Source organism: Lathamus discolor, chromosome 2 (genome assembly GCF_037157495.1).
Source record: "Lathamus discolor isolate bLatDis1 chromosome 2, bLatDis1.hap1, whole genome shotgun sequence".
Taxonomy (NCBI): Eukaryota; Metazoa; Chordata; class Aves; order Psittaciformes; family Psittacidae; genus Lathamus; species Lathamus discolor.
In genome coordinates, this window is record NC_088885.1 from 69,854,733 (window position 1) to 70,098,525 (window position 243,793).

Genomic DNA, 243,793 nt, shown 5'->3' on the forward strand with positions numbered 1-243,793 from the left:
TTAGGCTTTGTCACCTAAGGCCTTTGTCCTGTGTCTCCATCCCTGACAGAGCTTTGAAGTAACTCAGGGTTTAGCCAATGCGGAGTGTGTGGTTGTGAAGGATCTCAGCTCCATGGAGCAGCATAAAGGCAGCAGAGCCTATGCCCACAAACAAAAGAATGCCAACACTTGCAGTGGTTTTCAACCCAGAGGGCCTTTGCCTACAAATACTCTCAACTTCCTTGCCACCTCCATAGCCTATCAACAAATCAACTTGTTTTTTCTCTCACAGACCATTGTTTCCCATTTCTTCCTTTGGCACAAGGGAAAAACAGTCTCAGACTCTTCAGAAGCTGAGCTGGAGACATGGCTGCACCCACAGATACGAGTGGGGAAAATGACACTTGTTCTCACTTGCTACCCAAAGCATGACAGCCTGTTACACAAAACCAGCAGCAAAGCTGGCCATACTTTTGACAAAAAAAAAAAACCCAGCAGCCCACCCCAAAACTTATGTAACTCTGCAACTAATCTTTGCTAATCTTGAGCAAGGCATTTAAATCTGGTGAATAAGCCTCTTCTTCTCCCCCCTGCTCCCCCAGCCTGTCTGTACAGTGAAAAGGGAAACAAACAGAAGCAAAGTTCACTGCCTTGTGATTATTCTTTCAACGAGAGCAAAGTGGCAACGTGTCCTGAGCCAGCTCCGAAGTAAACCCTCCTGTCCTGCCATTTCCCTTGAACAGCGACTGAGGACCTTAAGAGAAAAGCTGCTTTTAGACCGATTATCACTTGCTCTTAGCTAAAGCATGGAAATCTCTACTCTCGCGATGTACCATTGCCTTGCTTTTGTCTGGTATTTTTTCATTGCCTATTCAATCACAAACATAAGAACAGAAGAGCGGCCATCTGAAGTGTTCTTTTATGGTGGGCAGTGGAAATATTTGACAGTCCTCAATCTGGTAAGCAAATTGTGTTGTACAGTGATACCAATATGTCTATTTGTTTGTCTGCCATCTGTGCCTCAAGACATATGCAGCTGGTATATTTGCTGCTGTTAAACTGCTTCCTTTAATGGTTCATACCCCAAAGGAAACTACATTGGGATCCATGCTTGTGCTGTGAAGTGTATTCACAGGTTTTATGCAGAAAGAATCTTGGCTGGTGAGCTGCTTGGCTTTCAGAAAGTACTCTGAAGCTAGCTGCCTCCTTGTGAAAGAGACAAGCTATTAGTGAGGAGAGAGACAGAAAGGTAGGGTATGTCCAGCCAGGAGACGTGTGGGTTTGATTCATGTTATCTAACCCTTAAATCAATACACATTATAATGCTGCTTGGAATTTTACTTCAAATTTTTAATAGCCTTTTATGTCCTGTTAATTACAGAAAAGGTAAAACAAAGCATAGCACAGTGCTGATTTAGTCATTCAGAGTACATGTGTAGTTTGACAATCAGTTGAGAGCAAAAGGGGAAGAAGTTACAGCCTGTAGAGAGGTGCTTGTGGCATTGCTAAGTGTGTTTTAACAGTGCTAGTGTTTTAACTGCTTGCTGCGTTTCCTAAAAGTATACAGGAAGACACAGACCATAATGTATTCTGATTCTCCTGATATGCTTATATTTCATAAGACAGAAATCAAAATGAAAGCATATGACATACCCTGTGGGAGGCTTGTTCACAGTTCAAGTGGTTCATCAGTGATTTGTGGCAATGGTGGTAGTGGGGTGGAAAGATCGGGTGTGTGGAGAGGGCTCCTACGAGGGACAAATTTCAGGGACATTCGCTAATCTGAAGGATGACTGCAGGGACTGCCATAGACTTATGTCCATTCTTCATTACTGTCAGAGTTAAATAAGTGGGAGGTCTGTCCCAAGGTGTGCTTTGTCTCAGCTTTTACTCTCCAGAAGTAGATACTCCATGGTGGAGTTCAATGGAAGCCTAAAGGCTCCCCAGGTCCAAGTGACACCTCTGGGGACTTCCAGGATGTTACGAAATTTGAGTCCCTTCCAACCTCAACCATTCTGTGACTCTGAAATACTTGCAACCAAGAGGCAGTGAATGGCACATGAGTTGGCTAAAACAGCCTGGGCTTCAGGGAGCCACAAAGCCCTTCTCAGGGACCAAGCTGGCTGTGGAAGGAGGGTACATATATCACTGCAGTCAGGACGGTGTATGTATGGTTTGTTGCTATGTTGTCATTGTATCAGTAAATCTAGGCTTTTTGCAATGATTTAAAAATTAATTTTTCTGAAAAGCCAGCAATCAAATAGTCAGGATTCAACAACCTTAAAGATCTTCAGTTCATCCTGCTGGGACATACGTCCGTAGCCCAGAACACCACCAGCCAAGGACTTTGTGCCTAGCTCTTCTCCTGGCCCCATTAAAGTATCAGCCATTCTTTCAGGCAAAACAGTATCTCCATCTTCTGGCAGCATTACAATGAGCTCTATCACCCAGCACACGACACAGCTCTAAAGCGTGAGCTCAGGAGTAGAAAGCAAGTAACCCATCTCCTAGTATTTTGGGAAATTATTGTCCATCTTCCCTTAGTGACCATCACTAAGGATGATCAGGGAAAGGCTGCACAAGACAAGAACATGTGTAAGAATAAAACGAACTCTCCATGGCTCTGACTTCACACTGGCATACCAACTTACCCAGCCAAAAATAAATCCAGGCCAAGGCAGTTAATACCCATTCAAAGCCTTCTTTTCATCTATCTGAAGGAAAAATATACCTGGTTATACTTCTGGTACCTTCCCTGTTCTGAGGCAAGTGTGCCTTGTGTGAAAGACCTGTTCATTTTGTTGGTGTAAGCCTACTTCCTGACAACTGAATTGGATTCCTCTTCACTTCTGTAGTATAATCTAATCATCTGTCCCTGTTCACTTTTTCTTTGCCACTCATTAGAGATCTCTACCAGATTTTCCCTTTGGTTATTCTTTTCTGCAAGCTGGAAGTCCAAGCCTTTTTCATCCATCTTTGCAAAGGGCTGCTTCTTTCATTAAAGCATCCTTGCTGTCTTTTACAGTAGTTTTTATGGTTTCAGGAAGGGGTAAGCAGGGCAGGCTGCAGTGGTTGAGCTATGAGAACAGCATGGATTTATACAGTGGCCCAAAGGCTCTTCCTTGTCTGTTTATTTCTTCTTAACAATTCTTAATTCTATATTTGTTTTTTTTTTTGATTACTGATGAGCAAGGCAATTTGGGAGAGCTATCCACAGTGGGTCAAACAGTTCTTTCCTGGATGGTGATAGCCAATTTAAAATCCACTGTTGAAAAAATAGCATTCAAGCTGGTTTTTTTGTTGTTGTTTTGTTATGGGGTTTTTTTCCTTCCCCTGAAATGCATTACATTGCATTCACCAGCACTGATTTTTACCTGCTATTTGATCTCTCAGGCACTCGGCATTGTGAAATTCTTTGGCAATTTTGCAGTCAGGCTTCGCTTTGACGGAAGGAAAAAAAAAAAAAAAAAAAGATTTACAAAGCTTTACCCCCTCAGTGTTTGCTCCCTTCCCCAGCTCATTTATGGATCTGCTGAACAGCTCAGGTCTCATTAAAACTCTGTGAGCAGGAGACCTTGCTCCACTTCTCCAGTTCTTTGTCTCCCATCTTTTAACCACTTACTGATCTGATCCCAACACTGAAACAGAGCTGTCAGGCAAGGGGGAGGGAGATGGTTTAGGCTGAAGATGTTGCATATCTCTCGTGCAGAAAATGTAGCAACGGGGTAGGGTGGGCAAAATTACCCTTTTGTGGCTGTAGTGCTTCTTCTATAGAGATGTGGATATTTTTCAAGAAAGAATTGCCAGTAAGGAAAAGGGCCCAGGGAGAGAAATGCCATTATTCCGCTGATCTGGACAGTGACTGTTGGTATGTCCAGGTGATAAAAGTTTCCTGAGCAGGTGTGTAAGAGAGGAAAAGGGAGAGAAGACAATATGGGTCAGGGGGCATGGAGCGAGCTCCTTGTGGAGCTCCACAGGACCTAGAAAAATTGTCCCATGGTTTGATACTAAACCATTTCTTGTTGCTGCTGAGAGACATGAAGGAACCTGGTGGCTGTCAACCACAGATGACCATAAGGTGCACACTTGATGCCTTACATTTCTGCACCTTTGGAAGCACCTGTCCCAGGAAGTGACTTGGTATGATGGGAGATACGGTCCTGGGGAAGAAGAGCAGGCAAAAGCTTCCTGCTGGTCTGTGCTGGTTCAGTTGAGCTGCCACGCTGGGCTTTCCTAGAGCCAGGCATGCAGAGCCTTTGTCCAGTTTCTCTGCCTGTCTCCTGCCAGACTGTGATTGCCTGGCTTCTGGCACTGGCTGAATGAGTTGCTTGGAAATTTTCCCCAAAAAATTCCTCTTAGTTCTTTGGAATTGCATTTAAAAATTTCCTTCTGTGGAAAGCTGCTGTGGTCAGCTCACTCTGATCTGAAATGGAAATACTGGGAAACGTGGCATTTTCCAGTGGTGGAAATTCAGCTTGACTCCTAGCTCTGCTGGAGGGATGCTGGAAGAATTTGATAGACATGACCCTCTTTTAGCACCTCATTCAATTCCTCAGTAGTCATGTGGCTCTCCCGAGAGAGCTACAGCTCTGACGTTCAGATTCATTTATCTAGTTAATGATCACAGCAATCAAGATTCAGAAAGGAAATATTTTTGTAGGGGAAAAAAAATAGATATGTGGGTTTTGTATCAAAGGAGTTCATTGACTGATTATTGAACAAGCAGAAATGACAGATAAAAACAGTTCTGTATTCATTTGTCTGTGACACAAAGCAGGACAAGCTGAATCATTCGTTGCCTGAAATATCCAAGTTTATAAAAATCTGCTCAGTGCTGTAAATCTATTAGCAAATCATTGTATAATGAGCACACTGCACCTTTAAAAGCTATTAATTGCATTCCTGCCCCATTTTATGCCTTATATTTTTGCCTCAGAAATGAAATACTTTTCAATTCTCCTAAAAGCAGAGTTTATTTTATTTCAAAACAGACACAGTATTTAGCATACATATTTTCCTGGTCACTATCATGTGAATGGATGTGTGTCTGTCTATACTCAATGTTAACTGTTATATCTAATAGCCTACTCATACTATTGGATTTATCCCCCACTTACGGGCAGAGCCTGGATCCCAATTCATTCGTACTAGTTGGAAATTTCAATGTACACATATGACTAGACCTTACACAGGTAAGTAAATCATGTCAGGTCAGTTAAATAGAAACACCCCTTTGATCACTGCAGCAGATAAAAATTGAGTTTGTCTTTGTCACAGTGACTCTCAGTTTGGAAAATCAATCTGGCCAAATTAAGTGTTTCTACAGCACCTAGTGCCATGGAGCTCTGCTGGGTCTCGAGGAAAGCAGCATCTCTTCAACAGGGATTAGTATATCTATGTTGTCCTCTTTGGGGTAATCGTTAGCTTTCTGAATGCTTCCAGTCTTCCTTCTGTTCATGTGGGAATACTTTGGGGGATGCTTTTTATTTACAGCCAGTGGATTTATATTCCACAAGCGGCTGCAATGTATTTATGAGCACCAGCACTGCTGTTTGGGAAATTCACAGGACATCTGGAATAATCTGATGTTTTCATGTCTTTTTTTAAAAAAGTCAACATTTTCTCACTAATGAAGGGCTGCAAGATTTGGATGCACCTTTCTTACACAAATTAGCCTGGAAAAGCATGGGTTTGGAGCTCTGATTCTAGTCTAGCAACGATGTATCGTGACAGACTGTTACTAGGGATGGTTCCAACTGGGTTCAGGTTTTCTGGCTTGAAAATTACTTGTATACACTTCCATTGCTCCTGGAAGTACAGGGTGACCACAAACTGATCAAACTCTCTTTGGACTCACAGAGATGGACAAGGGTAGAACTGTGAGCAGCAGCCAAACAAGCTCCTGAGACTGAGTTCAAACTTCTTCAGGAGCTGTTCTCCATGTCCTGTCAGAGAAATGGGTCAGGTTACACATTCTGATAAGCGGTTTCCATATGGACGATAAAATTATCTTTCCCTGCATATGATAAAATATTTACCAGACTGAGAATGTGGCTATTCTGGGACTGTTTCTTTTCAGCAATGTTTGTTTTAGTCAGTTTTGAAGGAGGGGGAAGAAGCAGCCTATCCCTGTCCCATGATTAATGTAAGGCTGACCATGAACAAGATAATAATAGCCCCATCCTCTGGGAACCAGGCCTCTCCCTAATTGCTTTATTGGCAATTAGTCACCATGTGTCACCAGTCTGTCACCACCCTCATGTTCATTTTTCATGCTTTTTACAGAAAGTTACTGCTGACTCTACAGGGCGCAATAAGAGTGTCTGTTTGTTACCAGGCTTTTCTTAGCTCTTCAGGAGCTTGGTTTTGGTGTCCTGGTGAGGCTAAGGACTGGGGCAGATGTTTGGGTTGGACATGTGTTTGGATCTAAGTACACTGTGCCTCAGAATGGACTTTTCTGAACTAGATTTGTGACTTGGAGGGCTGAATCTCTGTGGGCTGAAACTGTGTCTGCAGCTACAGAGGCTAATTGTGATAATGGGGAGAGAGAAAACCACATTTAAAAGAGCTGGTTTGGGTGCCTCAGAATTTAACTAAACCATATGTGGATTCTGATGAAGCTGCTTGGGGGTTTTTTAATGTAAAAATGTGGCTGTTCACCCCACGCTCTTGAGAGGAAACACAAGGCTTTGCAGCTGAACTGAGTGGTGCATGATCTCCAATACTTCATCCTGGGTGACCCTGGGCCAGTCACCCAGCCGGCGTCAGCACCTCCACCAGTCGGTCTGCGCAGAGATAGGGGACACGCTGCAGCCTACTGTGGGCGCCATCTGAGCTGTGTAAGGGGTGGGAAAAGAAGGATGTATCTTTTCCCTTTGCTGGGAAGCAACAAAATGGATGGGGATGGTTATGGATAGCTGCAAGGATACTTCAGTCATGCAAACTACGGTCATTTTGCTCCACACGAAGACTCAGTCTCTGTAGACTAAACCTTGCAGAAACCCTTGTTTGACAATGGGCATGGTGAAATCACAGTCCCCTCCTTCCCTATTTTGATAATAAAGTAATTTCTGATGGAAAATCATTGCACTAATTCTGTCCCCTCTCAAGCACCACCCTTCTTGGCTCCTTCAGAAACTGCTGAAGTAACCAGCTACATCTTCAGTCACTTTGCTCTAAATACATGTCTGATTCAGAGTAAGATCATGGCAAAAGAGATCTCATCCTGAAAGCTGCGACACAGCCTCTTTCCATTTAAGCATTGCTAGCTGGTCCAGCGTTTGCAGTAGGCTGCATTTCCCATATTGCATCACATAGAAACATAGACTAAAAGAGTCCATCCTGTAAGTTAACAGAACTGAACAAGATTCAGTGATGAATGCAAGGTAGTGGAAGAAGTAGTTTTCTGCAAGGCTTTGCCTGTGTGTGTCTGAAACCTGGTTCAGCTTGATCTGCTGCGTAGCATTAGGACAGAAAACAAAATAATTAGTAAAGCAATATTGGCTTAAACCACAATACTGTGACAATTTCACACAGAATTTGTGGAATTCTATTTTGTCACTGTGCACTTACCTAATTCTTTACCAAATCCTCCCAGCACCCTCCCAAACAACCCTACCTCATTATTTGTAAATGATTTAAAGAAAGAAAGAACCAAAACCAAAAGGCACCTCCCCCAACCCCCATCTCCAAAATTCATTATTTAGAAATACTTTACCTTACTCAGTATTAGTTAGTGAAGTCCTGACCTCTGCTTGAAATCCTTCCCTGAAAGCCCTCTGAGTTCAGCAAAAGAAGTTCTGGCTTTGATAACTTTTGCACCTAATTATCATGTTTGTTAGAGCATTTTGAGCTACTTGACACTGAGATCAATTGCACCACGAGTCCCTGGAAAGAAAGCCCTGTGTTGGCTACATGGTGGGAGAAACTATCTAACAATATCTTTACAGAATTATGCTTTCCTGGCATATTTTGTTCTTTCCTGCTCTTGCCCACATGCATTGAAAGTAACAATTACTAGAAAGTGTGAAGGAGCTGGCTTTCAACATGTCCTTCCACCTCTGCTATCTGAATCACATCACACATCTCTGTTTACTCTATTAAGTAAGATAGTGTTAAAGTTATCTCCAGAACAACTTTATTTAATCAGTTTCAGTTAGTAAAAAAGATTTAGCCAACAGCTATTTCCCCTAAGTGGGCTTGCAGCGCAGGAACAAAACAACTCTGTGAAGCGCAAGAATAGAGTTCATTGAGGAACATGCTAATGAAAGCTGGATGAGTTTCCCTCATTAAGTGTAATTACTTTAGGTTTTGCAGGCTGTCTTCTATGGGGTGTCCTTACTGGCTGATGCGTTGAGACTAATTAAGAAACTGCGATGTGCTAAGTGCGTAATTTCCAGCAGAGACCTTCTTTTCAGTGTCCTGGCTTTCCCACTGTCCACAGTAAGTAAAAATAATGTCTGCACAAATGATTGGGTGTACAAGCATAACATGCACATGTATACAGTAGATAAGAACAGTAGGGTTTTTTTACCATTTGAAAATGGTTTTGGACCTTTTAGAAAAAGAAACAGTGATGAGCCTGTCAGAGTTGAATGCAAAGCTTCTTGCACAAACTTTAGGGTTGCTGCCCCCAAGCTAACATATATTGACCCCAAAGGGTTCCATTAATCTCACAGTCCAAATAGCTGTGGATTTATCAGCTTAGGGCATTTCACTAAAGGGCAACATGGACCAGGCAGACATGGGAAGGTACCTAAGAGGCAGCAAAATCTCACGTCTCCTTCTCAGACTCTACTGTGGCTTTAAATAAGCACTGGAGAGAAACGAATTGGAAGTACAATAATTACAGTCACAGTTTACCTCACATTCCCCATGGATCACCTACTCCCTCACAGACAATGCTGTTTATCGAAATGCTGTTTATCTGGCACTGTGTGTTGGACAGGAACCGATGGGTTACTTATACACATAGGTATGCTCTGTGTGAGTAAAGCCTGCAGCTACCTCTGAATCTCAAAGGGCTGAGAAGTACAGCTTAAATCTGGTCCACAGGCAGCTGAGCCAGCTGGCTCACTAAAATGTCCTGCCAGGGACTACAGAGCTACTGGCTAATTTATCTTCCCTGCACAGCAGTATTCATGCTGCTGCTGCCATATCCCCACCAGCCATCTTCACTGTGCCCTCAGGACAAGCACAGGGTAGTCCCCTTCTTCTAGCATCTCACATTCCTGATTTCCAACCCCAAACATAAAGTGTGCTCAAATACAAAGCAAGGCCAAAAAGGTACAAATCTGCTTCCAGGTATCGGTAACCGATACCAGGGTTCATTTCCTGCAGTTAAATTCTCCCAGTGTTAAACCTTCTCTGTTGGGAAAGAAGTAGGTACCCACAGTGTAGCTTGCACCTGCAGTTTAGGAATTAGGCGTATGAATTGTGAAGATAAGGGTAAGTTTTATGTGAACTGTTTTACCAAGATCTGGTTTACTTTGTTACTGAGCAGAAAAAATGCTCTGGCTTGACAGCCAGTCCCTTGAGGAGAACTTCTGGACCATCAAAAGGTCCCATCTGCAAAGGAAAAAAAAGAAAAAAAGTTTAAAGCTAATCCAGTATTCCACAGAAAATGTCAGTTTTGGCTGTTTATAAAGGAGGTTTTTCTTGCTGTATCATCACAGAACATTGCACCTCAGAGTAAATTCCTTTCTTTGTGTTGTAACATGTGAGATACGTGAGTTTATCTGGCAATAACACCATTTTACATGTAGGTGATATTTTGCCTCCTCAGAAATGAAAGCACTAGCCAAAACCTATCAGTTACGTTTGGCTTTCCTTTTGAAATTTCTTTCATTTTGTGTTTTGGTTCCAGTTTGTGTCTATATCCTTTTGGACACTGTATAGCTACAATCGAGAGCTGGTTTACCCCAAAAGCCTTGATGGAGTCATCCCACTCTGGTTAAATCATGCTATGGTGAGTAAGAAACAACCCTGCCTCTAGCAGGGAAGAGAGACTCTGCAACATGCTTCCCACCATTGCATTGTGTTGATTCCCAGAAGAGTTTCACAGCTTCTTCTTTCTCACCTCCTCCTTCCTACTGATCTGAATCTGATGCTGAGCTGTATACAGCAGAGGCATGTGCTTAAAGTCACCTCAACAAGCCTTTTAGCATGCAAGAAATGTCAGTGAATTTGTGCTTGTCAAGCCTCTTGAGTCAATGAAATGTGTAGTAATAAGGAAAAAAGAACCTAAAAATATCTTCTCAACTATTGTAGCTCAAAAAATAAATTGTTTCTTCAAACAGAAGTCTATGAAATATGAAATGGCTGGGAGTATAACAGAGCAGTTCTTAATTGTTAAAAAAGGTGAAAGAACATCTGACAGTTCTACAGCTAATAAGCTAATGTGTGCACAGCTTTGAATAGATGAATTGCAATGATTGTTTACAGATTTGCTATAAATACTTTCCAGATTTCTCCTTCATTTGCTCTGGCCCTTTTTATGATGTGTTGAATAATCACATATTTCTCATCAGTCAAGTGTAAAGAGTCTGACAGTAACATGGAAACTGTGGGTGGATTGTAAGGTCAGGGAGGCCTCATGGGGCTAGTGGGAAGGGGGAGAGAAGGGAGAGGTTCACCGCTAGACTGAATCAGAGGAGCCAAGAAGTATGAAATAATCACATAGAAGACTCATTTCTCTCCAGACTTCGTTTCTTAAGTACAACACTTTGCAACGCACTGCAGCAGCTCCCAATGCCTGTTGAAGGTAAATGCGGGAGGCTTCAGGGTTTCTGGCCAGGGACACTTGATAAAGGTTTTGAGCAACCACTTGATTTAGACAGGCATATTCAGACACGTGTGCCTGGAATCCAAACACACATAGGCATGTCCGCATTACTGATATCTGAGTGATAAACTGCAGCCATCATGCACTTTTAACCCCATCACCTGCTCTCTGCCCATGAATTCATCGCCACCAGGGTCTTTACATGGCTGTCCAAACTCCCGCATGGACACAAACAGGCACCACTCTCTCAAAACCATCATCCACCAAAAGGAAGGATTCCTTGAGTCCTCAGCATCATGGGGGTTCCAGGTCCCGGGTTTGGTATGGGAAACTTAAAATCTTCACAGTCGTGGAGGTGCTGGGGAAGGGGAGGGCACAGGGTGGAGCCAAGAGGAGATGGGCTTTGCTGCTTGTTTTAATCCCTGCGCACAGCTGAGAATTTGCCCTTTCTGTTTCTACATTTGTTTATGACATGGAAAGGTTGAGAGGTACTAAGACGTACATTTTTATTTCATGTGCAAGAGCTCTTTGCAGGAATCGCTCAAATGTATTTGTTCTAACTTTTTTCCTTGGGTGCCTACATCTACATTTCATAGCTAAGTCATTATGACAACAACAAAAAGCTTTTCCATTTCAGAAATGTCAAAAACAGGTGTTAAAAAAGGAAAACAATTCTTCCTCAAAATTATTTTGACGAGAAACTTCACATAAAGCAAGCTTCAATCACAACCTAGTATTTTATTTCTAAAGCTCTTAATACACTGCAGACATCTTGTGCTTGACAGTTCCTGGGTTGGAAATTTTCCTTCCAGTCACTATCAAGCGTAAAACATCTGCCACCAGCATAGACTGATCCCTGCTATTGTCAGTCCCCACATTAAGGGCCACCTTCCAACAGGTGCCTTCGGGCTTATCTGAGGCATTTCTTTCTTTCAACACAAAATATCCGCTGGGAACACTAGGAAGATCCAGAGAGCTACTGACACTTTAAGGGACAATCTCCAAGTTCTGATTGCCAAACAGACACTTCTTTGGGTTCATTTCCTTGCACACTGCTATACTCTATAGCTCTGAGATTGCAGGCATTTTGTGGCAGATTGAGGCAGCATCTAGCTGGCTTTGGTGGTAAAGACATCAATGTATCAGTAGTAGATGTCAGTGCTGTACCATTTGCAGTGGGAGTATTTTTTTTATCTCAGCCTATTTTAAAGTTGTAAATAGGGAAAGCATATGTTTTTATGTAACTGAAGAGGGAACCTAAAAAATAATCATGCAGAAACACTTCAGGAATACCAAGATACTTGAGTTCTCAGTGGTGCTGCAGCACCTTTCTTGCAAAAATGAACTAGCCATTTATTTTTCTCACATTTACTGCTCTTACAGTGGGAAAGTGTTGGTGCCCACCTGGTAGCCCAGAGTCATATAGATAGGTTTACATTTTAGGCATGTTTTTGCACCCTGAGCAGAAACCTTCTCTGTTTTTTACAGAAAGGATGGCTAATGCAGAAAGGAATCTTGCTGATGTTTGAAGGAGGCCAAATACTCCAGACTACCTGGGTTTCTCTCTGCCTTTTTACTGAGTTTAACTCAAGAGCTTTGCCACAGTTTCCACTTCTGTTTGCCTGGCATAATTATGTTTTACCAACTTTACACAAAGCTTTGAGTTTTATGGATGGAAAAAAACCCCAAACCTACTTAAGTCTCAAGCACAATTACTGCATTTGAACAAGATCTTCAAAGTGGAAGATGGCTGAGGCAAAAGATATGCCTGCCAATTCATCAAGTGAAATTGTTTATTTCTTTCCCAGCCATCTCTTTTCAAGCAACATCTGGATACTCTCCAGAAAGCAGCTAGCTGCTGGAGACAACTTGGGTTAAACCATATGAGTGTACTATTCAACTGAATGGCAGTATAGGGGAACACTACATTTTGAAGGGGCTGGCAGAACTGAATGGTAAACAGAGAGGGGCAATGGTGGGTCAGAAGAGATCACTCAGAAATATTTTAATCTGTAACAAAAGAAAAGATACACATCAACATTGACCAGATGTGTTGACAAAAATGGTAATGGCATATATATTATACAAAGGAGGTTTATATTTTCAGTCTGTAAGGCACAGTTCTCGTAAAAGGTAAATTTTCTTGTAAAAAGCACAATTCTCTTTATTATCAGGCTGCAGTTTGGTTTAGCCATCTCCTTTCCTGATTTATTCTGTAGCTGTGTTACCCTCTCACCTTTACAAAAATCAGCATTTTAGTGTCCCAGGCACTTTACTGACATATGGTTATGAACTGTGTGTGTTCTGAAGACCCTGTAAGCTAAATAACTAAGGATTGAAAAGGAGGGATGGTAAACAGAGGCACAGAAGAAAAATTACTTACCTGTCAGATGTTCAGCAAAGACGACAACAGACCCCACATGGCCTGAGCCTCACAACCTCCTTTGCACTTTGCCCCAGTGTAGCTAAGCAGTATCCGAATATAAAAAGAAAATGCAAGAGAGTGGAAGAACAAGCTGGGTGCATATAAGTAACTGTCCTTCTCTGGAGCAAGACACTGATGCCTGGACAACAAGAAGACCAGTGAGACTCGCCATGTCCCCTCTCATCTTGGAGCTGCTTGGTATTTACAAGCTGCTTGTGTTTGTCACACCTATCTAAAGCATTACTTACCTTCCCTAGTGTGGACACAACTACATCAACAGAAATGTTCTTTCGAATCAGTATGATTTACTTCCATCTGAAAAAGAAAATAAGTTATATGAATACAAATTACTCTATGTGAGGGCATCTGTGTGAAGGATTATATTTTCCTACAACTACTTTAGGAAGCTGCTGCACCATTAACCAACCAAGAGGGTGGCAAAATCATTGTGTGGAGCAGAACCCCATTGTCCTGGCCACTCTAACTGGATTTCTACTCTAGGAGTGTACACGAGAACCACCTGAGGCTCATCTTTGACCATCTTACATGATTCTCCTTGCAACTGGTATTAAAAGCTTAATAATTCTTGCCTATTTACACAAGAAAGAGACATTTCCATTTGTTTGCATTTCACAGTATCTCAATTTTAAGCTGTCTGGCAACTATGGACATTCATAGGCTCCCAATTATAGTCAACTTTTGGCAAAGAAGAAGAATGTGTATGTGAGGGATATGGCACATGAAATTAATCACACCACACATTTAAGAGCAAAGACACTTCTCTTTTACCAGCACTACAGATATATGTTTTTGAAGTTTCCATTTTTGCTGACATAAGCCCATTTCTCCAGGGAGAAAGTATGTGTTTCACAGACACATGTTATGGCAGGGACTCCTCCAGGGCTGCTGCTACCCCGGCGTGCACAGGTGCAGTCTCTGCAACCCACCCCATGAAGGAACAGCTGGAGACGAATATTCCACAGCAGAGGATGTGTCACTTCAGTCTCATGTCAGCTCCCAGCTGCAGTGCAACATCAGTTTCTTAGACTACATATCTAATGTCGAGGAGAAATGCAATTAAAATTCTGGCACGGACACGGAGACAAACCATTTGCTAGTAAGCAATAGGATATTCAGCCAGGGCCTTGTTTCCAAAAATCCATGTGTGTGTGCAGGAAATGTTATCTCTGAAGCTCTTTTACCCCTTTGATCATACAATTAGTCTGATGTTTGTCACAATAATGCTCCCAAACTAACTACATGTCTCAGGAAAAGCAGGGAAAAAAATAAATTTTGCTTTTCTGATCAGCATGACTGGACCTGGAAAGGGTAGAAACAGTAGGGGAAACGGAAACAGAGACAGGCTTATTCAGAGAGGAGTGCTGCTGGAGTTAAACTGAGCAATAGCTTCCTGACTAATTTGTCCCCACATCTGCTCAGTAACAGGACTCCTTGTACCTCCCGCTCTACCTATAAAACAAATCCTTGAAAATGCACTGATGGTGAGAATATAAAGGACAGGTAGTGACTCTAAGAGAGAATTATTTCTTTAGCTAAATATGGCAGTGTACTAGTTAAAGAAATGAAATGAACAATCATGCTTAAGGACCTCCCACCCTGAAAAATAAAGAGGTGAAGTGAGGAAGAAAATGTCTAAGAACAGATTAGAAAAGAAAACTTTAAAAAAGGCATTTGAATGAAGGCAGCGTCATAGCAAAATAAATCAAAAGAGTGAACTTGCTCCAAAATGAAGCCAAGAAAGGAGTGAGCATACAGAGAATCAGAAAATGATGAGGAGTATAAAACTAAATAGAGGTTATGGTGACAGGAAGCCATTTAGTTTTATTATGCTCAGATAACAAGGCTGTAATTGTTTATGAAAGCATCCAACCCAAGGAAATTTCCATAGACAAGAGGACATTTCCCAACAAAGAGTTGAATAACTGAGTAAATACCTCAAGGGTCAACTAACGAACACTGTCTTCATGAGCCTCTTCAGACAGCGCCGAAGCTGGTTTTTACTTTTTCTTTGCAGTAACATAGTGATGGAGAAGATACAAGCATGAGTATTGGCCACGAGTGGTTGTCAGCACACCAGCTCTGCAGGGAATTAGTCTGAAAGGAGAAACATGGGCAGTTTTTCAAAAGCACTTGATGGCGTCGAACTGTGCCCAGTGGAGTTTAGTTTGGCCAGTGGTAGCTGTTTGTGAAAAATCCCCGGCTAAAGTCCCACATGTTAATGGAAAGCAGACACAGAGGGTATGTAAATGCAGACAAATTAGAAATAAACAGCTATGGTCAACCAAGGCATCATTTCCTTCACTCTGGAGTCAAACGGGGTCAAACCGAGTCAAACTGAGACACACTCATTAAGAGTACAAGTGATCTCAGCAGCTCTGGGGAGATTATTCATAGGCTTAAAACTCAGCCTAAACTGGAGCCTGCAGCTGAACACAACCTCTACCCAACCCTGTCTTCTTAGCCCCAGGAAACTTGTTTTTACTTATATTCTCAACAGCAAAACAAAGATATAACTGAATAAATACACAAATTCTCAAAGTATGGGAAGTAAAAATTCCATATGGACTTACCAAAGAGTGGAGATAATATCCAGAGAGGACTATTTATCTCAGTTTAAACTCATGAACCTGAAACAGATTCTGGGAAACATACAACATAGGGTTGGAAACAAAAATAAAGAAGCGAGGCAATTTTATAATTTAATTCTCCACAGGAGATGAGCTAACATGTCAGTATTTCAGATACAGTTCAGCATACATTTCAGAAACTTTCTCCACACTGTATTTATATGCCAGAGTTTATGAGCAATAAAAAGTATGTTGCAATTTTATAACTAGTTCAGATTCACCTGAGTTTGTCAGGGAAAAAGAAATTAAACCAAACCCAAGTTAAAAATCATAGTAAAAGCCAAAAATAAAAAGCCACAAAGGATTGTTTGGGATCAGAATTCAGATTATAAATGTGATTAGTTAACAGAATATCTGATAATTTTGAAAACCCCATAACTTTTATCTCTCCATTGTATAAATAAATTTTAAAAAAGGCATTTAAGATACTTCTGTCCTTACAAAATCTGTAAGCTGAAAGCTTTCCTCAACAAACAGACATCATTAGAGAAGTAAATATATTAATATTTCAAAGAACATAAAAATAAGAACTAATAGGATTCCTGTCAAGAGAAGGAAAAAGCTCTCAGATTCAGTTCAGTTCACTAGCAGCCCGATTAACACACACAGCTATTGTTTCAGCCCATTTTCCTTACCTTGGAGTGAAATAGTTTTTTTCTCCCTCTGTGATAATTACTTTTGACAGTTTCACTGTTTATATGTGAAACTGAGAAACTGTTAATTGAAATAAAAAAATGAGTCACTGTTTCCAGCAATTTTTGCCAATGTTTTGATCTGTGTCAATCTGAGCTTAATTATTAGGTTTTCTTTAAAGCAAGAGGCAAAACTGTATATTTTTATTTGGCCCCTACAAATACTGCAGTCTTTAGACAATTGTCAGTTTAAGGATATAAAGCGCAACTAAATAGGGTTGAAAGTATATTTAATGACTATGCACTAGAGACCTATGGTAAAAATAACTTGAATGAGAAAATACTTATTTTTTATTGAGAAGGATATGAGAAGTCTTTAAAGCCTATCAGCAGCTATGATTAGCCATGACATATGGTCTATCACTAACAATGCTGCCAAAATCAACGTCTATCGGCTGTGAGAAGGAAATCATTTGGAAAGCAAACTGCATGTCATAGGGAAAGGGCAGGCTTTGCACCCTGTAGCCAACCACACGTTCCTCTGGTGTCTGCTGTATAAATATGCATCTGCTCTCACAAACATGCTTGACTATTCTGTAGAAATTCCACTGTGATTTTACTGCTAATGGACAAACTGGGATTGGCAGAAAAACATGAAATCAGCAGTAGACTCAGGGATAGCAGAAATGCAAGGGAAGGTTTTCCTACATGCTTAGTGGGCCTGGGGTGTATATGTACATGAGAAGGAAGTGTGAAGAAAAGAAGCTTTATGTCCAGAAGAGAAAAATTCTGAACCAAAAAACTTTTCATTCTGGGGGTGCATGAAGTAGCTGAGAACTGTTGTAAAAGTCTACCTCAAAAAAGCATTTGCATGGCAAGTTTAAATGGCGCTACCAAAAAGCATGTCTATTTGACATACACAGTGATTCTCTCTAACTAGGAATACGCTAAAACTCTAATAATAAATACAATTAGAGCATTATATAGCAAAATATTTTAAAGGATTCAATATTCGTACAGAAGACACAGCACACATTTTGATAAGTCATGGGCCAGTGTCATCTTAGACTTGGGCAAAAAAGCACTTCTATGCCACAACAAACTTTGTTTTGTCTTTTTTTGTTTTGTTTTTTTTTTTCTCCCAAATCAGGGTAGATCCAAGACCTCTAACAAACTGTTCACAAAACAAGGAGCAGGCAGGGCCACTCCTGAATGCTTCCACTGCTCTTGGAGGTGGAAGCACTCTTGTAGGCAGTGGGAAGCTCAGCTTCAAGCCCCTGTGAATCAGGCAGAGCAGAAATTTCAACCTACCCCTTCCAATAAACTCTTGGCTATTTCCAAAAGCAGCCAAACTTTCCAGCTTTGCCAATAATTTTCAAACATCTTTTGATTTATGGGCCCCTGAGTACTTTCTCCAGCTCCTCCGTAAGTGGAGGAGCTCGCCAAAAGATGACTAGTTAATCAAATCAGCATTTTCTAAGTCAAGACAGAATAAAAAGAAGTGCTCCCAACTGTCTTTTGTAACCATTACCAGTTGCTTCTCCTCTGTGGTGCCAATGAGTGTGTTAGAGTAGTGTGTTTCCCCTCGCTACCCCCAGCTTGTTACTGCCTGTGACCGTACCATGCTGTTCACACGTTGGTGTGCTGCTGCAGGGTGCCTCCAGCCATCATTCAGTGCAGTGCCACTCATGCCTAAGAGGCAAATGAGAAATTGCAAATAAGGTCCAAAGCTCTGCTTTTTTCTCCTCTTCCCCCTTTCCTGAGGGATTCACGTACTATAAGGCAGCTCAAAGATGCATGGACTGAGAAAGAAGTTTCCTAAGCAAGTGGAGACATTAGTGGTCTTAGCCATGATAGCTTGCTCCTGTCAGAAAAGGACAGCCCTCCTTTCTCCACACTTTCATCCTCTGTTTCTGGACATGTGCATTTACATCAGCTTTGGAGACCATACGGCTCTTGGTAGAGAAAAACTGAGGCTGGGTCAGAGATGCCCAGAGGTGCTTGGCAGAATCACACTCAGCTTCTCCTCTAGCTTGTGTAAAAGGGCTTGCCCAGCTCCCCTGCATGGTCATTTCCCTACTTGCCCTTGCTGCATATTTCCCCCGTATAAAGCTGCATCTCTCTTGAGGTAAAATGAGCCAGTTGCCCTTGGTCATATCTGCAATGGACATGGAAAACTCACCCATTCAATCATCACTGTATCAACCTCTTGAGCCTTTGAAACCTCTCTCATTTAAAACCTCTCATTTTCCTTTTCTCTCTAAACGTACCAACACATTCAGCCCTGACTTCTATGCCTGTCCTTGAACTGATATCCTGTTCATCATTTCTTACTGTTTGTGCTGTCCTTTCCTGGGCATGCTCCACATTGTCTGCCCCTGTCAAAAGAAGGTGCCCTAAATCAGAGACAGTGTGCCAGCCAAAACCTCATCAATTCAAGCAGAGCAGCATAGTTAATTCCCAGATCTTTCTTACACACAATACTCCTGTTAATACCATCCCAGAACACCACACACTTTTTCTATTAAGGCAGCATCGTAATGCTGACTTGCACTTATTTAACATTCACTCTGAGAACAAAAAGCCCCAAACTAAGGAAATAAGTATATATAATAACCCCCATCTGAAAACTGTTTACTTCAACAAAGGATTATTTCACCAGGTCAATCCTACAAAATCCCTCTTAGGACAGCGATAATGCAGCTGAAACAACCAGCTTAGAGTAGTTGAAAGTGCTTAAATTAATGAAAAGACTAGCAAGGACATTTCACGTATTCCAAAGGATCTTTGTAGCCCACTGGATGTCAGAGGAAAACCGGAACTTATATCCATTTCACATAATGGACAAATCCACTGCAAAAGGCTAAAGCCTTAAAGTGACGACTAAGTGCAAGTTTTCCATCATTGCTGTCTTGCATGAGTATTTTGGCCTATTCAAAGACAAACTATTGAACACCTATGGAAATTATTCTAAAAGCAGCATAGCACATAGATTTCTAACTAAAAGACAGAGGGATTATGTATGAAAACTGTGTGCATCTAAGACATTTTAATGGCTAAATGAATCCAGGAATCACTTGTATTGATACAATGAGACCTCTGCTATCAACCAAGCTGAAGAATATCTACATGAAACAGAACAGAGGAAAATCTCAGTGTCAATGAGTGAGAGGAGCTGGAACATCCAATACATCTTTTCTATCTCTTTTCTCTGAAAAATGATAACTGAGATGGAAGGGTTATTTTGGTAGTAGGACAGCCAGATATGAATAGCGGCTCCTCCAGGGCCTGAGGGAGGACACGCACCTTCCAGAGAGCTGACACTTGGCAATGGCAGACAAAAATGGATGTCTGCCTCTTAAACAAATAGGTAAATAATGTTTTCATGCATACTGTATGTAGCTCAATATACGTTTAAAGATTTTCATGTGCATTTGTGGCAACACATGCTACGAATACACAGCAATAAAACTTTGATACCATACCACCAAATCAGATACTCAGCACCACTTCTGAAAATTGCACATTTAAGGTACTAGAACTGCTTCCCTCGGACAAGAGGAAACATCATACCACACAGCATATCCAGCAGGTTGTGCCTTTACAGGAAAACAAAATCAAAAAGATCATTAGTTTGGGTTTGGTTTGGTTTTTTTTTTTTCTCTGTTTAAATGTCTGTCTTTCGCTGCTGTGCTCCCTCCTTTTCCATCTCCATCTACTCATTAAATTATTTGCTTAATTAATAGAAATTTAACCAAATAGTCAGCTACAGTTGTTGCTATAGTTTCCTGTTGTTGCACCTCATTGACTTTTTGCTGTGTTATTCCCCAGCATTGTTTAAGCCTTCTGTACTAGGTATTGCAACTTCTAGCTATCGTTTGCTTGCACAGGGAATATTACAAAACTTTTAGTGGGGAGGTTTCACCCCAACAAATAGTATTTTGAAATTGACACATATCACCCAACAAGTTGAGGCATTCCAAAACCCCTGCACTCTCTGTTTGATATCTGAGCCTGGAAGGACTTATGCTCTGCCTCCAACCTCCAAAACAGGGAGAAGCATCCCTCTTGGAGGCAGCTCCCCACCACAAAACAGGCAGTGCCACCAAATCTGTCCTGTCCTGTGCTAAAATTCCTCCATGCTCAGTTGTCATCATAAATGCCCTAGAAAGTCAAGCCCCTTAATATAGTTTAAACTTAATATAACTCAAATTTAGAGTGAGGTGTCCCTGTCCATGGCAAGGGGGTTGGAACTAGATAATCTTAAGGTCCTTTCCAACCTTAACTATGCTATGATTCTATGATTCTATGAATAAACTCTTTGAAAAAAAAGAAGAAAAAAAACCCAAACCTTCTCCAGCAAGCTGACACTACTAACCCTTGGCTAAGCATCTTTGAAGTTCCGTCACCATCTCAAATCACAGCTAACTTAAGTCCTCTGCATGATTACTTCCATGTTTTCAGTTTACAAAGAGAAGCACAACAAACTGCAATTCAGTGGAGTAAATAATGTTTCAATATATAAAATACAATAATGACTTGAGGAGAACATGAAAGCAATTCAACAGTTGTTTAGTGAGTTCAAGGAGGACACTTTTGACATCCTCAAATGTACATAACAATAGGCTTCTATACCTTCTGTACTCTAATGGGAATCACTAAAAAAGTTACCATATTATAAAATGTAAAAGGGAAAGCTCACCTATTATTGAAGCAATGCAGGTCATTCTACAGGCAGACCTCATTACCCACTTTCTACAGCACACTGACAAGAAAATTGCCATCTCATTACTTAAGGGGTACTTCTTCACTGTAAAAAAATTAAGAATTATGTGCATTTGTATACAGTTACATTCAGCGCTGTTAAATAATCTTTTGCTCATGGGCAGGCTCGTGAGCTTTGTGGTCAGCAATGACTGAAGGACAGGCACTGTGACTGATCACTGACAGACTTTCTCTCTCCTCAGCACACAGCTATATTGCCATTTGCTGTCCTGGAAATCCTTGCCTTGCCTCACCGTTACCCAGCAAAGAAGAAGGGATTGATCCTATTGGGATTTGTCAGCTTTCTGTATATCAGCTGGTAAGAATTACATACCTTAAAACAATTTCTTTAAGTGATCTAGTTTGCAAAATAGGGCCAAATGCTGTACTTATATTTAGGTCCCCTCCCAGGCACATGGGAGACAGCAGTCTCTTCTGTGGAGAGAAGTCTTTTAAACTTCAGCTGAGACCCATGAAAACTATTTCCAGACAGAGGCAGGGCAGGTTTCTTCAAACACAATACTGGTCCTGAGACCATACATAATATCTACTGCTCTTATAAGGCCTCTTTTAGAAAAGCAATTAAATTGCCATGAACTCAGGCGTACTTAGAGTTATTTGTCCAAGCTGGGTTTTTATTTCTAACCCAATACATCTAACAGTGCCATTGAGTTTACCTCTGCTAGCTATCTTGCTCACTGCAGAATCTCCAAATCTCAAAGGTCTTGGGGTCATGGGAGCAGAAGAGGAGTAAAACCCAGTTTGGTATTTGGCACGGACACATGGCTGGGTTTAGAAACTTGAGATAGAAAATGATACCCAGAGCCAGGTGCACACTGACAGGCAGCAAGGAGGCATCTGCCCCACTCCACCTCCCACTCCACCGGTGGACACTGCCTACATTTCCAGCTATGTACTGCAGCTGATCTCCAACCTGTTAGAGGGTGATCCTGAGAGAATAAGTTATTCCTCACCAGACACTCCTCAGCCCATAGCCACCCCCTCACCTCCTGTGTGTGTCAGGCACCCCTGGAGCTGGTTTTGCATCCACTCCTGCTCATTGCATCCTGGATGCAGTGGTCTGGAGGCACTGCCTGCTCCATCTGAATATGGGCACCTGTCAACACTTCAGACCACTCTGAAGATGACTTACATTGAGACTCAGCTCAAGAATGAGTCCGTACACTCTCAGGGTATGCTGTAATATCACTTTCCAGAGTGCAGGAAGCACCCAGGCCCTAGGGCAGAGGGTACAGAACAACTGGTCAGCAGCGAGGTGACTTACCCTCACGTAAAGGTTTCTGAGAAGTTACTGGGACTGTGAGAGTGCCCATTCTTCCCATTCCCACCCACCAGTTCTCACTCTCACCTAGAGACTGCCTTCAGGCCACCAAATGAAAATCTGGAACAGAGAATAAACTGCACAGATGAAATGCTCCTGTGACTCGAAAACCACCAGAGAGGCTGGTGAAGCAGTGGACTTCACTGCTATGTTACGTAACCAAGCTAGGAGCCATTTATCATAATCCAGGCCACAGCCTAACAGGATTACAATCACGGCTTCCCAAATTCCTTTTCTATGTTCTGGTTCACCCAGTTGCTTAATTTTGCTTGCCTTCTGACAGCATTTGGTTTTTACTGTCTTTGAGACCAGACAGCACTTCAGACAACTATTGCAGTCATGAGTGCCATGCTTTTCCCTAAAGCCCCTATCAGCTGAGCAATTCCACCCCACAGGAGACACAGCTCATGCTGGGACCTGAATCCTCATCAAAGGGTGACAATCAATACAAGTATCAACACATTTGAGTCCTTGCAGTATCTTCTCTGACTTGATGTGTCATGGTGCTGCTGCGATCCTGAGTGGAAGGTGGTCCCTGAGAGCACTCGTCCCCTGTGTCTCAGGGCCCTTATAACTGGGTTAAAGACATTAGGATTTCAATACTGTTGCTTTCTTTCCTCCTGAAGCAGCAAGGAACCTGCTGTCTGCTTTCTTTTTGCCTCCTTGTCTCAGTTAGCTGCAACCACAGAGAACAGGGTTCAACTAACAGAAAAAATTCTTAGCCTGTGCACTGAAGTCTTAACACATGTAAATAGTTCACTGTTGGTTCTGCAACCTGGTGAATTAATAGCCCCATTTGGGCACCTTATGTTTCACAAGCAACACTCCTTCCTAAAAGTCTCTTCTTGAACTGTCACTGTCATTGCGGAAATTCCCCTTCCCCAGTGTGGATGGGCTGAGACCTGACTGGTCCCTGCAAGGCAGTAGAGAAACCAAGCAGCCGGTGATGTCTCACATGAGATACCTGCCTCTGAGTGGGGCTTCACTGCAGCTTTGAATACCCATAGTGTTCAAAACGGAAAGGTGGCTTTCAGCTGTGGGGCATCAGGGTTTAGAGAACCTTTAGGCATGTTAGTTAATTCTTACAAAGATGGAACTTGCACCCCCTGGCTGCATTAAGTAATGCCTTACTCCTGGAGTCATCACATTGAAAACAGTGAAGAATATATACATTTTAGAACTGGCATTTTTAAATCTTAAAAAGCAAATAACAGTAGATTGCCCTTTACCATTTCAGTGGTAATAGATCAGTATAAAATAAATCTTAATCTTCACAAGTTTGCATGCGTCTTTGGAGAAAAGTTCAAACTTTTATATTCAAGGGAATATGAATCATTATAGGTTGCACTTTGTATGCAAACCTAAAATACAAAAAAAACCAACACCACTTAAATCTAGAGACTGATGACCTTCTTGCAATAGGTCCATATTCCATCTCTGATAGGAATCAAATTCTTTTTCAGTCACTGCATGCTCATTTTCAGTTCACAACTTTTTAATTTAGAATTGACCAGTCTCAGAGAGATCATATGTTAGGCAATATGTTATTTTCTTCTTTTTGGATCATGCCATTGAGTAATTCCCTAGAGATGCCTTTTTTCCCGCTTCTGTGAATGCGGTGGTCCTGCTAACATTCATGGGCAGGTAACAAGAGGACGGGATAAATTCACCAGTTTTATCCAGCTGGACTATGGCAGCACATCACCTCTCCTTGGTATCTAAATGCTGTTCTCTATCCTATAGCAGTTTGGCAAATTTGGCTATGCCCAGGGCTGTTATCTCCATCTATCGTCCCAATAATTCTGGGCATTTTCTGCTTCTGTCTCAGTCACTGATAATTGAGGTAAAATCTTGGTAAAAAAAAATGAGACTTGGTAAAATGAAATCTTCAGAATAATAAGCTTCCAAATCCTGCATGTATATTTAATAGTTGGTTGCCCATGAGTAATGAGCAATATGCGTTTGCAAGATGTGGGTTGCATTTTATAAAATCCCTAGCAAAACCCAAAACAAACCAAAACAGAAATAAAACCAAAACCTGTCAACCATTCTGTGATTAAATGAGTAAGTTCAGGTATATCTGGAGGTATGCCCCAGGATAAAAAGCCTGGAAACACAGGGCTCCTACCAAACCAGATAACTGAAAGTGCTTTAGCACTCCTGCATAGTCATTTGTTTAGGTTTGAAAATATGGGTTGGAGTGCTTCACTCAAGGCACACCAGCTGGCCAAATTACATCAAGATAAGCTAGCTCCTCATTATATAAAATAAAGGCAGTTATCACTCTCTGTTTTACTGTTGGAGGCACATTAAGAAAACAGCAGCCCTGTGCAGTGAAGAACACATGCTGACATTTGCATGGGCTCCAGCTAGCACCCGGTCTTCAGTGCCTCTGCTCAGCCTCTCTGTGGCTTTCTGTGCAGGCTTTTTCTTTTCAATTACTTAGCTGTTTTGCAGCCTTGTTTGCTTGATGAAAGAACCTTAAATCATGAAAATGAGTCTCAACCCTTAACATTTCTATGCTCAGCCCAGACAGCTCCACTATCACCCCCCTCCATTTCCTCACTCTAGCCCTTAGGTGGGGATTAGTGAATCTCTCTTTAAGTCACTTTTTTTATGACCTACCCCTCCTTTCTCTACCTAAAGAAAGCAGAAATCATCTTTTCACACTATTATTATTATTATTATTATTATTATTATTATTATTATTATTATTATTAATAGTAGTATTTTCCTTATCACTCTCACATTCCTCAGTTTTGTGACACAGATTCAGGCTGGTGGGGCAGCCTGCTTGTCATTTCCCTTTGAAGGATGATGCTCAGTGTAAGCTGACAGGCTTGCTGCCATCAGAGAGAGTAGGGTTGCATTCCCATGTAGGCACTGGTGGTGGAAAGTACTGGATGTTCCTCAGATGTGTTTTTTTAAATTAAGAATTAAACCTTTTAGGACTTTTTGGACCCAAAGGGTTTTTTTAGGGAAATTATCATTAAAATAACACATCCTCACAACAATCACTAGAAACCCACCCTATTTTTTATGTTCTTTACATATTTATTACAAATATATTAAATTTCAGCCATCATTTAATAAATAGGGACCATTTTTATATTTTTAAGTCCAGGCATTTGCTACCAACCACACTTAGGAGCCATAAATGATGAAAATAATATCAGTGGACTGACAGCCACTACAAGATGGGTTTTTTTGAGAGAAGAAAAAGGCAGAAAGAGAGGGTCTAAACAGAAGGAAAGAAGCCCTGTAAAGCAGGCATGTTTATCCTTTTCCTTAACCTTCTTTCCCTTTTTCAGAGAGTGCTTTGCAAATGGTTCTGGCACAAAGAAGCAAAGCAGCTACATGTTTCCTACCTATCTGCTCCTCCTCTTCCCCTCCTCCTCTTAGACCAAAAGGAAATGTGCTGGAGAATTTTCCTCACCCTTTGCCTCCTGAAAACCTCTTCCCACTCCCCAAAACAGTGGTCAGCAGTGGCAGGATAGAGACAGTGAGAAACAGCACTTTGCCTTCACAGACCCTTGAAATACGGCTAGGGCTGAAAAGCTGTTGTAACTAAAGAGCAAACACATATGTGAGAGCTCATTTGAATAAGCTTCCCTTAGAATAGTCAAGTGCCATCCCTATTTGTAAGTATTTTTCTATTTTACTGTTATTTTGCCGCTGTTAATAGCCAGTGCCACCAGGGTGAAGAGCAGAACATTGTGTGCATTTCAAACTGTGATGAAACCCGTCTAATTCAGTGGTGGCTCAAGTGTGCTTCACAGCAAATAGCCCAAATGCCAAGGAGATGTATTGACAGTCGAGCTAATTTCCTCTGTATCAAGATTGTTTTGATAACTTGGCCCTTCAGGAGCTAGAAATCATGAAGTGGTTCTTCTAACTGAATGGTTTTAACCAAAGGTCATTTCTCTCCTTGCCTAGGGTCCTGTGGATTTATTCTGTAACAGGAGAGTGGGTATATCCGCTCTTTGCTTTGTTCAGCCCAGCCGGGCTAGCAGCCTTTTTTGCCGTTAGCATTGCCGTCATCATCTCTTTCTACAACTTCGGGGAGTTCCTCAACCGCGCTATATGGGGTCAGTCCAAGTTTTGCTTTTCACTTCTATCTATATGAAAAAGTATGATCTAAATGAATTCCTGTCATTGCCTAGCCAGGTGGGAGAAGAATCTCAGGATGGTTGGGGTTGGAAGCGACGTTAAAGCTCATCCAGTTCCAACTCCCTGCCACAGCAGGGGCACCTTTCACTAGAATAGGTTGCTCAAAGCCTTGTCCAACCTGGAAGAGGACCCTTGTATACTGTGGGTGTGGTATTTGGGTGTCTGCTAGAGGCCGATAGGGCCTAACCAGTTACTGACAAACAGAGAACAAATTGGAGCAAGAATCCAAATCCCACCAGATAAAGGGCCAGGTTTCACCAGCATGGCTCAAGAAACACCACTTACCAGCATAATCACTGGAATTTTGATTCCTTCTCAAACAAGGTTCCAGAGGAGCCAAATCTCTCTGGCTGAAATTTTTACACCTGCCTTATATGGTGTTTGTCAAGGGAATTGCAATCTACTGACAATTTATAGGAAGGCATTAGTGTATCCAAGTAAAAGTATCACAGCACCTCTGTGGGTAAAACAGCACTTCAGAAAGTTTTACAAACTCTTGAGAACACCTGCCTTCTACTTTGGTAGTGGCATTATCAGTAGTGATTTAAAGAAAATGAAAGGCAGCCTCCTTGGACAAATGGGCAGTTAGAAAAAAAGGTAGTTTAGGCGGACACATTCAAGAAGTGAAAGGAAGGAATAAAGAACTGATGAAGCAGCTTTGGGGGTTTGGCATGGGGTTATATTACTATTATTCCTCACCTGGTTTCCTCTCTCCCTTCTCAGTCAAGATTACGTTTTTGAGGATGAAAGTGTTTCCATTGGGAAAACGCGTGTATTTTATTTAGGACAAATGTGTGAACGTTTGCAATTTCTTACACTAGCTTTCTGATGAAAGAAAAAATGCTGCAAAAACACCTCTGAAAATAAATAAGACAACTTCCCTCTGTTCTCAGGGAACATTTAATGCCTGATGCATTTTGTGAAGTCTCACATGCCTGTCAAGCCAAAGCAGAGTGTCTGTAGCTAGTCTCTCACCATTCGTACTCTCAGCTACCTAAAAGCAGCAGATTGACTTCCAAATGTGCTGAATAACCAGCTTCACCACTTGATACCTTTGCAAATAAGATGCTTGCTCTACATGTCCATGTTTGGAAATTTTGGCCGAATTCTATTCTTGCATAAATGTGATACAAGATGAGGATTGCTGGTAAATGAAAACAGATCTGCAGACTTTCTGCACTAGCTCTGATTGAAGAGGCATCACATAAACAGTAACTATTACTAATCAAAGACCATGTCATCACAACAAGACAACATAGGTACTTGCATGATATCTGATGGCTTATACATCTAGGTGCCATATTTCTTCATCACTGAGTACGTAATAGTAATTTCAGGCCTAGAGTATGCCTAAATTGGAGATGCATAACTTGGAGATAATCAGAATGAAATAAATTTTATTTGCAAGGTGTTAATCAATTGGGCAAAAGGTCATGCCAAGCAGAGATCAAATTAACTGCACAAATTGGATGCATTTTGAACAACTAAATATGCCCACTTAAGAGCTGTTAATTTAAGAGCTTTCTAAAGAAACTGGAACAAACAGTCAGCTTTCTTTTCTGTGCACAGAGAAAGGCTGAAAAGCATCCTGCAGTTGTGATAGCACAAAAGTTACCTCAGAGAATATATATAAATACAGCATGCACAATATCCTCCATAAGTATCTGGCGTGCTCTTGCAACCTATGGAGATCTCCTGTGCATGGGGGGTCTGCCTCTCCATAAATACTTCATATTTTAAAAGGATCCACAAAATCATGGCCTTAACAATTACACAGTGTTTTCATCCATGTGTGGGACACTGTGCTGAGTTACAGTTCCCCATGTTTGTGCAACCTCTTGCTACTTCGCATGCATCCTCAGCTCTTCACCCACAGGACTAGCGATATTCCCTGGATTTGTTGTGCACTGATAAAAGAAGTTTCAAGCTGTACCCTGATACCTGGCAACTCCACAGTATCTGAGGCTATAGTTTGATAGTATGGGAGCTTTGGCAGCAGTAACTTCCCAATAAGCTACTGCCCACCACCCCTCACTCCCTCTTAATTCTACCACGCATGCCTGTTTCATAGAATCATAGAATAGTTAGGGTTGGAAAGGACCTTAAGATCATCTAGTTCCAATCCCCCCTGCCATGAGCAGGGATACTTCCCACTAGACCAGGTTGCTCAAGCAAGGTTCCTTGCAAGCAGGGGCTGTTTTCAACCCTGATTTTTTTTTTTCCTGACCCATTTCTCAGCTGTGTCCACCCAAGAGAAGGGTAGGACCTCCTTGCGCTGGTATTGATAACAAGGCCACAATAAATATTGAATCACAGCCAGAGGGAAGCTAGTCGAAATCACAGTGTGCTGGAGTCTTAATATGTTCCTGACTGAGATAAATCTTTGGCTCAGCATTGCCAAAGTAAAAAGAGCTACAAACTGAATGAAGACATGATTCCAACATGCCTTTCTTCTCACAGCAAAAATGGCTCCACTTACTTTTTTTCATTCTACCCTTTCTTGTATCATCTTCCCATCACAATAATGGAGACGATGCAGTTAAAATAACCCTGCAGAAAGAAAAAAAACAAACAACACAAAGCAAAACGATCTGTGGTGGTAGAAGACAAACCTCTCCATCTCTCCAGACCCTCCACCCTGTCCACCACAAAGGGTATGTGGAAGGGCACTTCCGCCCTCTCTTCTGCTTCCTGCTTGGTCCCCCCCAAAGCACAGTTTGAGTTAGAGTAATGCAATTGTCCAGTAGGTTCCTATAGCACATCTGGAAACACTTTCTTCACCAGCACTTGTGGCCACCAAGCAATTGGACCCGATGCTGGCAGCCTCTGCCAGGCAGAGCACCTTACCTGGGCTGCTCCGACCAGGCTTCTACCCAAAGGGAAAGGCTCCAGGGAAGCTACTTCTCTTTCTTTCCTTCCCCCTTGAAGGAAGAAAGCTTGCAGAGTTTGTGGCCAGATGAGTTGTGTTTAGTCAAAGGTGTGAGAAGTGATTAACAGATAGCTCCACATGAATGGCAATCCTGGTTTCCTTTTGGATTTACATCCTGTGGCAGACTCCAGGCCGCAGATGAAACTTGTCTCACAGCATACCATGCTTTATATGGGCTCTCTTTCATATTCCTTTATAGCTTCAGGCCACTACCACTTGTCCTAAAAACAGCTACGTAAATATTTACTTTTTTTCACCCTTCAAGGTATATTCGGTTCCAACTTATTCCAAAGTCTATAGATGGCAGTTTTCCACTTCAAGCAAGTAATTTTTGAAGCTGTATGTCCAGTGCTTGACCAAAAAGATGCAGTATCATTTCTGAGAGCTGAAAAATCCAGGCTGTCAAATAATATAACCTTGTTTTTCCTTTTCAGAATAACCAAACGATGCCAGACCCTAAATTTCTTCTATTATTTATGGACGAATTGTCTCATACAGTATTGGAGGTTTTAAAAATGTATTATCTCTTACGTGCCTCTCCCTCCCCTTGCACAGTTGGATTGGTGGTAACTAAGGCAACCCAGCTGCACAGGCTGAGAGGCACAGAAAATAGTACCAGTAATGACTTTTTTTGCTTTAAATCCCAGAGTTTCCAGAGTACTAGACAATGTTGAGCAATACAGAAACTCCAAAGAGGATAATTTGAAACAATGGGCTGATTCTTTTACTGCCATAAATTCACCTCAGCCAAGAATTTGGCTGCAGGGTCCGAGTATCAAAGAGGAACCATGCGATAGCTTCTCTTTTTCCCTAATGGGCAGAAAAAAAACCACAGGCAACTGATCTCATGTTACTACAGTCAAACTAGAACACTCACAAATAAAGCAAAGCCATTTTCTCTTGGGTTTTATTCCTGGTGAGACAACCAGATCCTCAGGAGAAATTAGGATCAAAGTTCTCCACATCAGACAGAGCAACATTTCAGAAGAGGTCTCTTCCATGGCACCAGCATTTGAAGACAAAGCAGATTCATTTGTCTTCCATCTAACTCACCTGGAAAAAAACCAACAGGGAACAACATTCAGCAGCTGTTCCAGTTCAATAATTTGAAATGCAGCTGGATAGGAGCTGTAGCTAGCAACAACTACCCACTGCATCAGTGATTTAAATACCTCCAGAGGGACACTGGGCAAACCTCTTGTGAGATTTTACATCCACAAGGCCTCTGACAAGTCCAGAGAAATGCTCATCTCCATGTGATGGAATGGGGCAGAACATGAGGCTGGCTCTAAGAGCTTGCAGCAGGTCCAACAGATCCATGCCTTGATGCTCACTGACCTTCAGAGAAGAAGGCTTTGGCCAGCAGCTGGCTAGGGAACACTGGGGACAAAGCCAAAACTACAGATACTGTGAAGCAAGGGATAAGGCAGTACAACAAGAATAAGAGCTATTACTCCCAGGAAAAAGAGAAAACTTATGGTGGAGTAACTGCACTTGCCCAGTGCACAGATGGATGTGCTCCTCCAGATCTTCTACAGGCTCTTGAATATCCTGTGAAGCCACTGCTGAAACGTATTCACCTAAAGCTGAGCTAAAGTTAGATGGCAATCTTCTTTGTGGAGCACTTCTACATTAAATGAATTTTCCAGAAACGTATAACATGTTTTAGGAACCAGATTTTTTTTCCCTGGGTTTTATTTTTGTATTTATGTGCCTCTGAAACCAAGCTCACTTAATACCCTGTAGTCAGCTACTGGGAAACCCAGCCTACGTGACAGCACATGAATCTGTCCAATACAAATACTATAATACGATTGAATTCTCAATGCTCTCATTCTTCTGAGCAGCTGTTGAGATTGCAGAAACCTGAGTGGCAAATAAAAGGATGCAAAGAGCGACTGTGTGAGATACAAAGTCATTTTACCATTGTCCTGGCACAGTGGTTTTGCATGAATGTAAAAATGCTCATGTTCTGCTGGTAGTTATTAATGCAGATACAGGTTCTACCCTTTATTACTACAGTGTCCAGGAGGGACCTTTAAACTGAGCCTCTTTTCAAGAATATAACTTCATTTGTTTTATTGTGCCCTTGAAAACAAAGAATGAAAGTCCAGGGTGTATCTATTTCTTTCAGCGAACAAATAATGTTTATATCTACAATTTCAGTATATTGCCAGTGACAAATGGAACTCAAATTTAAGAGGATTTACAGCCCAGAGTTTGCAAACTAAATACAAATACCTACTTTTGTCTCATCCATTCATCCTAGTTGTGCCACAAACCTGTGACGGCATATTTATATCCTTCATATTTGTCACTCCCCCAAGCTGCAGTTACCCCTCAGATAGAGGAGTCTAACTATTTAAAGGAAACCTGTGCCATCTGTCACACGCCCTGCTCTTGCTGACAAGTTTATCTGATGATCCACTGGAGGCAGACCGGATCGGAAGCTCTGGCAGCCTAGGGCTTACAGTTTTATCACTGGAGGCCAGACATTAACAGGTGCTTGCTAATATGTTGTCCCTGGCCTAATAAGATAGTCTTTTTTTCTTTTTTTCTACCCAATATTTAAAATATGTATTTGGTCAGTACAAAATACTCACAGGATCCTTTGGGAAGGAAGAAATGCCAGGTTTTTATTCCATACCAGGTCAATTGCCAAATGCTAGGCAGGCTGGAAATAAATAAAATACAGCAATTAGCGTTTCAGAGCCTCTGAGGTTTATGGACAACGAAAGCACAGGGTTCCCTGCGCGTAAATGATTGTCAACAGGAAGGCTGAGACCGTGCATTAGATTAGGTACACTTGGTGTGCCCCATGGCAGCATATCGGGTCTCTAGTTGGTGGTTCTGAAAGCTGTGGACCTGCAGTAGGTCCTGCACTGTCCTGGCCAGCCATGTGAGGATGCTTCAGACATCTCAGATGCAGGGATTAATGATCAGCTGACTTTCCAGACAAGCTTTATTTTTAAAGCTTTTCACATATTCTTACACCAGGCTAGGTTTGTTTGGTGGCAGATACTTTTTCCCATTAACAAATCACCATTATCCTCAATGGATGTGGCCATGTTAGATTTCAAATCATTCCTCAGTAGTCAACTAATCCTCTACTTGCTAGGGACGCCCCAGGCTCGTCTGACTTCTGCAGCAAAGCAGCTGGTCCAAGCCATAGCATACTCCCACTCCCAGGTGGGTTCGGTTTCCCAGGGATGCTGGGAGGCTGGGGCCAGGTCCACATCCTCCTCACAACAGTGTGCCTGATCTGTAAAAGGACTTCTCTATTGTGCTTTTTTTTTTTTCCCACCCCATAATAATCTCTTCTCCTCTGCCTCCAAACAGGAGATTCAATAGTAATACTGGACTACAGGCAGAAAGGCAAGTGAATCCTCCTCTTAGAGCCAAACAATCTCTCCATGAATACTGAAGCCATGAAGTAGAGGAAAATAAATGCAGCTGTGATAAATCCTTTCTCCAATTCATTGCAGCTTCTGGTGAAGCCATTATGTCATCAGACATATGGAAAACTAGTGGAAAATATGAAATGTTTGCCTCTTACATGATAACTCTGCAACTTCTATGAAAAGAAAATTGTGTTCATCTGTTTACACAAATTTCTCATCTCTTGCACAATGTATGTGAGGATGTGTCCATGGTTAAAACTTGTCACTGGTAAATGAACTCCCTCATGAGCTTGGCACTACTCTCTAAAAGACCCGTGAATGTAAGCCAGCTCTTGTTTGGATTGCCCTTCATCAAGTCTGGAAAAAATTAAAAGGAGGGATAATTTTAACAGTGCTGTGACTTCCAAGCTAGCTAGATAACAAATTGGGCTAACAAGGACTGTAATTAGGAATGTCTGCTCAGTTCACCATGAAGCCAAGTTCTCCTAACGAGAAACTTTCTGGGATATTAATACGCATAATATCTCCCTTCCATTTGAACAGGAAATCTGAATGCAACACTTTCTTCCCTTTTCTTGGTTTCAGTTAATCTTGCAGCAAAAGTAACCTAATTATACTGACTGTATGATTGCTTTGACAGAAAGCATGTTAATTTAAAGCACTGTTTAACATAAAGCTGCTTGCCATATAATTACACTCCATTCACATGTTTACTAATCTTCTTCAATATAGCTGATTTCTGTTATTAGCCTCAACATTTTGTTAACGTCTAAAACACTGGAGATCTGCTTTGCAAACTCCAATAAACAGGCAAAACCAACAGTAGCATAAGTGTTCCTTAATGGTTAATGTGAAAAAGAAAGATCTCTGTTATTAGCCTTGCATTTAAAAGAGGATTTGAAACTAGTTCCAGTACTTAAATGTGTAACTCCATCTTCATTGCCAAAACCTCTAGCTTAGAGCTACTGTGCGTGCAGTTCACCGGGGTGTTATTTTCATCTTCCAAATGCTGCTGGAGCTTAGTAAAAATGAAACACATTGTAAGCTGCCTGTGAGCAATAAAAAGATAATGTGTATACATAAGATTGTTCTTTTCACATGTTAAGCACCTGATAAAATTCTAGTCTGGGAAGTTAACAGACTAGGGCTAGACTGTAAGCTAACTCAATGAAAGATGTGCATGCATCCAAGAATTCCCAGCTTATCTAGATAACTCACTCCAGCTAACTTTGCAAGGGGAATGTAAGCAATTACGCAGGCACACCACTCCCCCTCTTCTTTTGCTGCTGAAACTAAAGGAGAACATGGAAAGAATTCACTTGAAAGATGCCGGTCAAAGGAAATATTTTGGAGACAAAAAGAGAAGGAAAAAAAAAAAAAAATCAAGGGAATTAGGGAAGAGGAGACTCTGTACAGGTTTGTTGGGTATTTTTACCTCTTTTAATATTTTGGTTTTTACTGGTCACAGAATCACAGACTGTTGAAGAGACCTTAAAGATCCTCTAGTTCCAAACCCCTGCCATGGGCAAGGACACCTTCCACTAGACCAGGTTTCCCAAAGTAACCCATTGTAAAAGCTTAAATGTCAGAAACGCAAAGCAGAGCCTGGGACCTGACATGGAGGGGTAGTTCTTTCCATGTCTGATCTGAGCAGCAGATCTTGTCCTTGACTCTTGCTTGTGCCAGGGTTACCTTCTGGACCTAGCGAGGTGACTGTGCTGTTGAACTACAAGGGGTTTGAGGAGAATCGTATGTGTGTGTGTGTTTCTCTCTTTAAAAAGAGTTCGGAAGAGGCACTGCTTTCTGCTGTGGAGAAGCTGGATCCTAGTCATGCTCTTTGGGAAAGCAATCGGCAGTGCCTGCTCCCAAAACACAACTGCTGGGATCTTGGGTTTGCTTTGCTCCTTTCTCTGGTGCACATGAAGCCCTGTAAGGGAGCCCTGTAAGGGAGAAAGCATGCACCTGTGTTGATCACAAACTGACACTGATTTTGGGAAGACTTTACTGCGGTTCTCTGAGTGAGGATCTGGCCTTTATGACGTTTGCACTAGATTCCTCCTTCCAGCCTGTTTCTCTCATTTTATTTTGAGTAAGCATGTGAAGTCAGTCAGAACTGTTTATTTATAGCCGTGGATTTTCATGGCTGTATAAATTAGATGTTATTACTGAATGAGATGCCCGCCCACTCTCCCAGCACAGCTGTACAGGAATCCTTTCATGCTGCTCGACAGTACACAGCCTTAATCGGGAGGAGAACGACATGCTCCCCATCAGGCGAAAGGACCGCTGCTTAAACCCTCTGGAGAAAAACAGCAATTAATATTTTCCACAGTACAACGTGCAGTATGACAGCCACAATTACCTAATAGTGTTTAGACCTGCCACTTTTGTTTGGCAGAGAGAGAAAATGAAGGTTTACATTCACCGGAGTAAAAAACCCCGCTCAAACTAGAACCTATGCCTGGACTTTGTTTGTTACAAGATCAAGTGATTTTTCTCCAGAGGGAGAGAGTGGGACAGGGACAGTCAGGGAAAACAAAAGCAAAATTGGTTGTTATTTGAGATAGAAAATAAGGACTTATCCCATAGCCACACAGAGAGCTATTTCCAGCAGAAACAGCTGGAAAGCAATATCCACCACGATTAGGAGCTTTCATCTTAGCTCACACCTTTCGAAGTTTACTCCCACAAAACAACATAGGCAAGTGATAATTTATTCCCTCCCAATTTCCCACACAAATGTCTTGGTTTGGGTCTGTGCCAGAGCTTGGGGGTCATGATCTGACCTCAATAACATAATTTAGGATTGTTCCAAGGCATCAGTGGAACTACTGAAGATTTACTCTGATGGATACGGGGCCAGGATCTGGCATGTAGGAAATATGCATTTACATTCTACCAAAGTGTCTAAAATAGTTGCCCATAGAGGCTGAAATTCAAATTGAGACCTTGTATTCACTTGGCAGAGCACATAATTAAATATTTTATGCCACAAAATTAACAAGAGTCTCATGGGTATTGGTAAAAGGAAGCTTAGAATCAACCATGAGAGCCAAACTAAGACCCATTTCCCAGGCAAGTTATTCAGTAAATATTGGAAAAAGTCACTGCATTCATATATAGGTTCATAATAATTTTTGTTAGTATTTAACCTTACTGATTATCTGACTACTTCGGAGGAAGAGGTTATTGTCCGTGTGGATTCGTATGAATAACCCCAGCATCAAGTTCTGCTCTTGAACTAAAGGTACTGCTTTCAGCGAAGAACTGTCTGCAATTAAACTAACTGTTTGGAAAACACATCAGGTAAAAACCAAACACAACAATAAAAGGCAAGACTTCTTAACAAGTGGTAGAGAGCTCCAAAGTGAAATGTTTGCCTTTTTGAAGTCCCCAGAGGCCCTACCTTGCAAAGAGTTCAATGCTTCTGAGAAGCAAACCAAATACCTAGGGTATTTGATGTCAATACACTTTAGTTTAACTTCCAGACATCAGTGTTCAAAAACATGGGTTTGAGTAAAACCTCCAGGATATGGCCCAATAATACTTCTGAGCCATAAAACATAGGAATAGTGCTTGGTGTTTCAAATATCACCTTCTATTAAATGCTCCCAAAACATTTAAGCAAGCCTTTGAGTTCCTTGTGCCTTGGGAGGATAATTTCCTTCACTGCCCAGAAAGCAGCACATATAAAAGAAATACCTTTTTTCCAATACCTGAAACGAACAGAACTACCTCCTCTGAGTACACATTTTCACTGTCAATAAGGACTATATTCCTTGAGGAGAAGAGCCAGAAACCTACTTATACCAACACATACCTGCTTTTTGTTTTGAGATGTTCACTCAAGTTTGTGACGTGGAGCCACCACGATGATGCCATCTCCAGCTGGCAGGTGAAACACGCATACATTCATCACTTAGTCTACTAACACTGGTGTGCTGCAACACACCACCAGTTCTGCCTGTGTTTGGAAACACCACTTTTTCCTCCACATGAGGATCAGGAGCTCCGGTGGCGGTGTCCCTGGCTCTGACACAGGGCATGGGCACACTGCACAGTGCATACATGAAGGGAAAGGGTCGGTCTGTGAAGAGTTCAGGCACCCATTTTAGAGACTCTGTGCTGCAGAGGTGACTGTCCCCAGGCTCAGATGTGACCGTTCCCATGGCAGAGGTAACCAAGTGGGCATCTTTACTGGCGGAGGCCATGCCCAGGTGCTTGCAAGGACTTGGCTGTTCTCATCCAGCAAGTCACCTTTCCCAGCCCTGGCCAGCAGTAGGAACTACCAAAATTGTGGGAACAACCTCAGCTCCCAAGTCAGAGCTCACACACGCTTGCAGTTACGTGACAGCTATGTGCAACCATGGCATGGCAGCAGCAGGGTTCAGTGTGCCCAAGCACTGGTGCTAAAGTGAGACATGGGAGCAAATAGAGAGGAGAAGAGGAGCTCTGTGCTTAAGCACTTGCTTTTATCAGGTGTTTCTAGGTGCTCACAAAGAGAAGGACCAATGCGGAAGCATGCCTCTGAGAGGGAAGAAACGCACTTTGAAGAGGGGACATTGCTACCACCGGTCTCTCACGCTCCTTTCGGAAGAATGGACCGAAATCCAGCACCTTGGTTCCGCGGAAGGTTCTGAACGGGGACTGCTCTCACTTGCCCTGTTCCAAGGGGAGCAAAAGGGCTACGGGCGGGGAGAGGGGTCCCGGCTCCCGAAGCGCCACAGCGCCACCTGGTGTGCTGCGCCGGCGCCTGCCCGTGGCACGCAGCGGAGCGGAGCGGAGCGGCAGCTCCCGGTAAACCCGAAGGGTGCCCGTCCACCTCGAAGCACCAAGAGCGGCCGCGGCTCATTTTTTTCCACACGCAGCTGTGGAAAACGCCGCATTTTTGGGGAAAAAGCTGCAGTTGTGGGTGATTTCAACAACCTATGGCTTCAGGCGTCAGGGATGCTGCAACTGGGGGGAGTCGGTTATAAACGATGCTAATTAATGCTTCATTAGAAGGAAGGCCACCTGAAATTGCCCCAGCTGTGCTAGCATTTGCTCTTCGAGCACTAGTGGAGGAGGCTTTTGGCACAGGCACCGTTTCACTCGCACATCTGCGAGACCTAACCAGCCCAATGGAAAACCCCATGCTCTGTCCCACTGCATCATCTCACAACCAACCAACACCATCTTTTTAAATCAGAAATCACAGGGAGAATAAAGTTGGTCATTTTGGTCAACACATGTGAGAATCATGTACAAGAGGAAAGAAACAAAAGTTAACAGAACACATTATTTTTACCCTCAGTCTCGGTTTTGGGGATGTTTTGCCATTTTTGTTTTTGTTTTTTTAAACAGATGTTGCCAAATAGTTTTGACCTTGAATCACACATACCTTAAAATAGCTCACAGCCTTTTGAGGAACAACCCCCAGGCCCTAAGCTAAAGCAGCCTCCTTGTTGCTAGCTGCCAAACAATAGCCATTGTTCCTGTAAGATCTCGCCAAAAATAATATGATGTGTAACTGCCTTCTCACTGTTGTCTTTGCAGAAGTACTTATTAAGTTTCCGAGATGACTTTATGGATGGTGTACACAGCACAAATAAACCCAAAGGAGCAGAACGACTTGAAAAGCATGTAGAAACACTGGAAGTGGGTGGAGTAGAAATAAGAAAGTGGTAGGGGATGGAAGAGGAAAAAACATTATGAGGGAGAGTTTATATTAACAAATTGTGAAGTGTTGAAGCTCAGCAGCTGTTTTTATATTGTTGCATAAGTGAGAACAAAACACGAATATTTGAATTCTCTGTCCATGTGCTCATAGCACTAAAATTTGCATATTATTCTCTAATACCTTAAATGGTCTTTTTACATGGCTCCGATTTTAGAAAGAAAACTAGTTGCGAAGGGAGAAAAGATACAGAAGGCTGAAGTAGTTTTCTCTTTTAGCTGTTCCCTCCCTCTTCTTCAACTTTTACTACAATTCTGCCGGTTTGGTTCTGAACACACAAACATCAGTTTTAATGACTATTAATGAGAGAACATAAAATGGCTAACCCTCCTGGTTAGGAGAAAAAGTTATTTGAAGATGAAATATCTGGAAATCTTAGGTATCACACACAGCTAAATATATATATAACCTGTGGGAAAAAGAGGCTTATTTACCTATTTCAAAATGCCTCCCTAATAGGTGAGTTTGTTTCCTGTTAGTTCAAAAAGTATCAGTGAAGGACCACCTTAGCTTTTCTGCTATCAACAGTCCAGACCACAGCAAAGGCATCTTGGTCAGCCAATGGAACTTCATATTGCTGTTGCCTGCATTGTAGATTTCCTGATATAAAATAAAGATAATTCATCTGCAATCAGTTTACACATTTATCTTATCTATAAAGAAAGCTGTGAAAGAAAGGACAAATTGACACTCACACTGTACATTGTGTGAAAGCTTGGCTCCCAAATTTGCATTCACATTTGTATTTCTAGTCAATCTATCTAGTAAATATAATTCTCAGTTCTAGACTCTGATGCAAGTTTAGAGTTGAACTTTGACCTAAATTCTGAATCATAGGTGTAGAAATAGCAAAACAGGCCAAGAAAAGTCACCTCAGCTATTTCAGATGAAAGCTAATTTAAAACTAAGTAAGTAACTGTTTTAAAGTGCAGTTTAAATTTCTGGAGACACTGGAGCTGACATTTCCACGTAATGCTCTCCAGTTACAACATGTTTACTAACCACAGCATATTCATTGCTAACAAAATGATGCAGATGCCTGCTATAATGGGCCTCTGTTTAGCTATTACTGGCTATTTGATAAATGATCTGTGGTGTTAGAAGGTCACAGAAGAATAGTAGAGAAACACTGGGGGGGGGGGGGGGGGAGGAAATGAAAAAAACCCAAACCCCAAGTGGACCAGACTGTGAGAGAGACTCAGTTATGCTCTCTTTAAATATGATCACCCCTTATAAGGGAGAAAAACATTACCAACATAAAGCACAGTCTGTAGGCAAAGTCTCTGCCATTCACATGCATCCCCCCAAGCTCTGTTCCTGGTGACGTGTCTATATACTCATCGTACAAGTATGTTCCACTGAATGTACAGCTGCAATGACTTCCTCCTTGGGGGAGCTGGCACCTATACGTCTACAGAAACAAGCATGTGGGTCCTGATCAGACCGCTTGAGTCCATACAATGCAAGCTGCTTCCATAGCTGAAGGAGAGGAAACAACCTGGAGGAAACAGTGCGGGACGTTGTTCCATGAGTGTGCTGTTGTCATCAGCTGGGAAAAAAACCCAAACAAACTCGTCAACAAGGGAAATGAGGTTGATCTGGTCATTACACTGACTGAAAAAATGCATTTCCTTTTAGTGGTGGTGATGCCTTTTAGGAGTTCCTGGTTTGTTTTGTTTAATTACAGGGGTTTGGAGTTTCTCAATTATCAGAGCACTCACAGAGCACTCTTATGTTCTTTGTCTGTGCCTGAAAGTGCTGTCTCCTATTCCCTGATGAGAAAGGCATTTTTAACAAATTGATAAGATGGAATTTTCCCATACAGTCGCTATCAGGCAATGGGAGCACTGCATGGTGTGTTAGAAATGAAAATATGTGCTTACACTCTTTCTAACTTGGAATAGCCTTCCAGTTCTTCCTCCCTCCTCGTCTCAGGGTCAGAGCTAGGCAGAGAAACATCTCCCGGGTTACAGCGCTTCCACTGCTGCAGCAAATGCCAGATGTGGTCTCATGGCCTGGGCTTGGTCTGTTTGCACACCCACCTTAGCTGATGGGGAGGTTCGATGAAGAAGGAAAAAACAGTAGCTGAAGAAATGAGAAACAAGCCATTAATAAATGTAATACTACATTAATAAATGTAATAAGCTCTCAAAACCCACACACTGTATCTTATCTGTATGTTGCCTCACATGCTTCAAAGACAAATCAGCAAAGTATGATTTCCCTCAGCTGGACTGAAAATACCTGAGACCTGGGCTTGTAATGCAAAGCATGCTTATGCTAGGGTTCATATGGGAGGGTTTTCCTGTGGGAACAAAGAGAGGGGCAGAGGGGAATTCGTCACTTGCTATCATACCATCACATGAAACACCTAAAACTCCCAAGGGGCTGAAGGGGAGTTTTGTGTTTTGGGCAAGTGGCACAGTCACAGAACAATTTCATGATCAGTGGAAGTGTTCTTCTGTTTAACCCCACTTGCTGTGAGCTTTCGGTTCTCCAAGGTGTTGTGAGCAGCCAAAGCTTTCCAGGGGCAAGCAGCATGGGGTGGCAGGCAGCAAGCCACATCTGTCAACAATGTGCTGCTATGGGCAGGCAGCACAGGCCAGCTCAAGGACCTCTCTTCCTGCCATTGTTATCCCTGCAGCCCTGGAATTTCATCCAAATGGATTTGACCCCTTGCTAGACAGCCTGCACATACTTCCCTGATTAGGGTATTCCTGTGCAAGGAGAGGATGGAGTAAGGGGGTGGAGGTGGAAGGAGAGCAGCTTGCTCCATCCGTGCCAAAGTGATGCTGGCTGAGCATGTGGCTTTGAGGAACAACAGCTCAGCTGTCTGATGGGGAGCAGATCTGTGCCCCTCGGGTGTGCTCCACCACTAGCAACTGCTAAACGGGAGAGGAAATAAAGCAAAGGATGCAGTTCTTCACACATCTTTGCAAAAGAAGTTTAGGTGCTATTTATGCCCCTTGCTGTTATTATTTCAAATTTCCAAGTCTGAAACGCATTGTATTTTCCTACAGTGCAGCTATCAGTCTGCTGTAATGCCTTGCCATGCTTGCATATAGCTTTTATTTCTGCACATACTTTAAATTGATTCTGCACATCATTCCCCTGCGTGAGCATTGGCCTTGGTTTCTGCTTGGGAGAAACCTCCTTGCAGGAGAGCGGATTGTTGGAAGGGGTTTTTCTAGTATTTTCCATCCATAGGATGATGTTCATAACAGTTCACTGCCACCGAGCCTCTGACACCTCAGATGATGTTCCGCTTCTGCACCACAAGAGTACGTCAGACTGGTCTTTGCCATGCGATTTATGGGTATAGCCACCCTAAGGATGGCTGCCGTTTTTATCTCTCCATCTGTTTTTCCCCTCATATTTGTTACATACGCTGATACAATGCTCTTTGCCTTAGTAGACCTCAAAATGTAAGACATTTCATGTAACACAGAAAAATCAATTATTCCTACAGTCTGCTTCCAGCTGCTCCGCTTTGTTGTTCTCCATTCTATTTCCCCAGCCTTCCTACAAGAGAGACTTCGCAATTTCTTCCATGAGAGGGCTGCTGATGTCCAAGGACAGGTCACTGCCACCTACCTCTACCATCCTCTATCACTCAATCTATCCCTCTGACTCTTCATGAAAGTATTTCTCAATTTCTAAAGCCAAAAACTGAATTCACTTAAATTTTAATCCAAGTTTTGCCTTTGTAACTGGCTCTCATACTGCAGGGCATCCCCCTTATCCCCTATAGGGGTTGGAAACATTAAGACCACCTGTCTTCTCTCCTGTCATTCAAACTTTCCATGCACTGTCTTAAACAGATTGAGTTAACAGGAAGCCTTACTCTCTCTTTTTTTCTCTCCATTCCTCCTCCTCTACCCCAGATTTGACTCCCTAGCAGACACCAATCACCCACCCTCTGCAAAAAGCCATATTCTCTCTCAATATTTCCCTCCTCCTTCCCCTCAGGACCTCCCAGAAGCACTGTTCCTCTTTGTTCTCCAGTTCCAAACTTCTGCTCTGAGGCAGACACGAACACTTTAAAAAACATTATTAACTCTAGATAATGAAATGTTATTCAGGAAAAGGTCCTTAGTCTGCTATATATTAAGAGAGGTTTTGGTATCCCAGGGCCACGGCTTCCTTGTAGCTTTAAGCAAGAGTGAATGTCAGAGGATCATAATCAGAAATTCTGCTTCAACAGATTGACCTTCCTCCTAAGAGAATATTAAACAATCTTTTGTTTGAGCAGCTCTCCAGATACTTTGGGTAGGAACTTCAGTTGGGTGTCAGCATGACTCTATCTGATGTTAGTGGGATCATATCAGTTTAAATAGGAGTTGCTGACCTAGCATAGTGTAACTCTGTACTGTGGCCTTTTTATGTAAGAAAATCTAAATATAGCAAAAAACATTAATTAAGCCTAATAATAGAATAAACGTTCAATACCACAGGGAGACAGTCTTGAGAAGATAAGACCCAGGTAATCCATGATATCCACTGCTTCTGGATGGGTGTGCATGAAAATTCATCTAGACTGGATTTTCAGAATGGTTCAGCACAACAGAAGTCAGGGGCAATGATTGCCTGATAGCATTCTTGACGGCCAGGTCAAAGGGGTCTCATACTGGATTACACTCAAACAGAAAAACACATAAACTAAAACCTACTTTTAAAATCCATGAAGCTGAAAGTCCTGGCCAGAACTCTCCAGGGTTACCAGATAGGATCTGGGTCTTTTGGTTCCTGGCACAAGACCCTCATTTCATTCCCTTTGTCTTCCCTGGGCTTTGGATCAATGCATGCAAAAAATGTTTCCACTGGGCTTTAACTTCGGCCATCCACTTAACTATGCATTCCCGTGCAGTCACATGCTATTATTATGGTTTTAATTAGTAAAGGTTACACAGTTGTATCTATTGTTCTAGTAAAGTTTTGGCCACAAAGTTCACATGGTTACACTGAGCTGAAAACTGAGGTTATCAAGTAATCAAACTAAGCACATTTCTTGCAATTATAGCTCACTATTTGTTTTATTCACACACACTCAACCTTCCTCTCTTGCCCTCCCCTCCTCCCAAGCCCTACTGCCAGCTTACCAGCAACCAAATTGTTTCTTTGTTGTGAGCGGTGACCCTGCATCATGTAGACAGCTGAATTAAGTCCTATCGCTGTACCAATCTAAAGTGACATTTTGACAGGGGCGACACGGGTGTGCCTTGGCAACGACATGGCAGTAAATGATGTTACAGCAAAGAGACACCATTTGAATGGACAAAGCACATTGTTTGTAGCTGTGCTGCATTGAGTTCAACCTCAAGCCAGGCTGCCCTTAGCCAGTGGATTCAAATACCATAATTGATTGAGAGTTCTTCCTTTGTGCCAAAACAATACTGACAGATAAAAAAGGATTTGGACATTCTTCCCCTTTCCTTTCATCCAGACTCTAAAGCAACAAACAGCTTCATCACACATGCATGCAATCAGTTTTTTTTGAAACAAAAGTTCACATGGGAGACTGCAATTGTGGGAAAAAAAAATCTGTTCTTGGTTGTACTGGCAATAATTATGTGTGAACTACGCAAAAACTTTGGGCACTGCAATTTAACAGAGCTTTCATTTTCTATTGGTATAAAGGTTGCATCTGATTATCTATATAAAGTGATTAATACCTGATACATCACACCATATGGCTGTTTCTTACTTACATTTTGCCCATCTTGGACTGTGTCATTGAGCAAGTCCTTTTTACTTTTATACTCAGACTGTAATTTTTTGGTTATTAGGAATTATTAATTGATATAATTCAATACATGGAAACTCTAATATGTATAGTCTTACCTATTTAAGCCGTGCTTGGTTCAGTTCAATTATACCTTTTGGAGATCCAGATTACTGATTAGTGTAGTTTGCCACCCCACTCTTAAACACCGTGTTGAAAAAACATGATATCAAGAGTACTTCAGCTAGGGTTCTTTTTGTTTGCATTCTCCCCAGCGACCCATCAAGTCCTATGCTTTTCACATGAACAAAATGAAGACTAGAATCTCTTTTTCTGCCTTTTGTGCTCTATGAAAAATCAGATTTTCTCATAATTGACACAAAAACAGAGGAGCCTAAAATCAAGCTGCCACCATGATTCAGAGCAAAAAATGTGCAGGGGCTTGCAACACAATTACTGTACTCCATAAAAACAGTCTGGTACAGAGCCCACGATCAGCTCTCATGTTTGCACAGTCAAGGATGTGTAAGCCCATGTTTGACCTTAGTTTAGTGGCAGACTAAGTCTACGCACCTTTAGTTTTAATGGCAGGCTAAGACTACACACATGGTTAAACACTCAGGTGACACAGGCAGCTGTTAAAGCCCTTGAGCACCTCTGGAAGGGAATCAAACCCAGCAGAGCGCTAGTGTCTTCCTGGAACAACAGCCTCTTCCCAGAGACCAGCTTTTGTTCTTTAACTTCCCCCACTATTTTATTCTTCAACAGCTTCTCTGTAAGAAGGAGCCTTAAGTAGCTCTTCTTGAGCTCTTCAGCTTGAGAGAAAAGGATGCCAGTACCCACAAATCCAGCAGTGATGCCACCATCAAGACCTCTAACACAAGGTTTATTCCTGGACCACACAGGTCTAGTGTTAGCAAAACACTTGATGCCTGTAGCAGAGTAGTTACCTTCTTTTTCATAAATGCAACCACAGGAAAGTCACATTCAGTTCAATTATATGGCGAGATTTACCCATTTCTCAAGAATGAAAGGTATTTTAAATATGGTGGCAAAACCAGAATTTTCTAGATCTCAGAACAAATGAAGCCAAGTCCTTAGAGACAACTGCTCTTGGAATCCCTCAAAAACATTAAGGGAAAAAATGCAGGTAATTCTCTGATAAGAGAGGTTTGATATGATAGAGCAAAATGACAATTTTTGTTCCTTCTCAAAAAATAAGGGGGACAATCTGGTCAGGATTCCTCAAGAAAAAAAAAAAAAAAAAGTGCAACAACTTACTTTGGAAACAGAATGGTAATTACCATCCCTCTTCTCAAGCATATGTTTTGCTTTCCCAGGCAATGTATTTTTAAGCACAGTATTGATTAGCTTTGAGTTATTGCGAGTTTTCCTGTGACTACTCACACATAACAAAGATTTTACCTCCTCAAATGCAAATAACCAGCAATATAGCGTTTTAGAGCAGTAGATATCAAATTATATGTTGACTTGTACCTGGGACCTAACAGTTCAGAAATTAAAAGGAAAAATATTATTTTTCTCAATAAAATTAAATTTAAATACTCCTTTTATTCTGCCTACTTTTCTAATCCCCTCCCCAACTTTCATACTAATAAAGGCTGCAGGTATCTGCCGCTGATGAAGACACAAAAGTTCATTCAGAACCAAGTTACAGTGGTAAATACCAACCATATTCTATTTGACTCCATATACGAAAAGCCTTAGTTTGCCTGTCCTAAGCAACCTTATGTGCTTCTTTTAGACCAACAATTTGCATTTTATTAAAACTAGTGCCACTAATGGAAAGAAATGAGTGTTACTCACTGAACATGATTTCTAATACAATTTGTCCATCACTATCAAATTCGTATCACAATGAAAAATGAGTGGCACAGATTAGTTTTGCACTGGAGACTTTTCACTAGCTATTTCATTCCTGCGCTCTGAAAATGCTTGTAATTAAACCTGACAAGAAATTACTTAACTTTAGGCTCACATAACATAGAGTTCCTGAGACAGGCCAGAACAGCAAATACTCCTGTTTCAGGCTTCTTCTGCTTCTCAATAAACTATGACAAGAGTACGTTACTGCTCAAGTACTAGTTATTTAATGAACCTAGACTGGTTCAGCCTGTCCTCATATGAGGCATCCACCCGTTGCAAGGCTGTGTAACACAGAGAAAGGTGATAGAGGAGGTAGGATGTTATTACTGCACCAGCTAGTTAATGCAAGGATATTCTACAGCTGAAATACAGACGATAAAGGATCATGTCCACCTTCTGCCCCTTCTGGCAATGATCTTAGGTCCTGTTCATTTTCTGTTTAACTGTCTTGCTGTTACACACTTAGCAAGCAGAAAAAAGGAACAACAATTTAAAGCCTTGGCTGGCATTCTAGAAAGGTCTTTCGTTTGGTTGGTTTTGTTCAATGAACCTAAAAGAGCATTTTTTGTTAGAAATTTTAAGAAATTGTTAAAAAACCCTCAGTGGTGTAGGGATAGGAATCAGAACTCTGCATAATGGCTACAGGATTTTTTTTAACACTGGAGCATACCTTTTATTCCATAACTTGCCTTTGCTTTCTTCCCTTACGATCTCCCATGTGTCCTACATATACATGGCATTCTTCCAGTGGTGAGGTTTCAGAGGCAGTACAGACACCAGCCTTCCTCTGCAACAAAGTGAGTTTTATTTACACCATGGATATCCTATGCCATTTGAATATACCAACTTTTTAGATTGGTGTGTAATTTTTTTAAGGGATATTTGTTTTGGGAGACATGCCTGCTTATTCAAAATGCTAAACAACTTCATGGCATCTCACAGGGAAGAAATATAACTAACAGGCATCTTTTAAAAGGTGACAACTGGCACATGAGTAGCACGAGTGTCTCATGAAGTATAACTGCTTGTAATTCAAAAGGTGGCTGTGTAAGCACGGGTGTCTGTAAAGCACCCTGCTGCCGGTGTGCTATTGGAAAGCTGCTGTGGTTTTGTATGGTTTTCTTTTTTTGAACTTTTGTCTTCTCTGTAAAAGCAACAGTTTGACTTTGAAGCAGAGCTTGGCAGGCAATTTAGCTTACCAGTGACAAAACTGTGGTCTCTTACAGTGTCTGCTATCAGAAAATGGCAAAGAAAACATAAATTCTGAGTATTATAAAAAGCCTTAATTCTAAACTCCTGTGTCTCTTAGTAAAAACACAGCTATGCCAGGGAGAAGCAAACAATGAATTTCAACAAATAATTTCTTACCAAAACTTCCTCAAGCAATGTATCTAGATTATCCACTGTCACCTCAAACCAGTTCAGAGGATCATGGGTTAACTCAGGTTGGAAGGAACCTATGGAGATCATCCAGCCTAAACTCCTGCTAAAGCAGAGGCTGCTATGAACATGGGGGTTTTAAAAAACGAATCTCCCATTTGTTTTGGTTTATGTCTTAAAGCTACTTACAACTAGACAGCAGCCTCCTTCTCATCACGCTTTTGAAAACAATTAGATCTTATTTTATTTCCCTTTCTAAAACACAGGGCTATGTGTTTAAAGATGACAGAACATGAACTTTTCCCATTATCCAGTACCCAGTGAAGAAGGCAGAGAAAGAAAAATCCCTTGGTAAATAAACACACTAGCACATACAACAGAGGACATGTGGTGACAATAGAAATGCCTACATCTGACTTGTACTAGTTAACTCCACAGAAAACAGGTAAAAGCTACCATTGCCTTCAACAGAGTTACAGTTTTACCATATGGAATTACAGTGATGTAAGACTAGGTGAGCTCATAATCAACCTTTTAAATCGGTCAAAAGAGGTGTTGGGGAGTGGCAGTGTTTACCAGTAATTATAGTTTAACTGAGACAATATTATGAACAACAAGTAGCAGAAGAACCCAGTAAGCAAATATTTCTCCCCCAACCCAAAATATCTTTACTCGAAGGTCTGACTTTGTTTGACATGCTGCTGTGCACATGTATCAAACTTGACTCTAAGCCCGGGAGAGCTTAAGAATTCCCAGGGAAGAAAGTGGTTCAACAACAAAGTAATAAAAAGCTAAGAAAGTCCCATCATGTGCTGAGCTCTGAACTAAATGTCTACCCAGGGAGTGAGCTAATGCACAGCATGAAGTAGGAAGCTGCTAATGGCAAACAAGCTCCAAATTGAATTGTTACTGGGTATTCTCAGGTGCCTATCAGATATAAAAATAATTGGAAAGGAAAATGTAAGAAAACATCAGACAAAAAATTACTATTTCTATGGTCCATTGGATGTGGAACTGTCTCCCTAGTGAGGAGCATTTTCTTCATCTTGAGTCAGTTTTCCAAAGCTTTGTTAAATCAATAGTAAATACACCTCCTAGAACCCCAGAATAGCATCAGCAGGGAGAAAGACATGATGATCCAAAGGGTCTTTTCTGTCTCTTATTACCATGACCTCAGCTGGACACACCCAGAAACTTTTAAAGAAGAATGTGTGTTAGCACTTACATGAGGACATGGGCCCTTGGGGAGATGAATACATAACTGCTTCAGCAAAGAAACATCATCTAACTAGTCAGGAATGAAAGATATCGCACACAGAGCCAGTGTTAGCCCAGTTGGGCAATTTCTTCCTTCTTTTTTAATTTCAAATCACCATCAGCCACCTCCCAGTGTAATCCAGGTGATGGATTTCACCTAAGCTTTCTAACCCTGTTAGCAGTGAACCTTCCAGATTTCACATCTTTCAAAAGTTCAGACCAGCAATATTTTATAATAAAATTTTTAAAAATTGTATCATTACCAAATAAGCAAAAGTCTGTTTTGGAAAGAAATTGGAGCATGTTTCACCATTTTTCACCAAGTATGCCTCTGAAAAATCAATGACTGTAGTAATAATTAGGGCTGATTGAACTCCTATTGTTAACGCTACTTAAATCAAAAAGAAATTTTCAAGCAGCATTATAAATATTTATATGTTGTCTGCTGCAAAATTATCAGCTAAAAAAAAAAAAGAAAAAAGTGTTTGGAAAAATATTTCAATTTTTGCTTGGTTTTCAAAAAATAATTTCTTTTTAAAAAATGTAAAATTATTACCAAAGGTTTCCAGCAAAATTATATGTAAGCTTTTTGTTTACATCTTTCTATTCAACAGGCGCATAAAAATGTCATAAGAGACTAAAAAAAACAAGAACAAACTTCAAACCATATCCATTAAATGTTTCCTGAGAGGGAAAAAGAATTACTGACATTTTTATTGTTTGGTTTCTAAGTAGAAAACACAACCACTTTGTTTCAATAGCAAGTTCTGAAGACTTGTCAGAACAAACATTACTAAGTACTAAAGTGGTGATAGTTGACTGCAATTAGATTCAGTGTTTCTACCTGAACAGCTTATTGTATAATCAATGTAAACCTGCATGGTTACACCAAATCAAAGGATTAACATCAAAATTAGCATGGGAACATGCAACCATGTCAGACCACAGGCATTTACATCACTGACTTTTAGTACCCAAGGCAAAGACCTTGGATACCAAGAAGGGAGTTAAAGAGAAAGGTAAGGAGGCCTCCCTGGCCTCAGCTTGCCATGGAACAGCAACAGGATGCCCTCTAAGTCTGAAATCAGGAAAAGATTTTGTGCATTTAAGGTCTTTCCCACCCCAAATCCTGCCCAACACCATCAAGATGGCGCTCAACCCTAAAACTTGCTGAGACTGAGGACTGGACAAGCACATACCTGAGGACATAAGCCTCTGGTCCTTGCAATCAGCTTTGTCAGTGCAGAAAATAAACATCTGAAAAGAACAAAAATTACAGTTTGGGATTTTTTTGGTATTGAAATGATCAGGGAAAAAAAACTCCTGCTTGGTGCTCCACAGTGATGACTTTATTTTAATGTCACTAACAATGTTCAACTTGCCTCAAAAGCTGCGATGGGGAAAGGCTACATTTGAAAGAAAGATCAGGGTATGAACTTCTACCCAATCTTTGAGGGAGGTGGAAATTTTTTATTATCATCATCATCATTACTTTGTTATTGTCTTGAGATTAGCCTTAACAGCAAGAGCTATTTTTGAAACCGAAACATGAGTGAAAAATGCTTGGGTAGAGAGCCAAGGTTTCCTAGGGCACTGTTCCTTAGCCGGGATTTTAAATGTTCTAGAAAACACTTAAAAAAAAAAAAAAAAAAAGGCTTTGACTTTTATTTTTTTTCTTTTTCTGAAGCAATCTACACTGTTATCTGCAGTCCAACACTCCTCTATAAGGCTGAACCACACCTAAGGGGGAGATGCACATTTGCAGCTGAAAGCAGGCATGGCATCCCCAGATCCAGCACTAGGAGCTGCACAGCTTTGTCACCGTGTAAAGAAAACATAACCCTGCCAGAGGCACCCTGTTTCTGTGCCTCAGGACACTCCTTGCCCTCCAGGAGAGTGAAAGGGCTGCATTTAGAGACCTAGGCAAAGATGCTCTTTTAGGGTCACTAACTACTTAGTAGTGCATCTAATCCCACATATGCAGCCCCAGTAGGAGGGCAATAGGAGGAATAATGGCTCCTTTCCCATGTTTACCTTAAGAGACCCTTGACAGCTATGATCCGGAGCTCATGTTTCACTTTGGCCAGCCTATACCCCCTAAATGCGTAATTTTTAATTATTTTTCCCTAAAGTCATTGTAGATCTGTATGCTGCAGAGACTTCACACGTACACTCATATGTGTAAGTATCCTAAAAATCACCATACACGCACATATGGCCCCTACAGACTGGGTTTCCATACAAACAATGCCCTTCTAAAATGTAGAGACCGTGTTTCTTCAAAATATCAAACTGAGAAGGCTGCACCAGAGAGATGCGTATCAGCAAGGAATTTAAGCACATACCCCACCTTTAACGCATTCAAAATAACATGCATGCAGCTGAATATGCATTTACCCATCTTGCTAAACTGGAAACTATTTGCAAGGAACTGCTTACTGTTTTGTTTTCTCAGTTGGGAGTGCACAGTTAAAGTATGGGATGACAGTTCAATGAATATAAAATGAAAGAAATATTTTTCTGTGCCATTATGAAAATTCTCATGCATTAAAAAAAACCCAAACAATTGACATTTTTTCTGTGATGGTTAAGGAAATAAGGATTTTTTCCTATCAGCAAAATGTCATTTTTACAGGGTCATTCCTCTGCGTAGAGGAGATAGCGGGCACCTGTTCCCGAAACTGTAACAGCTTTGCCTGTGTCCTCAATTAAGATTATCAATCAAGTGTGTACTGGATTTAAAATGTATTCTATAGAGATCCTGTCAAGCCTACAAATGTCTCAATGTCTACAGTGTCACCATTCAAGAGCTGCAAGATGGCTTGGTAATGAATTCCTAAAAAGGGATTATTTATTTTCTTCCTCTCAAAACTGAATTCTTTAAAGAACTGAAACAAAAAAGGCACAAATCCAGCCCTGGCATCTGCCCAACTGCATGTTGGAAATAAATTCCAAATTTGCACTTTGGAAAGAGCAGATTCAGCCCATGTTTTGGAAGCTGGGACTTCATGTGTTGTCCTTTGTGCGTTGCTGGGCTCCTCGGCACCTGTTTCATACTGTACATATTTGGAATTTTTCTGTATTCTTTATCATTTCAAAGACAGGAACACAAACATCTCAGCTTTTCCTGAGTTGACTCTGTGTGTGTGTGTGCATGTGTGCGTGTGTGTGTGTGTGTGTATGCATCACTGAAACTTCCTAGACTCAAATGCTGTTTTCTCTTGCCAGACACCCCTGTGGGTCTTCCTGAACAGCAGGCACTTTTTCAATAGCAACTTGGAGGTACTGAGAGAGAATAGAAGGTCATTTTCTAAGACAGGATGCCAAGAGGACAGGAATTGAATGGTGCTGGCTGGCCACGAGACGCCATGCAAATCAAGAATGCAGTGTGGTCCCCAGGGAAATAGCTCATGAGCCTGGAGTACATGATAAAACTGCAAGCAAAGCCTTCTTAGGCAATTGCGATAACAATGTGTCACATTCCAGAGGAGTCAAAAACAAAGGTTGCAAAAGTCTTTGCAAAGCAGCGTTCCCTTAGACATCTGTGCTTTCAAGGAAAAGGAAAGGTTTGGCAAGTTTTGTTATTCTGGCTATTTTCTGAAAACAAAACAGAACAGTTTAGGGTCAGTCCATCTCGAAACCCTTAAGTAAGTGACAGCAGAAAGCAATTTTAAGAATCTTCAACCTTTAACAGGTTAAAAAACTAAATATGCATTTGTACCCACAGCATATTGAAAATAAAGTAAATGCCACAATAAGAAGGTAGTAAATGGGTATTTCTACAGTATATTACAAATAACTGCCTGTCTGGATGTAGTGTTAGACACCAACTAGGAAGATTAAACCCATCTCTTCTAACTGGCTTTCTCACCCTTTCTTTTAAGCATTGTACTACTTTCATAGGTAAGTAGTCATTTCATTACTGCTCATAAATTGAGCATAAGCAGTCCAAGATACTTACTTTTTCTATTTGCCATTGTTCAGTGACTAGGTCTGTGCAAACAAACAGATTGTGAAATAACTTCAGTGAGTATTTGTTATTCACTACTAACTATTGATGTTGGCTGACTGGCCATGTCCCATAGAGGGGAGGAAGGAATGAGAGACGGAACAAACATCCTTGCTAAGGTGACAGACAAAATTCTGCCATGCATGTATGAAGCATGTGATGCAGCATGAGATTTCACAAGAGAAGCGTAACTCACAGTGTGCTTCTAAGAACCGAGGAAGGAAAGATCAAGAGTGCCCCAGAATTCAGAAAGCAACTACACTGCCCTTTTGTGAATCAGATCAAGCTTACTAACATACCCTGTTTTGAACCTTGAGGTTTTCTGCTTCTCTTTCAGATCTGAAGCACCCAAGAGCTCATTTGCTCCTTTGTTCCAGATATTCCTGCCAATAGCAGTGCAAAGAACACAGATCTTTGTGGCGTTGCTTTGTAAAATTCTTTGATATCATCAAAGATCACTTCCCCCTAGCAGACTATCACAGTGCACCTCACAACACATCACTTCAACAGCGGGATAAAGGCCTTTTGTGCCAAGGCCTAAGGCTGGAGATGATTAGCTGAATTGTAACAACCAACCAACAACAGAAACAACCCCAAAAGCAAAGCGTAAGAGCAGGAGAAACAGTTTGGAGAAAAGCACCCGAATTATTCCATTCTTGCTAGGAAAGTTGTATACTAAAAAAGGAAGTGCTGAGAAGACTACCAGGGCAACAAGTCAGCTATCTGTATCAAGACTATGTCTTTCACAGGGACCCCAAGAATCAGTAGAGCTGTTAAGCCAGGCTAAGGTAGGCGCTGTGTCCTTGTTTCTCAAAGGCATCCAGAATTTACACATGGGTGAATACAAAACACACATCCACAGCAGAAACTAGGTACAAATGATCCTCTAGGAAAGGATCTGCTGTGCAAGGCTGTAATGCCATATGAACAGAAAACCATCAAGGCTGAAATGCACATAGGTGTCCTGTACAGTAACTTCCACTTCTGGCACTGTTTTTTAAGGCATCTTTTTGTCTGGTTGTCAGTATTGCTGTTTCTACAGTACCCTATTTCTATCTCCAGTTACTCAACAACCTCACACAGACCTCAGAAGGCACTGGTTAGACCACTGTATTGTGTGCAGTTCCAGTGCCCTCAACATAAAAAGGACATGGAACTGTTGGAACAAGTCCAGAGGAGGGCCACGAGGATGATCAGGGGACTGGAGCACCTCCTGTATGAAGATAGGCTGAGGAAGTTGGGGCTGTTCAGCCTGGAGAAGAGAAGGCTGCATGGAGACCTCATAGCAGCCTTCCAGTACCTGAAGGGGGCCTATAGGGATGCTGGGGAGGGACTCTACGTCAGGGACTGTAGTGACAGGACAAGGGGTAACGGGTTAAAACTTAAACAGGGGAAGTTTAGATTGGATATAAGGAGGAAATTCTTTCCTGTTAGGGTGGTGAGGCACTGGAATGGGTTGCCCAGGGAGGTTGTGAGTGCTCCGTCCCTGGCAGTGTTCAAGGCCAGGTTGGACGAAGCCTTGGGTGGGATGGTTTAGTGTGAGGTGTCCCTGCCCATGGCAGTGGGGTTGGAACTAGGTGATCTTGAGGTCCTTTCCAACCCTAACTATTCTACGATTCTAAAACAATTTAAATAAAGATTAATAAGTAACGAGTCATTCTCATCTTGCAAGGACCAAAAATTACCCCCAAGCACTCCAGAAGCTTCTAATTAAGAACATAGAAAGTGTCAACTTGATCAGAGAAAGTGCTAAAAAGCTATTTAACAAGTACAATTTTCCTGAATAAGAAAACATAACCTGTCTCCTGGAAAAATTAAACCAACAAAGTTTGCCACTGATTTTACTTTCTGTTTTCAGAAGTGCAATTAAGACAATCAGGCCCCTGCTTCCCTGGTAGTCCACATGCTGACAAAGCTTCCCTCTTTTCCTCTGCCACCTATCTGTTCTTCTGAAGAAATACAGAGCCATAGAAATAAAGTTGTAATGTCCGTCATTCACTTCCATAGACTGTAGCTTCCCTTCCTCCCGAATAACGTCTGTTCGCAGAGTGTGCTCACTCTGGATAGACAGACAAAGCTATCAATCCAGTGGAAACTTTGGAGCACTACATGGTTTGGGAAGTCGGGACAGTCTTGTTTCCACAACTAGACAAAACGCAGTTCCTGTGAGTACCTGAGCAGTGCAAGAATGACAGGTCTCCTTTCCTCCATCCCATGTCCACTCCTCAACTCCTGTGCAGTCAGCTGGTTTTCAGAGGTCAAACCTCCAGGTTACTCTTTCTTTTAGAGGGTCACACACCAAAGATGAGCAGGAATCCTGGGCATCCTGACTTTTCCACAGCATTTGAAACTGCTCACATTGAATTTTCCAATTCAGACTCAGCTACAGAGTTTAACACATTTAGGAAAATCAAGAATAGCACATTACAGCAGAGATATAAATGCTGAAAACAAAAAATAAGTCAATTTTCTGTGCAGACATCACTGATAGCTGAATGTATGTATTCATCACAAATCCATTATAGACTCAACTCTTGGTTTCTACTTCCTCATACTAAAAAAACTCCTACACAATTATTTTCTATTTGATCCTTTCCTTCCTACTCTCCCCAGCCACTGCCCTTCCTGGTAGTGTCCCAGTTTTATTATTGTTCAAAGGTGAAAAACAAAATCTGTCTCAGGAACTCACTCTGGCAAAACTTAACCTGAACTGATTAATATTAGAAGAATGAAACAGCCCAGTACAGGCGCCTCCAAGCAGGGCCGGTAGCCCTGATACAGTACAGAGAGGTACATGCATCACCCTTCTTTCTACTTGTTTTACAGCGATAGAGCTGGCAGTCCTGCAAGTACAGAAAGCTGATCACATTCAAGGAAGTTAAAAATATGCACTTACACTTAACTTCCAGGCAAATAATAATGAGGTTGCCACAAGGGTGCTGTGGGGTTTGAGAACAAAAAAGGGGGTGAGCCATTCAGTCATGAACGGATGTTATGCTTCCCTCCCACACAGCCTCAACACACAGCTAAAGATTTTCTCCATTTATACAATTTGTGAAACAATTTGACAAGGCATCTAGGCTGCCTGGGGGCAACCTGCAGATTCTGGAAAGCCACCTACAGAAGGAAGCCGCGTAACGAAGCCCTGACTATTTGTATCAACCAGAGACCTGCTCCCCTAGGGATCAATGGAACTTGGTAAAAATTTCACTGTTGCAATTTCACACTTCCCTTTTCAAAATCACTGCCCTGGTGCTTCGATTTATTTATTTATTTATTTTAGAAAATATGTGGCCACTATATGGAAGAGAATTAGCCTCCATTCAAAACATGTTTTGCAAAAGGCTTGAGTTCATTCAGTGCCAACAAGAAGACAGACAGTGATCTTATTTATGAGAGCTGGATCTATTGTCTAGGTTTAATTAGCTGATTATTAGACTTCCCATTTCTGTTATTGCAGATGCTTAATTATTTTCCTAACATGATGTGCTTTAAAAAAATGTTGTCCAAAGAAAGCAGAAGACATTTCTATTCATCCTAATTATTCAGGAAATTAAAACATGCCAATTTCTTTTTCAGCTAATTAGTTTGAAATACCCTGTTTCTCACTGCCAGAACTGACCTATAACATCTTTCTTGCTCTCTCGCTAAATGACCAACTGCTCATTTGCTTCCTTTCACCATCCTACATCACTCAGCAACTTTTTCCACAGGACATTTCCTCTCACCAGTTGTTCATTTGCCCATAAGAAAACATATCCTAATGGACACATTGAGCTTTTTTCTCTTCAGATATCGACATAGCTTACTGCTGCTGACAGCAGAAAACATTTCTGGAGAAATAGAAGGTGCTGCTTCATGCAGGTGAAGGGGAGTGGGAATGTACAGCATGCCACCACACTGCAAGCACAGGTACGTAGGATGCTGTACAACTACTACTTCATTTTCTCTGGATTCATTAAGTACTGTGATCCTGGTGGGAACAAAAAATGGTAAAAAACATTAGGACTTTGTCATCACCACTTTAGCCAGTCATTAGTGTGATCAAACACTTTTTGGAAGTCGTCTGGGTCTTTGGATATTTCTGTCAGCACCACATAGGAACCATGCTGACCTCAAACACACCAATTTTAGAGGCTGGTTTTAGCAACACGTAATCTAGGTTAACGTTCCCACCTAAATGTGTGGACCCTCTTACTTCAGAATTAATTACTTTGTCACCTTAATTTCATATTATGGAAAACCTCCATAGGAAGATAGGCCCTAAACATCTTACCTTGCAAGCCCCTCTGATTTTTTGAAGTGATTGAGATTGTAACTCAATTATCTATATGCAATTTGTTTATATAGCCATTGCACGTGGTATGTTTTATCCTTCATCAGAGCCTGAACTGCTACCACAAGAGTAAGGATTTAAAACTAAATTGATCCCTTCTTTTGATATTGGATCAATGCACCCATGAAAAATGCAGCAAGAAAGAATTATGGGTGAAATGCATTTACTAATTTATGGTTTGCCTTTACTGCTGCTTCAGCGAAACATGGAGTGCTTCATTACAGAATCAATAGCATGAAACATCTACCCAAAGTTTTTCTATGAAAATAAATCAAAGCATGTTTGAAATAACAGCATTTCTCCTGAAGGGCTTACAAATACTCTTCAGTACTGAGACAGGGACATCCTCTCTACCCATAAATCAAGATGCCACAGAAAATATCAATAGGACTTCTTCATATTCTCCTTCCCTACCCCTTCAGCCCTTCTCTCATGGTATCACTGCCCCCAGAAAATGATGAATGCTTACAGGAAGAAAACAGTTCTACTGCCAAGCCCATTCAATACACGTCATCTTCCAGAACATACTAATAGATTGTTCTAGTACCATTTTCAGTATGAACAGTTATCTGCAAAGGATAAAATCATCAATATATTTCAAAATACATCCTGAATAATTGGAAAGTTTTGAAATGGTTTGAGTGTTTGCAGTATGGGGGGGGTTGTGCTTGGTTTACTTTTTGAGGTGATGGTGTTTGTTTTTATTTTTTCATAGAATCATAGAATCAAGTCAAACCATTACCCCAGGACTGCCAAGTTCACCACTAAACCATGTCACTAAGCGCCACATCTACAGTCTTTTAAATACCTCCAGGGATGATGACTCAACCATTTCCCTGGGCAGCCTGTTCCAATGCCTGACAACCCTTTTGGTGAACAAACTTTTTCCTAATATCCAATCTAAACCACTCCTGGTGCAACTTGAGGCCATTTCCCCCTGTTCAAATGCTTGCTACCTGGGCAGAGACTAACACCCACCTCACTACAACCTCCTTTCAGGTAGTTGTAGAGAGCAATAAGGTCTCCTCTGAGCCTTCTCTTCCCCAGACTAAACAACCCAAGTTCCCCCAGCTGCTCCTCTTAAGACCCTGTGCTCCAGACCCTTCATCAGCTTTGTTGTTCTTCTCCGGACCCACTCCAGCAATTCAGAATCTGTCTTGGCTTATGAAAAATGTACTGGAGATTTTAGGATATGCACCTTATAAAAAGTAAATTTAAAACACTTTATATTGCTAACTAAAGCTGTGGTAGTGCTCATCTAGCTAAGGAATACTGTTAACTTAAGCGATTATCCTAGATTTGCTGCTTTTTAAAATAACCCCAGGTCTCAGAATTAAAGACAAGACTCCACCAATAGATTTTTCCCCTTTCTGCACTCTACCTGCAACACAGAGTACTCACAGCAGAAAAGCAAATGAACCATATCCTATAAAGTAGACACCCTTGCAAAAATCTTGCATTTCTTCAGCTTGAATTTCCTTATCACTCTCTAGCAGCTCACCTTTCCCAGAGTACCTTTATTCTGGAGGAATAAAGAGGAGAGGAGATTTTGCTATTGTACTCCCATGTGATTCACCTTTCTCCTAGAAACTAAGAACCACATTCTCTGTACTTACGTTCTTTTTTCTAGCATAAACCAGTTATCACATTTCTTTTACATAGCTAAAAGGAGTCATAGATACATTCATTCAGACAGCAACTGCACGTCCTTGGAGCACCTGGAGAAAGATTATGATGAGTAGGGAGCAAACAATGATATGCTTGCCCCTTGTATAATAGTGGTTGTTTCTTTTAATTAATAGTTTTCATAGATTTTATTTTAAAATGTTGTTTCTAGGCTTCTTAATTTCTGTCTCAATCTGCATGAAGGAAAAGTTCTGCTCTCCATAGCTATTTAAGGAATGCAGCCATTAAGATGCAGCCAAAAACAAATCCTGGAGAAGAGGAATATTTTACAGTGCTTATGCATAACATCATATTTGTGACAACAACTGTTCCAGGCAGTTCAAGACAAATAATTTTGGATATTTTGAGGCAAGCTGTCTTGGAACTGGAAGGGGAGGGGGGAATGATCCAGGGACATGCAAAGGCAGCTGTAATTACGTATCAGAACATAAATCAAACCATTTAAAAAGTGTCATCTTAATTAAAAAATGGGAAGTCAGAGAGAAACCTCCAGCAGGGATTGCAAGCTATGCGGAAGAAAATGATCCTCATTGAAAAAGAGGCATATAGTCAGCATGGGTGCCAGCAGACATACAAGCATGAATATGACTTGGCAGACTACTGAAATTTAGAAACTCTTAAAAACCTGTTAGGAGCAATCGAATTGTGTGTGTTGCAGGACCAGTACACACCAGGAATTACTCCTTCACTCCAGCTTCTATTATCCTAACAATTATATGTAGGTATGAGACGGGGCACACCTAGAGGATTTTTGCTTTGTATCAAAATACCTCAGCTGACTACAGTAATGACAAAAAAGCATCCCATCTTTTTACTTCACCTCATACTCACTGTAAAGAGTGAGCTTCAGGAGGCCAGGGGAACCAGAAAGGAGCAGGGACCAGCGCAGGGAGTAACAGCCTTTCAGAAGAGTGCTGCCTCAAAAGCCACATCAAGCACCTGTGAAGCAAGAAGGTACTAGAGTAGCATCTATTAGCAAATTCAAAGCACTGAGAAGCAAGGTAGCCTTAAAGATGTTCAAGTCTAAAGCTTTGGTCAGTCTTTCAGGACACACTATCAATCCCTGTGTTATTTACAGAAAAGCAAAGACTACGTAGGTTCTGGGGAGATTCAGACAATATTCACTGCCACAAAAAGGAGCACCCAAAACTAACACTAGTTTAACTTTTTGCAGGGTTATTTTTTACTATGGACTAGAAATGCATGTTATGACTCCCCACCCTATTCCCCCAAACTGTGCATGCTTTTATGTTCCTGTGCTCTCAGCCTTTATTTTCATATAACCATACAAGCCAAGCAACTCAACCATGCCCCTGTTAAATTACATGTTCGTGAAACTGAGCCTGGAAAGGAAAATTTCCTGACAGTTATTGAAGAGACGGGAGAAAGATCAATTGAAGTAACCTGGTCATGACCCATCTATTATTCAGAGGAAGTAACTGGGCAGATAATGTTACAATCACTAATACTTCCACACAGGTGCAGCACGATCTGCTTCTGCTCTTTTTGGCATGGGGCTATTAGATCTTCAGTCCTAAGCCCCTAATTTAGGTACAGGGTAAAATTATTAGGCTGAACCTTTATGAACCAAGGGAGGCCAGTGTCCAACACCTGCAGAAAGATCAGCAGAAGAAAAGACTGAAGAAGCCTAACAGTAGGCTGTACCTTGCATTTGGTACATTCGGTTTAAGATTCGTAAGAGCCACATTGTCAAACAGCAAAGCCTTCAATGTACATTTTTACAGTCAGATAGGGTTCATTGCTTAACTAAACTTGAGACTTCACTAAAGGAGATCCTCCCTTTATCTCACATGGACATCCAAATTCAGGGGGCAACAACCTCTTGACCAGCCACAGCTGCTTATTTTCATACTGAGTGCGTGCTGATGGGTGCTGGATTTTCAGAGGGGTATGCCAGACTGTTTGGTCTCAGAAGAGGGCTATCAGTACTCGGTTCTCCTGCACGTCCAGAAGTCAGTCTAACCTTTAGGTATGGACCTGTTTTGCAATAGGTCAGACTCTTTAGACTTTTGTTTGTTTCATTTAAAAATTAAGGTATTATTTTTTCAAAACTCACAGCTCCACAAGTCTCAGTTTCAAAATTGGAACTGTTTGAACTTATTAAATGAATCTTCTATCACTTTAAATTCAGTATTTTAACATCAGGAACAATGGCCCATCATGCAATCTCTGTATTTAATAAATGCTTGTTTTACTTTTTCTGTTTAATTATTGGTGTAATAAATCACTCCCAGTTTATTTACAGTACCTTTCAAATTCACGATCCACACAGTACATTGCTCATGTCTCTCAGCAAAAGCAAGAATATTCAACTGTTGCGTTGCAAACTTGCTGGAAAACTCATTCCTCAGATCTCAGGTAAAGGAAAAGAGTATTGCTGTTATTTGTATTATTGAAAGTTTCTAATAGGGACCCAAATTTTATTTTTCCAACTGGAAGTTTCCATAGGATATCTCAAAGATGCTTATAGCTTAGATTTAACAGATATCACCCTGTTGAAATCACCAGTCACATAACTTCAGTTAGCAGAATCACTCCAAAGTCTCTTTAGCCTGTCTGAAAAAAAGAACAACCAAACAAAACCCCCAAACCCCCCCACACCTTTTAAATCCAGAAATTGGAGATCTTTTTATATTATTAACCTACTTGAAACCTGCACTCAGAGGCTTGGCAAAGTTAAGTGACTGATAAAGGAGTGACTATCTTACTGATCCAAAAAGGAGTTCACTTTAAATGCAAAGACCCACCAAAAGCTTAAGTCCTTCTTTCCTCCACCCCTCTATATTACAGGATAATATACTAGTATAAAATAGCATGAACAAACTTGTCTGCTGTGTTTGTTAACACTATACCATAAAATACCTCTCAATCAAGCTATAAGCTGCCAGATAGAGAAGGCAGTATAAGTGCTGTTATTTCTACAGTGATATTAGCACAGAGTTTCAGTAAAGACTGGGACTCCACATAAAGAAAAACAGTGTTTGAAGAAAAACCCCTTCTGCATTCAGTCACCTAGCATTCATCTTTCTGCTCTGAAAGAGTGTCGAGGCTTGGGTTTTTTTTTGTTTGATGGCTGGTTGGTTTGTTTTTTAAATGTATATATAAAAAAAATATACTCTACAACACCACATCTTCAAAACACTGTGTTTGTCTGAAACCATTCTGCCAAAAGGATTACCCAGTCTGGAAAATACCAAGCAGAAAACTGATGATCATAAAGTCCACCTCACACTAACTGAATGGTTTGAGTATCTATTTTTAAGAGGTCTTCTGGGAGATGGAATCAGGCTTGAAGTCATAAATCCAAAATATGAAAATGAGTGGCTCAGCCCTGAGCATATGCCGCCACTGCGATTATGTGACTGTTTAGGAAGATAAGCGAAAGTATGGGATTTTTAATGCTTATACCAGGAATTTCAGGCACATTCCTTCTCCACTGTAACAGCTAGTGTCTAGTTCACTACAGGCATGTTTGGAATCTTTCCCATGGGACATGAAATCCTGCAAAAATACTTCTACTTCCAGTGGGAAACAGTAAGTTTCTCTTGCAGTTAACTTTGAGATTTTACTGTAATTTTTATTGATCCAATTGCTGATCTTCTTGGACCCTTCAGTCAAGGCATTCGTTGACCAAGATCCTCTCTTTCTCAAATAAATTACTTCAACTGCCAAATACATGGTTAATCCTTTGCAAAGGTTAATAAGACAATGTCTTGGCAGTGAAGTGCTTCTTCCTTGAATATCTCCTATCTGAAAAAAGGAATCTCAAAGTTCTGAAGATGGGAGGAATGATATATACAAGTCTGTAACTCACATAAAAAACCCCCACAACTACACAACACCCCAACCCACACCCCCTACCTCCCCTGCCATGTTTTTTAAGTTGTATGGAGTTTGTTTGGTTTTGGGGGGTTTTATTTCTGGTGGTGGTGGTGTTTTTTCCCCCAACAAAATGGGCAATATGCTTAATGTAACACAAGCTAATCACTATTACTATTTACAGAATGGTAGGAAAGTTGGATATCATTATAAAAGGGGTTCTTTACTACAGTTAGGATACAATAACAAGCTGAAGGGTGATTAGGTCTATTTTATTTCTCCATCTCAGAGCTAGGGAGAAGAAAACTGCAAGAAAACCTTCATACACCAGGTTATTCAGGTCATCTCGATGAAGATGCCAACTTAGTAAGTTTGGGTACATAAGACTTAAGAAGAGAATTCATTAAAACAAAAAGGTTTAAAGAACAGTACGAGAAAAGGGTCAACTGTAGCTTGAAACTTTTCTTTTAATTTCCAGACATTTTTTCTTTTCGTTCACAATGTTCTCTTGTACAGCAAAATGGCCAATAGTATCTACATGAAGACTGAGAACTAGAATTTGAGCTTCGTCCACATTTCAATACTTCCGAAATCTCAGCTTTGAAAACATATTCCATCTTTGGAAGCAGGGTAGTTTGACCAAATAGAAAGCCAATGGGGACTTCACTTTCCAGGATACACACTGGAACTGTATCAAGTTTTAATTCAATGTCATGCACTGACAGGGGTGAGCCTAAATTTACCCTATGGGAGTCTGAGTCTCAACTTGCACTAGCAAATATAGCAGACAAAATCACCATGTTCAATTCCTGAAAGATTCCCAGTTCTACAGGCCCACTCTGTCAGGCTGTAGAAGGTGCTGAGTTACAGCTGCACTGCATGGTAAAAAAGGACTTGCTGCAGCAACTCAAATAATTGTAAAGTCTCAAAGAGAGATTCCCTTCCACCTCAGTCTGTTGCCCATTCCCAAACTGTACCCTTACTACCTGACACCAGGCAAAAGTTTTTACCTTTGTAGATATAATATTCAAAAACAGAACTGAAACAGGATTGCTGCTTTGGTCATTATCTAGAAGTGCACGGTGGGAGGGGAGAAAAGGAGGGAGAAAGCATGCACAGGCCAAGATCTCCACCTAGTGACAGAACTTCCACATTGCAAAATATTATACTGTGCAAGAGGAAAAAAAAAAAATCCACTCCTTTACAGTAATAAACTTCTAATGTAGGAATTCTGTATTACTCTAGGATAAGGAAAAAAAACAGAGGATATGATCTGGTGCAGTAATTTACTTTAAACTTGGTTTAGGTTTTTTTTTTTTTTGTTTGCTCATTTTAAAAACAATAAAGTAAAATACTTTCTTAAATTTGTGGAAAAATTATTTGGCAAAGCACCTGTTCTAATATTCCCTAAACTAACAAATTAGATAATAAGTTAAATATTATGTGAACCTTAATAGTTTTAAAATTAATTATTTTGGCATTATGCAACAGATGCAGGACCATGAAAAACACAGAACATGAATTCTGTGAGAAAAGAAGCATTCCTCCTACCTGAGAACAGTCCTGGATGCGTACCTTTGTGCAGCACCTGACTGAAGGAGTGCTAAGTGAAATATAAAGATTCCGTAATATATGTCTAATTCTTCCAGTAAAATACGTTATTCTTTCATATCTCACTACTTTCTCTCATTCCCTATGGAGCACTGCCATCATTCAAAGTGGTAAACTTGACGCATGATCTTTGATGTAGATATCTACAGATTTGTTCCGAATAATAAATCTCTCCTACAGGTAGGAGGAAGAGCATTTCAGATGAAGCTCACACTATCTACCTTCTCATTATTGCAGTATGCTTTCCCCCTAGTCCTGAGAAAGACACCTTTCCTTGATGTCCTCCTTTCATACACTACAAAGATCTTTCCCCAGTGCATCCTAGTCTTGGTCATCTGATCCCTTGCTCTGCTTCTCCACCCCACCTAAATTCATAGAATCATAGAATAGTTAGGGTTGGAAAGGACCTCAAGATATCTAGTTCCAACCCCACTGCCACAGGCAGGGACACCTCACACTAAACCATCCCACCCAAGGCTTCATCCAACCTGGCCTTGAACACTGCCAGGGATGGAGCACTCACAATCTCCCTGGGCAACCCATTCCAGTGTCTCACCACCCTAACAGGAAAGAATTTCCTCCTTATATCCAGTCTAAACTTCCCCTGTTTAAGTTTTAACCCATTACCCCTTGTCCTGTCACTACAGTCCCTAATGAAGAGACCCTCCCCAGCATCCTTATAGGCCCCTTCAGATACCGGAAGGCTGCTATGAGGTCTCCACCCCGCAGCCTTCTCTTCTCCAGGCTGAACAGCCCCAGCTTGCTCAGCCTATCTTCATATGGGAGGTGCTCCAGTCCCCTGATCATCCTCGTGGCCCTCCTCTGGACTTGTTCCAGCAGTTCCATGTCCTTTTTATGTTGAGGACACCAGAACTGCACACAATACTCCAGGTGAGGTCTCACGAGAGCAGAGTAGAGGAGCAGGATCACCTCCTTCAACCTGCTGGTCACGCTCCTCTTGATGCAGCCCAGGATACGGTTGGCAAATTCCATGCTTTTGTTTCAAGGTATTCCATACCTTGTGACACTCAAGCCATCTTATACACTATATATTTTCACCTACATCCAATGGACCTGTCATGATGTCATGTCACTCTCCAGCAGCTATTAACTTCTCAAACACTGTTATGCTTTATCCCTAATCACTCAAATTACTTAGTTTTGTGACAACAGTATTAACTTTGTGACAACTATTAACTATAATTAAAAAAATAATTATTTAAATTATTATTTAATTATTTAAATTATTAACTATATTAACTATATATTAACTATAATTAAAAAAATAATTATTTAAACCTTATCATTTTAGCATGCCAAATAATGCTGCCTATTGCCTTGTACTTCCCATCCTGCCTTTAGATCACTCTTTCCTACTGTCTTACACTTAGTTATAACCTAACTGGGGTAGGTCCTGGTCGTGCGTACTAACACACAGAAGAACAGCCAGAGGCTAAAGCTCTAGGATACCCAGTCCCAGAAATGCTGCACACCTTTCCCAGGTGATGTATGAAGCAATGCCTCATGCTGAATAGTAGTGGACAACAAATAATATCCAATCCTACAATGAGAGTGCACTAGACTTTCACTAAAAGCAGTAAAGGCATGCATTAGCTGCAGCTGCTACAGTACTGAAGAAAGAACAAAGAGTGCAGGCATTATTCTTTTTTAAAGCAACACTTTTTTAAATAGCATTGCAGACTGTTTACACAGCTTTAAAGTAAAATGCAATCACTGTATGAAGGTACTGCTTGACAGGTGCTGTGAAAAGGATAGCTGTGTCTGCTTTCAGAAGAGTTGTGTTGAAATGCACTGTATGTAAATAGGAAGCTATATGCTCAGACAACTGATTACTCTGGCTCCCTTTCTACTGATAAAATTTTAAGCTGCTATTCTACAACAATATTTTCATTCAGCTTTTAACAATATAAAACCCCCTGCTGCTGCCAATAACTATCACGCCTGGAATGCCAGTAATCAGTGTTGTTCTACAATCCATCAACACAGTTGGGTTGATACATGCCATAATTATTTGGACAAAAAGAACATATTTGGAAAAAAAATCATGTATTTATGCTCTCTGAATAATTTAAAAATGTATCCTATTTTACAGTTGAATGAGCTCCACCTACACTATACTTCTGTGCCCAAGCTTACAGAAAATACTTAAAAAAAGAAATAACAGGTATTATTTTTAAAAGAAAGGGTAAAACCCCCAATTATTTACATAACTAGCCAGTATGAGCAGTTTAAATAAACACAGACATACACATAACATTCTGTATTATACATCTACATTTATATCTACATACATGTATGTAGACGTGTCATATATTTTATAACATATAAAACATATTGATGTGAAGTTTTATTCTGTTAATATTCACCTCATCAGGCAAGTTAGTTTTGGTATTTTAAAGAAGAAACTATTTCTCTTTTGTGCCAGAATGACTGAAACTGATTTTAAAACCTTTCTTTGAGACAATGTAAGATGCAATGGCTTAGCACTATTCCCTGAAAATAAGCTGATCAGAAAGCAAGGAAGTCTTATTCTTCAGGAGAAAATATGCTTTAAAAATAAACATATCTTATTTTCCAAGAAGGAATTTTTTCGAGAAGCGCCCAAACTAGTTCTGAATGAGCAGCTGTGGCATAGTAGAAATGGCACTTGGACATCATTCTTCCCAGAGAGATGGCTTCAGTTTGGGAGTGGAGATGACTTACCTTGGAGCACTTTCAGACCCTGCTGTCCCCCTGGTTCCCGATGCGGTCACAACTCTGTTTTTCGTTCACAAACATTCCTGCAGTGGTCCAAGGCAAGCAATCAGGAAGCACTGTGGTGGTGAGGCATCCATGCTGTGGTCAAAGGCAGATCCCAAAGGTAACCAGCTGTTCTGCAGAGGCAGTTAGCCCATTCAGGGTACAAAATTAAGGCAGCTGCTTGCTTCTGGCAGTTACTCTGAAAGCTTACTTGTGCATAATATTGCATTGTACCTCGCACAAGTTCCTCCAGAGTTTACAATCAGAAGAATCAGATAATTTGGATCTTTTCCTCTAGATCCATTTCCCTTCTTGTGCCTCCACCACTTGCAATAAAAGTTCATCTTGAGAACAACTTTAACTTAGAAGTTAAAAAAAAAAAACCCAACCAACCAACCAAAAAACTCCCCCCCAAAACGAAACAAAACAAATGCATCCAACAACAACAAAAAAAAAAACAACCAACAAACCCTCCACCACTACTTCAAGACATAGCAACGTGGTTTTGTACTCTCAAAAGTCCATTAAGCTCTTGATGAGAAATTAGCTATTGTGATGCCATCTCTAAAGGCAGTACTTTCAGTCTGCATGGAAGAGATACATATTTACTGGTGAATGTTCTCAGACTGACTTAATAAAATATAAAACAAATAAAACTGTATTTTTATTTAAAAATAAGCTTACATTATACTTTGTCAAAATGGCATCTCCAAGAGGTAATGACTAATACACTCATAGTGAGTTAAACTTCCTTAAAAATAAAGCCAGAATAAATAGTATCTAGAAACCTCAGCAGGTCAACAACAACAAACACCACCTAGATAAAAACATTTACATTGTGTTGACTAAGCATCTTTTTCCCCAAACAGCATTCTCTTATGAGTTAGATTAACGTGATGAACTAAATCAATCTGGTTTCCATTTCTACAACCAGTTTGTTTTCTAAATTATGTATACCCAGTTGCATAAACAAATCCTTATTATAACCACAAAACAACTGCCTCAGTTTCTGTTGTAACTTGCCAGTTGCATATGTTTCACCTGCTCAGGCATTTCTTTTCCATATGCTAGAACTCAGCTATCAGAAACAGAGGCCATAGGTATTTAAACAATGTAGGAAAAAAAGGAGAAATTAAAGTTTCACCGACAGCACACTTCTGCCTTGTGACAACACAGGTTCCACTGAGGGCTTTTTCCCTATCTATAAAGCAGAAATAAGATGCTTGCAGAAGAAAGTGCATCACTTAATTACTAATTTTAGCTTTATTTTATGTGTACATTTGTACATTTCAATAAGGTTCATAAAATGTAAAACTTGTTATCAGAGCATTTCACACAGAAGTCTACACACAATTTTATGGTTACTTATAAGGACATGCAGTCAGCTATGGAAAGCTCATGAAAATATTTTATCAGCAATTTTTAATCAAATAAATTATCACAAGGAATTGTGTTTGATTTGTAAATTCTGTATACAAGCTACCATGAAACGTTTTCTATCACAAAAAGTAAGAGACGTAAAAACTACTTAAAGGCTCTTGAAATCTTACAATTGGACAAATGTTCCACTGTGTCTCCATTCTAAAGCGCGGAAGTGGAAACTGCTCAGAAGAAAGTTTTACTTAAAATAAATGTCCAACTGTTATTGCTGCTTTTCAAAGAACCTGAACACATACAGTGAAAACTTAGAACTAAACAAACAGCTCAATGGACATGTTTAGATATTTACTGCAATTAAAATGCAAAAGTTAACTGCAAAAGTTAACTACAAAAGTTTCTCAAAATGTTGTGATTTGCTTTTTTTGTTTGTTTCTATACGTACATAAAGAACTGTACACAAACAGGGAAATAAAAAAGTTGCTAAAAAATAATAGCATACAGTATTTACAGTTTAGATGTCACCCTTTTTGTTTTGTTTTGTTAATTGGAGCTAAACTGTTACATGAACTTGTAATACATCCACAACTCAAAATTAATACCTTTGAGTGTAATATAGTCCTGCAACATCATAAATCAACTTACATGTTAAATCATTCTCCATAGCTAATCTTGCTATCTTTCAGTTTGAGAATAATGCCTAGGTCATGACCATTTAATTTAGGTAACTTCAAGTGAAAATATGAACACTTATTTCTAATACAAATTTGCATAACACATTCTATTCACAAGACACTTTATAGAGAGATATTATCCTGCATTGTGTATGACCTACTGCGTATGATGAAGCCAGTACTGGAGGCCCCCAATTTTGTCAGTGGACTAACAGACCTTTTTCACCTTAATCATTTTTAAAGATTTTCAAGTTTCCTTTTTCCTCTCCTCCTTATTTGCTCAGCCAAATCCAAATGGTTATAATGCTGATTGTGTTTGTAAAGCTTATGGTACAACTGTGATAGGTATCAATACAGATGTAAAATACTGTAGCCTTTTTCTAACTGTAAATCAGTTATCTATCTACAGTGGTTTCTGTAAGCATTTCTGAAGAATTAAGTTCTATTCTGTATATTGCCACAGTCAAAATTTGAGTTGCATAAATACCTGATTATCCTCTAAACCCACAAAATATTGAGCCTTCAAAACTTCTTGGTCTGTATAAAAGCTTAGCACATTTCAAACTACTAAAATCTCCAGCCACCTAATTTTAAGAGGTTTTAGATTTTTAGCTCCAAAGGCCTCATCTGTATACCTTATATTGATGAATAATCCAGCAATATATTATACAATGGTGATATTAAATACCTGAATTAAACTTAGAAAGTTAGATCTCAAATCAAAATGCTATTTATAGCAATCAAATACTATGTATTTTATTGAAAATATCTCTTGAGTATTTACCTTGCCTTAGAATTGTTTCGTGGTTTGAGGTTCTTTTCCAATTCACAGAAGCAGCACAAAAGGACATGCAATCCATTCCCTTTAACAACTGGTAAATCTTACTGGTATTCACACAGGAACTTCCTAAAACATTCAGTAACTACAAGATGAAAAACTAGAAGTGAAAAAAAAAAAAAAAAAAAGTGTTCCTGAAAGAAAATGCTTCTTTAGAACATTACTCCAGAGTCTAATAGTTTTTACACCTGCTATACTGGGAGAACATCCTGAGCAGTAGCATATCTTTGCAGATTTAGAGACATCTCTGTGATTACATTTAAACTTGATGCACAAACTGATTTCAAGTATAAGTCTAGGAACAAATGTGGGGAACAGCATGCTGGTAGGACACACTCTTCTCCACCTACAAGGTACCCAATGGTATGTACTCACGTTAAAGTCTACCTTCTATGACAACTTCATTTTCACCAAGGAATGTGTAGTTAAAGTGAGCATGTCCTATGAGTAGGACACTAAGGCAGCCCAGCTGACGATTTCACTGCTGTAACAGAGCACAGAATAGTTTTCCTGCTGACCTTAAAGGTTGTGGTGGTGGTGACCAAGGCATGACCAAATATCTGACTTTAAATGCAATACAAAATTTCAGCTGCATTGAATTCACCAGTACACAAAGAACACTGATTCCTTCTGAAGAAACAGCTGAGGATTTTAAGTCTTTTCACCGCGGGCTGCTCTCAGTCCAGAAGTTAAAAAAATAATTCTAAAGGTATTCTGTCAGTGTTTTGATGCAGTTGTATGGTAAATTCTGGTTAACTAAATAAAATTATGCTCTAGCATTTATACATGTTACATTCCATTATAATTTATGAACAACATTGAGAATCTCGTATCATCTTAAATTGTTGAAATTAGATTAGCCTGGAGTTGTCAACCTAACAACTAATCTTTATATTTTTCTCCTTAACTGAAATACACATATGATAAAAAAGCTTATTTCTAGAAACAGAAGAGTGGCTGAAAAAAAATTCTCATGTTTACAGTTGTTTTTCTAAGCCTTCTTAGAATCACATACTGGGTCTTTTTTGGCCTTGATTCATCCACACTTCATTATATCCGGGAATACTATTGTGTCTGTTTATGTGGAATTACACAAATGTGATGTTGAATGGCCGAGTACGAAATCATGAAGCTTAATACACTTATAATATTCAGATTTAATGAAGAGAAGGCATTATTAGAGTATGCTTAGTGCATGAAATACATAAATTAAAACAGGAAATAACAATTAAATCACTTCTTACAGTTATTAGAGTTCCATTAGAGCTTCCGCTCAAATGGCACTATATACGCCTGTCCGCCCAACAGAATTCAAATAAAGCTTGTACGCAAAATAAATATCTATGTGCAATATGTTGAAGAGGGAACATTATTGCCATTAGAACAATAAAACAGTGTACTTCAAAAGCAGAAAGCTACTTTACGCAAAATCAGGACTACTGTCTTTGGTCCACGTTGAACGTTCAAAACTGGTTAAATAAATTATTGGTTCCTTTAAAAAACTGTCAAAATCAAACTTCAAATTATATCATTAGGTACACAGATTAATTCTGTAAACTCTAAATTAGCAATTAAAGACAGTAATTGTTTAGAAGACTTTTTTCCTGCAATATAGGTTGGGGTTTTTTGATCTGGGGAGCAAGTCAGGCCAACTGGAGCAGTGACAAATGTTCCTTAGCTGCCTCCCAAGGTAAGAACCAGAAGACCAGCCACCTCAAGTGTATGTATACCAATGCACACAGCCTGGGGAAAAAATAGGAGGAACTGGAGCTCTGCATCTGGACAGGAATTTATAATATCACAAGAATAACTAAAACATGAATGCTCACATGACCTGAGGATTGTGATGGATGGCTATAGGCTGCTTTACAAAGACAGGCAGAGAAAAAGAGAAGGAAGAATTACACTCTGCTTTGAGGAAAAACCTTGAATGTATAGAAGTCAACTACAGCAATCGTGGAAATCCTATCAAATGCCTCCAGCTCAAGATTAGAATCGTCATCTCCAAAGCAATCATACCGTAGGCATCTGCTACTGATCTCCAAGCCAAGACAAGGCAGCCAATGGAGCAATATCTGCATCACTTACGCAAGCTTTGGGTCAACAGAAGCTGGTTCTTATGGGTGACTTCAACTACCCAGATATATGTTGGAAAAACAATACAGCAGCTCACATGTCAAGTTACTGGAATGCGTAGACAACTGCTCCTCATACAGGTGCCAATCAGGAAGGAGGCACTGCTGGATTTCTTGCTACTCACACACCAAGAAAACCTGCTTTGTAATAACAGCTAGTGACAGCCTTAGCTGTAGTGATCACAATATTGTGGAGCTTGGTATCCATTATCGCTTGTCAAGCACACCTGGAATACTGTGCTCAGTTTTGGTCCCCGCTATGCAAAAAATATGTGGACAGGCTGCAGAGGGTCTAGAGAAGGACCACAAAGGTGTTTAGAGGACTGGGAAGCCTGCTGTATGAGGAGAGGCTAGGAGAGCTGGGTTAGCGCAGCCTTAAGAAAAGGAGGCTCAAGAAGAGACCTTTATCTACAAGGAAGATGAAGACTCCCTTTTTACAAGGAGTCACATGGAAAAGATGAGGGGTAAGGGGTACAAAATACTCTTGAGAAGATTGAAGTTGGACACAAGAGGAAAATTTTTCACAATGATAACAATCAGCCAGAGGAATAATGTACCCAGGGAAGTGGTGCATTCCCCAATGTTAGACACTTTTAAGATTCATCTGGAGAGGGTGCTGGGACATCTTGTTTAGACTGTGCTTTTACCAAGAAAGATTGTACCAGGTGATCCTCGAAGTCCCTTCCAACCTGCTATTCTCTGGTTCTATGACCACATTAAAAATTGGAAGTGTGTAGAATGTGTAAAACTTTAACAATAACAGTTTCTAACAAAGCAGTAGAAGCTTCTTCACATTGAATATTATATTCAGTATTCCCTCTCCTCCAAAGATTAAATTGTGTTGACGCATTATTTGTTCTTCACTAGAAATTAATCATTAACAATGCAGAATGTGCCTAGTGATACGATGCAGAGACAGGCAGAGCTATTTGAAGATAGCGCTAAAAGATCTTGTGTGAACATCTGCACAACACTGTATTGTCCAAAGGGAGTCAGAGTACCATTGGTGCCATTCACACACAAGATATCTTTGTAGCCCAATAACAAGAGGAAAACAAAACAAAAACAAACAAACAAAACAAACAAAAAAAAACCACACAGGCACACACAAAAAAAACAAACAAACACAAAACCCCACAAAACCAAAACAAAACCAAACCAAAAATAAAACCAATAAAGCCAAAACTAGTTACCTGAAATAATTTTCTTGGAAAAGTTATTTCAATTGCTAGCATCCATAAGGTATCAAACACACAGCAAAAACATTATTCATATACAAACACATACACATATGCATACATTGCACTGACTAGAGCACCTTCTGTTAGACAATACTGTTTCTAAGGATGTGGAATGAAACTTCAAACTATCATAGACGCAAGGCCACTTACACTTCCTTCTACTACTGGAGTTATGCAGTTAAGTTCATACTATGATCAAACACTACTTCTTTGACAACCTATCTGTCCTCATATATTCCTCACAAGAAATAGTTAAAAACAATTTTCTACCAAATACTTCTCTTTTAAGCCACTTAGGCATTACATTATCTGCCTATTCACTGTGGCAAGGCAATACAGCCATATAAAGCAGAGACAACTGAGCACCTAACAGTGTTGTAGAAGTTATTACAATGATAAAAATTATTTGGCAGAAGGCATAGCTTAACATTTGCAAAGATCTCTCCTTTTCAAAGGGGGAAGGTTATAATGGCAACAATTTCACTGGCACTGCAATTAAAATTATGAAGTTCATCAAGAAAAGCTTTGTGTATGCATTTCACTAATAGCAGTGTTATAGTTTAACTTGGTGAAAGACAGTAAGTCATTGATCAGTGGTAGCACAACAGCCTCTTGCAATGAAGAAGAATCAAGATGCTCTAGAAAACTGGAAAGTAGGAAGAAATTGCAGTGTGAGTTAAAGTCAGGAGACAATCTAAATTACTGAATACAGTCCTTCATGAAACACTTGGGTTTGATCCAGACAAACACTTTCCAGGTTGTCAGACAAATGTTTTAATGTCTGTTGAGTAAGACATTATATCAAATAATTAAATTAACCAGAAATAACAAAAATAGAACAAAAATGAAGAAATAATTTGGTGGTGTTTTAAATCCTCTCCCCTAAAAATATATGTAACAAGGCACATTAGGAGAAATATATTCAATTATTTTATTATTCAATTTGACTTAAACACCTGAAACCAGTTTTCTCATAATTTAAGACAATGGGGAGAAGTTTAAATTGCCTTTTACAGATGTAATAATTTCGTTGTCTACTAAAGTGCAATGATTGTTATATACCAAAAAGTACCAGCACAAAACAAAAGCCACAGACCAAAAAAAAACCCCAAACCATGAAAAATACCTTTTTAAAGTCTTCAAAAAGTGTATGTAGTCACTCACTTTTTAAAGCAATTCAAAGACAAAAATAACACTGAAAAGATTTATAAACCTGCATTTCACCTTGTTCCCTGCAAAGACATAACTCTCTACATTTTCCAAAGGCGACTTACATACTTTAAAAGAAAACAAATAATATTAGCATCCTTAGCACTTAAAAAACAATCAACCAAAAACAGTTTATGTGAAATGAAATAAAGGCAGACAGGATAATTAATTATAACATTTTGAAGCACTAGGCAATATGACTGGATTGCAAGTTATTTTTTAACCGTATTCTTTTAGTTTTGCCGTTGGTCCCAGTGACTTCAACATAACTTTTCAGCAATTTACTCTTCCTGCCAGCATTAAAAAGTAACTGCTGAAAAGCATTCAGTTGAGGAAAGATCTAAAAGATGCTTTATTCCTCACACAGAACTTTGTGCCCTTTAAATTTTGTGTTTCATAAATAATTAGTAATTAGACTTAAAATTTCTATTCACTCCAAAAGATTTACATTTAAGACATTTCACATGCACAACACTACTGTCCCTTTTAGACTAGAAAAGCACAAACTGTACTGAAAACTAAGTATTTGAAAGTTTCAGGTACCTTAATCTTTCCAAAGATACAAAGTGTTCAGAAACAAGGTAGTAAATACATTAGTGCTGCCCCACTTTTAAAAATTTTGGTGTATAGTAACTATTTTAAACTTAACATTTTTTGTTCAGTAGAAAACAAGTAGGTCACATTTTCATCCCTTTCCATTTTCCTCATAGGTGTATTCTCTTAAAGTCTATTACATTCGTGTGTTCTTTAAAGAATACATGTAGGGTTAAGAGTCCTCCTACCAGTGCTTAAATAAATACAGGGAGCTTATTACTAACAAGTAACCTTTCTGAGGTTTTCAGAAGGGCTGGTAACTATCTGCATGTTTAAGACAAAATAATTTCAAGGAAAGCATCAACTTAAAATTTGTTTGTGAATACATGACAGATTGTACTTAGTAACCCGCACACAGTCTCCTAAAACTACTGAATTCTAACAAGCTAAATCCATGAAGAAATGATGTGTTGAGCTTCAGAAAACTGCCATGAGCCCTTCTACACTTAGTGCTAATTACATTGGTGCTAAAAGGGTTGCTAAAGCTGTCATTCTTAAACCCCAAAAATTCACCTTTGAAGCAGACCTAACAGTTGTTCAGTTGCTTTGAATGCTGAAGAAGTTTGTTTTAAGAAAACTGAATCTTGCTGTTTCCCTGCATATATCTTCACTTTTTTTTTTTTTTACATTTTTGCCAAAGAGATTCTGTTAATACAAAAGTCAGTTGCTATTTTACCTGAATTCAAGTGTATGCTCACAGCATCCTTCTACAACTACAACTTTAAAGCTTACTCAGCCAACAGTTAAGAATTAAACTCCAAATTTGACATGTACAGAAATTTTCAGGAGAATCCCTTTATTTTATTACAACACTGTTAAGAACAATGATCCCATCACTCAGCATTAACCTGACTGGCAGCTATTCAAGGTGCTTTATCTCAACTTTGCACACAAGGATTGCACCTTGCCTATGACTGAGGCACATAAGGTGCAGTGCAGAAGTACAACAGTTCAGACACTAGAGGACAGTCTGCTCATTTGACTGAATCTCCAGCTTTGAAGTGCATGCTCCACATAGCTTCCTTTCTCTCGCACAAGATTCAAGTTCGCAAGCTGGTGAATCCATTTTCAGGAAGCTTCTCCTCAGATTAAGAATTTCTTTAAACTAGTTGATCTTTTCCCTTCTACTTAAGTATCAAAGCGTTGCAAGAATTCTTGAAAATGATATAATTAACGTCAGTACTGTCTGTCCAACACCAAAGACAAGAGCTTCTAAGGGAGCCATATTCTTTCCTGCTACTCTGTAAATTCCAGCCACTGCAGCACCTAAGGATCACAAGAAAAACAATGATCAAAACACAGTAAAATCCAAATATAACAAATTATTTACTATGTCTATGTATCAGCTAATTATGGAACATTCACAAGCTCTGTATTACTTCATGGCATTATAGAATTATTAGCCTTGCTTGTATTTCTCTAGTTATACAAGTCCTTCAGGACTGATTTTCACAACTGAACCAGATTAACTTTTACAGTATCAGTTTGATTTAAGAAAATTAAATCTTGCTATTTCCCTGTGGACATCTTCAAAAGTTTGGCTGGGTTTGTTTTCAGCTGTTTGCTTTGTTTTTTGGTTGGCTTTGTTTTGAGGGTGGCTTTTGTTGGTTTTTTTTTTTGTTTGTTTTCGTTTTTTTGTTGGGTTTTTTTTTTTTTACATTTTTGCTTTCTGCTAATTTGAAATGCAAAAAATCCCCTAAAAACGGACTGAGTTCAAAGTGTGGTTTAATTGTGCTTGCATAGGCAGACAGGGAAAAGACAACAGTCAAACTGCTAGAGTCTACAAAATAACTGTAAACAATTACAAATTTCTTAGCTTCATTTAACATTTCAGTTGAATAACCTGGTCATAGTGTGCCAGTTTAGACTTAAAGTAACAAATTGTTAGCAAGTATTTAGCAAATCATGCAAAATATGAAAAGTATCGAAGTATTGCATTGTTATCCATGAACATGTATGACAGGATCTATATATATATATCCATGAATATGATTGGTGAGCTTTCTCACCAATTTCTCACCAATATGAAATGGCCAGGATAAACCAGAAACAAAATACTGTACTGTAAACAAATCCAGGTGCTACTAACTCCCCTCTACTTTTCGCATACTGAATTTACCACATGTATTTGAAGAACAGAAGTCACAGGTACAGCTGTGATATCTTGGAACAAATGCAATCTTTGTATCAATCAGTCGAAACAATAACATGCTAATAACAAATAATATTTTTTGTTCAAACAACTTCTGACACTTAAGGATACTAAAATGTTCACTCAGAAAAGAAATACAGGCTTGTATACAGCTGTGTCCACATGTAAAAATGTTATTGAATCCAAACCTCAAGAGTTCATGTAAAATGAAGCTTTTATTTAATACTTTCTGAACTAGTGTTTTCTATACAGTGTTTGCTTTCCTTGCCTATAGAACAAATATTAAGTTTGTCATTTTTTTTAGAATTTTTTTTTTCGGAAGACTAAACCCAAAATTTAATTATAAACTTTCAGTATGTCTGCTCTCAGATGCTACCTAATCATAATTAAATGCTTCCAAAGATCACAGAGGCTTTTTCAGGCTCAAACTGAAAAGCCACCATCATTCCTTTTAAATTATAGGCAAGAGTTAAAAAAACTGGAATTTCCTTGTTTTTGCAAAGTCACTAACAGAAAAGGTCTGCTGAAGTGATCAAAAACCCATTAGTGACACAGAAATACATGAAGTCCCAACAGATTTTCTGAAACTACAATCTGTATCTGAGTCATGTTACTTTAAAAAAGTAACACATCATATTTACAAATGTTTTGAGTAGAATTCACTAGCTATTGTGGCTATAACAGCATTAACAAATGCTCTTAATCAGACTGCTAGATGAGCTTTGGATTTCATTTATTGATTCATTGTTGTGGACAGGTTGCGTGTTTTGTTGTGGGGCTTTTTTTTTTTGTTTTGCATTTGGTCTTGTTTTGGTTTTGTTTTTAAAAATCCAAACCATATCCTACAAAGTCTATTTTGTCAGAAATATCTCATCAAAAGGGCAGCCTTACAGTATTTCACTCAGTTGCCTTGGATAAACTTTTCCATTTGTTCTGTGACTATCTGCTGTCAAAAATTGAAAGAGATCTTTTAGATTGGGCCCAATACTGATATTAAAATTACTTTGGTGATTGAATTCTGAAAGTGAATTGAAATTGGCTAATTTGGGATACCAGAATTTGATGCTATAAATTAATCAACAATAGAAATGTTTGGCTTCTTGAGAAAACATTAAGATATTCTGGAAAATAACAATAATAAAAAACTTAAGAAGCAGTAGCTTAATAATTATGTATTTATACTCCTCAATTAACTGTGTGCAATACAACCTGTAATGCATAACCCAGCACAGCTGGTATAAAGCCAAAGTATAGGACAATAGGCCAATGAGGGAAATGAGAATTTGTCACCAAAAAGGAGTGCACTTGCAGAAAGGAGGAAGGACAGACCCTTCTGAATAAAATAAAGCTAAAATACCTGCCTCGAACTGCCTGACATTTATCTGATCTTGGCTGGGTTTAGGGGGTTTGGTGTTTTGTTATGTTTTGGGGAGGTTTTGGTTGGCTTTTTGTTTTGTTTTGGGGAGGGAAGGTTGGCAGTACCCACTACTATTCAGTAAATTCTTTGTAACTTTTTTGATAACATTAAGTTCCATAATTTTTCAAAGCCTAGGTCCTGGGTTCAGCAGTAGCAGTCATTTTTCTCCTTTTCTTAGTAGCTGGTGCAGTGCTGTGTTTTTGACTTTCTGCCTGGGAACAGAGCTGATAAACCAATGTTTTTAGTTGTTGCTAAGTAATGTTTACTCTGACCAAGGCCTTTCTGAGTCTTATGCTCTGCCAGGGAGGAGGGGAAGCTGGCAAGAAGCAGAGGCAGGACAGCTGACCCAAACTAGCCAAAGAGGTATTCCATACCACAGCACGTCATGCCCAGTATATAAACTGAGGGCAGTTACCCGGAAGGGCTAGATTGCTGCTCAGGTCGAGTACTGGTCGGTGGGTGGTGAGCGTTTGTGTTCTCTTCCCTTGTTATTTCCCTTATCATTATTATTATTATTGGTGGTATCAGTAGTGGTTTGTGTTATACCTTAGTTACTGGACTGTTCTTATCTCAACCCATGGGAGTTTCATTTTTTTGATTCTCCTCCCCAGCCCTCTGGGAGCAGGGGTACGAAGGGGGGGAGTGAGCGAGCAGCTATGTGGTTCTGGGTTGCTGGCTGGGCTTAAACCACGACAGCCTAGAAACTGAGGAGTTTGCTGCTCTGCTATATGCTGCTGAGAAGATCCCAAAAGGCCAGACAGTTTGAAAGCTCTAATTGAGCAACATTAAGCTTGCACTACTTAATAATCTACACACTGCATTCATTCACCTACACAAATGATGCAGACAACTGGAAATACAAAATGCAAATTGAAGCCAGCTTGCTATTTCAGTTTCTTAAACACTGGTCCAGGCACATCTAAACAACTAAATATTTCAACCTGCATCCCAGTTTGCAACACAACAGCTATTAAAAATCCTCTCTTTAATATTTTATCACCATAATTTTTCTCCAGAAGCTCCCCACAGAATTTCTTCCAGTATGAAGTAATTCAGTGCTGTCTAGAAATAAAAATGCCTGAAAGTAAAAGTACTTGGCTCACCATGTTGCAAATGCTCTACACAAAGGCTTTGGGAATATAATGAGTCTATAGTCTAAGCTAAGAAATTCAGGTGAATTTACACATAAACAGTACTACTTACTTATTAAATGTTTTGACCTTCAGAACAGGACACTAAACATACAACTGTTTTGCTCCTCTTTTTATGCACAGATAAAAGACACAAAGTACTTTAATTTGAATAACACTGAACATAGACTTTTCCCACCACAGACTTTCTTGGTCTTCCAGAAGTCTTTGTTTGGATGTCCCAGCATCACATTTCCTGTTTTCGGTTCTTAAGAAATACTCATGTATGATAGACCTTGTAACTGGGCCACTGCCATTTTAATCATAGCACAAAAACTGGCATAACATGTAATGTAAGGCACTGAACTGGTTCTACCTAACCTTAGGGAAAAAAAAAAAGTAGAGTTGTACTGAACCATACTATGTTATGATGGACATTCTTATAGGCTGACAAATATACAGCAATTAAAACAGCCTTTTGAGGAAAGTCTTACTGAAACTTTCAATGAAATTTGTATTTTTATTTAATGTTGAAAACCAACAGGCAAGAAGGACATTCAGTAGCAATAAGAAATAATCTGTCACAAATCACTTGTGTATATGAGTAAACTGAATTAATACCACTGTTCTGGTCATCTGGGCAGTACACAAAAATGGGAATGAAAGGCAGAAAGGCTTGCCTACAGACTGTACGAGGATTGCTAGATTTACAGCTCCTTACTCTCAAAGGTCTTTCATCTTGTCAACCACACTGAAGATATTTGGGCTGAAACTACTGCTCAGGTTAACACAGGCCCTGTTCAATCTGTTTATTTTAATGTTGAGAACTCCTTACCAGCCTTCTTTCAGACAAGAACTACTTATTTTCTCCCCCCCCCCCAAACAGAAAACTCACCATGCTCCTATTTGCTTAGGAAAGCTACTGTAGTCTGTAAATTAGATAAGCTGGATATGATAAAGCCAAAGTGTCCTACTGATCCTATGGAATTTATTTCAGTATTGATATGGATAATGAGATTTCTTATGAAAGATGGGGAAAACAGTATCTGATATCAATAACTCTAAATGAAAACAGCTAAACAGCATTTCCTCAAAACATTCTTGGCAACATCACTTGTGTTCCACATTTGGTCAAGTGCAACATTTCTGCTTTTCACTACATAAAATACTTATACTAATTATTAAACATTGCAGAAAGCACAAGTTTTAACTGCAGCTCTGTGAACTTTAGTGCAGGCTGCTTTAACAGAAAAATGGTTAGCAGCTTATCCGTGGACACAATGGCAAGAAATTAAAAAAATATTTAAAACGTGTCTTAAGTGGTAGGCATTTGCCTAACACCATAAGAAACTCTGTAACAGATGCCCTTGTCAAAGAACATTTTACCTTGAACAAAGCACAGCTGGGAGGTATGAGGTGGAGGGGTCTAATGGCCTTCCTCTCTCTTTCCTCCCTGCCTCAAATAAAGTAGAAAGTAACATTACCTCTAACCCAAGCCTGGAAAGTCCTTTCAAATTCATGAGCCAAGTGTAACTTCCCCAAACAAATGGATTTTCTTAGCTGTAAATCACTACCTACATTGCACCTTTATTTCTTTTAAAACGGCAACATCCTACCCAGGTGCAATTTAAAAACCTCCAGCAGGCCCAATGAAACAAGCAGGAATTCAGCCTGGCAGCAATGGAATCAGGACCTCATTTCCTAAGAAACTCTTGGCTTTAAGGGTACTAAGAGGTGATCTTGATCAGAAATCTCAGACACAAAAAAAAAAAAAAAAAAAAAAAAGAAAATCTGCAACAGGTATGGTAGGACACAACCATTCTTCATGGTCCTAAACAGGTATTACCTGCTGAGCATACACCTTCTGAATAGCTTGGTACCAAATGTGCAAAATCAAAGAGTAGGATAATTTCTGCACTCCTCTGACAATTTACAGTAGTTATCTTTACAGAACAGAAGAGCAACTCAGCTGTCATTATCATTAGGATAGCTATATACCTAAGGAAAAATCCTTAATAAACAAATACTAAAAATAATAATAAAAAAAATATTAAAAAAAAAAAGCAGATTTGGGGTTTTTTGGGGGGTGGTTTTTGGTTGGGTTTTTTTTGGGTTGGGTTTTTTGGGGTTTTTTTTGTTTGGTTGGGTTTTTTGGGCTTCCCCCCACCAATTAGAAATTAGATATAAAACAAGAAATAAACACAAAACAAGAGACAGACTTACTGGTTATCATTGCTCCTGTTACAGAACCCAGAAAGCCAATGCTGACCACAATGACAGAGATCAGTCTCCCCTGCCTATGCCTCTGCAGCATCACAAACATTAATACTCCCACAGCACCATGGACAAAGAGAGAGGAGAAGAGAGCCCAGAGGAAGACCCAGTACCACATCTCTGAAAGAAAGCAGTCAAATAAAGGGTTAATAGTTCATAGACAAGAAGTTTACAAGTTAAGAAACTTTAAAACATTGTATACATCAACAAGAGAAAAGCAATACTATTTCCATCTGAAAAGGAATCAATGTGATAATATCAGCATATGCTCAAGACACCTTCCCCTTTTAGAAGTCTATCATAAAGCGGTAACTACTATGACCAAAAAATTATAAAAAAGGATTCTGGCACCATTTTAATCCAAATGTATTATTGAAAGAAAGCTATCATTCTTTTAATTGTTAATTGCAATTTCTTACTAGGTATCGTAAGTACGCCTGCAGAATGAAATATTCTCTAGAACAAAGACTGAATGAGGAAGAAAGGGAAGAACTGTTTGGGTTGGTTGGTTTGTTTTTGTGGGCACTGTTTGTTTTAACAACAAGAGACAGCATCAGGTAACATGAAATGAGAAAACCGAGATTAAAGACTTTGGTTTATCCACCCAGGAGCCATAATAAGAGTGTTCCATCAAATTAGCTTCAAAGGCACAAATAAAAACACTACAATTTTAACAAGAAATTTTAACACATCTAACTCCTTGCTTCTAATTGCTTAGCAGAGAACTTCATAGAGACAAGTAGTGACTACTATTTAAATTACTAAGAAAGGAAAAGAGATCATGAGAATGTGTGGAGTACAAATATTTCTCTGAAGACTGTCAGACATGAATATTACCTTTAAAGAAAAGAGGAGGAGCCATCAATGAAGCTACATAAGAACTAAAGAATCTTTCTCAGTTGGTGGCAATTTTCTAAGGCTCATGCAACAAAAGAAGGGTTTGGGTTTTGCCAACTTAGCTACAGTAGGTATAGATCATCACAAAATTCACAGACTGGGGTACATTTTCCTGACTGACATAAGCCCAGAAAACTGTCATCAATTCAGGATTTTTTTGCTGCGGTTCCCCCTTAAATATATATATACACACACATACACACAGCTTCCTTATAACAGCAGGACAGTCATAGATTATGTCTGATAATTATTGCAGCTTGATTCACATCAGTCATTTGAGGAGAAATATGACTCAACTGGGTAACTTTAAAAATACTTAGCAACTCAAAGAAAATGTACCATGAAAGGATGCTGAGAAAGAATGGTTGCTACACAGTAACTGAAGTCCTTTCAGTCCAGTATCAATATTGTATGTATATACATAGTACAGAGTTTTTAGATTTTTCATTTAGCAGCAGCTAACCCTTCCCCTTTCACACAAGCACAAAAGGAAGAACTATGTCATAAGACTTAAAACTCCACTAATTGTGGTAATCAAAAGGCTCTCTCAAGAGAGCAGCAAGGAATATGGTAAAACTACATTCAATTAATACTTCAGCTGTATGATTACGGCAGCCTATATTCAGTAGCCAGTTATTCCAAAGCAAACGGACAGTACATATATATGCTGTGGGAAGGAGAAGCAATGCTCTTGATACTGTCTCTTGGCAAAAATGCCTGAGGGACAGTCCCAGGACACTGCACTTTTAGTCAGTTTCACCTAAAATGCCATTGCAGCTTTAAAGTTTGAAACAGAACCAAGAAAGTCTGTTGGAATCTGATTCTGTCAGACACCATCATTCCCTGTAATTTCCACAGGCATTACTAGGCACTGCATCAGCTTTCAGGAAATCATCCTTTGTGTTCACTGTGAATCCTCATCAGGTGGAAAAGACAACTGATTTCCAGTCTTAGGAAGATTTCTTAGGAAGACTGTATTTTTAGAAGGGGAAAGATTGTGGGAAGGCTTATTATTCCTGGGTAACTAAGAAACCAAAATTACTTACAAACCCTTACACAACAAAATAGCTTCATTGAGAGTAACTATCTTTTGTCTTATTTACATTCCAAATAAAGCTCAAGGAAAATTATTGTCACCTCTCACTTTATATTTAGGGCAGGAGACATGGGAATAGAAACAGCCCCAAATGTCCTGTTGGATAAAGAAATAAAAACACGAGGGTTTTGGTATGCACTTTCTTCTCCTACTTCTTAAAAGGAACACACACTGAATACATTGAAAAGGAAATTAGGGAACATCCAGAAATATTCCTTGTTCCACACAAACGCAGCTGTAGCATTTAAATAAACCAGCAATAAACCATCACTTCAGAGAGGCTCAAGTTTCCAAGTCAACAGCATTATAATGGCAATGATGCAAGAAATACAGGTAGTGTTACACATACCTGCAATAACCCAGTACCTTCTTCTTATAAATAGCCTACAGTTTTGCCAAACTGACTGTAGATGCTAAAAATTGTAGGTGTTCACTTCAGAAGAGTTGGAGTTAAATAGGGTGGATAGAGAAAACACCATGTCCAGGGATATAAGAGGGAGGAAGAGAAGAAACTTTGTTTATTTGGGAAAGAGACAGAAGGGTTAGGGATACAGGCCTATGATATGCCTATCTGCAGAGGGCAGCCAGCAGGGTAGGAGACACAGCAAGCAGTGGAGTTAGCTGTCTTTATCCTTTAAAAGAGCAAATTAGAATCAATTCTAATTTGGGTTGGAAGAGACCTGAGAGACTGTCACCCCTACGATGGGCAGGGACACCTTCCACTAGACCAGGTTGCTCAAAGCCCCACATTTCATTTGGAGGTGCTTTTTATTTGACAACTTCATCAAGGCCACATGCTTTAGGTTATCTATTCGCTACCAGTTTACATACCTAAATTTGTTTAAAGAATGTGGCTGAAAAGCTTTCCTTTACAAAGTTACTAGACAAGGTATGAGCAGAGAGACTACAAGGGGTTTTTCTGTCCTTCGCCTCCCCTCACACACATTCTTGCTAAAGAATCTATTAATCTACTGCAATAATAACTGGAGTTTTTTAAAGGAAAGGAAAAATCTTCCTGGAAACAAAGCACAAATCTGCCACTCCATCTCATTATGGGAATTATTTTAGCATCTCCCCTCAGTACCAAGATACCTCTAATTTCCTAGAGATTCATTGCTGGTTTTTCTTTTTGAATGGTTATTAGCAATGAATAGACAACTTATACTGTTGCATCCTGATACAAAAAAAGAAAGAGCAATAATCACACTACTCAAATATTCTGGGATGATAGCTTACCTAATCATCATGAGAGTAGCATTTCAAGATCTGATATTACAGAAATTGAGAACTTGATCACACAAAGCTTCTTAACCCTTGATTTAGATCATATCTTTCTCTTACAGCACTGGTTTTTCTCATGAAAGACTCAATGGAACACAGCAATGTATCTTCCACAAACATACACAACATACAAGATCAGAGCCATTTATAATCATAATTTATATTTTATTTTATTAGCATCAGTCATCTTTCAATGTTAAAGTAGTGTTAAAAACCTGAAGGATCTGTAATTCAAAGACTCCTATCAACTGACTATTTCACATAAATGTTTCATGTTCTTTAGCTACACACTACACATTTAGAAAGAGACTATATTAGCAATTCTTCTGAACCCAAGAATTTTCTTTAGTTTCCTGAGTAGGTATCATACAATCACAGAATGGTTCTGGTTGGAAGTGACCTTAAAAAACATCTAGTTCCAATCTCCCTGCCATGGCAGGGACACCTTCCACTAGGCAAGATTACTCAAAACCCTGCCCCACCTGGCCTCGAACACTGCCAGGGACAGGACAGGCACAGTTTCTCTGGGAAACCTATTCCAGTGTCTCACCACCCTCACAGGAAAGAACTTCTTCGTAATAACTAATCTGCATCTCCCCTGTTTCAGTCTAAAGTCATTCCCCCTTGTCCTATCATTACATGCCCTTGTAAAAAGTCCCTCTCCAGATTTCTTGTAGGCCCCCTTTAGGTACTGGAAGGCTAAGGCTTCTCCAGAGCCTTCTCTTCTCCAGGCTCAGCCACCCCAATTCTCTCAGTCTGTGTTTGTAGGAGATATGCTCCAGCCCTCTGTCCACCTTGGTGGCCCTCCTCTCAACTCCAACACGACCATATCCTTCTTACGCTGGGGACCCTATTGCTGGACACAATACTTCAGGTAGGGTCTCAACAGAGCAGAGGGAGAATTGCCTCCCATGACCTGTTGGCCTCTTTGTTAGACTACACCCCCTAACCTCATCAAACCATCGTTAGTCCTAGAAGCTGAAATACGACAAATCACTTTTGAGCACCTTCCCTAGGATGACTCTTCCTGCCTTTACTTTCTTATCCTCCTTTGTCTGTTTGTTTGTTTTTTTTTTTTTTTTTTTTATGCCTGGTAGTTCAACACATTTACTTATTTACTTCTGCTCATTAATTGGGCCAGTGATAAAGACAACTGAATAAGCTGTTTAACATGGACAAACAAGGTAGGGAGGATAGCCAATCTTTTAAGGGATCTAGATGCAGCCTCAAGCTCTATAAACCTAGAGAACAACATAGTCATTCTTACCCTGGCAGGTTGAGTGCAAAGAACTCTATGCACAGGTATTTGAGTGGAAGAATTTGAGATCCTGTAAAGTTCAGTATTGTCAAACTCCAGAACCATGATGAGAATGACTTTCAGAAAAGTGTGCTAGAGTAAGACTGAAAGAAACAAAGAATGGGTTGGGAAGAACACTGAGAGATGCCACTGAAAAACAGAGAAAGAGAATGTGGATGCTTGAACACAAATGGTCAAGACTTCTGTTGCTGAAAAATAACTGAGTAGTTGAAAGATTCACAATAGCTGTAAGGAGGAAGCGAGACTGAAGTGTCTTAAGAACATGCTGGTGCAACTATTTATGTTCTATATACTGACTGATACTTTCAGAGGTATAAACTTATTTATATGATCATTGCTACCTTGATTAAAAAAAAAAAAAAACACACTGTCAAATTTCAGTCTTTATGTAGCTATACTCATTAGCTGGCTCTTTTGGTGATACAAGCAGCATATACGGAGTATTTTGCTAGTATGGTAATAATGATTTAGCTTCATCTGGCAGAAAGCTCCAAATACCAACCTAGCCTCAGTTTATTTAGTCATGCCCTCATAGAGCTACCTTAAAGATGCATGAAAAGAATAAAATTTTTCAAAACCCTCCCAACTTTCTTTGCTTGACCTCAAAAGTCTCAGAGCTTACTGTCAGTGTAACCAAATTACTTTAAATAGCTAAACCACAACCTGTTTTTATTAAACCTCCACAGCTCTCCAAGAAATATAGAGAACTAGGAAATCAAGTATTTGCTAGCTTACAAGCACAGTGACATCCGATCTATCACACAGATGCCATAGCTTCTCTAAACAGGACAACAGAGATCCATTTTTCAGGTTTCCTTAAAATTCTTAGCACTTAATCACTAAACCTTAAATCTTTTCAGTTTATGTTCCTTGACACTGGCTTGACTTGGGTGGTGATTTTTTTCTACCAGAAAAGCTGCACAGCTCAAATAACTTGTAATTCATGCCCTATTACTCCAGTTTTAGAGTACTTCCTTGTTAATTTCAGTATTTATACCTATCAAATACATCATACATACATTATGCTTATGTACTACAGTGTATTGGGCTTACATAGCAAGGCTTGGGGGTGGGGGAGTGGGTGTGATGCATGCAGAGCTGTGAGACCCCTCCCCTGTATCCAGTAGAGCCAATGTCAGCTGGCACCAAGGAAGACCTGCCCCTGACCAAAGCCAAACCCCGTGGTAGTACCTCTGGGATAACATATTTAAGAATCACAGAATCACAGAATCCCAAGGGTTGGAAGGGACCTAAAAAGATCATCTAGTCCAACCCCCCTGCAAGAGCAGGGTAACCTACAGTACATCACACAGGAACTTGTCCAGGCGGGCCTTGAATATCTCCAGTGTAGGAGACTCCACAACCCCCCTGGGCAACCTGTTCCAGTGCTCTGTCACTCTTACAGTAAAGAAGTTCTTCCTGATGTTAACGTGGAACTTCCTATGTTCCAGTTTACACCCATTGCCCCTTGTCCTATCACTGGATATCACTGAAGGGGAAAAGTTACTGTACATGAGCAATTGCAACCAGAGAAAGGAGTAAGAATACATGAGAGAAAGGGCTTTGCAGACACCAAGGTAAGTGAAGAAGGACAGGAGGAAGCACTCCAGGTGCCAGAGCAAAGATTCCCCCACAGCCCATGGTACAGACTATGGTGAGGCAGGCTGTGCCCCTGCAGCCCATAGAGGTCCATGCAGGACCCCACACTGGAGCAGGGGGATGACTGAAGGTGGCTGTTACCCTGTGGGAAGCCTGCACTGAAGCAGGCTCTTGGCAGGACCTGTGGCCCCATGGAGAGAAGAGCCCATGCTGGAACAGATTTACTGGCAGGATGGGTGATCCCACAGGGGGACCCACACTGGAGCAGTCTGTTCCTGAAGGACTGCACCTCATGAAAGGGACCCAGCTTGGAGCAGTTCACAAAGAACTGCAGCCCATAGGATAGATTCACATTGGAGAAATTTGTGAAGAACTATCTCCTGTAGGAGGGACCCCATGCTGGAGCTGAAGAGTGTGAAGAGTTCCCCCACTGAGGAGAAAGGGGCAGCAAAGACAAAGTGATGATATGACCACAACCCCCATTCGCTATCCCCCTGCAGCAGTGCAGGAGAAGGAAGTGGAAAAGTCAGGAGTAAAGTTCAGCCTGGGAAGAAGGGAAGGCTGTGTGTTGCAAGATTTGCATTTATTTTCTCATTATCCTACTCCGATTTGATTGGCAATAAATTACACTAATTTTTTCCAAGTGGAGTCTGCTCACCAACTACTATCATGGGCAAAACAATCTCTCCCTGTCCTTATCTCAAGGCATGGGCCTTTTGTTATATTTTCTCTCCCCTGTCCTGCTGAGGAGGGAGAGTGATGGCAGCTTTGGTGGGCACCTGTTGTCCAGCCAGCATCAACCCACTACATATGTATACACACATTACACATATATTAATGTAGGCAATACACAACCTTAAAGACCAGAAAGAATCTTTAAAGCATGGTACAGTTTAGAATACCATTCTTATCACTTCCGTCTTCTCAACACTTTAAATTGCACTCCATTAACACTTTCACTCTGGGCAAATAAAACTGCAAAGTCAACACACAAAGTATATAAATGCTAATATTTTCAAACATTATCTATATAAATGGATGGGCTGTCCTACTGCCACTCAGCTTCAGTAAACATAGAGTATATCCTTAGTACTTAATCTTCAGCATCTTTCTTTTCCTTTAGCTTGTTCTGCCAGATGAATAATGATTGCCTTTCATATATCAAGACTGATTACTCCAGAAGACAGTATCTCTCTTGAGATTCTAATCTACATAGCTAATAGTGGTAGGCTGGGTATAGTTTTTTGTTTCTTCTTTGTATATATTTTTGTTTCTGAGTCAGTGATTATCTGACTTGCTCTAGTAAACCCTGATCTACTTCCAGCTCTAAAGCACAACCAATTCATGTGTAGCGGCTGTTCCTGGGATTTGCTGGAGAAGGTAAAAGAGGACAAGGTAAAAGCCACCTCTCACACAGTTACTAGAGCCTTACCTCCACCTCTCAAGTGAAGGCAGGAAGATATGAGCAAAGTATATCATGCTAATGGCCTAGGTTCAGCTACAAAGAACAGTGCTTGCAGCTTTAACTGTCACAGGGTGTGATGTGTATGAGGGAGGAATTAAACTGCTTGTGGGTATTTTGCGCTTTGAGAGACAGGATTTCTTTTCCATGTTGAACCTGAATCAGCTATACAGTATGAAAATAATGGTTCAACATCCCCTTGAAAAACACCACCAAAATTAAACCATTAAGGTTTGAAGCAATTCCTCGTTTAGGCTGGAGTTCATATCAGGTTCCCATTGAAAGTCTTGGGAAATAAACGTTTTTTTAATGATTCTGCATATTTGTAAAATTTTTCAGTAACATAATCAACATTACTTATCTAATGATAAGTTTTACCTTGTGTAGCTTAAAAGCCATATCCAGACCACAACTTGAAGTCCAAAACCAAACACAATGCATTCTTAAATATTCATGGAACACTAAACATTTATTAATTCATTTTCCCAGTACTGAGATGCAAAAGGGAATTAACTGAGTAGTCAAACAAGTCAAACTCATTCCCACACCTATTTTCTTAGCATGGAAAACCAGAATTTCTGTTTCTGAACAGTTAACTTTGGTAAGTATTTTAGAAAGAGTTTATGCAAGTTTAACAACAGCTATTTGTTAATATAAATTATTATATTAAAAATCTCACAAGATAGAATCAATAACAGCTATTAACTGTCAAACAGTCCATAAGAACATTCAGCAGAATAGTTTAGGGCTGTAAGGACAACCTGCATTTAAGCACCGATTCAGAAACTGTAGTATAACTACAACTGACACACTCTCCAGAGATACTGCAATGTGTAATTATTTTTCATGTTCTTTAAACAAGAAAAAGCTATTCTACATCAAAAATACCTTGTGCAACCCCTCATTATATTGCAATAGCACTGAGAAACAAACTGCTTTGCTTGCTTAACACTCAGCACTGAATTTCATAAATGCCTATGTTGCATAATGCTCTAATAAAAGAATCTTTATAGGGGATGTCTGGCACAAAGAAAAGTTAAATCCATTGTGAACTTTTCCCTTTAACAGTACAAGATGTATTTTTATGAGAATTATGCAAAAATAACTACCAAGAAAATGAGTTGCATCAGTGTGCCACCCCCCCAAAACCTGGAGGCAGACATCTTAAAAAGTTCATAGATTAGATAAAGAATAAATCTATGTAACATCTTTATTAAATTAAAAAGTATCCTGAAATTTAAAAGAACAAGAAAGATAAAGCCTAAGATGGTCGCTTTGCTACAGCTTCAGCTCCGCCTCTATTTTCATCATACTTCTTCCACCTTGAATAAATTGAAAAAATAATCAATCATTGCTATAGAGGGAGAAAAAAAGATGGTATGATACTCTTTCCTAATTATTAGAATAGGTTCATAAATATTTCAAACATATCCCCTTCCTCAACATTTTCCACTAATCTGTCACCATTTAATATACCCCTATACCAGACAGAAAGAATACACTCAGTAACACATCTGCTATTGACACCAAATCCCTGCTTATTCAGAGCTGGAAGTTTATGCTTTTCTTCACCTCTGGACAGAAGAGTGAAGATACACCTCTCCACTATATGCCTTGGGTCTCACAGTGGTCCGCGCGTATTTTTAAGCAGGAGGTTGAACAGGGAAAGTTCTTGCTAAAGCTCCCCTTTTCTTAAGGGAGGATAAAGACCTGCCCCTTTTGGTGCGCAGAATTCCTTCAGAACAGCTCAGTCTTTCAGAATCTCTGTTGTTTAAGATTGTACCCATTTGTCAGGAAACATCTGCCACCTCATTAACTCTCACAGCTCCCATTGTATAGGGCTATACTCGGGGTGGGAGGGGGAAGTCCCCAGTTCTCACATTCATTCCTCTGTGGGTGGGGTCTCTTTTATCGCTTTCTGTCAAATGCCAATAAGCATATATCCACCAAAAAAACCCAAACAGCCAGACAAGCAAAACCACTCCCCCAAATATACTCCAGCTTTCCATACACATTTATACATTCACACGTGCTTTCTACAACTCTTTACTCACACACAGGTACCCACCAACTCACCCATATACACATAACTTATGCCATTAGCCTTTTGATATATACATACACACAACAGTGAGTGAGCACACTGACATCCTTAACCCTCTACTCCAGTAGGCAGACCAGGCACCGGGCACACACACCATCCTCCCAACATGTAACACACAGATCTCTCTCGTCTCCCTGGACATACCATCGCCAGCCCCATCCCCTCCAAGAAAACGCACACCATACACACGCTCACAAACAGGCACGTATGTGCACACACACACACGCATGCACACAGATCCAGGCACACAACCACCGCCCAACCCTTCGCCTAACACACGGAGACCGCCGCCAACCCCGCAACACTGGTCCCACGCCCTCCATTGTGTGCCGTGGGGCTCGCCCTCCCCTCACGGAGCAGCACCTCTCCGCTCCCCGGCCCCTCGCCCCACCCTGCACCCCGTTACCGGTGAGGTGGCGGAGGACGGTGCCATGAGCCCATAGACTCAGCACTTGCTGCACAGACAGGTTGATCATGGAGTTGTCCCCCGCTTCCACCTTCATCGTGGCGGGTGGTCCAGCGGCCTCTCCTCCGCCGCTCCTCAGCCCGGGGAGACGGGTAGCCTGACGCCTCTCGCCACCGGACCGCGGGGCGGGAGGGCTGCGGAGGCGAGTAAGAGAGCAGGGAGGCGGCGAAGAAGACTCCGTACCGCGGGGCAGACATCGAGGACGTAGAGGGGAGATGGCGGCTTCTGGGGGAGCCCGAGAGATCGGTCCGGCCGCCAGCGCTTCCACAGTGTTCAGGGTCCGGACAGGGCAGCCCCGAGGTGGGAGCCGATGGCGGGGACGTGCGACGAGGCCCGGGAGGACCACATCGCAGCTTCCTTCTCCATCAGTAGCGGCCGCCTCGCCAGCGGCATCGCCCCGGGCACCGGCATCACCTGCGGAGGGGAGGGGCAGGACGGCCTCGGCTCCCGGCGCCAGACGCCAGCTGCTGCCGTAGAGGAGGCAGTGGGAAGGGAGAGGCGGGCGGCCCCGCGCAGGCGCAGCGAGAGGAGCCGGCGGCAGGCGTGGGCGCCGCGGCTCCCGGGAGTACGTATAAGGGGCAGGGTCCCGGTGACCGTTAAGTAGCGCACGAGCTGCGCGCTTCACCCTGATTGGCTCTCGCCACAGGGACGGGCTCGGGACGGCCTCGCCATTGGCTGGTGGTGGGACACGCTCACCTGCCGGTAGGGCCCGCCCCTCACCAGGGTACCGGGACCGACATCGGCAGCGGGTTTTCCACGCAACGTTAAAACGCGGTGCTCCGGGGAGCGCGGGCGTTACTGTCTCTGAGACGGCGGGGCCCCAGGATCCCCGGTTCAGGAGGCGAAAGGAGACGGCGGGGAAACGGGACGGGCCAGGGAAGTTAAGCACGCTTAGGTGGATGTTTGCGCCCTGGGAAAGCCGGAGCTGCCTGAGCTAGGGAGGCAGCCGGTGTGCAGCAGGGGGGCTGTCATCCCGAGGGAGCGTCCCGGCAACGCTGCACAGCGTTCCTGTCCATTCCTTTGAACCCGAGAGCTCTACAGGCAGCGCAGCCCTAGAGTGAAGCCCTCAACAGCTAGAAAACATGAGAAATCCCGAGCGAGTCTTAATTCTGTAACCATGCTTTAGTTAGTTGCTTTGCTATGTATAGTAATAATAATTTAAGAAAGCAGTCTTCAAGCTGGATGCTGCCTCTTTTAAAGCACAGGGTGCGCAGTGCTCACTGATTTAAAAGCCGGCAGTCTCCCCCTCCTATTCTTAAATATGTATCCCTAGGCCGTATTTAGTGCACACATTTCCTCACTGTCCTTTCTTCAACAGTGTTTGCTATAGTACTTCACAAACATCATTTTATGTCAGCATTCTTTGATGTAAGGCGTTAGAAAGGTCAAGTAATTCACATTGTGATTTGTAATTTCTAGATGAAGAGCTAATGACAGATAAATCAACTAGTATTCTGCTTGATGCCAATGAGTTGATTTTTTCCAGACAGACTGTAGCGGAATGTTTGGCTCAGAGGACCACGCCCAAGGCCTTTCGTTTGCAGCTGAAGACGCTTGGCATTTCTGCAAACAGGTATAGAGCCAGGCAATGAGAAATGTGGGGTGAATTATTCCCCAGAGGGCTCTGGGTTGGACTAATTAAGTACCAGATCACTGTGATGGAGAAAGAATGCAGTTGCCAGGCCAGGTCCTTGTTTTGTGATCAAGGAAAGGTTTTCCCCCTTCTCTCCCTATACCCCTACTTTTGCCACCTCACAGTTGTGTAATTCAGGCCTCAGAGAAAATGGTCCCCTTCGTTACACAGTAGCAATTCATTTTTAGGGCAGAATTATCCCATACTTTGAGTAGGGCTCAGTGACGAAATACATATTTATGTTTGAATGTGAAACATACAATGAAGCATTGAGAAACAGTTAATCTGGTTTATTCTTTTTAACTTCTGCTTGCTGAACTCTGAGAAAGCAGTTTTCAACATGTTTAAAAAAATAAGAAATCCCCAACCCTAAATCTATTTGTATTGTACACCAACGCCCCAAGAACAAGCGTACTCCATAGGACACTGTGGTGTAATTTGAGACACTCCCAGAAAAAAAGGGAAACTACAATTTTGTGAACATTTTTGCTTATAAACCCTATTGCAACCTACTGACAGATGTCAGCAAGACCCTTTGGTAGGCCAGAGGCACATATAGAAACAGGCATATATCTGCATGTAAAACTGCACTGGTGCCCTGTGACTCTTCAACTTGCACAATGACAATTTTTTGTATTCTATACAAGGAGGGAGGCACAGGGAATTCTGATTCTGAATTGCTTGTGTTCAGAGCTTGCTAAAACACCTTCCACAAAGCTTTCGCTTTGCAATAGGAATACAGAGAACTCATTCATGTAGAGGCTCAGTGAGTATTGCCCTGAGGAGTATTGTTGCAGCCTGCAGACTGTTTCAATAGTTGCTGGAGAGCATTCTTTGAGCTTGTGCAGATGCTCTCTCCACAGAGACAGAGACTTTGGAAACCTGTTGGGCCACCCCCCAGGGAGGGCTGACCATTCTGCAGTTACCACAGAGGCCACCTCTCTAGATTCTGTGAGAGCAATCTGGCTTCCTTCCCAAGAGAGATCCACCAGAAACACAGACCAGCTTCCACTGAAACACCACCTCATACCCTAAAAAATGGTTGTCAAACCTCAGGAGTGCAACATCTGAATTAACTGAACATGCTCTGATCAAACACCACTGGCATACTTGGAGAGGCTCTGTAGACAGTGCAGAAGGGAGAAAGGGGCAGAGACTTATCATACAAGGTGCTATGACTTGTCTCATTTATTCAACTTAGCCCATCATCCAGTGGGTAGGCTGGATACAAATGTGAAATGCACTTTATGTCATGTGAAACAAGACTGGATCATTAAGACAAATATTGTTAAAGTATTGACTTCAAAGCAAAAATAGGTGGTGCATGGCAATGACATTTCCCTGCAACTCAACACTGAGAGGACCATGCTGGAGGAGCAGAGTGCTTTGAATGAAGCAGTAGAAACAAGCAAAACTCACTCTTCCGAACTGTAACTTCATACGAGCAGGGACGTGTTGTCCTCAGCAAAACCTCTCACCTAGGAGGTGTTGCCACAGAAGTCCTGAGAGTATTAGCTCCCTGTGGGGATTATTATGAGCTCTGTAGGCAGCAACAAACAGAGCAACAGTGATGACGTCAAGGGGATCCCAGCAGGGCTGATGCAGCTTGGCTTTGGTTGCTGCTGAAGCTATGACCCCTGTCAAGAATAATCTAGAACGCCTGGGCAAAGCAAAGCAATGGTGGTGACTGCTGGGAAGATCTTGAGGAGGAGAAATCACAAGGGGCAGCACTGTCCTGGTAGATAAAGCAGAAAAGAAAAGAAAAAACAAAACAAAGAACATGATCTTAGTATTTCATGAGATAAGGTAGCTCCTTAAAGTATTAAAGGTTAAAAAAAGAGAAGTAGCCCTTTAGAAGGGTCTGACGAGACCATTTCATACCCTTGTGGTATCTTGTGATGGGTGGAGGATGGGCACAAAAGAGGATGTGGGGACCCACAAGGGAAGGTGGCTGCAAGCGAGGGGACTCAGAAGGTTTGCTGGCAGCATGGCGGAATGAGGGTTGCCACGCTGTGGGGCATGACTGGCACCCATCAACACTCTGCAGAAGTAGGAATTTGTAAGAGTAGGATCATAGAATTAAAGAATGGTTTGGGTTGGAAGGGACTTTAAAAGGTGATCTAGTCCAACCCCTCTGCAATGAGTAGGGACATCTTCAGCCAGACCAGATTGCCCAGAACCGCATCCAGCCAGGCTTTGAATGTCTCCAGGGATGGCGCATCCACCACCTCTCTGATCAACCTGTGCCAGTATTTTACCACCACCATTGTAAAATTTTTTCCTCATGTCCAGCCTGAATCTCCCCTCCTTTAGTTTAAAACTATCAGTCCTTGCCCTATTGCAACAGGCCCTGCTAAAAGGTCCCTCCTCATCTTTCTTATAGGCCCCTTTTAAGAACCGAAAGGTAAGGTCTCCCTGGAGCTTTCTCTTCTCCAGGCTGAACAACCCCAACTCTCCCAGCCTTTCCTCATAGGAGAGGTGCTTCAGCCCTTTGATAATTTTTGTGGCCCTTCTCTGGACCCTCCCCAACAAGTCTGTCTTTCCTTTACTGAGGACTCCAGAACTGGATGCAACACTCAGTTCAGTTCTCACCAGAGCACAGGAGCAGAATCACCTCCCATAACCTGCTGGCTATGCTCCTTTGGATACAGCCCAAGACACCGTTGGCTTTCTGGGCTGCAAGCGCACACTGAAGCCGGCTCATGTCCACTCTTGCATTCATCAGTAGTCCCAAGTCCATCTCCTCAGGGCTACTCTCAATCCCTGCATCCCCCAGCTCGTATTGATACTGCGGGTTACCCCAGCCCAGGTGCACGACCTTGAACTTGGCCTTGTTGAATCTCTTGAGGTTCACATGGGCCCACTTCTTGAGCTTGACCAGGTCCCTCTGGACAGTGAATTAGGACAAGGCTTGTAACTGCAAGAAAAATGTGAGGGGAGTAGGGTGGAACAAGCCCATAATTAAACCACCATCTCTTGTATAAAGATAGACCTGATGTTTCCAGCCATCACCGCCTCACAGCTGCCTCCCCTCACTGTCGGAGGTACAGGGGCCAAGGCAAACACCGAATGTCTGACAGCCAGCCCCTAACACTCAGTGATCATTAAAGCCTTAAAGACTCCAGACCTCCTCCACAAGTACAAACACACCAATGAAAAACTCCATGGGGAAGGCCTGAATACTTACACATGGACTAATCTTTATTCCAGACAATCTTAGTTTCCTTCCAGCATAACTCCCGTTCCCCCTTCCCATTGCAGTAGCTGGGGGATTTGGAAGCTTTCCCAAGCTGCATGAATGCAAAGCACTGCAAGGAGCTAGCTGTAAACCCTGACTTCAGGTGAAGGAAATTATTTTTACAGGTGGAAAAGCAGGGTCAGCTTAGTTTCTCTGCCCTGTGAAAGACTAGAATATGTCTACATAAGCTGCTATTAACTTCTGGTATTGCTTTCAGAAGCTGAAGAAATAATGATAAATTTGATTGGAGAGCCCTTGACTAAATCATTTTTCCACTAGGAAAGGTAATACCATTCAAAATGAGCCAATTTCTGAAGTCACGTCTTCTTAGGGAAACAAACAACACTGAGAATCCTGTATTGTCATGTTTTGAAACAAATAGTTGATATTTGCATTATGAAATCAGCTTTTTATCATAGTAAAAATTCAAAATCTAAACACCATGTTTTCGTCCCCTTGAAGAAAAACATTTCCACTTGAATTTTTCTAACTAGTGCTGCAGCTAAAGATCTATTAGATGTCTGGTTTTACTGATTGGATAACTCCAGCAGTGTTCAGATATCCAGACATTTCACACACACACACTTCAAAGGTTTGGGGGGGTTTTGGGGGTAAGATTCAAATCACTGACAAGACATTACCAAGTGTAGATAGTCAATGAATACTTCAGATGTTAGCAGTAAGAGATTTCAGCACACATGCCCCCCTTCTGGACCACCATTTTACACACAGCAGTTACTATTCAATAAGAAGAGCTGGCAGCCACAGCTAGCTGTGGTTTGGGAACTGGGTCAATCCGAGATCCTTGGCCTTGTAATTTCAGCCCTTAAAAAAGCTGAAATGTGATCTCAGCCTCTAACCTCGATGATGGATGAAGACGCCTGAACAGCGATGTCCGAAAGGAAGGAAGTAAGGTGATATCACAGGGTAAATATCGCAACTCTGCCCAGCTTGCAAGCAGCCTGACAGGCTGATCTAAGCCACGAAAAAACATTTCGAGCCGGCTTCCAGGGCTGCGAAGAGTAGAGATGCACAGGAGACCTCTCCCTTGCACCAGCAGATGGAGCGCTGTGGTACCGAACGTGTCGCAGCAGGCGTCTGGGCCCTGCAAACTGCAGCGCTTCTGCAGCGACGGGCAGCATCTCCCACATACTGCCACGGCTTTATTTGCAGTGTTATTGCAACACAGTGCCTGTGGATACTTAGAATTTGCAGTTGGAATCTCGGGTTTTTTTAATTAAAGTTTTTAAAGAAAAAGTCTGCTTGGTTGTGCCGGAATATCCTCCTCTCTATATATACATACATATTTTGGGTATAGATATCCCGAAATATTCCCAGTGAAAGACGCTGACTTTTAGCCAGTCACTTACATGCATTAAGGAGTATTAAAGATTGGGCTAATCACAAAATACAGATAAAAGTCCCACTGACTACTCTAAAAACACTTGAAGTGCTGCTGCAAATAAACTTGTCTAAACTGGGATCTAAGTTTGGAGGATTTTGGCATTTAAGACTGCACTGCTTAAAAGACAAAGCCACATACTTGTTTTAAACAATATCACTACTCAAAAATAAGGCATTCTCTTACCCTCCTCACACATGCACGAGTGTGCACTCATACACATGCAGCAGTTTTAAGTCAGGACTACTGTTAATATCAATTATGCTACTACTTAAGAATGTTATAACTCTAAACACATCTGAACGATTATCTTAAGAACATTATCAGGGTTCACATGATGTCTAAATTATCATTTGTGTTTTGCCTTTTGAGCTGGTTGAAAGCAGGCAATTACCTTTGGGAAATTGTCATTAGAAAACATCTGGAATAGGCTGGCAGAAACAACCATCTTTCAAATGTTTGAAATGAATGAACACAGTTTCAGTGTTCTCTCAGGAGTTAATAATAAAGTAAAAATGAGGGAAAACCCGTGTTCCTTTGTAAGCTTCGGAAGCCAGAAATGAGAGTTGGGACCCAAAAAAGAGCCTTTAGACCCTGTAAATAATGCTTAGGCTTCTACCACTCAGGATTTGGACTTTCACAAAGAGAGTGCAAGCCTTAAAAATTACACTCTGGTCCCTTAACATGAGTTTTTAAACCTTAAAAGTAGGGCTTGGAACTTCTAAATGAGGGTTTAAATCCTAAAAAGGATGTCTTGGACCATAAAAAAATGAAGCTTTCAACCTTAGAATCAAAGCTCTGGACTTTAAAAGTGAGGCTTTGGGCCCTAAAAGAGGAGTCTGAATCATGTTCAGAGTTGGAACAGGAAACATGTCGGAAGTGCTGTGTTCAGAAAGGTTGTTTGGCTAAAGTGCAAAAAGCTTACTTGCTGTAAGATGTAGTTCTTTCAAAATAGTCCTCCCCCCAATTATAAATAATGTACCAGACTCTCCAGATCCATGTCAACAACCTGATGCATGATAGCCACATCCGGTTTCTTGTATGCTTAGGTCATTAGCTAGCAAGGACATTGTCAAGTTATCAGTTTCAAAATATAGAATCATAGAATCATAGAATGGTTAGGGTTGGAAAGGACCTCAAGATCATCTAGTTCCAACCCCCCTGCATGGGCAGGGACACCTCACACTAAACCATCCCACACAAGGCTTCATCCAACCTGGCCTTGAAAACTGCCAGGGATGGAGCACTCACAACCTCCCTGGGCAACCCATTCCAGTGCCTCACCACCCTAACAGGAAAGAATTTCCTCCTTATATCCAATCTAAACTTCCCCTGTTTAAGTTTTAACCCGTTACCCCTTGTCCTGTCACTACAGTCCCTGACGTAGAGTCCCTCCCCAGCATCCCTATAGGCCCCCTTCAGGTACTGGAAGGCTGCTATGAGGTCTCCATGCAGCCTTCTCTTCTCCAGGCTGAACAGCCCCAACTTCCTCAGCCTATCTTCATACAGGAGGTGCTCCAGTCCCCTGATCATCCTTGTGGCCCTCCTCTGGACTTGTTCCAACAGTTCCATGTCCTTTTTATGTTGAGGACACCAGAACTGCACACAATACTCCAGGTGAGGTCTCACGAGAGCAGAGTAGAGGGGCAGGATCACCTCCTTTGACCTGCTGGTCAAGCTCCTTTTGATGCAGCCCAGGATACGGTTGGCTTTCTGGGCTGCGAGCGCACACTGCTGGCCCATGTTCATTTTCTCATCGACCACCCCCAAGTCCTTCTCTGCAGGGCCGCTCTGAATCCCTTCTCTGCCCAACCTGTAGCTGTGCCTGGGATTGCTCCGACCCGGGTGTAGGACCTTGCACTTGGCATGGTTGAACTTCATAAGGTTGGCATCAGCCCACCTCACAAGCATATCAAGGTCCCTCTGGATGGCATCACTTCCCTCCAGCATATCAACCAAACCACACAGCTTGGTGTCATCAGCAAACTTGCGAGGACACTCAATCCCATTGTCCATGTCAGCAATGAAGATGTTAAACAAGACCGGTCCCAACACCAATCCCTGAGGGACACCACTCGTTACCAGTCTCCAGCCGGACATTGAGCCACTGACCACAACTCTTTGTGTGCGGCCATCCAGCCAGTTCTTTATCCACCGAGTGGTCCATCCATCAAATTGATGTCTCTCCAATTTAGAGAGAAGGATGTCGTGTGGGACAGTGTCAAACGCTTTGCACAAGTCCAGGTAGATGACGTCAACTGCTTTACCCTTGTCCATCAGTTCTGTAAGCGCCATCATAGAAGGCCACCAAATTGGTCAGGCAGGATTTCCCTTAGTGAAACCATGCTGGCTGTCACCAAGCACCTTGTTGTTATTCATGTGCCTTAGCATGCTGTCCAGGAGAATCTGCTCTAAGATTTTGCCAGGCACAGAGGTGAGACTGACTGGTCTGTAATTCCCTGGGTCTTCCATTTTCCCCTTCTTGAAAATGAGAGTTATATTTCCCTTTTTCCAGTCGTCGGGAACTTCACCTGACTGCCATGATTTTTCAAATATGATGGCCAGTGGCTTAGCAACTTCATTCGCCAGCTCCTTCAGGACCCGCGGATGGATTCCATCAGGTCCCACATACTTGTGCGCATTCACATTTTTAAGATGGTCTCGAACCAGATCCTCTCCTACAGTGGGCCCAAGGTCTTCATTCTTACAGTCCCTGCATCTACCTTCTAAGACTTGAGTGGTACGGTCGGAGCCTTTGCCAGTGAAGACCGAGGCAAAGAAGTCATTCCAAACCTCAGCCTTCTCCAAATCCTGTGTAGCCAGCTCTCCCGAGAACTTCCTCAGGGGGCCTATGTTGTCCTGAGTCTGTTTTTTATTTGCTACGTACCTGTAGAATCCCTTCCTGTTATCCTTAGCATCCCTGGCTAGGTTTAATTCTAACTGGGCCTTAGCCTTCCTAACCTGGTCCCTAGCTTCCCGGATAACATCCCTGTACTCTACCCAGGCCGCCTGTCCTTGCTTCCATTTTTTATAAGCCTCTTTTTACCTTTGAATTTTCCTCAGCAGCTCCTTATCCATCCAAGGAGGTTTCCTGGCCCTCCTGCTGTACTTCCTTCTAGTTGGGATGCAGCACTCCTGAGCTTGTAGCAGGTGATCTTTGAATATCAACCAACAGTCTTGGGCTCCCCTGCCCTCCAGGGCTATATCCCATGGAACCTTACTAAGCAGGTTCCTGAAGAGGCCAAAGTCTGCTCTTTTGAAGTCCAGGGCAGTGAGCTTGCTGCACGCTCTTCTCACTGTCCTGGGGATCTCAAATTGGACCATCTTGTGATCGCTGCATCCAAGGCTGCCCTGGAGTACCACATTCTCAACAAGCCCTTCCCTGTTGGTGAGCACAAGGTCAAGCATGGCACCTCTCCTTGTCGGCTCCTCTATTACTTGCAGAAGGAAGTTGTCTTCCACACAATCGAGGAACCTCCTGGATTGCTTGTGCTGTGCAGTGCCATCGTTCCAACAGATGTCAGGGTGGTTGAAATCCCCCATGAGAACAAGTGCCTGGGAGCGTGAGGCTTTTCCTATCTGTCTGTAGAGTGCTTCATCCACAGGTGCTCCTTGATCAGGCGGCCTGTAACAGATCCCCACAGTGATGTCGCCCACAGCTGTTTTCCCTTTAACCCTGACCCACAAACTCTCTGTAAACTGCTCACCTGCCCCCAGACAGAGTTCCATACTCTCCAGCTTATCCCTAACATAAAGGGCAACTCCCCCTCCCCGCCTGCTGGGCCTGTCTTTTCTAAAGAGCCTGTAACCCTCCATTCCAACACTCCCTGTTTTAAGTTCTTTGTTTTGAAGTTGCTGGAAGTTTGGCAGAGAAATCTGTTACTTCATTAAACTAGTTTTTATTATTTAATAATATTATTTAATAATAAAACTTTATTATGTTCTTCTATAAACTTCGCATATGCATGTTACTGTCTGGGAAGTGTATAGGCATTTATGCATAGCTTCTATATACGGTCCTAAGCACTGGGGTATCTCATCTGCCATACATGTTTGCATTTCTTCTCTGATTCAGAGTTCAAGAAAACTCAGGTTCAAAATATATATTTTTTGTTGAAATATCTGTAACTTCAACCTGCACCCTTATAGCAATATCCGCATGTACGTATTTATGAACTGTAGACCCTTACACAGAGCTCCTTCTGTCCTCTCGTTTGTGCTCTCTCGATGCACTCTTGAGCAGACAGGAGGCGACACATCAGCATCACAAAGCAGGACGTTTCCCCCTCCTACGGCAGCCGCACATCATTTCTCTGCTTTGAAATGCCACGGTCAGATCCCAAGCAGGTTCTTCCCTCACTGACCTGTTCAAGTAAGGAGGAAATATCAAATTTCAATTAAATTTCAGCGGTCTTCATGTTCAGTTCTGAACAGTGGAGTTATCTGATCTTATCGTACCTTCTTTTGATTCAACAACTATAATTATGTGTTGTAGAGCTGTAACAGGTGTTTTTAGAGATTCAGTTGCTTTAGGGAAGAAACAGCTCCTTTCTGTAAGGGCCACTGGCACCTATTTTTGTTCCTCTACAGTACAGGCCACTTTTATCTGGTCTTACCCAGTTCTTGATTGTATGTTTGCATTGCTGATTTATGTAATCCAGTAATCTGTTGTACCTATACAGTCTATTTCAGATACTGCCTTTGAGAGCACCTGCTTCCCCTTTTTAAAAAAGTACAACTGTGTTGCCGTCTTTTTGATTTTGGATCTCCCCTGATTCCTCCAGCCCTACCACAATTCCCATGAAATTCAAAAGCTGAGTCCTGTCCTGATTTTAATTTACTGGTTAACTTAAAATTTTTGGCACCGCCACAAGCATACTCAAGACACAAAGAGCTATCCACAGTCTATTTGCAACCCCTTTGGTTTCTGGTTTCTCTAATTGGAAAAGAGAGATAATCTTACCTGCAAGGTTTAATTCACTGACAGTTTAAAATACACTGGAAAATTCAGATAGACAACAAGAAATATTAAGTATTGCCAGAGATAAATACTTTCAAGGGGGCTTTGTTATCATTCTGGCTACTTGCCCTCAGTGCTTTGCATGCCATTTAATACCACTGGTAGGAGAAATATTTGATTTACTAGATTTGTAAGCTCTCAATGATTAAAAATCCTAAATGGGGTTAAAAATAAAATAAAAGGTGAGGTACTTGACTGAGCCAGTATGTAACACCTTGCGCAGAAACACTCTTCTGGCCCCTTCCAAGCGGACTGTCATGATACTCAGTGGTCTTAAGAACAGTGAAAAAGTCAGGTGAGGACAGGATGTGTACTCTCTCACTCGAAAGATGACCTTATCACTATGTCTGGGCTGAGCCTCCCTCTGTATGTGAGAAAGTTCCTCCTTTCAGGAGGGGAAAATGTTGCTGTTTGGTTGTACAGAGCACCTAGTTGGTACAGACTCTAGGTGAGTAGGCTGCACAGTGCAACACCCTGGGTCTGAAAGCAGTGTGACCACATTTGTGGGGGGGCTGCACCATAGCGTAGGAGCTCTGCCTTCTGCATTTCATTCTCCTGCTCTCCTTGTTCAAGGATTAGTTCAGGCTGAACTGCATGAAAGTAATCTGCATCTGCTTGCATAGAAAAGCCTTAAAGAAAAAGGTCAGGGGTAATTTGCAAGCAAATACACTCATTCAGGTCCAGGCTCCCTGCCCAAAGCCCTAATTAGAGGTGCAGCTTCACAATTTGTTTAAGCATGCCTAAAGCTGCACTGATGCTGAAAATGATCATCTCACACTCTTCCCTACAAGTCATCCCCCCAACCAGCATTGACAAAGCTGTGCACGGAGACCACAGCCATAAGCAGAGTGGTCTGAAAGCTAAGATACCTGTAGGAGAGGGAGAGAAGTAATAGTTAAAGTAGCAGCATTCTTTTAAAACTTTTTTAGAGGGATCTCTATGCAAGTTTGCCTTAAGTCCTTGCTTCATGCAGCAGTAGCGGAAGAAAAAGAAGGTAATACAAACTTATGACTGCTAGGAAAAGCAGGAGGATCTGACCCAAAGTGGCAAAGAATGCAATGGCAATACTCCCAGCTTACACAATATTAGTTTCTGACAGTACCAATTACTATGGCCCTGCCCTAAAAATAATTCCAGTCCTGATAAGATGATAAAGGCCATCTCACAAACATTTTCCTCACCCTGTGCTTGCTTAGTAAGGAACCCATTACTGTATGCAGGTAGCAGTCATAACAGAAATGGTAAAATAAAATGAAGATGAACAAGCTTCCCAAAGACATCAGAATTTAAACAGGATTGCTTTTAATGTGTGCTGGATAATGAACCCACTTTTAAACAATCCATGACTTGGCAAAAGAGCCCACAAAATCAAGAGTCTTACAAAAGAGAAAGGACCATAACTAATTTAATAAGTTACTTTCTGCAGGCAGTTTTCCTGTCCCTACTATGACATCAGGAAAAATCCAACCCTAACTATTCTATGATTCTATGATTTCAGGTAGACGTTAGCTGTCCTGTCCTCAGATAATCTTTGTGAGTTGAGAGAGCAGGAATTAACGTATACAAATACAGCACATTTGAAAAATATTAACTGGAGCTGGGAAGAAACTATTCTCTAATGGAGGCCTTGGACCTGAGTAATGAAGAGAAAAGCTGAAGCAGATACTTTCCAAGGGAAATGGATACAACAAAACTATTCCAGGCTTTTATTACTTGATCTTTAAAGCTGGCCAAGAAAAGATTTAATTTTGTTTACTTAAACAGATTACAAGAGGAAAATGTCTCACTACTCTACCCGCTTGTCAGACAGATTCCAGAACAGAGGATTAGCTAACAGTTCGGTCTCACAGCGTGTCTACATATACCACCTCACAGCTGGAAGAGGAACTTGGTCAGTTTGCAAAATGAGGCAAAACACACGTTGGCCCAAGGTCTCTGTTTCTGTCAGCCTCTGTGGGTAAAGCAGCACAGTGGGTCAGGACACCAAGGAAAAGGTTCCAAGCATTGGTTTCTCTTTCTCACTATGTAACATTAAACAAAAAAACAACCCTTTCTGTTTCTACTTGGTCATGTAGGAGCAAACAAACACAGTGTCTAGAAAAAGCACAACAGAACTGCATGTAGTAGTAGCATCAGTATTACAAATGTGTTAGTAACTAAATCCTAACTAGGGGCTGAACCCATGAGATAGCACAAACCCTGGCACAGAGCCTTCCAGACAGACTGTCTGTCTGGGGAGGAAGTTGGAGTTAGTGGCTGCAACCTTCCTGCAACCAGAGCTACCAAATGAAGCCAGCGCTTCTCAGAAACCGGATGGTGCTAGCTGAAAAGAGCTGTGCTGCCAGGGTGCAATGATTCAGCACCATCCACCAGCCACTTCTGCCAGACCTCTTCCGGAGAGCTGCCCAAGACTTAGAGCTGCTTTGCATTCACCCACCCTCCTTTCCAGTCTGCATGGCAGGGTATTGGAAACTTGTTAACTGCAAGGCTTGCCCGGGGTAAGGTGTACACTGAAGATGTGTCTTAATGCTGCTTGCCTTCTTTTGGATGAAGTCCTCCCTGCAGCTTTCCATAGCCATGAAGAACAGTTTTTGAGCTTCTCAGCTTCAGCTCTTCTGCTTCTACATGTTTAGAGGCAGCCCACTCCCACCAGCAACACCTAAAAGCATGTAGGGGATCTTAAAGACTAAAATAATTACTTCTGGTTTAAAGCAAAGTCAAAGCATCTTTTTGTTGTAAATGTCTGTTCCTAAAGGCTTATAGTGGACAGTGCTTTGGTCATTGTGTCTTGTTGGCTGTGTTACTCTTATTTTGACTTCTGCAACCAAAATCTGGATTTTATGCCAAGGGCTTTCTGATTATACTAAATTTCAGTTTTGCAGTTTTGAAGGTTTTTCTAAGAATCACTTCTAGATGAAGAGATCACCACAACATTAAAACATCACTCAGATTTCCAGACAGTTGAGATTCTCATTGATAAATAGCATAGCAAGCCCAGATGCCTCACAGTGGTGAATTGCATCTAGTGCTCTTTGGTAAGGTACCACAATGTGTTCATATCCAGAACAAAACATTACATAGATCTTGAAAGACCCAGAAAAGAGACAGACAAAAGGAAAGGGATGGGTTCTTAGCTGGTGTGCATTATGTTATGTCTCACCTTCCACTACAGACCTTACAGTTGCTACAAGGTGCTGGGAGATGTTCTGTAGGCTCTGACGCATGAGGTGAGCTTGCCTTTGTCAGTTGATTGCAGGGGTGGGATTTAGCAGAGCAGCTAATCCCTTCAGTTCTACACTCCACAGGGGTGAATCCCTACGCTTTTTTTGCTAAGCAAGAAGTTATACTGATGTTTGATCTGATGGCTTGCTCAGCCACAAGAACAACTTACATTATCATGGGCAGTTGTACAACCACCTGGGCAAATAAGTTACAGTAGCTTGTTTTCTGCAGAACACCACCAGATTTGGTATTTTCTTTCAGTAGATGGGACCAAAGTTTACACAAAAGTGTCAGCAGCTTTAAATGTAGCCAGATAAGAAACGCAAAAAGGACAGCTTCAGGAAGTCATATTTGAAGACTTCTGTAATATTCAGACTCTTTTCACCAGGTTTTTGCAACAAAGTGTGATAATATAAACCCAAAGGGTGAAATTCCACACTAGAGTGAGTAGTCCAAAACCGCATCATGATAGTGTTCCAAATAAGTCAAAGGGCTAGAGCTTTAGTCAGGTTCTTCACAGGCCAAAATGTCATCCTCCATGAAAACAGAACACACACATACATAAGTACATTTATGAAATTGCTCCATTTATCATATTGATTCCATGTCTTCCCATTGCAGAGCCTACTGGGTTTTATATCAATCATCCTTGGTTCCAGAATGTTCAGGATCATGCAGATCTCTGCGCTAAGTTACAAGATGCCTTTGAGATGGCGCTAGATGTGCATCAAGTGTAAATAATGAGCACTTTGCAGAATTAAATCAGCATTATTATCACTTAATACATTGTCCATAGTCCAAAACATGTCTTCATATTACTAACAGAATAATACTACAAGCCTAGCAGAAGTCTGTTGGTGTATATAAGCTGCAACTTTCGATGTTTTAATGCCAATCTCCCGAGTTTACTCGGAATTGCTTTCCATTTCTCATATGGTATCACCAGGCACAACCATTGGCTCCCTTTACTCTAGCCTCCATATCATTCAGTTGCAACTCATTTTGACTCTTCGGCTGACTGAACCACATACCACAAATGAACTGGAAGCAAAGGTCAGATTTCAAGGCATGCCACATACACACATCTTGAGTTGGGCATGTACAGCAGGTCCAGAAACATACATGTTCTTTATTCATCCTATATTACTAGCCAGAAGGAAGAGAATATGTCTCCTCCATCTGTCAGTGCAGACTTTGGCTGAAAGACAATTTTATTTCTCCTTTTGATTTAGTTAGCAATGACAAGGGTACTGAGCTCAAGAGAATCTCTTTGCGTAGAGTAACTAAACACTGACAGAAATGTGACTAATTTGATATTGATTTCACAACTGGCATAGTAAATGACATTTGGGAGTTAATGTTCCATTGCCTAAAATCCCACTAATAAATACAGCTATAATTATCAATTGTATGCTGGGATGCCTAGCAGTAGTGATGACGGAGATGTAATATGCATTTAGTGTTGTTTGGTTTACAAAGCAGTATTTTAGATGGGAACATTACTCCCATTATAAGTTCCTTGGGAGCCAGTGATTCAATTTGATTTCACAGACAAGTAACACAAGATCCTAGAAACATCTCATCTACTGGATATTGCAGACACTGCTTACTGTTGCTTTCTAAGAACATGGTCTTCTGTAACACACCTTTCTTTAGGGTACAGTTTGCTTTCTGGCTTGCTTGGGAGTAGACTGTTACTCTAATCCAAATGAAAGCATACATTACATTGTTCAGGAGGCCGTCAAAGACTTTCCATATTCTTTGACAGTTCTTTAAGGTATGATCTGCAGTCTTTCCCCCTCCCTGATTCAGAACAATTGGAATATTTATTAGCAAACAGGTGTTGTTTAACCAACACAGTAACTATGACAAGCGTATTGAAGTTGTAAATGACTAGTCTGTGCACAGAAGCTAGGAATTAAGGACAGTCAGGTTGTCTTCCTGCAGGGAACTAAATTTTGCTGAATATTTACATGGCTGAACTTTCATCTACATCTACAGCTTTTACCTCTTGAAAAAGGGGAAAAGAAGGAACAAGCACAATTCATAGCGATCTTACTGGGAAAGCAGGAAGAGGAGCCATTGGATATCCAAATGTGCTATTTTGCACTTCTGAAAAATGTGGTAAGACAGACCAGAATTGTCTCCTGGAATGTGTTTTGGGAAGTGAAGTGATCTTTCCAAAATTCATAACCCAGCTGTAAGCAGAAATCAGAGGTCCATGCCCTCTTCAAGGCTTCTACTCCAGTTCCAAGAGATGCTTTAAGTTTTGTTTTATGGTCTGTCACTTCATTGTCACTGCTGCTGGTTTTGTGTCACTGTGTCCAGAAAAGCCTGTCAAGCTCTTCAATATAGCATTTGCTGCTGAACACAGGAGTAGTCAGTGGGCTTCTACATCGTTTGGCAAGGGAGAACTATTCAGCATGCAGCACCACAGATGGTTGCAGTTAACAGAGAGGCTGGCATATGGCAGCATGGTCATAGGATCAAGAGGTCGGTAATCTCCTTAGATGAAACCTCCTAATATGCAAAACACTTCAGGTAACTACAGCCTAAAACTTTCACATTTATAGGAAAGAAAAGGGTAAAATAACTTTAGTTTAGATTCAAAGGAAGACTCCATGCTCAGATGTGTAGATTATTTTCTCTAGACTTCCTGTTCCCTCTCCGTTGTTCCTGTGAAGTCCCCTCGATGACATGGACAATTAGGAATTTCTCATACCACCCAGCAGAAAAGCAAGGAAAAAAAAAAAAAAAAAAAGAAAAAAAGAAAAAAAAAAAGGCAGAAAAGTAGGAGAAAAACTTTAGAATTACTTCAGTAACAGTTTTACTAACCAGCACCTCAGCTACCCTCTGTGCTGTACCAGTGTAACTGCTGGGTGGTAAGGAGGTTATTAGGCATTTCAGTACATTCCTTCTACACTGCAGTTGTCACAGATCACCATATTCCCATGATTTCCATCACAGATATCACTCAATGCTTGAACTGAAAAGAAAGCAGCGACATAACCATGCCACTCTCATATGAAAAAAGGACTTCAGAATGCAGCAGACTGGCTAAGAAAAGTTTTCTCCTCTGTTCTTGCTCCCTGTGCTTAGGCTCATCATCAAAGTAGAAATATGCAGCAAAAAGCATTCACATAGGAGGAGACTGGTAGAAGAGAGAAGGCTGCTAGAAAAATAATACAGACAAATACAATGCACATCTGATGGTGGAGGTGGCACATGACATACTCAGGAGAGGGGAAAAATGAAGAGCCTATTGTGTCTGCTTTTTAGCATCTAACCCTCCTCAGGCATTTACTGTCATAGAGTCCTTTGACTCACCTATGGCCTTACAAGTCCTGTGCAGGTCATGTGGCTAATAAATGCTGTCTTGGACAAACAGCAGCTCTCACCTTTTTTACCCTGGAGTCCTTTCTGCTACTCTATTCTTAACTCCTTAATAACATACCGGAAGAATTGGAGTAATCATTCTTACCATCCCAAGACTACTACTGATGCCAAGTAAGACTTATTTCATGGCAATAACATTGCTATTCTATTATCCCTCTTTTGCTAGTTCATTGACTAGACTCCATTGTGACACTGTTCTTTCAAATTAACCTAGCTGGAAGTGTTTTAATCAGAGAATAAGCACATTTTTCATTATATCTCCAGATCGCAAAGAGTAAGAGGATGATGTATTGCACAACGGACTCCGGTCAAAGGGAAAAGCAAGCTGCCAAATCAAGATGACAGAGAAGTTGAAGAGTAGTTTTGGTTAACCCAGCTCTGCTTCTTGTCCTGTTCTGATGCCAGTGTAGTGTTTGCTTGTGAGCTAGCCCTGTTCTTCCCACTAGGATCTGATGTTAGCCCTGCTCCCTCAGAAGTGGTAAAAGAAGATTATTTCTCAAAGGTGTATTGTAAAGATTAACTCTGGTTTGGAGATGTTAGTGCATTACCTGAGATCTTCTCTTGCATTATTTAAGCAATAAGGTTTAAGGGATTTTATACTGGTTTGAGAAACTGGAAAAAAAATCTTTTTCTTTTTTTTTTTTAATTACTTGCTAATTGTGAAGGGTTTTGACCAAGCCAGAAGACTTTGTTCAAACATTAACTATTGCATGTGAGGCTGCATATGTAGGCATTAATAGTTTACACCAACAGAACCCAAATCTACTAGGAAGGTGACCTAGAACGTTACAGCTCTGAAATGCAAAGCCTTAACCAAGGTCACTTCTGCAAACACAATCCTTGATTTAAGAACTGGCAGAAAATGTTCCTTCCCCTTTATAGGTAGCGACTGTTATTACACACTGTATTGTTTAATATCTTCTAAAAAAACTGAAATCAAACTGCCTCTGAATTTTGTAACTTTGCTGCCTTAGAATTGCATACAGTGTGCTAATATTGGGTAACACTGTAGTCCATCTTCCCTCTTTTTAAGTAAATCAGAAATATATAAGAAAGCTTACAATTTTTTTGAGATATGTGCCAACATAGCAAAGAAATTATCTAGCTTTTCAGGAAGTCAGGTTTGTATGGCAGTCTTTCAGACTTCTTTCATCACGGCAACTTACTATATTCCTGCTACTGCTATTTTTCTGTTTTCTCCACTCCCAAAACCAAAACATTATGTCAGAACCACTGTAGGCAGCCCCTATTCCTAATTCCCTTGGAGGTAGAGGGCAAAGACCTGCTCACCGAAACGTGCTGGAACTGGTCAGACTTAATTAGTGAAACTTCCTCCTGGAGGGACAACATTTCCACAGTGAAGAGCCTCCATTTTAATTTAGTGGGACTACAGCAAAGAAACCTTACAAGGCAGTGTTTTCCTGGGGCTTCCTTTCCTCAAGGGAGGATCAATACAAAAGAGACAACTCAGTTTAAAAAACAACAACAACAAAAAAAAAAAAACAGATACAAAATCCAATACTTAACTGGAGCAGCTCACAGAGCAGAAATACACAAACCTCTTATTTCATGATTCTGCTCTGGTCCAGAGATAGAGTCACCATCAAGTCACTGTAATTTCTGCTGGAGGCTTAGGTGTCTTCCACAGCATCTAACACCAGATACCCAGGGGCATGTTGTCAGAAGAGTAACAATTAAGAAATCAGTGTCTTGAGAAAAGAAACACAGTGATAACTTGCTAGCTGATGCTACTGGATGTGTACAATATAAGCCTTGTCTAACCAATAGGAGCCATTCAAAACTGCTTTGTTAGAGGAAAGATTCATCGATCCCTATGAATTTCTTTCTTCACACCTTCAAAGGCTCTGTCATTAGTGGCTCTAGAGCTGTGTTGGAAGCAAAGTCACAGGCTGTCGCTTCTACCTGTAGCCTTGAGGCATTGTTGAACATTTTATCTCCAGGAAGAAGGAGTAGGTGTTGGGTAGCTCTAACGCAGCACCTATAGCACAAAAAGGGTCACATCCAAGCATCACTGCTACCTAGAGGAAGGAAAAAAGAGGGCACACATCATGGTTTTGTTTCCCAGTCAAGACAATTGTTTGCCACCCGAAAGAATTCGCTCTCACTGCCTAACACAAAACCACATACCCCCTTCTTACAGAAGGTAGGGCCACACTATAAGAACTGTAACTAGCTCACTCCACAAAGTCATCTTCTGTTTTCCTGTGGTGGGCTGATGCAACTGATTTGACCTGGAAGGCATCTTTCTTATTCTGAGGGAAAGGGAGAGCATTTGTGTAAATCATGCTGTTTTTTCTTCAACCCAGTCTTGACTTAGAAGTCATTAAAAGTTACCTTGATTTGAAGCAGGAATTTTTCCAATGTTTTTGATTTCCTCCCTCAAAAGACTGCTCTGTCCCTTCAGGCTTACATACAGCCTCAGAGGGACTTCTGTTTCCAGCAGGGTTCATATTGGCAGAGCACATGAAAAGCAGCCTTGATGGTGGGTGGCTTTCAGCTGCGAAGTGTGACACCAACCTCCGCCTTCCTCTGGCACTCACACCTGCTCCATATAATTCACATCATGCTCCTAAAACAAGTTCAGAAAATCCTTTGATACAAGTTCATCAAGGTCGTACTCAGCCAGAGGGATACATATCATTTACTCACAATGAACCTGCCAAGAGACCAGTGTGCTTAGCACAATGGGCTGCAGTTTTGCACCAGTGGAGTTCAGCTGAGAACCAAACAGGTGGAACGAATCAGTCACCACGTGCCCACCACATCAAACACAGACACCTCCTGAATAATAAAGAGGTCATGGGAAGTTTAGAAAGCTCTCTGTGCCTTAATGAATGCAATTGATAGATATCTACAGCATGCTATTGCATTTTGGCCAAAAAGAAACCCCAAACCATCAACAACAGAAGAAAGGAGAAAAAAAACACCCCAACAAACATACACAAAAACAGCCTTTCCAAAAAAACACCACAAGCTCCACCCCCCCCCCCCCCCAAAAAAAAAAAAAGCAAACAAAACAAACCAACACCAAAACCCAAAACTAAAAACAAAACCCAAAAAACAATGCAAAAAGAAGAGAGCCAGGCTCTGGACTGATCCTTCTTCCATGTTGTGGTTTAAACCAGGCCACACAGCTTGTCCACTCACTCCCCGCCCCTTTTCTCCCTCTTTCTTTCCTCCTCCCCGCACCCCGCTCCTGGAGGGATGGGGAAAAGAATCAAGAGAATGTAACTCCCACGGGTTGAGATAAGAACAGCCCAGTAACTAAGGTATAACACAAACCACTACTGCTGCCACCAGTGATAATAATAAGAGAAAATAACAAGAGAATACGATACTACCACCAAACAAGTTCAACCTCCCCTGAAGAGAGACCGTGCCCTTCCTGGTAATTCCCAGTTACCTCCCTGGGCATGTACTGTGGTATGGAATACCTCTTTGGCTAGCTTGGGTCAGGTGTCCTGTCTCTGATTCCTCCCAGCCTCCCCTCATCCCTGGCAGAGCATGAGACTCACAAAGTCCTTGGCCAGAATAAACATTACTTAGCAATAATTAAAAACATTTGTGTTATCAGCTCTGTTCCCAGGCTGAAAGTCAAAACACAGCGCTGCACCAGCTACTAAGGAGAAAAAATGCTACTGCTGAACCCAGGACATTCCATTAAAGTCAACAAGAGATTTGCTGTGTGCGTCAAAGCAGTTTGGCCCCTGATAAGAGTGGGTTCCTCCCCCTAACAACAGCTGCTCAAAACACCAGTAAGAGGCAGAAGGACAGTTTGGGTAGGGAGGGAAAAGAAGACAGGCCAGAGTGAGAAGAAAGAAATAAGGTATTATAACTCCCCAGGTGTCACTTCAGGTGCATCATCCTAACATCTGTTTGCAGCTAATACCAACACGGTGTGACAGTGTCTGACCCGTATCTTCTATGAACATAGAATAAGCCAAGCACATAGTGTCTGAAGTGTCAGGCTGACACTGCCAGTAATAATTTGGAAAAGGATGAATTTTTTTCTGATTACTATCTGGTGTAACACAGTAGATTCCTGTAGGTTTTCCAGAGAAGATGACTCAATGTCCTGTGAGTAATAAATTAGAAATCATAGCCACGATTGTCCTCTTAGATTTGCAATATAGATTGCCTCTAGACTCACTGCCCTTCCTAAAAGATGCTTTCTTCATGCACTTGGCAGATGTTGCTCACAGCATGATCACACCTAGTGTACAATCAAGAACCGTTTCAAACTGTTTATCTCTAAAAAGGCTCAAACTAAACCAAGCATCTCTTAACTTTGGACTTCCTAGCTTTCAAGCTTCCACCATTTCTTTAATGAATAAACTGTGATTTCTTAGGAGATGGAAGAGTGACCCCCCACCCTATTTCTTAAATGCTGGCGTTCTCATATGCTCTCTGTCCAATGCCTTTGTTCAGTGAATTTAAGCACTTCTCACCAATTCTGAGTCCCACTTGCCTTCTTATTTTCCCCAGCGACTTCCAACCTCAGATTTCAAGGCAGTCACCAAATTTTCCCCTAATGTAAACAGAATTCTCTTTCTCCCCTGCAGTAGCAATGTCTCAGCACTCCAGGCTGGCGTTTTCCTAAATAAATTAATCTATTTCTAAAACCAAACCCAAGGCATGTGGTCCCCTACCACAAAGAGCATTTGGCCCAAAAGCAGATCTGGTGAAAGTTATCATTTCTCAACAGGCTTGGCCAAAGACAGACAGCAGAATGCAGAATAAGGGTTTGGAGTAGCCTTTGCAGTAACTGGTGCCTTTTATTAACTTTGCCTGTAATTACACGAGTCAATAAGAAACAAGCTAGCTGTGCCCAGGCAGTTTTCCGCTGACGTAAGGGAACAAGCACACAGCTGGCTGAAATGAGCCCGCTCTCTTTGACGAGTATTCAGTAATGGATTTGCTGCACCTAAAGCAGAGCTTTATTTCAACAGTTATTTTTAAAAAGCAGCAACCGGTTGTCCACACCCCAGTGATCTGCGTAATCGAGTTCATGACCGAATGTCACAGTGTTTACCAAGAAAGTGGCAGATGGTGGTTATTGTGGGGAGTTTTCATAAAGAGGGCACATACGTGTATCGTGATTATGCGTCAGGGTGTTCGTGTTGAAAACGCTTCTTTAATTTAGTAGAGGATATTAAAGTTTGCTTAAAAAACATACACTCCATGAGAAGAGTGGCAGATGGAGTTAACAAGCCCACCTGCTGTTTTGCTTAAAAACACTGTCTAATAAGAGGTTGTGTGTTTTAAAAGATGTGTTCATGATGTAATTTGTAATCCTTTCCTGGGGAGAGGACGTAAACACTCTGAGGAAGGTGGCATAGCTCTAAGGGCACTTCTCCAAGGCAGAAGAGCTAGACCTGGAGAAAGGAAAGGTTGGCTCTCTAGAAAAACAACTGCTGAATCTTGAAGAGAGAAATAAGGGCAGCCACATCATGCAGTTGATGCTCAGCTCCATCAAAACAACAGATATGGAGCAGGCAGATCTCAGTTGCAAGGTGCGCATGAAAGGCAGAGATTCTGAGGGTGTGTTTGGGCATTCCAATGGACAAACTCCTGAGAGGGAACTGTTTTAGTAAATCCACAGCAAAATTGCACTGGGCTGAAATTGCACAGGGCTGAAATTGCACAGGGCTGAAATCACACTATTTGACCTACACTTGTCCTTGCTCTTCAGGTTACAACCACCTGTCTGATGGACTGTATTTTCTTAGCAGGTCCAGGACTATATTTTCTTAGCAGGACAGAAATGCAAAAGCTACATTTCTAGGGGCCAAGATGTGGTCCAGATCAAAAGGCAGCAACTTCAAACTCCTTCTGAACAGTGTTTTGCCATGTACCATGGGACACATGACAGATTGCGTGCATCACATAAACCTGTAGTCTGCAGACCTCTCTTGCTCCCTGATGGTGCAAATAGATGAGTCTTCTCTTTGGCAGTCACTGATTCATCTCTTTCTTCCTTCAGCCTCAGTGGACAAAACTGTCTAAAGCCTCCCGGGTTGTTTCCATTTCTCCCTGACTGGATGCCCCCTTCCCTGGCCCATGGCACTGGAGTCAGTCTCCCAGTCGTGTCTGAAGCAAGTTAAGCACACTCAGTCGTGGTGGCCAGGGGTTTCAGCAGCTGCTTTGGGTGATTACCTTTCCATAGATATGCAAGAATGGTGCGGGTTTGGGGTAATTATTTGTACTCCAGGGGCAGATGGTGTAATAGCGGACAAAATATTATTGAAAAAATGGTGGAAAAGTATACATTGTATAATACCAATTTGAGAAAGCTTCGAAGATACTGATAAAAATTGATAAACGAGACCCTTTAGGTGGCAAGAAGTTAATGTAATACGTTTTCTACCTTGAGTATTCAAGACAAAATTACTATTCCAGCCTGGGCTACGTGTTGCAACACAGCACCAGCATTTCCTGCTGTGAAATCAGTGAAAATAATTCAGAAAGCTGGAAGCAGAGAAGATGACAATGAGATTACCCTTCTTCTTTAAATGACGCAAATGCAACAGAGCAGCATGACACCATGTTTATGAAAACATCCCAGTTTGATGCTGCACCTGCTTATGGGCCGGCAACAAGTGTATTTTCTTTCTATTATGCAGACTGGTGCTTACTGCAGGTGCCTGCTTTGCAGTGGAACACAGCCATCTGCAAAACATTTTGCTCAGTTAAATATCATGGAGCTTGGCCTTTAGAGTCCATGTGTATGTGTATGTATCATGGACCCAAATGCTGGATCTGAATTAATACAAGCTTTTATGAAGATTCAGTAAGCTTTGTACCTTTCTGAACAATTCACTGAATACTAGACTCCTATAAATAAATACATAAATAAACCTTAACTTCCCTGGAGTAAAAGCTGCAGATTACAATGAGCATTTCACCACCACACAGGCAGCATCAGTCTTTTGTGTCTGTCTGTACCTTCCTAATTATACATGTAATTACCTTGAGCCAGGAAGAGTTGTAACAAAGAGAGCACCACTTCAGGATAATCTGTAGTTAGCTGCTTAGGACATTCTCCAGGGAAGTGAGATACATGAATTCAAATGTCCTTGGGCTGTAAAGAGATATGAATGTTTTTATCTCCCCTTTCAAAAAATAAGCAGATAAAAAGCAGCCACCACCATTTAATGCAGAGCTCTGATATAACTGCTGAGGCCTGGAGTTATGTTTTCAGGTCTCCTAGGACAGAAAAGGTTTTGAGATCTATGTTTAGACAGAAGAATCTTAAACTGACACTAGGTACCTGAATCCTTTTTGAAGAGCTCTTTGTCTACTACCTTAGTCACACCTGTTTCCCCCAGGTGAGGCAGATGCTGCTAAAGCAGGGGCTGAATAAAACTTTTTAATTTCTTTTGTTTGATTTTTAGAAAGCAAAAATGGGGAGAACCTGCACTGGTTTCATTAAACAGTTTCGGTTACAGCTCTGCACTCAGCAGCATCCTGTGCTCCATTTAGTGAACTCCTATTTTTGAGTTTTGCAGATTAGCAATTGCTTGAGTTGCCAAACCCCACATTTACACAAATGAACAGCTCCAAGACAAAGGCAGTGCTGTGCCTACCTGGGTTGCTAATGAACAGCAAGGGAGTGTCAAGTGTATGGCAGCAGCAGTGACTCTGCTGGCAGAAATATAAACCCAGCAGGCTCTTCACACTGGGCTGATAAGTAGAAGCATTTTTAATATTACTTTTAAGGAAAAGAGTAATAGTAGGAGTTGACAGTGAACAGACTGGCTGCCCAAACCCAAACACTTCAGCGGCATCAAAGGAGAAGAAATCCAGAAACTAGAAAAGCACCCAGCCTATATCTGACATGGCTAATTGCAACCATTCATCGTACATAGCAGTTGTTGGACATCTGGGTTCTCGGTCTCTTTGCCACCATCTCAGGAACAGGGCAGCACGAGGGTGCAGGGCTGACAGAGGCACAGCATTTGCATCCAGGGACTGTGAATGAATGTGCCACCTCACTACAGTTCTCACCACTCAGGTCTGAGGCTGTAAGCATGCAGTTACTTACCTGCTTTTATTTTGAGACCAGATACCAGTCTCTTGTGGGCTTGGCCCACCCCTAGTAGGTATTACCTTCATGTTAGTTGTTGGAGGAGCCTCCAGGAAGAGGAGAGGGGTGGAAGTGGGGCTCAAGAACTTAAAAGTAATTTGAAAAAAGACTCTGTCCATCCGAGTTCAGCTCTGATATTTGTCAATTTACATAAATGGAAAAAAGAAAATGGAAACAATTTGTTTACAAATATAGTGCAATCATTTGCTATTACAAAAATCAAGTATTTCAGACATCATTGTATAAAAATAGCCCATGACACCAGCTCTGTTTTTCATCAGCTCCAGAAAAAGCTGTGGTCTAGGAGGGATATGTGTGGGGTTTGAGGTTTTTTTAGGTTGCATATCAAGGACTGTTGGGAATAAAACTGGTACCAAGTCTGGCTCATTCATTCAGGGAACAAAATTTACTACAGGGGAAGGGACAAAGCAGAAGCAGCTAATTTCTGTCACACCACCATGCTTTAGTCACTTTCCCTGCATCACCAAATGAATGAGGGAAGTCACAGCTCCCTCTGGAAGAGCCAATTCATATTTTCTCTCAGCTGACCTTCAAGGGAGCCCAGAAAGACTAAACAAGGCTGGAAAAATTCAGACTCAAAGGCTAAACAGAGAAAACTTTCCAAAGAGCCCCGAGAGCCACAGGGAGCCAGCAGTGCTAGCTGCAAACATCCCCATGCCAGCTTTTCCATCTCCTCCTCCACGCCTTCTCCTCTCCCACAGAAACAAGCTGTATGTGACTATTTGGGGGCTATTTTCTTTCAAGTTTCTGAGCTGTAAGGAATTCAGGTTTTCAAGTCTTTACCTACAGCCGCAGTAACTAGGTAGGGGCTTGGACAGCAAATTCCGAAGCCATGAAATAACCAGACCAAATAAAACTTAGAGCTACACCTTCTTAAAATAATGAAAACTACCAAGTCATTACATGATTTATAATGTAATTGGTAGAACAGGCTTATGCCTGTTTCATTAGTGAGAAAATAACAACAGTAATAAAAAGACATCTTACTGAATCACTAATCTCACAGTAAAGGACAGCCATGTGTTTTCATGGAGATACCAGTCTGAGTACCAGCTAAGTTCACAGTGTGTCCATGTACAAGGTTTTAAATGAGTTTGTGAGAAAGCATGAGCAGGTTGTAACTGCATCTGTGCTTCCCGCAGGAGGCTTCAAAACAAAAAGATACTCTCTTTTTTTCATAATAGGAGTATTCTTAAAATAGGAGCCATGGGAGAAAGGAAAGCTGCTCAAAGAAAGAGCAGTCACAGTTTACAGATTATTTTATCAAGGAAGTAACAAAATGTGCTCAGAATACTTCTATTACAGCTACCTTTTGCATGCAGTGCTTAGCTCATGCTCTTACGTGCCAAATACCCTGTCTGCACTGAGAGTACCTCTGCATGCACACCCGGTAACAACTTCTCTTTGTCCTCGGCTGTTATCAAACCTCTGGCCTGCCAGAAGGCCCACTACTGCCTGCTCAGCTAGCTGTGAGTCACAGGCAGGGGGGAGTGGAGCTGCCACCCACCCACACCACCCAGCCATGCCAAGCAGTAGGTCATGCTCCAGGCTGGGGTTTTGCTTCCCTCTGCCTTATCTTAATTGCCACACACTAGCGTATGTGCTGGTGGTGCATGACTCAGTCGCATGGAGGGATAGGTGATGTCAAGTGTAGCAAACAGCCTCAGAACAACCCATTTAGTAAATTAGTCAGCAAATCAAATACCTACTAATAAGGGAAGAGCTTAAAGAAATCAGGAATTCTCTGTGAATGAATCACAAACACTAAAACCTGCCCAAACCCAGCAAGTAATATTTTCCAAGATGAAGTAGTGTACCAATGTGAAACATCTGAAGTTTGCAAAGGCAACTGGTCCCCAGCACTTTTTGACAGATAGATCTCAATGTACTTTGCCAAATAGGTCGATATCATCACACTCCCTTTCTCAGTGTGGTGAGAGAGGCTGGCCTGAAGGTCAGCCTGTGGGCAAGAAGTGCAGCCAAGAGCAGAACAAAGGTTTCCTTTGTCACTGGCCAGTAACCTTCCAGTCTAAAAATCCAGATACTCTCTCTTGTTGGGGTGCGGAAGGAAGGAGGTTGTTTCAACTTCATATTTGTGCTTTGAATTTAATATGCTTTGAAGCTCATTAATTTAATTATTCAAAGTTTAAGGGTTGTGTTTTTTTTCCCTTACCAAATACGTATTAAAAAAAACTTCATAAAAGAATCTGTTTGTTTAAATCAAAACCAATCACACCTGCTGTACTTAGTCCTTAAGTCCATCGGTCAGGTATGTCCAACAGTTAATGCTTAAATGGCCCCATTCTCCCCTTTATCAGAATTATTTAAACAAACCATAAACAAATTCATATGATCCTACTGCTGAACATCACAACAGGATTGTCACAGGACACAGAGACCTTGCAGAACCTGGAGGAGACACTGAAAGAGTCCATCTGTTACCATTCCACAGCACAAGACCGGTTTGCAAGCTTGCAAGGCAATGGAAGTACAACATTGCTATAAGGGATAAGGCAGGAGTGGTGACAGGGAAATTATCACAACCTTGGCTTCAGAGAATAGTGCAGTGCATCATAACAGTGACCTCTCTTCTCTCACCTAGACATCTTCTCTGGGGCAGACACCAACAAGACCACTGTCACTAAGGAAAATGGAGAAAAGTGCAATCAGCAAAATGTTTGAGAGGTGAAGGAGGGGTGTGCAGAGGTGAAGGATGGGTCTGCTCTATTTGTCCTCCTCAGCTGCTGAGAGCAGGAACAGAATAATTCAAGTAAGTCCATGAAATCTGCCAGCAATATTTTTGACAGTGACTGCTTTGTTTCACTGAGTGCACATTACAGAGGCTCACGGTGGTGATGGAGGAGGACTGCAGGGCACCAGAAAGATATTCCATTTCTCCATGTTCCTTTTAAATCATTCCTTCTTTAGAGCTTCATTGGTATTGCAACAGATGTTACTTCATGTGGTGTCCAAGGTTGCCTATCTTAGTTTACTGTTTCCATCTCTTTCAGCCCAGATTTCTACCACATTAGAAATACTGCCCACCAAGCACTGTTAATACAAATGGAAAAAGCCCACTGCCCTGCTTCCAGCAGAGCTTCTGACTTGGGCATCAGCCTTATGAATGGCTTTATTTAGAGTTTCCTGAGAAGCAGTATCAACAACATCTAGTACAGCACTAGGTACATTATGTAGTTCCTTCAGTTATAAAAAGTAGGAGAAAATTTGTTTGTTTGCTTGTTTTCAAATGAAAAATTTAAGTCCATGACTCCCTCTGAATAAAAGCCATCAAAAAGAGTGAATGAAACTTGTTTTTTCTAAACCATGCTGGTGTGAACAGCACCACAGCTTGCTTGTAGTGGGAACACATATTCCTCTACAACATCCAGTCCATCTTCTCACAAGAAAGAGAGAAAAGGAAGGGGTCTTGTGGACTCCGTTTTGCACACCAAGAATTAGCCAAGAGGGAAATCCTTCCTTCAAGGCAGTTATTCTTTCAGCACACACAGTAGGAGACACAAGTTTATTACAGTGACAATCAACCACATTTCTGCTCTTAGGAAGGCTGGTTCTTCCATCAGGAAAAAGGTGACACTTCCTCCTCTGAAAGACAAGCATCATCCTAGCAACAAACCACTATGGTGTTTGGGCTTTGTTTTTTTCTTTACTCCTAGCCATTATCTATTGTCTCAGCAGTATTTACCTAAACTCTGTTTATGATCAGAGGTTTATAATACACTAGCATACCAAAGTAAGTAGATGCAAGACTTGGGCCTTAGCCAGTACGGAGTTCAAGGACTTCACCTTCGTCCTTTGCTTTTACTGATAGTTGTGATGACCTAAACCAGTCAGAAGCAGAAACTTTAACCTTCCACTGGGAATGAAAACCACCAGCATGGCTATCCTTATGCTAACAGTCATCAGCTCTTAAGGCAAGAGTATACCAAAAGGTCAAAACAGCCCAGGGAAGAGCCACCACTGCTTTTCTGTAGTGCTTTTGCTCTGCTCCAAACACCGTGTAACAGACAGTCTCTAAGCTTAGAGATTCGCCTGACCTGTGTCCGGCTCCTTTCAGTTAGGGAAGCACACGAATACAGCAGCTGGAGACATGAGAAGACTTTGGACAAAGAGAAGAGGTTAATTAGGGAATGTTTAAACTCCTTTTTTACAGCTTCAAGTGATCCCTTGCTAAGGGCCAGAAACCAGGAACTGGCAGACTTCTAAGGGCTCCTTTTGTACAATATTTAACCTCCATCCTTGTCATGGATCATAGGAGGGAGAAGATTTTGCTGCAAGATTTGCAAGGACCCTTACCACTCCAGTAACTTCCAAAGGTTCTGCTGCAGCTGGGACAATTTATTCCTTTAGGCCATCCCCTGGGCAGGGCTATTCTCAATAACATCTGCGGGTAACACACAAAGCTGCCTCCCTGACAGCTGCTTTGCATTGCTGCTCCCTGTGCTTAAGGGCTTTAGAGGCACAGGCATGCCCAAAACAACACTAAGCAAGCACTGAGTATCTTGCCCTTGTTGGAGGGTCTAATGATACAACCATTTCCATTGTGGCTTCCCCCACCTCTTCACAAGGTAGGAGCTGTTACAGATAAGGGTTAACACAGGACAAGGGGGCAGTGTTACCTACCCATGACATACTTATGAAGCTTCCTCCCCAGCCCCACTCAGGAAAATCCCTTAAAAATTGAGAGGCAAGCTACGGGAGGCCAGTGTTTGGTGAAGCACCCAAGAACTTGCCTAGGAGTTTGTCCTGCTCTATTTCTTTGCCACTTTGCAAATAAAATAGGAGCCCTGTGTTTTTTCAAGCCCCAGTCCCCCTTTGTGAGTGCTCTCTCAGGAGAGCAGCAGGGCAGGGCAGGGCAGGTTCAGCTGACAAGGCTGTGAGGACAAGGAGCAATGCATGGTTTTAGACCTGTCAGAGCTTCGCCACAAAAGTCCTCCAAACCCCCATCCAAAACAAAACCAGCTAACAGAAGAAATAATCCCTGAGCACATTAAAGCAAATTAAAATGGATAATATTTAAGCTGGTTACGAAATCAGAAGTGGAGGGCAAAGCAACTCAGCAACTCGCTGAGAGCAAAGCAAATGAATCTGGCTCTCAGACGTTTGTACCATGTACAGTCAGAAGAGCTGATTTCCTTTCTATGCTGTTATGAACATGTTGAAGTCTAAAAATGTTTTCAGAAATATCTTCTCTTCATCTCCCTGTGTAAGGGCCGATAAGAAACACCATACACAAAATTTGCTACCGGTGCTTTTGTACAAGTCATTTAGCAAGGACAATAACAGGAGGAGGAGGTTGATGTCCAGTCCACTTTGCCCAGATTTGACTTAATAATTGCTACAATTTCATGCAATGCAGTCCATAAACTTATCTCTCATCCAGTTTGTAGATTGTCTGTCAACAGCTGAAAAAATATCAGAGTTCTTTACTCAGATTGATTCCCCAAAAAAATTCTAACATGAATGCTCGAGCTGTATATCCTTTGTAATCACATTTCCTGAATAGTCAGTATTAAAAGTACAAGGCAGACTGATGAAGTCTGGATGGCCTGATGGATCACATTAAATTTTTTCTCAATAATTTTTGTTTGTACATCTCAGCTGTATGTTGCAAAGGAAAGACCCTTTAAGAATAAAAGGTCCTAATAGCTATATAAAAATGACAAGGGTGAAAAATAATAAAATAGTCATAGGACACTTTTCCAGTTAAAAAAATACTGCTGATTTGACTGGTTATAGACATCAGTATATGTTATAATGGAAATTGGTATCACAGGATTACTAACCCCTGCATGTATGAGCAGTCCCGGCAACTCATGTATTTTCCAGTGCCTAAGACACACTGGTGTAGAAGTGTCTCTCCTCAAAAAGGGAAGTTAGAGAGACCTGGTACCAACTTCATCCCCTGCTGCCAGGGGTAAAACAGCTCCTACTGCTGCATCTGTCGCTGTTTCTCTGCTGGAGCAGGGACAAGAGCAGCAGTGACAGCATCTCATGGAACAGGAGTAGCAGAGGTTCATAAATAACATCACCATGTAAAATACATCTGAATCTGAAATCCCTCTTACTCTTTCACTTTTGGGGAATAAAAAATGCATCCATTGTATCAACAAATTTGTAATTTGAATGGCATCAAATAACTGGTGGTGTCAGCTTATTGTATGCCTAAATGCAAATCTATGCTAACAGGACATTATTTAGATTGCAAAGCTAAGGAATTAAAATTAAGAAATGCCAATAGGAATATTGCTTTTGCAGTTCGAGATAGGCTCTCTTACGGACGCAGGCATGTATACACATCAGTATGAGACTGCTCCTGACTCAAAGTTCTCCAACGCTTATTGGAGATACAAAATATCCCATGTGTTGTCTGTCCTTCAACATACAATGCCAGCACTGGAAACTCCTCTTTGCTCTCTGCTGACAAAGGGATGGAGTAAGTCCTAGCCCAGACAAAGCCTACGGGTAGAAGAAATATTTTTCATTAACCCAATTAGAAAAAGAAGAAAACCTTCCAAGCAGACAAATCCGTTATAGGTCAGAAACAGAAATGGCAAATTCCCCAAACAAAGTTGGAGGTGCTTGTGCCGAAAACAAAACAAAACAAAAAACCCAACAAACAAAAACGTCTACAGCCTTGGGATCTGAGCTCCATGGAGGCAAAGCTTCTCCGTGGCAGTTGATGCAAATCTCTGTAGATGGTTAATTGCCTGCTGTAGGGGCAGATGTTGCTTTCCCTTTTCCCAATATATGCTATATGTCTGGGAGAGGCCCTTGCTCTGTGGCAGCCACTGACTCCAGCTGTAGAAGTAGTGGGAGAGCAAAACCTCGCTCCCCAGCAGCTCTGGGTGGGAGAACAGTTGTGGCATGAGCCACAGGAGGATGGGGGCAGCACAAGGCAGGAACTAACCTCTCTGCACTCGTGACAGGTCAGTGCAGCTCCCCAACCCAGCTCCAAAACAGGGTAACCCACAACGCAGGTGATGTCCACCCAGGTATGGTCCTGAGGTCCTTCCCCGCTTAAATCACTTACAGCCAGCCTAAGGCAGCATTATGCTGCCACTGCCCATCAGCATTTTGGCACTTGCTCTTGCAGATCTGTCTTCTGAGAAAAGTTATTTTTCTTGTGTGTTCCCTCATGATGATGTCCAAAAGCTCTAAGGATTGCCAGTGCTGCACTAAGAAAATAAACACAGGTAAGTGGAATGAGTTAATGAAAACATTACCGAAGTGGCAGGCTGGGTGCAGCAGATCATGAGCTGGGTCTGTTAGCAGGTTGAGCTACCTCTCTGCCTCTTTCATTTGGGAAAGCCACTATCAAAAGCTTCAACTCACAAGTGAATTATCAGGGATTTACTGGAGGGCAAGCAGGAGCAGCAATTGGCCTATCAGCCTCTCCAGTTTCTTTGCTGAAGTTGCTTTTCACCTTATCTCTTCCTTTAAACTTCTTCTAAGCATGCATGCTTGTGAGTCACCTCAGGTTAGCTTTGTCAGAATAAAACCAGATTATTCCACATATCCAGGTTTTGGCTCTTCCAAATTCCCCTGAATGTTGAAAGCTATTAATCTGACATGTTTTCCACCCTGTGATTCTCCTAGCATGGCTTTGTGGTGGCCTGATGTCACACCTAACCACAAAAGACCGTGATCTAATATACCATAACTGTTAAAAAATATAGTGTCCGACACATTGGTTTCCTAACCTCACAGGGAAAATATTTATGCCATAAAACTTCTTAACCTTTAAAAAAAAATAAGGGCCCTAAGAGATGGTATTTTAAATACCATGAGGTATATATGGGGAGTAGGAATATTAAATGAGTTTCCTTCTTTTCTTTTTTTTTTTTTTATTTGGAGAAAACAGAAGTATTTGGTACTTGTGTAGAATAAGGAAAATGTTCTAGAGACATGAAAGGATGTTTTTTTAATGTCCAGGTCTCTTTTGTACCTTTTATACTCTTTTATACGCTGTCAGTTCAGTGGTTTGGCATCGCTGGAGCAGTATAAAGCAGCCTCTGGATGAGAATTTGGTTCAGGAAGCATGGAATTGCAATTTAAAAAGTCAATCATTTGCAGGCTTAAACTGAAAAAAAGACTTTAAGGAAAGGATACAGGAAAATGCAGTTCATCTATTGCACAATGCTGGTGGTGAGGTTAAGGTAACAGAAGGTGCTTTCAGGACATTGTGTACAGGCAGGAAACTGTGAAGGGACAAAAATGTAAAAGAAGATGAACCCCTCGGGACAGACATCAGCGTCACCTCTAATCACTGTTTTCTTTTCAGCAACTGAGATTCTGCCCAGATTTACAAAGATGCTGTTTGTGTTTAGAGTTAAATCAATTTGCCTTGAAATGCAGCCTTTTCCCAAGGGCTTGTGGCCTGTAAAGCTTTCTGCCTCTTTTTTCTGCCCTTTTATTTTTTCCCCTTTGCCTGGCAATGGCTACATTCCCATGTACAACTAAGGTGAAAGCTGGCAGTCCCCCAGAGGCAGGGGAAAAGCTCGAAACTTCCAGGTCACGCTCAGGAATCCAGCCTTCCATGAGGCACGGGACACTGCTTCTGAGCACAAAAGATGCTTATTACAGCTGCTTTCTGTTTTCAGAGACAAGTTCAATACTGTCACTGTCTAAAGTAACTCATTCTCTGCAGACCAAGAAACGCAATCACTGCTACCACTGGTAATTAATGCATGCATTTCCATTTCCCCTTCCTTTCAATGAGGCAAGGAAAGGGTGCTGTTCATTTCCTCCCTCACTGAAATTTCACAACCTGATGGTCCTGCAGCTGGCTGTGACATCCCAATGACCCCAAACCTGGAGGTGAAGGTGTGGGGACACCAGGGGGAGGTTGTGATTGCAGCTCAGGCTTGGACAAAGCTTTCTGGGGTGCAGGCATTCTAAGCAATACCTCACCCCTCTCTGACCCCAGGCTGCACACCTGGGCTGATGCAAACACAGATTTGGACCAGAGCTGCCTGCTTCAGGCCAGCTCTACCTTCAGTGCCCTCAGGGGTCACTGAGTGCTGCCTCAGATCTGACAGGCAGAGCCTGGGGCTGTAAAAGCTGGGAAATCAGTCTAAAAATGGGTGTTTCAGTAAAAGTTTGTTTTTCAGCTCTGTTTTGCTGCCTTACAGTGCATCACACTAGAAATGTGGGTAAGTGGTTTTTGGTACAGAGAGGCGCCTTTTCATTTTAAAAGAATGTCCCCACCAACCACAACCCCATGTAAGGAAAAAGCAGCAACTTACTGGTATAGCTGTCAAGTGGGAAAGCAGAATTACACTCTCTGTTAAACCTTACTGTCATTTTAGTGAGACTTTGATGGTTTCAACAGTTCCTTACCAGGAGTGACGTGGGCATGGAAGTCAGCACACACCCCACACCCAGCTTTTTGGGCTGCTAAAAAGCAGAAGCCTTTCAGAGCTGTGCCAGGCAGAGTTTCTTTACTCCCTGGTGTGTTGTGGTTGTTTAGGTCTGTGTGTTTACCTGCATCAGAGAAAACATGGGAGAAAGTATTTCTTCATTAAGGCAGGATGTGCTGCAGCTGGGGTCTTGACTTCCAGTTTACTGGATCATCTGGCATAACTACCATTGTGCATTTATTATGTTTTGACTAAAGGATTAATGTCCCAATGATAAACTGAAATGCATGGAGAGCATTACAGACAAAGGTGAAGAGGAAAATTTCTCTTGCATTATACAGAAAGCATGCCATATTCAGCTTGATAAGTTAGCCAAGGGAAGAGATAATATTCATAAGCTGTTACCAAAACGTAAAGGTTCCAGAGCACAAAGCAGTCACTGCTGGGTGTTTGGATGAATAAAATATGGATTGTTATCCAACCATGATCCTGAAAATAAGAGTGGAATAGCTTTTTTTTCCGATTTTGTAGACAAATTCTGCCTTTATAATGGAACAATCTCAAATTCCAGAGACCTGGAAAAAATTTTGGGAGATACAAAATGTGGAGGACACAGGATGGCATTTTGGAGCACAGCTTCATCTGCTATAAAAAACAAAACCAAATGCTGAACTCTTTAACCCAACCATAGTATCCTGCTGATTCAAGAAGCCCTTCCATTCAAAGAATGTAAACCCTGCTATGACAGGAGCTGAGAGCTCTCTTTAATGGAGAGCAGGAAACTTTCCTAAAGGGCTAGTTTATGACCTGGCTGGAGAGCTGGAAATAATTAAGTGTTCTTGTCAAAGGTCAAAGTCATAGGGTTAAATTCCTAGGAACTCAAAACAACCCTCGGTGACTGTGCCAAGACTGATCATTTGGCCCTTTTCTGCCCACAGTGGGAAGGCAGCAAGCAGCCTGGGACAGGAGTGAGCCATGCCTCAGTTATCTGCCCTTTCCAATTCCAAGTCTGACATTTTGAGACTCATCATACGCTCGTGGTCTAAAAAAGCATAGCTGAAATTAGAAAAAATAAGTAAATCTGGAAATAAGAATTGAAGCCAAATGACCTATTTATAGCAACACCAAATATGAACTAAACGCGAAATGACAAACTAAGATTCTGATTCATAGTCTACTTCTGATGTAACCCTGCTGAATTCAATGGGGCATTAGACTTTGCAGCAAGAATCTGCCTCGAGATGAAAACAGCAGCACTGGTTTGGCCGTCAGGGAGCTGTTGTGCTTTGCTGTATACATGAAAGCTGCAAAACAGTCTACATCTGTAGGGACTTCAGTGCTTAAATTTGAAGCCATGCATGGTGTTATTACTGAGCAATGCTCAAAAATGCAATGAGGTGGAAGGGGCAATTCACTCATTGGGTGCTTTTCTACCATATGGCAACCTTAGCCTCTCAGAGAAGCAACAGTCTGTTTCCCCTTGTGAAATGCAGCTTAAACATGGTGCAATAACGAGTAGCATGAACTTGCTAATGTCCCCAACGCAAGCTATAAGCACTTCCTGGTGAGACATATGGCTTACAGCTCCACTCAATGTGTTCACCAGTCTGAAAGCAGAAAGGCAAGGAGGTGGACTGATACCTCCTGCACACACCACATGCTGCAGGGAGACATGCACTAGGTTATTGCCCTGAGAATGGCTTTCCCCACAGCCTTTCATTCAAAGTCTTTTCTCCTTGCCCCTCCAAAAAATATTTGACTCTTGCTGATGCCCTTTTGGCAGAAATGAGTGTCTTTATAAGGCAAAGAATCACCCCAAAAAAACTTTGGAGAGTGTTTCTCAGCTCTAATTTACTATGGGGTCAAATTGTCATAGGCCAAACAGATTTTCTGGCTATACCAGGAAAGTTTTACTTAGTGTTTTAAGCTCAAAAGTATCTTTATTCATCCTTGTACAAGGAATCAGATCATTCTCTGTCTGAGTCCCTTGCTTGACTCAAACTATCTGGTATCAAATTCCTCCATAAAATGAAGTAAAATGTCTCAGGTTGGATCTGAAATCCAAACTTGGTGGACACCTTGCTTCATAATGGGATGACCTGAAGCCAAATTACAACTCCTGGTGAGATCTTGGAGTAATCCAGGTCCCAGCACTGTGGGATGGCTCAGTCTCTACATGCAGATGGCCCTTCTGCCTGTGCCTCTTCTCACGCTCTTGTTCTGCCAGTCTGCAAGCTATCCTGCTCCATCCATTCATCCTTAGTCATCCCCCTCCTTCTTCCTGTTCATATTTCTAAAGCCGAAGAGCAACTGAGACCATGCAGTGACCTTCTGCACTAACTGCTCTGTCTTTTGTGAATCTAAATTAATTTTCCTTGCAAGAGAACATCCAGGATGTACCCTTTGACCTTCAGCCAGAGGTTGTGTATTAGGAGTAAGAGAGAATGGGAAACCCGCATTTGACTGTCAGCATTGGCAAGAAATACGAGCCATGCTCTACTAGAAAACAGTCTGTTTCTGTCCAGTGCCTGGAAACATGGGAATTACCAGACTTGCTTAGACACAAGGGTCAATATTCCCTCTCTGATGCTAGCCAGCACCAGATGCTTCAGAAAAAGGTCTGAGAAGCCTGTAGCTGGCAGATACAGGATAATCCCATTCTTATCTCCCTGCTTTGGAGAACAGTATAGCCAGCACACACACGAATACAGGCACATAAAGAGCTCTCTTCCTGGAAATATTGCAGTATTCTGCATCACATAAAGTATTGTTGAAGACCTACTGCAATAGCAAGTAACTGACCCTAAGAACCAGTTCTGTGAAGGAAGGGAAGGCATGAGACAAGGGATACTGAGGGTTCAGCAATTCTGTTTAGCACGTGTTTCTATAGCTGGTGTGCAGCAACAATTCAACTGAAAATGGCCAAAAACCCCCAACCCTGTTCACCAGCCCAGAGCCAGCAGTTCAGACAGGAGCTAAAATACCATAATTTTGACAGAACAAGGCTGTTGGAAAAAACTGCCAGCCCTCCACCCATGTTATTCTAACCTGTACATATTCTTGATCATGATTTAGTATTCTTTTTCCATGCCTCCAGGGTCAGCTGTTAGGCTTCCTGATGACTTTAAGCAAGTAGTCAATGACCTGCAAGCCCATAGTCAGTGTTCAGTTTGCTCCTCCCAGCACTTACCTGCTGGAAGGAAGATGAAAAGGGACCAGGCTGAACTTGGATATGTTTCTGTGCTGCCTTTTCTACCTATGATTTAATAACGTTTTTTCATAACAACACTGACCCACAAGGAAAAATAGGTTTTCTCCATTTAAGCTGTAGCTGGGGATTTGATGTGAGGTTTGTCAGGGATTCTGGAAAGCTACTGGAACAGCCACTGTAGACTTCCTGGCCCAATTTCCTTCTGTGTTTTGAGTTTATCTGCTGTTACGTAAATCAGATGATTATGAAAACATTACACTGTTCAGTACCAGCAGCTCAGATGAGAGGAGGAGGAGGAAGTTGGTGTTGACCTGTTAGAGAATTCTGTTATTGATACAGTTGAGGAAAACAGAACTCAGCACACTTTGCTTGTTTAATTAGTGTCTGTTTCTAAGCCTCACATGTCCCACAGAACTCTTTCTGTAGCAGTAATGTAATGTCTCCTGTCCATGTCACCAACAAAGATGTTAAACAGGACCGGTCCCAACACCGATCCATGAGAGACACCACTCATTACTGGTCTCCAGCTGGACATTGAGCCACTGACCACAACTCTTTGCATGCAGCCATCCAACCAGTTCTTTATCCACCGAGTGGTCCATATATCAAATTGATGTCTCTCCAATTTACAGACAAGGATGTTGTGTGGACAGTGTCGAACGCTTTGCACAAGTCCAGGTAGATGACGTCAACTGTTCTACCCCTGTCCATCAATTCTGTAGCCCCATCACAGAAGGCCACCTAATTGCTCAGGCAGGATTTCCCCATGCTGGCTGTCACCAAGCACCTTGCTGGTTTTCATGTGCCTTAGCATGCCTTCCAGTGGAATCTGCCCTAAGATTTTGCAAGGCACAGAGGTGAGACTGACTGGTCTGTAATTCCCTGGGTCAGCCATTTTCTCCTTCTTGAAAATGGGGGTTATATTTCCCTTTTTCCAGTCTTTGGGAACTTCACCTGACTGCCATGATTTTTCATAATGTCATTAGATGATAATCTTATTACATTATCTGGTACTGCTGCTATTTGATACTGCTTCAAACAAAGTACAAAGCAACCTTTATCTTCCTAATGCTCTTTACTTAGAAAGAGGCCCAACACAAGGGGACATATAAGTCTGCTTTCTAAAATCAGTGGGCATGAAAAATAGGATTGCAGTTTCTTGGCAATGAAAGTGTTTCCTTGGTATTAATGGAGGAAGCTATTTTTAGTTTTGTTCTGAACTCTTTGTGAGGGGCCTCTCTGAACCAGTTCAAACCGCAGAAGTCCTCTTCCATAATCTGGAGAATATCATCATGCTCCCTCTCTCTTGCAATGTAAGTTATTGAACAGCTGAAGAACAATCTCATGGGCAGCTTCTTCTGGGAAGGTTCCTTAAACAAAAGCTCCTTCTGCCCTCTCTCACCCTTTGCAAACTCACTTCCATCCAGGCATCACTAGCCCCTCTGCAAGCAAAGGAGAACACCATAAGGAGAGCCAGGGCTGAACTCCAGGACTAATTCTCTCCTAGGACCACACATGGTCCTCAGTCCCCAGCAGGCAAACTCGTGCTCTCTGCTTTTTTCAGTCAGGGCATCATTTAGGAGAAACAGTACATTCAGATACTGCTAGCGCACATGTGAGACCGTGTGACCATGTGAAGCAAAAGCTAATGTGATATAAACTCATTCTGCTGGCTCAAGCTGGTTAAAAATTGTTGATGGTTACCCTTGCATTGGCAAGATTAATGCCAGGGCAGACCTTGCCATCACTACAAAGCCACCATAAGAGTGCAAAATCAGCATATATACTGTACTGCAGGTTCTGGCTGACTTAGCACAGCCTGGCACACCCATCACATTCAAATGTCACTGTGTGTCCTTCCCTGGTGAGGACTGAGTACATACTGATGAGTGACCACTCGACATAGTCTTGAAAAAACAAACCATGCTGTTGGGCAGTGCAAAGCCTCAGCAGGTTTAGCAGTGCTGTTCATCACATTGCACCTCTGCACCATGATTAGGGGAGGAAGAAAGCATGATGCCCACTCTCAGATGCATGTTGGCCCACCAAGCAGAAAGCCTGTCCTCACATCAAGCCATAGCCTGGTGTTTCAGCCAACTGCCCCCCATCAGGTGGACACAGATGACTGAGATTCCTGTACCTGGGATCCTGAGGATATCCACCACTTGAAGGTTTACCTCCTGACTGCTCTCCAGGGTGTACTGAGAGCCTGATGTGTGTTGCCCTGCAACATTGGTGCTTCATATAAACCTCAGCTTGCAACCAAGATGTGTCCCCTTATGTTTTGGACCATGTTGTCTTCCCTGGGGAGCACAGTGCAGCACTGGTCCCTTGCTGCTCCTCTGCTAGAAAAGCTGAGCCTTGATGTTCACAGACTGTTTCCCAAGCAGCCCCACAAAGCTGTTTGGCAGCAGCTGTCCTGTAACTGAATCCACTGAGCTCTGCAGGGCAGGCCTGGGCTTTCCAAAGAGAGAAACCTCAGGATATAACAGGAGAAGCGGGGGCCTCGCAGGCCCAGAGCCAGCACCGTGCTGGCCCTGAGGATGCTGTTCCATGTGGTAGATCTCTGTAGCTATTAAGGAATCAACTGCTGTATAAAGTTGTGCTGCAGTTAAGCAGAGCCTCAAGAACATGATGGTCATCAGAGAACTGTTTGAGTTCTGGTAGCTACTTACCTGGTGTTAGAAACACTGCCGAGGTTATAAAAGCTTACAAGGAAAACATATCCTGCCGTAAGCCCTGCCGCTGGGACTGAGGCTGTGTTAGGTACCTGGTACTCCTGCTGGACAGCCCATTGCCTGCTCTTTGTGCTGAAACAAAACCTTTTTCCACTGTGAATGGTTTCCTATGGAAAAATCAGGTGTTTGGTTAAATGAAATTATTCATCATGTACATCTAATAGAGAGAAAAATGTTACCATTTGGGCAAAACAAAAACCCAAACCATATGCTCCCAAACCCAGAAAAGTTCAGCCAAAATACTGCAGGTTTTGATACACTGCCCAACTCACTGTTTTCCATGCAGAATGTTAAAAAAAGTAGCATCTGTACTAGAGGGACCCTCCACCTTCCTATTTTCTCAGGAAATGGATCATAGAACCATTTTATTGTTCACAGGGAAACAAAAAAGTTATGTAGGCTGTTCAGAATCAGCCTTTTTTCTGCTTGTGCATTCATGCGGTATTATACTTTGAAGAAAAAGGAATTCCACTGTATGGCACTGGAATTGTTAGAGGTTTTTTACCTGGAAGAAAATAGGGATAATTGCTTTCTTCTGATCTTGAAATAAGCTTTTTTCCCCTGGAGACTGTAGGAAGAATTTATTGCATTTTTCCACTAGCAATGGCCTGTTTCACTTGATTCTTTTCTGTTGGTGCTCCTTTCTCAGAGGTCACATTCACCCCTGTGCCAAAGCCATGCCTTTCTGCCTTCCAGTTTCCTCACTAACTTCAGAGAGCTGCAGGAATTACGTGGCATAACTGAGAAAGGGGGTTTGGTCCTTAGTCCTGTAAAGCTGTCTTTCAGCAAGTCGAATCTTTTCCATGCAGAAGAGATGAGGTGAAACAGTTCTCTTAAATTCAGATGATGTCTCCTGAAGAATATCACTTCATCTGTGCTCCCCATCCACCTATTTTTACTGCTCATCCTTTTTCCTGCTAATTGAGTCCTGCACCAAGAATAGTAGTAACGTTAGTCTGAATTAAGAAATAACTGTTCCCTTTGTTACCTGAGCTGTTTCCAGACTCTCAGTTGATTTCCAACTTTTACCAAGTCTGTAAGCTCTTACGTTACAGAAATGAGAACATACATCAATGTTGCAGTGCTCTGTTTTAAACAAAGCCCAGAAGTATATCCTCATTCCTTTATAGCACCACAGTGATAATATTGAAGCTATTGCCAAAGTATAACTTGACACTGAAGAATGGGCATTATTAGCAGTATCCCACTGTGTTTTATGGGAACGGGAGGTATGAATATCCTTCACACGAACATAAAATATGAATAATGAAGATACTTGCAGGTATGCACTCTCAAAAGTAAAGCGTGAGTCCAAAAGCACTGCACGTAACTTTTTTGCCTGGAAGTGATTAAATGCAGATGGCTACCAGGAAAGCTGGATTTCGCAATAACAGTCATATAGGACCCTTCAGACTGTTTGGCTAGTAATTTAAGTTAGGAAAACTATTCACAGAATGTGACCTCTGGAATGTAGCTATTCCAGGAAGATGTAACATATTATCAGGGAGTGAATTCCAGGACTGAGTTATTTCTGGTAACAATTGAATGATGACAAAAATATTTACAACTAACTTATAAAACAAAAACATTCAAATATTTGTCAGGGAGTTTATTTACAATGAACATTTTCTGCAGATCTCATTAGTTTTTACTTGGGAGAGAAATAAATGGATAGAGACTTTGGAAATGATCCTATATGTTCATTTACAAGATACATACAGATCCCATTAATTTTAAACAGCAGAGTAATAAACAGCAAAGACTAACAAGACACGCAACCCACAGAACTGCTGCAAGTGCCCTCACACATTTTTCAGCCTTTCACTGAAGTTCTCCATTTCTTCACAACTGGTCTCCATATGAAACAATAGCTCAGTCTCAATGCAGGCTTTTACCCTTGTCCAAATAAACCCTAAGCAAAGGTAAGTCAGAACAATGGCACTCTACAGCTCTTTGCACAGGAACACAAAACTGCAACCACAAGGCACTAAAAACATGAGGGAAGGTCTTAAATACTTCCTATGTTAAACTGCCCACCAGCTAAAAAGTTTCTGTTAGCACCACCAAAAAAGGTGAAAAGGCTTCCCTATCCCAGGTCATACAACACCTTTCCATCTGTACCTTCAAATGAGGCTTGGTGTTATCACACTAACACCCCTTTTTTGCTTCTCCCAAGGGTAGAGGTGTCCATTCAGGGATGGCATGAACACTTGAGTTCATCTGTTCTTGTGTCAGAGCTCTCTGGGGTAAACAGCTCTTTTTCTGGTCTGTATTTGCTGAAGTATTTATATACAGCAATTGTATCCCCTTTGAAGCTTTTATTTTGCTAAGCTAAACAAACCATCAGGCTTTTACTACCTTTCCCTAACAAAAAATCAACTCCTTATCATGTACATAATGAACCGAACACTGATCTCTGCATCTGCCCAGTATGAATTGATTTTTCTTGGAAGTAGGTGACTAGTCTTCTAGATGACATCTTGTTGCTATATTATGATACAGCGTTGACATTTCTATGCCCTTCCTGGCAATTCATGTTGAGATCACTTTTTCCTTTCTTTAAGAGCAGGTCATGCTAGTGACTCAGGGTGATCTTACGATCAACCAGTACATAGCTAGTGTACTCACATTCTTCCTTTCTATGTGTAAGAAAACCAAGCACGGAGATTGCACATTCAGGCTGCCCCACCAGTTCTTTCCTTTAAAGCTCCCCTTAGCACCTACACCAGCTCTGGCCAAGAAATGTAGCTCTGGGGAGATGTAGGATGCTCCACCAAAACAAATCTTTGCGCATGAGCACCTCCCAGCCGTCACCAGCCCACAGACCATAAAGTGTGTCACATCTACGTTTTTCCCATTTTCTCTACTGCGCACACGCTCTTCCGTGATGCTTCCCCCAAAACAGGACTCTCACCCACTCTCCTCACTCCTGTCTTGCCAGAACAACATACACACATCAGCCTCTGCACTCAGTCATCTGTGGAGTCAGGTTTGCTGTTGCCTCAGGGCCAGCCTTGGCTGCTCTTCATAGTACCAAGAAATAGGACAAGCTCTTTACTCCCAGATATTCTCTATCGCTCTGCCCTCTTCCTACTACACTAAAAAATACCGAAACACTATAATAAGCTCTTGCTCACGCAGTGCTAGTTACGCGCTTCATTATTTTAGGGTAGCTAGATTTTATTTACTTAAGTGCATATTGAGCAATCTAACCTTAGCACAGATAAACAAAGTATCACAGAAAAATTTTAGTGCAATAATCTATCTGCCCTGAGAGAAAGTCATGCCTCAGAAGCTTTGAGTTAGAAAGCAGTAAAAAGGGAATTTAAAGTGAAGCTGACTATAAATTATGAAGCTGATCTCAGTCACTCTTTTCACAGTAACTTATTTTTATTATTTCTTTTGACTGCAAGCTTCCCAAAGGTGGGATGTGCATCAGGACCCTGAGCATACCTGAAATGGATCTATCTGGCCAGTTGCAATGGCTTGGCTTGTGCTCTATTTTCCCTCCCCACTGGTCCCAGCTATGCTAAGCATAGCAGCAGCCCCATCCAGCCAGGACTGCTGTGCACTGTCTGCACTGTTCCATGCAAACTGCTCCTGTGTTTAATCCACCCTGGCACTGAGATGCATCTGCTTACCCTTCCCTAATCCAGCAGCATGTCACTCAACATGAGTACTTAGGCATGTATTTTCAGTTTTGTGAAAAACACCCGGCAGCCACTGTTGCCTTTCCTCTTCAAGCCACCACGTTAGTCAGCATCCAAACCAACAGAAGCCTGAGCTATTCTGTTTCCACTGGGTGAAAAACATATCAAGTCCTTTGTGCTACAGCCTTCCTGGCAAGAAACAAACCCCTTTAAATAGTACTTATTTTCAGAGTGCAATGTCAAACCAGATGCGGGACCAGATTTACTTTAAAAGGCTTCTTCTGGGCCATGAATCTTCCAGCAAATCTCTAATGCCCCGAGCACAATTCTGAGCAATTATTATAGCCTCCCTCCTAAGCCCAGTGAGACTTATTGTTTCACATAATTTGACACTAGCCCAGTTGAACTTCAGTGGATGATTTTACTTTTTGATATCTCCTGATGCTTCAAGACAGCTTCATTCCCTCAGCAGAGAAATTAACTCAGTGCATTGAAATGAGAGGGAGACCCAAGGTAGACTGTACCAGGTTTCAATATCTCTACATCTGGGGTTCTCTGAGAGTAGATATTTGTTCCAATGAAAGAGGAAAGGGCTTCCTGAAGTGGTTGGTGGGGTCAGACCCCAACCCCTGAAACACAGATCTGTCTGAAATGAAATTTTTTCAGGAAAACTAAAGGAAGCTGTCCCCCAAAGCTCATTAATACACACTGATGCAAAGGCAGACACCCATGAAGTGTAATTACTGTTTCTTTGGACCAAGCCTCTGTAGCTCCTTTTTCTTTATTGCTGTCACTACTCAAGGTTTGTACTAAGTATCACTTTAAATGAATCCATATAATGTATAGGCCAGGGGAAGAGGAAGCACTTTTTAATGGCACTGAAAAAAATAGAAGCCAAAAATCGATCCTGATGCAAAGAGACCCTGCAGATGATACTGCCAAGAAGAGGAGCAAGAAGGTATTAAAAGGGTGCCAGAATATCTTATTGGGGACCACGCTTTATGACAGAGCTGTGAAAAGGGTCTCAAGCCCTTTGGTTTTCAGTCCACTGCCTTAATCAGATATAGCACTTTTGTGAACCCTCCACTGGGGTGGCACATTTGCCTCTCCCTGATTGCAGGCTTCATCATAGGTTAATTTAAAATTAATAATTAATAAACAATGTCATGGGCAGAAAAGGCTAGGACTAACAAAGAGGCAGTTTAGATAAACAGAAAAATGTCATCAGTGCTTGCTTTCTAAGGTCAATCAGTCAATCAGCTCTAGTTGCTTATCCTTTTGGGGGCAGAATAGACCTGGGGACAGATTGAGAAGCTTTTTTGTAGTTTGAGGCACAGAGAAATTAATAGATTTACCTTCTGCACTGCCCTCCTCCAGGAATGGCCTCAGCAAGTACCCCACTCTGAAGTCATGTGCACTGAGGCTAAAAAGCTCAAGTTCAACTAATTAGCCTTCTGTAGAAATTACTAGTTAGCATCTGTGGTCAGGACAACCAAAACACCTCCAGTGATGCCTTATCCAACACAGGAGTTTCCTTCACACTCCCTCCTCCATTAGATGTTCTTTACTTTATGACTGATGGGAGTTTTGCCATTGGAGAAAGGGGTAAGACACCTAGTTGTACTTTCCCACTTTGCAGTTTTAGATGAAAGGCCAGGGGTTGTCCCAGCTCCATAGTGATGAATGGGGGCACCCCAAACCTCCATCAACTCCCAATCCCTACCTGCATGGGAACAAAACCTCTGTCTGCGGCACCCCACCCCATTCCTTAAATCCATTTTTAAAAGGAGCTCAGGCTCTTAGCTTCTTAGTTGTTTGTGATAATGACAGTGTCCTAAACACATTTCTTACTGCCCATGACCACAGTCCACAGATGTGATGAGCTGTGCGAGTCAGTAGCCATCTCACCACACACAGCACCACTGCGCTACAGCATGGGAAGCTCAAAGCCCATGATCTGACTTTCAAGGGCTACAAAGCCCTTTTCTAAATGCTAAAAAGCATTGAAACAAGGTTAGAAATATCCTCAAGTATTGGGACTGCCAAGTAAATAATCATATTAAAATGAAGTTATTATTCAGCATAACTCCATTGAATTTGGTGCTTGCAAGATGACCACTGAACTCTCCCTATGGGCTCTCTTATTGAAGAAGAACTCAGCCTAAACAGCTGAGATCCTGTCAAAAACAAGGGTTGCCAATCAGAGAGGAAATTACTAAAACCGGAAGAAAAACATTTGTGGTTTCTGTCTTTTACAAGTAAGACAGGAGGTGGAGTAAAAATGTACTCCTACCACCACGGCTTCCCTAAAGAGCCGGTGGGCAGACATAGGTTCCTCGGGATATGCTAACTTTACCAAGGATGTGAGATGCCTGATAAGAATGGTTGGTGCAGGGCATCAGGAGCAGCATCCCAGGCAAGGTAAGTGCTGCAGAGCAAAACCCCTCCATTGCAACTGCTGGTATTTTGGAGAGGCACGTCTGTCTAATAGCTGAGACAGAACCTGCAGTCTGGTGCCTCTTCATTTAGATATGCAGTGACCATCTTGATTTTTTTTAACAACCCCACCAATTAATTTGAGCTCTGTGCTTGTTAAAGGCTGCGGTTTTACTGCCATTTTACTCTCATGGGCTTTTTTTTTGAAACACTATTTTTGTGTGATGACTGTTGCAGTTCACATCCTCTGACCATTTGGATACTGGTAAGTTCTTTCATGAAGATGAGTTTTATGAGAAATCAGAGAAGCCCTAACTCATTTCCAAAGGCAAATCAGGAAGTTGGCTGGCAACCGTGAGTTTGTTTGCAGTTGCCACTCCTGTTTGAGAAGGGGCCAAAACCCATGTACTTGCCGTGCGCTGAGAGGAAACACATTATAAACTCTTCCGGAGAAAACACATCCTTACTCTAAGCTGTGCATTACCAAACAGACTGCTAGCTCTTAATTAAATTATCAGACAGGAAGTTTCTAATTTCCTTTTTAGTGCTGAATATAGAGTAAAATCTGCTTCAGTCAGTCCTGGATGCATAAGGACATACTGGTCATTCTCTAAACAGAGATTTAGGATGTGAGAAAGCTCAAAGATACTTTTAAAATAGAGTTTTAAAGACAATAAGAGAACATCGTTTGCAAGTGCAGATTTCACCATACATCTGCCTCAGTCATTCCTACCCATTCCCAGGCTTTCTAGCCTATAGATTTTCACATGGTTGTATTTACATCGTGATTTTTTTGCTTTGTTTAGGCAATTCATAATGATAGAGGGACATAACATGATTGTTATTTTGCTGGTATGTGCTGGTGGGCAAACTGTTTTCTAATGTTGGTGGCATTTGATTTGAGAAACAAGGAAACTTGGCAAGAAAGCATCTGTGAACAATATTTTAATGATGACCATAAAGCTGTGTTAGTGGTACTCTCACTTTCTGCAGCTGTTCATCACTGATCTGTGATTGTACGAAACCAAGCAAGTATGAATACTTAGGAAATCTTACATAGTGACCTGCACCAGGCAGTCCAGCCTCCGAGATACATCATTCAGGGGGTGGTAGGATACGACAAAAGGAAATTATTTGGGTCACATTGTGTGTTGTAAGCAGAAAATTAATTGTTCTGCCATCTTTTGGCCTATCTGAAGGAATCATTTCCTGGGCTTAAAAATAGACTCGGATAAAACACTTGTAAAGTAAATTCAGCTAAGTCATTTGCAACACCCTGTGATTTCTTAAAGGGGGACTATTGTTTCTCCTACACTGAACTGTTCCCCTTACTTCTCTTCTTGAGACCTATTCATATTCAGCCAGGAGGACAAGGAAAGGCTGTAGTGGCCAAATGTCACCAAAAGCAACCCTCAGCAACTTCCTTGTAGTCCATATCTACCAGCTGAAGATATGACAGCCCTAAGCCAGGAAGTAACAGAGAGAAAGTCCAGCTCAGTTCTGAGGCTTCCTCTGAAGCAACGTTGCTTCACAGGGTCAGATAAAAAAGTTACCTACGCTGGTAAAAGCAGCATATAAACAGTAGGCAAAGCTTAACCAAGGATGGGAATGGGAGTGTTGTGCTGAGGCTAAGTGTCTGGAGCGTGAAATTTTTTTGTCTGCTTCTCAGGAAACAAAACAAGGCTGATAATAGCAACCTGTGTTTCATCAGACAAGCCACAATGCCTCTTGGAAGGAGCTTTGACCAGGGGTTTATGGTGGCTTAGAGAGATAGCCTACCCTGGTAGCAGAGATAAATGAACACGTTGGGACCAAACTTTGAAGGTTGGTGAGATGCAACACCTCACAGCAGGCACATTCAAAATTCAGATCTGGGACAGAAGAGATGAAAGGAGTGCAAATAGAGAAGGAGGAATCTGGTGTTTCAAGGGGGAAGGGAAATGAGGAAGGGTGAAGTAGTTTGGAAAAGGTACATCACCCTCATAACAGTCCCCATGAACTCCTTCTGCCAGTTGTCATGCCTGCCTGTTCCCCAGGAGTGAATTTTCTCCTTACCACTTCCCATACATTTGGATTTGCATGGTATCCCAAACTTGAAGCACAAACTTGAAGGGGCTATTACATAAAAATGTAACTGATTTTTGCACTGGAATCCCCTAAAGCACTAAACTGTGTATCTAGCCTATCTTCCTACATCCAGATCTTTGGGCTTTCTCTGCTCCTAGCGAGGCTGCCCCCAGTAATCCATGTGTGCTAATTAAGATGATTCCAGAACTACTCAGAATACCTCTGAAAGTAGGTTACAGGTAGGGGTTTTCTGTTTGCTTGGGTTTTTTTTTTTTAATTCATTCCCTCTCTCTCACCTAAATTTGCTTTTCAGGGGAAAGCATTCTCCAAATGCTCTACCATACAGTGTTAGTGGCTGGCATTTTATCAGACACAGAACATTTTAAGCAAGTATTGCCTTTTTAAAGAAATGTTAAAGTTGTATTTTCAAGACTCGAAACTGGAAAGTATTGTTCTCACCACTCAGTGGAAAAACAACTTGAATGAATCAAATACTAACCAAAGAATATGTCATGAATACCAAATACTTAAAACACTCAACAGCATCTGGGGAACAGCCTGAAAAACAGAGACTGTTCTTTGCTTGTGAGTGGTATAACAAGTGGTATAATACATTCCATTACTTGGTTTGAAGCATGTAGTCAGCTGTGCTCAGACCCTCCGACATCCTGTCTAAGACCAAATCAACATTTCTCCTCTGTCAGCAGAAAAAAAAAAGAGATCTAACCAAACAGAACAGAATCTTCTAACCAGAAGATTCTGTCAGGCCAGTATATTATAAGGTAAAAATTAATAATCCTCCATTAACCTTTATAAACCCTCTTATTTAAAACTCTGTGGTTGCATCTACATGGCAGGCCAGAAAACATGCCCCGTAATTGATCCACCTTGTATTCTTCTTGGAAAGACTCACAAGATAGATACTGCATATTCTCTGAGGTAAGGAGCAAACAGGAATCAAACCCAGATGAACATTTATATTCTTCTTTCTGTCCAATTACCAACACCCTCCTGTTGTATGCCTGAACTTCACTGGGCTCCCTGCACAAAAGGACATCCAAACAAGTGCCAGTTGATGATCTTCTACTTATCTATCATAGAAAGCCTGATCTTGGTTTCTGGACCTTAGCTGTTGTTATGGAAATGACTGCAACATCCATGCATTTAGCATGAGCAGGGAAAGCTTCAAAGGATTTTGTGGCCTTTAGGGATGCTTAAACCAGAGCTGATCTAAGCACTGTGACATTTTCCCCTTCTTTAAGGTAGCTTGTAAACCTGTTGGCTCCCTCTCACTGGTTGTCTCCTACTGGAGAGGGACCAAAGGGCTCTTCTGGAGGGTGACAAGGTGTACTAGGGACTGAAACATCTGAGGAGAGGATATTTGTTCATGTGGTCATGGTAAGAATTAAAGATGGAAAAAGGAATCTTACTTTACAAATCCATCTAAACTGTAAGAAATGACCTCTGTTACCATGATTCATAGGTTGAGGGAGGCTGCCTTGGTTAGCTGGACACCAGTGTGTCTTTTCTCACACGTTTCACATGATGTGTTGAGACACACTATCACATGATGGCCTAGTGCAAGAACTTGGCCTTAGGGAAGTAGATGGCAATGAAACACCCACAGCACTCTCCCCGACTTTGCCCCTAGGGCATAAGGAAACAAACCTAATTTCACTAATACTTCACCTCCCTCCAAGTAATGGTTTGTTCCACTAGTGTAATTTCCATCTGAGCAGACAGTTTGCCAGTCAGCATCTCCAAATGTCTCATACAGGACACCTCAGCAGGACTTTATTTTGCCTTATACAACTCTTATATGGCTTTCTAAAGATAAGACACTCTGGTATAATGACAGCACTGATTGTTTGTACTCACCTTTCTGAGACAAAGCAGTACAAAAAAGATGTTCTTTTTCTAAGTTGCAACCAAACAAACCGCTGTTGAAGAAAAGGGAAAGAAAATGCTTAAGTAGGTCTTCTACCACAATAATTGGTGAGTTTTATCCCCTGCAGCCTGGCTTAAATATCGGACAAGCAGTCTTGTGAGCAGCACACCCTCAGTGCTGTGCTGAACTCTTCAGTATAAGTATTCTGAGCAAGAAGTATCACTGACAATGAACTGTCCCACAGGTATTTCCTAGGAAGAGCTGTGCTTCTGAAAATCAACCTTTCTCCTTCCTCTGGCATTAACAGTTTGCTGTTGATAAACATGAATAGAAAATTGTGCTGTTTCCACACTAATTAAACAGCAAATTTAAGGTGGTGCAGAGTTTAGACTCCTGCTGCTCCCCACCCAGGCCCCACAGAAACATTCCTTGCAACCCAGGACACCTTGATCCAAGGTGACGGAGGCGGAGATTTTATGGCCATTTAAGTCCCCGTGCAGGTACACAGCTCACTTTGCATCCCAGCTAGGGATGTGCCCTCTTCAATGGAGATGAGAAAGGGCTCCTTTTTTGCCTTTAGTGAGACAGACATTCTTCAATTTATTTTATTGCTACAGATGACATAGCTGTCTAGAGGCACTCTGGTGAGGAGAAGAGCCAGCATGGGGGTGGAGAGCTGCAGCTCTGCCCCTCCATTTGATGTGGTCTTTTTTAAAGGTCACCCACTGGGACTCAACATCAATCAAACTATTTTTGTAAAAACAGCAGTGATCCCAATGAAGATTTATATAACACATTTGTGCTATAGCTCTTGGTCCCTTTTTCTTATATTACTTAAAGCAATATAATAACTTTCACAGGCATATCATAGGAGACTGCCAACATTTCAAACATTTCCTTGATGTAGGATGATCACAATTGAAAGGAATGTGAATATTATCCAGCCATCGGTAAGGTTTTGTTTTTCTTAATCCCTGAGACTAAATCGCTGGATAGCTTTTAGCCTCCAAACTAAATCTTAATCGAGACCTGCTGTCATTTAGGTTTCCTCATGATTCTGCTAACGAAAGCACAAGGGCACCTTTGAGGAAGAGCTATGGACAGAGACCCTTAGCACTTCTCTCTTGGGAGCAGGCTGGGCAAGAGAGGTTTACAACACTTAGGAAAAAGCAATCAAAGTTTCTTTTCAGTCCCAAAGTTTCCTTGTTTGAAGTGCTCTCCTAGTTAAACTTGTGAAGTGTGTAACCCAGCCAGGATTCCCACAGATTGGAAAGAAAGCTGGTGTTTTGTGTCCCAGGGTGCTGTCATTTTGCTTTACACATGGGTGATTTTTTTCCCCCCAGTGTGAGTTCAGCTTATCTCTCAAGAATTGTACAAAACAAAACCCAGAGCCTTCCATCCCCCAGAAGAACTAGCTAGCAGTTGGCTTTCATCTCGGTGTCTGTGGAGGTGTTGAGGAAAATGAGCAATTCAGCTGTGATGGCTGTGTCACAGAAATTCGTTGTAAAGATCCTGATATAGGGGAGAAAATTAGGGACATTTTAACATTATTTCTACTGAAATAACTTGGGATACCTCCAAGCACTCTGACCAGCCAAATGGCAACATTTTCCCCAGCAAAATAGGTTAGGTCTCTTTTCAACAGGAGAAGAGGGCAGTTTCTGTCCCCATTGCCAGGATCATCCACAGATGCAAGGAGATGGGAATAGAAACATCAAGTACAATTCCATTTGCCTTCCCAGTGGCAACAAACCCATGCCAACACCAATGAAGAGCAAATGTCCTACCAAAGGTGGGAGCAAGGGAGGAGGAGAAGCACAGCCTTTTCACTATCTCCCTCAGCCCCCCATCTCCATGACATGGTCTGGAGGCTTTGTTTAATCTGGAGGAAAACCGAGCATCGCTCACAGTTCTTTGAGACTAGACTGGGAGAGAAGCACTTAAGTGGTAATGCCAAGGCTTAGCTTTAACCAGGATTTTAGCCCAAGGTCTCAGTTAAAAACTAATAATTTAGACTGACTGCTCAGGTTCTGCCAGAGTTTGTGAAGACAGGTCATTTCTCACCCTGAAACAAGCAGGGAAGAAATGAAATCCAGGAACCTCTGGAGGGACCTGTTTCTCCCTTTCTAGAAGGGCTGTGGATTGCTAGCCTGGGACTGCATGTGTGACTTTCTGAGACAGAAAACCAGGTCAGAGGTGTCTGGGTTTCTGCACCGTGGCTTCTCCCTTTTAAACAGTGAATGTAACTCGTTCCTCTTTTGCAATGCAGTCGCAAGGTTGAATGCAACAGTGAGTGCCCATTGTGCACACAGAACATGCCAAGTGCTGGAAAGAAAATAAAAAGCCTGAACACAACCAGCCTGAGTACCTCAGCATTTCATGGTGCAAAGAACACCAGCAACTCCCTGAAATAAAATTAACTATTCTTTTTATGTGAGCTGTTGAGAGTTCTACACCAGATTCTATCAGGATTTAGCTAAATAATGAATCCCAGTGAGCATTTTGCTCTATAGAAGTATTCCCAATAAATACCAATGGCCTTTTGATATTTTGAAGCTATTATAAATGCGTGGCTTAAACATAATTACTAGTAAGAGTGACTGTTTCTTCTTAACACAACCCAATCACTACAAAACTTCGGCCAAAATCCTACCGGTTGAATAGTACAGGCTGGGGAGCAACCGACTGCTGCAAGGCATGTGGGAGCCACGGCAGACAGCTGGTCATAAGTGTGCCAGCAGCACACATTAGCAGCAACGAAAGCTAGCAGAGCACTGGGCTGCACCAGCAGGATCACAGCAGCAGATACTGTGAGATATTTATTCCCTTTTGCTTTGCTCTCATTGGAGCACATGCAGACACTGAGCTTGGTCTCTCATACACACACAATATGTGAAAGACACCAGTAGCTTAGGGTTAGTCAAGTGTAGAGCCACCACAATGGGTCATGGTCGGAAGATGGGTCATAACCTGTGAAGAGAGGCTGATGGACCAGGGCTCATCCAGCTTAGAGAAGCAATGACTTCTCTAATCAGCAGCCCTGCAGGTCCTACAAGTAGGATATCATGAAGACTGAGCCAGGCTTTTCAGAGGTTCATGGTGGGAGGATAACACACAAAGGTTATACTTTGAAAACAAGATATGAAGGTCGTACATCCAAACAGGGAAGTTTCCGACCTGGCATGAGGAAAGTAATTTTCCCCATGAGGACACCCAAGCAGCAGAGCAGGTTCTCCAGAGACACCATCCTTGGGGGTTTTCAAGACCAACTGGACAAAGTCCTGAGTAACCTGAGCTGACCCCATAGCTGACCCTGCTTTGAGCAGGAGGTTGGGCTTGGTGAACTCAAGAGGTTCCTTTCCTACCTTTATTATTCTGAGATTATCATACTGTAAACTGTCATTTGTGATTGAAAGTATAGAAACATTGTCAGTCATCACTGGTCTTGAGAGACCACAGGGCAGTTAAACTATAATAACCTGTGGGTCTTTTCTCCAATAGCGTCATATCCATTTAGTTAAAAATCTTCTCAAGCAAGAACTCAAAGGTTATCATCAGTATAACTACATGAGTGGTCATGACTAAATGCCAATCTGCCAAGACCTGGTCTGGAGCCAAATGAAGTAACTGGAAAGTCTGAGGGTACACATCAGCTGACTTGAGATGTAGATATCCAAACCTGAACTCATTACTGGCAACTGAATTACGCTCTGTGAAAAGATTAAGTCCACATACTTAGGCAGAAAGCTAAAATAGGTCCGACTGATTAATGCCAAAACATATTTACTCTCCCCTGACTACAAAGGGAGTCTGACTGCTCTAGATACAGCTGCATATAGCACGCACCTGTAAAGTTAGATGAGATGGATGCTACCCCCATTAATTTCAATGTGTGTGTCGGGGGGATGGACTATGCTTGGAGCCTGTCGAGGCCAGCACAGTCAAGATTTCAAGTAAAATGTAGAAACTCCATGCAGAATTACCTTTCTGGTGCATTTTCCAATTTAGAGTTTTATTCCCACAACTTTGCAATAGTAACAGTTATTTATTTGGGATATATTTTCCTTCCTGACTATTATGGGTGGAGCAGTCTTGAGGACTATAACAAGAGAGTGGGTGAAATTTCATAGTGAAGAACATGAGGAAGGCAGAGGAGAAAAATAACTGACTCCACTAACACATCTTACCTTTGAAGCCTATGTACATTGTGTTGGGCTTCTTCCCAAGTCCATAACAAAGGCAATATGAGCCCATTCTAATGTGCCAGTGGAAAAGGCTGGTGTCACCTTCTGTGTTACCAAGGTATATGGTTCCAGCAGGTGGGGATGAGCTGCCCAGAGTAAGAAGGGCTGTGGGGAGCCAAAAGAAGTTGGGGTTAACCTTAATTTCACAGTTTGTTTCTGTTGGCAGAAGCAGGAGGCCACAGGGTGAAGTGAACTGAGACACTGATCTGGGTTAAAAATACTGGCGTGGGAAGGGAGGGAGATTGGAGTATGAAGAGAGGAGGGCAGCGGATGGGAGCGGGATGAAGGGTTGGAACACTGCTCTCAGCAGCAACCGGGTCGTGCTGGCTGGGACCTGCTGTGGTGGAAACCCAGAAAGCTGAGGAGCTGAGCCTATGTGGGGGGAGGTGGAGGAGGGCCTGACCGCTGCCTGAAAACACCCCTAATGGGGAAACAAGACAGAAAAGAGAGAGTGACCAAAGACAAAAGACAGTGGTGTTCCCACATCCTGAAAATGTGTTTGCGCTGGTCAGTAATTCATTTAGGTTGGAAGTCAGAATGAGGTTTCCTTTCATCTCCATTTCACTTATTTTCCTTAAGCCTTCAGCATTTTTGCCTTCACAAATAAAACGATGTCCAAACTAGAATCCCTTCAGCATCCACCCACCATTAGCATTCCCTGGAAAACAAGTTCCATGTCAGCATTCTAGTGACAGGCAGAGTCACAGTAGCATAAGGATGTAAATGACAAACAGGTCCCAGAGAAGCAATAGCTTGTATTAGGCAAACTGAAATTAAGAAAACAGACAAGCTTCCAAGTACACAGGTCTGAAGAAATGCTATGTGCCCAACTCTTGCCTGTTTTCTCTTCACAAATACACTGGCTTACTAGACATTGTGGACTAGCCTATCAGCCTTCACTGCCTTTTCAGTACTGCTTAGTTCCCAGCCCCCACTGTTCATGTTCCCATTTTATTTTACTTAGTTTTATAATGATTGATCACTCTATTCTTCCTATGCTACCTCCAGGCACCCACCACCTCTGTACCTAACATAACGGAGCTCTTGAGAGAAAGCATTAAAATAGGAGAGAGGTGTTCAGGAGGCAGAGCACAAGACAGAAAGGTCCTCCACACAGCCAAGAGACTTGCCTTTTGTACTTCAGACATTCTTTGATACAGATCAGTTCCTGAATATTCAGGCCTCATGTCTAGCCTTCTCCCTGCATGTTTTCCCCCTCTCCTCATGCTAGTATGAGAGCAGACTGCCTGACACTTGCTCTATAAGTAGCTGGCAGCAGCCACACAAGAAACTGTGGTTTGCGCTGCAGAAAAAACATACACTGACAAGCCACACGTGTAGAAACACCCCCCCACCCAAAGGAAAGAATTACAATTACCATCATTAGTGACTGCCTTAAGTCCCAAACACCCAGCAAAAAATTCAGATCCATTTCAGAACCTCTCTTCCCACTTTCAGAAAGTAGCTTTGCAATTGTGCAATTACGCAGAAAAAAACGTTATATAAAAGCAATTATCTCCTCCTTGAGTCATGGCACTTGCTGGCTGCGTGCTGCCGAGCAGCAGGCTGAATTCCCCGACCAACCCAAACGAGACAGTTCTGTGGAAAGCTGACACGATGTTCGGGAATGCCAAGCCAAGCAAGCAAACAGTTTATCAAAACAAGCTTTTCTAAATCTGTCCCATGAAGCAGAACAAACATGTGGGCAAGATTACTGCTATGAAAGGAAGATATGTAGGGCTCCAGTCCTTTAAATCTACTCTATACTTTGGTTCTACAATAGCTATGAAACAAACAGCTATTGAAAACAAATACATTTCAAAAAATCACCCCAACAAATATTTTTATCATAGTGAAGGCCTCAGTGTAGACACAATCATGCTAACATCAGAAGCCCTTCTCCAGCTTGTAAATTTTGTTCCATTTGGGAAATCAATCAGAGCTACACATCAATGCAAAGCAAAGGTTCTTCCACACTCCCAAGAAAGCAAAGTACATCAAACAAACATGAGATGTGTCACTCACTGCCTGTGCAAAAAGCCTTGCTCTGCAGTGTTTGTGCTGGAAGCATGAAGGAGGCCTTACAGATGCAGCCGGGAGGCTTTTTGAGTGTATTTGTGCTGCAAGCACTTATTACTGGGTGATCGCACCTTAAGCAGAGTTATTCAGGTACAAAGCACTCACATACAGAATGAATACTCACACACACATTTGAGTGCACCATTGCAGCTCACGCATGCCAGACAAGATTCATAAATTGCCCATGCGGACCTCTGTGGTGGTGGAGAGAGATCATTTATGAGAAAGCTGGTTATCTCTGAATTGAGTAATGACTCTCTACGCCTCTCTCATTCAACTCCTGTCTCCCTATCTGAGAGATCAGTGGCCCTCTGCCCCTCACTCCTACTTTACCCCCACCACACATCACTCTTCAGAGTGTAATTACTTCATATAAACCATATAACGAAGATTGGTGTGCCTGCTAGCCTACACCTTTCAGTCCCTTAAGTTAGCAAGGAATAGATTTTCAGGCTGCATATGCTACCTAACATAAAAATGCCTCCTCTTGCATCCAAGTGCAGCCAAATGCCTGACATTTCTGTTCCTACTGCACCTATGGAGGAATGTTGGCGAGCATGGTTCTTACTTCAGACGCGTACAAGCCAGTATTTTCAGTCACTGACAGGTTCCTGCTGTCCCAAAACTATGATTCAAATTCCAGAGTAGACCAAGAAGTTCATCCTGGCCTAGACTGTCCTACGTATATACATACTTCTGTTACCTCTCCATCTTTAACGTATTTGTGCACAGTTTGCCTAATACGGTATTCTACATCATTTATATTCTGATGCTACATCAAATGTGAAAGCCACTTGTAAGCTGACATAAATATTCAGTTGCCTCTTTTCTAATGTAAATTAGCCCACCTTCAGCACCTAACCACCTAGCTATATCCAGAGATAGTTTTTGATTATTAGTCATCTCTTAACTTTCAGGTGCTAGCAGAAGAATATAAAATCTCATCTTTGACAAAATTAATTCATTTAGCTTCTTTTGTCCCTCTTTAGACAGCCAGTTCAACCTATGCCTGTGCTGCTCAACCATTCTCTGTTCTCTGCCATCTGTCAACAAACTTTTAAAAGCATAAACACCAGGCTCAGTATTTCAGTAATGGTCTCATTAATGCTGTACACATGGAAATACCACCTCCTTGACCTTTACTCAGCAATCTGCTCTAATCCGAGACAGTAGCATTTGCTTTCAGGTATATTGTATCACACAGGGAGCACATGTTTAGCTGGTTATCCATTATCAAGAAGCCTGAGTCGCTGGTTTCCAAATACAATCTCCCAGTCAAATGGCATGGCTCTAAAAGTACGCTTTTGGCCTGTGAGTACCTTGAATTTAGCTGAAGATTTAAATACATGGGGTTCTTTTGGATGAGATTAGTTTACCAGATAATTCAGAAGACCCTGAAGAACACTTCTGTCGTTGACATTAGCCTTTACTCCTTCGTCGATGGTTGCATCATTGTCTTTGCCTAATGAAATATGACATGTGCTCTCACATTAAAAAAACAAGCAACTGAATAGCCCTGAGCCTAAGAATGAGCCTTTGGTATATCTGTCAGGAACATCGATTCTGAAGGCTTCCTCATTTATAATCACTTCAGGAAGTGTGACCATTAGCCAGATTGCAAATCATTTAATGTCTTTAATTAGTCTGATATATTTATAGCTTTGTTTTTTGCTCAGAACATCATATGGAACAAAATCATATGCCTCAGAAATTCCAGTAGAGGTATGTTTAAGTAGATTACCTCTACTTATAAACCATTACCTCTACCAACCAAACAGGTAGCATTCAGAAAAATTACTTTGCAATTATTTGACAAGACAGTTTTCATAGAACTATATTGATTACCATGAATTGTGTCATCTTCTTCTAACCCCTTACTAACTTCAACTCCGTTATCAGCCTTCCTGTGATTTGCCCCAGAATTTATCAGATTACCACCTGCTTTTGAGTCATCCTTCTCATCTTTTCCTTATTTGATCCAGCTTTCTGGTTTGGGCTTCAACATCTTGACAGCTGACTTCATTCTCTTCCAGTTCTTGGTCCTAAAACATAATGAAGTCGGGCGCAATAAATGAGAACACATTTTTGCTCAGACTACAGTAGCGAAAATAGTGATTTTGTCTTGGCCATTTTGATTTCCTCTACACATTGTGTCCTCTGCTGGGTTAGAAATAACAAGAATGATAATAATAAGCACAGTTGCTTTCAAAAAATTAAAAGAGAAAACCTGGTTAAAGCTCTCAAAATGTTCACTTTTGCTCTTATTTTGGTCAGTGGACAGAACCAGCTGTAAGAGGTGTAGGTGGAATCCATTCTCACTGAGTTTACTTGAAGTGATGCAACTCCATCAGTTCAAACCATGTCATTGGTTAAGTTTTGTGCAGCACCTAAAACAAAACCCAATCTGACAGATCCCTTCACCAGAGCAGAGGTGCACATGACCAGCACGTAATGAGGATAACAGTACTGCCTTCCTTCAGCACCTTCTTTCCCTGAGAGGAGCAATGTGTTTACTCAAGCAAGGAAAAGTGGCAGAAGCATTATGGAAAAAACAGCTCTCCTTTCTAAGCATCTCAGCTCTTGATTCCTTTGGTTCATGCAGGATAACTTTCTGTTGCATTCACTATGCAAAGGCAGCCACCAAAGGTGGAAGAAAAGGATAACTGACCTTCAGGAGATGTCAATTTCTACATGACACATCTCTGGGCATCATCATTACTCTGGGCCTTCCCAGCTTGCATTATTTAAAGAAGGGATAAAGCTGTGATAATTTGAGATTAGCTGCCTGTGTAAAATGACGGTGAGTCACAGGGATATCCCAGCCTGGGCCCAGTAAAATAGACTAGTAAAAATCAGCATCCCAAATTCCAGACTGGAGTCTGCTGCTGTTTCTAGTTACATAAATGGTAACACAATGCTATTTATCAATTCACATACCAGTTAGCACTGCTACCTCACACTAACTCACTGCTAAATGCCTGTAACAGGAGCTCAGGTGACCTTCCAAATCCAGGTGGAAGGTTTTAAGAACTGAATTATTACTTACATACCATGGGAAAGTAACTGATACTCTGAAGTGTCTTTGACTAATGTACTTTGTCTAACATTTCATCTGTTCCAAAATTGTGTCCAATTTATCACTTCTGGCAAGAAATAGGATCACTTGTGTGGCAAACTTCAGTGATTAAGATCGAAAACAATTTGTACGATGTTATTGCCACCTGTATTAAAGAAGGAACAGCTGCTACTCCTCACAACAACTTTGAAGGGTAAAGATAGATGGCTAGAAAGCTGCATGCACATTTGTGTGGGAAGCATGAGGAACGGAAAACACTGGCAAGACCCATGCTATAAGCACATCTGGGCTCAGAGAACAGACATCCACTATTAAAGGAATGGCTCCCTGATGCTCAGCTTTGAAAGTGGAACAAGTATTTAGTGCTGGCTCTGAATTTTCCAGCTTTCGAGTTTAAAACAACATGAAACAGACTTTGCAGCATGGAGCCATTCCACGCCGATTTGCTCATTGGGTTTACCTTATGGGGCTATTCTGGGGATGGCCAGCCTTCAAGAGGTGATCCACTATGCCTTGGCTGGCTCCAGAGACAAGCCACCAAAGATCAGCTTAAGGTTTCTAGGGGCTATGGCAGCACCTGCTTTAAGCACCATTTTCTTGATGATGGCAATACATGGTAAGAGTTAAGGACTTCCTTGAATTAAACAGAAGATACCAGGGGTGTGACACAGATGATTAAGGGGCTTTTGGTATGAAGCTTTGTGCAAAATCTTGGTTTCTTCCTTTTCATCAGGGATATGCTTCCTCTCCCACAACCTGCCCTGGCGTTTTCCCTTGATGAACACTCTCATGCCCAGCAGGAAGGGCAACAACAGCTATTGCAACAGGAGAGTGGCTCAAGGGCAAGGGAAACTGCACTGGGCTAAGTTGGTTGACATAAAGCATGTTTATCAACAAGCAGCAGGCACACTGATCTGCTGGAAAGGATCTCTTTGGTCAGCCTTTTTTCCTCAATTCAGGAAAGGGCGTGGGTCACTCACCTGAATCTTCAGTGTGTTATTACATAAAGCCTCTTTCAAGCCAGTCCATGCCATCTTCCCAGATCATGTCCCATGTGACATCCCCAGCAGCTCTCCTTCCATGCTCCTCAAAAACTTTGGATTGGAAATCTAAAAACTTCAGTATAGAACAAATGAATAATTAAAAAGCCCATAATTGCAGCAATGGAGGGATTGCTCAGGCAAGTCCTAGGCTGTGACTGTTGTCATTATTGGCTCTCAAAAAAGCAGCAGAAAGCAGAGGGGTTAAACGGTAAAAATAAAACTCTGAAGGAGGAAAACAGAGGGAAATAAACCACCAAACAAAGGGACAAAGAGGAGAGTTCTTGAAATAAAGCCCCACAGGGTGGGAAAGCAGAGGAAAGGTCAACTCCTACCACTTCCCTCCCCTTCCACAAAAAAATCATCACTGCCAGGATCTCATCCAAATTACTGACAACCCCATCTCCCAGTGGTGCCAGCAGCCCTACAGACCAGACAGAGTTACTGACGGCTGTGACAAGCAGAGCTCAAGGAAGGTGAATGATTTCAGCACCACTTGGTGACCCTGGACTTGTTGGAAAACCCTTAGATGTGGGACACTACTGGTACTACAGCCTACTTGAAAAGCCTTATGTCCACCACAAGAGATCACAAAGATGTTCCACCTTACCAGTACGCATCTTTTGTGGTCTGGGAGGGAAACACCTTTAGTTCTTCCACCCCTCTCCTCAGTGTGGCACAAAATGGGCCGCCCATTGCCTTTCTTCCTGTAGGGTGAGGATTTCAGAACAGGCTGAAGGGGGAAAGGGACACTAGAAGAGAGCAGTGGAGGTAGGACTGGGGCAGAGCTCAAACCACCTCAAGTTTTCATTTTGCCCAGTCTCCATGTACATGCTCACATGTTCAATGGAAGACCAGCCCAAACTTCTCCATGCCCCCCTGCTCAGAGGCACCATACCTTTTTCTTTATGAGTGCTGCCTGGAAAGCATCAGAGAGAAAGCAGATACCCATAATGTCATGTGGAAAAGGCCTCTGGTTTGACTAATTTCATTAAGAGACAAACTGGGTCAGATTTCCTGTCCTTCTTGAAAAGTATTTGCAAGGTTATCTATTGTGGAAGACACAGCTTTACTACCAAATACATAACAAACTGGACTGGAAACAATCCTCCTACATGGGCAAAAATGTTTGAGACTTTGAGGGAATTGTTTCAAAGAAAAATCTAAGATTTACAAAAAATGAAAATCCAAACCACATTTATCCCTTTTCTTTCCCCTATTTTGTTAACTTTGAGCACTTCAAAATATGTTGATTTTTTTCTTGTTTCAGGGTTCTTATAACTAAGTCAAGTGTTAAAATGATTTTGAGCTATATTTAGTTTTGAGCTATTTTTTTACGCCAGAAATATCAAAACATGGAATTTAAATTTTAAAAAATATGATTTTTTTTTACAGCTAAGTCTCTTATAATTATTAATTCTCACTAAAAGGATTAGTTTTAGATAAGGTAGGATTTTGTTTTGTTACAGAAGTGTTCCCAAACAACTTATCTCTAACAAGGCTGTCAAATGCCTCGTGTTTGTGTCCCCTGGAAACTGTTTTGTAAACTGAAACTTACTGCTATTGCAAAAGCAGGAAGAGACTCCTCTGACCTCCACAGCTTCCACGCTTAGAAAAGCACGTTCCAGTGCCACCAAAAAACCTGACGTGTTGAAATACTCCTCTGAATGTACAATCTCCTCCTCTGTCACCCATCCAACAAAAAAATGCTTATATGCAACTAGGAGTTTGTGACCACTGGCAAATAGAAGCAGATACAGTGAAACTGCTTTCTGATTGCCCCTGCAAGCATCTGAGTGCTACCAGGGCCACCAGAAGGTTCCAGATCCCAGTCTTGTCCAGTGTTAATCACCTAGCACATTCAAAAAATGTGCCATCTGAAGAAGAGCAAATCCATGTCCTCTCTGCCAAGGTTTGGATCTGCTGCCAGATTTGACAGAGCTGGCACAAGTGGTGGGATTCACTCTTCTTAAGGCAGACAGAGCCAGGGGACCAACTCAGGGAAGAATTAAGCAGTGGTATTTTAGACCGACTTCCCATTTGTTGCATGTAAGGGCAATCACACATTTCTACGGATGCGGCCAGGGAAGCTGAGATAAGCAGACTGCCACCTTTTCATTTGCTCCTGACTTTCTCCTCTGAAATCAGTCTCAGCTGCAACTGAACACAGGGGCAGTATCTCTGGAAGAGGGAAACCTCAACTCTCCACAGTGCTCCAACAGGCAACTCTCTCATCCACTGAACTACTTGCAATGAAGACATGACACCCTGTCCAAGGTTCTGTCCAAATTAGTTCTCCACAGTTGTATCGTAATGAACGGAAGCAATCAATTACCAGATTTAGCTGTAGCCATGAACCACAGCACATGAAATAACTCTTCCACACACAAGTTACTGTTCAAATCGAGTCCAAATTGCCCAGAGATCACAGTAACAGGTACAACAGCTCTTCTGCCCACTCCTGAAATAACGTGTCTGTGTGTGGTCCTGAACACACCAGGTGAAAGGGATGGTCCTTCCCACAAGAGGAGCTGAGGACATCCAGCTCCTGGACATTGCTATGTGGCATATCACTGGATATGACCGCATACTGCCACACGCCAACATAAATGTGAAGTAGGCTTATGGACCTGGCAAGGGAAATACTCTGGTTTGATTATTGGACTCTGAGTAATTACAGATTTGCACCACTGTGGGCAAGAGCAGTCCCAGCTACTCTTAAGAGCTGAATTGCCCTGAAGCAGGCCCTAGTCCAGGTGGTGCATTAGTTCCTCATACCATCTCCTAGAGGTGGTACACTATGCAGCGGAGCTGCTGGAGCATGAAAGCCTTGAGAATTGCTTTTGTACATGAGAAAACTGTGAATACCAGGGTTATTTGCCCAGGCTGCTCAGCCACCTAAACTTGCCATGTTTTGTTATGGCACAGGCTGCCCTGCTTGCCTGCTGGTGGGCATTTGGCCTGCGTGCTTGCCTCCCCGTCTTTGCTGTGAGCTCATCTCACCCCTGAGCCAGCGAATTCCAGGCGAGCCTCCTGTGCAACAGTGCAGACCTTGCTACAAACAAGTGTTCTTCATTATTGCTGGAGTTTAAGGAAAATGATTTCCAGAACTTTGAAAAAAGAACACAACAAAAACCACCAAACCCCCCTTATATATATATATACACACACACACATATATATATATATGTACACACACACACGAATTTATGTAGGAGGGTTGGTGAACTTTGAGAAGTATTTGTTGCCAAGTGGTATGCCCTTCTTTTTGTCAGCAAGCCCAACAGAGACATTCGGGCTGGATGACCGTGTAACTGGTATGCTAGTGAGATGTTTATGTAGGGACGTAACTTGCTGTGATTGGGGGAAGGAAAAACCCACAAAAGCAAAAACACAGAAGAAAAATAAATGGCTTAAAATGTCACAGGTGTTTTCAAATTTATCCCAATGCTGAAAACACTTTGGCAAATTTTAAAATTCTGATTATTTGACAGGGTTGAAAGTAAGCCAGTGGAAATGAGGATGAAGTGAATGAACTGTTATTTCTGAAGCAGAACTGGATTATTGCTGAGAGGAAAACATACTCACATTAACCTCCAACCACCATACACACATCTCATAACACGGAAATGGATGAGGTTCTATTTCTAGGGCTTCAAATGAATAATTGGCAACTGACACTTAACTATGCACATTTAAGCATGTGTCGTTCTTAGGTAACTCCTGCCTTTTACATAAACACATTTGGTTTCAATAAGAAGATATGACTGGGGGTTTTTAATTGGATTTTTTAATTTTTTCAACACGAGAGTCCAAACTAGTCCTTTGTCTGCAGTTACCATCCTGACAGCTCAAAGCATTGCCAACTTCATTAGCAGTCATTCATCTCACGAGGCATGTCACTAATAAACTACTGTCACCTTGGATGCAAGTCCCTTACACTGACGTTACAGTTTTTCAGATAGTCCAGCAAGTCTCTTAACTTCATATGGAAAATCATTCACAGCAGCAGAGGGAACCAGAATATTTCTGCCAGCCTGCAGGTATAGGAGCATTCGGTCAAAGGCAGCTACTCCACTCCTAGCACTCCTAGTGTTTGGAAGACAGACTTTGCTGGCCAGACCACTTGTATAACCCATCCTGTCACTATGGCAGGCACTTATGTGCAAAGCAGGGATGACAAATACATTGGCCAAATAAGTTGCAGCTGAAAAACCTGCTGGCTTTCTCCTGTTCAGATTTAGAGGGGCTCCACAGACTGAGACTTCATTTGCCTAGTTGGCCCAAAAGGCCCAGTTTAGTAGAGAGCTAGAGCAATTATTCACAAGTTTGCATAAAATAAAACTGGAGGACGTTGTGTTCAACCTCATACTCTATATCTCAGCTGCAATGCAAGGAAACCAGTGTTTAATTCTGTTCCTCTGTTTCACTTGATCACCCATGCTTCAGCTCTTGTGAACATGCTTAAACCACCTAGTTGTAAAGTCTTGTGGGAAAAGGAGGGAGGGAGGGAAGGAAAACTCCTCTGGTCTGCTTTCAGCTCTTCAATATTAACCAGCTGCAAGTCTAGCCTCTTGATCCACCAGTGCTCTGGCCCCCAGGCCAGAGTCACAGAGAAAGTCATCACCGACAATGCAAAACCAGTAGAGCCATGCTGAGGTTCCCAGTTCACCGTACATGGCAGAGGGAATGTAGGCAACAAATGTAAAAGCTGTCTGCAAGCCAAGTGATGAGATTGATTATTATCCTGCCAACTATGGCAGTTTCTACACTTCTTTATAGTTCTAATTTCATGTTCTTTTCCCTAGAAAGTTCATGTTAGACAACACCACTACCCATCCCAGCATCTCACAACAAAACTATTAACTAGATTATCTGTCCTCCTCCTTGTCAAGTCCAAGTGACATTTACAACTACTAATTCAACGAGCTGATGCATCATTGCTGAAAAAAAAAAAAATAATTACAAGTTACAATGAACTTTCAATCACAATTGTAAAAATAGTCCTGGAAGCAGTGCAATTGCCAATTACTCATCCAAAGCCATTATAAATTTAAACTCGGATACTCTGCGATGGTTTTGTTCATTTTTCATATATGCTTTGTTTAGAGTATGGACTTAGGCAGCCAAGAAATCCCAAGAAAGTGGGAGAAGACAAATAAAAACAAGAATTAGGAAGAGGTGAAGTCATAATATGGGCAGTAAATGGACTAAGAGATCCACAGGAGTGTAAGAACATAAAGCTTTTAAGGTAGGATGAGGAACTGGACCTCAGTGATATGCCCTAACACATGACTTCTGAGCGGGGATGACAAAGTGGGTGCCTCAGAACTGGGGAAAGGTGCTACATAAAAATTATTCTACCTCCCATAACACATGTGTGAGGCTGCAAATTGCCTTTGGGAGAGAGGATAGTGCTGCTTCTTTTGTAATCTCTGCCACGGTGGCAGATGCTTCTGACAGAGGGGTTGGGCACACCAGATTAGCAACATCATCACCTGCAACTAGACCTAGGACGAATTTTAAGTCATGTCTCAAACTTGGGAGGAGACAGTGTGTAAATTTAAAGCATTTGATGTTTACCTTACCTTAACTCAGAACAGCTTACTCATAATGGTTAACAGAAGGAGGGGGTGGGTGGGAAAAGGCACTTCCTTCTAGCATCAGCTTTGAAGCTAGAGCTACTGACCTGTAACCTTTCCTCCTGCTTTCATCACAGCATACATCAAGCGTAAGCTAGTGTACGGTCAGGCAGAAGATCACAGCTGCAGTTCTGGGTTATGTTCACATGAACAACAGCAGTTTGTGATGATGACGTCCTCAAGGATCCTGTCCATATGCCATGGGTGCCACCCAGAGTGTTCTCATCCCCCTTACAAAAGCATGGGCTTGCACTGGGTGGAACACCATCCTCCCAACAGCTGCCCAGGCAGAACCCAGTGAGTACCTGCAGCTGCTCTGCACTGCCACGTCAGCCTTTGTTGTTCATTTATTGGCTGGACCAAGCTGGTCCCTGGTGAATTGAGTTTGTGAGCCAGAGATTGCAGAAGGACACAGGCTGATGCCTGCCTGCTCATTGGCATATACCATGAGGGCTTCTGTTGTGCTTATGGGAAGAGTGGGGCTCTGGGAGGCAGCTACAGGTGCTGTTTTACCTCCCCGAGCCTCTGCTCTACTGCCTGCAACTAATTCTTCACTTGAATTAGAACATGGGGACTCCTGCTGATATGCACTTTCAACAGGACAGACAAAGCTTTATCCTCCTTAGGCTTTCAACTACACTACTTTCTCTGCTTTTACACTAACTCATGTCTGCTTTGCCTGAGTTCATTAGACTCTTTATTACCTCCTGTTTCATATGACTTACCTTCTCCTACCCCTGTGGACAGTTAAAGACTCGGTGGGTGGCAAACGTTACACATACAGCACTGTGGATAAGATAATGTGAGTCTGTAGGTCTGCCAAGGAGCAAGTAGAAGGGCAATCAAGACTTCAGGGCCTTGGGATCTGTAGTTAAGGGATCAGGAGCACCATTAGCGTTCTCTATCCTTCCAGTTGCAGGGACTGGTGAGGGAAGAAACAGGAAGAGCTACTAGATCAATACCTAGCTCCAAGCCCGGTGTCACCAGCAGAATTTGGGGATTTTTGATAGTGGATCAGTTTACGTTGTACAAGACCTGCTGGTGATAGACAGGGTACCCCTGTCTCAAAGGGGGAAAAGGATCTTTGCACAGGAGTTAGCAGGGCTTACTGGCAGCTTTAAACTACACTTGAAGAGGGAAACGTGTAAAACCAGGCTCACTAGAGCACCTGAGAATGGTCATGTATGAGAAAATGGTCATGTAAGAATTAGAGTTTCTCCCCGTGCAAAAGGTGGTGGAATCAATAGCCCAAATAAGTGCATCTACACCACTGCATGCAGCAAGGGCAGCAAACAGAAGGAGCTGGAAAGCACTGTGCAGCAGGAAAACTATGACATGGTGGCCATCACAGAAACACGGTCACAGCTGTAGTGCTGCAACGAATGGCTATAAACTCTTTAGAAAGGATAGGCAAGGAAGGAGAGGCAGTGGGGCAGTCCTGTATGTTATAGAGAGTGTTTTGATTGTCGAGAGATTAATGATGGTGATGACAGGATTGACTTTATGTGTAAGAGTCAGGGGGAAGGCCAACAAGGCAGGTGGGAGCAATGTTTACTCCTCTCCATTAGAACCAGAGCAATAATCTGTCATTATTCCCTTTATAGTCCGCCTCTCAGACAGCTTCCAGCAGGTTTGCAGCCTGTTGCGGAGAAAGGAAATGCAGCCCAGACTGCTGCTCCAAGCTCTGAAGGAGAAAGACCTCTGGGCTAATGCTCTTCAACCAGTTACCCTCCAGCTCGCTTAATAGATTGAGAGGTATTTATGGTTTAAGTGTGGTAGTTAAAGCTGCAGTTAAGTGGCAGCCATCAGGTGAGGCCTGTCCTGTTCAGCCATGGCAGAAATAACTCTCAGTTCATGAACTGGGACTGATTACAAGATCTGTGCCTATAGTTTGACCCCAAAGTCATCAACCTACCAGGCATGTGAACACCTTCAAGCAGGATTTTCCAAGTGAGAAGCATCAGGCAATTCTCACTGCAGGTTACTTGGGAATTTGGGTACATTCTCTGTAGTACCTCTGCAATCTCTCAGCTCACACACACGTTCTGAACAGAGAAACCAATCACCCGTTAATCAAGATTTATACCTCAGCCATTTATCCTGGCTCTTCATTAACTTTTCTCAGCTCTCTCCACCCCTACCTACCAACACATCCCATTTATGCATCTAGCCAGAACTCTTCCAAACAGTTCCATCATGAACAGAGCAGGTTAAATAGTTATTTCCAGCAACAAGTGACTATTTTCTGGGGTCCTGAAAATCCTGCCATTAAGAGTTGTCAAAGATGAAACCCTCCTGTGATGCAATGCTGGGGACTCTGTTCCCAATGCCACCACAGATCTTCTGCCCAGCTCTCATACAAGTCACCTCAGGTCCACATATCACTGCTTGCTGTCTCACTGTGACCTGAGCAGGTCACAAGGACTGCCTGTGCAGTCTGCCGCTCGGGCTGTTCTCTTAATTGGAAACTAATAACTTCCTGCAGCACTTCATTCAGCACAGAGAGGCATTTTTCAGTTCTAGAAGAGCAGATACCTGAAAGAGCAACTTTTGAAATAGAGTGGTGAAAATAATATAGCAAATAAAAGGGGAATTCAGTGTCAAGCAATAAATAATATGTTTGTGGAGTAAAGACACAGAGTGTTTGTTCATTACGGAGCACGAAGAGAGGAAATGCCTTATGGCAGATCTGGAAGGCATATGGGTTGTACCTTATTTTCTTTCCTCGCTGCTATGAAAGGGTACAAAGTAAAATCACGCAGTATACAGAGCAGCAGTTAGCCCTTTCAGTACAATGTTGTCCTTCTTTAGAGGAGCAGGGCTTAAGATTTTATGTTTGCCTTTCTTCTTTAAACACAGCTGACAAGGAGTTCTTTAGTGTTTTTACTTTAAAAAGGATTTTAAATGGATCTGTCTTTCCATCATTTTCTAGTACTATGATTTACCCTGGAAAACCACATGACTCACAGAAGGGTAAATTTACTTTTGGCACTGTTTGGCAAACAAATGCTTTCTGTATGCCCCAGACTGCGCAACTGAAATGAATGTATTAATTGAAATGTAAGGGTAATAATCCCAAAGCACTTGTTTGAGAAACCCTGTTTTACTTCTGGAGTGCTATTTGGTTGCCTAAGCTATGAAGTCAAGTGCTGGCTGAAAGCTCAAGCATCCTGCAGCCTTTGGTTCATGGAATTTAGCACAAGGTTACTGCTGTTTAACATGAAAGCTAGTAATGCAACCCCCTTCAAGATTCTCAGGAGTAAGCAAAAGCGGTGAATGCTGTAGGCATTTCATATGCAGGTTTCATACCTCACTCTTGGGCAGTACCAACAGATGAAATAACATGCCAACAGGCTTCAGACTCACTTGATGCCCTTAGCAAAACTCCATCCTGCTTTACACTGTTGTACAGATCCCTCAGCTAGCAATTCCTCACAGCTGTACCTTTCTTCCTGGGCTGAGTACACACCAGCAGGTCAGCAATGCATCTCAGGAAGGCAGAAGCATTGCTTGGATCAAATACCTTCCCTGTCCTGCCATACTTGACAGCCTTCACTTCAGAAATATCTCAAATAGCCTGAATGACAGTCCTGATTCACAAGCAAAGGAATTGACATTGGCATTACTGCAACGGCATAACTGCACCCTACACCTATGCTTACAAGATTCCCACACTTAAAACAAGCCCTAGCAGTGTCAGCACATCTCCCAGGTCACAGGAAAGATGCATGTTCAGCAGGAACAAGAAATCCTGCATGAGCGTCTTTGACTGCCCTTCCTCAACGTCGCATCTTGCAGAAGAAAAATTGGCCTGGTGGGAAGACAGGGAGGAAAATAACATTCTTGCCCTCTTCTCTGAGAGGAACGACCACAAGCAGTAGGTGGCTCACCCCACAGGGGCTGGAGGAGGAAGATGAGAGCAAAAGAGATTGCTAAAGCTTCTACAAAAACAGATTCCAGAGAGATGAATTAAGCAAGGCCAACACCAGCAGTTCTGCAGCAAGGTAGAACATAGTGATTTCATGAAGAGTACCCCTGAAGTTGTCTCCCACCTGGCCAAACTCTTTGGCCCAATGTCTGATCACAGTTCTGGATGCATATTGAGTGTATACACAGGGAATGGTACAAGTTACCTCTGATCCTTTCATCTATCAGGACCAGTTGCAGCAAGTCCAGAGGAGGGCCACAAAGATGGTCAAAGGGCTGGAGCACTTCCCGTATGAAGATGGTCTGAGAGAGCTGGGGTTGTTCAGCCTGGAGAAGAGAAGACTCTGGGGAAACCTCATAGCAGCCTTCCAGTATCTGAAGGGGGCCTACAAGAAATCAGGAGAAGGACTTCTTACAAGGGCATGCAGTGACAGGACAAAAGGGAATGGCTTTAAACTGAAAGAGGGTAGATGTAGATTAGATATTAGGGAGAAGGTCTTCACTGTGCAGGTGGTGAGACACTGGAACAGGTTGCCCAGAGAAGCTGCGGCTGCCCCCTCCCTGGCAGTGTTGAAGGCCAGGCTGGACAGGGCTTGGAGCAACCTGGTCTAATGGAAGGTGTCTCTATCCACGGCAGGGGGTTGGAACCAGGTGATCTTTAAGGTCCCTTCCAACCCAAGTTGAGGGGTGACAAAGTAGATTCAACATATCGAACACCTTTTAGAAGTCTGGGAGGATAAACAAACAAACACACCAAACTTTACTTCACAACCAGAAAATGGCTGCTATTTGCACACAAAAATATAACTTTTTTTTCTTCCCTGGGAAGGGCTGCTTCTGTGCTTAAGACCCAGACAGACACGAAAAGTCCTTGCCAGGACATCAGTTTTCCTCATTTGCTGGGAGCAGATAAAGGAGACTGCTGTGCAACCTTTACTAGCAGCCTCACCCTCAGCTGAAGGAACCTACAGCTTACTCGCTGCCTTTGTTATCAATCTGTTCTGGTTGGGAGAGGGGGCAAGTGCTAGTGCCATGATGTGAGCATATTATAAGGCAGCAGTCAATTCTGCCTTCTTTAGTGAAGCTGTGCAGACAAGGCATTAATGCTGTCTAGAAGAATTTGGAGGCGGGAGGGGGAGAAGGCATGCCTCTCTGCATGCTACCAAGAGGACAGTGAAAGCATTTTGAAGTTCAGAAACCACCGTCATACCCTAGAGACACCCCTGACAAGTCAAGAGAAACAGAGCCATTTCTGACAACCGCTTTTCTGGAATTACAAAGACTGAAAGTTACCGAGCTCTTCAAAAAATAAGTAAATGTGCTCTATTTCCAAGGTTTCCTTCAGACTGACTCTCCTGGCAAGTGGAAAAGATCCCAAAGCCAAGTAACTTTACTCAAGCTCTAGCTCATCTTGCACATCGCATGCTAGAAGGATTACGTTATGGCTTACTGCAGCCCTAGCCTGAGCCTGGCTAAAACTTCACACCTCAAACGCGTGGCATAAACTCTTTGCATATTCCTTTAACTCACAGTTTTCTCACAAGCTTGCTCAGCTATTTCCTGACTACTCCCATGGGTTGTTTCTTTTCTTGCAGTTCAGGTCTTTCTTTGAAACATGAAGTGTCTCAGAAAATTCACACGGAGGAACTGGTTATGAGTGGAAAGACACCTACATACCTGAATGCTCCGGAGGTGAATTCCATGCACGATAGCAGGTTTTGTGTCTCTTATCAGGACAAGCGCAGGGCCTCAGCAATGTTATGTTTTGGCTACTCAAGACAACAAGCAGGTTTAAAAAACAAACTAAAATGACCTCTGAAAGCACAACTGGTCAGTTTAAATCTAGATTAACGATCTCCAGTGCAGAGATCAATCCTTTGTTTTCTGTTTGCATAATCCACATGGTGGTCTGGCTCCAGGCACTGTCCCAGTATAGAGAGAAACAAAAATATTTTAAAGAAGGCAAAGCTAGTCAAACTCATAAAATATTATATTTTCAATCTACAACTGTGGATTGGTCATGCTTTGGTTTACCAGCTGCTTTTCTCTGAAAGTTTGTTCAGTGAAGCCCACAAAGAAGCTGATTTTACCCTGGATGAGGTCTGTTGACCTTTGCAGCATAAAGCTGCAACATTAAGCTGCAGATGAACATGCTGCTGCAGTAAGCATTCCAGAACTATTGAACAACTTTGGATATCAGCCTTCCTGATAAATGCATTGGGAGCAGTAAAGTAAGGCCATGCAGCATGCACCCATTTATGATACCTGCCAAAATTTCTCAGCCCTTAAGAGGAATATAAAAGAAATTATGTTGCTGATTAAAAACACACACCGCTGACAGTGGCAAAGTTATTTAATCATATTTTGGAGGGAATCAGAATTTTAACCAGGGGTCTGTCTCAGGCACCATCTGGAGAGGTGTGCAGGGAAACCCAGCACAGTGCAGAACTGTTTGAATTGGCAGAATGGTAAGTAAAGTGAAAGACCTTTTTCCTCCTTTGTTCATCTGTCTCATTGACTTTTTCTTTCAGAGAAGAAGAAAAAAACCAACTTGGATCTATGAAGAAATATCTGGAACAAGGAAATCCTGCAAGTGAAAAGAAGTCCTACAACTGGGAAAGGCAAAAAAAAACGCCAGTGTAACCACAATGCCGGATTTTCTATGGAGATAACGATCATCAACAAAGCTCCTGTGTTCCTTTGATTACCATACTGTAGGTGGAACCCAAAAACACTGGATAATGGTAAGTTTCACTTTCTACAAAGTCAAACACTGTTTTGATAGAAGCATAATTACATTTCTGTTCAGCAAGAAAATACTCTTTCTTATAGGCTGACTGAACACCCACGTTGTTCAGAAGTCAGGCAGAGCACTCCTTCTTAGGCTTGGTCACAACCAGTCTTAGTGCCAAAGCTAGCAAGAGCTGGTATCCTGGGTAGGGATAACGTTGCAAGTCTTGGCAATAAACGCATCTTCACTAAACACACTGCCAGGAAGATTTTCTCCAGTGATGAAGAGGGAGGCTTAACTCTAGTAAATGATGTTTCAGAGACTGGTACAGCACAACAAGGTAGAGAATCCATGTAAAAAGATGTGAGCGACTTTGTCCATCTCTCCATTCAGGGAGCACTTTTGAAGACTGTGCTGATCACTTCTCATATTTAAAGGAAATTTCTGGATGTCAACAGGAAGAATTCAGCATCTCCTATAAACAACCTAAGACATTTAGGAGGCTTTGTACCCCACAACTTTAAAACCTTCACGAGTTCCCCATTTCGTGCTCCCCATTTGCTGGTCCACCGCACCATAGTTCCCATGCCATATTGCCATGTGGGCAGCACTACAGGTAAGACAACTAGGCTCAGGGCAAAGACAGTGAAAGACAAGGAGATAAGAATCTTAGTTACCTACATATTTATGAAGTATTTCTTCTTTCTATCAGACTAATATGCAAATGTATAGGCATGTCTGTGCATTACGATGCACCTATTCTCCAGCGTTTGAAATCTAGATGGCCCTTGAGGCAAGAGTCACATCATGCAGAACAAAGCACATGTCAACACTAATTCCATGCCATAATAAACATTTTATCAGTAATGAAACCAAATTGCAGCTGAACAACAATCTTAATTTTACTCCTTAGCTTTCCCCCACAAAGAACACTCTTAGAACCTACATCCGTACACAGGCGATAGAAAAGATATTACATTTACGGTGTAATTAAGTAAATCATGTCAGCCTGCCAGAAATTAACCCATTTCTAAATATCCTGGAGTCTTCTTATCTTGCATGCACCTCTTGAACACTTGTTTAAGCTGCTGCCAGGGTGCCTGTCATCAGCAGGACAAGGTTGCCAGTAGAAACTTTGCAGCAAAAGCCTGCAGATAGGCTTGTTTATCTGCCTCTTCATCTCCAGCATCATATTCACCCTTGAGAAAACTATTTTAAAAGAAAACCACAGCGCAATTTTGAAAGGGGCCTGCATTAAAGAAATCAAGTGAACTCAGAATCAATGATTTCATAAGCAACATAAAAGAAGATTTCTTCACTTCTTATTGCTTTGAGAAAAGAAGCCTAACGTAAGGTTGTTCTCTGACTTGGTTTGATAGGGGACAGGAGGAATCTCAAAGTTTTCCTTGGAACCCCTTAAGATTCCAAATGCAACCTGCATCTCTTCATGTTTTTCAGTGATTCTTTTAACAGAAGTCCTTTTCCCGAAGCCATACTAGTTAAAGGATTACTCCTTGTCCTTCACTGCGTTTACTTTCCTCATCTTTTACTGTTCCCACTGTAAATGAAAGTCATGGGTCTTTGTACCCCTCTTAAAGAAGATAAGTACATAAATTACCACCAAAAATATGCACTGAGTAAGTCATGTCAGTTACACAATTAAGCGTTTTCTCTTTCTCATGATGTGTTTTATTGACGTATAAATCAGGACTACATGGCATTCTTGCACAGACAGGAACTTTAGGGAGGGGGTGCAGATCCCCTGGGCTTGTCTGGAAAACGAGAAACATATTCATAGAGGATACATCTCACTGTGTGCAAGATTCGCAGGAGCTACAGAGCACTCCGTCTAGACTGAGATTTAACTTTCTCATTTAAAACAAGTGAAATAGGACTGTGCTGGATGCAATTGCATAAAAACTTTCTGTATTGGATTAAGGAGGGTTTCGCAAAGCCTAGTTACACTGAAGAAACTGTTCGGGCAGAATGGAGTGTTGCCAAATCACAGGGAGTAAGCAGGAGCTGAAAGGTAGCAAGTGACTCCCTACATTTAGCAAGGCTGCACGTACTTTCTTCTGTTAAGCAAAAACTTTCCCTTCTTTCCTGCTACTAAATGCAGGCAGACAGGTGCTTATGGAAGACTTTGCTTTCTTCCAGACAGGACTTAGCTGCAGACCCTCCTCATTTCTCTCTAGGTAAGTATAAACTGAGGTCAAATAAGAAACCTAGGCTTGCTTGCATCTGGAGCATGCCTGGGAAGACACAGCAGGATTCAGATGCAGTTTTTTTTCTTGCTCTTAGGAACTAACCAAAACCACCACTATGTACTTGGGCCTAGTGCCCAGATGGAAGAGAGAAGGGAAGTCTCTGCTCTGCAGTGCTGCCCAGCAGAGGTGAAGCACACATCTCATAACCCACCAAATAGAGGAACCAGATCACTACATCCTCAATTAGTTAATGGAAAGGGGGCAATCACATTTGTCTCAGTGTCCGCCCATGCAGACATCCTCTCCCACTAGATCCCCAAATTCTGTATTTGGGATTCACACACAGAAGCACTAGTCCTTGGCTATCTTGCTAGTGTTACAGCGCTTTATTTCTCCAGCCAGCCCTGCACCCAAAGATCTAGGGCACTAGTATCCACCTCACCTAACAATGACAACTAGTGTAGGTTGTTCTCCCCACAGTCCGCAGAACTCTATCACACTGAATAAGCCCTGGAGACAGCTAGCCCTCAACATCTCAGCTAGGTAGGATAAATTTCACCCTTCCTGAGAAACAAAATTTGTAGCTAACACTAGCACCTTCCAAACAACAGCCATCTAAGCTCTGCCCATGTATCTTTGTGCTTGGATGGCAATGGGGCAAAGGCAATGTTTTTCCCTCTGTGCACAACCCAACCTCTTTGGCAAAGCCAAGCCCATGCCTGGATTCAGGGGAGCTGTGTAACTAAATTAAATTGTCCTCATTTCGAGGTACAAAGCACAGCTGAAACAAGCTGAAACAAGTCTGCAGGCTCAGATGGCCCCCAAGGAAGTTATATTTGAATCAAGTACCTCCCTCTTGACATGCAGAACCTTAAAGCACACAGCATTAATATTTTATCCTTATGAGCCTTCCAGCACTGCCAGCTCACAATACATTATTCTGGAGCACAAGCCTAAGTAATACACATTGGTTTCTACAGTGCCCTTCCAGCGCCTAGATTTTGCCCGTATCTTGGCATCCTTTTTATTTAGAGAAAGCTATGTATTTTTTAGTCAGCTTTCAGTGCTTTATCTGCTTCTGCAGTTCAGGCAACAAAGTCGACCCACCTGGTTTGTGCAGGCAGCTGCAGCATCACATGCCCTTCCTGAGGATGTCCTTTCTCAACGTGTCACTGGGGATTTTCACTGCACACACCCCTGATGCTTTGCGTTACAGTAAATTGAGCTGCTCATCCAGCAAATCATCCCACCCCTGACCTTCTGCACAAGATCCTTGGCTTCCAGCTGAACATGTACACCCTGCCTAATTGCTGGGGTTTCCAAACAATAAGTAATCACAGGCTCACGTCAGCGACAGGTTCTGAATCAAGCTTCAGTAGTATTATCTGACCAAAGACTGGCAAGGGGGGAAGCCTCTTGCCAAGCCAGGAGGGAAACTGAGATTAATAACTGCATTAAAACCCATGAAGATAAGGTGGCAGGGCTGGAAGGAGTCCACGTAAAGAGGGTGAAAGCTGACAAGAGAGCACAGTACCTTTCAATCATTTGTTTTGTTTTGAACTTTGAAGGTGCAGTAAAATGTATTTAGACCTGATTCCTTAGTTTACAAGGAAGGCAAATTGCCTTATAGGTTTTAAAAGCGGCCCCAGCTGAGCAGCAGTTCTCCTATCCTGGATTTTGGGGATTACATCTCACTCCATGAATAATACTTTCATTCATGGGGGCCATAGCATGCCATCTATAACCTCTACCTTGAGTTGACAGAGATGGTTTATTTTCGTCTCCATTGAAAGACAGGAAAACGAAGGCCTGAAGTAGCAGCTGCATGAAATATACCAAATTACACAAATGTTGTGCACAGAGCTTCAGCTTATTAAAAAATACCACGGAGAAACTTGGGTTTAGTGTCTGGTGAAGCAGTAATAAAAACAGAGCACCTTGTAATGAATCTGTAAAAAGATACTAAGTGCTTGGATTTTTTATAAAAAAACCTCCAGACTGGATTAGAAGTGAAGGCAGAAAATACACAAACTTGTAATACGGACAGAGGGGTTTGCATGCTTTCCATTTGTTTTCCTTCTGCTGTACAAGTAGTTCATCGACACACATTGGCCATGGTTTACCTAAAGGAATCCTTCAAGATAGCCTGGCCTTGGGAGCAGCTCCTGCATTTGCTGTTCTTCAGCAGAAAGGCTTCAGGGACAACTCATAGGTGAGAAGCCCACTCCTTGACAATCCTCACACAACAGAGTAGCCTCGGGAGCTGCTGGCAGACAAAGCAAAGTGTAGAAAAAAGCCTAAGCCTGCTCTATTTTATTCCTGCATCCAACCCAGTAACTCCTAGACTGCAGCCAGGTACAAGTTTTGAGCCAACTTAGTCCTCTCTCTTTTCCAAGTATGACAAGATGCAAGTGAGGCACATCTCAAGCTCCAGCCTACTGGAGAGTAATAAGAACCAGAGATACAGAGATTTAGCTGAAGTTTGGATTATGGGTTAATGCATCCTTAACCAAATTGAGAAGGCATCACAGAGTTACAAGGATGAGTGCAAAAGGGAGAGCCTGGGGATTACATGTTCATCAGCTGCTGAGTAACCCAGTATTTAAGGGCTGCGCTGTTCCAGCTACGGTGATTCCTCCTACAATTCTTAATATTAACTTGCCCAATTAAACACAGCCTCTAGTAATTAAGTTTCACTGTTGTGTAGGGTTACCACAGTGTGTATGTGAATCACAAGAAGCAGCCTAAGTAAACTGTCTGTAGCAATATATAGCAATTTTTGTATGGCCATTTATACATAAACCCCTATTGCATGAACACCATTACTATTCTGTGTGGATCCAGAATAGCAAGCTAAATACAGATACAGAATGGGCTGGACTAGATCAGTGCTAACATTTAATGTTCAGAACCAATGTTTTCATAGACAGAAGCAGCCAGGGAGAAATCCCTTTTGCTCAGTTCTGATCCAACTGAAGCCATTACCACTGAATAGCACAAAGGGGAAATCAGAGCAAAGCAAAACCCCTTCTTTTCACAGTTTCTCTAACTTAATCCAAGCCAGAAATACTCAGGTTTTCACAAGAAAGACGGATCTATAACACACCTAGCAAACGAGAAATGGTAAACTGAGCGCAGCCCACCCTGGAAGCCGCAAATGTGTGAGCAGGCCCATGCAGGTTAATAGGGCCAGGCATAACACCTGCAGGCTAGGCTCAGACTCAGGGTAAACATTAGCCTTTCAAAACAAAAACAAATGAAAGGCTTTGGGTTGCCCCAAATGAACATAAATATTTTCCTCCAGGAATTGTTTTGTGAGTGTTTTTCTTCTTTTTAACTAACAAAGAGCAAGCTAGAAGTGAGAGGGCTTTCTGAAAATACCTTAAGGCTTTATTTGCTTTAATCCTAAAGTGAGAGGATCTATCATCTATTTAAGTCCTATGAATGCATGCATTTCTTATAGGCTGCATTAGAATGCCATTAAAGAACATGGATTCATTGGTCTGCCTTTCAAATTACAGTGGTTTTGCTCATAATGTCTGAGTATCTTTTGGGAAAATATTTTTTAGGAGCTTTATTTTATTTTATTTTCTCCCTTCTCTCATTCCTGACATTTCCTTATGCTCATGATTATTTATTCAGCATAGCATTTTGCTGTAAGAGAACAGCCAAGCTTTGTGCACATAGTGCAGATTTTCCACTTTGAGAGAGCTGGGTTTTTTAATTTATATATGGAAAAAAAAAAAACCAAAACCCAAGTTAAAGAGTTAATAACTTGAAGAGTGACTAAAAGCCTAGAAAAACTGGGAGGTGTTATCTGTGTACGGCCTGTGGCGAGTCAAATCAAAGCTATATCATCACCTGCAGCTTTTGAGAACTTTTCGTACTTGGCCCTAATCCCAGCATTACATCTTGAACCTCTCTCTGCTATTGAGCCTGAAAAAACATCTTGACTATATGCAGCTGCCCTGCTCAAAGGGACCTCAATGCCACCAGCAGTCGCACCCCAAGCCTGCTCAAGGGGAGGTAGCAAACACATAAGGCAGCTTGTCTCAGGCTCTCTGCTTGAGAGCTTAGAGACAGACTCAGCTCTGTAATTCTCCCCAGACACCCAGAACTGCCCCCAGACCCTGTTTGACTTTTTACATGGTTGAGCCCAAAGCCATTTGCAACCAGCAAAAAGGCATACTCTTTTCACAGGGTTGCAGAGCTTGCTTTGCTGTTACAAGCACACCACAGTTATCTAGGCCATGCAAACAAAGATACGCTTCTCTCCATCATGCAAGGAAAGATAATAGCAGTAACACTGGCTGCTCCTACCTGTCCACAGCTATGCAAACCTTAGCAACTACAGACACCCGAAAAAAGAACTGGTGGCTGCTTCCCTCCCTGCTAATGAAGTATTTGAGCTACAGCCATTGTTTATTCAAGAGCCTAATAGGAGAAGGCTGTGGCTATTTTCTGCTTAACATCATTAGTTAAACAGAATGGAGAACAGCCATTGTGTTTTATTACCAATGATTTGTTTCCTGGCATTTTAAGGGTGGATATAGGTTGGCAGATCTGTTCCCTTAGGCTGTAGACACTGCAAGGTGTGGCCACACTCTATGTTTACAAGCTATTATCCCAGCTCATCCTCGGCTTTTTCAGCTCCAGGCATGTCAGCAAAACTTAAAGGCTCCGTGTGAGGGAACACGAGAGGAGCTTGTTTTGTTTGCTGTCAGCCAAAGATTACTGACATGCTTTAACTGTCTCTTGATAGAAAAGCTATCTACCACAGCTAATCATTACTTGCTTTCAACAGAAGACCTCAACAGCCTTGAACAGAGATGAGAAAAAAAGAAACCTAAATGGCTTTTATATGTTTTAAGTTTTCAAGAGAAATACAAAAGATAGCCCCAACCCACAGAGTATAATTTAACTGGTTATTACTCCCCCTATGCTGTGCCAGACCAGACCCAAGAACTACCCACACCTGCAATAACCAGGATACAAGCTCGAACTCTGTCAGGCCCATTTTTCTGCATTAGTACCTAAACACATGCAAGATCCCACTCACAATTTTCATCTGGTGCCTATTAAAAATGAGACCAAGCTAATTAAAACAAGCAGTGGGTGTTTTATCAATATCTTCAGACATTTTTAGTGGCTCCCAGAGCATAGCTGGAAACAGTGCAAAATACCATTATACCTCTGCTGAACATTGTCTCTGAAGCCTGCCTCTGGTTTCTTTGCCATCAGATTTGCCCATTCTCTGGCTTTGCCCCTTTGCTACTCAACAGGCACCCCAGCACCTTTACAAGCAACAGACAGCACTGGTAGGGTCTTTTAACTATAAGCATTAAATATAAGCATTAACTACAAGCATTAACTACACAGTATATATACAGCTATTGCAAGAAGTTACTGGCAGATACCTATTTTACAGTGTGTTTTCACCATCTGACAAAGCTTTCCTACCCACCCTGACAGCTAAAGTACACAGGAACCTCTGTGTTTGATAGAAGTAACTGTCCATGTAATCCAGCTGCCTTGCTAAGGTATAAATAAGGTAGCAGTCTCCCCAAAGGAGAAGCCTGTCCCTAGTCTCAATTGGTTACACATCAGTTCAAGCCTTAAACTCGAAAATTTATAACCCTTCTAGTGGCTTCTAATCCACGCATACCGCAGAGCCATCAAATACCTGCTGGTACGCAGATTACTGCTGGGACAGATAAACTCCACCACAGCAGAGTGATAGAGCCTTCTTCCAGACTCCCCACAGTCCACATCTCCAATTGCTACCCTTGTCATCCTTGCTCCCACAAAGTTATACCTTCATAAAGCCCAGAGATGCCAAAAGCATACTTACCTATTTCTTCACCTTTTCCCCCCATTCTCTGAATGTTTTCAGAGAGTTACTGAATCCAGTTGTAAAATGCTTTCTATAATGCCATATTTAGCAGCTATAGTAGTTAATGCCTGACAGAGATTGTAATCTTTCAAATACAAACCTCAATATTCTTCTGACCTTCCCTAATATTGTGGTACATTTCAGTCTAACATCTGACTGATGACCAAATTCAAATCAGATTTGCAGCGGGTGATATGCAGCACATATTTTCCAGCAAATCTAGAAAACTTAGCTCAATTAAATCCTCCAGATTTTTCTTTCACATAGCTATCTTCTATCCAGTACAATGGTGAATAATGAGTGCTATAACAGGAATTTTTTCTCCTGCGAACCATTTTGTATTATTTCTCAATAATAAGCAGCATAAATAAATTGTTCTCATGACTAAAAAGTATATCTGATGTCACAATCTATACAATTTGGTACCTTTAATGAATGTGTTAGCACTGCCTCCTGTGTGAGCCTGTACAATGGTATGACATTTATTAGCCTATTCAATTGCATTACAATCAACTTGCAGATTCAGATTTCATGAAAGATGTTTTTTGCTCTTCAGCACCAGGACTGCTGGCAGCACAGTGTATGTTGTGTGCAACTGTGTGTGGTGTTTTGTGTACTATCATCTGCAAGACTTTATTTTAGATCATCCCCCACTCAAAAGTGACTAGACTCTTACAGGTAAGAACAGATCTTACAGTAGATGATCGTGACTAAATCTTCAAGGTAGAGAATGAGTAAAGAATCAGCTGCAAATGCAGTAAAATTAATGCATTAATCATGTGCTGGCACGGCACACTCTGAGAAAGAAGCAAATTAAAAGGGATTTGTGGATCATTATCTAGGATTGCCTAGATACTAAGATTACTAAGAGCACTGGCAAGACATCTGGGTTATCAGTGATTTTTGGAAGTCCTAATTCAGGTTCTAGAAAACGGAGGTTGTACCAAGAAATTGAGTCCTCCAACTCCATCTACACTGGAAATATGCTCTTCAGATTAGTTCTGCAAGCATTTTTGGCTTTAGGAAACTTGGAAGAGTAAAAGACTGGGGCTCTGTTATCTCTTTAGCCTAAATCCTCTTCCCATAAACTATCAGTGTAATAACTTCCATTTACATCAGTGACATGGCCTGGTGAGGGAAGGTAGTAAAGTTCTGCTGATTTTATCACCTTAAGTGTGTGATCCACAAAACTTGCTTCCCAGAAAATTAAACAATCAACCAAATTAGGGTGCTGAAATCCCAGCTCTGCTCTTCTAACAGCAGCAGAATTTCGCCCAAAACACATGTTCTCAGGTTTCTAAAAAGAAAAGTAGAGAATGAGTCCGAGAACATATCTTTTTTCCCATTAATTGTCCATTTGGAGACTGCTGTGCACTTCAGAAACAGGTGTTTTGTAACCTGGTTTTACCTGCTAACAAGAAAAGCTCTTTCTTTGCATGCAGGGAAGAAAAGAGTTCACTTACAAAACATCTCTAAGCGTGACCAAAATTGCATCTAACAGAGACAGATGCAGATATATGTGTTTTCAGAAGCAGCTGTCCTTCAGAGGGCCATTTGTAAGAAGAGATACAGGCAGTGTCACTGTGGGGGAGCATCTTGTGAAGAGAGCTTGGGTGCTCTTTCTAGCCAGTCTCAGTCAATTGCAAGTGACAGTGTCTGTGCAGGAAAGATGTGTTGCTACACTTTGGACCACTGCTGGACCTCCTGCCTTGGCTTCAGAGCAAAAGAAGCTGCATCATCAGGGTTATTCCCAGCCCACATTCCAGGTGAGGAGCAGTGAGGGTGGGACAGAGAGTAAATTCAACATCTAATCCTACAGAAAACACAAACTGCCAGGATAGAGCCTCCTGTTTGGAAATGCAAGTGTCTTACATCCCCAAGCCAAAAGAGTAGAAAACCTTCCTTACAGAAGCAGCAAGAAAGAAGGCAAGCCCTTTTTGCTCAGTAACAGCCAGGAGGAGAGATACTTCATAGATTTGTAATGCCCTAAGAGAGCAAAAGTATCTTCACACACAGATGTGGTTTAGTGGGATGAATGATGATGTGCATTTAATTTATATTTTGAATTACTGAAGGATGATGACTGGAGAGGGTCATCAGCCATGAAGTTCAGATCCAGGTCTGAAACAGCTCCAAGCATTTCAGAGCACAGAGCTTGGGTTTTGCTTTGGGTCACTGGAGAGAAAATGATCAGCTACACAATTTAGCTCTGGAACCATCTCCACATTTTAGATTCATGGCCTTGGCTTGGACACATTAGTGGTAACAATTGTGAGAGAAAGTGCAAAGGAGGGAAAAAGATAAAATAATGGCAAGAACTCCAGTAGCTCCTGGAAAAAATACATTTGACCTTTATTATCTACTAACTTCTAACTCTGACTCTTTTGCTTTTAAAATATTATCCCTGGCAGAATGGAGTCTGAAGAGAAAATAGACTCTGGAAAAAGTGTGAGACTCTGGGGAGAAAGTTATTTACTGTCAGTTTCATAACCACCCCTGCACTTCTAATGAAATTTCATTCGTCAAATTTAGTGCAACTTCGTGACAAGCCAAGCTTATTCTGCCTGCCTTTTAGCTTAGAAACATCCTTTTGCTCTTCTGCTCCCAAGCAGTGCCTTTATTTCATTTGAGGAAAAAAAGAGTCGCAGCTTGTAGTCAAAAAGCCGATCTCAAGCTCTCATGGACACGATTTCTTATTTTAATATGAAAAAGGAGTTCAGATTTTGAACTGGTGTTAACACCATGTGTAATAAAGCATGATCCTCACCAACAGTACTTCAAAGGGAAATATATTCAGCTTTGGCAAAAAAAAATCCAGCCCACAACTGGTTATGATTTTATATGGACTCACCACTGTCTGGGATGAGGCCACCTAACAGGAGCCTGGACTCAGCATCCTTCCAATGTAGGATGAAATCTGTACTTATTAAAGGGGAGAATGGATCTTACTTCTTATTGATGTTTTTTTATATGTGAGGCCTGATTTGTGTACGTAGCGTGTGTTCCATTCCAGTGGTGGGTAAAACAGCCAAGCTATTTTGACTCCTCTTGGTTAAGATACTACTTTAAGCCCGCTGACAGTTTTTGCATGTTTAGTGTGTAGGGTAGAGTTCTCAACAGAAACAGTCTCAGGTCTTTTTTGTTTTTATGGAAAAGGAGAATTAAAAAGTTAGCACAAACTGGTAACACGTCCCCCATTGTTCAGGAAGAAAAAAGACAGTGATTCATTTCAGACAGCCTGAATAGCTGGAGACAGAGCGCTGAAATATGGCAAGGAAATTGCCACCCTAAACAAGTTCCTTTGAGCAATCTGATGATCTTTTTTTTCTTTCTGCCTGAGTTATGAGTCCTTGGAATGCACATACCATCAATTTGCTTGATAATTTGCACAAACAGCTCTTCCTGAGGTCCTAAAGCCACTGTATATCCCAGAGTGGAAATGTTAATATGATACAGAGAAACAGAGTCTGACTGTTTGCTAGAGTCAGACTACCTAACCTTGTAAATGGACACGAGCAGCTCCGGCTTCTCCCATGATCAAAAAGCATACCTATCCTGCAACTAAAACATGTGTTGTCATACACACAACAGTGAATGTGAAGATATATATATATATAAAAAAATATATGACCACCTGCCCTTTCATGAAGCTTGAAACTTTATTTTAAAACTACTCAAATTCGCATGGAAGCATCACTGCTGCGCTCCTGGCTGCATGTCAGGTGGTGTGACCACCTGTATCACATGGAGTGCCTTCTTCCTGACAGAAAAGTTGTTTGTGCAATGAGCTGTTTTCTCTTGGTAAAGAGGTTTGCTTGTTTTTCCCTCTAAAATACAAATATAACCATAAGCAGAAACATAAACAAACACCATTAGATGGGATGAGATTGTGTGGGTGGTTTAGGTGTCTAATTGCCATGTTCTGCACAAAGCCTGTGGTCTGCATCCCAAGAATCCACACCTCAGCCTGCAGACACTGAACTTTGTTTTCTCTTTTATTTGGCTCCAAACTGTTTTGTGCCTAATGCACATTAAATATGGGTCCTACAGCAGGACTGCTCATGACAACCATGCTAAAACCCATGCCCAAGAGGAGGCTATGAGGACTGTGCTTCTCTTTGACCAAGCCCCAAAGGCTGTATCCTGTTTTCTGGTACACCTGTGTTTGCCTGATTGAAAACAGGCACTTGATGATGGTTTCTCAGACTCCTAGGGGGCCACCTTAGCCACCATGTTACCTGTTATCCTGGAGGGGTCCTCCCACTGTCTTACTGGACAGACTCATTTCACTCTGCTCCCTCGCCTAAACTGGGACAGAGATAATGCAGGAAGCAAGAGGGTAGATCAGTAGCCCAGAAAGACGGATGCTCACCTGGGATGTGGCAGCTGGGCATAGAGCTGCCTTCCAGCAAACATTCAATTACATCAGATGCCCATCAGTAAGAGATGCAAACCCTAGGATACCTCTTCCTTCAGCCAGTTTTTCAACTTTCCTAGGGAAGTGTGGACAGACTCCATTCAAACTTTTCCTCTAATACCTTGCCAGTCTCAGAGGCCAGGGGAGTGTCCCACTGTGACTGGCGTAGCTCACAGCCTCCATACTGGGGATTTACTTCCAGCATCCTCTCATCTCCATGTCTACCTCCTCCTACAGTGGCAGAACTCTCAAATGGAGGGTCTGCTCTTACTTTTAGGGGAGCACGGTGGGCACCCTGATTTCTAGCAGTAGTGGATAAAGTTCAGTGACTTGCACAGCTCAACCTCCTGTGCTTCTAATTTGAATTTAATTTTAGAAAACTAGAGCTGAAAGAGACCTTATGAGATCATCTAATATAATATTTTGCTCAGAGGCAGGGTCTCATATGCCTAGGCTAATCACATGTTTATGTAATATGTTCAGGAAAGCACACAAGAAAGGAGAGCCCATAACTTCATTCAAATACCTGTTTCAGTACTTTATACTCTCAGAATTTATCTCCTTTCATCTTACAGTCAACTAACTAATCTTTGCTTCAAATTTATTTTCTTCCTCTCCCACCATGTATGAAAGAAAATATCAATTTGGTCTAGAAATACTAAAATTGAATTTCAGACTGAACTCTTCTCATTGAAGCCAGCAGTTAGTAGACAATTTTGCAAAACAAAAGGGAATTGCTAAAAAAAAAAAAAAAGTAATCTCTTAATGCTATATCACTGTGTATGGGGCCTCCTTTTGGAGCTTTGCTGTGGATGTGGCAGCTCCTTGTTTATTTTGAAAGGATAAGCTAAGCAATCACTCAATGATGGGTAGGAAAAGCCTGAGGCTGGAGATTACCATGTAGCTTTCTAATTAGACCAGAATGAAAATAGATCCAAATACACTGAGTACACAAAATAAGTCTGCATACTCAGTAATTGATAAATAATTATGGGTCCCTATAACAACAGTAAATGCCTGGTTGTTATTTTGTAACCTCAGGCAAATGAGTAGGGTATTTGTTTTACTTAAGCTGACAAAACTTGTGAAAGAGGCCACCACAATGACATTCCAGAGCACAGGGAGAGCCGTCATTTATCTGCTGGCTGGTGAAAAAAAATATGTTTTCATTATGTTATCCTACAGAATAGTTGATGAATTGCACATCTTGCTGGAAGGATGCAAGGAACTAAACATTAGTTGAACAGTCTAATTCGGTCCTACCTCAGTGCAGTATAAACAGTCATGTACACCAGTAGCAACAGAATGAGCTTATCCCTGAGAAACCAATGGAAAAGTCTGACCCTCATTTCCTTACACAGAAGAAATCACATAAAAGCAATCATGCTGAGGCTTAAAATACTTCAGTACAGACACAAACTACGCAATGATCATGTCTTAACTGCCAGCCAAAAGGTACCTGAAAATCCATCCTAGTTATCTAGAGAGGGAATAGGAAACAACATGTGGACATTTTGTATAATGGCTGATTGTTAAATGCTGACCTTTTTTTGTTGGGTTCTGATTTTAATGGTCAGAACTCAATTATGCAGGAAGAGAAGACATTTTTCAGCTGCACAAATAGACGTTATGCAAAGGCACTACCAAACCCACAAGTCTGGTTAACATATAGAAAAGTAGAGATCTGTAGTAATGTGTATATTGAAAGTGTTACAGCAGCCACGCATATTCCCTTGTGCTCAGTTCTGAAAGTCAGCTACCAATGCAGCCTATGTAAATGTGCAACCAGACACTTCAGGGACCACTACAGTCTGGTAAACTTGTCAAACTAATTCTTAACCTACAAAATGTTTATCTGTATCTGTGTGCACCTGTGTGTGTGGGGGGGGGGTGTGTATGTGCCTCGTTTCCTAAGGAAATGAAAGCTGAAGGGATAACACTCTGTGCAGGTACATGTATATATTCACCATGTGCATGGTTGACTATTTAGCTGAGCTTAAGAAACTCACAACCCTTGACTTCCAGGGAGCGAAGGCTGATAACTCATCCATAGTCTAGTCCAGTGAGATGAAATTATGAATTGCCTGCGAAGTCCTTGGTCTACATAAAGCAATACCTCCAAGAAAACCATCTCTTTGCAATGCAGAAACCTCCTTTGTAACAGTTACGCACCTGCAAGTTGATTTTGCATATTGAAAATGTTGGGCATTTGTTGGGGACTTTGCAAAAGCTGATGATCTATCTGCACAGAGGAGTACCCCTGCATACTTTATAAGCCAGCTTCTTTCTGCACTTTCGGTATTTGTGATTAAACTCTGGCAACAGATGTGGTTTGCAGGCCTGGGAGATATTTAATTTATGGGCATTCTCAAAGCAAGCTGCTCAGATTTCCAAAGATTTGGAAGATTCTTATGTGTTTAAAAATACTTTATTGCATTTCTGTGGATGAGCTCCAGATATTACAGTGTCCCACAAATCCTTCTAGCTACCTCCTTTATGGCAGCCTGGAGTTTAGACAAGGTCTTATTCACAAGAGGCAGGTCCTTTACAGCACTACCTGAGAGAGCAGGAACTGTTCTGCTGGGTAATGGGACAGAGCCTTAATCTTATTTTGCTAATGTGAATTAATGAACTGCCTCAGCTGTAAGCAAAGCTATGATGAGCAACAAACATGAAGTTTTCAGCAACATTCTAGCGGACAGTGTTTACAGCAACAGACACTCATAAAAAGATAGAGAAGTGAGAGGTGCTAGCAGCCCAAGCGCTCCCTGGAAGAGAGGGAAGTAGATCAAGGGTTTACATTTCTTTACATGTTTGTTGTTTTTTGGTTGGTAGTTGGTTTTGTTTGGTTCAGTGGTTTTGTTTGTTTGTTTCTTAAAGAGGAAAACTCCCAATTATCACAGAGGTTTTATTTTCTGTTGTTTAAAAATTCAGGAAAATATGTTTAAATCTTAGAAGACAAAGGGAATAAAACACCTTCACACAACATCTGTACTCTTTTCATAACTAGAAATAGGGTAGTTCCTCAGACTTGCAAACCCCCAGTTTCACCTTCCTTTTGTGCATGAAAAAAATGAGAAATCAGGTGGAAATACCCCAAAACACAAGCATGTTGTTTCTTTTCCCAGAAACTAAATAATGACCAGAAAAACAATTTCATGTAGAAAAGCATGGGTTGCTTTTCTCTTTGTCAACCTGCTGCAGTACCCTTGCCTACAGTATACAGATCATTTTGAAAATACAGAATGACAATTTGCCATTGTCTCAGTATCCTCAGGATACTGTGTTCATTTGATTTCATATACCAAAAACCTGATACACTGCAGTCACTAGCTAGGACCTATGTGAATGCTGTTTCCCATCCTGTCTTCCTGCATTTTCAGTATAAGGGGCCAACGTTAGTAGGAAATACAATATTCCTAGATATAGCATGAAGCAGAGGGAAAAGAGCAAATGAAAAAAGCTTCTTCAGTGACCCAGGTAGTCCCTGCCAAACTAGCCTTGCATTCCTAGAAACGGGTAGCCATTTTGGAAAAAGTTTCAGAGGAACCACTGAATTTGCTTCTCTGTGTCATCTGGTTTAAGGAGCAGGCGTCCCCACCTACATTTCTTCCATGTTCCTGGAAAGTCTGCTCTCGTAACTGAATGAGAACTGGTTGCAGCAACTAGCTCCTGTGAGCACATTGAGGCCGTTTGCAGACTCCAAAGCCAGAGGGTTCAGGCTAGACCTCTTAAGCACTGACAAGGACCTAGCAGATGTTTGGCAAGCAAAAAGGTGGCATACAAAGATTCCTTGTATTCTGCAGTTTTGTGGGTATGGAGTCAAGCCAGGATGCAAAGTCTACTTAGGTACTTGCCATGGAGGATTAAAAAGTCAAGATTTATTGTGGTGGCACCTTCAATATGAGCAGAAGCCAAAGCAAAGAACAAGGAAGGGACAGTGTTACTAAGCACTTGGATGAGAACCATTGTACTGCATGTCTCCATTTTTCCCCTCTGTCCTACTACTTATTGTCCTACTGTGCCCACCATGCAAGTTAAACCTGAGTCTACCTTTCTCAGCAGGCAAGGTGCAGTTCAGAAGACTAAAACAGTGGGTTTCATCCTTTTGTGAAGAATTATGGTGAAGCATTTGTCACAACTGGCACTACACAGCAAACTTCCTCCAGCTCCATTTTGGTACAGCTCTGTGCTGCAACCTATAGAACAGAAAAACCACATCCTTTCTGAATACAAGCGTACAACCTAAAAACTCCGAGTGTGAAGTGTAATTTCATTCTATAAAACCAGAAAGACACATTTTGTTTCTGCACCTAGCAAGGCAGTTAAGACTACTGGTGCAGAGAGCAAGATACTGATGCAGAAGTTACTGAATCAGTAATGGATTTAGGTGGGGTTTTTTGTTCCTATGTACAGCACAAATTAGTACAAACAGAAAACAAGAGAGTAGTTTCCTTCTGTATCTTTGCCTTCTGTGTGCATTCCATCAAATAAACCAGCTTCTCAGAAGTCCTAGGGAAAACTTACTGGCTACTTTGAGCTCTAAGATGCTTGACTGCAATGAATCATCTTCTGTTCCTTACTGGACCAGGGAAGAGGCCACTTCGAATTTACAGGATAAAAGCGGCAGAGGTCATGGCCTTCTAAGCAAGCAGGCTGTGACAACTTCACAATGCATGAATTTTCACTTGGCTGAACCTTAGGGATCAGAAACTGGCATGGATTCTTCTACTACTATTACTCTGACTACCAAATCTCTCCTGTTCCCAGAATTCCTGGACCAATATTTTACCTGGAAATAGTTCAAACATATTTTGAAGAGGTGATGACTACTATTTTATGTGTTTTCCCCTCTGCATATCTGGTGTCTGCCAGAATAAATGCATTTGTGGACAGGAGAGATGCAATTGTCCTTTGCTAAGCTTTGCTAAGCCAGGACATTCAGATATCTTGGCCCTGATTCCATAAAAAATCAGGGATTGGCTTCAGAAGGCCCAGGAACCCAACTCTCAACCATCCATGCAAGGGTGGGTATAATGCAATAGGACCTATTGGACACCACTGCCTTCCTGGAGTTGCAGCTATATGTCAGCTGGGAAACCCTAAGATAGACCTGTCCACAGACTCCACGCTCAGGCAACCCAGGCCCCTCCTGGTGGACCCACATTTACTTTTGAAAGCCTAGCCCTCAAACATTCATTTGCTGACCTACCACATACATAAAGGAAAAGAATTGTTGTAGATGATGCAGTAAATTTTCTTAAATGCAAGGGACTACATGATAAAATTACATCCCTTCCATATACAGTTCTAGGTCAATATGCATTTAAACACTGGAAGTTGTTCTTTTAACCAAAATACCACCACAGTGTGGTCAATAAACCACTGACAGACTATAGTGTATGTAATCATTCCATTAATTTCCCCTAGTAAAGAAGACAGTTAAATGAACCAGCTTCTTCTCCAGTACTCCTTTTCTCATGTCAGTTGCAGCTGTGGTCCAGAGATGGGTTCATATTTTAGCATCTCAGCACTTCTCTTCTAACCTCATCTGGTCCAAAAGTTGCACTCTGCAATCAATTCATTTTTGAAACCTTGAAGAGGAATGGATCATAGAGTCATGAATAGCAAGAAAAAAAAAAATAAATCAAGAGATGACTTTTTAAATGAAACAAAGCCATGATACGATGAGAAAAAAAACAACACCAAAGTAATCTGAAAATAAATCAGCCAACCTGAGAAATAGCACAAATTGTTTGTAAATAATAATGGAGAGGGAAGGAAGCAAAATTCATCCAGCTTGTTTTAGATATCTGGCTCTGAACTTTGGAATTTAATACTGTTGTAACAAGAGAGGTCCTTTATTAGAGACGAGGTAGTTGCTGCTTTGAAGGATGGACTCACTTTTAAATTTAAATGAAGTTAAATCTTCTCACATCCCAAAAGATTTTTCTGTATCTAACTACACCATTCATAGTGAGCACTTATATTGATCTGTATAAAGCCATATAAAGGTAGTTAAGTCAGAAATATTACCTTACACATACAAATACAACTGTCACCTACTTCAACACAAGCTTCATCAGCTGGACTGGTTCCAAGAGGCAGCAGGCACTCATAAAACTGTGCAGCCTCTTGGTGCAGTATAGGTTGCAGGTTCCCAGCACCACCAAGATCCTGAACAAATCAAAGACATATGCAGTCATTAGGATGTATGCCTGGTTTAATTAAGTGGTAATATCATATGTATCTATAAAAATGGCATGCCTGATATACTTTAGATTCTCTGGGACACCTGCTTACACACAATACATCTGAAGTCTAGAACCATGACTATATAAACATGATTCACCAGTGTTTGTTTTTGTTTTCTAAAATGCAGAACAAACCCTGCAAGAGAAAACAACAAAGACAAACACTAAGAAAGAGCTGAAAGCTCTTTATAGCTGCAGGTGCAAAAAGTCCTCTCTGCATCAGGTGTCTTTCCTTGTATTGCTGTGCAAGGAGAAGGTTGAAAGATGCAAATGCACAATGCATTTTTTTATTTACCCAGGCATGTGGATGAAGTGGTGATAAATAGCAAAAAAGGATATAAATTCTCAAGTTTTTAAGGAACAATTTCATTTTCTAAAGATTGAAATACTGAAATAACCACTGCCAACCTCAAAGAAGAGAACTGAGGTCAGCAAACAGAGCAGCCTCAAGGCCTGAGGGAAGGGGGCAAAGAGGAGCACTTGCTACTCACCATATGAATGACAAGCAAAGAGAAAAGTAGGCCTGACCTTTCAGTGAGACCTGGAAAGGGCTCCGAGAGTACTGGGCATTAAAACAAAACATAACAAAACAAAACACATAAAAAGGCATTAAGAAAATCTCACTCCAATGGGAAGAGGAAGTGGTTTAAGGGGATTAGCTCCAGAAAAACAAAGCTCCACTCTTCCTCAGACTGCCAAAGAGTCCCAGAAATATTCTTCTATAGCATTGATGGGGCTGTGAAAACGAACAAATGTTGGCAACTGCTCAACAAATGATAGTAATGGGAGGTGACATCCCTGGACCTCAACCAGCTAGCACACAATTGTCTCATTTTCATGGTATGTCAATATAAATTTAGACTTTAGTGCTTTGCTTGTCTTGTGCTGTTATCTCCTTTCCAGAGCAGAACACAGAAGAACATTTATAACTTTATACTGACTTTGACCTGCAAACAAATGCCAACCCACAAAAACTAGTGCTGAATCATTTCTTCTCCCATCTGTGCCCTTTTTACCCTCCTTCCCTTTCATGTCACTCCATTTCTTCATGAGTGGCTCTCATGCATCTATATCACAGGGGCATTTGAGAAGATTCAGTGGAGTTGTACTTGTTGAGCTGCAGGGAAATCTCAGCCAGGAGCCTTTCATGTTGGGCAACACACACAGTTCCCCTTTTCTGACAGTCCTTCAACAACAACCATAACAACAACTACAAAACCCACAACAACCTAGTAACCTGTTTCACAAAACTGAAGTGACCTAAAATCTTGGCATGATACAAGCAGACATGGTGGCAAGGCATTCATGGACGCAAAATAGACATCATTTTTGCTTTGGCACTGAAAGACTGGGATCTGTCTCAGACCCTCTGTCTTGAGACCTAACAGATGATAACATGGAGTCACAGCTACACTTGAGCCAGCTTTGCTACTACTGGGATTACACCCCCCTCATTCTTTACTGAATTCTTTACTCTTCTGCTCTGCAAACCCAACTCATCTGGAAGTACTGCTACTGAGACCAGACAATTTAAGAACACTGATGCTTTTTTGCTTTAAGCTGGCATTAAGAGTCTGATGTCTTGCTGTACCAAGGCAAAAATTATCAATCCCTTGAGCTTCAAAATTATTCACTGATTTGGGCTTTAAAATGGGAGGGAGATTATGGACTCAAAACAGGGCTGAAGTTACAGTCCTTGAAGTTGGTTAGTTGGTTGTGTGACTTCAGAAGACTCTGAATTTGAATCTAAGACTCAACAGAAAGCAGCTGCAGAGATGGATGAGGGAAGAGTTATCAAAATGAAAGCAGGAAATACAAGTTTCAAGTAATTACACGGGGACTTTTGGAGACGAGGTACTAGTATGTCTGCTAGATTAGATCTGAATTTGTCTGAGTTTACCACGGAAGAAGAGGGGATCTCTAATACCACCCACCTCTACTCAAGTTGGAAATACCAGAAAAATTCCCTCCACCTGGGTTATTTTGGCACTTCTGGGTTCCAAAGATCAGTATACATAGATGAGTAAAAATCAAGGAAAAGCCTGAACCAGAGCTCCAGACAATATCCATAAATCTGAGAATTCATTGCATCTGGTGCAAACTTTGTGGATAACTTCAGTGGGAGATAGACAAAGGAAAAAAAAACTATGGTGGTTTCTCAAAATCTTAAAAACCATAACTTTTCCAGAACACAATTTTATTGCACAAGTGGAGAGAGACTCATCAAGGATCTAGCTCAGCAAAGCACACACATAAAAATGAGTAAGAAGGGACTGACCCTGTACGTAAAGTTAAGCACACATCCAATCACTCTGCTGAATGCAAAGCACAGCGGTCATTTCCCATTTGGAAACCCTTGTCAGGGTGAGAGATGGGAAGAAGGAGAGTTGTTTAGCATGATATTTTTAGATAGATTCTTAATGGAATATTTGTTAAGCTTTCTTCCACCCCAACTCCCCCCTGCCTGCTGTCTGGGTTTGTGTGTTTTTAATGGTTAGCAATGCATCACAGTACGGCTGCTGTTTAAATATTTGCCTGAAAAAAATGTAGTCTGTGCTTAAGAAAAGTGGTTTGGCACAAACCGGACATTTTCAAACATCCATTTACCAGATGGATCGCTTTGTCCAATTACAAAGGGAAAAGAAAAAGATGGTGGAGGAGCTGAAAATCGAGCGGAATGTTCCTAAGCACACTGCACTGTTTACTATGTGCATGTCTCCTGGCATCTTGTGAGAAGCTATCAATAAGTTCTTCAAAACTGTTCCTTTCCTTTAAAGAAGTCTGCATTTTTCACTCTACTAAAAAGGCAGTAAATATACTCTACAATAGCCTGATGGAAAAATGTGCTAAAGTATTTCTATAAATCAAATGTAGCAGTTTGGCATTAGCTCTGAGGCAGTAAATTTAGTAAATTAGGACCAGATGATTTTAAAATAGAATCTTACATAACTTTCTAGCGTGATATATATACTTTTTAATTTAACACAAGTTTGTCTGTCTTCATGAAGTTATCTTGGCTGCCACCAGAATGTGGTTCCATCTTTAAGAAATTTATTTTTTTGTTATTTATCAAGTGCAGAATGTTTTAAATATCAAAGTAAGGAGGAGAACAGATTTCTCAAAAGACAGAAAAGGCTATAATCTGTACTGATCCACATAAGGTGTGGGGTGCTTTGTATCCCTAATGCCCCTGGCTATTTCTCTCCCTTTATTTTGATTAATAATACTCTATTCCTCTATCCATCTTCCTTTTCTTGCCCTCTTTCCCTTCTCCCACAAATCTGAAGCAACGTCTCCCTCCATTCCTCCCCACAGCGGCTACACTTCCTACAAATGCAACTTGGTCCAACAGTCTTTCTTTCACCTGTGTGCTTAGATCAGCATTTGGGATCTTGCATTTGTTGTGTTCTCCCACTTTTAATCTCTGCATCAGAAGATCCATCTCTGAGAAATAAGGAAAATGAAATGGTAAGACCAGTCTGAGGAGCCTATTCCACCAGCTGTAGTTGAAACCTCTGACCCTATCTGCACATATACCTGAAATCCGCTCTTCCAGCATATCTTTGACTTTCACGTTTCTGAGCCGGTGTTTACACCACTAGCCAATCATGTCAGACCACAGCTTATGTTCTGGAGAGAGCAGATTGCATATATACAGCCTTCAAGGTCTTCTCCTTGGGCAAACAATCATTGTCACCATGGTCTTTCATTGGAGGCAACAACTCCTGGAACAGTTACTGTGGACCCATCCCACGGCAGCTGTGCTCACTAGGGCATGCCTTATTTCTGAAAGCACGACCAACGTCCTTTTACAGTGTCTACTTACTGTCTGGAGAGCCAAAGACAACACGCTCTATCTCAAAACTCTGGAGTTACAGGAGAGCCCCTCCAGTACCCTGACACACACAGGAATTTTTAGCAGTGGCTTCCAGGACCTTAAGGCATAAAAAATGAGCTAGGCCACTCCTTAAAAGCCATGAATACACATGGAGAGAGATCTTTACAGCTCCCAGACAGGGCTGAACTCTGTGGAGGTGAAGAGTCAGAGCCTTGTGTCAACCCTTATGAGTCAAGCACCCATCAGACTTCAGAAGCAAACACCATGAGTCAGCTGGGATGTGAGGATAAGGGCAGGCAGAGAAGCGAATGTAGGCATTGAAGGAGAGACCAGCAAATGGTTGTGTGTAGCCTTGCTTTCATGCAATCCCAAGACTTGTGCTTATATCAGCTCTGCCAGGGTAAGTATCCAGAAGCAAGCAGAATAATAACTGTGGTGGATACTCCTGAGAGCCAACTTATCTGCAAGTACTGCCTCCCTCCGCAGAGACGCTCTACTATGAGGAGCCAATTAAGTCAAAGCCAAGGCCTGGGATGCTACGCAGTGTGGGCCAAATCCTGGTCCCAGTGAAGCTGAGAGAAGCTTTGCCAATAGGAACACGCTCTGTCCTTTTCACCCCATCTTTGGCTACCCTCTTGCTGGAAGTATTCAGAGTTTGCATATGATAGCAATGGAAAAGAGAGAGAACAGAGTTCCCACGTTCCTTCTCTTCTAGTATTGTTTCCTGAGAGTCCTGCAACACGCAGTAATGCAATGATCTTTTCTTTAAATGACATCGGACTGAAATGCCTGTTAAAAATAACAGAAGAGGAGGAGGGGTTTGGAAATCAGTCATTTTGCTTTAAAGAATGATTTAGGGAGAGTAGACCATAAACAGATTTAGATGGCAGCAAAGATAACCATTTTTGGCAGTTTCGTGGAGATGCAAATTTACATTAAGTATGAGATGAGAGCCTAAACACCAACTCCCAAAGAAGAGAAAAATAAGTCACAGACAGTGTGAGACATTTCATGTTCTATTCCCTGTTGTTGTGGATCAACTGACCTCCACAGATCTGCTTGAGGTGAAAGACAGAAAAGATGATCACTTTCTTGTTGTATATCCTCCCTCCAAACAGTTCCAAAAGCAGCAAATTTCCCTGAAATTCTTCAAGCCTCAGAACTCCTCCAGGCTGAGACTTTATGGTGCTAAAGGCAAATGAGAATTTCCCCTTTGGATTGATTTTTTTTTCCTTTTTTTTTTCTATAAATCCCTAATGTGAATTTTATTAATTTTTGCTTTTTGCTTCCCCTCCTGGGGGAAGTATTTTCACACTGGAAAATACTGGTTGCTGGCTAGTGGACAACAACCAAGCAGCATGCTGGCCCTACCAAGGAGAAATACTCTTCATGCTATGGAAGAGTCGCTGGTAAGAGATGGGGAGAGGGAAAATGTGAGGATATAAAATATAACCAGAGCAGATCACCTTTGCTGAAAGAAGTGTGGGAGATATGCAACAAAAGGTTCCTAAAACCAGAGAGAAGAAAAATATCAGACTTTGAAAGCAAAATGGATACAGTTGGCTACTCTAGTGACAGGATGATTCCTTGGATGATATGTAAAACTAATGGACAATTAATAGTCAGGAAAGATTGTATTTCAGGGTCAGTTTTGAGTTTTTCCCAAGTTAAAGCAGTGTGTATTTTGCAAATCAGGGGGAAGAGGAGAGTAGAAAACGGTTTCTTTGGTTTTTGCTCCCTGAGGTGGGACCAAATGGTCTGCACGGGATTTATGGGACTGCAAGGATTTTGATGAGTCTTTTAGATCTATCTAATAAATGTGTAAGGACTTCAACGCACCTGCCTCTTTATATGCCATTTTGTAACTCCATACTTCTGCACAACCTCCTTTCACACAAATTCAGAGGAAAGTGCTGGCACATGTGTTTGGAATCGGGGCTCTTCACCCTGTCAACTGCAAGACTAGGAAGGCAGGATAGGAAGGAGAGGCAGGCAGGAAGAGCAGGCAGGAGCAGGCCACTAGAGACTGGAAAGAACAGAGCCGTTTGCTACAAAGCTTCTGGGGATGGGAATTGCTGCATATTACTCTGTGTGTGCATGTGTGGAGGGGAGAGAGATCACATCCGCTGAGAAAGGCCTACTGATACTAGCCTACAAAATCTTATTTTCTAGACACCAAGCAGGATATCACAGGAAGATGAACCTTTTTATTCCAGACCACTGTTTCCTACTTAATTGTCCAGACTCACACTCCGCTTCCACAAAGAAACTCCTTTGCAGGTGGTTGTGTTGAGCCAGGACTTCATTCCCACAAACCTAGTATGCCGGATGCATGCTCAAAAGAGCCTGAGGGGTTTCCAATCTGGGAACACAGTGCTGTGATGGGCTGATTGGCATCCACCAAAAAAACTAACAAAAAAAAAAAAAAAAAGAAAAGAAATACCTTATTCAACCCACTCCTACTTCGATGACTTTAATACCTGTTGGAATAATGTAACATGATCCGCACGGATAAAATCTCAGCTCCAGAGTTTTGCCCAAACTGGGGAAAATTAAAGTAGAAAGTTCAGGTAAAGGTCTGAGCATTTGGATGCCAGCCCTATGACTTCTTACTTCAGTCATAATGACTGCATGAAAAGCTTGACATGCCTCAGCTTTGTGCCCAAGTTTCTCGTCTGAGGCAATTCCGGTTCCAGTTCTGGATTCCTTTCAACTTAAACGAGCTGTGATGTCTAAACATACATTTCCTCTTGAGCAACCTCTCTGTATTATATTTATCACATTTCATCCACACAGTTGTGAACCAGAGAGAACAGAAGCCTTTTGCAGTCTCCATAGCTGCTCTATTTCTCAGCTTTTCTTAACAAAAACAAAAAAACACTCTTTTGGCATCAGTAGGTTGAGTGGCATGCATGCCACACTTCTGGAAGCAAGCCTGTATTTTTTAACCCATGTATTAAAAATATTCAGTGCCAGAGGGGAAAATAAAGGAGTGTATTCTGTCAGCATCACTGTTAGACTGGTTTGTTTGTTTGGGAAATGAATAAGCCTTTGACAGTATCTCTGGAAGGAATAGGCCAGTTCATGCTCCATCCTGACATTCTTTTCTCTCTCCAGTCTTCCCCGCATACCTTACATTCTTCTTGCCCTCCCAACACCACCAGCTCGTGGGCAGGCAAGCACTGGGGATCCAGTCTGCCACAGTCCTGCACCCATCTTGAAGCCACTGGTTTCTGACATCTCACCGAGGCACCAATGCTATCCACACCAGTACACACAGCAAGGTTTGCAGAGCTCTTACTTGCAAAGTGTGCATGGCAGCTCAGCTACAATTGCTGCTGTCTTGCACAAATTCCTGCCAGCACTGCTGAGAACATGAAGTCCCACAGACCTGCGTGCTCTACAACAGCCAGAAGGCTGGGGAGCTGCTGTGCTGCATGGACCTGGAAAAGCAATTCTTTTCCATCCTCATCTGCAGTTAGTACTCAGCATTGGATCAGAGATAAATTTACTTCATTCCGATTTCACAATCTTTCTTTTATCCAGAGTGAGATGGGTCCCTCATACTGTTTAATAGTGTATCCACTGTTTCCCCTTCCTATGCTCATTTTCTCCTGAGGTGGTGACCACCTGCTTTTCGTAACAAATTAAATTTGCACTAGTGTTTATTTTCTTTTTGTTCTTTTTTCTTTTTTTTTTTTTTTTCTAACTGACCAAACTTTTCAGTTTTTATTCACTGAGTCAGGCTGGTGCCTTAGTGATATCCAGTCCCAGAATATGTGAAATCCAACTGCCTTCCATGATTTCTCAAGCTAACAAAGGCTGGATTCATTTTCAAAACCTTTTGGGTGGGAGGACACCGGTATGTTTCTTTCTGGCTGGCATTTGAAGCAAAACAGAGAGGATAGAGGGAGCTGTATTTATTCCTTTTTTCTGAAGGAGGGTCACTAAACAGGGCCTTGATGGTTGACTTACAAAGTTAAATGAGCGATTCCTGAAGAAACACTGCATAAAATGCCCTTCTTTAGAATGTGAACAGCTTTTGTGCTTTATTGTGAAAGGAGGTGGGATGCCTGTAAGATTAGTTCATATGTATTAAAGGAAATGTAGAATTATAGAGCAAGGCAAGTGAACTAGTCCTGTAATTAAAAAGCATCTTAGGTAGAATGGCAAAGGACCATCACTGTAAAAAAGATACTTCTGTTAACAATTTTTGTCCTCACAGTTTGAACCTTGCATTTAAACCTAAGCACTACAGCAATCGCTACCTACCCCTCTGTCTGCTGGGACAGACTTCTGTTACTGTTAAATGGAATAGTCCACTTGCTTGAAAAGATTTCCATCACTGGTCAAAGAAAAACAGAGCAGACTTTGTTTTGGTTTGCTGAAATGCAAAATATTCCCTTCTTTGGGTGAGAATGAAATCTTTTTCTCATTATCTCCTAGTGAGGTGGGACAGGCGCCTTTCTGTGCAGACAGAGACAGAAGCCTGCCCACGTCAGTGGTGAATTTTTGTTAAGGTTCCTTTCAGGAAACAGCAGTGTTTCAATTTTTTTAACAGATTTGTCCAAGCAAGCAAATTCCACCACTGTGACTGTGTATAAAACTGTTCTATATGGAAGAAACTTTATCCACTGCATGCTGGCTGAACCAGTCCAGGTAGCGTTGCAGTGTCGGCAGGACCAAGGCTAATTATGACTCCTCTGATCTTAAAGAGCAGTGGCACTGTAACTAAATTGATTTTGATCCTAATCCCCTGGCCAAGTATCACAGCAAGAAGTGATGCAGATGCCACACAACATAATCAAAGGATAGTTAGGGCTTTGTGCCGGGGGGGGGGGGGGGGGGAAGAGATCTCCGTGTTTCCCAAACACAGAGCTCATAGACCCTTCCTGAAAAGACTCTCTCAGCTGTGAGGGAGACACTCTGCTGTGTCTCTCTCTTCTCAGGTTGTGTCATGGGGAAACAGGAACAAGGGATTTTTGTTTGAGTAACCTTTCAGAGCTGGGTATCTGTCTCATGTTCTTCTCCTATCAGTTGTCACAGGGTGATAGCTGGCTGATTTGCTTCAATAGGTATTCCCTTCCCAGCCCGGCTGACAGCTCTGTTCCACATTGTGAGCTGAGGGCTGTGGCTGGTGAGCTGCTGACAAGCAGTCCCTTTGTCTGCCTTTCCATTTCACCTGCTGCAATCCTCCAGATATCCCCAAAACCCCAACTGGCAATCAGGAGGGCACCAGGAAGACACAGACCAGTGGTGCAGGTAGAAACAACGCAAGCTCACCAGGATGGTGCAGGGGAGTGTGAGACAAGCAGTAGGTTGTCCAAATGAGCAGTGAGTAATATTAATTGCTTTCTGCAAAAGCAAAGAAACAAACAAAAGCCATTGATACAGGCACAAAACAAAGTCACAGAACCCATTTGCTATTCTGCTAGAATTGTAGCAGCATAAAATATGAGGCAGTGAATCAAGCCATTGCCGTGCTGTGAAGCAAAAAGACACTTTACATGCATTACCCTCCTGAGAACTTCAATAGGACCCTGCAGTTATAAATCCTGGCAACATAGCTCAAGTTGCCTCTACAACACAGACTTCAGTAGTACCAGGTCATGGCTTCCTCATAAGCATGTTCCATTGTATAACTGAGCTCATTATCCAAGGCAACCAACTCAAAACTTTCCTAGATTATGCCTGCAATACAGTATTAAATAGTAAAGGCACGACAGTCAACAAGATCATCAAGCAAAGCAGAGTGCCTGCACTAACCACAGACATGTGCTTGCCACAGTCCTGACTTCTTATAGTAGTATGTTAAGGTTACAGGATCATATTTACAAATCTCTCTTTCAAGGTATATCCAATTCCTGACATTCGTGACATTCACAGAGCCCCACCACGCTGCTAGCTCTACCAGAAGTGTTGCACTAACAGGGAATATTTCACCCTTAGGGAAATCAAAAACCCCCTCAAAGTGCAAAGAAAGCCAAAGTGGGTAAACAGAGCAGGTGGGAGAGAGGAAGGTTGCATGAATAAAATGAGCAGTGGGATTTCACTGAGGAGGTGGTATGCAATGGCAATCTCTTTTTCTCCCTGTAAAATAACAACACTTGTACCTGCTTCTTCAGAATTGTATAAGTTTAATTGTAAGTATAGTTATCAGCACCGACAAATTTTGTGTTCTTTTGCCCAAAGTGTTATACCAGTGACATCTAATTGAAAGTTTTTAACATGAGTTATGGAGAGCGATAAAGGCAAAACAATATATAAAGAAGAGAACAACCCAATTAGAATTTTATACACATCTGCTGCCTCACATTAAGATCAGTCAGGGATATTTTACATACATTAAAAGCAACGAAAGCTAAAACAAAAGCAGAAGGCACAGCTTCTCAAATGTGCTTAGGTTTTATAATGTGACTGTAAAGGCATTCTGAAAAAGGAAAAGCACCAGTTACATGAAAAGTATCAGTACTGGCAGGATGACTGGAAACCAGATGCAATCTGCATTTAGATATAGGTGAAGTCAGAAACATGATTCTACTTTTCTTATTTTTGTCTCTGATACTTACCCAGGTCTTATTAATGTGGTTTGCAATCTTTAATGCATTTATCTTCATGACTATGGTGCCACATAGAGATTATACAGAGCTTAATCAGGGAATGGGATCTAGATGCAAGTCCAGTACTACATGCTAACATTTCAGCCATTGCATCCTCTGTACTTGGGAAGAATTGCCTCCTCCCAGAAGAAATTTTTATCCTTGGACAAAAACAAGCAAGAAGAAAATCAAAGGTCAAACCCTACAGTTAAGAAACACTCCAAAGAGATTTACGCTCTCCTTACAGTAGGATTATGCATAATCACTGGAAGAATTCTGTACTTAAATACAGCATCTAAGGACACAGAATACAAATGAGCTTTACCCTCTTAAAACTATCCAAATTTATTTTGATGCTGCACTTAAAACAACACTGCCCCAAACCCAGCTCATATAAAATATTATCTCTTTCAATGCAACTTCCTGGAAAAATCAGAAGAATCAACAGAAACAAGAAGAAAGGAAAGAAACACAGGAGAAAACCCCCTAAAAGGGATTACAGCAAGTGAAGCAATGGTACTGCACAGGGAGCCCAGTCACAGTGAACTGCAGAAAGCAGAAGCTCACTTTTCCCACCAAGACACCTTTTGTACTGATGGGGACTCATACCAATGAGCTATTGGGGTATATGCAGTCAAGAAGATGATACAGAAAAAAAAACCCAAACCCAAACAAAAAACCCACGAACATTTTTTGCACTCATTTAGTAAATTTGTATAGACAACGACCACATATTTTATGCTGGAACTCAAGAATGGAGGAGATTACAGATTAAAAGTATGACATTCTTTAGAAGCCATTAAGCCATTTTAGCAACAGGATCTCTCTCTAGAGAATTAGTCACGTGAGAATTTAAGGGTATCACTGTATGATGGAATGAAGTTATGCTTGTAATCTGGTAGTACAAGATTATACTTTGCTGTTTTTCCTTAGGCCACTAGAAATAGTCTTGAGTCCATCTGTGACCTAGAAATGTTGGGTAAGATCCAACTGGGGCAAAAAGGAGAGAATTTATTTCCTGTTCATCTAACAAGCTGGAGTATGCCCTATGCACAAAGATTCCCATTATGTGCACCATATTAATCATGCCTGATTAAGGAGTCTGAGTTAAAAAGCATGGAGGATCATCACACATTTGTTTTCCCTGCTCTTTCCTGTCCCCAGGATATCAGAGCTAATGATTACACTCTCCCAAATAATCCTTATTTGCCATAGCCGCTCTTTATAATGGACACCTCTAGGTCATTAAAGCCATGTTGGTCTGTGGTGCCTAACCACCTTTAAACACCAGGTTTTCCTAGGCAAAGAGAACACTTAGCATCCTGATTTCACAGGCAGATTACATTCTGGGGACAAATGAGAACAAAAGTCAATCGCAAAGACAACAAAGCAGCATGAAGCACTCAACCCCTTCAAAAGCTGCACAAGAAAAAGGCGACTATGGAAGGGATGGATGGAAAAGGTCTAGCACCCGGCGGGTTTGGCAGCACACAGGGACCTCCGAACAGCCCTGCAGGCCCCAGGCTAGGAGGGGCGGCTTTGGGGCCGCCTTCGCCGGGAGCCTGGGTGCTTTGAACGCTGTCAAGCTCAGGCCCCGAGCACAGCAGGCTGCAGCCGGGGCTGGGCTGGCCAGACAGAAGCCCTTTTGTTCCGAGTGTCCGTTTCACGCAGCGAACGCGAAGTGAGCGGCTCCGCAGCGGCACGGGCAGCGCCGCTGGCTCACGGCAGCCGGCCCGCAGCCCTCGCTCCGTGCGCGGCTCTCCGCCGCGATGCACGCCACCGCGACAGCAGCCCCCGGGCGGCGCGACCGGCAGCGCGGGGGGGGACGTGGCCGGGGAGGGCCCACCGTGCGCCGAGCGCTGCCAATGGGAGGGAGCTATGCAAATGAGCGGGGTAGCCTGGCGGCGGGGCGGGTGGCGCGGGGCGGAGAGGCGGCGGCGATGCGGTGGGTGGTGGAGTAGCGGGAGCGGCGCCGGTTCCTCAGCGCTCCGCAGCCATGAAGTACAAGGTGAGTGCCGGCGGGGCAGGGCTGGGCGCTCAGAGTTTCACGGGCTTGTCAGCGCTCATGGCGAAGCGGTTGGCTCGGGGATTCCCTGAGGACCCCCTTCCTTTCAGGATATGCCGTTACAGCCGGGTCTCGGGGGTCGGCCAACCCCTCTCACCTCTCCTGCTGCTCTATGCAGCCTGAAGGCACAGAGCCCCAAGAGGGGTGCTCCAGGGGAAAAAGGGGAGCCGGGGGCAAGGCGGCGGAGACACCCCCATCCACGGGCGCTCTGCAGTGTTCGCGGTAGGGGGAGAAGGAGAAGCGCTTTCCCCGCTTGCCCCTGCGCTGGCTAACGGGGCGAGCCGGGTGGCTGGGGAGAGGCGGGTGTGTACGTGGTGCTCAGCATCGGTTTGGGACAGGTATCGCCGCGTCTCCCCGCGGTGTAACTGGCCCGTTTTCCAGCCCTCTGTGTGTGTCTCGTTATCGCAGCGCAGCTTCTCGGGGCGGGCTGTTGGATGAGTTACAAGAAAGGAGAAAAGGTACAACTGTGTATTTAAAATAATGGTTAGCCTATCCCCCTTTCCCCTGTGAAATAAGTGGGTTTAGATTAAGCTTTTACCAGAGTCGGTTTTGTTTTTCAGAAGTCACAAATTTAAAGGCTTTCATCCTAATATTACTCTGCTTAAAACCATCTGGGCAAGGTACTGAATTGCCCACAGGGCATTAGATTACTGTACAGACATACCATAATCTTGTGTGCTTGGAAAAAAAGGGGGAAGAAAGGGAAAACTTTCCTTCCTCTGCCAAAAATAACTTCAGCATCAATAAAAGAACTGATTTGGAAATGTCACACGTTATATGCTTACTTGGAGACTAAGTTGATTCCAAAGTGAACTGCAGTATAGAAGAGCCCTGATGCTATAACTTTGTAACACTGGGCAGAATGAGATGTGCAAGTGATACCTAGGCAGATATACACAGATTTTCTTGCTTTTCCATGTATCTCTGAGCTCAGCCCAAGCTTTCAGGATCTCTCATACCCAAACTTTGGGAAAAGTCAGAGTTAAGTCTTCAAAGCTGCTGCTAGTTTCTCATGGTGGTTAAGAATAACCAAGAAAAATAAGCAATGTCAGAGAGACAGACAAAGATACATGACTTGAGAGAATTTTTATCTGAATTTGAGGGGGTTTTTTTTGTTTGAGTTTTTTTTTTCCCCTTTTTTTGTTTTTTTTAGTATGTTCTTGAACAGCTGCCTGAAGTCTGTGATAGCATTTATCTCCCATCCCATTTTACTCATCTCACATCAGTTCAGGTAGACTTTATACCTGCTTGGAGAAGCTGTGAATCTTACCCAGAAATGTCAAGCACTTGGGATTGGAAGATCAGTGTCCCAGTGGCAAAATAATGGTCCTGCATAGTTATACAGCTCCCAGACTTCTTGGTAACCATCTAGCCTTCCTCTGCTGCAAGGAGACCATGCCTCACATGTAGCCCAGTGGCACTGCAAGAATAGGGACTGATAAAGTGGCTCAAAAGGGGGAAGTCTTCCCTGCTTTTAATGTTTCCTTTGCGCTGTCTGGTTGGAATAAGCATTTTTGTTTGGGTTTGTGATTACGTAATTCTGGGCAGAGAAAGCTAGACAAAGAAAGAACAAGCCATTAAAAAAAAAAAAGACTGAAGGGTTTGGCCTCAAAAGCCGCCTTGTCAGACTTGAGTGTTTACTTTCCCTGGGAAATGTGAAGTAGTTTCTTACACTACTTAACTAGGACAAAGATCCTTAGAGCTGTTTCTTATCCCTGAAGCAACATGTAAAGAAAATACCTGCTCATTCAGTCTTTTTTTCTTTTTTCTGTATTTTCTTTCTTTTATGTTTGTATAGGAAAACAAAAGTCCTATAGTTTTTATTGTATATAGAAGATAAAGGAACAGAATGTGCTCATGGCCTGCCTGGGGACATACCATCACTCCAGAGGTGGCTTAGCTTCCAGGTGCAGATTTGGGTCTGTTTAACTGCTCCTGGTGTTATATTGAGGCCTGTCATTCTTTACTTCCATTTTGATCGTCCATGAAATAAGGCTTCATTTAATGAGATGGTTGAGATGCTTATCCTAGTTCAATCAGAGTATTAACAGTTGGACAGAACAGGAACTGACTCGCATGAGACCCTGAGTACATCTCTCCATCATTCACAGCTTCACTTTCAGTGTGAGTAAACCAGCTAATTTCTGGCCTAGGTAACCTTTCCATTACTCAGTCTACCCTTTTCTCACTCTTCTTTTCACTTCACCTAAGCATCTTCTATTGACCATCCCACTCTTCAAAAAATTCTTCCAATATGCGACTCAAGTCTGAATCCTCTGACAGCCACTGGTAAAATCCCTGTGGATTTAAGCAAGTTCAGAATTTTGCCTTATATAGGTCTCTATCACTTCTATGTCTCTTTTGCACACTGTGTGGAATTCAATGAAGTTGTGACTGTTCAAAGCAGAAGCAAATTTGAGGCCTACGGATGTTGCCAGGTTAGGTCCTATTCTGCCACTCATGTTCTGGTTAAATAATGGAGAACACAAAAGTTGTTCTGAGTGAGCAACGGAAAGACATGAAATGTGAAGCATAACAAAGACTCGCATGTCAGTTGTGAGCCTTAGTCCTACTTGTCTATAAGCTACTTCCAGAAACTAATTCCTGTTGGGTGCAGATGTATTATGGCAATGCCCCAGTTCTTCATTTGATGAACTTGGCATCCTTCTGTGCTAACTCTTCATGAGCCACCAAGTACACCTCCATCCCATCAAGTTCTCACAGGATGCTATTCCAGTATTCGGTACTCCAGAACGTAGGATAAATCCTTTCTGAACCCTAACCCAGACTGTGACTCCAAGGATGAAGCAGTTACAGCTGAAATGTACTATGTAGGATCAGAAATACCAGAAATTACTATGATCAGAGAAGAACATGATGGGAGAGGATAATCTAGCCAGCAATTCCAATGCCTTTATCTCAGGCAATAAAAGTGTGACAGATGCAAAAGGGAGAAGGCATTAATCATAATAAGGCTTCTGTAGCTTGTTGGCTGTTCACAAGCAAGACAAAAAGAGAGGGGGAAGAAGAAAGAGGGGCTTATCTGTTTACCGAAAGATCCAAACAGTGAAAGAAGAGAGGAAGAAAAAAGCCCCTACATTCCTTACCTCATTTAAGCCAGAAGGAATGACGTAGATGTAAAGTATGAGGTCTTGATTATCTATTTTTAGATAATTTTTTGGGCAAGGAAGAAACCTAAATAGGGTTTGAAATGCCTGCCATTTGTGCTAAGGCACAGTCCTGTAATATATAGACTTGATTACAATGTCTGCATGCCAAGACAAACAAAATAGTGTCCCTGGGAAGAAATACTATATTCCCAACCAGGAATGCTTGTGAAAAGCCGCTTGTAACCCTGGCAATGAAAGACTTTGAGTGTCGGGCCATGTAAAGGGAAAAGAACTGCCTGTACTTTACTAACCAAATCCTCTCTGTTTCATTTATTCCTCGCACTCCTCTGTTTTCTTTTTCTTTTTCTTTTTTTGTTTGTTTGGTGTCTCAGCCGTCACAGGGTGGCAATCAAACCTAGAAGTAAGTAGGAACTGTAAACCTTGTGAAAGGTAGTACTACAAGAACAAACCAACAAAGGGAAAAACTGTCCGAGTTTGTGCCATGCTTGTTACCATCGTGAATTTGCAATGGAAGTTCCATGATTTTTCTCCCCTCTGTGGCTGTACGGAGGGAGGTGGCAGAAGTCCAGCATTGTCAGGTCTAAATCAGTAGCAGCACTAGTGAGATGTAGCAACATGAATGGCTCCTCCCAAAAGCTTGGATTTTCAGATTCCCACTCTTCACTGCTGTGTGCCTCTCCAATCCCACCCCCTGTAATGCTCCTTATAAGCCTCCAATTTTGGTTGCCTCCAGTAGAAGTAACTGCCTCAGTACCTCAGGGTGTTTGAGAACCTCACGTGATAAAAGTTGCTTTCCCATAGACTTGGTAGGATAGCAAGGTGTTGTTAATTCTTTTTGAGAGATTGAGGTGCTGAGACTTAGGGATGTTACAGGACTTGTTTCAGAGGAAGAAGAGGAGCCATCGCAAAGCATTACAACTAACAGCATGCAGGTTTTTGCATGATTTCAGAACTTCTGTGATTTTATGCAAACAGATGCTCCTGAGTAATGTAGCTGTAAATCTATTTCATCGAGAAACTGGTAGCCTTAATCCGCCTGTGTCCAGTAGTTCCTAGTACACAGTGTGGAAGCAGAGCTGCTAGATGAACAGTCTTCTTTATATTTTTGATAGTTCCAATTCAGTTTGACCCTAGATAATAGAAGAGACTTCGAAGACTAACCTGAGGGCTCTACTCATGCTTTTAAGATCCTGCTAGAGGTTGCAGTGACATTAGACTATTACTTAGCCTTGAGATACTTTGACCCAACATTAGTCGTTCCAAACAGTGCCATACTATCAAAAGACCTGATCAGAGGAGGATCTACCAGGTCAGAGAGCAGGAGAACTCCCCAATAGTAAGTCTTTATGAAAACATTTTCTACAAAGGAAAAATGAAAGTACAATTCAGGAGAGTTATGCAGCTTTTCTAAGCCAGTAACTACTGTTTTGCAGCCTAGACTTTGGGAAGTCTCAAGAAGTGTTACTGTGAACTCATTAAATGTTAGACCACAATTCTTAAGACTGTACAAACTCACCTTTGGAATCCTGTGATTTCAAGCATAGCAGCAAGTGGGATTAGAAAAAATTATACTTGTACTGATAACTTATCACTGAACATTGAACTCGTACGTGTGGTGGCTCAGGAGAAGTTTATATTATTGAACTGCCTTTGCTCCATTACAAACACTAAAGTCATTGCAGCAAGGCCAGGTGTATGTAGTGACCCAAGTAAAAGTTTGAATGAGGTAATTCTGAGTTGCACACACCTCCTACTAGAAGCACCACTACTAGAATGGGTGTGCCTGCTGGCTGCCCTGTCCAACTTTAGAAACTGTAGGAGACAAGAAGCTGTTGGTCTTCTTGCAAAGAGCAAGAATGTAGTCCTCGGTCCACATTCACTGTAATAATCAGCCAACCACAAGGTCCTGCTCTTTCACAAAAGTACAGCAGATGAGGATGTTCTCTCGGTATCTGGAAATAGCAAACAGCCTTGTGTCTCTGTGCATACAAAAAGTAGGAAACCATGACTGGAGCATGGTTCCATGATGAGGGCTTCCTTCTCATCATATTGCTATTATCAAAGATGTTAAGGGCATGGGAATGACTTCTGCATGCAACAGAGGTCACTTTGGGGCCTAGGTAAAGTCCATTTTTGTGTTGCTATTTTATTTGGACTAGCTTATGACAGACATTTAAGTACTTAAATGCCATTCATACCAACAAGAATTAGGAACCTGCCCATCTTCAAGATCTGGAGTTTAATTTCATTTTTAAAGCAACATAAGCACTTAAAAAGAGCATGAACAGGTATATGCCTTAGCTGCAATGATTGTGGAGAGCCCTTATCTTCTACTCTGTTTCTGGCTGCACTTTAGATAGAGACAAGTACCTGAACTTCAAGACATTAAAGTCCACATACTTCTGTAGGAGCCCACATTCATTGACATTTGGAATCACAAATGTGCAAGTCAGTTTCCAGGCAGTTTCCAAGATGCTTTTTTACATAGTATGTGCTCCCTGAGTATCCATAACAGCAGTGGACATTTACCTCTTACAACAGTGCTCTGACCCTTGAAGGATGCTTTATGCTAGGTCTTCTGTAGTATTGATCAGACAGCCCTGCAGGATTGTACTAAAGAAGAATGTTTATGGCATGTATTCAGCAGTATTAAGTCAGGCTACTGCTGAGTAAAGCTCCATTTAGAGGTATTCCTTGCTGCAAGAGGTAAATGGCTGCAGCCCTCAGTGTCAGTGAAGCTGGATCACTTTATAGCATCTAAGAGTACAGCCCTGGAATATTGCTGCCTGTTTATCACAGGCTGCTCTTGGCAGGTGTTCTTCTTCTTTTGCCTTTTGGTCTAGACATTACAGTAGTGGAAACTGTCTTAATTTTAAAGAGCTCATTTTCCCACAGCAGATTTGGACGTAGTTTGCGTTTGACAAGAAACAGGACTGCTGAAGCTATAGTTTGCAGTCCTAGAAACACAAGCACATAGCACAACGAAAGTTGTATATTTTTCTCTTTATAGGGATGAGGCCCATTCTCGTGTTTCTGTTTTGGTGTTTGTTTTAAAAGCACTTCATTCACAGTCAGAGTGGATTAGCCTGCCCGGAAAAGGAAGGGTAGTAGGCATAGTTTTACACTACAGGAATGCAGTCAGTGAATCAGAAGCTCTTAAGCAGGCCCCATTCACAGCAAGGTTGAAATTATTAGCAGTAGCAATACTCTGAACCATTTGGTGATGAAAAATCTTAGAAAATGCTGGAGGATACTAAGAGTAAGTCTTAGTTTCTGCTATGAATGGCCTGAGTTGAGGTCAGCGGGAGGAAAATACAGGCCATGAAAATTCAAGTATTCTCTGTCAAAGGAATGAATTTCCTTTGAAGAGTTAAGTACAAAACGACTGGAAGTATACGCTGTTTGACATACAGCTTGCAGTCGGTAGGGTCATGAATGTCCTTGTCCTATGGACTTTATAGGTGGTTAAAATGCTTGGGGTAATAAACCAAGTTTTACTGTTATAGAAAAGCCTAGTTTACAAGCAGTTAGGTTTTGGTTTTTTTCTCTCTCTCTGCCTGCTTATACTGCTTTATCTTGTTTGCAGCCCAAGAATTGCACAAACCAATCTCTCACGCGATCAAGAATACAGTTAATGTATTTCAATCTGAGAGTAAGCATAATAACTTGAACTGTTTGAAATGCACCCACACACTGTCCCTCTCCCTTCTCCAGGGGTATGATTCCCTAGAAAATGTCAGGTTGTCAAAATCAAGCTGTCCTGGGAGGCTTGTTGACTTGTGGCCACTGCATCGTGGTATGGAGAAGACCCTCACCAAGCCTGGCAAGCCCTCATCTGCCAGTCAGGCCTGGCTCCCCTGGAAGTGTGTCTGATTCTGCCTGTCTGCCCCCCCAGCCTGCTGAGGGCTAGCCCAGGGCTGGAAGCATGAGTTCCCAAGCTTGAGGGTTTTTTCAGTATCAGGATTCTCAGGGCATCCCAAGTTGCAGCTGCTGTGTAGTATTCCACATGGTGACACTGAAGTGACAGAGAAGGGTGGCTTTCCCTTCTATGGAGAGCTTTGGAGAGACTGGGGAAGAAGAGCATGTCTCAATTCAGCTAAGTTCTAGATTAAGAAAAAAAAACGGGGGGGGGGGAGAAAAAAAATCATATTTCCCAGAGTTAAAAACATGAGACAAAGAAGTTGGTGACAGTACTGATGTCCTAAGTCTACATAGCCACTGTTTCTTGACAGTTAAGCTGGGATTGTTTCCCCAGAGCTGCACAGAGAAGGGTTAAGTTTAGGAAGGGTTTTTTTATTTTAAGGAAACTTTGTCTGGGAGAGGGCTGCTCGCAAATGCCAGAAAATGGAAAACTGAGAACTCGAAACACACGTTTCAGGATTCTTTCTTTCCATCTTCTTTCTTTTTTTCCCTTCTGCTCTGCTCCTTCAATTCTTAAGCATTTAACATCCGATCTCCTTTCATTAAGTTTTTAATTGCTTGCCTGAGGGAAAGAGGTTGGGTTTTCCATCTGCTTTTTGATTTTGATGTACTGTGGTTTAATCATAGTGAGATCATATTTACTCTAAGGCTATTGTTTGCATGCTTTATTTTTTCCTTCCCCCCGCACCCCCCTGCTGATGTCACAGGAGGCACGCAGCTCTCAGATTTGAAAAGGCCTTTTAGAGTCATGGAACTAGATTACACCCTTCCTTGGGTGGGGGGAAAGGAAACTGGTTATGAGGGTAAAACGTATACAGAAAACTTTGTGAATTAGGTGTGGTGGAATTTCCCAAAATATTAATAGGTCTTGAAGGTAAGTTGGGGGATGTGATCTGCATTCCCAGAGAGAGCAAAGAAAATGGTATTGCAGCACTCCTGAAAAACACTAGTAACTCAGTGGGCTGGGGAATAAGATCAGAACACATCACCAGTGGATCACTGCTCTGCTTCGCTGTAAAAGGGACTGTCACAAACTGTAACCGGTCTTCTATGATAGCTCCAAAACAGGGTGGGTGGTCTGACTACAAGCAGTACAGTGTATTCACCTCAGGGGTGTTCCCCGGGGCTGAGCAAAACAGCATTACCTCAGATATGCTCTTTGCTAGCGTAGCTATGACCTGTTGTGTCTCACTGCACAGACTGCAAACAGAAGGTTGCTATGTAGTAAAAGGGAGTTGCCACTTCTGTTAAGCTCCCCCTACACGCTCACTGAGCACCTCAGAGGTTTTGTGTTATTCGAATGGTGTTTGTCATTTGTTATATCCATCCTTCACTGCCTCAGAAACAGAAGGGGTAAATCAACTCCTTATTTAACATCTCACCTCAAATTGTATTTCTACGATTACTTTTGTAATGCCCAGGAAAGCAGAGCAGCACCATGACACTTCACATCCCCTCTAAAATCAAGTAACACCAGCCAAGCAAAAATCTGAAACTCAGTCAAGAGGTGAAAGAATGTCATCCAAACAAGCAAACAAAGCCTGACTTGCAATCCTTAGAGCAAATGTAGAGTTATCATTTTGTTGCACTTAATAATTGATACAGAACCAGAAAACTTTCTTTTCAATTCAATTTGTCCAGTTTGACATGTCAGGCACAGCAATAAGCTGATGCACTCAGTGAAGAACAAAGTCTTTTATTCACACAGGACAAAACTTCAGTTAGGATCTCTTGTCTTACCTTCATTTTCACAGTTTTCATTTTCTGTTTCCACCCCCTCTACCCTCCTAATTCCTTCTTTTGGATTCATGCATTTGGATTCCCTTCCAAGTTTCAGTTCACTGCTGTGCCTCAGTTTTGCAAAGTACTTTGCCAACTGCCTACAAACAAAAAAAAACCCAAACCAAACAGATATGCAAATATCTGCTATTTGCTTAAAATGGAACAGCTATGCTGAAACAAAAAATGTTCTCAGACCAGAAAGCCTTCAGTCTTTCACATGTTTATGTTATATTCTAATACCAGTCTCATGTGAACTGATGGACCATATCAGCATCTTGATCAGGAGGGTGAAGTGCCTGGGCCTTTGCTGCCTGCCTGCCACCCCTGCTGGGTATTGTGTCTGCAAAAAACTGGCAGTGAATATATCCAGAGCATGACATGCCTACTTTTGGCTTATCCCCTCTTTGAGGCCAGGCAGAGGGGCTGGGACAGCTCAGTGGAACAACTGAAATAAGACACTTGCCTTTCTGCCCTGCAGACCTAAGGTTTTCCTCATCACAGCCTCCAGACAGCTTGGCATACTTTAGCATGACTGACAGCCTCCATTCCAGGACCAGCGTGCAAGGGTACTTCAGGTGGATGAAGACCTGTTCTCCCCAGGGCTCTGGTCAGGCTGTTACATCATAGCTCTCTTGTTAGCTGTTAAGTGAGCCTTCCAAATCCATGCATGGAAAACTGCCTTAATCTCCGTCCAGTAGGACTTGTAATTATTTGGGCTAGCAACACTTGACCAGAAAAGTATCTGCACTAAATACAAATTTGGGGTTTCTTGGTGGAAGAAAGCAAGAGAGTGCCTGAGAAGTGGAACTGTGGACTTTGCCTTTAAGAGTGAACTGAAATGTTATTACGCTGAGCATTTCCAACCAAGCTTGCTCATTAGCTGTGAGCCAAAGAAGCTCGGTTCCCAGAGCCAGCAGTCAGACCTGCTGTCTCAACTAGATACTAAAGGCCTTTCAGAGTCATCCTGCTGAGGTTGTGGTAGCTGCAACACCCTGGTAGTGCAGGAGACTCTTTCTTGTGTGCTGTGGTAGCACTTCCTGCCTCAACTATATAGCTGTCAGCTTCAGATAAAAAGTGACAGTGAAAAACAGAAAATGAGATGGGAGCTAAATCACCTGTTAAACCGTCCAGTGACTCTTGCACTGAAGCCCTTCTGTCAAAAGGCCAAACAGAGCACAGTCTTCCTTCTCTCTTACCAGTATTGCTTGTAGTCAAACTGCTTCTCTCACAATAAAACTCACTCTTTACTGGGTTTTCAGACTGGTTCTTCAGTCGCATGGGCAAATCATTACTATTAGGCCTACTGTAACCATAAAAGGGTATGTAAATGCTTAAGCTTACTTTGGAATGGCAGTGATTAATTTTTAAAGAAACCTAAATGACAGGGGAATCTGTATGAAAAATCTGTGATGGCTAAACCAAAATGAAGCTACTGGTTTGTGCGCAGACACTCCTTTGGGGTGTCTCTCCCCACCTTTCCTTCCTTTGTGCCTCTCTTCCTTCCTTGTCCTAAGCTAGCTAAACATAGAAGAGAAGCCATTTGGCATTTTAAGAAACAGTTTGTCCAGTAATAGAAAAGAGGTGTCCCACCCTTTTTCAGTTAAGAGCAGAGGTGATTTCCCTGGTTCTGTTTGCACACAAACTCTACACATAGGAAGCAATATTTAAAAACAAGACAAAGCTGAACAAAACAACACGCCCCACCAGCCAAGCAGAGTAGGGATCAGTGTTCACAAGCCTGTGCGCTCTGGAACATCCTCATATTGCACCTCTGAGGGAAGCAAATGAAATTCTGCTAGTTTATGGTTGGTTGAACCTTTTCCTCAAGTGTTCATTCACTGCAGAGCTGGCTCAGGAGTCATCGGCAGGCCTGTACCAGAAGCTTGGCACCGCAACACTCAGCCCTTAAAGAGTCCATTGTATTAAATCTCATAGTGTCATTTATTATTCCTGTGTTTGCTTCCATGGCTGTGGGCACCTCACACACTCTTGTTACCAACGTCACTGAATGTGTTTAACAGAAAAAGTAGATGTTTCCACCAGTCTGTTTAACTCTTGCCTCTACCTTCTTGTGGCACTCAGCCTCATCAACAAACCACCTTTTCATTCTCCAGACCACAAATTACAGAATTTTATCAGTTCACTGCAGGAAAAGCCAACCAAACCAGATCAAATTCTTCAAAGTATTTTCATGTGCCTTTATTCAGCTGCAGGCATGCTAACAATCAATTGCAGTAGGCTAAAGAGAGTAGACACCTTTGACTATAATAGACCTCATTTATGCATCTGAATTTGGCCTGTAATTCCTTCAACATCCAATAAGAAAAATAGTTTACAGAGTTCTGGAGGTTGGTTGGTTAGTTTGTTGTGGGCTAGTTTTCCTCTAATGGGTTTCCAGGTTGAACAGCTGACAGCTTTCAGGGAAGCATCTTTTGCTTTCGGTCATGTTTTATTAGCATGTGCATCCTGGATGCAAAAGAGAATAAAATCTAAAGCATGCAGAGAATATGAATTGCACCTTTCTGGGATTTATCTAATGGACTTGAAACTGGCATTAAAGGAAAATTCAGGCAGAAGTTTCAAATCCCAGGTTCACTTTACCTACAGAGAGCTTGAAAGCTTTACTTTTGTCTCAACCAATGTAGAAAGTTGGGACCAAAGGCACTGTAATCTGAATGTAATCTAGAGAGTATCCATTTCAGTTTTAGTTCTTTTAGACAGAGCTTCTGACACAAGACGTCAGCAAAGTCTGCTCAGCCTTTTCCTGCAGCGTGTTCCAGTTGAAATCCCCAGGCAGCAGTCATCAGAGCAAGGCCTTTTTTCTCTTTGACCTGCTGATGACTGGAATACCACTTTATTTAACATACGACTGAAAAACTTCATTTTTTTTTTTCAGTGATTTTACAGTAGGTACTTTCTATTGCACTCAAGTCCAAGGTTAAAAGGAGTTTAAGTTTCTTGAGAACAAATCTTTTGTTCGGGGCTTTTTATGGTTTGCCTGCACACAGTATTAACGCAGTGGGGACTTGACCCTGGCTTCAACTTCCAAACATCCCAGTATTGCTAGCAAGGCTTAAGGATACAAAAACTGGACCTGATCTTTCCAGTCAACCATGAGGTGTAGAGGAGCACTCATTAATTCAAGTATGGCTGCTGTAACAGAGCAGGCTTAAGGAGGATGGAGCTGTATATAGACCACTTGGTACCTTCAGACTTTGAGAGCACCACTCCACCTGTCATATTAATATCATGTTAACTTAACTTAAAGGAGAGCATAGGATCATAGCATGGTTAGGGTTGAAAAGGACCTTAAGATCACCAACAGAAACTTCCATCCTTAATGTTATTAAAAGGGGGTCGTAGCTGCCTGTATGTTCATTTTATGAAGCACAGCTGATCTCTATGACAAACCAAAATTTTCTCCTTATCTAGGATCAGATCACTTCTCCCCTACCGTTACAGAACTTGTAGTTCTGAATCTGTTGCCCTTCTTTTTTCTCTTTGTATTAGAAATATAAAGGGACTTCTGTGCAAGTTGCCAGTTGTAAAAACAAGCTCCAAGACAAGTTTCTTATCAACCTCTTCTCTGTTGCAAATTTGTTTAGGAATTGGCCAAGGTTTTCTTAGCACTTAGTTGTAAAAAAAAAAAAAAGTCATTGCTGTGCCTTTGCCTTCTCGTATCAGATGTTAGTGCCTATTTCACACAGATAAGTAGCAGATCCATGTCTTCAAGAGCAAGTCCAGTTAATTTCAGGTAACCCTCCCCAGTCTCTGAGCTGATGAGACCAACTAGAAGCAGTGTAGTGAGGTGTAGGCTATGATGCACATAGCATCCAAAACTTACTCAACTTTGTCCAGTCAATCCAAGTAAAGCCCACAAGTGTTGAGGGGTGTCTTTGATCAGGACTTATTTCTGCATGTGGAAAAGTAGAGACTGTTGTCTTGATCACCACAGCAGATTAAAGGTACCTCTGTGGTTTTCAAAAGGTTTCCTGATGACCTTCTGTGGTGACAATTTCCTTTTTCTCAAGATTGACTGCTGACTTGTGAAAGCAACTGTGACACTGTTCCTGAAGCTCATACTAAGAAATCCTATGGCGGAAGAATGAAGTCAGGGAAATGCTTAAAACAGGTCTGCTTAGCAGGAGCAGTGCCTATGCTGCTGGCAACAACCAACAGGCCTGGTGTTTCTGTCCCAGCGCTATTGGCTTATTTGGAAGGATATTTTGCCTGCTTCACTGCTCAATCAGTGACTGATGCTGATGGCATTGCTCTGAACTATTTAAAAGGCCTTGGGGAAATTGCTGTGAAACAAGTGGCAACCAATTAGTGTAATTCACATACTGGTGCCTGAGTTAACACTGACAACAAGAATCTGAAGCTGTTTGCAGCAAAGAAGTTCTTGAAGCACATCCAGAAACTATTAACATGCTGCATGCCAGGTGGTGAGAAGGTCACTGGGACACAGATAATGAGCAACTGGGGGAAAAAAAAATCACATGGGAACTTTCATCTGCTCTAATTTTACCACCAGTCCAGCTTTGTTCTGAGAATTGCTGTGCTGTAGAAGCTAATCAAGCTTTTCAAATGCCTTCAGTTACAGAACTAGAGCAGAACAAGCATTTATCATTCATTTAGCTGTGCTTGTTTTGTGTGCACACACACCCAGCCACATAATCTTCCTCCTTTAAACAACATCCTCTGAGCAAGCCTCCTTTAAATAGTCAGTTGCACAGGCTGAGCTAATAACATTAGTCAGTTTCTCCTGTGGAAAACACACTAGAAAGAAACGTAGAAAGATAAGGGATTATCTAGAATATTCAGACTGAACAGGAGCTTTTCTGTGCTCCTTGGACCCAGCTGAGAGCCAGGTCAGCATGTCAAGAGCACAGATACAGTGTTCAAGAAGAGACCACTGTGTTTGACCATGCTAAAGAATAGTTTTACAGTTCTGCCAAGGCATGAACAAAATTGCTCCCTGCTTTATCTCTGTTTGCATTTCTTAGTGTTGTTCACTGATGAGCTCAATAAACAAGCATCAGGGAGAATTGCTGGGCCCCAGTGCTGCTGTTTACATGGGAGTTTAAAATGGCAGACCTGCTTTTCCAAGCCACAGCTTAATTTATACTGACCTCACTAATAATGCTGATGAAAAGCAAAGCCAGTGTTTCTCATACATTTGAAAGCTGATCTGCTATTCAGAGAAGAGAAAACTGATCTCATGCACCCCATTTCAACACTATATGTCCTGGGAAAAGCATATTCATCTAGCTTTTATGTGACATCTGAGCTTACCCTTTCTACATCCACCAGTCAGCCCTTCATACAACCTCCTGGCTGTATTCTACACTTAAGAAAAGTTGAACCAAGCAAGGTCAAATGGAAGTCTGATGTCTTGATGAAGCAGAGAGATGATGAGAAAATTATCAGTGTGGGGAAAGATACAGCAAGTGAGGGATTAAAAAAGGTTTTTATATGGCCAAGAAGGATAACTATAACAGATAGAAACACTAAACTGTGCTTGACACTACCCCATTAAAAGAGGGAAAATAAAACTTCAAGACAGCTGCATATCCTATCATACGGTGGATTAGCACCCTTTCAGTTTGTGTACTGCATCCAAATACTTCAGCTAGAGTGCTCCAGATCCAGGACTCCCTATATTTTTTCAAGTGTATACAATTAGTTTATAATCGTCTCTCCTGACTGCCTTCACCAAAAAGCAGGCAGGCATGGAACAGTTGTTGCCATCGCATTTGGAAACATCACTAGAGCCAAGAAATTAAATGTTCATGACCTTTGTGAGGGGTCCAAGAATGTCAGTACAGACAGTCTGCCTACTTTCCACGGAATAGCTGAGTTTGGCCAATTATTCAGAACTAGATGTGCCATACAGGCCTGCAAAGAAAGAGGGAAGGAAGGGAGTTCAGTCCATGGAAAGAGGTGACACTTGTTAGTTATACATAACAGACAAGCTTGTATCAGCTCGTAATTGGCTTAAAATGTCTTAGCAGAGGTACTACTGTTAGCAGAGCCATTTTTTTCCTCACCAGATGATCTACACATTCCTGACTTTAAGGAGCTGCAGGTTAGCAGCTGGGAAAAGCCAGCCCACTCTCTATATACTAATGGGATCTGTGCCTCTAGTGGAAAGTCTTTTGGGAGCCCGCAAATATAAAAATGTTTGGAGACAACTGCTCTGGATTATGCCTACCGAGAGTGTGGTTCCAGCTTTATTTTAAATATCAGGTAGCTAGCTGTAGCAGTACACAAAACACATTTGTAGGGAAACCAATATCAAGAGATGAAGGTACAAGCCTTCATTCACATGAAGAGCACCTCAATGTAAAAAGCAGAACTCTCCTGACTTCATGTCTGTTGGTTAATAAATATAAAGAGCTTCTATCTGACCTAGTATTACTGGAAAAGTTCTCACTAGCAGTGTTTCTAATTCATAAGCCTCTCATTTCTCCAACTTGGGGCAGAGGAATCCTGTGTTACATTATTTTTCCATGTTATTTTGATTTACTGGACACTCTTTTTCAAATTCAGTTCTTATTTCTCTCCACGTAGAACATGCGTGAAGTTTTAGAAAAATTCTAGCTTGTTTGTTCACTTGTTTTTCTTACCCTTCTTTCTCCACAGAATCTTATGGCAAGAGCCCTGTACGATAATGTCCCTGAATGTGCAGAAGAGTTGGCCTTCCGCAAGGGAGACATTTTGACGGTGATAGAACAGAACACTGAAGGTCTCGAAGGATGGTGGCTCTGCTCCTTACATGGCCGGCAAGGCATCGTTCCAGGCAACCGTGTGAAACTCCTGATAGGTCCAGTGGTACAGGACAGTCCTCCTAGTCAGGATATGTCCAATTCAGGACATATGACGCATCAATCCTTTAATCAGCAAAAGATCTACCAAGTGCCAAGCTCGCATGCCTCAGCACGGGACCCTGTCTATCAAGTGCCACCTTCTCATCAGGGGATTTACCAAATACCCACTGGTCATGGTCTAGCAGGACAAGATATTTACCAGGTGCCACCCTCCATGCAGAGATGTATTGACGGTCCAGCTTTGACTAACAAGGTGTGTGCATTTGCTTTTGTGTCATAGCTCCAAAGCAGCTCACTTGTGCTGACCACCAGTCAAAGTGGTTAATGTCTAGTGGTAGCCTGTGGACTTAAAGATACAGGAAGGATAAATATGTTAACTTACAGCAGTAGCTTTACTGTTGTGGGAGGAAGACAAAGGTCCAGTTGCTTGCTTAATTCACGACTGAGATGCATAGTAGAGCATTTTGGAGCTCTTCTACCACAGCTGCTAAAGGTGAAGAGAAGCATGTGGTCTTGTGTCATTGGGCTCCCCAGAGAGGCTGAAGCACATATGGCCTATGGCACTCTTGCATTATATGCTCGAAAGAGAGCTGCTGCAGTAAGATTAACTCAGCCACGGATTAATGAACAATTACATCATCTGCCCAAGCAATTTATTTATTTATTTATTTATTTTTTAATTAAAAATTATGTACTGCCTTGCTGGAGAAGTCCCAGTGGGTCTGAACTACAAAGAGAAAACAGTGATTGATGAGACAAGGGATGGTTTGGAGGGTGAGGGAGCAAGAGGATGGCGATAATGAGGGATGTTTTAATACCACACCTAAAGCTTATAAAGGTGTGCTTGATGTTTATCTACAGCTGTATTTCTTCACTGAAAGTGAAAACTGCAACAGCTCCATCATGCAGCCATTACTGAGGCAGCTGAGAGCTCCCAAGGCTCTAGTGTGAAGTACTGCATTACATGGGTCCTCCCATATTCCTGCCATCCCTCTCAGGCTTTCTCTGCCTCCTGTCACTCCCTCATTTTAACTTCATGGGGTTCCTCCCAGGTACCCTGGTGACTGAAAAGGGTTAAGGAAGGTACCTGAGAGAGTAAGGAGCTTCTCCTGGGCTTCCATACCCCTTATTGGCAAGTCAAAAAGAAGTTCTTACAATCCCTTCATTCCCAGCTCAACAGTTCCAGCTACTAGCATCCTTCTTACCTTTACAGCTAGAAGATTAGCATTTATATCAAAGTTACATGAGCAAATGATGTCTCTGTCAAGAAGTTCCTGACTGGTTTAAACTAACTGCTCCTAATTTAGATTAACAAGACAGTCTTTTTTTTTTCCCCCACCTCACTCTCAACTCAGCCTTTTTCATATTAGCTTTCAGAAGACATCTTCTCATGCTTTTATTTCATTGGTATAATTTCATTTTCCTTGATAAGAATAAATTGATTTTTTCCTTCTGAGCAACAGAGAAAGATCTGTGAAATCGTTCCAAGTCAAGAGGTTTGTTTGCTCGACTTTAGTTCTATGGTTATGTTTGTAGGGTGTGCAGGAAGATATAATGAGAAAGCTGCACTTGTTGCACAGGTAGAGATAGGAACTTTGTTGGAGCAATTATATGGGTTTTCTTGAGAAATCTCACATCTTTTCTTTCCTCCTTTCCCTATACACTAGATGTAGTGAAATCTTTTTCAGGAGCTGTATAGTTTACCTACCCACAGTAGAATTTAGATAACCTCCAAGGTAGGGAGTGAACACCTGGTAAACAGTCTATTGATGGAACAGCCCAGAAGAGATCATATTTTAGTGTATGTCTTTATGAAACATTACAGCGCTTTGCAGAGATGCCTCAGCTAGGCAGCTTGGGCTGCAGGAGATGTACCATACTGCAGAGCTGCACTGAAGTCTTTTGTGAAGCCCAAGGTGTTACCTTAGAATAAATGCTATGTACTTTAACTTTAGGACTTGACTTGCCTAAATGATCATTAGCAGAGTTCACTTAGCATAATGCAAACGTGTGTGTGTATTGTGCACAGAAAGAATTCTCTCACTGCATGCGAAGTCTCTTCTCCCTCCTTCCACCCTCTCCAGCTCCTCTGACACTAGCAGGACATTCTGCATAAAGGTGGTTGCTACAGGGACTGCATTAAAATCCTATACACAGAGTAACTGAAATCTTTTGTTCTAATTTAAGTGCAAACATCTTGCTGAGATACAAAAATCAGAGGCACTAAAACACCTGTGTTCTCCAAGGTTTTGCCTAGAATTTTTTCAGCAAGGTTGAATATGCATTTTTCTGAATTCAGGTCACCTCCTTTAGAAAGTTAAGACCATTTACTTGGCTGGCTTGTAACTTGTTTCGTTTGATTCCTAGCAACCTATGAAAGGTCAGCTTATGCGGCTTAAAAACAAATGGCTACAATGCCAACTGTAGACAAAACTGAACACACACATTTACCAAGCGTTTTACTCTCCAAAAATAGCTACCAACGTGCTTAGCATTAGCCAATTATTGTAATTCAGGATAGGCTCACTTTAACCCTGACTTTAAATTCATTTAGCTGAAGAGCCTCAGGTCTCAGTATTCACTGTGTTTTAGTAGCAGGCTTGCTAGATGGCAAACCTTATAGCAGTGTCCTGCTTTGATCAGACAGACGTGTCAAGTCCTTTGGAATTACTCAGTTCTACACTGAAAGGAGCCTACAGGAACTGAAACTATGGTGGATGAGAAAACTAGGGTTATTAGTAAGGGTGGAGTCTGAGGTAAAACATACTCCGTTCTTAATCATCCTAACTTTGCAAAACTGATTTTTACTGCTACAGCTGCAACAATCTGTTAAGGCCTTTGTTAAAGAAAAGTCTAATTGAGAGGAAGCGCTTCAGCACTTGTATACTTTGAGTAAGCAGTCTGTCCTCCAGATCCTCCTCCTCTTGGGATAAGTAAAAACAACGCCTGGTTTAAGGAAAGATGGAAATCTTGAAGATTTGTTGTTGAGAATCTTTGCTTTGACTTCCAAAATTATGAATCTCTTTTTTCAAACTTGTGGCACCTGCCCCAATGGCTTCAGTGAGCCACTCTGCTTTCTTATATCAGCAGAAACAGCTGGTTAGCAATCTCTGCATTTTGGCAGTTTTAAGGACATTGAAGAATTTTGCTATGAGGTCTCCCTATATGTAAGCCTTCTCCCTTCCCATAGCAGTAGCTAGAGAAGACTGTGTACTCTAGACACCACTGTAAGCAGGGCCAGCAGCAGCTTCTATCCTATCCGTTTCTGCCCACATTTGCCCGTTTCCTTTGTGCAAATGTGTGGTTTGGCTGCCATACAAGTTTTACAGGCAGAGCTTAGGAACTGCTGTCAGGCAGGAATTGTATAGCCTCGAGCAACGGTAAATCAACAGCAGGCGTGTCATAAAGCTGTGCTGAGGTAACACATCTCACTAGCCAGAAAGGCAGAGCAAGTCAAAAAGGAGTCCTGAGGCAGGTAATTATAATGATGAATCGATTCTGGCCAAGCTGGTTGTTGACAACAGAGCTGTATTGGCTCCTTCTATCAAATAAAAATACTGCCTTCTAAAACTTACCCTACAAATGACAGAGATAATAAGGGATGGTTTAAAATTAGCCTTGGTTAGCCCCAGGCTTTTATAGCTGCACTGCAAGTTTCATCACAAAACGGTTACACCCGCAAGCGTGTAGAGTGTTTGAGGATCCTAAAGATACAAAAGCTGTTATCTTAGACTGCTGTCCTGCTTTCTGTGCTCTGCCTTCAAACTTACTGCTGCTGCAGCCAGCAAAGCGAAGGAACCTTCAGACAAACCTGGGATTCAGGAAACCTGGGTTTTATCCTTGCCTCAGGCTTCTGCATGGTCTTGAGGGGCTGTTTTTGCACCTCAGGAATCTCATCTGCAAAGTATGTGGGGTAATTATGGGGGAACTCATTCTATACAGACTGCTTTGAGAACATCTTTTGGGAAAGGTGCTGACAAAGCACAAAGTCTCTTTTGTGTCTGTGATTAATCATTAGTTCACACGTGAGCTTCAGAAAAAAAAAGGTACCCCTGCAACTTAAACACCCTTTTCCTGGTTCAGTGTTTCCCCTAACTTTTCTGTTGTACTGTCCTTACTGTCCTACACATAGCATCGGCCAAAAAATTTAGGGGAAACATTTCCTCATTGGAAGACATTTTTTGACAAATTCTGTAAGCTTTCTGTAGGAACCAGTAGCTTTCAGAACTTGGAAATTAGCACAAAACAGAGCAAGAGACCAATGCTCCACAGCTGTTTGACCAGCAAAGAGGCTGCACTGCACAGTTACCAGCTCTGAACTACAGCTCCCACAAGGCGTGGACAAACTTGGACAAATAGAGATTAATGCCAACTTGGAACACATCAGCTTTTTTGTTTGTCAGTCTGATTGAATGAGGACTCTATAGCTCAGGAAACACTCTGACCTAGCCACCTTTTAAAAGTGGATAAAGCAGAACAGGGAAGGAACTCATTCACATTGTGAACATCCCTGGCCTATATTCACGCACTTGACAGGTGAAGGATTTCACACCCTGCCATATTGCTATCTCCCCCTTTTGCAAGAGTTCACTGCCTTTAGCAGGAGGTTCGGGTAAACCATGGCTAAGGAAACAGACCGTGATCCCTCATCTTTATTTCTGTCAGAGTCATGTTAACTGGATCCACGAGAAAGTGGAAACACCACCCCACAAGCAGCACCACCCTGACAGTTCTGGCACAGACTTCAGTAGCAGAAGCCCGTTAGCCACATTATGACGTTTTTCCTTCCAATTAAACAAGTGCTGGTTTAGCTGGGAGGAAACAAATGGCTGCATATAATGTTTGTTCCAGAAATAAGTCTGCCTTTATGTTATAATCTTTTTTCTTGCCTATTTTCACATTTATGAACCAAGAAGAGACCCACATTAATCATAGTAAACAGTTGTGTAGCAGATATATTTTGTCATCAGAAAGATTGGGAACATATCTTGTATTTTGTAGTTTGTTGGCAAAAATGTATTTACGTTCCAAGGTGGAAGAATGTCCTTGCCTACCCTCAAGTCTGAAATACCACAGCTTCCTGTGATATTGTTTACTTAAATGGCCCGAACAGTCGTATTACAGTCCCTCTTTTCTTCTGCTTTCAGATTACAAATTCCACTTTGGGGGTTTGGATCTCTCGTAACAAAATATTGCTTCAGTGTTAAAAGTGCTGAACACACAGCAAATTCGCCAAGTGCAGCAGGAATGCTAACACATACCTCAGCACTCAGGGCTCGGTTTCACAAAGTGTGCTACGAAGGATGACATTCTCTCAAGTTAAATGCAAACTGAAGGATAAAACCATCACACAGAGTGAGAGTTTCACTTTTAACTCTCCATGTGACATTAGTAGGAGAAAAGCCATTTTACTGCTAAAAAGCCCATGCAGTCAGTCTATCCTCAGTGGTCTCCATGAAAACCACTGAGTGAAGTAACTCTTATCCACAAGTCAGAGTAAGCAGTTAGTCACTGATGTGATTTGTAGAGAAGTATTTTAAGAGAAAGACTGCATTTTATTAGGCTGAGCAAACATATGAGCTCAACATTACTCCCTGTTTCTCTTCAAGCGCAGGGTTCTCTTTAATTAGTTCTATTTGTAGACCAGAGGCATGCATTTTTCCCTGTAGTATAAGAAAAAAAGGCCAGTGCTGCAATTTCATCCAACAACTGAGGTCCCCAAGGACCCAGGGACACAAATCTGTCTGCAAAGCCACAAGTGCAGGATCAAACCTTAGCTCAAAAACAAACAAAAAAAAAAAAAGAGTAAGAAGAAAAATGCAAGGTTAATGGACTCTTTCTTGATGGTTAGAAACTGAACTAGGTCTTTGGTTACATCTGAAAGCATACTAACAAAACAGTAAGCTTGTCTAATCTACATTTCCCTGTAAATACTAACACCTAAACATGGCGGCGGAACATTTAGGAAAAATGTGTATGGAAAACTGATTATTCAGAAAGTGGTCCTGCACTTGGGTCAGAGCAATCCCAACCCCAAATACAGGCTGAGCAAAGAATGGATTGAGAGCAGACTGAGGAGAAGGATGTGGGGGTGCTGGTTGATGAGAAGCTCCACACAAGCTGGCAGTGTGCTCTTGCAACCCAGAAACCAATCATATGCTGGGCTGCATCAAAAGAAGTGTAGCCAGCAGGTTGAGGGAGGTGACTGCACCTTTACTCTGCTCACATGAGACCCTACAAGTGAGTGGGATCTCACCAGAGGTGGACCAGTACTGTGTCCAGCCCTGGGGCCCTCAGCACAAGAGGGGTGTGGACCTGTTGGAGCAAGTCCGGAAGGACACCAAGATGATCAGAGGGGCTGGAACACCTCCCCTATGAAGACAGGCTGAAAGCGTTGAGGTTGTTCAGCCTGGAGAAGAGAAGGCTCTGAAGACTATAATAGCAGCCTTCCAGTACCTAAAGGGGGCCAACAAGAAATCTGGAGAGGGACTTTTTACAAGGACATGTACTGATATAGAATCATAGTATCAACCCAGTTGGAAAAGACCTTTAAGATCATTAAGTCCAGCCCTTACCCCAGGACTGCCAAGGCCACCACTAAACCATGCCACTGAGAGCCTGATCTACACGGTGTGTGAACACTTCCGAATATGGGGTAATGGCTTTAAACTGAAAGACGGTAGATTTAGATTAGGTATTAGGAAGAAGTGCTTCACTATGAGGGTGGTGAAGCACTGGAACAAGTTGCCCAGAGAAGCTGTGGCTGCCCCATCCCTGGCAGTGTTCAAGGCCGGGTTGGATGGGTCTTTGAACCACCTGATCTAGAGGAAGGTGTCCCTGCCCATGGCACGGGGGTTGGAACCAGGTGATCTTTAAGGTCCCTTCCAACCCAAACCATTCTGTGAATTTCATCATAAGGAGGAAGCGTGGTTTCTAGAAATAGGAAATAGATGAAGGTGAGTTGCTGACAGTAAGAAAACAGTTTTATTACAGTGTTTTGTAAAATACAGGTTTTGCAGGTGTTCAGTGATTTTGTAGATGTTTTGTTTTGGAAGAAGATTAATTTTCAGAACATCATCATTCCACATGCCTGGCCTGAAACATTTCAATTTTGCTTTCTTAAACAGCAGTGGTAATACTGCTTTTTTCATTCACTATTTCAGTCATCGAAATTAAGCTTTCTCCCAAAACAGATTGTTAGAATGGAATCAAAGTATTTAGGTTCTTAGGAGATAGAAACTTTCCGTAACACAGTCCATCCCTAATCCTTAAAGGACACTACCACATTCCTCTTGGATTTTATCACTTTTTTTATAAGCGCAATGAGTCCTGACTGAGGTCTGGTATAATTATTATATAGATGCAGAGGACAATTAAGAATGGAGTTTATATCTGTTTAAAAGATGTCTATAACTTCCATAAACTTGCCAAAGCAAGCTGTGTTAATCTAAACACCAGTTACTAGGAGCATTCTTATGAAATTGAAACTTTCTTGCCATGCTTCATCTCAACAATATTCTTGCCCACTGGGAAATGCCAGTTCACCAAAACTGAATCTTTTGGCAGGGAAGGATCTGTTCCGAGAAATGTCTTAAAGGAAGAAAGCAAATATTTGAAGGGAAACAAGAAGTCATGGAAATACCCTACTTCAACAATTCCCAAATTAAGCTTCCCCTTTCCCCACCTCTTACTTTCCATCTAGAAATTCAATATAGGAGGGAAGAAATAACAGAACTAAGATGAAGCTCCTCAAAATAACTAGTTGTTTGGACTGAACCAAACTGGTTTATTGTTTGTGAGCCTTTAGGATTTCATGTCATTCACAGCAGTAAGACCACTCTCTGCCCTACTTATCCCAGTATCTCATCATCTCATTCTTTTTCTTCATTCGCTCTCCTTCTCCAAACCTGTCCTAAATTTAGGTTTCTGCCTTCACAATGAGGCAGTCATAGTATTACCAGCAAAGAAAACAAGTGCATGTTTGCCAAATGGTTCTTCATGTGACAACCTTTTTAAATGGGAAGGCTAGACAGACAGGGTATTTATCACAGGCAAGATACCAAAATGTTGAAGTGCTGAGTTTTGCCACGTAGTTCTCATTAAATCAAAACTCCAGCCAAAATTTAACCACATGTTTCCAGAGAATGCTTTAGCAGATAAACATATTTCTCCACTAGAACTTATCACACAATAATTTGGGTTTTTTCTTTCTCTAACATCCATCCACAGACATGTATTTCACAGTGCATGCCTTTTCTGTCAACAGTACTATAACACATCAGCTCTTTGGCCCTGTTGGCCAATGCGTGCAGAAATGGTGATGTCACTGTCTGTCTAAAACTAAGTAATTGTCATGGCAATTGGCAGTGGTAGAATTTTCAGCAAGAATATTGGACAAGTATCATCTTTCACACTTCTCTTAAAAATCCCGATAATTTAATAGCAATGGGTATGTTTCACTACTCTCAAAAATGGGACATCCTCAGATGTGTTGGTTTGGCACTTTCTAATCACATTTTGTAAGCAAGAATGACTCTGCCAGAGGCTAGGAAATACCCCTTCCCAGTCAGCCTTGCAATTCAAGGCCAGCTAGCACCAAGGCTGTTCCACTGAGGCAAGCAGAAATGTTGCTCATAACACAACTGGCAGAAAGCCCTCAAGCTGATGTGAGAGAGCAGGATCAGGTCACGAAAACATCATAAAAGAAAGGGAAAAACCAAAACAAACAGTAAAATTTTGTCAGTGACAAGACTGTTAAGCTTTTATGTGCCCTTTACTGCTCATTCAGTAAGTTCTGTGAAGTATCTGCGTTTAGTTTGTGATCATGAACACCACCAACAAGCAGAAATTCAAAATTATAATCTAAAGCTACAGCTGATGCAAGTCAGCACCATTCCAGTACACCTAATACAGCCCTGTCATTTTGTGTTCATCAGGGTTTAAGTCATTTATGTAACTACACAGATTAAAGCAAGTTGTTTAGAAAGACAACAAAACTGTCCTTTAGATTTAGGAAAAATAAAAACCTGAAAAATAGTGTAATGAACCTGCTTTTGTGCCTGGTTAGTGGAAAAGGTCACACCAGAAGTTAAAAGGTCAGGATTAGGCTGGTTGCAAAGCAGTTGGCTATACCCTTGTCACCAGCAGTTGAGGGTTGGAATCAAAGGCAGCTCGCGATTTCACCTTTTTTGTTTTAAATCTGTTTCACAACATCTACTCTATATTGTCAAGGCTCACAGCCCAAAACTTGCATAAATCTGTTTGAAATAATACGACCTCAAAAGAAGTAACACCCATTTGAATTACTTGTTGTTATTTGCACCACAATACCACTGGGATGTTTTTTAAGACTGGGCATATACTGGTGAGGCATTTCATAGCCACATTTAAAAGTTTCTGTTTAAATCCCTGAGCCTGCAAAGTTAAGCATTTTTTAACACACCATGAATTGGTGACATCTGGACACGCTTTAAACCTCAAAGCACGTACAGTCACAGCAGAAAAGCAGATATTCATAGGTACAGGTCTTGGACAGCAAATGGATGTAAAACATAGGAGAAAATAAGCAAGTCTTTTGAAGATGGAAGCAGTATCAAGAGATAAATCAGTCCTGTATCAGGGTAGTATTTGCCACGTATACTTATCTTCACACATCTGAGTTTTACTTCTCAGAAAATTCACTGAGGAGTACCCAATCAAAGGCAAGTGGCAGTGTCACTGTGTGCACTGATACCACATTTCTTTCCGCTACATAGTAGAGCTGGTAACTTACTCAGCCCAGGAAAGAAAATACATTTCTGTTGATTTCCTCTTGCCTTGCAGAAACATTTGGGTTCATAGTATTAGAAACAACTCATAGCTGCAGCTACAAGCCTAGTGCGTTAGAAGAAATGCCTCTATGGGCTTCTTCCCCTCTCTTTCAACTTGTGCGCCTTGATCAAAAGCTCTCTAGTGGTTCAGTTTTGGCAGAAAATACTAGAACATTTTATACTGGCCCAATGTTCATACATTATTTAAAGTGTTATGATTTCATAATCCTAAAACTGATAGCAGCTTACAAAACCAAACATTTATAAAAATTAGTATCCTTAGCACAGTGAGAATGAAACCCCAACCTTTACTCACTGACAGCTAGGAAACATGTTGTATGTCATTGTATATAGCAAGTCAAGGCTACTGCTTCATAAAAACATTTTTGCTAATTTTTTTACAATAGACAGTACTAAGTGGTACAAAAGGTATTACTGCCAGGAAATTCATTATCAGTCACTGGAAATCTTGATGTAGCTTGCAAAAGACGGGAGAGGAAACACTAGGTGCTTACAGTAAAAAAAGTTTTAGCTAGTGGGCCAGGTTCAAATACCATGATTAGCTTAGAGACTGTTCTTTAACACAACTTTCTTGCAGTTCATCTTAGCCACAGAACCTTGACCCCCAAAAAAGCATTTGAGGAGACACACTTCCTAAATACATGCAGCAAAACAGAAAGAAGGTCCAAGAGGTGGCTTACTGCCTAATTCAGCATTGTTCAATGGCTGCTGCTACTGCCTTCCAAAGGACTAGGAGTTCAAAACCGTAGGGATTAGGGGGTTGTCCCCTAATTCTCTCTTTTTTATATTTTTTCCATATTCTCTTTGGCTGTTTTATTTTCCTTACAAGCCTAGGAATTCATTCACTTTTTGTCCTTGTTAAACAATGTAAACTACAGTGTTGTACTTGTGCCATAAGCATGAGAACTGTATTGTTGCTGCCTTAGGAGTGTTCTGTGTTGCAGCCTAATGTCCATTTTAATCCTAGAAGAAGTAGAACAGGCTTTTTTTTTCCATATGTTTAAGGAAGAGTAATTTAACGACCCACAGGACTGGTTATTTTGCAAAGTACATGCATATTCAGCACTTTTTCTTGGTTAGGAACATGCCATTGGCATGGAAAAGACCCAGGTAATTGCTTTTGGAAGAGCATCATCTTCAACGTGAACAGAACAAATTTTGTTCTCAACTGTCTTTGTTTTGCAGTACTGGAGTTGGAAGTACCCTCATTACATGTTTCACCAGAGCCAGACCTGGTGCCTGTTAGCTGCTCTGCACGGATTAAGTGGTTAACAGTGTTTTGAGAATGTTAGGCTAGATAGTTTGTGGGAAGACCATCTGTTTCCTTCAGTGCGTAAACACAGAAAATTGCTGGTTTGAAATGCAGGATTATTTAAGCTCAGATGACCACAGGCATGCTTAAAAGAGAAGAGGTAAAAGGAAAAAGACTCCTCATGAGTTCTGCATTTCAGTGACATTCGTTAGGAAATAAATTCCTAAGTACCAGATGGGGCTGCTATCCCCGTTCCAGAAGTGGGATAAGGGGAACTTTTTTTTGTAGCCACCTATTTTCTGAAGTCCATCTTCAAAACTAAACTGCCATCAAACATTGAAACCCATACAAAAATGGCTCAATGATGCTGTCAGAGGGCTGAGTATCCAGTTCAGAAGCAGCAAGCTCATTGAATATATTTATGGTTGAATATCCAAAATCAAAAGTTACTTCTGAAAATACCAGGCTTGGTAACTCTTTTACTTCACCTATCCAGCTACCTTTCTCTTCCTCATACAGAAGAGCAGTGCAACCACATGTCCTGGCTTCCCATATGTGGTTCTGTCTTGGGGAGATGAGAGTCGGAACATGCTTCACATTTTCACTTTGCCAGTAGCATGGGTATTCTTAAAATTGCTGCTACAAAACCTTCACTCAAGGTATGTTTTGGTGATGAGCTGCTTCTGTTCTGAACTGACTAGGAACAATTAGTCCAGAGGCATATTTAACCTAATGAAAAGTGCTGAAAGGGAAGAAGGGTTGAGGTAAGCAGAGGAGAGCTTTTACTCAGTGCCGGCCAGATTAGGATTTGTAGAGGATTTTATGATGAAATTGTTCAGAACATGTTGTTACTGGGTAATAATGCTCCACACAGGAAAATATACTTGAGTCACTGGGAGAAAAAAGCTTTCTTTCATGTTGTCAACAAACCTTGGGTGTTGCTGAGTTTGTTAAAGTTTTATTTTCTTTCATATAGCTTTTTCAGAAGCCTAGAAAGGAGCAAGCATAAAAGCCTCTGATGCAGTCCTATTTGGAAAATAAATGTCACCTTAAGTAGAGTGCACTGCTAAGTGCAGCCCTGCAGCCCAGTCAGGTTCTGTCCATAGTCACTCATGTAAGCAGGCTGTACTCATGGTGAATACCCAGAATCAGGCACTTTGCATTTTAATCTTTCACTTCCTTTGGCAACAGCCGGAAACACCCAAATAAAGGAGTGACCCTGCTTGACCACTACTTTGGATTTGCAGCTTGGGAAAGAGTGAAAGATATAAGATAAAAAAAATCCTGCAGTGGTGACTGAAACCAGCTTCTTTGATCTGGCCAGTCTAGCTTTAGTGTGGTTATTTAGGATTGTATCACAGCACAGTAAATAAAATCAGCAGCCTTGTAGCACTGTAAACCTTTCTTGCTGCAACTGGTATGTCAGCCTTTTTTGAAAAGTGGGAAAGGTCTCTAAGGATGAGCTACAGGAATAACTGCAGCTGCATGATACTGCTCTACGCAGAGTGAGGGAGGATCCCTCTGTAAATACTGGGCATGAGCAGAGTTTCTCTTCCATGTATATTCCAGGTTCCATGGTGTAAGGATATCATCTGCTTTGCCACCAGGGCTTCTTTCTACAAAACAAAAATATCATGTTTATCTATAACAACAAGAGCAAGTGGTTTTACCTGTGTGTGCGTAGAGACATGCTTTAGTGGTGGACTTGGCAGTGTTCACTTTATGGTTGGACTTGATGATCTTAGAGGTTTTTTCCAACTTTCTGTGATTCTATGCCTTGTTACCTGTGCTGCTCACATCAGCTCCCTTTTTTATATTAGTGGCCTGCGACTTCTTTTGAGTTTGCTCATGGAAATGACTTCTTTGAGCAAGGAGAGAGATGGTGTCTTCTATCTTGTATGAGTTTAGACATGAGATGGGTAGGACAGTTATTGCTGAGCTTGTGTAAAGGCACTTCTCTAAAGTGCTGTGCAAACCTTGGAGAACTGAGTTGCCATAAGGCTTCTGCAGGTGCCGTACATTGCTTCCATGGGCAGGACTGTAAGAAGCATCCCACATCTGAGGCCTGCAGGAGATCCAGTCAAATTTTAGTCCTGCTCTGGATTTACGATAGAGTTCTGCTTCTGGGGTAGACCACAACAGAACATGGTTTATAAAAATTTCAGTCTGAGGGACCTGTCTGTTTGGAGCCTGACACAGCCCGACTCCTGCCTTGTCCAGCTAGGTAATAATTGGCAGGTAAAGCAGAGCCAAACTGCAACAGTCACTGGTCCTCCCTGCTTCCAGGGCTGGTGTGGGACCTCTGGCTGCCTGCCATGAACAGTCTGTTGTTTTTTTTCCTTTGGGATAGTCAAGCAGTTTCCCAGCATATTAGCAAGTAGCCTAATGCCAGTGTTCACAATAGCAGAACAGTTAGCAGAGATGGGCTACCCAGAGAACAGCCCTTTGTATTTACTGTGCATGGTTGGTTATCCCCGAGGATCATTTTTAAACACCCAGTGACTCATAATTGAAGCAACACCATGGTTGTAGTTTTGGAGCCCTTTGAAGGAACCTCTGAGGAAACATTGCTTAAAAACAAATCCTTCTGTCCTGACTTGAAGGAGGGGCTGCAAAAAATACAGAGCAAACTATGCTGGTCTTATCACTAGCCTTTGCTGGCAGAAAAGCATGAGGAAGCAATGTTGATATAAGTTACAAGTTTCTCAGGCAAACAAAATAATCCCAGAATTATGTGAGAGAGTGGTGTGGGAGGGGTAATATCTGGAGTGATTCATTATGGGCAGCTTCCAGTACTTTCAGAACTTTCTCACAAGTTCTGTCTGTAGATACCTTTTACGTTGCAGAAGATGACTCTGTGGGAGAGGAATGGCCTGTCATAAATTCAGTACATCTTTAGAGTCTTTTTTAAAATGTGATACGTGTGTAAACCCTATTAATCCCACATCCAATCCAGCCGGAGTTCTCTCATGGGCAGCAAACTGACCCGGTGCTCTGGAGGCCATACTATTTCCATTTCCTGTCTTCTGATGCTAATCCAAGGAAAAACAGCAACAAAACCCACTGTCTTCCTGTGCCTGCCACGCATGGATGCTCTTTCCTCTCCTAAAGCACATGTAGTCAACACAGTGGCTGGCATTACCAGGCGCACTGCCTCGGGCTGCTCACATTGAATCAGCGTATGTACTGTATACTAGAATGGCAGTAATCTCAGGGAGGGTGTCTGTGGAAATCAAGTGTTTGTTTCACCGTACAGGGACAGAGATTACACAGCAATATTTGGGCAGCAAGTAAAAAGAAGAGGAAAAGCCTGTGCTGTTAACATAGCAGAGAGGAGGTAGCAGGTTAGCATCTAGGACTTTCGCTGCAGACCTCAATCAAGCAAAACACAGTGTAAAATCTGACCAGGATGCTAAGATTCCTTACAGCAAAAACTGTTACACGATCTTTACTGAGCATTTGGGCAGAAACTCTGTTGTACATCTTGCATGCATTTCTAAAGACAGGTTGCTCTGGTACAGAACACTCCTCAGCTGAGTACAAAGACATATCGTGTAGGGGCCTATATAATTTGCCATTTTATGCCTTCAGGTTACAGTATTTATGTTTTTTCTTAGAGCTAAGTAGCACCAGCAGAGGTTAAGATGTCAGCCTTTCCACTATAAACACAGCTTTTACTTGGGGTTAGGTAACATTTCTTTTATACCACACTATACTGAAACTCTGCCATGCAGATGCTGTCCAGCACATAAGGTACTTATTTTTCACCAAATTTTATTTGGTAGTTAATGGTTTAGAAAATGACAAAAAAATGTAAATTCTAACCTTTTTTTTTTTTCCAGAAACTCTTCTCACATTTTATACTTCAAGAATGGCTTAGCCACCAATATAGACAAACCAAACAGAGACAGCAAAACTGAATGTCCTGCTTTGGAAGGTTTAAGCATAGCCTTTCTGTGTAAAGAATTTCCAAGCCACACCTCACACTCAATTATTCAGGATGTTATGCTGTTGTCCTATGGAGCACAGGAACATAGATGTCCTGCCAGAGTAGGTGGGGAATACCTCCACAAACAAAGGAGTAGACTCCCCCAGCCTGAGCGTAGTATTTTACACCTCTATAAGTGGGGACACTCAACACCTCAATAGGATCAGCGTATACATAGCCCTTATCTCAGTGAGTGGGTGATGCAACTGTCACTTCATGTAGTCTGTGCTAATGTGCACTTAGTGGGAAGAAGGGACCAAGCTCTCTTAGACCTGCTGGAGAATCTGCGCATGACAAATAGAAGATACTGTAGCACTAGCAAGCAGCTGTGTCAGAAATGGTCTGGAAGGAGAAGATGGTGCATTTATAGCCTCTAACAATCATTTTTTTAGCATTCAACTGTCAGAAGTATATGTAGGCTTGTGTCACAAACATTGCTACATAAAACATAAATGTTAATAGTACTGGATTGTTTATATACCCTGTGTAGTTACAGAGAGAACATGGCAAGATCCTCAAATACTTATGTTTCCTCTTTTTCTTTTATCTCACAGGTAATAACTCCAGTCAGGTCAGGACAAGGTTATGTTTATGAATTCCCTTCCAAATACCAGAAGGATACCTACGATATCCCCCCTGTTCGCCCTCTCCAAGGGGTAGGTACCAATAAAACTGCCAACAGCACTGACAGGGCACAAAAGGTGATGAATGTTTACCAGAAGTTTATGAGCAAAGCAAGTTCTCTCACTTCAGAGATAAAATATGTTTTAATTAAATACTGTGGCTTATTCACAGAGCGCAGAAGTATTTCAAAGTTGTATTTGATGTTGACTAAGATTTGGCAGCACACCAAACATGAAAATCCCATTTGTTCTCTGTGTTTTGATCAAAGACTGTATCTAAACAGAATAAACTTGCTGCCTAGGGACACTTTTTTTCCCCCTTACTTTGTTGTTAGTTGACAGTAATTCACTCAGTAAGGGTAAAATCATCACCTAAATGAACAGCTGCTATGCAGGGAGTTTCATTTCACCACATACCTACTGCACCATGTCACTGAACTTGAAATACATCTTTGTGCAGGGGAACACCCTTAGCATTCAGTCCCCAAGATTACTCCTCTTGGGAGCAACACTGAAACCCTTTAGTACATAAAACAAACTGACACCAAATGCTGGGAAGTCTGGGTTTAAGAGACATTCAGACAGTGGCCTTAGACTTCATGCAGAACCCACTGTAGTGTAGGACATGCCACCAAGTGGGACACTTGAAACATCTGACAGCTGCACTCTCTGCTTGCAGTAGCTCACACTGCACCCAGTAAAGCAGAGGGGTGATGCTGATAGGGACAGTCTTAGCTTCAGAGAGTTTGGTGTGTAGTAGTACAAACGTATTCCTCAACCCCTCTAAATCTCTATCAGTAAGAGTGTGATCGGTTTTGGTCACATAAGTATAGTGCTTCCCTGTTCACCGCAAGAGGTATCTGTAATAGACTGGCCTTGACATACCTCTCAGGATGGAAGTCAGCTGTGATGACTTAACCTCTCCTACCTGGTCTCCACACAATTGCCCAGAGGGGACCTAGCTAAGTGCATTTCTTCCCAGCTGTCTGAAATACCAGGCAAATTCAAGCAGCTTTCCCATATGAAATGAAGTTGAAGGCTGTTTAAGAGGAAACACAGAAACCAAGAAAACTGAACCGAGATTAGAGCTTTCCTGAAGTGACTTCTTTCTGTAACAAATTTATTCTTTCGTTAGATATATGACATTCCCCCCACATCAGTTAAGGGGCCTGCACTTCCAGTTCCCATGGGAGAAGCAAAAGCTTTAGGAGTCTATGACATACCACCTGCCAAAGTGGTAAGTATTATACTGTTTCCACAAGATCCTGTAATTTCATGTCTGATCAAAGACATATTTAAAGAAGAGTTTCCTGAAGGAAAAGGAGTTTCAAAGATTTCCTTAGGTTTTTAAACTGTTAAAACTGGTAAAGTGAAGCACTGCATCAACATTATTAATGTTACAGAGTGTAAATTGATAATTAGACCTACATTATCTTTGTGGCAGCATGCTGCCTTTTTCGATTTTGCTGTTTATGAGAATTTGCAGCAAGGTAAATGTTAAAACATGAGATACTAAAATGGATGCTCAAACTCAGGATAAGTAACGGAATTTTGTGAAAGTCAGTATCAGATCTTCCACCATTTTATAGGCCATATGGAAGATGGAACATGTAAAATACTTTACTATTCTAGCCAAAGGTTTCATGGTTTGCTTTCTGTGAATCAGGTCTATGCAACACATCCATCTGCATGCCAAGATGATACAGGCCTGAGGGAAAATGTGCAGGATTTTTCATCTGCAGTGGGCCACAGTGCCAGACCAGAAGGAGTATATGATATTCCTCCTCCCATCACCAAAGCAACTGGAAAAGAACTTAATAAATTTCCTCCTGAGAGCCTTTTATTGTCGGACGGAGTGCCACAGAAACATGGTGTTTATGACATCCCTATGAACCATCAAAACCATTTTCTTGGACAACAAATTGCACCTCAAAAAGATGTTTATGATACCCCAAGGGGAGTTGCATTCCCAGGACAACAGACAGGACTCAACGAAAGTCTCATCCCAGAAGGAAGAGAAGGCGTATATGATGTGCCGCCACCACTCCTCCAAGACACTAAAGGCTTACCGGATGTGACTGATGGGATAAATAGGTTGTCTTTCTCCAGCACAGGAAGCACAAGGAGTAACATGTCCACATCTTCAACAACATCAAAAGACTCTTCTTTCTCAGCATCAACTGCACAGGACAAAAGATTAATCCTTGATCCAGACACTGCTATAGAGAGGCTTTATCGTCTCCAGCAGATGGTGGAGACAGCTGTCAATAACCTTATGGCTTTCGTGACAGCAGACTGGCGATCTTACGGATATATGGAGAAACACATCAATGAAATTCATACTGCTGTGGATAAGGTAGAGCAGTCGCTGTTGGAGTACCTCCAGTTTGCGAAAGGATCAGCAGCCAATGCTTCCTGCCTGTCCGAGTTCAGCCTCCTTAACAAAATGAGGAGGGAGGTGCAAAGGCTGGAGGACTCTCACCAGATCCTTACCCAAACCAGTCATGACTTGAACAGCTACAACTGGTCTTTGAATGTTCTAGCTGTCAATAGACTGCAGAACAAGTGTGATGACTTGGATCGGTTTGTAATGGTGGCGAGGACAGTCCCAGACGATGCCAAGCAGCTGACCACTACCATCAGTGTCAATGCAGAGATGCTCTTCAAACAGGCACTGAGCAGCTCACGTTTCAAAAACGTACCAGAGAGTATCACAAACATCCCTGACTATGTCTATGATAATCCTCATATGCAGCGTCATGGAGAAAAAGTACAGAACCACTGCACTCCCCTTCCTCCACTCCTAAGTAAAGGTCAGCACCCTCACAATGCTACCAATGAGAGCTCAGAAAAGAGCTGGATGGATGACTATGATTATGTTCACCTGCAGGTAGGTAAACCCAATGTCATGTTCTGCACAAGGCCATCTCAGAGTTGTCTGTGCTTTCCTGTGTTTGCAGGAAAGTAGCAATCAGATTGTCATGCTAATGAATACTGAAAAGTAGTTTCAGCAGGGCAAACACTTCCTCTCAGATAAGACTGTTGTATACATGATAGTGATAGCCTTTTGCTCTGCCACAGAATTCTTTTCTTTGAACTCTTAGAGGTGCACTACCAGTGAAAAAGCCAATACAAAGAAGCCTGTTATTTGACCTATGAGTTGCCATTTATCTCAGGAGCCGTTTTGGTTTAACAGTGTTTTATGTTATGCAAAACAGGGGAAAGAAGAGTTTGAAAGGCAACAGAAGGAGCTGCTGGAAAAAGAAAATATCATGAAGCAGAGCAAGATGGAGCTTGAGCACCATCAGGTATGTTTGCTTGGGTGCAATAACAACTTTAAAATGCAGTGTTTCTTGCACATAAGGAGTAATGGTCAAGTAAAGCAGGAGGCGCCCTTCCCTTAGCAGTGAGCATCATGGCTGTGAGGTGTGCATGAGTGCCAGCACATGCAGCTGGAAAGTCCCAGGTGCTAGATTGTGAAGATGGCAGGTATTAGGTCTTGGCTAAACAGCAGCTCCTGGTTAGTTTCTTTTGAAGTGGGATTTGTGCCTGTCAGGCTCTACCGTTAATGGATCATCAACACAAAGGACAAGGACATGCACTGTCATGCTCCAAATGGGAAATGGTGAGCATCAAGATTTTAGCACCTTCCTGGCCCTGTACATCTGTGTCATTAATACCCTATGCCAAAGAAATCTTAAGTATTAAGCCCAGAGTAGCCATTGTGAAGATCAACATCTCTGCCCATGTCATTTCCTTTTTGCCACTTCGTAATTGAGTGGAAGCAGACACAGCTCTCTGATTAAAACATTTCTTGTGGCAGGAATAAGCCTTCCCCTTGAAAACAATTTCCAACCATCTCAATTTAAGAGACGAATTATTTTTTATACAATGCACCATTGTGGTGGGCCCAGTGCATACATATAATAAAAGGCATTCTGTGTCTTAAAAGTTTACCACAGAGGAGAAACAGACTTTTGCAATGTCTCACAGGGGGTCAGTCACAAAACCAGCTGGAGAACGTGGCTTTCTTGACCTGCAATCCAGTGCCTTAATCACTGCACCACACTGAATACACGTGCTGAATATGTCTGCACATCTGTTCAGTGAACATCAATAGCATCAACTTAAATACTGTGCTTAACGTAATTTTAAATGCCAAAAAGTAGGTCATGTGAGATTGAGAGCTATCACATTGCCCTCTTATTAATTCTTCAATACGTTTTTGTCATGTTGTATGGCAGAAAATTGTACAAGCAATGCAGAGGTGAGAGTTAAATGTTTGTCATCTCAAAATCCCACAGAGATGGCAGCTTTTTAAAGATTGTGTAGGAGTTGTTGCCACTTGGATCCATCTCTCTCACTTGTGATTTCAGAACATTCCAAGTGAGCAGCAGCCTGTAAATTCACAAGGCTTTGTGCTTTGGGTTTTTTTATGCAAATAAAGTATTTTAGATGTTTTTTCTCATCTGAACTCTGTGTGTTTGGATTTATGGTAACCAAAGTGCTTGATTACCAATCACTCTCCAAAATAAAAGATCTTAGAAAACATAATACTACTTTTTATTTATCACAGGTCAGTCTAGGATACCCAGGAGTACGCAGAGGCATAAGGTGAAACTGTAATACGTAACACAACATCTTATGTGAATATTCTCTGAAGAGAGCTTTTTAATTTGCCTTTCAGATCAATCAGTTTCAACGTCTGGAGCAAGAGATCACAAAGCCAGTAGAGAATGACATCTCAAAATGGAAACCACCTCAAGCTCTCCAAACTGCAAACAGTGCTGCCACCTCCCGTGACAGCCAGCTGCTTTTGTTCTACTCTGACCAATGTGAGACTCACTTCAACTCCCTCCTAAATGCCATCGATGCATTTTTCAGTTGCATCAACGCTTCTCAGCCCCCCCGGATCTTTGTGGCTCACAGCAAATTTGTCATTTTGAGCGCTCACAAACTTGTGTTCATTGGGGACATGCTCACAAGGCAAGTGACGACTCAGGACATACGCAATAAAGTGATGAACTCCAGCAACCAGCTGTGTGAACTGCTGAGGAGTGTGGTTCTGGCTACCAAGACCGCTGCCTTGCATTACCCCAACACAGCAGCCCTGCAGAAGATGGTGGACCAGGTGACAGAGCTGTCTCATCACGCACAGTTGTTCAAACTCTCGCTGGTCCAAATGGCATCCTTATGAAACCCAGTAGAGCCCAGCCTGTGAGCAGCAAAACAGAAGAGCAAACTGGAGCTATTTTTGTGTAAATGTTATCATTTATTTTTTTAGATTTTTTTAATGGAATATTTTAAATACATTCTTACATGTTAGAGAGTCTAATGAAATCAGGGATCTGGGAGTATATCTGGTTCTGTATTATGTTTCTAATACACATTTAGGTTTGTATACACTGCATATATGTATATGTTGCTGTGTTCCCTAAAACATCAGTTAAGCACCTTAAAGATTATGCATCGGGTAAGCAGCACGCATCTTTTGTATATACTGTCTGTTTCCTCAGTATATTTGTTAACTGGATGCTGCGCTCCTCTTGTTTCATTCCATCTTGATTTTGGCACATGGACTTGGTTGTGAAACCTGCTTGTACCAATCCACGAAGCAAGTGTAATGGTTCTCATAGAACTCCATTCCCTTCTTAGAAGTTACTTTCTTTAGGTTAATTCCATGAAATTTAACTCTCCTCTTGCTGTCACTTTGTTATGTACAGCATTCAATCATTCTGACTGGCATATATGCACAACTGCAACAAGCAACACTCCAAGCAAGGCATACAGCATTTTGAAGAAAAGCTTTTTTAGGCCATGTAAGAAACAGAACCTTCTAAGGAGGAAGGCAGAATCACATATATTTAGTGTCTTACCGCATTCAAATTTCACTGTTTCTAATAACTGCAACATGGGATTTCAAAAAGTGGATGGATTCCCAGCAAGGTAAATTCATACATGTTTACCTTGTATGTCCTTGCATTGGCAATTAGATTTAACAGGCTCAAAAGGCTTACTGTTCATGGACTCAAGATTTATCCTAAAAGCATCCCAGAATCCATTGGGCTCATCTCATCTTTGAGGCTGCAGATGAGCAATGTCTCAAAATACTAGTCCCTTCCAGAGGGATTAACATACAAATTGTAATTCCTATGGAAAGAAAACAGCTTGATTTGAAATAACAGGTAAGCATCTCTATAGCGTATACACAATGTAATGAAGAAATAGCACTTATTTTTGTAGGACACATTCTTGGGAATTAGTCGCATCCGTTGGAATTCAGACTTCCATTCAGCTATTGGGTGCTTTTTTCACCCCAAATTCTGTTGCATAGGTACTGATCCTTCTGCACTACACTGTTGCTAAAAATGACCTCTTTTTTAATGGGGCCATTCCATCAGTATGTACATACAATCCCACCCGGTAATTTTCAATTTAAACCCTTAAAAATTGTTAGCACATTGGTAGACTGCTTTAGAAATGTTATGTATGCTGGCTGCTCCAAAACACACCTGGGCTTATTTGTCTCAGTTGCCTTTTGTGAACCCCTAAGAATAAATCACAGAGTGCCATTTACCCATGGCCCTCAGACTAGAAACGAAGCTTCAAAGTGAGTGATAGCTCAGGTAAATTCCAGGTGATTCTGGCATTTTTTAAGCAGAAACACTACTCTCCTTGAGTAATTCAAAGTAGTCCCACATTGATGCACTGTGAGCATTCACATCAGCAAATGGATCACTGGTGGCACCTCAAGAACATGCATTTTGGCCTAAGTTCTCACTTCCTAGTTTGTATCCAAACACGTGCCTTACTGAAACAGGATTTGTTGTCTTAGGTAACAAAACCATTTCAGCAGCATATGAAATCTTGCAGCCTTAACGTATTGTTTCGGAACGAAGACTGTTCTTAGCGATCTTAATGTCACACTTCTAGAGTCTGCCCAACATTCTTGGAAGGGCAGCAGGAGCCAGCACAACCTCAGCTGGCCAAGAATTGGCTCCAGTGCCTGGCTCTGGTGTAACATCCAGAAAGTGCAGTTATGCTAATGGTAACCGATAGCCAGTTGCCAAAAAAGCAATCCACCTGAACCTGTTTTGTACTAGTATTGTTTGGGATTCTTTTGGATTTCCTTATTCATTGTTTGTTTTTTCACTGTGTATTATTAGAAAGTGAAAAAGTGTTTTGAAGCTTAGTGGTTATGTTGATAGTTTGTGCTTCCAAAAGGAGAACCTTTATTGCAAGCGTGTATTACAGTTTGTTATCTTGTAGAGTCATTTTAAAATGATTAAATGACTAGCTTTTTATATAAAAAAGGCAACACTTGGTCTTATTTGTTCTTGTTTTCAGAGTTCTCTAAGCATATCAAAAGGAAGTATTAGCAAGCAGCAATGTTATCAAAGCCATTCTAAAATGAGGTGTTCACTTTCCATCTTTCCAGTGATCAGTGCGTATAGGGTGAAATAGGAACCTGAGGGTATGAGAGGAGGGAACAGTTTCTCTGCCTGTCTAGAAGAAGCAGTTGAAGCATTTATCCAATTCAGATAGACAAGGGATCAAGTCTGAAATACAATCATCATGTCTGTGCTTCTGCTCCACTGCCAGTGTCTGTTCCTGCTGCATCCCAGACCTCCTCACCATAGCACCATCACTGGTTCTTGAGGTGAACGGGGCAGTTTCTCTCAACACAGTCCCTCAAGAAGGTGGGGTGGCAGGACACGGATGTGAATGTCGACGCAGTATGGCCTGCTCCCCCACTCCAGCATTTACTGGAGAAGCCATGATCCACAAGGGAATCAGTAGAACAACTTTACTTAGTGTAGCTATCCTCCCCTCCTTCCCAATGCTGAGAGCACCCCTCTTCTACTACATGTCAAGTTGAGCATTATCTGGGAGTGGGTTCCATCCAAAACAACGAAGCGTTAAAGGATCACAGAGCGTTTCCCATCAGTTACTGTCCCATTTCACTGTTGCCAAGGCACTGCCCTACCTCCTGTTGAACACCCTGTGTTTGCAAAGAGCAGAGAAAGAGCCTGGGACTGGCTCCATGCTTTGGCCAGTTCTCTGCTGCAGTAAAAGAGTCCTGCTGGGGAGTTAAGTACAGAGTAAGCCTTGAGAGCAAATGTGCCCGATTTGGCTCGTGTGTCCCAAGGGGGCAGCTGGTGATGCAGGGCTGCTTCCCAAAAGTACTTTGTTTATTCCTCTGCTATATTTGAAAAGGTCAGCTAACAACAAAGCAGGGACTGGACACCCAAAACGGTTCAGAAGGGAAACCAGAGGCTCTTCACTCGCCTCCCTGAGCCACAGTGTCCCCATGCAGTCGCCAAGAAGCTGCTGCTGTTTGGCAACCAAGTCGATGGCCAGTGTGAAGTGACTGTCTGATGCCCGGTGTGGAAGTCTGCCTCACTAGTGGCAAACGTGAACATGCTTGGCTCCTTACCCCAGACAGGCAGCAGGCTGACCTCAGAGGAGACACCTTCCCATGGCATTGCCTCTGGGGAGCGGCTGGCTTCAAGCAGGGTGCTCTTCATCCCATCACCTTCCAGGTCAGTGGCTAGGACCACTTGAGGATGGCCTCCCAGAGCAAAGGATCAGCAAGGAAGGTTTCACAGAATCACAGAATGGTTTGCGTTGGAAGGGAACTTAAAGCTCATCCCGTTCCAAACCTCTGCCATGGGCAGGGACACCTCCCACTAGACCAGGTTGCTCAAAGCCCCATCAAACCCGGCCTTGAACACTGCCAGGGATGGGGCAGCCACAGCTTCTCTGGGCAGCCTGTGCCAGCGCTTCACCACCCTCACAGTGAAATTTCAGGTCAAACCATCAGGGAATAGCTGGCCATGCACACTGATGGCTGTTGCAGAGCCCTCCTCTTTAGCCTTGCAGGGCAGCAGAAAACCAGGAGCTGACAGTTCCACAGCAAGAAGTGAGGAGACAAAAGCTCCTTGGGCCTCCCAATAAACCCATGTCTCCACCGCAACATGGCTCACAGTTACTGTAGGTTTCTGAGCAGAAGTGAAATGCTCAGAGAGGCAATGCTGAGAGGAATGTGACTTTCCCACCTCTCCTGGGGTTTAACTTGCAATAGTAACCTCCTCACAGGAGTCTGTTCTTCAGTTCTCATTTCAGCAGACAGCATCACGCTAGGTTTGACAGAGGACAGACCTGCCGTTTGCTTTCTTCTTTCTGCACCTCCCTATTTACCCCCAGCCCTGCACCCCCACAAGCAAAGCCCATCAAGTCAGAGTTCCTTACAGGAGTCTGCCTTGTTGCTACTGACCTGTGCATGAGTTCCCATGCAAAGCCCTGTGCCTGCACCCACAGAGCTGCAGCTGCAATGGATTCAGCATACACACTGCCTGCCTGACAGGGGTTTATTTTCCTCTGCTGAGCACCAAGAGATGGCACCTTTTTCTGTCCAGGCAGCAACTCGACAGATCAGGCTGCCTACAGTACAAACAGAATGGGGGAGCCCAAAGCATCGGCTCTACAGGAGATATATAAAGCTCAGCTCTTCCGCAGTGCACTCCCTCAGTGATGCAGCACAAGCAGCCGCGGCCACCTCCACACACAGCGGGCTCCCAGAAGGTTACACGTACCACAGGCCCAAATAAAAACCACGATTCCCCGGTTCCACGCACACTCACACCCATGGGGCATCAGCTGCACCAGCCAAGGGAGGGGTGTTAGAACATCGCTGCTGATGGCAGCAGGGGGGCTTCTTTCTCCTTCCCTATAATTTCCCTTAATTACAGCAGCAATGGTCAGAGCTCTTTTCCTTGATGTAAAGCTGCAGGAAACCAAATCCAAGAGGCACCTCATAGCTTCCTACTTTGCTAGCTTTATCTTGCTGAACATTGCATCCAGGGCTACCCATACCATTGCCAACCAGGAAGGCGCAGTAACAGTGTCCCAGAAGCATCTGCTATTTATATAAAGGCAGGCTTAAGCATGGTTAAATGAAGGTTACAGTGAAGGACAAGCAGGAAAGGCTGAAACAGGAGAGCAGAGAGGATGGGAAAGAGCAGATAAAAGCCTTCTCAGGCTTTAGATGGTCTTGCAGAAGGGAATCAAAGTGTATTTTCAAACTTTCTGTGCAGCTAGAAGGCTCCAGGGCATTTCCCTGTGCAGTGATTGAAGTCTGCCTTTATTCCCAGCTAAGCTCAAAGATAAAAAGCCACAGGGGTGAGTGGCCATGAACATGAATGGACCCCTACTGTGTTTTCACCCTGTGCTTTGTTTTTATGAAGGATGGTAGGAGCAGCCCACCCAAAAGCCTTTTATCTCAGGAGGCCATTTGAGCTGGAAACAGGTACCTGTAATTAGCGTGCACTCCACAACAGGGGAAGTTGACTTGGCTTTCAAAGTAAATTAGTTTTTGATAAATGAGAGCAAGCACGTGTGCTCTGCAGCGATTAACCTGCCGCTGTTTTCAGGCCCCACTGCTCAAGACACAGCTTTCGGTTGTCCACTCGCAGATTTACTTAAGGAATGAGCACAGCCCTGCTGGCAACTGACATCACTTTTGTAGGCAGTGCTACAATGACCAAAAGAACATTCCCAGAGTAGGACTGCACCTCATCAGGAGGAAGTGGATCCAGGACTCACCATTTCCATCCTGCAGCAGCGGGAGGTGTGGAGCTGCCTCTGACACACTGAGAAGTTAAGGTGGAAATCCACACATCCCACAAGCGTGGGCATTGCACAGAATCACAGCTCCATCTGAGGAGTAAAGCTGCTGAAGACATCAAGATGCACAAAGGAAAATGCTCCTTTCTTCTTCAGGGGGAGGGTGATGCCCAGAAGTGCCCTATGTTGGATTAGCCCATCTCTGCTCCCAGTGTGAGACACCCCAGATGCGATTCCTCGTGCCTACCCAACAAGACATGCATACAAGATATCTTCAGGGTCCCTTTCAAACTGAATACAGACCAAGTCATATGATCAAGTCTACTTTCAGGTGCAATAAACCCTCGCTAGGCTCCAGTAATTAGGTCTCCTTAGCTCTTCACAAGCAGCCAAGTAGCTCAGCTGCAAATAACCATATATCATAGGCTCCTAAATTTTGAGGATGATTAATCCTATCCCCAGACCTTAACACCTGCCTCCTGAAACTTGGTGCGGCCACGTACATGGTTCAGGTCACAGCCGGAACACTAAAGCACCTTACAAACTCATGGACTCCTCCTGGTCTATCAAGCCTGAAGATGGTACTGGTACCATCAAAGCACCCTTCCCAAGGGTTCAGCAAGTCGAAGCACTGCTGGAGCCTGAGCCTGTGAATGTCACAGCCCACAACCAAGCTGAATCTTCCCAAGTCCAGCCATCTCCCAGGCTATGGGATAAGATCGGAATCTGAAGTCCCATTGACCAAAATGTGCTCTGTGCCAGGGAAAAGCACAGAGGTAGCTCACATCTCTGTGCCTCCATTCTCCCAGCAGTTCTCTTATCAGCTCTGGGCTCACAGCAGCACAGAGTCCGGTTAGTTAGGGAGGGCTTACTTAGGAGCTCCCAGCCTGAAGGTATTTCTGGGTTGGGTTGCTCTTCCTTGTACGAGAGCAGAGAAACACAGGAGTCAGGACAGGAAAATCAGGCAGATGTTCTTTGGGTCACAAATATGGCTGTTCAGGAGATGTTTAGCTCCCTCCCAATAAGCAATCCTGTATACATCCCTGCCTTGCTGGAAAAACAAGATACAAAAACACTCATTTACAGAGAGAGCATGTGCCAGATGCAGAGCTAAGTAAGTAATTGCACATCCAGAGCAGTTAACTAGACACGGAAGCATCAAGATACTCCCAAGCTGCTCCTCTACCACAAACCAACTGCACTGCTGTCAGAGAAAACAAAACACACCTGCTTTCAAACCAGCACAATAATACCAGACCATCTCTGTGCAAAACAGACTCCTGCAGTTGACCAGTGTTCCAGCAGATTAACCTGCCCCAGACTGTGCTGTCATAGGGGTAAACTGCACAATTAACATACTTCACGTGGAGTCATTACATCTCATCAGCTACTTGTCAGAGGGACAGAGCTACAGATACCTTTTTGTACTTGGAGTCCTACAATAGGCCAATAGCACAGGAGTGCGTGGTATCTCTTCCACAGCAAACCCAACAAAGCCTTTAGAGCAACTGATCCAATCAACTGAACAAGGAATAACTTTGGCAGAAAATGCCAATCTCTTCTTCCAGGCAAGGCAACAGAGAACAAAACCCCCATGCCCTGTGAACATTGCTCAGTTTCACATCCTTAAAAACAAAACCAATCAAGTAGTGAAGTGAAATAATGTGTTTCCTACCTGAAAGCATCCATGGATTCCCAGGAGGAAAGTGTATGACAAGGAACCAGAAGAACAATTCAACAAGCTCCCATTCCACAAGACTGCTTCTTTACCACAAGCTTTATGCACAGAAAAGCAACAGCTGTGGCCCCATCACCAGCTGAGATGCATCTATTTTTAAAGCCCGCTCCATGCACACAGCAGCGAGTCCTTCAGGCCTGATAAGCCTCTAGCCCTGGCATTTTAACACAAATTAAAAGGGAAGAAAAAAAGGCTTCCTAAGCACTACCTTTTGCACAAGTAGGAGCTAATTAGCTTTTCACATCTTCCTTGCACAGGGTGAAACCAGCTACAGGGAGGGTGGGTACTGGCTGCAGCACAAAGCCCAAGAAGCTCTGATTTCTTGTTGGCCCTGCTCAGTGTGCAGAGCATTCCAAGCCATAAGCAGGCAGGCAAGCAAGGAAACAAAGCTGTTATCTGCTCCCATGTGCTGCACTGGACACTGGTTTATTGCTGGTCATTCATAGCAGTAAACATGGCAGCCATTTGTAAAACAAAGGATTTCTTTTTCATTCTGGACTTTGGAGACATTTTCGTTAAGGGGATGTGTGTGTGCACGATTCAATTGGTTTTGATCTCCGAGCATCTCTAGATCTCAGCCTGACGATGTCTAAGAAGGCGGATCAGGCCATGGTGCACATAACTTCATACTCTTAACAGGGGCAGATGTGTACATTTAGGGTAAACTCACACACCCAATTCTCCATATTGCTCACAATCATTTGACCTGTTAGGAAATACTGCCTTGCCTATACCTCTTATTACCCTGTGAACTTGGGGTTTGCCCATGAATATCTCCATTAGAAAAAAAAAAAAAAACCAAAACCAAAAAACCCAAAACCCGAAAATCACAAAACCATCCAGTTTCTTAAGCTGCTCTTCACAATGCTGCAGTGTGTTTGTAACCCCGCGGCAAGAAGGTCGCAAAGGAGGTCATCGGCACTGGCCCTGATGGGTGCTCCACGTTTTTCCTGCGAAGCGGACTTCTACCCGCAAAGCTTGAAGGCCCGTGCCATCTAGTGGTGACAAGGCAGTCCCAACGATGCCTTCATACCCGACTTTGATGATGAAACCTTCCAGGGCTTCAGACTGGATTTGTACTCTGAGAAATTCACCTGTTTAAGCAGCCAGTCTGGGAAAAAGTGCTTTCCCCATCCATGACATCACTCCAGAATTCAGGAGAAACATGGGGACATCCTGGAAGCAGGGAGAAGGAAAAGTGAAATCAAGTCTGCCCTCAGTATGAGAATCCTTCGGAAAGTGCAAAAATGAAGGCTGCAGTAAGTGTCATTGCTGATACTTAAATGTCACAATCATTAAACCTTGTGATTCTGGAAAATAAAGAAACCAAAACAAAAAGTCAGTAGAAGACCCACAACTCAGAGCCACAAAGTGGAATTCCCAGCCCCTTGGCTTGCCCCTCCACTGGTCTGGAAGAAGGATGAGCATTTTACCACGTGGAAGCAGTACCTGTGCTGGGTGTTTGCGAACATGCCTCCACTCCACCGGCAGCAGAGGTCGATCAGGCCAGCCCTGTTCCTGGAAGGACAAAGGTGAGGTTGTGCCAGGGTCAGAAGTCACCACAGATGTGGTGCTGTCCAGCCACAACAGCAGGTTGGCTTCAGGGAGTTTCAGCATTGGAAAACACGATTGATGCTGCAGACTTGGTGTGCCTGAGCTAAGAGCCACCCATTTGTGCCTTGCAGCACCAATCCGGCCCTCTCACAACTGCTCAGATCCCTAGGTGGTATCTCCTGTGTCCTCTAGAACATTCTCAAAGCAGTGTCTCACAGAACTTGAGGGTAGCAACACTTTACATTATCAAAAGCCAAAACCTCTGATGTTGGAAATGAATGGTGTGCAAGAGATGCATTCTGACACATTCTGCAGTGGTAAGGATGTTGCCTGACACGTTTAAACAGGACAAACCTAACAGATGATCAGCTGGCACGGAAGGGCTGATTTGAAACACAGGACTGTGATTAACTCAAAATTAGCAGGAAGTTCTCAGAACAACAGAAGGCTCTTGATTAGGTCCTTAAATAAGCAGCAGAGCACTGTGCTAGAAAGTTCAAGACTGACTGAAATACAGCCCCATAATGTAGCCCCAGTAGTTCAAGCCAGAACTAGT

At 41.9% G+C, this 243,793-nt stretch overlaps 3 protein-coding genes and 2 long non-coding RNA genes across 11 annotated transcripts; 2 read left to right on the top strand and 3 right to left on the bottom strand.

The window, feature by feature from the left end:
• The first annotated feature begins 659 nt into the window (after positions 1-659).
• Positions 660-34,118, top strand: ADTRP (androgen dependent TFPI regulating protein). 4 transcript variants are annotated; one of them, XM_065667351.1, is made up of 6 exons: positions 660-938; positions 8,287-8,421; positions 9,845-9,946; positions 21,435-21,550; positions 26,510-26,661; positions 33,012-34,118. In XM_065667351.1, exons 1-6 carry the CDS (start codon positions 786-788, stop codon positions 33,053-33,055), a joined length of 702 nt encoding a protein of 233 aa, XP_065523423.1. In that variant the 5' UTR covers positions 660-785; the 3' UTR covers positions 33,056-34,118. The 4 variants fall into 4 exon arrangements, with proteins under 4 accessions (XP_065523423.1, XP_065523424.1, XP_065523422.1 ...); XM_065667352.1 differs by lacking the exon at positions 33,012-34,118 and adding an exon at positions 30,107-30,178; XM_065667350.1 differs by lacking the exon at positions 33,012-34,118 and adding an exon at positions 29,204-29,279.
• On the bottom strand, positions 30,448-47,140 carry LOC136008308 (uncharacterized). The gene is made up of 4 exons (XR_010610050.1): positions 47,069-47,140; positions 40,673-40,874; positions 32,276-32,346; positions 30,448-30,725 (listed from the first exon to the last, which is right to left on the bottom strand). It is a non-coding gene; the product is annotated as an uncharacterized LOC136008308 (long non-coding RNA).
• Positions 47,141-71,303: 24,163 nt separating this feature from the next.
• TMEM170B (transmembrane protein 170B) lies at positions 71,304-93,098 on the bottom strand. Its single transcript, XM_065667354.1, has 3 exons — positions 92,482-93,098; positions 82,268-82,438; positions 71,304-76,611 (listed from the first exon to the last, which is right to left on the bottom strand). The coding sequence occupies exons 1-3, from the start codon at positions 92,576-92,578 to the stop codon at positions 76,481-76,483; spliced, it is 399 nt and encodes a 132-aa protein (XP_065523426.1). The 5' UTR covers positions 92,579-93,098; the 3' UTR covers positions 71,304-76,480.
• A 14,303-nt stretch (positions 93,099-107,401) lies between these two features.
• Positions 107,402-149,639, bottom strand: LOC136008311 (uncharacterized). Of its 3 annotated transcripts, XR_010610052.1 has the most exons (9): positions 149,573-149,639; positions 148,138-148,299; positions 143,941-144,002; positions 127,941-128,084; positions 126,711-126,799; positions 126,547-126,613; positions 125,632-125,776; positions 112,808-113,254; positions 107,402-112,491 (listed from the first exon to the last, which is right to left on the bottom strand). It is a non-coding gene; the product is annotated as an uncharacterized LOC136008311 (long non-coding RNA). The 3 variants fall into 3 exon arrangements; XR_010610051.1 differs by having other exon boundaries at positions 126,547-126,799; XR_010610053.1 differs by lacking the exons at positions 143,941-144,002; positions 148,138-148,299; positions 149,573-149,639 and adding an exon at positions 131,009-131,143 and having other exon boundaries at positions 126,547-126,799.
• NEDD9 (neural precursor cell expressed, developmentally down-regulated 9) lies at positions 139,815-236,637 on the top strand. Of its 2 annotated transcripts, XM_065667357.1 has the most exons (8): positions 139,815-139,980; positions 166,490-166,702; positions 213,442-213,879; positions 229,251-229,352; positions 230,455-230,556; positions 230,986-232,209; positions 232,538-232,627; positions 234,007-236,637. In XM_065667357.1, the coding sequence occupies exons 2-8, from the start codon at positions 166,700-166,702 to the stop codon at positions 234,514-234,516; spliced, it is 2,469 nt and encodes an 822-aa protein (XP_065523429.1). In that variant the 5' UTR covers positions 139,815-139,980; positions 166,490-166,699; the 3' UTR covers positions 234,517-236,637. The 2 variants fall into 2 exon arrangements, with proteins under 2 accessions (XP_065523429.1, XP_065523427.1); XM_065667355.1 differs by lacking the exons at positions 139,815-139,980; positions 166,490-166,702 and adding an exon at positions 197,826-197,905.
• The last annotated feature ends 7,156 nt before the right edge of the window (positions 236,638-243,793 follow it).

Excerpts from the sequence above, each read along its gene's own strand:
- ADTRP (XM_065667350.1), top strand. The coding sequence starts at position 786 with ATGGAAATCTCTACTCTCGCGATGTACCATTGCCTTGCTTTTGTCTGG. Across the intron at positions 939-8,286 it reads ATTTGACAGTCCTCAATCTG|GTTTTGCAGGCTGTCTTCTA; the intron begins GTAAGCAAATTG and ends TAATTACTTTAG. Across the intron at positions 8,422-9,844 it reads TGGCTTTCCCACTGTCCACA|TTTGTGTCTATATCCTTTTG; the intron begins GTAAGTAAAAAT and ends TTTTGGTTCCAG.
- NEDD9 (XM_065667355.1), top strand. Across the intron at positions 232,210-232,537 it reads ATGATTATGTTCACCTGCAG|GGGAAAGAAGAGTTTGAAAG; the intron begins GTAGGTAAACCC and ends TATGCAAAACAG. Across the intron at positions 232,628-234,006 it reads TGGAGCTTGAGCACCATCAG|ATCAATCAGTTTCAACGTCT; the intron begins GTATGTTTGCTT and ends TTTGCCTTTCAG.
- TMEM170B (XM_065667354.1), bottom strand. The coding sequence starts at position 92,578 with ATGAAGGTGGAAGCGGGGGACAACTCCATGATCAACCTGTCTGTGCAG. Across the intron at positions 82,439-92,481 it reads CGTCCTCCGCCACCTCACCG|AGATGTGGTACTGGGTCTTC; the intron begins GTAACGGGGTGC and ends GCTTTCTTTCAG. Across the intron at positions 76,612-82,267 it reads AACAGGAGCAATGATAACCA|GTGCTGCAGTGGCTGGAATT; the intron begins GTAAGTCTGTCT and ends TGTGATCCTTAG.